General features: G+C 34.2%; 12 protein-coding genes, 6 long non-coding RNA genes and 4 pseudogenes across 79 annotated transcripts; 6 read left to right on the top strand and 16 right to left on the bottom strand.

Moving 5' to 3' along the window:
- Nucleotides 1-7869: 7869 nt before the first annotated feature.
- LOC112489178 (uncharacterized) lies at nt 7870-11056 on the top strand. 3 transcript variants are annotated; one of them, XR_009640779.1, is made up of 6 exons: nt 7870-8212; nt 8285-8861; nt 9024-9563; nt 10110-10220; nt 10423-10473; nt 10840-11056. It is a non-coding gene; the product is annotated as an uncharacterized LOC112489178 (long non-coding RNA). The 3 variants fall into 3 exon arrangements; XR_009640778.1 differs by lacking the exon at nt 7870-8212 and having other exon boundaries at nt 8223-8585; nt 8793-8861; XR_009640777.1 differs by lacking the exon at nt 7870-8212 and having other exon boundaries at nt 8223-8861.
- Nucleotides 11057-12648: 1592 nt separating this feature from the next.
- On the top strand, nt 12649-203807 carry LOC107435782 (uncharacterized). 50 transcript variants are annotated; one of them, XR_009634056.1, is made up of 14 exons: nt 12657-12867; nt 13011-13096; nt 13374-13532; nt 13655-13792; nt 14019-14045; nt 14127-14197; nt 14678-17994; nt 18145-18267; nt 18370-19549; nt 19634-19705; nt 19791-19889; nt 202239-202330; nt 202660-202748; nt 203030-203231. XR_009634056.1 is itself a non-coding variant. In XM_060811397.1 (5 exons), the coding sequence occupies exons 2-5, from the start codon at nt 18209-18211 to the stop codon at nt 20390-20392; spliced, it is 288 nt and encodes a 95-aa protein (XP_060667380.1). In that variant the 5' UTR covers nt 17393-17994; nt 18145-18208; the 3' UTR covers nt 20393-20831. The 50 variants fall into 50 exon arrangements, 2 of the variants coding, with proteins under 2 accessions (XP_060667380.1, XP_060667381.1); XR_009634054.1 differs by having other exon boundaries at nt 12655-12867; nt 14127-17994; XR_009634055.1 differs by lacking the exon at nt 14019-14045.
- On the bottom strand, nt 29226-32171 carry LOC132799457 (receptor-like protein EIX2). The gene has a single exon (XM_060811288.1). The coding sequence runs from the start codon at nt 32169-32171 to the stop codon at nt 29226-29228; it is 2946 nt and encodes a 981-aa protein (XP_060667271.1).
- On the bottom strand, nt 40570-41312 carry LOC132799456 (receptor-like protein 13). The gene is made up of 2 exons (XM_060811287.1): nt 41069-41312; nt 40570-40934 (listed from the first exon to the last, which is right to left on the bottom strand). The coding sequence occupies exons 1-2, from the start codon at nt 41310-41312 to the stop codon at nt 40570-40572; spliced, it is 609 nt and encodes a 202-aa protein (XP_060667270.1).
- LOC112492789 (uncharacterized) lies at nt 54907-56614 on the bottom strand. Its single transcript, XR_009640898.1, has 3 exons — nt 56310-56614; nt 55553-55621; nt 54907-55439 (listed from the first exon to the last, which is right to left on the bottom strand). It is a non-coding gene; the product is annotated as an uncharacterized LOC112492789 (long non-coding RNA).
- Nucleotides 60926-79447, top strand: LOC107434047 (fatty acid amide hydrolase-like). 4 transcript variants are annotated; one of them, XR_009640887.1, is made up of 5 exons: nt 60926-61047; nt 78236-78426; nt 78502-78686; nt 79055-79183; nt 79337-79447. XR_009640887.1 is itself a non-coding variant. In XM_060820428.1 (3 exons), exons 1-3 carry the CDS (start codon nt 60972-60974, stop codon nt 78571-78573), a joined length of 339 nt encoding a protein of 112 aa, XP_060676411.1. In that variant the 5' UTR covers nt 60926-60971; the 3' UTR covers nt 78574-78717. The 4 variants fall into 4 exon arrangements, 1 of the variants encoding a protein (XP_060676411.1); XR_009640888.1 differs by lacking the exons at nt 79055-79183; nt 79337-79447 and adding an exon at nt 61165-61343 and having other exon boundaries at nt 60940-61047; nt 78502-78717; XM_060820428.1 differs by lacking the exons at nt 79055-79183; nt 79337-79447 and having other exon boundaries at nt 78502-78717.
- Nucleotides 75369-76978, bottom strand: LOC132799455 (uncharacterized). The gene is made up of 3 exons (XM_060811286.1): nt 76924-76978; nt 75885-76333; nt 75369-75743 (listed from the first exon to the last, which is right to left on the bottom strand). The coding sequence occupies exons 1-3, from the start codon at nt 76976-76978 to the stop codon at nt 75369-75371; spliced, it is 879 nt and encodes a 292-aa protein (XP_060667269.1).
- LOC132805436 (uncharacterized) lies at nt 79498-82339 on the top strand. Its single transcript, XR_009640897.1, has 5 exons — nt 79498-79642; nt 80003-80306; nt 80399-80474; nt 81244-81329; nt 81614-82339. It is a non-coding gene; the product is annotated as an uncharacterized LOC132805436 (long non-coding RNA).
- On the top strand, nt 98937-103983 carry LOC132805434 (receptor-like protein EIX1). 2 transcript variants are annotated; one of them, XM_060820427.1, is made up of 3 exons: nt 99686-99822; nt 99935-103085; nt 103609-103983. In XM_060820427.1, the coding sequence occupies exon 2, from the start codon at nt 100015-100017 to the stop codon at nt 103063-103065; it is 3051 nt and encodes a 1016-aa protein (XP_060676410.1). In that variant the 5' UTR covers nt 99686-99822; nt 99935-100014; the 3' UTR covers nt 103066-103085; nt 103609-103983. The 2 variants fall into 2 exon arrangements, with proteins under 2 accessions (XP_060676409.1, XP_060676410.1); XM_060820426.1 differs by having other exon boundaries at nt 98937-103085; nt 103609-103977.
- LOC132799454 (protoporphyrinogen oxidase 2-like) lies at nt 105085-109738 on the bottom strand (annotated as a pseudogene).
- On the bottom strand, nt 129928-134625 carry LOC107434052 (uncharacterized). 5 transcript variants are annotated; one of them, XR_009640896.1, is made up of 4 exons: nt 132256-134620; nt 131353-132024; nt 130805-131222; nt 129928-130252 (listed from the first exon to the last, which is right to left on the bottom strand). It is a non-coding gene; the product is annotated as an uncharacterized LOC107434052 (long non-coding RNA). The 5 variants fall into 5 exon arrangements; XR_009640895.1 differs by having other exon boundaries at nt 130805-130888; nt 132256-134618; XR_009640894.1 differs by lacking the exon at nt 129928-130252 and having other exon boundaries at nt 130726-131222; nt 132256-134625.
- LOC132805435 (uncharacterized) lies at nt 137833-140539 on the bottom strand. 3 transcript variants are annotated; one of them, XR_009640891.1, is made up of 8 exons: nt 140466-140539; nt 140198-140335; nt 139852-139911; nt 139682-139757; nt 139360-139547; nt 138487-138547; nt 138224-138366; nt 137833-138036 (listed from the first exon to the last, which is right to left on the bottom strand). It is a non-coding gene; the product is annotated as an uncharacterized LOC132805435 (long non-coding RNA). The 3 variants fall into 3 exon arrangements; XR_009640890.1 differs by having other exon boundaries at nt 140198-140367; nt 140466-140500; XR_009640889.1 differs by lacking the exon at nt 140466-140539 and having other exon boundaries at nt 140198-140426.
- Nucleotides 145952-150195, bottom strand: LOC125418393 (DNA replication licensing factor MCM3-like; annotated as a pseudogene).
- On the bottom strand, nt 162763-163461 carry LOC132799453 (receptor-like protein EIX2). Its single transcript, XM_060811285.1, has one exon. The coding sequence runs from the start codon at nt 163459-163461 to the stop codon at nt 162763-162765; it is 699 nt and encodes a 232-aa protein (XP_060667268.1).
- Nucleotides 163543-165039, bottom strand: LOC132799452 (receptor-like protein EIX1). Its single transcript, XM_060811284.1, has one exon. It carries the CDS (start codon nt 165037-165039, stop codon nt 163543-163545), a length of 1497 nt encoding a protein of 498 aa, XP_060667267.1.
- Nucleotides 171630-188216, bottom strand: LOC125424261 (receptor-like protein EIX2; annotated as a pseudogene).
- On the bottom strand, nt 188403-188935 carry LOC112489180 (uncharacterized). The gene is made up of 3 exons (XR_009640766.1): nt 188870-188935; nt 188561-188654; nt 188403-188468 (listed from the first exon to the last, which is right to left on the bottom strand). It is a non-coding gene; the product is annotated as an uncharacterized LOC112489180 (long non-coding RNA).
- A 3692-nt stretch (nt 203808-207499) lies between the features above and the next one.
- LOC132799451 (receptor-like protein EIX2) lies at nt 207500-208306 on the bottom strand. The gene has a single exon (XM_060811283.1). It carries the CDS (start codon nt 208304-208306, stop codon nt 207500-207502), a length of 807 nt encoding a protein of 268 aa, XP_060667266.1.
- Nucleotides 208307-209638: 1332 nt separating this feature from the next.
- LOC132799473 (receptor-like protein EIX1) lies at nt 209639-214301 on the bottom strand. Its single transcript, XM_060811396.1, has one exon. The coding sequence runs from the start codon at nt 214299-214301 to the stop codon at nt 213279-213281; it is 1023 nt and encodes a 340-aa protein (XP_060667379.1). The 3' UTR covers nt 209639-213278.
- LOC132799450 (receptor-like protein EIX2) lies at nt 211383-213176 on the bottom strand. Its single transcript, XM_060811282.1, has one exon. The coding sequence runs from the start codon at nt 213174-213176 to the stop codon at nt 211383-211385; it is 1794 nt and encodes a 597-aa protein (XP_060667265.1).
- A 4395-nt stretch (nt 214302-218696) lies between the features above and the next one.
- On the top strand, nt 218697-223438 carry LOC107434061 (receptor-like protein EIX2). The gene is made up of 2 exons (XM_016045475.4): nt 218697-222437; nt 222963-223438. The coding sequence occupies exon 1, from the start codon at nt 219172-219174 to the stop codon at nt 222415-222417; it is 3246 nt and encodes a 1081-aa protein (XP_015900961.3). The 5' UTR covers nt 218697-219171; the 3' UTR covers nt 222418-222437; nt 222963-223438.
- Nucleotides 223439-223570: 132 nt separating this feature from the next.
- On the bottom strand, nt 223571-230293 carry LOC107434038 (protoporphyrinogen oxidase, mitochondrial-like; annotated as a pseudogene).
- Nucleotides 230294-248769: the final 18476 nt, after the last annotated feature.

The raw sequence follows: 248769 nt of genomic DNA, 5'->3' as shown, positions 1-248769 counted from the left end.
TACTAGTCTACGAACTCGGGGTATCATGTACTTCACTATGGTAACACGGTCAACTAGAAATTTCACCCGGAATAAAAAATCAACTTTTTGACCCACTCGGTCAACGGTCAACCTCGATCAACGTGCAAGAATTTCGTTGTAGTTTGGGACAGGGTGTTACATATATAGCATAAGAAAAAAAATAAAAATAAAAAAAATCTTTGAGTGAGGTAGTTAGCTAGTTCAAGGAATGGCGATTTTGTCCATAAGCCAACCATGGAAGCATTAGAACTCGCATCCTTCATGAATGTATAATACTAATTAATGTTATATATCGATGGAAAAAGTTGCTCTTCTTAATTTGAAAGGTTTTATGTATCGCACCGTGATAGATTGTTATGAAATTTCATCGATTATATATCCTCAACAGCTTACTGCAGCCACTGGGTTTGAAGCAATTAGCAGGATTTTGGGGTTGATGGAGTGCTTGTTGGACCACTTTTCTACAATGGTCAAGCCCTTTAAGTACTACCATGAACTTGTTTAATGATTTTCATAAAGTTTATCTAGTTAGCTACTTTAAATATAAACAATTTATTTCATTTATACTTATGTTAACGTTGATTTTTATTTTTATTGGGTTCAACATTACCCTTTAAATTTAGTACGTAGCATTCATAAATGCTATAATATGGGATTAATTTCACCCTACGACGTTTACATCTATTTCAAAGCAAAGATTTCAAAAATACCTTATAAAAGTTAATTTCTGTCCAAAAATTATTTCTCCCTCATATATGGCATGATAAAATAACTTAATTGCCTTCACAATAAAAAAGATCATTTTTTGAATTTATTTCATTAACCATTTGTTTTATAATTATTAATATATATATTAATGTTTCATAAATAAATAAATAAATAAATATATATATATATATATATATATATATATATATATATATATATATATATATATATATATTCATTTCTATTATATATCTACGTATTTAGAAATATTAAATTTGATTTACATTATTTTAGAAAATATATATATATACATATACATATATATATATATATATATATATATATATTTATATATATTAATTTCCAATGCATATGATAAAAGATACTAGCATTTTAGATTTACAAGAATACTCAATTATTATATTTAACAAAATATACTTAAGGGAGAAAACATTTTTGAAATTTTTTCAAACTTCTTAATATAATTTAAAATAAAAAATAAACCTCTGACTACATGAAATTAACCTTAATAATAATAATAATAATAATAATAATAACAACAACAATAATAATAATAGAGTAGAGAAGATGATTCACAATTTTATAAGTTAAATAAATCATTGGCAAAATTGAGGAGCATCTAATTATGAGCCATATTTTAATTTATAAATTCATTATTAATTATGATAATAACTAAACATGAATAATACAATTTGTTTTAATTTTACAATATACGAAAATTATAATTCAGATTTTGAAAATCTGACCGTTGAGGGTATTACCTCTACAAATAAACAAAAAAATTATAGCCCAGCCAGTTCTAGTTTTAGGGCTTCTCCAAAACCTCTCTTTGTTTTCAATCGCTAACGGTTCTATTTGGTTAGGGCTTCTCCATTTCTCCCAATCTATAATGCTGGTGGGTTTCTTTTGGAAAATTTTCGAAACCAACGGTCACCAAATTTCAAATTTCAAAAGAATCAGACCGTTGGGATCTCTATAACCTATCAGTTAAAGAGGAAGTCGACGATCCAAGAGAGATTTCCCGTTTCGATTTCTTCAAAGGGCGAGACTGACGAGGATTGGAATTTGGGTAAAGCAGAGGAATTCGGGTAAGGTATTTATGGTTTTCTTTTTTTACCTTACGATTTAGCTGTTTCACAAATCAAACAAAAACTAAACCTTTTTTTTTTTTTCTGGGTTATTTTGCTTTTTCTTGTGTTAGTTTTTCAGGGAAAATTGGGGAAAGAGGAAAAAGAAAGCTTCTTTTTCATGTGACTTTTAGTGAAAGCAGAGAGACCAAGAAAGAGGCAAATTTAACATTATTCCTTTTCATCTCTAATTGATAATAAACTTTTATTCCATTTATTTTTCCTTTTGAGCGTTATCCTAGAATTGAATTTAAGTAAAAAGAATGTTATTTTTTTGGGATTTTTTTGAGATTTGCTTGGTTAATAATGTTGTGGTTCTCTGACCACTTTAGAGAAGAAATATGAGAAGAAAAAATAAAAGAATTCTATTACTCTCTTGAAATAGAATACAAAAATACAAAAAATTCTCTCTCTTGGATTCTCACGTGGAATCTCTCCCTACACCCTCCAATTCTCTCTGGAATTGCTCACTCTTCTCTCAAGTTCTCTCTGGAACTTAAACACTCTCTCTCTAGGAGTTTTTCTCTCAATATTCCTCTCTTGGGATAATATTGATGCTCTCTTGGCTTGATTTTCATGCAACGGGAAGGAGCCTATTTATAGGCTTACAAGGCCACAATCTTCAACAGCTTAGCCCACAATTGTTGATCGGTGCAGCAATGATGTCAAAAATGGTGGCTGTCAACAATGGTGGCTGTGGTTGGTGAGGCTGTGGTTGGTGCGGCTGTGGTTGGTGCGGCTGTGGTTGGTGCGGCTGGACTTCACAATTCTCCCCCTCCAGCCGCATTTAAAACTGATGTTCATCTGCCATCTATTCCAGCTATGTCTCTGCATAGCTTCAGCTTCTCTTGAGCAACAACTTTTGTTAGCATATCTGCTGGATTCTCTTTTGTGTGAATCTTCATCAGTTTCAGCAACTGTTGATCTATTACTTCGCGTATCCAATGATAGCGGATGTCAATGTGCTTTGTACGGGAATGATACATTGAGTTTTTGCTCAAATCCATGGCACTTTGGTTATCACAATGTATCCTGTAGTCTTCTTGCTTGATGCCCAATTCTGTGAGAAAACGCTTTAACCACAACATTTCCTTACCCGCTTCCGCTGCGGCAATGTACTCTGCTTCAGTAGTGGATAAAGCAACACACTTCTGCAATCTTGACTGCCATGACACAGCTCCCCCTGCAAAAGTGTAGAGATAACCTGATGTAGACTTTCTATTATCAGGGTCTCCGGCCATATCTGCATCTGTATAGCCTTCTAAGATTGGATCACCTCCCCCGTAGCTCAAGCACAGCTTCGATGTACCTTTAAGATACCTGAGAATCCATTTGACTGCTTCCTAGTGTTTCTTTCCAGGATTTGAAAGAAATCTGCTCACAACACCTACTGCGTGAGCAATGTCTGGTCTGGTACACACCATTGCATACATCAGACTTCCTACCGCTGAAGAATATGGTACTGAAGCCATCTCCTCTATCTCTTCTTTGGATGAGGGGCACAGTCTCTTGCTCAACTTGAAATGATTTGCAAGTGGAATGCTGACCGGTTTGGCTTTATCCATGTTGAATCTCTTTATCACCCGTTCAACATACTTCTCTTGAGATAGCCATAACCTTCTATTCTTCCTGTCTCGGATTATTTGCATTCCCAAAATTTGTTGAGCTGGTCCTAAGTCTTTCATATCAAAGGACTTAGACAATTCTTTCTTCAGCTTACTAATCTTCATTGCATCTTGTCCAACGATCAACATGTCGTCCACATATAGCAAAAGTGCAATGAAGTTTCCACCTGAAAATTTTTGAATATAAACACACTGGTCTGCTGCAGTCCTTTTATAACCTTGACTCACCATAAACGAGTCAAACTTCTTATACCATTGTCTTGGTGCTTGCTTGAGGCCATACAAGCTCTTCTTGAGCTTGCATACGAGGTTTTCTTTCCCTGAAACCTCAAATCCTTCTGGCTGCTCCATGTAGATTTCTTCATGTAAATCACCGTGAAGAAATGCTGTCTTCACATCTATCTGCTCAAGCTCTAGGTTTAGACTTGCTACTAAACCAAAAATGACTCGAATTGAAGTCATTTTTACCATTGGTGAAAAAATCTCATCAAAGTCAATTCCTTTCTTCTGAAGAAATCCTTTGACCACCAATCGGGCTTTGTGTTTCACCACCCTTCCGCTGCCATCTTTCTTGAGCTTGAACACCCATTTATTCTTTAGTGCCTTCTTTCCTGTTGGAAGCTCAACCAACTCATAAGTATGATTTTTCTGCAAGGATTCCATCTCATCTTGCATTGCTTGCAGCCACTTTTCCTTCTCTTGATGAGAAACAGCTTCCTGGAAACTCTCTGGCTCCCCCTCTTCAGTAAGCAGAATATACTCAGATTCTGGAAATCTCTTTGATGGAATTCGGCCTCGCTCAGATCTCCGAACTTGTAAACCACTGGTTTCAGGAGGTGTACCATCATCTAACCGCTGTGATGGCCCTGCAGCTGCTTGAGAGGATTGAGTCTCCCCCTGCTCAATATCCCCTTCTTCCTCCTGGTCTGCTTCTGGTATATCTTCATGCACCTCATTATCCTCTGTGGCTATTTGTGCTGGTGCTGGATTAGGACAAAAATTCTCGGCACTAGAACTACAATTAGGAGACATTCTGGGCTTTTCAATGTCTTCCATTTTCTGGTTTTCATGGAATACTACATCCCTGCTTCTAATAACTTTCTTTGTTTTCGGGTCCCATAACCTGTATCCGAATTCTTCATCTCCATATCCTATAAAGATGCATGGAGTAGATCTTGCATCGAGCTTCTGTCTGAGCTCCTTGGATACATGTACATAAGCTAAACAACCAAACACTCTTAAATGAGAGTAGGAGGGAATCTTACCCGACCACACTTTCTCCGGAATGTCAAAATTCAACGGTACTGACGGTGATCTGTTGATTAAATAGCAGGCGGCACGAACAGCTTCTCCCCAGAATGGCTTTGGCAGCTTAGCCATACTGATCATACTTCTGACCTTTTCCATAATGGTTCGGTTCATTCTTTCGGCTATTCCATTATGTTGTGGGGTACGAGGGACCGTCTTCTCATGTCGAATGCCGTGTCTTCTGCAGTAGGCATCGAACTCCTTGGAAGTATACTCGCCTCCATTATCTGAGCGGAGACATTTCAGCTTCTTTCCTGTTTCACGCTCTACCATGGTATGAAACAGTTTGAAGTAATCTAATACCTGGTCCTTTGTCTTCAAGAAATATACCCACACCTTCCGTGAAGCATCATCAATGAAGGTCAGGAAATACTTGTTGCCACCTAATGATTCCACCTCCATGGGACCACAAACATCAGAGTGCACCAGACTAAGCAACTCTGAGCTTCTCGATGCAGAGGAACTGAAGGAGACTCTATGTTGCTTACCAAACAAGCAGTGATTACAAGGATCTAGCGCAGCATCCTTGCAAACAGTGATAAGCTTCTTCCTTGCCAAAGTGGACAATCCTTTTTCACTCATGTGACCGAGTCTCTGGTGCCACAGATTTTGAGACGCCTCACCTTCTGCAATATTGAGGCTATCTGCACATATCTTCACATGAGTCTTGTACAACGTTCCACAAATATGTCCTCGGGCGACAACTATGGCACCTTTCGTCATTTTCCATGTGCCTTTACTGAAGTAGTTGTCATAGCCTTGCTTGTCTAAGGCTGCTCTCGAAAGTAGATTAAGCCGAAGGTCTGGAACATGACGGACATCCTTCAAAGTGATTGTACAACCAACATTCGTTTTTATCTGAATATCACTAGTTCCCATAATCTTTGCGAAACTGGAATTTCCCATCTTTACCGTACCAAAGTCTCCTGCTTTGTACGTTTTAAAGAAATCTCTGTGTGGAGTGACATGGTAGGATGCTGCAGTATCGACTACCCACTCAACATCTTGGGTTGATGTATGAAGGCATGTCTCTTCTTCGGTGGAGCAGAGCGCCACTTCGCCTGTAACAGTGACTAGTGTCTCTCCATCCTTCTTTGGCTGATTACCTTGGAGTCTCTGCTCTCTCAACAACTTTCTGCAGTTTTTCTTCATGTGACCCTCCAGGCCACAATGATAGCACTTATATGATGATTTTTTGCCGTCTGTAGATCTGCCTCTGCTCTTGCTCCTGCCTCTCCCCCTTTCTCGACCACCTCTTTGCTGTCTTCCTCTCTCTGTGACGAGGGCATGTGACTGATCCATGCCAATGTCCTTTCTCCTGGCCTCTTCATTAAATAGGGCATCCTTAACCATAGCCATAGTAAGTTTGCCATTCGGGGCCGAATTGCTGAGAGAGACTACCAATGTCTCCCAACTGTCTGGAAGAGAGCTTAGAAGTAGGAGGGCCTGATCCTCATCCCCTAATTGGTAATCCACAGCAGATAGTTGATTTACCAAGCTCTGGAACTCACTGGTATGCTCGGCTACAGAAGTTCCACTCTGTAATGTTAGATGTACCAATCGCTTAAGCAACAGGGCTTTGTTCTGAGCAGTCTTGGCCTGGTACATGTCCTCCAATTTTGTCCAGAGGGCATATGCATCCGTTTCCTTCGCTACATGATGGAAGACACTATGGTCGATCCATTGCCTGATCTGACCGATCGTTTTCTTGTTTAATTTCTTCCATTCTGCTACTTTGCTGGGATCGGGGTTTTCTCCTTTAGCTTCTATAGGATCAAACAGATCCTTACAATTGAGGAGATCTTCCATCCGAGGTCTCCAAAGTGTATAATTTGTGGCAGTGAGCTTAACCATAGCTCCCGAAGATGATTCTTCCATTGACATTATGGCTTGACCAAAAATGGAGCTGAATTTGGCAAAACGGAGTTAACCGTTGCGTCCGGAATGGCCGAAAATGGTGGACTTGACTCTTCCGGGGTCAAAATATAATTACCAGAAATTTTGGGGCAAAAATGTAATTTCACAAATTTCTGGGTCAACCTGCAAATATAGAAACTACAGGGGTCAATCTGTAATTTCCAATAGTTCAGGGGCTGTACCGTAATTTCAGAAAACTATAGGGATCAATCTGTAATTTCCAATACTTCAGGGGCTGTTCCGTAATTTTAGAAAACTACAGGGGTCAATCTATAATTTCCAATAATTCAGGGTCTGTTCCGTAATTTCAGAAAATATTGATGCCGTGGCAGATGGTGCTGACGTGTCAACACGTGGCAGATGACGTGGCAGATGACGTGTCGGCTGGCGTGGCAGGGGTGCGCTGACGTGGCTGATGACGTGGTCGTCTTCAACCTCCAGACGGCGCGTGCGGCGCGTGTGGCGCGTGAATTGTTGCAGAAATCTTCAGTCGGCGCGTGCGACGTTATCTTGCTCTCCGGCGAACTTCTTTGTTCTCCTCTCGTCGGGAACTTTCACTTGGTATTGTCAAATTAATTATTTGAGCAACTTTTCGAAACACCAACTTGAAGAACAGTAGCTTTGTTTCTTCAAATTTTGGACCCAAGCTCTCGACCTGGAGCTCTGATACCACTTGTTGTGGTTCTCTGACCACTTTAGAGAAGAAATATGAGAAGAAAAAATAAAAGAATTCTATTACTCTCTTGAAATAGAATACAAAAATACAAAAACTTCTCTCTCTTGGATTCTCACGTGGAATCTCTCCCTACACCCTCCAATTCTCTCTGGAATTGCTCACTCTTCTCTCAAGTTCTCTCTGGAACTTAAACACTCTCTCTCTAGGAGTTTTTCTCTCAATATTCCTCTCTTGGGATAATATTGATGCTCTCTTGGCTTGATTTTCATGCAACGGGAAGGAGCCTATTTATAGGCTTACAAGGCCACAATCTTCAACAGCTTAGCCCACAATTGTTGATCGGTGCAGCAATGGTGTCAAAAATGGTGGCTGTCAACAATGGTGGCTGTGGTTGATGCGGCTGTGGTTGGTGCGGCTGGACTTCACAAATAAGGTTCTATAAATTTCAATACTCAACTTGTTCTTTTCAGCTGAAATTACATATAACTTCTCGAACTCAAAAAAGTGGTTTATTTTTATTTTTTTGGGTTATTATATGTACAGTTAAAGGAGTTGGCCTAGACTCATGAGATTCTGAATGATTCTGAGTAATCAGTGAACAATATGGTGAGGACGTGCTCAAGGATCGAAAGGGTGGTGGCGGTGGGGGCCATGACCCATATGACATCTTCCAATCTTTCTTAGATGGCAGTGCTTTTGGAGGTTATAATTCAGTGAATTGTTTTTTTCTTTATATTGTGTATATAGTCGTAAACCAGCAATTAGAAAAGGAAAAGGAAGAAAATTTGCTAAGACATTGAGCATACCTCGTTTTGTAATCAGGTGGTAGCAGAGGTGGACCAAGGCATAGGAGTGGGGATGACGTAGTGCACCCTCTAAAGGTTTCATTGGAAGACCTTTATTTTGGAACCTTAAATAAGCTGTCACTTTCCTGGAATGTGATATGTTCCAAGTGTAATGGGTTAGTAAAACTTTGCAAACCAGTAAGGAAATTCCTGGACTCAGGTTGGTTTATGGTTTTGGACTCCACTGATGAAGACTGAATTGACCGCATGGATTTAAGCTCTAATCATTACACTTGCAAACCAGTATGGAAATTCCTGGACTTTGGTTGGTTTACGGCTTTGGACTCCATTGGTGAGGACTGAGGATGACCACATGGATTTAAGCTCAAATCATTTGGTGTGCAAATCTCCTTTGAGCTTTAATATTAGCATTCATCTGGAAAGAATATTGGCATCATTATTATTTCCTCTCTTAATGTTGTGGAATGTTGCTAATCATTAATGTCTCCCTCCAATTAAGTAATGTTGAATATTAGCTTTAATGAATTCATTTGAAATTCTCTCATATGCAAAATGAGATTGTTTTTCTTCATCTGCTGGCCAGACCAGCAAAGGAAGGACATACTTTAGAAGCCAAGAAAAGGAAAAGAAAGCCCCATCTACTATGAAAAAGGTATATTCCGAGTACTAATTCTTAGCATTGATATCTGTTTCACTTAAGCATGGAACTCTTTTATCCTATTAATATTTACATATTAATATCTACTTCTAGTTGTGGAATTGTTCAAGTAATTTGTTTATGCTTGTGAGTAAAATAATCCTCAAATCTGGTCAGCTATATATGTGTTTACAAGCTGCTGGTTAGAGAAGAAAGAAAGAGGAGATTCCCAGGATCCAAAACGACAACACTTTGCTGCCACATCAGTTAATAAAGGGCAGAAAGTTATTTCACAGGTTGCTTGCCACGTTGGAGCTGCTGGGATTAATTGAACGCACCGTTTTGTTGTTTCTGGAATATATATGTGTATTTTTTGGTCTGCTTCTTGATATATCAGATATAGAAAATTAGAGAGGGAAAAAAGAGAGAACGGTTGCAGACCCGTATATAGAGCTGTGTGCGAAAACAGAGTCCTTTGAGTTTTGAGAGCCATTCTTTCTTGTTTTCTTTGTGTTCTCAACGTGGGTTTGAGAGAGATCTTTGTGGAGATCGAAGAGTGAATGGGTGTATTGGGTTCTTGGGTTTTGGCTTTGGGAATTCTTGTGTGAATCGTCCATTAGAGGGTCTGCAACTGAGCTTGTAAACACTACATTTACATAGTGCAGAAAGCTCTACACCTGAGCAACGAGGACGTAGGTCGATTTTGACCGAACCTTGGTAAATTTGTGTGTTTTTGTTCAGTTTCTTTATTATAGAAATAGTTCCAGAATTCTACAACAATGCTCATGAGGATGTTTCCTCTGATTCTGCTATTCCATTATAAAATGCTTCTTAAGTTTTGATTATTTAAGTCTCTAGGGATCTGATTTGATCTAAATGGCAAACCAGCACAATTCCTTCTTAGTTAATGTTATTAAAAGTTATTACATTCTTTATTTTTTTTGGTAGAGGAGAGCTTTAGGAACCAATAATATGTGAATCCTAGTGGAAAATCCAATCCTTGTCTAATGTGCCCCCTGTGAGTAGCGGTTGTGACAGTTTAGACAGTTTAAATTCCTATAAACTATTATTGTAATTCGGTTATTGATATGATAGTACATTGAATTCAAGATTATATTTGTTAATCAAATGTTAGGATAAAGATCCAGCCATACTGAAGGATGCTGTCAGCTTTAAATAGTTTAAACAGTTTAAGTTCCTAATCGGGTTACTGGTATGACCAATACATTATATTCAACATTATATTTGCTATTCAAATGTCAGGATAAAGGTCCAGAAATACTAAAGCATTATCAGCCTTAAATACTGGGATGACTGCATTGATCCCCAGGAAATGGAAGCATTGTGGAAAACTCTGGAAGTGACTGCAGAACGGTTAGTTAGATGCTGGATTTCTGAGATAGGAACTCTTCTTACCTCTCCTTTTGCAATTGTTAGCTGAGGTTTATCACCTTGTGATAAATCTTTCTGTGTTTATCACCTTTTGATATTTTCTGATTTCTTCTCCTAGTTTTATCTGAGGTTAAGCTCAATCCTTCTCAGTTTACCATCTAATCCGTTTTACCTATTTTTTCAGGTCTTGGCTGATATAGTTCTCTGCATGCATTCTGGTTCAGAATTTGGTCCTGTAAGTCGTCTTTTGATGAGAATTTGTTTATCTGCTTCAGAGACATAACTAATACTTAATGAAGTTCCTACCAATAACTCATACTTACCTTTGACCTTTTTCTTGTCTAAAAAAACTCAGAATATAAATAAATCAGCCTGGAAAAAACTCAAAATGCCTTCAGGATATTTATTCTCTATGAGAATTTCGTCATCATTGTTTTATCATTTCTCTTTCCCTTTATATCCTGGTTGATTTCATTCGGTGTTGTTTTACAATATTGGGACTCTGGAGCTCATGGAAGAGATGTGGAACCATTCTTTGTTTATATATCTAAATTTGCACCTTTTTGGTGTATTTTCACATGTGGGATGTCTTCATTTACAGGGAGTCGACAAGAATATGGATATATAGAAGAGCATACAGGTTCATCTTTTGCCCCTTCTGTTCATGGTAGGGTAAGCTAATCTTGACGTCTAAGAAAATCAATTTTTAAATTCTTAATTATTGATTAATTACAATGCCCAAAACACACAATGAGCACTGCTCAGTTTTTAGTATTGAAATTTGTACAGGCAGGTAGATGTGGCATACATCATCACATGCATTTATTATAATAACTAACGCTGTTTTTTTATTTTTTATTTTTAATCTAATCCCTTTCTCTATGTTAATGTACTTTTCATATATATATATATATATATATATATATATGTGTGTGTGTGTATATATAGTTTAGGAGAAAGAGAATAACAAAAAAGAAATCTTTGAGTGAGGTAGTTTGCTAGTTCTGGGAATGGCGACTTTGTCCATAAGCCAACTATTGAAGCATTAGAACTCTCATCCTTCATGAATGTATAATACTAATTAATGCTATATGTCAATGGAAAAAGTTGCTCTTCTTAATTTTGAAGGGTTTTGTGCACCACATTCTGACGTTTAACTTGTTAGCAATTTGTGTAGATTTTATAGATTGTTGTGGCATTTCATCGGTTGTATACAAAATTAATAAAAATTTAAAACCGAGAGTAATCAAACCTGAATTAAACGATTAGAAAAAGACTTGTTTTATTATTCCTCATCTAAAGGAGAAGCCGTAACCGTCATTATCTTCATGATCACAAACCCAAATGGAGATTATATCCACAACAATTTAATCCGGCCACTGGGAATGAATCAATTTGTAGGAATTGAGGGTTGATGGAGTGCTTGTCGGACTACTTTTCTAAAACAGTCAAGCCCCGTTAAGCACTACCATGAACTTATTTGTTAATTTTCATAAAGTTTATCCATTGAACTACCTTGGTTATAAACACAATTTACTTCTTTTATATTTATGTTCATGCTGATTTTTATTTTTTATTTTTTTATTTTTTTGGGTCCAATGTTACCTCTTAAATTTAGTACATAGCATTCAATAATGCTATAATATAGGATTAATTTCACTTGGACCTTTAGGCAAAGCATATTCAAAGATTTCAACAATACCCTATAAAAGAAAATTTCTGTCCAAAAATTATTTCTCTCTCCTATATGGCATGATAAAATAACTTAATTGCCCTAAAAAAAAAAAAAGAAATCATTTTTTAAATTTATTTCATATACCATTTTTTCTATAATTATTAATATATACTAATGTTTCGTACATATACATATATATATAAACTTTTTCATTTCTAATATATATCTACATATTTACAAATATTAAATTTTGATTTACATTATTTTTGGAAAAAAATAGATATTAATTTCCAATATATATCTGATAAAAGATATTAGCTTTTCAGATTTATAAAAATACTCAATTATAATTTTAACCTTTGTCAGTTAAATTTTACAAAATATATTTAATAACAGGGAGTGTTTTTGAAAATTTTCAAACATCTGAATATAATTTAAAATAAGAATAAATCTCAAGGAGTTAAGTGAAATCAACCCTAATAATAATAATAGTAATAGAGTAGGGAAGATGATACAAAATTTTATAAATTAAATAAATCATTGGCAAAATTGAGGAGCATCTAATTATGAGCCATATTTTAATTTATAAGTTTATTATTAATTATGATAATAACTAAACAAGAATACAATTTGCTTTAATTTTACAATATATGAAAATTATGATTCAGATTTTAAAAATCTGACCGTTGAGGGTATGACCTCTATATGTAGACAAAACAATTATAGCCCAGCCAGTTCTAGTTTTAGGTTTTATCCAAAATCTCTTTGTGTTTTCAATCGCTAACGGTTCTTCTTTGTTATAGCAAGTGGGTTTCTTTACAAATTTCAAATTTCAAAAGAATTAGACCGTTGGGATCTCCATCACCTATCGGTTACTGAGGAAGTCGACAATCCAAGAGAGATTTGCCGTTTCGATTTCTTCAAAGGGGGAGACTGATGAGGATTACAATTTGGGTAAGGCAGAGGAATTAGGGTAAAGTATTTATGGTTTTCTTTTTTTACTTTACGATTTAGTTGCTTCACAAATCAAACAAAAAACTAAACCTTTTTTTTTTTTTTTTCGCTTTTCTGGGTTATTTTTCTTTTTCTTGTATCAGTTTTTCAGGGAAAATTGGGGGAAAAAGGAAAAAGAAAGCTTCTTCTGTGCGTGACTTTAAGTTAAAGCAGAGAGACCCAGAAAGAGGTGAATTTAACATTATTCCTTTTCATCTCTAATCGATAATAAACTTTTATTCCATTTATTTTTCCTTTTTGAGCTTTATCCTGAATTGAATTCAAGTAAAAAGAATGTTATTTTTCTGGGATTTCTTTTTTTTTTTTTTTTTTGGGAGATTTGCTTGGTTAATAACGTTCTATAAATTTCAATACTTGTTTTGTTCTTTTCAGCTGAAATTTTCTCTTTTCTTCTCGAACTCAAAAAAGTGGTTTATTTTTATTTTTTTGGGTTATTATATGTACAGTTAAAGGAGTTGGCATAGTCTAATGAGGTTCTGAGTGATCCTGAGAAATCTATGTATAATATGGTGAGGACGTGCTCAAGGATCGAAAGGGTGGTAGCGGTGGAGGCCACGACAGATTTGACATCTTCCAATCTTTCTTCGATGGCAGTGCTTTTGGAGGTTATAATTCAGTGAATTCTTCTCTCTGTTTATATGGTGTATATAGTCGTAAACCAGCAATTAGAAAAGGAAAAAGAAGAAAAAATTACTAAGAAGTTGAGCATACCTTTTTTTATAATCAGGTAGTCGCAGAGGCGGACCGAGGCAGAGGAGTGGGGATGATGTAGTGCACCCTCTAAAGGTTTCATTGGAAGACTTTATTTTGGAACCTCAAATAAGCTCTCACTTTCCTGGAATGTGATATGTTCCAAGTGCAATGGGTTAGTAAAAATTTTACCAATAGCAAGTATTTCTAGTTTACCTTTGACCTTTTTCTTCTTTAAAAAATCTCAGGATATAAATAAATCAGCCTGGGAAAAACTCAAAATGCCTTTAGGAAATTTAATCTTTATGAGAATTTCTTCATCATTGTTTTATCATTTCTCTTTTCATTTATATCCGTGGTTGATTTCATTCGGTGTTGTGTTACACATTTTGGGATTCTAGAGCTTCTGCTGAGCACATGGACGAGAGGTGGAACCATTCTGTGTTTATGTATCTAAGTTTGCACCTTTTTTGTCTGTATTTTCACATATGGGATGTCTACATTCACAGGGAGTCGATAAGAAGATGGATATATAGATGAGCATACAAGTTCATCTTTTGCCCCTTCTGTTTATGATAGGGTAAGCTAACCTTGACTTTTAAGAAACTCAAATTTTAAATTCTAAATTGATGATTAATCACCATGCCCAAAGCACATGATGAGCACTGGTCAGTGTTTAGTATTGAAATTTGTACAAGTAGGTAGATATGACACACATCATCACATGCATTTGGAATGGAATGAATGTAGTATATTCACTTTTTGCACTCAGTTTCATGCATAATATAATGATATACATGAATATATTACGCATACATATAAGCATGTAAGCAACCATGTATCTATCAGTACATCCCGCATACAAGCTTAATCCTGAGTTTGTGGGATTAACTCTCTCATCTGCACAACAATTTCCAACATTGATGATAAGCATGATAATTCCTTATTGAAGAATTTAATTTAAGCAGTAGTCCAATCTGGTATATTATATATTTTATGTTTTTATGTTTATGGTTGTGTAAAGATGAACTAACAGTAATAAGAATGGGTGGTTATTTAGGATTGGGAGAGAAGAGATCGCTTGGGGATTGCCCGGGGCTCTACCTCCCTTGTGTGGGTGTGTTGTGTTGGTGTCTCTGCTTTCTTTTTCTCCCCTGCATGGGGTTCTTTGTTCTCTCTTCAGTTTATTTTTCTCTCTTTCCTTCTTTACTTTTTTCCTATCTAATTTTTCTATCTGGTTTTTACTTTTTCTTCACTTTTTCTCTATAATCTCTCTCAGTATCTCTTCCTCAACTATCTCCATTTAATTCTCAATTCTTTCTAAATTCTCTCTACAATTTGTTTCTCTACTCTCTCTTGTTTTATTTCTCTCTTAATTACTTTTTCCCCTTCACTTTTCTCACTTTACTTTTTTCTCTCCAATTTTACTTACAGTCTCTCTTTTCTCTCTTTTTTTCTTTTGTCTTTATGCTTTCTCTCTTATTACTTTCCTCTTAACATTTTGTCTTTATATTTTTCTCCTAATTTCTCTCAACTTTCTCTGGTTTCTCTCTTCACATTGGGAGCAACATTATTGCGTTTTAGGGTAACTTGTTTATTTCATGGTTGGTAATTCCAAGTTTTCTAAAATTTCATTTGTCCGTGAAGATAAAATAATTAACTACTTTTTGAATCAACTATACTTTATTGTAATACTAAAATTATAAACAGTAAAAATAAAAAAAAGAATAGAAACCACAAAGAAAAATAAAGTTGAAAATTACTTTTTTTATTACGATAAAAACTTCTTTTACTAGCATCAACTGAAAAAGACCAAACTAATTAAAAGAAAATACTAAAGAAATTAAAATATTTAGTAAAATACAATATAATAATATAAAACACAATAGAAAATCTAAAATAAGAATCAAATTAATAAAAATAAATTTAAAAATAAACAATCAAATATTATTATCTTTTTGGCAAAAGTCAAACCAATAACATAATTAATTTTCTTAGAACCAACAAAATACAATATAATAATATAAATCACAATAGAAAATCTAAAAATAAGAATCAAATTAATATAAAAATTTAAAAATTAAACAATCATATATTATTTTTTTTGATAAAACTCAAACCACTAACATAATTACTTTTCGTACAACCAACTTTCAAGAAAAAAGAAAAAAGAAAAAGAAGAAGCATTTAATCAAAAGAAAACACCAAAAAAGTAATAACCTTTAAAGATAATAAATGAAAATACATTTAACATGTAAAAGTCTTCTTCCACAATAAATGAAATAAAAAAATTTTAAAAATACATAAAAAAAATCATTTAAACGAAAAAATAACATAACTTCTATTATTTGAAATAAAAATATTTGATCGAATTTTTTTAATACTGCACGTCTTTTACGTTAATTAATAGGCTAGAGAGTTCGAAGTAAAACAATAATAGGCATTAATATACATCATTAAACTATATTGTACAAATAATAAAATGTAGAATTATTTTAGTATTTACAGTTAGAAATGTTAGATGTAAAAGAAACGTTAACAGGAAAAATAGTAGTTTTACAATTGATTTTATACAAACAGCATGCAAATACTATATAAAAAAAATTAATGCAATCAAGAACAAATGAAATTTATGAAAACTTGGCATTACTAGCTTATGGAAAGAGAAACTAGAGAGACTTGCTAGAGAAATTTATAGAGAAAATGTAGAGAAGTAAAGTGTAAAGAAAGAGAGAAAGTGCATATGGTAGAAAGTATTATAGATAAACTAAAGAGTGGAGAGAAAGGCAAGAAAATGTAGTGAAATTGTAGAACAAAAAAGTAATGATGAGAAAATGCATGGAGAGAGAGTAGGGAGAAAATTAAGAGGGTGGGAGGGAAATGGAAAAGAGAAAACAAGAAAGGTCTTGAAATGGAGAATTAGAGGGGAGAAAAAAAAGAGAGAATAAAGTAGCGAAAAATGGAAAGGGGAAAAACTGGAAAGAGCAAGTGGGTGGAATAGAATTGGAGAATGAATGTTTGGAGAAGAAAATGGAAGGAGAGATGGGAAAGGGCAGACAAATAGGAGAGAGAATGAGAGGAAGAGCAGACAAATAGCAGAGAAAATGAGAGGAAGGGCAGACAAATAGGAGAGAAAGTAGGGGGGGGGGGGGTATTTTTTTATTTTTCCCCCTTTTTTTCATGTAACTATTTATTTTAATGTACCTTTTTTCAATTATATTGTATTTAATTAATCATATTTTCTAGAAACTTTTATAGAAAACTTGTTACATCATTTGGAAATTTACTAATTTTAGTTGATAATTTTGTGGTTCTGACCATGTAAAAGAGGTTCATGAATTTTCTTGTTATTTGAGTTTAGCCGAGTAATAAAGGTAATATTTCTATTGGCAAAAGTATAGAATTTGAATTTAAGTATAGAATTTCAATTTCCTGCCCCATGTTCAAAATTCTATATATCAATCATTTCTACCATGCATACGCAGAAAAAATTTGCCTTGGTTTGCATTATTAAATTTCAGTGTTGTGGTCTTTGGGAAAAAAATGATGTATAATCAGTGACGATTCCAGAAAATTTGTTTAAAAGGGCACCGTTATATATGTGATTATATTAATATATGGTGTGGAAAATAGTTGTAGTCTAACTAATTAGAAACTTAATTAAGAATTATTTTTTAAAAGAAAAAAAAATGTTGGGAAAAAAATATGAATTTCAATGGAAATAAAATGCATAATAAATTGATTGCAAATATATAATAATAATAATAATGATGATGATGATGAAATAGAATAAGCACATTCATTGAGGCAATATAAAAAATAAATCTGATTTTATTAGGTATCACCATTAAGCAATCACCCATCTCTAAGAACCCCATCTTCTTCTTCGTCGGTTTTGTTGTCATCCTGCTCGTCTTCTTCGCTGCTAAATCTCCCTCCAAACATGTCAAGGAGCTCACTCGACCTATAAACCCTAACTTCATCTCGCCACATCAACTGTATGATCAACTCCAACCATTACCAATCGCCTTCCACAACCACCTACTCCGACCGCTTCATACCCAGCAGATCTGGATCCAACTTCGCACTCTTCAACATCTCGACTCCGACCAATTCTCACGGCGATGGTGGTCGGGAAGACCATTCGAGTGCCTACGCCACTCTTCTCCGTTCTGCGCTTTTCGGGCCCGATGCTGGTGTCGTTCCTCCGGTGACGCCAGAGAAGCGGAGCTTGCCAATGAGCCCCCCCAGCCGGAATATTTTCCGTTACAAGACCGAGACTCGGCGGTCCATGCACTCACTTTCTCCTTTTGGGTTTGATGATAATGTTCCAGGGGTTAATCTTATCTCCCTCAAGACTCCAAGAAAAGTTCCCAGGTCACCCTATAAGGGAAAGTTTTATATGATTCTAAGTTCTGGGTTTTGTTTGTTTATTTGAATTTTCTTTGTTTACTGATTTGTGTTTTTGGGGATTAATGGTGAATTTATTTATTTAATTTTTTTTATCTTTTTTGTTGGAATATATAGGTTTTGGATGCAGCTGCATTGCAAGACAATTTCTATTTGAATCTTGTTGATTGATCTTCACATAATGTGTTGGCTGTTGGTTTGGGCAATTGTGTTTATTTATGGAACGCTTGTAGTAGCAAGGTTAGTTTGTTCTAAGCTTGGTTTTTTCGTTTAGATTTTTCTTTAAAATTGTAGTTTTTTCTTTTCTTATTTGATGCAAAACTGTCAATTTCAAAATTGCAGGTAACTAAGTTATGTGACTTGGGAATTGATGACAGTGTTTGTTCAGTGGGTTGGGCTCAGCGTGGAACACATCTGGCTGTTGGAACCAGCAATGGAAAAGTTCAGGTTAGAGATAATTAGTCAATCAATTTATTGTTTGAGGGGGTTTATTTCATTTGGTCAATGAAAGTGTGAAAACTAAGATGGAAAGAACCTATCCACAAATTCAGTAAATTATCCATAATCATTGACGAACCTGAAAACCCCTGTAAATTGTATATCACTTTATAGTTTTCAGTTTAAGTTTAAAAATAATCAAAAGCATGTGAAGAATTATTTTAGATTTTACCAGAGAGAGCCACAATCAGTCTAATGAAAGTCGATGCATCTGTCATCCTCGTAGCCACCATTAGAACCAATGTATACTAATATTCTTGCTAGGCTGCTTTAAGCTCTTTTAAGCCTGTTTAAAAATATTAGAAACAAAGCATATCAGTGGGTCACATCAACACTTTTTAACAATTAGACTAAAGTATCACGGTAGCTCCATGTACAGTTTCTTTCATTTTGCTTTTTTTGGGAGCATGGGGATTACAACTGGAGATGTGTGAGAAACACTTTCAAGTATTCGTAGCCAAGTATCCATGAATTTGGGAGTCTTGTATTGGTTAAATATGCAAGACATGTTCATATTGGTACCCGTATCTGAAGAAAACCCATTTAGATGCAATTGGCTTAGTCAGTTACAGTTAAGATAATGTTGAAAAGTTGAGACCTAGAATGCAATTTGTTCTTTATTTGATTTGTGTAAACAGGGATGATGAGTGATTAAAAGTGGAGATGAACAATCTTGTATCTGTCACCATAATCGAAGCTTGCTTGTATTCCAGTTTTGATCTCTGTAATTCTGCCACCACTCCATTGGCTGTGTATGTCCTCAGCTATAGCCTTTTTTCTTTGTAAAGCCTCTTCTTTCTTTTTTCTTTTTTTCTAAACAGAGAAAATGGCTTCGAAAGAAGAAGAATGGATTTTTGAGATTTCTTACTGCAGCAGAAGATCGACAACATAAAGCGAATGTGACATTTTGGTCCATTGATTCTAGCCCTTAAGAGTTCGTAAACAATGGATTCTTTATCATCTTTTTCTCCTTTCCTATAAGCCTGCCCAAAAAAAAAAAAGTCATATCAAACATATAAAGATGGTAATGGAGTATTTGCCTAGCTGTGCACAGGAGTTTTACATGCAACGATTGATTTTTTTTTTTTTTTTCTTTTTTCTTTTTTAGTGAATGATGCAAAACAATTGGTTAGACATTGAGAGGAGCAGGAACATAATATTCACATGCTACAAAACCAAAGTACATAGTACACACATCCCTTTCTAAAATCTCCTTTTTTAAGTACAATAAATAAATAACTTGGACGATTTGCTTTCACTTTTAGAGAGCTTCAAGCCGTATGAAGATGGGATGGCGTAGTGGCCCTAGACGAAGCCATAGCCCAGTTAACCGTCGAAAGCAGAGCAGCATCGGACAAGATGGGGTAAAGACAGTAAATTATCCATACCATATTTGACTTGTTAAAAAATATTTCTATGGTGAAAAACACAAGGGAAGGATGCATAGAATGAAGATATTGATGTTCATGCTTTTTATATGCCTTTATTTTATCATATTAGTCTAATTTCAGAGTGGTTCAAATTTTTTTTTTATTGATAATGTTCGGATCATTTAAAAGAATATATAAACAATAACATCATGCTTTTGTTATGTATTTAATATTATATGATAGTTGTTTTTATTATTTTATTTTATTTTTGTTCTAAAGCATTGGGATATTGTCTTATTATTTTTGTAGCTAAAGGATGCTTGCTCTGTAAATGACTATGCTTTTGTTATGTATTTAATATTATATGATAGTTGTTTTTATTATTTTATTTTATTTTTGTTCTAAAGCATTGGGATATTGTCTTATTATTTTTGTAGCTAAAGGATGCTTGCTCTGTAAATGACTATGTATTGTTTCACTACATTTCTAATTTGTAAGCAAATAACTTGGTTCTGTCTTCTACATCAAAGATTATTTTTTAATAGAGGTAGTATCTACAAGTCTTCCCTCCCTCAATTTCTCGGTTTCTTCAAAGGGCCGAGACTGACGAATCAAGGAAATTTCCGGTATGGCCGAGGAGGCTTCTCTGTTTTTTTTATTTTTTATTTTTTTGAAAGACTTTCATGGAAAAGTTTAGCTTTTGTATCATGGTTTTCTTTTTCTTTCACGATTTAGTCTCACCGTAAGAATATCAAACATTTTTTTTTTGTAGCATTGATAGTGTGTTAACAATAAATTATTAGTGAATTGTGGAGCGCTAACGGTATTAATTATAACTGCAATTTCTATTACATATTATCTTAATTTGATGGATTGGTTATGGTCTGGTTATTACTTTTAATAAATATTTGAAATGTCTTTCTCGTAACGTCTGTAAATCAGGAACTCATTTACATGATTGTTGAAATAAATAAAAAGCCAAATCAGAGCTAAGTGACACACACAAAGAAGAAGGCTGACTTCGCCAAAAAGCATATAGCCGCGAATATTAACATGTAGGTAATTAATACTTTCTCCTGTTAATTTTATAATGAGTATTTCTAATACTTAGTTTATGGTAGTTGTAGTTGATTGCCTTGTATTATATATTGCAGATATAATTAGAGTTTATAGAAATTTGGTTTTGTGAAATAAGAGGTTTCAGATACTAAGATCACAATTTTACGTGTGATGATATATGTTTTCAGAGTCTTGACATAAAATGCTTAGCCTATTTTGAATGTTATTCAAAAATTGGGCTTGGAGCACCATGAAGAGGTTATTTATTTGAGAGATGAAGGGGGGAAAGGAAAATCTGTATCAAATATATTAGTTCAACTCTTAAATTATTTCAAATTTGTCAAGATTATGGAAAAAAAAAAAAAATTGAAAAAAGGGTGGGGTTTAGTATTTTACTTTAATGTTCCATGTCTTCTGCTTATTTGCTATACCCACGAGAACACAGGATGAGAAGTTATCTGGGGGATTCTCCACTATACTTGCTTAGTAGTTAATTATCATGCCCAAAACAAATGAGCAGAGCTTCGCTGTTAGTATTGAAATTTTTGAAATTTAAATGAGTAGGCGAATGGAATATATACCATATAAACATGTGAACATCAATATTGCATCTACTCAGCACAGGCACGTATAGACGTACATTGACTCTCTCAAGTTTTTTAATTGGGCAGTGCATGGTGATTGAACCTTTCAAACATTGATGATGATGATGGCTGATTGCTGATTGTTTTGAAGAATCTAAGCACCTCTCAAATTAGTAGTAGTAATAGTAGTAGTACTAGTGGTATATCGTCTTCTACAGTCTTTGTATATATCGTATATAGTTTTGTGATTCTGGCTTGTGATTCTGTCGTGTAAAGATGAACTAGTAATAATGATAAGAATGGATGATTCTTGTGGTTTGGGAGAGACAAGAGACAGCTCAGGGATTACTCGGGGCTTTCTTCTCCTCCTGTGGGTTTGGGTGTGTTGGTGTTTTCTGCTTTCTCTTTCTCCCTTTGCATTCCCTTTCTTTCTTCTCTCTTCAATTTTGTTTCCTTTTTTCATTCTCTACTTTTTTTCCTATCTAATTTTTCTCTCTAGTTTTCACTTTTCTTCACCTTTTTCCTTTCTCATTTCTCTCTCTATTTCTTTCTATACTATCTCTATTTAATTCTCACCCTTTCTAAATTCTCTCTTCATTGTATTTCTCTACTATCTTTTTTATTTCTCTCTTTAATTACTTTCCCACCTTCACTTTTCTCAATTACTTTTTTCTCTCCAATTTTATTTACAGTCTCTGTTTTATCCTTTTTCGCATTTTATCTTTACTCTTTCTCTTATTACTCTCTTCCTCTTCTTCTTTGTCTTTATAATTTCTCTTCTAATTTCTCTCAACTTTATCTACTTTCTTTTTTCGCTTTTGGATTGCCATTATTGCGTTTTAGGCTAAATTGTTTATTTCATGGTTAGTCATGCCAAGTTTTCTAGAACTTCATTTGCCCTGGAAATGCAAAAACTAATAAATAAACATCCACTGTTAAATTAACGACTGTTAATTTATAATAATATAAAAATTAAAAGTTTTATTTTTCTACGTGAACATTCAAAAACTTAAAATATAAATGACAAATAAAAAAGACTACTTTCTTTTTATAAGAATCAACTAAAAAATTTAAAACATTTTAAAAAAATAAAACATGCTAACAAAAACACTAAGATAGATAAAATTTCAGAAGATTGAAAGCTTATAAAATAAAAAATACTACTTTTATTTTATTCTTTACAACTAACAAAAATAATATATATATATATATATATATATATATATGTATATATATATATATATATGTATATATATATATATATGTATATATATATATATATATATGTATATATATATATATATATATATATGTATATATATATATATATATATATGTATATAGATTACCAAAATAATAATAACAATAATAATAATAAATAGAAATACTAAAATCTTTTAATCAAATCATTGAAATAGTAAACAAACTGATAACTGCTCAGAGTGAACATCCTAACAAGCTCATGTAAAACTATGTTAAAAAAAAATTTCTTGATTATGATAAAAATAGAGAATATATGTTTTTATTAATACTGCTCATTTAATTAGTATATCTATTGTAAAAAAAATCTCAAAGTACATATAATAACTATCAATAATAATATTTTCAAAATAAAATACTATGTATAATAATAATAATAATTAATAATACTAGTTCATCAATAATAATAACGATAACAAATCAACCAATAAACCATACTTGTACTGCTCATTGGTAGCTAGTGTTAAAAAATCTTAAAGTACGTAAAAGAACTATCAATAAACTTTTTATCAAAAAAATAATATATATATATATATATATATATATATATCAATAATCTAGAGTTATACATGAATATAAAATGTAAATTTTTTTTTATTTTTTTATTTACGTTATTAGCCTTTTACATTTAGGGTTATATGAAAAGATAACACTACTAGTTTTAGAATTTATTTTCTTATATAATAGTATAAAATAGCTAAGTTTAAACATTTTGGATTTTTATCCTAGCAGTCAAGAAAATAGCTAAAAAACACAGTATTGATGTGGTAAGGAAAACGAAATTTATGAAAACTTGGCATTATAACTACATATGGAATAAAGGATTTTTCTTGTGATAATGATACCAAATGGGAAACAGAAGCTGTGGAGCTTGATAGAGAAGTTATAGAGGAAGTGTAGAGCAAGTGTGAAAAGAGAAAGTGACATGTAGAAAGTTTAGAGATAAAGTGAGGGAAGAGATGGTGGAGAGAGACAGTAGTGAAACGGTAGAAAGAAAAGTAGTGATGAGAAAATGTATGGGAAGAGTTTTTGTAAAGAGAAAATAATATAGGAAAGGGTCTTGAAATAGGGAAACAAGAGGAAAAAAATAGAGAGGGAATGAAGTAGAAAAATGGAGAGGGAGGGGGAATCTGGAAAGAGAAAGTGGTGGAAGAAGTGGAGAAAGGAATGTTAGGGGAGAAAGTGGAAAGAGAATGAGAGGAAGACCATAGAAAAGGAGAAAATAGAGGGGGGTATTTTCTTTTTTTTCTTAGTATCATGTAACTGTCTTTTTTCATATGAATGTACTTATTGTAGAAGTTGATTACAAATTACACACATAGTGAACAACTTATAAGCAAGTTAATGGAAGGAAAACATGAAAACAAAGGCTAGGCACTTTTACTTTTTTCAAAGGAACCAAATAAGCTATAGGAAACATATACACCGAATGACACAACCACTAGTACTGCTGCACCTATGTTTATCAGAGTCTTCCTCTCTTCATCCTTTTTTTATGGATGTTCCTAATAATTCCTTAATTTGCTTCTCTTTTGTTGTTGTACCTACTAACTTCTTTTTCTTTTCCTTTTCCATCTCTATAACCTTATTTGGCACTGCACTAATATCAGCTGTTGATAACTCTTTACCTTTCTTCATTCTTTCCTTTTCCTGCAAATATATATTTTGATCTTTTGCCTTTTCATCTGTTTTCTTTGATGAAGGTTCAATGATACCCCTTTTTTGTTGACCCTTCCTTTTGCTGATCATCAACAACATTTTTCAAAGGATGATCAATGATCTTCTGGTCATTTCTTTGTTTACCATAATTCTCTGCATCCAAAACACCTTTTGGAGGAATACCTTCTTGATCTCTCTAACAACGATTTATCAGAAGGTATACCGATGGAACTAACAGATCTCACTAAAGTTGGTACTTTGAATTTGTCAATGAATCATTTGACAGGTCAAACCCCATCAAGCATTGGGGATTTTGAGTGGATTGAAACTCTTGATATCTCCATGAACCAAATTTCTGGTCCAATCCCACTTTCAATGACTTCTCAATCTCTCATACAATAACTTGTCTGGAAAAATCCCAACCACCAATCAGTTTCTGACCCTTGATGACCCATCAATCTACCAAGGAAATGTTGGTATCTGTGGAAGATCTCTGTCAATTGAATGTCCTGAAAGTGGCCAAAGCAAACTAGGAGGTGATGAAGAAGACAGAGATGGAGATGGTGGAGATAAATTTTCCTTCCATAGGGGATCATAACATCTTAAAATGGTAACCGACTTTTATTTGATAATTCTACTTCCAAAACCACCTTTCATTTTATCAAATGATTCTAATTCAATTTAATTCGGCAAATAATTAATAATTTAAAAAAATATTTGACCTTTAGTTGTTTCTGTAAAGTGAAAAGAAAAGATGGAAAATACAAGCTTGATTGAACTTACAAGTTGCTTTATATCTCTCCATCAAAGCTTTCCTAAATTCCTTCGTACACTTTATAGGATAGAACAATTATTACAACAACACAATTTGAAAAAGGAAAAAAAGTAAAATAAGGCAGCTTGGCATAGAAATTATCATTCATGTAAAAAGTAAATTGACTACTCTGTTTCCAACTTTTTTAGCAAAGCCAAAGTAGGCATGTCTCCAAGATTTCTTAATGATCAAGCTACCTAAAACACCCCAAAACTCCACAACAAAGCCTAATGACATGCTGACGAAGAAGCCTATCGTCTCATAAGCATCACTGTCTTTCTCTTCTTTCTCTCCTCTTGCTGCATGTTGGCTGCTGTCTGGACAATCACTTTGCAAAGGCTTTCCACAAAGGCCGACATTGCCCTGATAGATTGATGGATCATTGAGTGTCTGAAACTAATTGGCAGTTGGGATTTTTCCAGACAGGCCATTGAATGAGAAGTTCAAATGACTCAGAAATGTTAAAAAGACCATGCTAACTGGAATTTCACCAAAAAAGTTTTTACCAGAGAGGTCAAAAGTTTTTGACATTGTCAAGTACCTTATGGTCGTTGGAATCTTCTTCGTCAAATGACTAGTCGATAAATTCAAAAGTTTGCAGTTTTTGGAGTTTTGTTAGCTCCACAGGAATCTCCCATGATAACTTATTATTGGATAGATCAACGCTATTGATAAAGGATAGAATGGAATACTTGTATTTTGGCTTTCTTCCCTTCGTCACTACCCTGAAACTTTCCCTATTAAGTGCCCTTTCAAAAAGTAAATGTAGATCATAATTAGAGAAACTTAGATCACCTATGCAATGTGGTATATGGCCTGGCAAATTATTCTGTGAAAGGTCCAACACATGAAGTTGGGAAAGGCTACAAAATTTTGTATGGATGTCTCCAATAATTAAGTTCGAAAAGGTCATGCATTCTCCTATCCAAGTTGGAAGTTTCCTAGAAAATTTGTCATCACCAAGATCAAGACTAAAAAGGAAGGAATAAGTTTTCAAGGATGAAGGAATTTATCCAAAAAGATTGTTGTTAGAGATAATCAAAAGATATAGAGTTGTTTGATGACCAATCGAACTTGGGATTGTTCCAGAAAGACTGTTGTTTGACATGTCCAAAAGTCAAATGATGAAATATTTTTCCACATATTAGGAACATGACCCGCAAGATGATTATTTAGAGATCCTTAAAAATTCCAACCGAGTTAGATTACCTATGGACAATGGTATGCTTCCATTCAGTGAGTTCAAAGATATGTCCAAGACAATAAAAATGGCACTGCTTTGCCAATGTTGGGAGGAATTGGCCCAGAAAGATGATTTTCATTAGATGGCAAAGAAGAAATATTTGTTGAGAAAAGTGGGAGGTGACCATTGAAGTGGTTTGAGCTCAAATCAGTTGTTGAATCATCATTAAACCCTGCCACTGATGTTATTATGAGCAAAAGCTAGTTCATGCAGCTGCAAACCCAATTGGAAAAACCAATTTGGTATGGCGTCAGCAATCCCATCATTGTTGAGTACCAATGTGGTAAGCTCATTTTGATTTTGAAGCCATATTGGAAACTTAGGACCCAATTGGCATGATATGATGGTGAGGTGTTTTGAGTTTAAAAGGAGGTATCCAATCAAAGCTCGCATTGAAAGCAGAGTAATGTTTGAGGATTGGTTATCAATTGATAACTCTTTCAAGCTTAAAAGATTCATCAGATGAGCTTCTGTTATGACACCTTCCCATAAGTTTTCTGAGATGTCTAACACACTCAGCTTTGAGAGTCATCCTAGGCTTTTGGTAATGACACATTTGATTATTTAATAGGTAAAGTTCTTCCAATGATGTAAAGTTTCCTATGGATTCTGGGATTGAACCTTGAAATAAATTATTCTGAAGTCGAAGAACTTTTAGGCTCTTAATATATCCTAAAGAATTGGGTAGATCTCCCACAAGTCCATTGGAGCTCAAGTATAGTTTCTCTAAGCTGTTGTGGAGCATCTACACAATCTGTTGACAAAATGTGTTACATGAACGGAAACTTGGTTGTGAGAGAAGTCGAGCGTTTCAGAGAAGTCAAATAAGCAATTGCATCCGGATTCAGTGTTCGGTGGATATAATAGTTGTGGTTTAGGAAAAACCAATCAAGTAGTGTGCAGTTGATATAATTGTTTGAGAGGTGAAGCACTGAAAGAGATTTGAAGTTAACAAACGGATGAGTGAGATCCTTAAGTCCACAATACGGCAAGTGCAATTCCAAGAGTGATGGAAGCTTACTAACAGTTTGAAGCTAGTATGATGCAGCCTAGCCCAAATTCCAGTCTCCTAAGTTAAGATACTTGAAAGATAAAAGACCAAAGGCCATTGCAGGATACTTCTGTATTTGTTAATGAAGATGTAATTACGAACTATATTTAGATCCAGATAAGTCAATCTTGAGACATTTGCAAAACTTTGTGGAACAGCTCCTAAAGTAAAAATATCCAAAAAGATTGAGATACCTTAGTTTCCGTAATGATCCAATGAAAGAAGGAATTGGGTGACCATAACCAAAATAATTCATGCTCAAGTCCCAAGTACTTTAAATATTTCAAAACAAGCAAAGGGGTTGATCTTACAGTTCCATGGGAAGTCTTTCACATAGAAAATAGATGACGATAGGTTGCGAAGATTGAGCTTCATCACACGTCTGGTTAGCAGTATACTCCTTCCCATTCGCAGAAATCAAGGCCCACCCAAGATGAGAGTCTTCCTGAAGGATCTGTTAGGCAGTCTGTGAAGTGGAGAAGAACTTTCCACTCCTCATCTATGCAATCCATACCACGATCACCATCACCGAAACAGCGTCCATTAAAGGATGCAATTATTATTCCACAGAGACTTAGAAGCCAGAGAAGTTGAATATTGGAAGGAGAACTAGTTGTTTGACCCACCATGCTTGTAATGGTAGCCAACCTGCAAATCAGATATATATCTTATGTTCGGTGCAATGTTTAAAACCGTTTTACAATAATATCAATTAAATTTATGATGCTCTGTTTTGTATATTTCATGTTTCTGTTTTTGTTCTCCACTGTTTTGTCGTTGATTTGTTTTACATGAAACTTAGTGATCATCTGAGTGAGTTGTAGTCAATGATACGTAATACTATTTAATTCTTTTGGAGGAACATAAATGATTAATTAATTTGAAGCCTGCAACAGTGGAGATTTAACTAAATCAAGATAATTATGTGCCATGTGTTTATTCTTTAATTCTATCAACAAATGTTCTCTAAATCTAAAATGTAGCTAATAACCTAGGTGAGATGTTGCAAATTTACAAAATAAATACTATGTGGACTAATAAAGTGGTGAAACATGATTACTAATTGAATTGTTCAATTAGCATTTGTTATTTACATTTGATATATAGCGAGCTAATAACCTAGGTGAGATCTTTCAATATAAATCCTATATGTGGACTAATAAACTGGTGAAACTTAGTTAATTAATAATTGAATTGTCCTATTACTGTTTAATATTGGATTTTATACACTTATTGAATTAAACTTTTTTTTTTTTGGTGTTAATATATGGCCAGATAATTTCTTATGCCAATAATATTTATGATTTGTTTTGTCGTTAATTTTATAGGCAATAATTTCTTTATGTATTTAAAAAAAAAATGGTCGGAGCTTATTCCAATATTGTACAAATCTATGATCAACAACAAAATATATTTACTTGCTAAATTACCAATATATTTTGGGACATAATATCAAAATATAGTTTACTGGGAATACTTTTATTAATATTGTTAAATAAATAAAAAAGAAAGAGGAAATCAAAGATTTAATAGTATAACACAGAATTATTTCACTATGAAAATAACAAAAAACGAGACAAAGAGAAACGATTTTGAAACATGCAATCTGATGGGCTTGCTTTCAAAACATCCAAGGGTGTATCTTTGCGACAAACATTCTTCAAAACATTGACAAGCAGACGCTCTTCACTCTTTCAGCAAAGCGGAAATACGCAATTCTCCAAGACCTCTTGATGATCAAAGTTCCACAAACTCCCCAAAATCCCACAAAAAACCCAATCACAATGCTGATAATTAAGCCCAGTTTCTCAAATTTATCTCCACCATCTCCATCTCCATCTCCGTCTTCTTCATCACCTCTTGGTTTACTTTGGCCACTGTGATTAGGACATTCAGTTAACAAAGGTCTTCCACAGAGACCGACATTTCCTTCGTAGATTGATGGGTCATCAAAGGTCAGAAACTGATTGGTGGTTGGGATTTTTCCGGACAAGTTATTGTACGAGAGATTGAGATGGTTCAGAAATGTTAAAGAAGTCATTGAAAGTGGGATTGGACCAGAAATATGGTTCATGGAGATATAAAGAGTTTCAATCCACTCTAAATTCCCAATGGTAGATGGGATTTGTCCTGTCAAATGATTCATGGACAAATTTAAAGTACCAAGTTTTATGAGTTTTGTTAGTTCCATTGGTATACCTCCCGATAAGTTATTGTTTGATAGGTCAATGCTATTAAAGAGGTATAAGGTGGAATCATATAACAGAGCTCTTCCTTTCGCCACCACCTTCAATTTTCCTTGGTATGTGATTTCGTCTATGCCTTCAGATTTCAAGCCACTAAGATTGCCAATGCAATGTGGAATGTGACCGGTGAGATGATTGTGAGACAGGTCCATTATGTGAAGTTTGGAAAGCCCACAAAACTGATGAGGAATGTTCCCACTGAAGGAGTTGGACCGCAAGCTCAAGATCAACAAGTTGTGCATACTTTCTCCTATCCAAGCTGGAAGCTTACCTGTAAATCTGTTATCTCCAAGATCCAAATTAACCATGTTAGCGCAGTTTTGCAAAGATGAAGGAAGTTCACCTGAAAGTTTGTTGTTTGAGAGAACCAATAATTCAAGTGAACTTAGAGAACCCATTGTTGTTGGGATTGTTCCTGAAAGATTGTTATTTGACATGTCCACTATATACAAGAATTGTTTATCTTCCCACAAATGAGGAATCTGACCTGATAGTTTATTGTTGGAGATAATTAAGGTTGTCAATCCCGTTAGATTTCCAATGGACAAGGGAATGCTTCCACTCAAAGAGTTTTCAGAGATATCTAAATCTGATAGCAAAGGCATTGCTTCACCAATGTTAGGGGGAATTGGCTCAGAAAACAGATTGTCCCTTAGAGAAAAGATGGTAATGTTTGATGACCAAATTGGAAGAGGACCCTGAAATCTATTTGTACTCAGGTCGGCAATGCTTTCCTTGTTGAATCTGAATGAGTTTGGCACCCTGCCGCTTAGTTGATTATAAGCCATTTCCAGTCTGCCGAGCCGCAAATCCAAATTCAAAAACCAGTTTGGTATGGTGTCTGAAATCATAGCATTGTTGAGTATTACAAAGGTCAGCTCACTTTGATTTTTAAGCCAGGTAGGAAATTTGGGACCCAATTGGCATGATCTTATGAGGAGGTACGTGAGTTTAAAAGGAGGTATCCAATCAGAGTTAATTTTGAAGACCAAAGAAATATTTGGGGATACTTTATCCATTGTCAGCTCTGTCAAGCTTGAAAGATTAGCGAGATGAGTTTCGGTTATGACACCTTCCCATATGTTCTCTGAGATGTCTAGCACAGTCAGCTTTGAGAGCTGTCCAAGACTCTTTGGGATACCACTCAGTATATTACTGGATAGTGAAATTTCTTCCAAAGACGTCAAGTTTCCAATTGAGTTTGGGAGTGAGCCTTGAAATAGGTTATCTGACATTTGAAGGTACGTTAAACTCTTTAAATATCCTAAAGAGTTAGGTAGATTTCCTTTCAGCTCATTGTACCCCAAATTCAAAGTCTTTAAGCTGCTTCTGGAGCATCTCAATAAGCTATCCAAAACATCAGTTATTTCACCTGTAATTCTATTTTGCGAAAGATCCAGACTCCGCAAATTGCATAATTTACCCAAGTTTTTTGACAACTGACCCTCAATGGTATTCAGTGAAAGGTCAAGCTTTTGAAGTGACCCTAAATAAGCAATTTTATCTAGAAGTGGCCCATATAAGTTGTTGGAGTTAAGGTCAAGATGAACCAGGCTTTTGAGATTGAACAGCCAGTCTGGTATTGTGGAGTTGAATCCATTGTTTGAGAGATCAAGCACCACAAGAGAGGTGAAATTAAGAGAAAGAAGGGTTAAAGGAAGGTTGGAAAGTTGACAAAAGGGTAAGTGCAATTCCAGGAGTGTTGGAAGTCTGTTAACGGTTTGTAGCCAATCTGTTGCAGACATGGACAAGTCCCAACCTCCTAAATGAAGGTATTTTAAAGAAGACAGACTAGAAAGCCAGTACAGGCTACTTTTGGTTAACTCAAATTGGTCAACTTTATTGAGATCAAGATATACCAATCTTGATAGGTTCCCAAGACTTGGTGGAATAGTTCCACCAAAAGATGCACCAGAAAGATTGAGATATCTCAAGCTTTGTAATGATCCAATGAAAGAGGGAATTTGGGAACCTCCAAAATCAATCTTGCTCAAGTCCAAGTAATTTAGATCTTTCAGAACAATCAAGGATGGATCAATCTTACCGCTCAAAGTTTGTGTTGTTCCATCACCATCCAAACTGTTTGAGGAGGGGCTGCGAAGATTGAGCTCGACCACGTGTCTGGTTCTGTTGTTGCAGCTTACTCCTTCCCATCTACAACAATCATCTCCCACCCATGATGAAAGCCTACCAGAGGGATCTGCTAGGCCTCGCTTGAACTTGTCAAGCGCTTTCCTCTCAGCATCTCGGCATGCTACCTCAAGCTCACCAGTGGAAAAACTGAGCTTTGTTAGAAATAGAATTCCGCACAGACATATAAAGAAACACTTTCCATTAATGAAAGTGCTGCTATGTTTCATGGTTGCCAAACAAGGATACAATTTTTTTTTTTTCTGTTTTTGTTTTTTTTTTTTTTTTTTTTTTCTTTTTTGGGGCTGTGATGCAAAATGGATAATATAGGAAATTGTAACTGATGCTGATATATTGTTATAAAAAATTGATCATGATCTGGTTTTATAGCTGTTTGGAAATCAGTTTGACCTGACTTGACTCGGGGTTTAATGGGCTTATAGTTACAGTATTTCAAGGAGATTGCTATGAATTGGGTTGGTATTGTAATGGTCTTATTCCCTTTTAACGCAGTAAGAAAAATTTTCCCATCTTGAATACGGCAAGTTGAGAACATTGTAGAAAATTATGTCATATAATTAGGAAGACTTAGCATGAACATTGTCTCAAAGTCGTAAAAGGATATAATGGTTTGCTGATCTTCTCGTTCTGGTCTCCTTTGTTGGAAAATTGCAATTTGGTGTTCCAAATTCTATGCAGATTTTTCATTTCATACCCTCCGTACATAATTTATTTATTTACTAATCTAATTTTCCAACCCAAATATGTCTGAAAATATTCGTTTTCAGTTTTTTTTTTTTTTACTCAAATCCTTGGACCCAGGTTCTACTTTAATTAAGGTGCTATTCTAAAATGGTACTGGTTCTTTTTTTTTTTTTTTTACGAAATTATTTCTTTCTTTATTTCTTTCTTTTTTTCTTCAAAAATAAAATGAATTGATTTTTGATTATTAGCAGTATTATTCATCCTCAACCTTCAATATTTGATATTAATATTTCTAAGTGTAGGAACAAATGAGGAAGTGCTGGGACACTTTCTAAGTGCGCATGGGATTGGCATTTCTATATTGCGCTCATAATGGTGGTTTCATTCTCTTTGTTGATCATCAATGCTTAGAAGGGATAGCAGAGTATTGCTTAAGGATTTTTCCAAAGAAAAGAAGATGGACAAAACAGCAAAAAATGCATTGATTTATAATTATTGGTTGTACAAAAGTATATGTTGAGAGAGATTGCATACTTTGTACATTCCACTCTATCCTATTTGCTTGTTACTTTAAGCATGTCAAATTAATTGTTTTATATATAATATTGAAAGCATATTATGTGTGTGTATATATATATATATCTATAGGAATTCTATCGTGCAGACGTTGCATTTTTTTATCCTGCGGACTATCTAAAAAATGATGGTTTCTTGAGAAACCGTTTTATTGATGATGGTTTCTTTAAAAACCTTGCTTTTGGGAACGTCCGTACTATAACAAAATGCAGACATCCATATTATAGAAGGCCTATATATATCTATACAGATTTTGAAGAAGATCACTATCTATGCGGTTGAGATGGTGGATATTTTCTGTCCTTTTTTTTTTTTTTTTTTTTGGTCCTTCTGTTCCCTTATATAATTTAAAAATTTTCCCACTTGAATTCAGAGAAAATGTAAAACAATGTGAAAAATAATGTCATACATATTCATAGTATAAAGAAAAGGAAAATTTTCAATGATTGTTGAGTATGGACAGAAGAGACGTAACAATATTGTCTCCCTTATGGTCATTTGTTGGAATTCCAATTTGTGGTTCCAAATTCTACGTAGACCTGCAATTTCATTCCCGCTCTACATTTTTTATGTCTCAATTTCACTACATTTTTTTAAGGCTCATAAATGATGTTCAGTGGGTTAATGAATGGAATAAACATGTTCCTTAGAATTTTCCAAATGACTATGAATGTGTTTGGACTTGGAAAGAAATTGATATGCCGTCCTATTTGTTCCATTTATTGACCATGACTTTTCATGGAGAAAAAACTTTAATGTGACTGTCGTGTGCCTCACTCTGGGTTCCACAAATAAGTGTGATTAAGACACACAGTAGGAAGAACGCACTTAAAAGTCTTCTTCCTTTTCATACATAGCATTTCTAGTCTTTTTTAGTTTTTTTATCTGTTTAATCACAAAGTTAAGTTTTACAAAATTACCGTGTCAGTAATATGACTAGACCGGCCACAAATGTTCCAAACCAAATAGTAGTTGTCATGGAAGCTTTTTGGTCTTCCTCTTAAGTCCCAAAAAAAAAAAAATCTTTGCCATAGTGGACAATAGCATCACACTTCTAATTTCAAAACACTTCATTTTATCAGACGGTTCTAAGAATTCAATTTAATTTTGCAATCAATTAATAATTTAAGAAAATATTTGAAGTTTTATTTGTTTCTCTAAAGTAAAAAGCCAAAAAAAAAAAAAAAAGAGAACGAAAATACAACTTAATTGAACTTACAAGTTGCTTTACTAATTTCTCATTAATTTATAAAGTAGTTTGCTTTGGGGTCGGGGTATTATTGGAAAGAGTTTGTATTTGGAGGGTGGGTTCTGGGTACGATCCATCAGACTTCATAAGGATAATTGGATTACAACATCCAATTCTTTTATCAGCGTTATCATCTCATTCTTAATTTGAAAATACAATGGTTTCTGAGTTGTTTAACTCCCTTCAGAAGTTGGGATATGCAAAAGGTTAATGGTAATTTTTAATGGCTCCAAGTAATGTCCGGCTTTTTATTTGGAGGGCATGTTCTCCAGCTTTTCCCTGTGCATAGTTAATTTATAGTAGACACATCCGGAATGATGGGGTTTGCAGCTTATGTAAAAAAGGTGAGGAAACTATATTACATATGCTATATGGGAATGTTGAAATGCCAATTCAGTTTGCATAGCAACGCCAAGATGATTTCTGCTTTAGCTAAACCATTTTCAAGGTTGTACTCTTCGCTTGCTATTGAATTGCTAGCTGTGAAGGAAGCAATTCAGTTTTTTTAGGCGGCATTCAGATTATATGAATGTGGAAATATCTAGGGATTCTAAAGAAGCAATTAGAATTATTACTGATAGTGATGATTATATGGGTGTTGAGCTTTATTTAGTAGCTAGCTGATATATAAGAGTATTGTTAGCTTCTCATAATCAGTTTATTGTACTTATGCTCCAAGAGAAGCAAATAGACCAGCCCATAAAATAGCTCGTCAATCTTTAACTTTGTCTTGTGCATAAGTTTGGATGGTTGAAGGGCCAGATTCTCTCTTTTTTCCCTTTCTTAAAGTGATGCACGTATGTGTAATTCTTTGTTGATTTAATAAAAGTTCAAATTTATTTCAAAGAAAAGTTTTCCTAAATTCCTTGGCACATGCAATTAATAGCATAGAACAATTATTACAAAAATACCAAAGATAAAATGTAAAAAAGGCATGAAAAAAAGCAAACTAACTATTCTGTTTCCAAGCCTTTCAGCAAAGCCAAAGCGGGTATGTCTCCAAGATTTCTTTATGATCAAATTAATAACTTCTTTAAACACCCCTAAGCAAAGCCTAATGACATGCTGATGAAGAAGCCTAGCGTCTCATACACTCAAAAACATCATCACCATTTTTCTCTTCTTTCTCTCCTCTTGCAGTATTTTGGCCGTTGTCCGATCAATCAGTTTGCAAAGGCTTAACACAGAGGCCGACGTCACCTTGATAGATTGATGGATCATCAAGGGTTTCAAACCGATTTGCTGTTGGGATTTCTCTGGACACGTTATTGAATGAGAGGTTCAAATGATTCAGAAACGTTAAAGAAGCCACGCTAAATTTCACCAAAAAACTTGTTTTTTGAGAAATCAAGAGTTTCTAATATTTTCAAGTTTACCCATGGTTGTTGAAATCTTTCCTGCCAAATGATTGGTTGATAAATTCAAAATTTGCATTTTTTTGAGACTTGTTATAGCTCCACTGGAATCTCCTATGATAACTTATTATTGGATAGATCAATGCTATTAACAAGGTATAGAATGGAATACTTGTATTCTAGCTCTCTTCCTTTTGTGATTACCTTGAAACTTTCACTATTAAATTTGTACTCAAAAAAGTTGATGTAGATCATAATCTGCAAAACTCAGATCACCTACGTAATGTGGCATATGACCTGAGAAATTATTGTGTGAACGGTCCAATACATGAAGTTGGGAAAGTTTACAAAATTTTGTAGGGATGTCTCCAATTATAAATAAGTTGGAACGCAAGCTCAAAATCATCAACATGGTCATGCGTTCTCCTATCCTAGTAAGTTTTCCCAAAAATTTGTTATCACCAAGATCAAGATTAAGCAGGAAGGTATAATTTTTCAAGGAAGAAGGAATTTGTCCAGAAAGATTGTTGTTAGAAGACAAAGAAATTGAATATTGGAAGGAGAACTAGTGCTACGACCATCATGCTTGTGATGGTAGCAAACATGCAAATTGGATATATCTTATGTTTAATGCAGTGTGTGCTCTCTATGTATACAACCCTAATCGATGCTGCTATAAAATGTATAAAAAAATTTCAAACATGGTTGTCAAGGCCAGCACTAATATAAGATTTTGGAGGTGTTAGGCCAACTTTATATGTTGGCCTTCTATACATATTTTAAAAATAAATAAATAAATACAATGAGCAATAACAATAATTTTATACTAATAAAAAAAGTACAAAGTTAACTAATAATAATCTAAACTTCCAAAATTTCATAAAAGATTAGTTTCTAGTATTTTTATAGCTTTAATAAAAATGGAAGAGAAAATTATGACCGTTGATAAGTGAGTTTTTGACTCACTTATTTGATAGTAATAATAATCTAAACTTCCAAAATTTCACTTAAAATTTATTTTCTAGTATTTTTATAGCTTTAATAAGAAGATGTGGAAGAGAAAATTATGACTGTTGATAATTGAGTTTTTGACTCGCTTATTTGGTCCTTAATATTAGATTAAATGCTTGAAAACTCAAGCATGGTGATATTTTTAATGTCTTCTGTTAAGTTTTTGTAGGAGGCATGATTGTGAAGTTATTATATATTTTCGAAAGGGATAGAGCAAATTTTTGTAGAAACCTTGGCATGCTTGAGTTCTCATTTTCAACTTGGTAGCAAATGTGGCTTCCACTCCATTAAGCCATCTCCATGCCAAATCAAGTCGTCCACGCCACTTTGAAGTTGGTTCACCCTAATTTACTTAACAAATAGAGCATGGTCCATGCCAGTTTCTTAGTCAAAGCAAGCTCCGCCCTATTTTTGAAGCAGTCCACGCTAGAATTGGCTACTCCACACCAAACGAGGCGTGTTTAAGCACTCCAAGCCATGCTATAGAGCTCCTTCGCAAGCAAAACTCAGCTTGGTCTCACAGCAACAGTGGCTTAGAGCTAATCTAATTCAGTGTATCTAGCAACTTCAAGCCATGCAGCTCTGCCTCTCCTTTTCCTCACATGCTCTCCTCACACAACCACTTAAAAAGACGATGAGGTGTTAAAACGGGGTGTTTTTTTAATGAAAAATGGAGGGTTAATCTTCCATTTTTAGGAGGTTTTTAAAAGAGATTGAAGATAAAAAGGGTGGTGGCTCGTTTTTGGGAAGATGAAGAAGGAAAATAGGCACAAAATTCAAGAGAGATTCTAGATAGAGAAACAGAAAAACTAGAGAGAGAAAGCTTGGAATTGAAGAAGAATAGAAGATTGCAAGGGATTGGGCTTCAAAAGTTCTTTTACCCATTATTTTTTTTAAACTCTTTCTATTATTTCTTTTGTATTTGAATTTATTAATATTGTTCTGTGTTGAATTATGTTTATATTGATGAATTCTTATTTGCTTTTGAGTATAAAATTTCATATGCGTATGGTAGGCTAAATTTCTCATCTAGGATTTTGATGGATCCTCTATCTTGATATTATTTAATTAATGGGTTGCCCATTATTTTGTTTATCAATTTTCTTATGTAATTTTTGCAATTATTGTTCAATATATTCTTGCATTTAGAAAATTGCTTGGGTTTTGGGTAAGTTTTCTATTTTTCAACTTGGAAAAGTTTAAATTGGAGAATTAGTCACTAGATTTATATAAAGGTCCTAATTAGTGTTGGGAAGCTTGATTAGGATTTGTGTAGCCACAAAAGAGAGAGTTTAAGGAATAAGGACTTAGGATTTTTAGAAAGGGATTTTTAGTTTTCATTAGAGACTCATAGATTCTAATTTTACTTATGAGGTTGGATTAAATTAGAAACTCTCTAGGCTATAAATTGGATAGAATTTGGTCTTTTAATCAACTTATTTAAGCTAATATTGGAAGGGTAAAGGGGAAGTCAAAATTCTATGTTTCTAATTCATTGTTACCAATTTAAGTCCTTGAATTTGTGTGTTTTTTTTTTGCCCCCTAAATTTCCTTGTCTTGTCAATTGCTCTTAACACTTTACAATTTTCATTGTTTAATTCATTGTCTTGCTTTTATTTTCATTGAAACACTCGATTAGTTTACCTAGACAAAAATAATAAATAAAAATTTTAGTAATTAGTTAAATATTAAAACCAATCTACATGAGAATAATACTTTCTCATTGCTTTATTATTAGTAAAAATTTTAGTAATAATTAGTTAAATATTAAAACCAATCTATATGAGAATAATACTTTCTCATTGCTTTATTATTTGATACAATCCGTACACTTGAGAAATATAACGGATCAACTGTAATATTTTCTTGAAATATTACACAACATTTAAAAATATTAATTAAGTACCTACTACCAAGGAATAAGAAGAGACTGAATTAATTATCAATAATAATAATAATAATAATAATAATAATAATAATAGTGTTTCCTCGCCTCCCTATGGTCATGGGCCACTTTGTTGGTTCGACAGTACATAACTTGGACACCGGGATTTTAACATTCATGATCATTGAGGAACCGAGTCACATAGCATGATAAATATTTCAAAATTTATAATGATATTAATTAAATTTCTGAAGCTCTGTTTTTTGTATTTATCTTTATAATATTTGTTTTTGTGTTTTTGAATCTATTGTTTTCTGGTTGATTTGTTTTACATGAAACTTAATTAATCATCAACTGCAATGATTGAGTTGCAATTAATGATACGTAACATTATTTAAGGAAAAATATACGTTGCCACATAAATTCTTGTTTTGCTAGCATTTCAATACCATGTCAAACGGTGTTAAAGGAGGCCTAACAGAATGGTCACATATGCAACTCTTGTGACCAAAACTAAGGGCATTTGATGGAAAGAAAAACTGATCCCCATACTTCATGTTTGAGAAGCAAATATCTAGCCGAATGGAATGAAACCATTTTCCTTCCCTTGCTCATCGTTCCTGTAACAGAGGATTTTAAATCCTTTAGTTTAAAGATTGCTCAAATTGCAAAATCCAATTAAATTAATTTGCAGTTGCTTTAATAATGCAAAGGTCTCTAAATAAGGAGCACACTAAAGCACGACATCGATTAATTCTAAATAATTGCTCCCAAGGATTCATTTATCTTTACCTTTATTTTCTCTTCAAACATGAAATATGGGAATCAATTTTTCTTTCCATCAAATGCCCCTGATTTTGATAACATGATCAGGTGCACATGCATCCTGCTAGGTTTGCTTTTATATATGTTTGACATTGTATTGAAATACTAGTAAAATAAGAGTTTAGATAGCAATTTGTCAAAATTATTAGTTCAGGTGGTAAAGTGAAAAAGGAGGTAAAGTTTAAGGTGGTAAGGCGTATCTTACCCTATTATTTAATTTCTTTCGGAGGACCATAAATGATTATTTAATTTAGAGCCTGCAAAAGTGAAGAATTGTATTATTTTCATTTCTGCTATATTTTATGTTTAACATTGGATTTTATAGACTTACCGGATTAAACTTTTTTTTGTTATTTACTTATGGCTTGAAAATTTCTCATGCCAATAATATATGATTTGTTTTTCTAGTTAATTTTATAGACAATAATTTCTTTATGTATTTAAGAGAAACAATAATTGGTGGGAGCTTCATATGTTGTAGGAACCAATCTGAAATCAACAACAAAGGAATGGAAAGAGAAATGAATGGGGAATCCCCCTAGGTGCTGAGAATAAGAGGAGCCAACATACTGAAAAATACCCATTGGTTGAAGCACAGGTTGAAGCATTCAAACAAGTCAGCGGAGGGGCTGCTCTGGTAGAGACAACCGCAAAAGCACTAGTCCACGTTGAATAGATTTACTTACTTGATTACCATTATATTTTGGGACATAATATCAAAATATAGTTTACTGGGAATACTTTTATTATTATTTATAATTAAACAAAAAATAAAGGGGAAATCAAACATTTAATAGTATAACACATACAATTATTTTACCGTGAAAATAACTAAAACTGAGACAAAGAGAAACGATTTTTGAAACATGCAATATGAGGGCATGCTTTCACAACAAACAAGGGTGTTTCTTTCGGACAAACATTCTTCAAAACATTGACAAGCAGATATTCTTCACCCCGTCAACAAAGTGAAAATATGCAATCCTCCAAGACCTCTTGATTATCAAAGTCCCACAAACTCCCTAAAACCCCACAAAAAATCCAATCATGATGCTGATGATGAATCCCAGTTTCTCAAGTTTACCTCCACCATCACCATCTCGGTCTTCTTCATCACCTCCTGGTTTTCTTTGGCCATTGTCAGGACATTCAGTTGACAAGGGTCTTCCACAGAGACCAGCATTTCCTTGGTAGATTGATGGGTCATCAAGGGTCAGAAACTGATTGGTGGTTGGGATTTTTCCAGACAAGTTATTGTATGAAAGATTGAGATGGTTCAGAAATGTTAAACAAGTCATTGAAAATGGGATTGGACCAGAGATTTGGTTCATGGACATATCAAGAGTTTCAATCCACTCAAAATCCCCAATGCTTGATGGGGTTTGACCTGTCAAATGATTCATTGACAAATTCAAAGTACCAAGTTTAGTGAGATTTGTTAGTTCCATTGGTATACTTCCTGATAAGTTGTTGTCAGAACTTTTCCTTTTACCACCACCTTCAATTTTCCTTGGTATGTACTTTCTTCCATGCCTTTAGATTTCAAGCCACTGAGATTCGCAATGCAATGTGGAATATGACCAATGAGATGATTGTGGGACATGTCAATTATGTGAAGTTTGGAAAGCCCACAAAATTGATGAGGAATGTTCCCATTGAAGGAGTTGGACCACAAGCGCAAGATCAACAAATCGTGCATACTTTCTCCTATCCAAGCTGGAAGCTTTCCTGTAAATCTGTTATCTCCAAGATCCAAACTAAACATGTTAGTGTAGTTTTTCAAAGAGGAAGGAATTTCACACGAGAGTTTGTTGCTTGAGAGAACCAGGAATTGAAGAAAACTTAGATAGCTCACTGTTGTTGGTATTGTTCCTGAAAGACTGTTTTTGACATGTCCACAATGTACATGGATTGTTTATTTTCCCAGAAATGAGGAATCTGACAAGATAATTCATTGTTGGAGATAACCAATGTCATCAATCCAGTTAGATTTCCAATGGACAAGGGTATGCTTCCACTCAAAGAGTTGTCAGCGACATCTAAATTTGATAGCAAAGGCATTACTTCACCACTGTTAGGAGGAATTGGCCCAGAAAACTGATTGTCCCCTAGATACAACATGGTAATGTTTGATGACCAAAGTGGAAGAGGACCCTGAAATCTGTTTGTAGTCAATTCGATAGTGCACTCTTTGTTGAATCTAAATGAGTTTGGCACCCTGCCACTTAGTTAATTATAAGCTATATCAAGTTTATCCAGCTGCAAATCCAAATTCAGAAACCAGTTAGGTATGGTGTCTGAAATCATTGCATTGTTGAGTACCATAAAGGTCAGATCACTTTGATTCTTAAGCCATGTAGGAAATTTGGGACCTAATTGGCATGATCTGATCAGGATGTAGGTGAGTTTAAAGGGAGGTATCCAACCAGAGCTAATGTTGAAGAAAAAAGAAATATTTGGCGATATTTTATCGATTGCTAACTCCTTCAAGCTCGAAAGATTAGCCACATAAGTTTCAATTATGACCCCTTCTCACCTGTTCTCTGAGATATCTAATACAATCAGCTTAGAGGCTTTCCAAGACTCTTTGGGATACCACTCTGTGAGATCCGACATCGGTTGGAAAGGAAAACGAAGCATGTCTTAAAAAGGGTATGGATACATTTCCCTTGCGACACATTTTGACAAAACTGTGCGGGCTGGGCCCAAAGCGGACAATATCGCATGCGGGTAGACTGGACTGTTACAGTTGGTATCAGAGCCAGTACCCGGATCGGTGTGCTAGCGAGGATGCTGGGCCCCAGGGCGGGAGGATTGTGAGATCCCATATCGGTTGGAAAGGGGAACGAAGTATGCCTTAAAGAGGGTGTGGATACCTTTCCCTTGTGACATGTTTTGACAAAACCGTGCGACCTAATCCCACAATGGACAATATCGCGTGCAGGTAGACTGGGCTGTTACAACTCAGTGTATTATTGGATAGAGAAATTTCTTCCAAAGATGTCAAGTGTGAGATCCCACATCGATTGGAAAGGGGAACGAAGCATGCCTTATAAGAGGGTGTGGATACCTTTCTCTTGAGACGCATTTTGACAAAACCATGCTGGCTTGGCCCAAAGCGGACAATATCTCATGCGGGTGGTCTGGGCTGTTATAGTTGGTATCAGAGCTAGTACCCAGATCGGTGTGCCAGCGAGGACGTTGGGCCCTAAGGGGGGTGGATTGTGAGATCTCACATCGATTGGAAAGGCGAACGAAGCATGCCTTATAAGAGGGTGTGAATACCTTTATCTTGAGACACGTTTTGACAAAACCGTGCAGGCTTGGCCCAAAGTGGATAATATCTCATGCGGGTGGTCTGGGTTGTTACATCAAGTTTCCAATTAAGCCTGGGAGTGAGCCTTGAAATAAGTTATATGATATTTGAGGGTACCTTAAACTCTTTAGATATCCTAAAGAGTTAGGTAGATTTCCTGTCAGCTCATTGTACCCCAAATTCAATGTCTCTAAGTTGCTTCTGGAGCATGTGGACAAACTATCCAAAACATTAGTTATTTCACCTGTAATTCTATTTTGCGAAAGCTTCAGACTCCGCAAATTGTATAACTTTCCTAATTCCTTTGACAGCTGACCCTCAATGGTATTCAGTGAAAAGTCAAGATTTTCAAGAGATGCCAAATTAGCAATTTTATCTGGAAGTGGTCCATATAAGTTGTTGGAGTTAAGGTCAAGGTAAACTAGGCTTTTGAGATTGAACAATCAATCTGGTATTATAGAGATGAATCCATTGTTTAATAGATCAAGCACCATAAGAGAGGTGAAATTAAGAAAAGGAAGGGTCAAAGGAAGGTTAGAAAGTTGGCAGAGGGAAAGTGCATTTCCAGGAGTGATGGAAGTCTGTTAACAGTTTGGAGTCAATCTGTTGCAGACATGGACAAATCCCAACCTCCTAAATGCAGGTATTTTAAAGAAGAAACACCAAAGAGCCAGTACAGGCCATTTTTGGTTAACTCAAACTAATTATCTTTATTAAGATCAAGATATATCAATCTTGATAAGTTTCCAAGACTCGATGGAAAAGTTTCATCGAAAGATGCACCAGAAAGATTGAGATATCTCAATCTTTGTAACGATCCAATGAAAGAGGGAATTTGGGAACCTCCAAAATCATTCATGCTCAAGTCTAAGTGATTTAGGTATTTCAAAACTAGCGAAGATGGATCAATCTTACCACTAAAAGTTTGCATTATTCCAGCACCATCCAAATTGTCTGAGTAGGGGCAGCGAAGATTGAGCTTGACCACATGTCCAGTTCTGTTATTGCTGCTTACTCCTTCCCATCTACAATAATCATCTCCCACCCATGATGAAAGTATACCAGAAGCATCTGTTAGGCCTTCCTTGAACTTGACAAGCGCTTTCTTCTTAGCATCTATGTAACACCCCGTACCAAAAATACACATGATTAAACAAGTTTGACCAAGTTGCTAAGTTTGACCAAGTGAACAAAAGGTGGGTCCAAGTTGACCTTTTTGATAGCCAATATTTTTGGTTTGATAGAGGTACCATTGTGTGGATCTCATTGATACGAGTTCATAGACTGGTGGCATGTCAAATTCTTAATTACGGATAAAAAGTTATGGTTCTGAGAAGTTTTAAGCATAAGTTTTATATCAGTGTCCAAACCAGTCCCCAGTTTTCGTCTGTTAGTGACCCAAAGCTTTATATAAATGTGGGAAAGCATGCCTAGCAAGAAACAAGTTCCAAAATACCCATTTTGTCACCCAAACACAAGAATTTCTCTCCAGACGCACGGACTCGAACTGGGTCATTTTGAACCCCTTTTTGGCCTAACCGGGTCATCGCCATTTTGCCGAATTCTGACCACCAAACTATCACATGCACTGGTCAGGGAGGAATCCCACATCGAGGAGATTTTGCTAGTGAAATTTCATGGTGAAAGGTGGCTGGACGCGCTCAGATCGGGCCGGCGAAGTCTGCGGCGGTCGGCGAGGTAGGTCGCCGGATTTTCTTGATTTTGGCCATTTCAAGCCAACCCATACACCTTTTCCACTATTTTCAACCCCTGTAAACTCATTCTCGTGGTTATTTTTCCCAGATTCCTCACCATTTAGGAGATACAATGACTTTAATTTTGGCCAAAGATTCAACTGAGTTTTCCGGCCACCAGAGAAATCTTTGGACCAACGTGAGCATACTGGTGGGTTCCTTGTCTCTTGGGCTTTCCATCAATATGAAATTTATGAATTTTGGAGGTCGTTTGATGATTTTTCCATTTTTGGATCAATTAGTTAATTTTCGGATAAATTCGGACTGTGATTGGATAGCATTGGTCAAATTGGTTAAAATTGGAGTTAAATTGGTGAAATTGGATTTTATTAAGACCCATTAGGAGGTTCAATTTTGAAAGATTAGGCTTCAAGTGAAAATCTCCAATTTTGGGTACCGGATCGAAAGGGAACGCGGTATAATTGGATCTTCCGGTGTTCAATTTATATAATTTTATAGTAGTATAAATCAATTTGAGACATTTAGATCATACAAGTGTCTTTGGTTTAGTTATTTGGAGCATGAGGAATATTTTATTATATTACAGGCACTCGAGTTGAGCCTGGAGGTGATCCTGCAGGGAAGCAGGAGTGAGCATCTGCAGTACTGTGAGTGGTTATAATTTAAAAAAATATTTTTGGTATATAGTATAATATATATGTGGTTTGAATATTTTACTTATACCTATCGTTTGATTTGAATGTTCATTTTATGGATATATGAGGATTTGCTTCTACATACATGTGTTATCATTTTATATGATTTTTGTCAATATTTTAAATGTTTGGCAATTCTAATGAGTTCATGAATGAACTTGTGGTATTTAAATATTTTGATATTTGAATTGAGGTTTTAAATCACTTTGGAAAATAATTGATTTGAGAAAGCATATTGAAAATTATATGATTTTAAGCATGTTCAAATATTTTATAAATTCTTAGGTGTTTAAAATCGGTTTATGATGAATATATTTCACTATGATATTTTTGGTTTTCGTATGAAATAATAATTTGAGATTTTTGAAATATTTGAATAAGTGGTGGAATTTAAATATTAAATTATGATTTAGGATACAGTATCGATTGGGAAAAATATAATTGATCTTACAAGATTGTTTTAAAGATTCTGTATTGGTTATTTTTAAATTGATATACCATGTAATGCCAATATTTTGGATCAGTATTATATTATATTACATTACAGTGTGCTAGGTTTTTGCCACGATATCGTGAGGTTGGGCTCAGCCCACAAAATATTATTGCCATGGACCGTGAGGTTGGGTTTATCCTACGATTTATTATTATTGCCACAGTACCGTGAGGTTGGGCTTAGCCCACAGCATATTATTGCCACAGACCGTGAGGTTGGGCTTAGCCTACAACATATTATTGCCACAGACCGTGAGGTTGGGCTTAGCCTACAGCATATTATTGCCACAGACCGTGAGATTGGGTTTATCCCACAGGTTATTATTGCCACGATACTGTGAGGTTGGGCTTGGCCCATAGGATATTATTGCCACGGACCGTGAGGTTCGGTATGTCCCGACAGTTTACTATTTCCACGATACCTTTCGGATATTAAGGGTCATGAGGTGGGGGTATCCTACGGTTTACAGTTTGATACATCAAATGGTACATTGTATACATTCTAAGTACATTATTGATTTTTAAATATTGTGATTATTATTGTATTTTCATAAATATTTTGTGGAACTGCATTCATTTTATATTATACTCAATATTTATATCTTGATTAAGGTATTTTATAATATTACAACGATCATGCACTTGATACTTTTGAGCATCGGTCTTATGATATTAATTTGGAGTACAAGTTTGGATTTTGCAAAATGGTTTTTAAACGGGGAACTTTTCAAACGAGTGGAACGAGAGGTCTTGAGAGAAAGATTTTTCAGAAATAAATTATTATTTTTCTATTATACTATGCCACTCACTGAGATTTCCTTATCTCAAGTTTTATTGTTTTAAATTCGTTCTCCTAAGCCCAAGTAGCTAGTAGCAGTCTACCTCGCGCACAGCTTATCGCCTTGTTTTTTCCATGACAGCAGCCGTATCTATCCTTTCTTTACTCATCATTATCTTCTGGACTTATTTATTTCTTACTTGTACAATTAGACTTCGTTGACACTCTTAGAATGCTCTGATTTAGATTTTGGACTCACTAGAGATCCTACTATATATGTGTGTAGCTATGGCCTATCGTATAATAGGCCGGTTGTGGACTTGTGCTGTTGTGGAATTATTTTATATTCATATATCGAGGTATTATTGATATTACTGGTGTTCGTTGTCCACGTTTCAGGTGGAGTTCCATTGGATATTCTTAGGGATTCTCCGGTGGGACTTCACTAGGCGGGACCACCCGGGAGATCCTGGGAGGGTTTCTGAGATGGGTCTTATCAATCTATGCATGCTACATCAAGGTCACCAATGCAGAAACTGAGTTTGGTGAGAAACATAATTCCACACAGAAATATAAAGAAACACTTTCCGTTAATGTAAGTGCTGCTGTATTTCATGGTTGTCAAACAAGGATGTAAATTAGCCCCTTTTTTTTTCCTTTCTTTTTTCTTTTTGGCTGTAAGGCAAAATGAATAATATGGAAAGTTGTTACTGATGTTGCTATATAATTATAAAAAATTGATCATGATCTGGTTTTGTAGCTGTTTGGAAATGAGACTCAGGGCTTAATAGGCTTACAGTAATTTTAAAGTATATTTCTGTATACTAGGTTTAGATCTAATGTTTTTATTCTCATTTAATGTAGTAAGAAAATTCTTCCCATCTTGTATACAACAAGATGTGAATGTTGTAGCAAATAATGTCATATTAATACACATGGTAATTTGGGACATTTAGCATGAATATTGACTCAATGTTGTATAGGATTTAATAATTTTTAACCCTTTTTCTGGACTTTTGTTGGAATTTTCAATTTGGTGTTCCAAATTCCATATTACATATCTTTAATGCATAATTTTTTTATTTACTAATCTAATTTTCCAATCAAATATGTTTGAAAATATTCTTATATGAAACGACTTTTTATTCAAATCCTTCAACCGCAGGTTCTATTTTATTTTATTTTATTTTTTGGGAAGAAATACGAAGAAACATTTCAAAATGGTACTACTTTAATTAAGGTGCTATTCTAAAATGGTACTGCTTCTTCGTTTTTACTGTATAGAGTTGGACCAAACCCATACATGTAGTATCTAACAAGTTAGCATGCAATAACAATATCACTATTTAATAATTCTGGATCCTTGTTTTGTATATTTCATCTTTATGCTTTTGTTTTCAAGTTTTCGTTTCTACTGGTTTACTTATCATTTTCAATGTTCGAATATGAGATCCCACATCGGTTGGAAAGAGAAACAAAACACTCTATATAAGTGGGTGTAGATGCCTTTCCCTTGAGAGGCCTTTTAAAACCTTGAGGGCTGGGTTGTAAGAGGATTACTCAGGCTCAAAGAGGACAATATCTCATGCGGGTGGTTTGGGCTATTACAGATGGTATCAGAGCCAGTACCCGGATCAGTATGCCAGCGAGGACGCTGGGCCCCAAGGGGGGAGGATTGTGAGATCCCACATCGGTTGGAAAGGGGAACGAAACACTCCATATAAGTGGGTGTGGATACCTTTCCCTTGAGAGGCTTAAAACCGTGCAGGCTGGGCCCAAAGCGGACAATATCTCATGCGGGTGGTCTGGGCTGTTACAGATGGTATCAAAGCCAGTACCCGGATCGGTGTGTCAAGACCCGTCCAAAATTCCTCAGCGGAACCCTGGACAAGTCCTGATCCCAGGAAACTCTACCGGACCCTTCAATGGAAAATCCGACAGAACCTCCCCTAAGGGTTGGACTTACCACAAATTTCCTGCACTGAAAACACACTTCTATATTCATCCCCTTTTTCCTCCCACAATACTACAATTTGATTCCACAAATTTACAGCACTCCAAATGAATAACAGTAATCCAGTGCATAATTAATACATAGATGTCCAGGACAGTATACAGAGCTTCATGAAGTACTATTAAGTATGAAAATTATACAACAAGGATAAAAGAAATATTACAATTGAAATAAACGAAGACAGAGGTAACTTCTCGAACTATGACAGCGGCGGAGATTAGGTTCACTCCGGGAGAACGTCTACCACCCCTTGCACCTAAGGGAACGGAATTTAAAAATATGATATGCTAATCATCTCAGTGAGTGATCCTATCTATTGTACACTTTTAATATTAATAATATAACAAACAAATGGATTTAATTAATCAATACCAAACAGTTAAATAAATAAATAATGATAAATATTTGAAAGTAATAATTTCTCACAAAACCCTCACTATTCACTCCGTTGGAAATGTTCCCCTTTTAAAACATTTTCGCAAAACCCGTTATTCGTATTCTCCGAAAACCAAGGAATCAATTAATTTAATAAATAATAATTAAATAATCCAAATATAAATAAAATGTAATAAAATATAATAAATAATTTTAGAACTATTTAGGGTTTGAAATTTCTATCTGAAAATTTATACTTGACGCACCACACCATATACCAGTGATGGCCCTCCGATACCCAGCATCCCGAGCACCGACTGGCGGGGAGGTTAAAGAGAGAAACTTGCATATGGCGCTTCGGCGTCCCGACAGCGCCGCTGCTAAAACCGTCATCCCGACCACGGAGGGGGGCGGCTATGGCCAATATCAAACTTGCCTGCCCTTGGTCCAATGGCAACTCACGGGAGACATTATAACTTGCGCGCTAATCCACATATACAGCCAGAACATCAATACTGTATGAGTGCGTCTAAAATAAATAACCAAATTTTCCAAAAATTTACCGTGGAAATTATACCATTTTTCAAACTTAACCTCCCACATTTTTCTTTAACATTTCCGGTACAAAACCACCGATTTAAACCAATCATGCCCAAAAATAATATTAAAATCCAGATACAATTAATTAATGAATGAAAATACCTTACTCATGCGTAATAAATACAATTAAATCACAATAATAATAATCGGGAATTTTTTAATAACCCAAAATTCCGTTTAGCATCAATGGGTATATATATATATAAAATAATATTTTTTCAACAATTATATTTAAATTCCACCACATGAGCATAATTCCAAATACCAAATTAGCACCAAATAAATATAATTAATCACCCCAAAATAGTTTTAAAGGTGGGTCTCTCACCTTAAGCACGTATATCAATCAAGATCCTCCATAGGATCAACTCCACTACCCACACGTGCACCTAAAACATCCACAATACACCAAGCCAATTATTTTAATATTTTAATCGGGTAACACCCCAATGGGTACCCGGGGAGCGAACACAAACGACAACCAAAATTGATGAGTAATATACCGAATCGAAGCTTGAGTGATGAGGATTACGAATCCGGTCTTACTTCCCGGAGATCGGATCCGAGGTGGCCGGAATCTCGCCGGAAAGCTTTCGGGATTCAACTATTTGATTCTCTCAAACCATCGTGAATTAGAGGAAAAGGACCCCGGATTTTGATTCAAGGGGTCGGAATTAGTAGGGAGGGACCGGCGGTGCAACTGGGTACTCGCCGAAATAGTGATTTCTTCGGCGAGCCATCACGGTCACCGACAACCGTCGCAACCGCCGGCGCATGCGGTGGCTGGTGGCTGAGATTTTTGGGGGTTTTGTAGATTGAAGGGAGAGGGCCTCAACGGGACCAGCGGTGACAAGAATGGAGGCCGGAATGTGGAGATCTCGGCGGTTGAAGAAATCGGCGCCACCGCCGAAAAAAGCCAGGATTTGGACACGTCGCCGATCGGTTGGCCGTGAAATTTTGGGGGTTGGCCGGGAATGGAGGGGCACTCCTGCCTGGCCGGCGCGTGTAACAAGATTCGGCCGGAAAAGTTGGTAACTCCGTCAGCCGGTGGTTTTCTCTTTCCTTCTCTCTCTCCTCCCCCCCCCCCCCCCCCCCAATTTTGCCAAAATAAAAGCCACCATGGGTGACACTGTTCACCCACGTGGACCTCTCAGATGTCGACACATGGTATCACTGTTCACTTAAGCCAGATATAATAAAATATTACGGTATTCGGAAAACTTCACATGTCCATAACTTTTTAACCAGGTGTCCAATTTAAGTGTGCCGTTAGTCTATGAACTCGTATCGACGAGTACTTTACAACCATATAAAAGTCAAAACAAAATTCTACAACCATAAAAAGTCAACTCGCGGCACCTTTTGGACAGTTTGAATCTCGACTTGTTTTGCCCATAACTTTCAAACCGTTGCGCCGTTTTCGACGTGCTACTAGTCTACGAACTCAGGGCATCATGTACTTCGCTACGGTACCATGGTCAACTAGATATTTCAACTGGAACAAAAAGTCAACTTTTGACTCACTCGGTCAATGGTCAACCTCGGTCAACGTGCAAGAATTTCGATGTGGTTTGGGATGGGGTGTTACAAGTGTGCCAGCGAGGAAGCTGGACCCTAAGGGGGGAGGATTGTAAGATCCTACATCAGTTGGAAAAGGGGACGAAACACTCCATATAAGTGGGTGTGGATACCTTTCCTTTGAGAGGTCTTTTAAAACCTTGAGAGTTGGGTTGTAAGAGGATTCTTCAGGCCCAAAAAGGACAATATCTCATGCGGGTGGTCTGGACTGTTACATTGAAACTGATCGTTTGCGATTACTTGGAGTTCATGACATATATAATTATCTGCAACGTTAATTAATGAGAGAAGTTCAAAGATAAAATGAAACGATTTTTTTTTTTTTTCAATGAAAGGAAATTTTTTTTTTTTTTGGGAAAGATAAAATGAAATGATTTTTGGTTTTTATAGTTATCTAAAAACATTTTAAAATTATCAAAATTTGTGAGCAAATTCAAATAAGGGAGTGATTAACTGCTTAATATATCTGTTAAAATTTGGCTAAGAGTATTTGCCTAGTAAAATCTAAAGCTTGTTTTCCTTTTTTTATAATTTAGAATTTCTTTTAAAATCTTTTTGTATTTTAGAATTGAGGAAGAGATTTAAAAGATCTCAAATGCAATTGCATTAGATGCATATTCATCATTCATTAGGACGTTTCGATAGTTTTGCTGTAAAACTTTTATTATTAGATTTTGAATTGCTTTAATGTTTAAAATTCAAAGATATTTTGATAGACTATATGAGTTTGATAAAACATTAAATCTTATAGAACAAGAATAAAAGTTATAATCTTAGTGAAAATGAACAAAAAAATGATAGCATACCTTTCATAAATTTAAAATTTTAAAAAAAATGTTAATTTGACTTTTTCTACGGCAAAATTAAGATGGAAAACCACCTCAAAAATGTTGTATGTATGTACAATAATTTCAAGTCAGGGATCCTTTTCCAAAAAAATAAAAAATAAAATCTGTGGTCATGGCTGGCTTTATGTTGGACTGTAGGTAGCTTGGCCGCCACGATTTCAATATTCAGTATCATTAAGGGGCCGAGTCCACACCGCATGATATATTTCAAAACCCTTTCATAATAATATATTAATTAAATTTTTGAAGCTTTGTTTTGAGTATTTCATCTTTATGCGTTGGATTTCATGTTTTTTCTCTACCTTTTTCTCCTTGATGAAAAAAATAAAAAATAAAACACAACTTAAAATTGTGCTTTTTTTAGTTTTTCTTTTTTTTTTCTTTTTTAACATTTGTAGTTAATTGATATATTTAACAAATTTTAATTATCATTAACTAATATCAACAAACCATTGAAATAAGTTACATACAATTTTTTAAAAAAAAACAAAAATAAAAAATTAATTTGTTATAACCTTAATTATCGCCTGCGAAGAGTGACTTTCAACTAATGATAATATTATTTAATTTCTTTTTGAGGAACATGATTATTTAATCTGAAGCCTACAAATGCGGAGAAATAGTATGTTGAGAGGTTGGTGTAAGGTCTGTGGACCGGGTTCAGTGAAAGGTATAGAGACATTTCTTGCATTTTCCAATTGATCCTTAAGAGTGCAAGACGCATTTATATAAATAATAATAATAATAATAATAATAATAAAAATAAAATGATCCTTAGAGTTTTATCACAATTTAACTAAAGCGGGATATTTATGAGGCATGTGTTTATTCTTTAAATCTATTAGCAAATGTTATCTACGTTGTCCCTTTCTTTAATTTGGCCTTATAATGTAATTAAACTAGTAATGAATCTTTATTAACAGTTATGAATAAATTATATATTAATCCCATGCACCATAGAAGACATGATATTTTTAATAACTGTTATATGATGGTATAACCATAATTCTGTGACCAACTCTGATATTTAGACACAGCAAGGCCTATAATTAAGCTTTGTTTCTTGCTATTTATTCCTCGATGTTATTTTTTTCTTCTTCTTTTTTTCATATTGGAGATGGAGATTTGAACTTAGGGTAGAAAAACAATTGGGCTTTGATACTTGATGCTTGAAAAATATTTTTTATTTTCCTCTAACTTTCATATGTTCAATTTTTTTTTTTTTCTTTTAGAACTCTTTTATTATTATTATTATTATTATTGGTTTACTTTCTTATTCTTGCGATGACTCGCATTCAATAAGTAGGAAGACTTTTTAACAAGATATTTTGATATGAGGTGTAATGAATTTTAGAGTTTCAGATTAATGTAGAAAACGTGATTGTATGTTAAAAAGAATATAGACAGGACTAAAAATTTTCCAAAATTAATATATATGGGCCCAATACTTTTTTGTTTGCCGAGACCTAGTAAAAGAATTTCTTTTTCTTTTTATTATTATTTTTTTTATAAGAGGAGTCTATTAGTTGATGGGACCCAGCGCAAGACTTTCTTTTTATTTTAAATTGTAGTAATCCATTATCTAATTGCATGTAACTTTTCAAAAATTTAGTCAGACATGATGCAATAGAGATAAATATTACAGGTTTGAAGGGGAAGAATATTATTAGTTTGCCACATGACAACTCAATGCCCTTGGATATGTAGCAAAGTTTTAATAAATAAATCCAAAATGGGGTACTTAACTACTTCTATAATGTTTTGCGCTATTGATTTCTTCATGCTAAAGCACATTTTTATTCTGTCAAAAAAAAAAAAAAAAAAGGCACATTTTTATTCCCCTTGATAAGTATGATTTTATTTGGCTTTTCTCTCTCTAATTTGGTTTCGGATTTGCCTTTTAGGAAAATATATATATATATATATATATATTTCTTTTAAATTTTTTTTTTTTTTTGGTTAATTAGTAATCTGGCGATGACTTGCAGTCAATGAAGAAGACTTCTTGTATTTCCACTTTAAGAAGTTGCTTTGATTTGAAATAAAATAAACCGATAAATTTTATAGAATTTAATTTAAAATACCAAAACAATTTAATTTAACAATTGCTAATAGAATAATAACATATCACAAACAAATAATACAAAAATATCAATAAAACTTATATTAAGACAATTCAAGAAATAATTAAATCAATTAATTGAATAATTAAATCAATGAAGAAGACTTCTTGTATTTCCACTTTAAGAAGTTGCTTTGATTTGAGGTGTGTAATGAATATTAGAAAAATAGACGAGACTTTTTCTTTCTTTCTTGTTGGTGTATTAGGGAATTTCATAACAAACGATTTTATTCCCATTCGTTTAACTAATTTCATGTATTGAGCAGCAAAACGTCAAATGTTATGTTTAGTTACTTGGCCTCGACGTATTTCTGTTTGTTTTCCTTCGAGATTCTTCAAATCTTATGGCTGAAAAGCCCCAAACGCCAATATTTTATGTTTAAGTTCTTGATGCTTGACGTACAAGCCATAGAAAAGTGTTGTCTAGGAAGCACTTCCAACCGAGGATTTTAAAGTCTCTATTTGTTCGTTTGACTTCATTTGGTTCATGCTAAATTTATGGAAACGCATGATTTTTTGTTTTTTTTTTAAGGTGTTTGTTTAATTTTTGTGAAAAATCAACCAAAATATATGCATTTTATGACTAACTTTCTTGCGTACTTATAATCATTGAGTACAGTGCATTAAATATAAATAAAATAGTATAGTTATGCATGCCAAACGAGTCTTAAAATGTATATGACTTCTGCAAAGCATGCAGAGGATAATATTTAGTCTGTCAATCTTTACCACATCAAAAACAGTTAGAAAGTTTATGAGTACTTTGATACCCACAGCGCATGCAAATTTGTGTCCAACTGAAAAGACAAAAGTAAACAAAGAAAGATGCAAAAATGTAGTATGCAACAGTTTTGCTCAAAGAGTTCAGTTTAGCAACGAATGCATCTAAGCCATGTCTGGATGACAATAAAAAGTATATACAACTTAAAATACATCTCCCAGATTTAGCCATTGGAGATGGGCATTCATACAGATAATCATATGCATCCTTTTCATTATTTACCGAAACTATGTTATCACTTTGCAGCAACTGAAAAGAGAAAAATTCCAGTTAAGTTACCAATAAAATACAAAAGTACTACCTAGCAGCATACCCAAACTCAAGAATATAAGCAGGAAAACAAAAGAAACACGATTATTTTATCTGAAAACTTCAAGACTAGAAGAGCCACTAAAATTCATTTATTGCATTTATAAAATAAGCAACACTACTTTACCTCTAATAGGATTGTTATCTCTGCTCTTGAGAAGCAAACATAGGCTCTAGAGTTGACAACCTTCTCTATATCCTCAATAGAAATCCATTCCAAGCGATTCAAACGCATATGCTCACCAAATAAATATTTAAATGCTTTAATTCTGCAAGACAAAAGGACATAAAGAAATTAAGACTAACAGTAGAGATTGATAACTCTCAATAAAAATACCCAAAAAAAAAAAAAAAATACTGCTAATTTCTTGCTTGTCTGAACCTTTCTGAAGATATAGCAGAAGCGGATTGGACAGCAGGATCATCTATTTCCATGGCACTGGCTCTTAAACTAACAACAGCAAAGCAAAATCCTAGAGTAAGAATCAACAAAAAGTTGTAAAACTTTGAACATGCTAAAAATGCTGATAGGGAAAAGATGAGTAAAGGTATAAAGATCATGTGCTGTCAGGTTAAAAAGGAAATGAGGTGAAACTCATCCGCAGTTTTGCTAACTAGAAGGTTGAGGGTTAAAATAACAACAGCAGAGACAGCTGAGTGTTATGAAAAATTAATTAATTACTGGCTAGGAAGTTCCATATGATGTCAACACAATTTGATTATCTTTTCAAGCAACAACAATTAATTAAAAAAAAAAGAAAAAAAAAGAGCATACGAAGCTCAAACAGATGCTTTCGATTGCATGGTTCTATCAAAATATTTCCCCTGTTATTCCAAACAGGGGTCTAGAGTGGGGCACACATCTCCACTTAAAAGCCTTTCATTTCCTCTCTTTATCTAGAGGGACTACTTAATCGGTTCGTATGAAGACAAGTTCTTTATGCAATCTTGAGGAGTTAGGAGAATAAAAGTCACCATGTTGGGGTGCTAGTTTGCTTAAGAAAATAGTAGGAAAGAGTTTGCAAGATAAAGAAACAGTGACACATATGATGTGCAACACAAACATAGTTACCACCATAGCATTGTCTCCAGCAATACGTATAGGCAGTTTATAATAATATACATTGCTTACTACTTACTCTTCTATACCAGCTGTACCACTTTCAGATCTACGATTTTCACTTGGATGACTTCTGTTCTGCAATTGCTCTCTTTTGTTCTTTCTTGCTTGTGCTTCTCTATCTCAGTAAGGTCTTCATATATATATATATATATATATTGCAAAGTTTAGAACTTTCATACCAGCCTTAACATCAGATTTTGAAACCTATACAAGAAAATTAAACATCCACCAGAAAATATGTGTCAACATGAATACAAATGAAATGGTAAGCAGGTGGAAAAGGCACAACCATGATCTATATAATCATAATTTATATATGTATAGAAGTGAAGATTTACCTCTCTTCTGAGTTTCAGTTTAGCATGAGTAGTCGAGAGGCGTATGATGGTTTCTAAGATTAAGTGTTCCTCCAGTCGACAGAAAAGCAAGCATCATATCAGATGATATGGAGAATTGATCACCGTATTTATAGCGCCCTAACAATTTTCTAGCTGATGACTAAATGATACCTTCGCATTCAAACTGGAAGCTCTGAGGTCTGCATATGCTGATGCAATCTCTTGGATGCCTATGGACAAACAAAAAAAATAAAAAAATAAAAAAATGTTAAAACTTAGTCCTGGAAATACAGTACACTAGGTGCAGCTGTGGAAAAAAAGGCTGTAAGACTTAGTTTAGACTCGGTTACAGATGAAAAAAATTAAACAAAGGAAAATTTGAAAACAATATATAGAAAAATTGTGATCCCATGGAGGAAAAATTACAGGTTAAGGCAAAGAACAATGTAATCAGATAATCAAACAGATAAATGATGTCAGGACCCGTCCAGAATTCCTTCCCCGGAACCCTAGACAGCCCTGATCCCAGGGAAACCCTACCGAACTCTCCAACGGAAAATCCGGCAGAGCCTCCCCTAAGGGATTTACTTACCACAAACTACCTGCACTGAAAACACACTTCTAAAAATATCCCCTTATTCCTCCCATAATACTACAAATTGATTCCACAAATTGCAGCACTTCAAAATAAATACAGTAATCCAGTGCATAATAAATACAACAAGAATGAAAGAAATATTACAACTGCAATAAAAGAAAAACAGGGTACAGTACGAACTAAAACAGCGAGGAAGATCAAGTCCGCTCCGAGTGAACGCCGACAACCTGGTACCTAGAGGAACGGAATTTAAGAGTGTGAGATGCTAATCATCTCAGTGAGCGACCCTACTACTATACAATATAATACCACGATAATAGGTATATCAATAATAATTATTTGGAAAATAATAATTTCTCTCAAAACCCTTACAATTCTCTCAGTTGGAAAGGTTCCCCTTTTTAAAACATTGTCACAAAACCCTTATTCATATTCCCCAAAAAAAAACCAAGACATCAAATGAGTATCCGAACAGTAATAAATAAATTTTAATTCCAATACAGTTTTAAAACATTTTATTTTTTTTTTTAAAACACAGTTCCAAAAATCAGTTGATGCACCCACTATATACCAGTGGCGCCAACAGTACCCAGCGTCCCAAGGTACCGCCAGACAGGAGGTTATAGTAAGAAACCGGCATACGGTCGCGTGGCGTCCCACTGCGCCGCTGCTAACCTGGTGTCCCGGCCAATGGGGGGTGGCCACCCTCTCCGATGGCATCCACAGGACACCCTCATAATATCACCTGCGCGCTACTCACACCCACCTGCGCGCTAATCATATCCGTGTGCACAATATCCATATCACATATACCATATCACATAATCAGAACACCCGTACGTGCACGGTGCATCTAAAAATCATAAAATTCACAATTTAAATTATAAAACAAATTTCACATTTTTCATAAACATAGCGGGCATAATCCATCCGCTTGAACCGGGAATTTTCCCACAATTTCTTTGTAATCAATACCATAAATTCCATGATTTTCAAATCCACCAACTTTCAAATCCATCAATTCAAATATCCACATTTTCCCAATAGCATAAATAATGCTCAAAATATCATAATCAAATCTCATAATATTTCATGGGCATATTTTATAAAAATTGAAATCACCAACATAACCAAATATTTTCCTTGAAATATTTGAAATTCAAATCGTGCCCAATTTACCATTAAAACCACACCAATTTCAAAATCCTCAAAACCATAAAATAATTCCACATGGCATAAATTTATATAATGCACATTTTCTTAAATCCAATAAATTCATAAATAATTCCAAAATAAATCCAATAAATATTTGGCACATAGGAATTAAATTCCAAATATTTAAATCACACATAATATATTCACCAATTAAATTTCCCAAAATTAAATTGAAGGTGGGTCACTCACCTGGAGCACGCAATTAACCCATGATCCACTACGGGATCAATTCTACGACTCACCGGTGCTCCTAGAACAAAATTCACAGACAGTCAAATAAATTAATATTTTATTCGGGTAAATAATACCCGGTACCCGGGGGCTTAAACGCAAACGTTAACCAAAATAGTCGAATGATATACCGAATCGAAGCTCGTGGAACGAGGATCACCAATCCGGTCTCCGTCGACCCCAATTCCGCCGGAGGTGGCCGGAATTTGGCCGGAAAGGTTCGGCCGGTGTTCACTTCTCCATATCTCGCAAACCGTTTCGAATTTTTGAGATTGGAGGCCATTTTTGGATTCAGAGGACCCAAAATAGGGGGATAGGAGGCTCAATTGGGAGTGGGCTGGCCGGAAAACACAAGAAAAGAGGAGAGAGAAACTTGGTCGGCCGGCGGCGTCTCCGGCCCGATCGGCGCGCGTCCGGCGGCGGCTGGCCGTGAAACTTGGCGGCCGAGCTCGCGAGGTGGCGGGCTTCCTTGGTGGCTGGCGCGTGAGGGCTATGGGTGGCCGGAATTTGAAACACAGGAAAGAGAGGGACGGTCGGGAGAGAAGAAAGAAAAGCTGCGTGTGTGTGTGTGTGTTTCGGGGAAGAAGAAGGGAAAAAAGAAAAGAAAAAGAAAAAGAAAGAATGGTGTTTTCCCACGTGGGGAAAGAAAAAGAAAAAGAAAAAGAAAAAGAAAAAGAAAAAGAAAAAGAAAAAGGAAAAGAAAAAGAAATAAAAAAGAAATAATTAAATAATATTAATAATAATATTATTATTCAAAAATAATAAAATAATTTGATTTTTTTTTTTTTCACATGGTTGACATGTGGCATTTCACCATGGTGACACATGGCCACCTTCATTGAATCACACGTGGCACCTCGTTATGCGTGTAAAAATAATATTAAAATAATACAGTATTTGAAAAACTTTACAGGTCCATAACTTTCAAACCACATGTCCAAATCGGACGTGCCGCTAGTCTACGGACTCGTATCGACGAGCACTTCACAACCATGCATGAGTCAAAGCTCAACCTTGCATGAATAAAAAGTCAACTCCGGCACCCCTTGGACAATTTGGACCTCAACTTGTTTTGCTCATAACTTTCAAACCGTAGCTCCGTTTTCGACGTGCTACCAGTCTACGAACTCGTGGCATCGTGCACTTCGCCACGGTACCCTAGTCAACTCAAAATTCTCACGAAGTCAAAAAGTCAACTTTTGACCCCCTTCGGTCAACGGTCAACCTCGGTCAACGTGCACGGATTCCGGTGCGATTTAGGACGGGGTGTTACAAATGAACATTAGAGAATCAGCACCTTGTCAGTCATATCAGGCTGAATTGTCTCTATTGCATAATGAATGTACTGTCTAAGTTTGTTAAGGTTGAGCATATATCTCTTTCTTCTCTCCTACTCTTGCCAAATACAGATGAATAGGCAACAGCTTCACATTCTCTTCCATATTTCGAGCCCCACTTGGGTCGCCTCACCTACAGTTTCATGTTCGTTTGACTTGGCATCATTTTAGGGAGCATAAAACCAATATAAAAAGAAAAAAAAAAAGAAACAAATAGTAAGCACGAAGTTTCATTTGGTTGTAACTAAATTGCAAATTATGTAGGTTACAGAGCATGTAGTCTCAGTTATAAAAGAGTTAAGCAGTAAGCAACCCCACAACCTTTGTTGATTTCTTTTGATGCTGAGGAAGTCAGGAAGCATGCTGTGGCTTCAAAAAGGAGGTTTGAAGAAGGAATTTTAAAGCTATGACCCTGTTTTGGTAGATTACGCCATGCATATTCGTATTTGAGTTGAAAAAAGCTATGACCCTTTGTCTTTACCAAATTTGTAGTAAATTGTTTACTGTAGACCTTGGTGAGAACAATTTTAGAGGAAGCATTCCTGCTTGGGTTGGAAGGAGGCTTTCAAAAATGAGGAACCTCAGACTTCATTTTAATAAGTTCCATGGTCATCCATATTCTTGATCAACTATGTGCTCTCACTACTTCTTTTCAAATTTTGGACCTTGTAAGTAACAAACTTGTCAGGTTATATGCCAAATTGTTTGAACAATTTCTCTGCTATGGTTGTAAAGAGACTGTCAGATAGTTGTGCTACCGATTATCATAAAGTCCTGAACGTCAGCATTGGGTTCTATGAAGAGGATGTGTTAGAAATTGTGATGAAAGGTCAAGTGGTTGAATATAAACAAAGCAAAGCCTTTTTGTTACATGTTAACTGTTTGATCATTCAACTGAATTGCATCTTAACTGTTTTATCATTTGCTCTGTTTTGTTTTGGTGGTGGTGATACTGATACATGAGGAAGAAGAGGGTAATGGTGCCAGTGGAAGAAGTTTTGTCAGCCGTCAAATATGAGGAGGAAGAGTTTCAAGGTAACTTTCAAATTTATTCATACATTGCTGATTTGCGGTAAGATTTGTGTATTAGTGTGGGGTTTCTGCGTTTGATTTTTTATTTTTTATTTTATTTTTTGTTCTAAAACATATGAGAGTTTATGTGGTGGGAGTGATTGGAAGTTTAAAGCTGTACTGGACATGAATTGGAAATGAACATTGAAGCTCCACATATGACTGGGTTCCTGTTGAAGTTATTTGTTTGCATTATTGAAACGCCCTTGATTGGTCCTTTGGTTATATCTTTCTTAAGGAAGCAGAACAAGTTTGAGGAGGTCTGTTGTACTCGTGTATATATATATATATATATTTTTTTTTTAATTTTTAAAACTTTTTAGCCTATTCTGACTACATAAAATGGCTGTCTGTTTTACAATTTGCAGTTGTTGAATAACACTGAAATACCAGAAGCACCCATGTTTAAACCTAAATTTCCTCCCCAAGGTTTTCTTCACTACGCTCACTTTTCTTTTGATGCCCTTTTATGCTACAATATATGAGAGAGATGTGGAAATGTCCATACGTAGCTTAATTTGGCTTTCATTGTGTTAGAAAGAAAAAAATTGAAACGTCAATGTACATAGAGACTGTGGCCGGGCCAGAAATGTCAAACTGAATACCGAACATGCTAACAAATATCTTATCTTGTGGTTTGAAAAGTAGTGTAATAGCTCATCCATAAAACTGATAGCTTGTGTTGTTAGAAAAATAACATGGATATATGTGTATATATGTGGAATAACAATTGTCAATAATCATTATCAAATACAGAAAATAAAATATAAAATAAAAACCTGTATGTCCTTAGTTTTAATCTGCTGGTTGAAAAATAGTCCGAGGCCTGTGTGATACCACAGTGTTCTTAAGATAATTTCCGTCCCACCGGTGCAGATGTACGGTTGTCTCCCAGGATACAACGGAATCGAAAACTTTTGGATGCAGCACCACCAAAGCTTTCCCTCGAACTTTCAGTATATCTTTGCTTTACCACTCTCTAAATCCAAACCTTTTTGAAAATCTTTTCACTGTTCAAACAAGAATAAAAAACCAATTGTCTTTCCTACTCTCTTCTCCCTCCTTTTTCTCGTACACCAGAGAAGCCTTTTCCTTTTCCAAAAAACCCAAAATGGTACCAAAATAAATTTCATTTAATGCCCACTATTACAACTCGTCCAAATCATTCAAATTCCTTAAAGCGTTACAATCCCCCACATGAATGATTTGACTTCTAAGGACTATGCAAGACTCTGGTAATAAAGCTCTGCAGTTGGAACCTGCATAGAATGGGTAGATGTTACTCTTTGAACCTTCCCTTGTAAAACTATATATTCTTTACTGACCAATGGTAGATGCGATATCTTTGACCCATTTCGTCGTTTGTGTAAATGATAACATAGTTCACACAGATTCCTCCCTGGTACACTTTAGTTCTCACTGTTGTGTTCATTTTGGCCTTGAACACCTGCCTGGTTCTGCGAGAGTTTCTAAAGAATTGCGCCCTTAACAATTCTTCTTTGAAGCGGCCACTCTTCTCTCTCACATAGGTGATTCCTATTTCCAATGTAATCAGCATAACTATGCATAGATTACTAAACACACACTTTTAGGAATCATTAAAAGCATACTTCATGCTTAACCTCTATCTATCACTGTTTCATCATAGGAATGGGCAGAGGATTAACCCCCACAGTTATTCATACCAGTCTTTTGCAATTTCGTTGTCCCATTGAACCTAGATCTTGGGATCTCCAGTCAACTAGGTTAGGTTTCCATCGTATCGACTTTACTCACGGGCTTTAATCCCATTCTCCTCGATGACTTCTCAACTAGTTCTCTATTTAACCCTTTGGTTAGCGGATCTGTAATATTATCCTTTGACTTTACATAGTCTATCGAGATAACTCCAGTTGAGATTAACTGTCTAATAGAATTATGTCTACGATGAATATGTCAAGACTTTCCATTATACATAATATTCTGTGCCCTGCCAATCGCATATTGACGATCACAATGTATACTTATAGCTGGCACAGGTTTAGGCCACCTTGGAATGTCCTCTAAGAATTGGTGTAGCCATTATACCTCTTCTCCACATTTATCTAATGCGATGAACTCTGATTCCATCGTGGGTCGAGCTATTACCGTTTGTTTTGAGGAATTCCACGTTACAGCTGCACCTGCTAATGTAAATACATAGCCACTAGTGGATTTTGAATCCTTTATATCTGATATCCAGTTAGCATCACTGTATCCTTCTAATACAGCAGGATATCTCGTATAGTGCAGTCCGTATTCACGAGTATATCGTAAGTATCTTAATACTCTAACGATTCCTTTCCAATGTTCATCATTTGGATTACTCATGTATCTACTTAGTCTACTTATAGCATAGGCTAAGTCTGGTTTTGTACAATTCATTAAGTACATCAGACTTCCAATCACCCTTGCAAATTCCACTTGAGCTACACTCTCTCCTTTATTCTTAGATAAATGTAAACTCACATCAATGGGTGTTCTGGCTATATTAGTATCATCTTTACTAAAATTAGCCAGTATTTTATCTACATAATGCGTTTGACTAAGAATGATACCATTCGAAGTCCTTGTGATTTTCATCCCTAAAATCACATTTGCAAGCCCCATATCTTTCATATCAAATTTGGATTTCAACATCGCTTTTATAGTTTTGACCATATTGTCGTCACTACCTACTATGAGTATGTCATCTACATACAGACAAAGAATGACATATCCATTCTCTGTATCTATGAGTATGTCATCTACATACAGACAAAGAATGACATATGTCAGGACCCGTCCAGAATTCCTCCTCCGGAACCCTAGACAGCCCTGATCCCAGGGAAATACCACCGAACCTTCCAACGGAAAATCCGGCAGCACCTCCCCTAAGGGATTTACTTACCACAAATTTACCTGCACTGAAAACACACTTCAAAAATATCCCCTTATTCCTCCCACAAACTACAAATTGGTTCCACAAATTGCAGTACTTAAAAAAAATAAATACAGTAATCCAGTGCAAAATAAATACAACAAGAGTGAAAGAAATATTACAACTGCAATAAAAGAATAACAGGGTACTGCCGAACTAAAACAGCGAGGAAGATCAAGTCCGCTCCGAATGAACACCGACAACCTGGTACCTAGAGGAATGGAATTTAAGAGTGTGAGATGCTAATCATCTCAGTGAGCGACCCTACTACTATACCATATAATATCACAGTAATAAGTATAAATAATAATTATTTGGAAATAATATTTTCTCTCAAAACCCTTACAATTCTCTCAGTTGGAAAGGTTCCCCTTTTAAAACAATTTCACAAAACCCTTTATCCATATTCCCCGAAAACCAAGACATCAATTAAATACCAGAAGCGGTGACAATTATATTTTTAATTACAATTCAGTTTCCAAACATTTTATTTTTAAAACACAGTTCTGAAAATCATTTGATGCACCCACTATATACCAGTGGCGCCAACAGTACCCAGCGTCCCAAGGTACCGCCAGACAGGAGGTTATAGAAAGAAACCGGCATACGGTCGCGTGGCGTCCCACTGCGCCGCTGCTAACCTGGTGTCCCGGCCAAAGGGGGGTGGCCGCCCTCTCCGATGGCATCCACAGGACACCCTCATAATATCAACCGCGCGCTACTCACACCCACCTGCGCGCTAATCACATCACCTGCGCGCTAATCACACCCACCTGCGCGCTAATCACAACCGTGTGCACACTAACCATATCACATATACCATATCACATAATCAGAACACCAGTACGTGCACGGTGCATCTAAAAATTATAAAATCCATAAATTTAAATCATAAAACAAATTTCACATTTTTCATAAGCATAGCGGGCATAATCCATCCGCTTGAACCGGGAATTTTCCCACAATTTCTTTGTAATCAATGCCATAAATTTCATGATTTTCAAATCCACCAACTCCCAAATCCATCAATTCAAATATCCACATTTTTTCCAAGCATAAATAAATTCTCGAAATATCATAATCAAATCCCATAATATTTTATGGGCATATTTCATAAAAATTGAAATCACCAACATAACCAAATATTTTCCTTGAAATATTTGAAAATCGAATCGTGCCCAATTTACCATTAAAACCACACCAATTTCAAAATCCTCAAAACCATAAAATAATTCCACATGGCATAAATTGGTGAAATACACATTTTCTTAAATCCGATAAATTCACAAATAATTCCACAATAATTCAAATAAATATTTGGCACATAGAAATTAAATTCCAAATATTTAAATCACACATTATATATTCACCAATTAAATTCCCAAAATTAATTTGAAGGTGGGTCACTCACCTGGAGCACGCAATTAACCCATGATCCACTACGGGATCAATTCTACGACTCACCGGTGCTCCTAGAACAAAATTCACAGACAGTCAAATAAATTAATATTTTATTCGGGTAAATAATACCCGGTACCCGGGGGCTCAAACACAAACTTTAACCAAAATGGTCGAATGATATACCGAATCGAAGCTCGTGGGACGAGGATCACAAATCCGGTCTCCGTCGACCTCAATTCCGCCGGAGGTGGCCGGAATTTGGTCGGAAAGTTTCGGCCGGTGTTCACTTCCCCATATCTCGCAAACCGCTTCGAATTTCTGGGATTGGAGGCCATTTTTGGATTCAGAGGACCCAAAATAGGGGGATAGGAGGCTCAATTGGGAGTGGGCTGGCCGGAAAACACAAGAAAAGAGGAGAGAGAAACTTGGCCGGCCGGCGGCTTCTCCGGCCCGATCGGCGCGCGTCCGGCGGCGGCTGGCCGTGAAACTTGGCGGCCAAGCTCGTGAGGTGGCGGGCTTCCTTGGTGGCTGGCGCGTGAGGGCTATGGGTGGCCGGAATTTGAAAACACGGAAGAGAGAGAGGGACGGCCGGTGGGGAGAAAAAAAAAAATAACTGTTGCGTGCTTGGTGTTTCGGGGAAGAAGAAAGGAAAAAAGAAAAAAAGAAAAAGAAAAAGAAAAAGAAAAAGAAAGAAGTGGTGGTGTTTTCCCACGTGGGGAAAAGAAAAGAAAAAGAAAAAGAAAAAGAAAAAGAAAAAGAGAAAGAAAAAGGAAAAGAAAAAGAAATAATTAAATAATATTAATAATAATATTATTATTCAAAAATAATAAAATAATTTGATTTTTTTTTTTTTTTTTTTCACATGGTTGACATGTGGCATTTCACCATGGTGACACATGGCCACCTTCATTGAGTCACACGTGGCACCTCGTTATGCGTGTAAAAAAAAATAATATTAAAATAATACAGTATTTGAAAAACTTTACAAGTCTATAACTTTCAAACCACATGTCCAAATCGGACGTGCCGCTAGTCTATGAACTCGTATCGACGAGTACTTTACAACCATACAAGAGTCAACTCACAATTACATCACAAGAAAAAGTCAACTCCCGGCACCTTTTAGACAGTTTACACTTCAACTTGTTTTGCCCATAACTTTCAAACCGTAGCTCCGTTTTCGACGTGCTACTAGTCTACGAACTCAGGGCGTCATGCACTTCGCCACCGTACCCTAGTCAACTCAAAATTCTCACCGAGTCAAAAAGTCAACTTTTGACCCCCTTCGGTCAACGGTCAACGGTCAACCTCGGTCAACGTGCACGGATTCCGGTGCGATTTGGGACGGGGTGTTACAGCCTTCCCCCCTTACAAAAATTTCGTCCTCGAAATTTCCGCACGTCACTGGAACAGATACGGGTACTGCTCACGCATCTGTGTTTCGGGTTCCCACGTTGCTTCCTCGACTAAGTAGTTCCTTGCCAACCAATCCATGCCCAACACTACTTCAAGTCCGGATAGATCCAACAGGATCAGGTCTGTTTCCATCCCTTGATCTGTGAAATCGTCGGGCGTAGTCCTGGCTCCCTGCTGCGTCATAGCAAACACCCAGCCTTGACTTGTCTGCTGGGTTCTCCTTCCTCTACCTCGACTCGATCCTGCAGACGGCTGTACTGATCCCGAAGAAACTCCTACTGGCTGACTCCCCTGGGAACTCTATCCTGGAAATACCCTTGTATGCTGTGTCCGTCGACCTGCTTCTAGCACACTGCCACTACCATAAGGGCAATCCCTCCTTATGTGACCTGGCTGCCCACACCGAAAGCATAAACCATCCATCTGACACTGCCCAGAATGATTCCCCCTACAAAGTGGACAAATCCGCGGAGAACCAATGCGTGACTGCTGATACGAGCTTGCATCCACAATGATCGAATGGCGAGCTGGCTGGGGCATGCGATAACTATCTCTCCTCTGGAATCTGCCTCGTGGGGTTAACCCATCACTGTCTGAGCCTGAGCTATGGCTCTTCTTAGCTGCCCCCTGTCGAGGTACTCCGCTATACGATCCTTCGAATGATCTGCGCCTCGAGGGTCTGTGTATCTCCTCCTGTCTCTCTAGCTCGAGCGCTGCATCCCTGGCGGACTGATAGGTGGGATGTACTGATCCAGAAAGGGTGTAGCCGATGCTCTCTTTCAATCCGTCTATGAACCTCACCTTCTTCGTGTGATCGTCGGGAATCAGGTGCATGCAGAATCCTGATAGTTCTCGGAATCTCCTCTCGTACTCTGTCACCGTCATGTTCCCCTGTCGTAGTTCCTCGAACTCTCTCCTTCTTGCTTCACGGTAGGCAGGAGGACAAAACTCAGTAGAGAAGGCCATCTTGAACTGATCCCACGTATGCCTTGCACGAACAACTGGGCTAACTTCTAGGGCGAAAAACGTTCTCGTACCGGTAGGAAGTGTCCCGACTTGGTGAGACGATCAATGATTACCCAAATGCCGTCGTACCTTCTAGGTGTGGAAGGAAGCTTGAATACGAAGTCCATGTTGAGTTCTTCCCACTTCCACACGGGAATCGGTAAAGGTTGGAGTAGTCCCGAAGGCTTCTGTCGTTCTGCTTTCACTTGTTGACAAATCAAACACTTTGATACGAAGTCTGCCACTTCTCTCTTCATACCAATCCACCAATAATACTTAACAAGCGTCCGTTACATCTTGGTACTCCCAGGATGCATCGCATACATCGAGCTGTGCGCCTCCTCTAAAATCTCCTTCTTGAGTCCTGGGATATCCGGAACGCAAAGTCGTCCTTTATACACGAGGGCTCCATCCCTCCTTATGGAAAATTCCGGATCAAGACCTTCTTGTACCTTGCCCTTAATTGTCCTCAACTTAGGATCTTCCATTTGGGTCTCTACTATACGATCCACCAACACCGGTCGTACCTGGAAGCTAGCCATAAGAACTCCTGAAGGATGCATATGCATTAACACCCCCATCTTCTTCAACTCCACCATGAGAGGTAGTTGGATGACTTGGATGTGAGCAAGGGATCCAGTAGCCTTCCTACTCAAAGCATCTGCCACTACATTCGCCTAATAGTGACTTTAACTTCCCTCTTGTGCAACTTTCCTTCTCATGCCCACTAATTAAGGATAGTCAAATTGGTCCACGAGAACACGATCTACAAGTCTTGGTCATAGTCGAACGCTAACCATAAGGTGCTTCTAAAGCATGCATCCTTAAACCAACAACCAACTCTCGTGACTCGATCAGCACTTTAAAAGGTTAGATTAGAACTTAAGTCTAATTTCCTCAAATACTGGTATCACCAAGTTAAGGTTGAGATTAATTCACTTATCTTCGATTACCCTCCTAGTACTTACAATTATAAAGCCCCTGCTCCTCATTGATTAACCAATAGTCTTAACCTCGACAAACATCAATCTTTCTTTTAACTAAATTCATCAAGGTCATGAATAAAATTCTCAACATCCAAATATCATTCTTGAAAACCCTAAGTTTCCCTTATTTCAAATAAATTCCATGAATCCACACCTCAAGCAATAAGAAATTTAAATCCTAATTCTAGCATCACCACCAATACTATGAACAAATCACTAGATCCTTAACCCAATAAAGTATTCCACACTTCTTAAATTCTAACTACGTCCCAAAAATCATACTCCTTATCATTGTAAATTATCACCAACAATATCAACCACCTTGAATCGATAAAGCACCACCAATACGAACCTTAAATCTCCAAGGAAATAAGATATCAAGATCTTAGCTTCTAGAATGAAAAATAACCATGCTTAAACATCCAACCATGCCTAAGGAATCATCCTCATCTCATTAACCTCATCAACCACCAAGTAGAACTTTAGTCGCTATCCGGATCTTGCTTGATTCTCTAAACGCTGTCGTACCTTCTCTTTGTGAATGATAGTTTAAGCACGAAATCCATATTTACATCTCCCTACTTTTACTTATCGGTGACCTACGTACCTTTATTCGGATCTTGCAACTTCCTTTATCGTGCCAAACCACCATGTCATCCAGTGAGCATTCCATACGTCTTGGTACCCTTGGGGTGTATCGCATACTTTGAATCGCGTGCTTCCTTTAAGATCTCCTTTTTGAACTCAACGATACCCTGCTTTGGATTCTCGACTGGCGATACTTAACCCTTAAGTCGCTCTTGGAAAAACCATAACATAAAACAAATAATAAAATATATTTTTCAAATATACCTAACTTGCATAGGCAATTGTTAAAACTCCACATTGAAAATCATATCTTAAAATCCATAGCATAAAATAAAATATGCACGCTTGTAATGGAGGTACGTACAACACCTTCTACATGTTACGTAATCCATGATTCCAACTGTCGCCGACACTCTGCTACCAATACAAACCAGGGTGGTTGCCTATATTGGCCGTCCAATTCCCCGGGCTCGTAGGCAACATGATCATGGGGCTAGCTCTACATGGACCACATTGGTTCGCCGCCTCCATATGGTGCAGTATAATATCAAACAATATAACATACAGATACATGTATGAACACAAACCAAAAATACTTGAATAAAACACCTTTAATTTCAAATACCACTTTGAAAAGTATTTAATTTTGATAATCGATCGGAAAAATATTTTTGACGCCTTGAAATCGATCGATCGACACACATCCTTAGACAATCATCTTTCTCCTCCATGAACGAAACGGATACCATTCACGATGATAAGCTTGACCTTCAAAAAGAAAAGGCATCCTCGACCATCGACTAGGCCATAGGAATTTCCTGTTAGGCTAGATGATCCTAATTGACACCCTCGAAGATTAGAGTTATTCAAACTCGGGCAACGAATTTACTTCGAGACAAACAGAAAGAACGCTTTCACACGGGTAAAACGAGAGATTAAACACGGATAGGATGCACAACAATGCACAGTCCCTTAGGAATACTAGAACTAGAGCTCTGATACCAACTGTCAGGACCCGTCCAGAATTCCTCCTCCGGAACCCTAGACAGCCCTGATCCCAGGGAAATACCACCGAACCTTCCAACGGAAAATCCGGCAGCACCTCCCCTAAGGGATTTACTTACCACAAATTTACCTGCACTGAAAACACACTTCAAAAATATCCCCTTATTCCTCCCACAAACTACAAATTGGTTCCACAAATTGCAGTACTTAAAAAAAATAAATACAGTAATCCAGTGCAAAATAAATACAACAAGAGTGAAAGAAATATTACAACTGCAATAAAAGAATAACAGGGTACTGCCGAACTAAAACAGCGAGGAAGATCAAGTCCGCTCCGAATGAACACCGACAACCTGGTACCTAGAGGAATGGAATTTAAGAGTGTGAGATGCTAATCATCTCAGTGAGCGACCCTACTACTATACCATATAATATCACAGTAATAAGTATAAATAATAATTATTTGGAAATAATATTTTCTCTCAAAACCCTTACAATTCTCTCAGTTGGAAAGGTTCCCCTTTTAAAACAATTTCACAAAACCCTTTATCCATATTCCCCGAAAACCAAGACATCAATTAAATACCAGAAGCGGTGACAATTATATTTTTAATTACAATTCAGTTTCCAAACATTTTATTTTTAAAACACAGTTCTGAAAATCATTTGATGCACCCACTATATACCAGTGGCGCCAACAGTACCCAGCGTCCCAAGGTACCGCCAGACAGGAGGTTATAGAAAGAAACCGGCATACGGTCGCGTGGCGTCCCACTGCGCCGCTGCTAACCTGGTGTCCCGGCCAAAGGGGGGTGGCCGCCCTCTTCGATGGCATCCACAGGACACCCTCATAATATCAACCGCGCGCTACTCACACCCACCTGCGCGCTAATCACATCACCTGCGCGCTAATCACACCCACCTGCGCGCTAATCACAACCGTGTGCACACTAACCATATCACATATACCATATCACATAATCAGAACACCAGTACGTGCACGGTGCATCTAAAAATTATAAAATCCATAAATTTAAATCATAAAACAAATTTCACATTTTTCATAAGCATAGCGGGCATAATCCATCCGCTTGAACCGGGAATTTTCCCACAATTTCTTTGTAATCAATGCCATAAATTTCATGATTTTCAAATCCACCAACTCCCAAATCCATCAATTCAAATATCCACATTTTTTCCAAGCATAAATAAATTCTCGAAATATCATAATCAAATCCCATAATATTTTATGGGCATATTTCATAAAAATTGAAATCACCAACATAACCAAATATTTTCCTTGAAATATTTGAAAATCGAATCGTGCCCAATTTACCATTAAAACCACACCAATTTCAAAATCCTCAAAACCATAAAATAATTCCACATGGCATAAATTGGTGAAATACACATTTTCTTAAATCCGATAAATTCACAAATAATTCCACAATAATTCAAATAAATATTTGGCACATAGAAATTAAATTCCAAATATTTAAATCACACATTATATATTCACCAATTAAATTCCCAAAATTAATTTGAAGGTGGGTCACTCACCTGGAGCACGCAATTAACCCATGATCCACTACGGGATCAATTCTACGACTCACCGGTGCTCCTAGAACAAAATTCACAGACAGTCAAATAAATTAATATTTTATTCGGGTAAATAATACCCGGTACCCGGGGGCTCAAACACAAACTTTAACCAAAATGGTCGAATGATATACCGAATCGAAGCTCGTGGGACGAGGATCACAAATCCGGTCTCCGTCGACCTCAATTCCGCCGGAGGTGGCCGGAATTTGGTCGGAAAGTTTCGGCCGGTGTTCACTTCCCCATATCTCGCAAACCGCTTCGAATTTCTGGGATTGGAGGCCATTTTTGGATTCAGAGGACCCAAAATAGGGGGATAGGAGGCTCAATTGGGAGTGGGCTGGCCGGAAAACACAAGAAAAGAGGAGAGAGAAACTTGGCCGGCCGGCGGCTTCTCCGGCCCGATCGGCGCGCGTCCGGCGGCGGCTGGCCGTGAAACTTGGCGGCCAAGCTCGTGAGGTGGCGGGCTTCCTTGGTGGCTGGCGCGTGAGGGCTATGGGTGGCCGGAATTTGAAAACACGGAAGAGAGAGAGGGACGGCCGGTGGGGAGAAAAAAAAAAATAACTGTTGCGTGCTTGGTGTTTCGGGGAAGAAGAAAGGAAAAAAGAAAAAAAGAAAAAGAAAAAGAAAAAGAAAAAGAAAGAAGTGGTGGTGTTTTCCCACGTGGGGAAAAGAAAAGAAAAAGAAAAAGAAAAAGAAAAAGAAAAAGAGAAAGAAAAAGGAAAAGAAAAAGAAATAATTAAATAATATTAATAATAATATTATTATTCAAAAATAATAAAATAATTTGATTTTTTTTTTTTTTTTTTTTTTCACATGGTTGACATGTGGCATTTCACCATGGTGACACATGGCCACCTTCATTGAGTCACACGTGGCACCTCGTTATGCGTGTAAAAAAAAATAATATTAAAATAATACAGTATTTGAAAAACTTTACAAGTCTATAACTTTCAAACCACATGTCCAAATCGGACGTGCCGCTAGTCTATGAACTCGTATCGACGAGTACTTTACAACCATACAAGAGTCAACTCACAATTACATCACAAGAAAAAGTCAACTCCCGGCACCTTTTAGACAATTTACACTTCAACTTGTTTTGCCCATAACTTTCAAACCGTAGCTCCGTTTTCGACGTGCTACTAGTCTACGAACTCAGGGCGTCATGCACTTCGCCACCGTACCCTAGTCAACTCAAAATTCTCACCGAGTCAAAAAGTCAACTTTTGACCCCCTTCGGTCAACGGTCAACGGTCAACCTCGGTCAACGTGCACGGATTCCGGTGCGATTTGGGACGGGGTGTTACACATATCCATTCTCTGTATCTTTTACATAGATGCACTTATCACACTCATTTATCTTAAATCCATCACTAAGCATGGCACTATCAAATTTTTGATGCCATTGCTTTGGAGCTTGTTTAAGTCCATACAAGGACTTTACTAATCTACAGACTTTCTTTTCTTGTCCTGGTGCTGAGAAACCTTCAGGTTGCTCCATGTAAATCTCTTCATCGAGATCTCCATTAAGAAAGGCTGTTTTCACATCCATTTGATGTACTTCAAGATTCCGCAATGCAGCAATCGCCAGTACCATCCTTATGGAATTTATTCTCGTCACCGGAGAATCAAAATAATCAAGGCTTTCTTGTTGCTTGTATCCTTTAATTACAAGTCTTGCCTTGTACTTATCTATTGTTCCATCTGCTCTCATCTTCCTTTTAAATATCCATTTGTAACCTAATGGTTTACAACCTGGAGGAAGATCTACTAGTTCCCAGGTATGATTTTGCAAGATGGAATCAATTTCATTTTTTATGGCTTCTTTCCATAAATTTCCTTCAAGAGAACTAACAGCTTTTTGGAAGCTTTGAGGTTCACTTTCTAGCATATAAGTAAGAAAATCCAGACCGTAGGATTTTTCGGTTCTTACTCTTTTGCTTCATCTTAATTCAACCTCAGTCTCAACTTCGGTCTCCTGATCTTGATCACTATCATGATCATCATCACTGATACCATCATAAGTTCGTTTAGACGTACTCGGTCCTACTTCAATTTTATACGGAAAAATATGTTCAAAAAATGATGCATTTCTCGATTCCATTATTGTATTCTTGTATATATCAGGAATCTCTGACTTATACACGAGAAACCGATATGCACTACTATTTTGTGCATATCCTATGAAGATGCAATCTACTGTCTTGGGACCTATATTTACCTTTTTAGGAGTAGGTACCATAACTTTGGCAAGACACCCCCACACTCGTAAATATTTATAGGTAGGTTGTCTTCCTTTCCAAAGTTCATACGGTGTTTTCACCTGATCTTTACGGTGCACCTTATTTAAAAGGTCATTTGCCGACAAAACGGCTTCCCCCACAAGTTCTGAGATATCTAGAACTTAACAGCATTGTATTCATCATTTCTTTCAAAGTTCTATTTTTCTGTTCAGCCACACCATTCGACTGCGGCGAATATGGTGGAGTAACTTCACGTATTATGCCATGTTGAGCACAATACTCTCCAAATGGAGTTACATACTCTCCACCACGATCACTTCTGATCACTTTAATTTTGCGGGTGAGTTGATTCTCAACTTCCATTTTATAGAGAATAAATTTTTCTATAGCCTTATCCTTGCTCTTAAGCAAGTACACATAGCAATATTTCGTGCTATCATCAATAAAGGTGATAAAATATTTATTACCACCTCTAGTCAGTGCAAATTTTAAATCACATACATCATTATGTATTAAATCTAGAGGTTCATTATTTCTTTTAATTGTTTGATATGATAACCTCGTTAATTTCGTTTCTACACAAGTTTCACACTTATGTTTGGTATCAATATCAAACGTGGGAATATGATTCAAGTTAATTAACCTCCGCAGAGAATTAAAATTAACATGACCTAGTCTACCATGCCACAAAATGGAAGACTCAAGCAAGTAAACGGAAGAAGTACTAGCTTTATTATTAATAAACTTTGGCTTTACAGTCATTACATTCAATTTGAACATACCATTGACTTCATAGCTTTTTCCCACAAACATCCTATACTTGGACAAGATAACTTTGTCTGACTCAAACACTAATCTAAAACCATGTTTGATTAGCAGCGATCCAGACACCAAATTCTTTCGAATGTCTGGTACATACAATACACTATTTAGAGTCAGATCCTTCCCAGAGGTCATCTTCAGGACAATCTTGCCCTCCCCTTCGATTTCCGATATGGCAGAGTTACCCATGAACAATTTCTCCCCATTTGCCTTTGGTTCGAAGGAGGTGAACATGCTCCTATCTGCACACACGTGGCGGGTTGCACCTGTATCTATCCATCACTCTCTTGGGTTAGAACCCACTAAGTTCACCTCAGAGACAACAGCGCTTAGGTCAATATCATCAACCTCTCTTGTGATATGCTCCATCATCTGTGCCTCCTTGTTCCTTTTTCTTTTTGGCAATCTACAATCTGCCGCTCTGTGACCCATCTTGTCATAATTGAAGCATTTTCCTTGGAACTTGGCCTTTTTGGAGATGCCTCCTTTAGGCCCCAACTTGGAACTCATTCCAGGTTTCTTCTTTTGACTCTTGGAGCTACTCTTATGCTTTACAACATTAGCCTTCACAGCGGCCTTCATAGATCTCCTGTCAGATTTCCTATTATCATCTTTTATGCGAAGCTTGCTAATAAGAGCTTCCATATCCATCTCCTTTCTTTTGTGCTTCAGATAATTCCTGAAGTCACTCCAGCTTGGAGGTAGTTTCTCAATCATATAAGCCACTTGAAATGCTTCATTAATGATCATCCCTTCGGCAAGAAGTTTTTGGATGAGCACTTGCAACTTATGTACCTGACTCATTAGTGGCTTAGTATCCACCATCATATAGTCCAAAAATCTGCATACCACAAACTTTCCGGATCCAGCATTCTCGGTCTTGTACTTCCGGTCCAAAGTTTCCCACAGCTCTTTTACTGATTTCGCGCTACAGTACACTCTATATAGGGAATCAGATAGGCCATTAAGGACATAATTCCGACATAAATAATCGGAATTATTCCACACATCCACCGCCATCAGAGTTTCTTTGTCACTCTCTTCACTACTAGGTGGTGCGTCCTCAGTTAGGAACCTTGCAAGGCCCAATGTAGTCAGGTAAAACAACATCTTCTGTTGCCACCTTTTGAAATTCGCTCCATCGAACTTCTCAGGTCTTTCTGCATGACTTGCAGTAAGAGGAGCTTGAACCACATGAGTCTGTTTTGCCACTTGTGCAACGGGCACATCTCTACTTGCTATTTCTGTAAAATCACAAAAATCAGAAATCAATTAGTTGTTATTCTATCTTAACAAACTAATTCCAACCAATTTCCAATAGGAAAACACAAACAATATGATTTTCTAGGATTTCTGTATACACCCACAAAATCTACTGTTCACGTGCACTGTTTACTGACACATGGCATCACCAGACGCTGACACGTGGTGCACCCGCAGGCTGACACGTGGCGTCACTAGAGGCCGACACGCATACTGTTATATGCTGACACATGGCACCATGGAAGATCGACACGTGGCACATATAATAGGTCGCAACGTGGCATCTCCATGATCCGACACGTGGCTCACTCAGAGGACAACACGTGTCATGTGTGACAGGTAGACACGTGGCGTCCCTGATGGTCGACACGTGGCCTTGCTACTGTGAGACACATGGCATCTCAACGGTTCGCGACGTAGCCTTGCCACTGTGCATAGTATCACTGTTCATATCCCACGTGGCTCTCTCTCATGGAGACACGTGGCATACCCATACCAGTTGGGCCACTGTTCATGTGGGCTGGATCTTAGATGGGCTTGGGCCTTAGGTTAAGCGGTAGCCTGTTCTAACCTGGGTTGGGCCTTTGAACTGGGCCAGATGTAATAGTACCCGATTTCAGACCCATTAACCCAAAATCCGACCCGTTTACCCATTTTTAACCCTTCTTTAACCTCCAACCCATTTTACTGGTAAATGGGTTTTTTGACCCGGTTTATATTTTTTCACCTCATTTTCACTAATCCAGCACCAAAAATTGCCTAAAAATCATCAAAAATCTTAAAATTCATGGGTAATTCAATTTTGTAAAAAAAAAAATTTTGATTTTAAACAATGATAAAGAATTGCCCAAGAATTTTCAAACCCATAAGAAACAACTTTCTCACAAACCCAACACAACAAATAGATCAAATCATGGACATGTATATTTTACAAAAATATTTATAAACATTTGAATAAGTAAAAACAAAAAATACCACATGTCAATCACACAACCCACTCGGGTTTGAAGCCTTTTTTTTTTTTTTTTTTTTCAACTGAAATGGGCAAAATTGTTTTAAAAAAAAAATAATACCCATGCCCACCTCATTTCTTTCACACGGGTTTCATCACAAACCAAGGACAAAAATATAAATATATATAAATACAATAAAGGGCTAGAATAATTGATGGAAACAAATTTTGAGAAACTGAATAAGCAAAATATACTAATTCCCATGACAAATCTAATACTCGGGTGTGAGGATTTTTTTTTTTAATAAAAAAAAAAACTGTACACCCAAAAGTCACTAATCAACAACAAAATTGAACAATCCACATATATCAACATATATTCATGCAGAAATTGTCTTCAGAATGTTAGAAAAATAACATGGGTATATGTGTATATATGTGGAATAACAATTGTCAATAATCATTATCAAATACATGAAATAAAATATAAAATAAAAACCTATATGTCCTTAATTTTAATCTGCTGGTTGAAAAATAGTCTGAAGCCTGTGTGATACCACAGTATCCTTAAGATAATTTCTGCCCTACCGGTGCAGATGTTTTCTGACGATAGTCTCTCAAAATACAACGGAATCGAAAACTTTTCGATGCAGCACCACCAAAGCTTTCCCTCGAACTTTCAGTATACCTTTGTTTTATTACTCTCTAAATCCAAACCTTTTTTGAAAATCTTTTTACTGTTCAAACAAGAATAAAAAACCAATTATCTTTCCTACTCTCTTCTTCCTCCTTTTTCTCGTACGCCAGAGAAGCCTTTTCCTTTTCCAAAAAACCCAAAACGGTACCAAAATAAATTTCATTTAATGCCCACTATTACAACCCTCCAAATCATTCAAATTCCTTAAAACGTTACATGTGTGGCATGAACTAGAACCCAAGCCTGGTGTTGTAATGCTTGATGAAGAAGGGAAACCTGAAGAGCGAGTTGAGTTAGCTTTGAAATCCCTTCCACAATATGATCCTGCTAGCTGCTGGAATGGTGATTCAACCCCATCTTTTCAGTACTGGAAAATAAGTGATTATGCACATGCTTATTGTTCTGGGCATGCAACACCAAGCACAGTAAGCTTATGTTTTCCACACAATTTAATTTGTTTGTGTGACAGAAAAATGAAAAATATATTTTGTTTCTTGTAGAAAGTGGAACTACTGCAGCTCAAAGAGAAAAGCAAGTGCAGAAAACTCAGGCAGAAAACACAAGAACAATAATAAAACAAAGGACACGCAAGAAAGTTATACTGGTTCAGTTCTATCATGGTGAGAACCTACATCCCGTTCTGATTATGCCATCAAATCCACTATGAAGAAACTAGCTTTACAAGGTGAGATTACTGATTACAAATACACAGACGCTCTGGTGTGAATCCACCATTGATGGTCTGTGATTAAGCTTGTAAACACTACATTTACATAGTGCAGAATGCTCAACACCTGAGCAACGAGGACGTAGGTCGATTTTGACCGAGCCTCGGTAAATTTGTGTGTTTTTGTTCAGTTTCTTTATTATAGAAATAGTTTCAGATTTCTACAACACTTCTAGCTTAACTTATGAACTAGATATAACAGTTTGGTTGCAACTGAATTGCAAAATATATAGGTTGCAGGGCACATAATTAATCTCAGTTATAAAAGGAGTTTGGTAGCAAGCACGAAGTTTCATTTGGTTGTAACTAAATTGCAAATTATGTAGATTGTAGAGCATGTAATCTCAGTTATAAAAGAGTTAAGCGGTAAGCAACACCACAACCTTTGTTGATTTCTTTTGACGCTGAGGAAGTCAGGAAGCAAGCTGCGGCTTCAACAAGGAGGTTTGAAGAAGGTATCTTAAAGTTATGACCATGTTTTGGTAGATTACAGCATCTGTATTTGTATTTAAGTTGAAAAAACTCTTGTTTCTATTTATGTTGATGGTGGTGGAAGTAGATGCAGACTTGCAAAATGCCTACGACACCTATTAATTTTGATTTTGTAGGGAACCCATTATCTATCTTGGATGGGATTTTTGTGGCAATCAAGGACGATATTCACTGCTATCCCCATCCTACTACAGATGTGGTTACCTTACCATGCTCTTTATGATATATATTTTTTTAAATATTAGCAAATTTATATATTATTCCATGATGTCAGGTGCGACAACATGGATGCATGAAGTCTGCTCTGTCATGGAGGATGCAATTTGTATCTCAAGATTGCATAGATGTGGTGTCACTTTTGTAGGGAAGACAAATTTGCATGAACTGGACATGGGAACGGCTGGAAACAATCCAAACTATTGGTAAGTTTTTTTTTTTTTTTTTTTTTTTTCCTTAATTAGCGCATATAATATTTGATTAGTAAGAAATCCTTGGAATGCTTGAGTTGGTAACTTTGAAATAACTTAGTGATCAGGTTAAGCATATGCAGAGTTACTAGGGTGAAAATAATCAGAAGTGTAACCTTTCTAGGAATTGAAAGGCTCAAAGTAATTATTTTTAGTATAACAGAGATTTTGGGGCTTATTATTTTTTCAGGGATAAATGAACAATACAGAGAGGTCATTGATATTGTCACATGCCTACCTGCTATTTTGGAATTAACTTCTAAAGATCTTTTATTTACTTTTTCTCCATTAACTTTATCCTCTTTTTCTTTTCAGTAGAAACGTTTCCAGTTTAACCATTGCGAAGGTATCTTGATTGCTGAATTTATCCGATATGCTTTTGCACCATGGGTTTCTTTTGGGAGATAAATACAAATCATATTGATTTATATCTGTGACATAATTTGCTATACTATCTGACTCCGATCCTTATGTACTAAGTTTAATTGGATAATTGTTGGGTGAAGAGCAACAAGAAATCCTCATACACCAGAAAGGTATACAGGCGGATCTTCCTCAGCCTCAGCAGCAATTGTAGCTTCTGGAATATGCCCTGCAGCGCTTGGAACAGATGGTAGAGGTTGTGAAAACTTAATATGAAAGGGTTACACTATTATTTCTTATATATTTAAATTTAGTATTAGTTATGCTTTTTCTATTGTGAATGAGCAGGTTCAGTGCGTATACCTTCTTCCCTTTGTGGGGCAGTGTGCTTGAAGACAACATTTGGATGCACTGATATGGAAGGGTACTCTTTCACTATTAGTTTAAAGATGAAAATAATCCACTAGTTCCTTTTCTGATGCATTGCTTTGCAAATGGAACATGATGGTATAATAGGGACCAGATATTGTTCTCCAGATTTTGATATTTCTTTATGGCTTTATTTATTTATTTATTTTTTATTGGAGATGTTTTGTGCAGAATCACTGAATTGATCTTTATATATCAGTATTTACTAAGTCAAAAATGGGCCATTCGTTTTTATTCAGTACAATATACAAAAGAAACTTCTAATTATTTGCCTGCAAGCCTTTTATTGGCCTTTCATGCTATGGTAAACAGAAAGGTGCGTGCAATGGCTATTAGTTTGATAGTCACTTTGGTTTTATTGTCCGACACCGGCTAGCCAATTGGAGTACATGCACTCCAATTTTTATAATGAATTTTACACTGATAAACAGAACAACTATTAATAATTTTATGTCAAGTAGAACCTATATTTGGGACATCATCTCTAAAACATGTATTTTGGTAAATCAAAATGCTTACTGTCAAAAATCTGGTTGAGTTTGGGATATATCATGTTTAACTGCTACTTTGTGCTTACCCCTAGAAGGCTAGAATCTTTGCAACAAATATGGAGAGTTCAAAAAGTTCGTAGTGATTAAATTGAGTATTTTATTTTGTTCATCTTTGTGTTTATGTATATATAAATATATAAATATGATATTGTAGCGAGATTTTACCAAAGCCAGAGTTTTTGATTTATTGTGATTCTTTCTTTTCTTTCCCAGGTCATTATGTTCTGGTACTCTAGAAATTATTGGAACAAGTGCATCGACTGTGGAGGATATAATGCTAGTGCAAGAAAATCATGCTTGTAACTGTTTATCCATTATTTTGAGTTTCATTTAATTTGAGCTTCTAATCATTTTATATATATATATATATATATATATTTAAACATATATATATTATTTGTCTTTGAGATTCTAATCAAGTAGTTTTTGATAAATCATCCTTGTAAGCAAGCTTTCCTTTACTTTGAGTTGCAGAGTTTCTCATTAGATGGTTTTTCCAATAGTTACCTTTTATTTTTGAGTATCTTCTGATAGTCGCTTTTTTATTTTTGAGTATCTTCTGATTCAACTTGTAATTTATCAGGTAATCGGCAATCGTGTGCTCCTCTCTTGCGGATAGAATTAGTTTGAAACCGGTATTTTTTGAAAACCTTACACCATTGAGTACTCGCCAAGAAACTTTGAAAAAAACTGCATTATCAAGATATTACTTCTATAATGTGACCTTGTTGGCCACAAGAACGGAACAAAAGAAAAGTACATGAAGAAAGATAATTGCATTTACAGAATATATGAGTAATTATCTGATATTCTGATTTAGGATTTAATGACTCTATAATGTTGATAATTATCCTCATTTAAATCTAGTCATGCATGGAAATAGATTTATTTGGAATTTTGTCCAGCTTTTAATCCATAATAATTAATTAATTAATTTGTCTCTTCTCGCCTATGTGCCAAAGCAATCATTGTTCACCTTTTGTAGGTCCCATCTTGTGCTCCAAATTTATCTTTGACAATTCAAACATTTTGGGATCCATGCGACTGAAAGGAAGTATTCAGCTGTAATAGCCACTTCTTAGGGAAGTAGATTAAACTCAAATTTGTCTTACATATCAACTGACATGTTTTATAAAAGCATAAACTTATATTCTCATTCTCCTGCAGTGGTTTAATGATGTATATTCAACTGATATTTCTGAAAAATGTGAGGATGTTGTTGATCTTTTGTCAAAAACCCATTGTTGTGAAGTATAAGTCTTGTTATTATCATATTCTTCATGTATTGTAAATCCATCATTGTTTATAATTAAAAAAGTAAAAACTATATGTTTCAAAAGAGATTCAATATGCTTATGCTAGGCTGAGACAGTACAATTTCTTTATTATAATTTTTCAAGATTGTAGAAATTGGTGTACCTGGCTTGAAGGGCATGCAAAATGCTCATGTTGTTTCGATTGGATCTGAGACAGCGTGTTTGTTGAATCCAAACTGTGCAGATGGGAATGTTCATTGAATCCGTCGTGTTGCCGACAAATAAGTACTGTATAAATATATATATATATATATATATGTACGTATATAAATAAATATATTTGTGTATATCTGCAGATATATATATTTGTCTGTCTATTTTTTTGGTTGCACGAAAGGTTCAAGGTTAACATATGATACTCTTATTCGCATGGCAGTACTTTTTCAATCATTTACAACAGCAAACTATGTTGCTGCCCTGTGTCTTAGGTGAGGCAAAATATTAAATGGAAAAATAATTCATGTAGATTTGGTATATATCTTAGTTATGTGCTAGAAAGTCAGAACACTTTTTGGGAAAATACTCATATGACATACTGACCATACAAGCAATTGAAATTGGATGGAACCTGGTTAAGCTGTGTTTGGATGTGTGCTAGATTCTAAAGCTTGTCCGAAAAAGCTGCTGAGCTGCTGAGCCTGTGAACACAGTATTTTAAACTCCATGGTGATGGAGAACAGGAATACAAGTATTATTTAAATGACTGCCAAAGAATAGTGTTATTTAAATATCCATCCTGAAGCAGAAGCCAAATTGAATTATAATTTGAATTGCTGTCAGACCAAGTAAAGTGTACATTCCAATTCAGAAAATGCTAATTTGGTTTCTCAGAGAAACTAAACAACCATAAGTTGGCATTCATGCACCATGTTAATCCAACCTCATGTGCTTCTAGAAATTTTGTAAAATCCCATGTATTATATTTTTGCTTCATATTAAACAGAACAATTACTAGAAAGTTTTTACTATCTTTTCACTATTGATCTGGTGTAAATTTGTGAAGGTAACTATGTCTTAGTTCTTTGTTGCAGTTTTAGTTTATTAATCTAAAGTTTTGCATGGCTATACAGACGATGTGTGTGTATATATATATATATATATTTAGTAGAAAATTAAAGGGAAAAATTAAGGTTATGTATAGTTTGCATAGAGAAATGTTTATTAGGATTCATGTTTAATTTAGTATATGGAAGTAAGTTATTTCATTGGATACCATTTGATAAGAGAAATACATCTGACAAAAGGTAATATACATGGAAGCGGTGTCTTAATTCAGTTTTCTCTATGTATACTAGCTTCAATTTATATAAATATTTTTATTCTTAATTCGGTATGAACTTGTTTTTGTTTTTATACATTTTAATTAATATATGTATTGGATAGATTATTTGTAAACTTTATGAGCAAAACCCATCTTGTGTTGGCAGTAAGAAGCGTGTATATAATTAGGATTCAAAGCAAAGCTGGGGTGTCTTAGCGATTATTTAAAAACAATTTGGTTTGACAAATTAACTTTTTAAAGAAGAGCAAATTAATGGGTCAATTGCATTTTCTCCACTAGTATGTTGCATTTTATATATCATGATGATCCCTTTCCAGAGACATTTAAACTCTGACAAAAAATAAAGTATCAAAAAGGTGCTGAATAATATCCAACAGTACTAGAAACCCATTTACTTTGATCTGATCTTAATTTAAAGTAAAAAGAAGCAAACATATAATACATGGCGAAACTGCTTTCACCAGGTTAAGATAAAAGGTACGAAAAAGTTTCTCCAAAAAAATTAATCACTATGAGTTTGTTCAATTTTTCCATTTTAATTAATATATTTTGCAATAAGTGATCAACATATATTTATGACCGAAATACTAGACCCATATTGAATTAGAACAATACATGGGTCAGGACATGGTTAATTTTTCTATATCATTCCAATCATTAAAATGATATAAATCTAAATATTGATTAATGGAACTCATGATATATCAAAAGCAACTGCCACATCCAAAATCATTATTTCAAGATATATATATAAAATATAAAAAAATAAAAAGAAGAAGAAGAAGAAGATTAAAACTTCTTGATCCGAGTGTTGAATTATGCACTACTCCTAATTCGTTTAAGATCTTGAGATGTAATAAAATAAGAGATATCAATTGCAAGCATAAAAAGAGGCAATAAATTTAACGTGATCTGACAGCCAATACAATTTGGAAGGTTGAAAGGTATGCAATGGTAAATAGTCCAACAAAATTAATTAAGTTTTGCTTTCACAATCCAACATAAAGTTGTTAGATATTGGAGAGTATGCATGACCAAGATAAATCCATCGAACATTTGTGCCCACAACTTAACCATCAAAGACTTGGTCAGATTGTCTATAAATTTTCATAATCATCCAAAATGTGTATACAAATTTCTAGCGTATAACTTAATTCAGAAGACTTTGGAGTATAACTTAATTCAGAAGACTTTGGAATTTAACTTAATTCAAACGACTTTAAAGTTGGGATATGGACAACACTCTTCAAACACAACGCGCAGTTTACCTATCTTTTTCTTGGTTCTTTTCATACCCCTATCCGTTAATAATTCCATATGTTCTGCAGTGGCGGCTCTAATATGAGTTGACAAATTTATAGCAGTATAACATTTCCAAATTCTGTGAAGATGTTGATAAATTAATGATCCTATACTTAATGTAACATGGACCTTAAAAATTTTTTGAAATTTATATTTTAACAAAAAATAAAAATAAAAAAAAGAAAGGAAAAGAAGATAACCTGTTCATGCAAATTTATGAATGGAAAGCACACATTCATGACCACGACATATCCATGGATGGACCATTCATGTCCACATTAAGCATCAAATACTTGGATTCCTTACCAAATTTCATAATCATCCACAATATGTTTATAACCATATATTTAATTCAGGACACTCAAATCCTTCATAGATTTATTTTAGCAGCAACTATATAATTTTGATCATACAATATGTTTGTAGCTATTTTTCACTATATTTATTGCACAAGTTCTTATTGACTTGATTCACCAAAAACAAAACAGAAGTTCTCATATGATTTGAATGACATTTTTTTTATTAGCTACAAAATTTAGTGCCATAGAAAAATTTATCACAAGTGCATATAGAAGATTTTACATTTGTAGTTAGAAGCTTTGTCATGGTAGCACAGTTTTTTTTTTTTTTTTCCTTTGGGAAGTGTGCTCTGATTTCAATTAAGAAGAAGAAAACATGTAACATATATATTATAATAGAGATATCATTAAGAAACAACCCAAACTGCTTCAACGAAGTTATTTAAAATTAGATGTACATAAAAAGTTTCTCGAAAAAAATCCAATCAATATGAGTTTTATTGAATAAATACTATGAAAAGAAAAAATATTGAACATACAACCATTTAAACATTAAGAGTCATGTATATTGATAACATATTAAGTAATGAAAAGCACCGCAACATCAACATCAAAGGAAATTTCTTCCTAAAAAACTTGGATTAATTCATGGACCACAAAAAAAATGAAAGTTGTTCAACCCATGGACCATTCATGTCCACTTGAAGCATCAAAAATTTTGATTAATTGTTCAATACTAAAAAGTTGATAGGGTAGATGGTATTTTCTTTGCAGGTTATGAATAAATGTATGTATGCTTCAGATGGAAGGTGACCTTTGGTCTATGACTGAAGGATTTTTTCTTTGCTTCTTTTCAAAATGTAGTGGGATCAAATTCTTAGTTTTGGAAAATTATTATACCTCATAAATTAGTTAGGGAACTATATATTTATAAATGTAAGGCAGTTGCTTTAGCTTGAACAAGTTAATTGCTAGAAAATTTTACTTTATTTTTAGTTAATACCTAGTTTAATTTTATCAAGTTATCTCTGATTTAGTGGTTTATTTTAATTTTAGTTAATCTGAATCTTTCTCTCTCTCTCTCTCTCTCTCTGTAAAGTGAAAAATTGAAGTTCTATATTTTTACTTTTTATCTGGCTTAAATTTATAAGGATACTCTGATTTAGTTGTCTATTTTAACTTTAATTGATCTGGATGTATTGCTCTATATATGCATTGTCAGGACCCGTCCAAAGTTCCCCACCGGAACCCTAGACAAGCCCTGATCCCAGGGAAACCCTACCGGACCCTTCTGTGGAAGATCCGGCAGAACCTCCCCTAAGGGATGGACTTACCACAAAATTTCCTGCACTGAAAACACACTTCTATAATTGTTCCCTTATTCCTCCCACAGTACGACGAACTGGTTCCACAAATTAATACAAATACATAAGTGTCCCATACAGTATACAGAGCTTTATGAAGTACTACAAAATACAGAATACAGCAAAAGTGAACGAAATATTACAACTGCAGTAAAAGAAGAACAAGGTACTGCGCGAACAAATACAGCGAGGAAGATCAAGTCCGCTCCGAGTGAACACCGACAACCTGGTACCTAGAGGAACGGAATTTAAGAGTGTGAGATGCTAATCATCTCAGTGAGCGACCCTACTACTCTACACTATCATACCACGGTAATAGGTATATAAATAATAATTATTTGGAAATAATAATGTCTCTCAAAACCCTTACAATTCTCTCAGTTGGAAAGGTTCCCCTTTTAAAACATTTTCACAAAACCCTTTATTCATATTTCCCGAAAACCAAGACATCAATTAAATACCAGAAGCGGTAACAATTATATTTTTAATTCCAATTCAGTTTCCAAACATTTTATTTATTTATTTATTTTTTTTTAAAACACAGTTCTGAAAATCATTTGATGCACCCACTATATACCAGTGGCGCCAACAGTACCCAGCGTCCCAAGGTACCGCCAGACAGGAGGTTATAGAGAGAAACCGGCATACGGTCGCGTGGCGTCCCACTGCGCCGCTGCTAACCTGGTGTCCCGGCCAAAGGGGGGTGGCCGCCCTCTCCGATGGCATCCACAGGACACCCTCATAATATCAACCGCGCGCTACTCACACCCACCTGCGCGCTAATCATATCCGTGTGCACAATATCCATATCACATATACCATATCACATAATCAGAACACCAGTACGTGCACGGTGCATCTAAAAATTATAAAATCCACAATTTAAATTATAAAACAAATTTCACATTTTTCATAAACATAGCGGGCATAATCCATCCGCTTGAACCGGGAAATTCTCCACAATTTCCTTATAATTAATACCATGAATCCCATGATTTTCAAATCCACCAACTCCCAAATCCATCAATTCAAATATCCACATTTTTTCCAAGCATAAATAATTTCTCGAAATATCATAATCAAATCCCATAATATTTTATGGGCATATTTCATAAAAATTGAAATCACCAACATAACCAAATATTTTCCTTGAAATATTTGAAAATCGAATCGTGCCCAATTTACCATTAAAACCACACCAATTTCAAAATCCTCAAAACCATAAAATAATTCCACATGGCATAAATTGGTGAAATACACATTTTCTTAAATCCGATAAATTCACAAATAATTCCACAATAATTCAAATAAATATTTGGCACATAGAAATTAAATTCCAATTATTTAAATCACACATTATATATTCACCAATTAAATTCCCAAAATTAATTTGAAGGTGGGTCACTCACCTTGTGCACGTATCTCAATCAAGATCCTCCGCAGGATCGACTCCGCTACTTGCACGTGCACCTAAAACATCCACAGTACCAAAACCACAAATATTAATATTTTATTCGGGTAATCCCCAAATGGGTACCCGAGGAGCGAACACCAAACGATAACTAAAATTTACGAATTATATACCGAATCGAAGCTCGAGTGATGCTAATCACAGATCCGGTCTTAATTTCCGATGATCGTACCCGACGGGGTCGGAATTTTATCGGGAAGCTTTTCGGGTTTCGGCTTTGCAATTCTCCCAAACCGTCGCGAATTGGTGGAAACGGAAGTCGGATTTGGGTTCAGGAGGTCGAACACTGCGGACTGGAGCTGGTCGGAATTTTCGGGGTACTCGCCGGAACAGTACTTTTCGGCGGGCCGCCACGTCACCGGCAACCGTCGCCGGAACAGTAATTTCCGACGGTGGCCGTTTGCTGTGAAATTTTGCAGATTTGTAGATCGTGAGGAGAGCAATCCAACGGGACCGACGGTGAGCAAAACGGAGGTCGGACGGCGGAGAAATCACCGTTTGAAGATTTTCGACCCCTCGCCGGAAAACGCTCCGATCCCGGCGCGTCGGTGGTCCGATGGTCGTGATTTTTGGTGGGTAGGCCGGACTTGAGGAGAGGATCAAGGCTGTCAGGCGCGTGTGGCCGGAAAATGGCCGGAACAGTGCCGATTCGCGGTGGCCGGCGGTGGAGGGGAAAAATCGCCGCCAAACTTCGGACGTCCGATCCGGGCGCGTCCGGCGGCCGTTCGCCGTGAAATTTGGAGGTTTTGCCGGAAATGAGGTGGGCAATCTGGCTGGCCGGCGCGTGTACAGTAACTAGGCCGGAAAAACGTGAAAATGACCGGCGGCCGGCGGGTCCTCTTTCTCTCTTTCTCTCTCCTCTCTCTCTTTCTCTCTCTTCTCTCTCTTTCTCTCTCTTCCCCGAGAGTTTTTCAAAATTAAAACCCTGTGTGACACTGTTCATGCCACGTGGACCACTCAGAAGCTGACACGTGGCATTTCACTGTTCACGACCCAAAAACATTAAAATAATACGGTATCCGGTAAACTTCAAACGTCCATAACTTTTTAACCACATGTCCGATTTAAGCGTGCCGCTAGTCTATGAACTCGTATCGACGAGTACTTTACAACCATACAAGAGTCAACTCACAATTACATCACAAGAAAAAGTCAACTCCCGGCACCTTTTAGACAGTTTACACTTCAACTTGTTTTGCCCATAACTTTCAAACCGTAGCTCCGTTTTTGACGTGCTACTAGTCTACGAACTCAGGGCGTCATGCACTCCGCCACGGTACCCTGGTCAACTCGAAATTCCCACCGAGTCAAAAAGTCAACTTTTGACCCCTTCGGTCAACGGTCAACGGTCAACCTCGGTCAACGTGCACGGATTCCGGTGCGATTTGGGACGGGGTGTTACATGCATATATATGTATGCCTTCTTGTGGCAGGTAAAGTAAAAATTAAAGGTAAATTAATGTGTTATCTAAAAATGTATATAATAATTAATTAACTCGGTCAAGTAGCTAACAAGCAAGATGCCAAATTGGTAATCGATCTGAATTTAGCTTATATATAGTTCTAGATTTCCCGGTTAATTAAAACCCTATACATCTAAACATTTACGAAACCGTCATTCAGAAAAGTAAAAAATAAATTACAGATCTATAGAACTATTTATATTAAAGTTTATCTAGTTTTTTCTTTTCTTTTCTTTTTTTAGAAAAAGTATTCATATTGTAAATTTAATTAGATATTTTAAAACTTAATTTTCGTCTGATAGAAATTCATGGCCACAACAACCATTAAACAAATATTGAGAATGATGTAACTTATTGATGGATGGAAATTAATGAAAAGCAACTGCCAGATCGAAATAAAAAGAAAAGTCTTGAAAGCATTTTCAAAGCAACTTCTTCCAGGATTATTCATGGCCTTTTGGGATCATTGCTAATTTAATAGTTGAAGCATCAAAAACTTTGATTCTTCATCAATAATTAATAATCATCCAAAATATGCATATAGATTTCTACTTTTTGGATCCCCACCAAGACTTTTGAATCAGTAGACTTTAGAAGTGTATATGGACACCACTCTCCAAAAGTAGAATGTGCTTATATCATCTATTCATGTTACAATAGCTAGTGCTCTTTTCTATGGGTTCTTACCCACGGACATTCCCATTAAACAATCTAGGGAGTTGTTGAAGACAAGCCCTACTGTCAACAACAAATAAAAATAAAAATAAAAAAATAAAATAAAAGCCAGGCACACATTTGTTTCAGCCGTATATAAATTATACACCATGGCCAGCATAAAAAATGCGCGTTTGTGCAGGATATTTCTATGTCAAATATTGTATTGTGTCTTTTAGTACAATGCGGCTAGGATTGTACCTGCTAAACGCACCTTATAGTATGGGGAAGTTTTCAACGTAGACCAGAACAAACTTCCAAATATTAGAAATGTAAGTATCCTCTAGTAATGTGGTTCCTCTTCTTTTTCTTTTTTTTTTTCTCTCTAGCTTGTTGTGTATAATTTGCTTAACTCAAATATTTGTTAGTATGAGTTAATGATAGTTAGAGTTTGAGTTAATGATTGTTAGAGTTTGTCCGATATCACAATTAACTACAAATTTAAAGGATAAAAATAAATGATAAAATCAAAAAAATAACAACAAAATATAAATACCAAATTATACGTAGTTTTAAATTGTATTGTTCCTCCCCCCCGCCTCCCCTCCTTTTTTTTTTTTTTTTTTTTGGTTGTTTTCGCTTTTGGTTTTTTTATTTTATTTTGTCTTTCTTTCTTTTCTTTGTGATTATTTGACATCTCTAACAAATTTTAAGTACTACTAATTAACACTTGCAAAATTTACCACATAAAATATTTATTTTTTAATTGAGCAAATTGATTTAAACTAGCAAACTAATTAAAAGGTTTATCTAATTAACCTATGCCACTACCAGAAAAAGCTTTTTTGTTCATGGCAAAAGTTCATAACTAAAGGTTTTAGTCACAAAGATTGGCCGTTATGAAGCTGTAACCAAAACCACATGATTAAAAAGTTTTAGTCATGAAAAGTATGAGTTCCATGACCAAAATAATAAAAGTCACAATTATAGTCCGTGACCAAATGTTCTTTTAGTTACAGATAATGTTCATGGCTAAAATTATTTTTATAGCTAACAATTTCCTTTTCAAAAAATTTATTATTGTATAAAACAACATATAAAACTTATATGAACAAAATATTAGAATCAATTCAACATAAAATTCATTAATATGTTAATCAAATTGGCAAAATATAATACGTAAAAATAACTAACTGTTACTCAAGTAAAAAAAATGTACAAGTTCTCCATATCTAAAAAAAATGAAGAAGTGATAAAATTTTGTATCCTAAATATAAACCAGAAAATCATACATAAATATAAACATATTTATAAAATTAATGACATTAGCAGATTATGCATAATAACTGAAACTACATCCACTATACAATATGCATGAATTCTAGTTACAAAACAAGTTGAAATGCCTCAATCAGCTACTAACAACATAATCAAATGCAAAACTAGGAGATGAACCACATTAAAAAGGATAAAACCAGAAAAAAGTGCATAAAAGAAAAATCTAGGACATGAACCCCTTTCAAAGAAAAGCAGTCATCAAACTTCTAAATTAAATGACTGCCTCGTTGTTGTAAAATAGACATTCCTGCTTATTATATGCTGCATATAGGTTTTTTTTTCGAGTGCCATGCTGCATGTAGTTATGCTATGATTAGGCATTCATAGCTCAAACATGGTAAAGAAGGTAGCTGTTAAAGTTCTTTAAGACATATTAATAATACTTTATTGATATAAATTATCAAAATTGTATGTACTAGACATCAAGAAAATTTCCAATATATAATTTTTGTTTATACTGTCATGAAAAATTAAGAAAAAATAAAACAATTCAAGCATGTATGTAAAGGTTAGAAAGAAACGAGAAAAAAAAAGAAATTAAAAGAGGAGAAAAAACAAATATAAATGGAAAAAATAAAAACAATAATTTAGAGGAAAACAAAAAAATAAAAGTAAATAAAGAAATGAAGAAATTAAAAAAAGATAAGAAAAAAGAAATGAAAAAAAAACGAAAATAAAAGAAAAAAAACCTAAAAAAAAAAAGTGACGAAAAAAATAAAGAAAAATAAGAAAGACTGGAAAGAAAATGGAAGAACGTCAAAAACAAAAAAATGACACTGTAAAAAAAAGGAAGGCATAGATAAAATAAAATAAAATAACTATGAGAATATTTATTATTATTTTTATTTTTTTTAAAAAAATAGGATTCAGAATTTTGTTGAAAAACCAAACAAAAAATAAAGAAAAAAATTTTAAAAAAGAAACACCCAGGTATGAGCATATTTATTATTATTATTGTATTTTTTTAAGAAATAGAATTAAGAATTGTGTTGAAAACCTTAAAAAAATAAATAAATTAAAAAAAAAAGAACTGAGCATATTTATTATTATTTTTATTTATTTAAATAAATAGGATTCAGAATTTTGTTGAAAAATTAAAAAAAAAAATAAAAGATTTTAGGGATAAGAAAAAATAAAAACAAAAAGTATAAAAGGATATATATGAATATAAAAATAAAAAAACGCTCCATGCTATAACATAGTTTATCTCTTAATAATATTCTCAATATTTGTTACATCAATATATTTAATTTCAACATAATTTAATTCATATGATCAAAATAAAAGAAACATAACTTAATTCATTAAAGTTTAAATGTTTGCTGAGATACAATTAGTAATAGAACTTCAACGATAACACTTTGGAGTTTTATGAGATTTTTAATCATCAATTTTATTTGAAATTCTGAATGGAAAGGGAACATTAACAGTATCTTGCTTGAAAGTGTGATACCAAATATAAATAGAAACATGTGAGGTCAATAACCAATTTTCTTTATAGTACAGCCTACTCACATCAATAGTACACCATAAACCAATGCACTGCACGAAAACACAGAGGTCGTTTACAGCTCACATACATTTTCTGACCAAAATCAAGCCCTCAACAGGTGCTGAATCATGTCCCACAAAATTAAAAGAAAACTGGTTAATTTTTTCTGTCATCCAAATTTAATGGTTGGAGGTTGGAACACATTAAAATCAGAAGAAATTTCTTCGGAGACGCCAAAAAGACACAAAGAAGACTTAGAAACTTCTTTCATACAAGTTGATGAGGGGATGGACAACTTGCATGACCATTGACCACGCCACAAATCCATGGACCATTTTATATCCACATAAATAATAGATTTGAATTCTCTATCAATAATCTTTAATCGTTTTTCAAAATATATGCGTATAAATTTTTACCGTATAATTTGGTCTCGCATTCTTCATAGAATACTTTTTAGTCTCTATGCAGGAGACTAATTTGGAGTTTATATGGCCAGCACTCTCTAAAATCATACAAACTCACTTATTCATTAATTCCTACTTTCTTGCAAGGCTAGCTACTTTTAAAATTTTGCATGGCCATGGATGGTTCTATGATCATATTACAATTTCAAGTACTATTTTCTTCAGGTTCTAGATACTCCTATCTTGCAGTGGCACCTCAAATTCGAGTTGCATCAGAGCAGAGCAAGAGGCAAGCTCTTTTAGTATTTTTTTTTTTTCCCATAATAATTAATATGTAACCAATTTTGAATTAGAATAACGCACGGGATTGAAACATTGGATATAACATGCTGTCATTTCTCCATTCTCTAATTAATTAATTAAATAGTAAAAATTAATAAGTAAATTATTGATGGATGGCGAATATGATAGGAAAGTAATGGAAAACAACTGTCACATCAAAATCAGAAGAAAATCAACCCCTCAAATCACACCCTCCCCCTAAAAGATTGAAGACCTTTAGGTACACGTTATTTTGGTGCACTCAAATAAGTCTTCATAGACTTTTTGAATTTCCACTTACGAAGAAGATTTTTGAATCTCCATGCAAGCAGAAGATTCCCTGATTTTCTTGCAGGGAAAATGAACAGCACTCTCCAACAGCAGGATTCTCTCAAATCCAGTATTCCCTGCTCATAAACTAACTTCCACTTAGCTAAAAAGCTAGCCTATAAATTTAAGTATGCATGCAGGAATTTATTTGGATTTACTTTTATATTGATAAGGTTAATTAAATTTCTTTTTGAACCAAGCTATTATTCAGGGAAAAAAAATATATATATATATATATATATGTATGTATGTATTAAACTTCTCTCTCTCTCTCTCTCTCTCTCTCTCCAAAGAGGTGTTCGTATTAGAAATTTGATAGAAATTGCATGATCCGGATGCAGACTACAGGAAAACACACACATATTATGAACAACTTAGACATTTTAAAAGTGTCCAAAGAGGTGTTCGTATTAGAAATTTGATAGAAATTGCATGATCCGGATGCAGACTACAGGAAAACACACACATATTATGAACAGCTTAGACATTTTAAAAGTATAGTGTAGTGGATCAAATTCTGATAATGTAGTAACAATTGTTTTCTGCAATATAATATTAAATATGTGAATTATATTTAATAATTAAATATTGCACTTATAATTTAGTGGCTAACTCATCTTGTGGTTGGCTATGTACAAGTATTATTGATAAATCATAGATGGTAATATTAATTTTTTTATTTTTTAGTACTATAAAAACTTAGTATAGGAAAACAAACTCATTATTGACAGCTAATTAAATTGTCATATACTATGTAAATTCATTATTGACAGTTAATTAAATTATCATATACTATGGAAATCACATTGGATTTTTCTTTTAAATGAAAATTTATGCATTTTTTTTGCAGCCATTTAATATACAGTAATTATACACTTACTAAATTTGTTAACCAAAATTTAGTGAACAATGAGTTGGCATATATAATTGGTTTTTCCTCTCACAATAGAAGGACATCAATAATCTATCAACCACTTATATATTGGCACACCATTATTTGCCAAAATTTTAATTAAAAAAATTAATGTGTATCATTGCTCTTTAGCATATAGTGTCACATTATTATCATGCACAATAAGATAAGCTAAGCAACATGCTATATCAACATTGTTAAATATTGTATCATATATAGTTAATTGCCAAAATAAAGTTGGCTCAGTTGATATAGCTCCCACTCTTGCGTATAAGGTTGTAAATGATCTGAAACCAAAAAAGCATAATGTATAATTGGTTTAAGTTGGACAAGACAACTACTTACTATAGCTATGTTTGCCCTTCATATGGCATGTGAAATAGAAAATTAGAGGAACTAAATATTTTATATATGCTATATATATGTACATATAAATTAACTTTGTTTAAGTAGCATGATGCTAAATTGATTTGCATTGATCATGATGATTTTAGCCTACTACGTATGCGTAAACAAATATATTTTACAAGTTTTTGTTTGTTCACTTTTTGATTGGCTGATGCTCTTTATAAGTTATAGATTTTGACCACCTATATAAAGTATTTGATTTTTTTTTTTTTTTTGGGAGTACTTGTTATACGAAATAAAAGGTGGTCTAGCATATATGAATCTAAACTAAATTGAAAAACTATATAGAATTAGAGGCAGGGCGTCTGAAGAAGTTTATAAACAATTAATTTGTTTCACAAAATTTTAGTTTTAAATATTGAATTTGACAACCACTTTATATAATAAATTTTTTATTACAACTTTAATTAATTTTTAAAAATTCTTATATTTATAACAAAAAAACTTTCAATAAGCTAAAAAGTCTATCATATTTTAGTATGTATGCAGGAATTTATCATGATTTTTTTTTATATTAATAACGAATTACCTATTGCAACTCGATGCATATTTCATTCACACATTACAAAGCTATTATTCGGCAAATTAAAATAAATCACATATTCACAAAACTTTTCATATATTCATCTTGGTGTTTTTTTTTTTTTTTTTTTCCCCCAAGGGAATATTCAAAGTTGTGGGGACTCAATGAGGGAAAACTCATATTTTCATATTAAAATCAAGCACCAAAAGGTGCTGAATAATATTCATAAGATTAACTAAAAGCCCACTTGCTTTACTTTGATGCGACTTAACAGTAAAAAAACATATACTGCAAAGTTACCCAAAAAAAAAAAAAACACTAATCATTCAGAGTGAATTTTCTTTTTAAATCCATTTTGATTTATGTATGTTGGAAAAAATAATATGATCAAAAAACTAGAGTGACACATTTGACAAAACATGTAACACATGATATCAAAGTAGTAAAAAGCAATAGTCGCATCATAAAAACAAAAATAAAGAAGGGGAAAAAAAAAGAAATTAAAAAAAGGAGAAAAAACAAATATAAAGGGAAAAAAGAAAAAAAAAATTTAGAGGAAAATAAAAAGATAAAAATAAAAAATAATTAATTAATTAAAAAAAGAAAAAAGAAATTGAAAAAATGAAAGGAAGAAAATGTTTTTCGGTCTGTTTGGCGCAATCAATTCAAATGGGATTTTATTTTATTTTATTTGCTGAAACAAATGAGATTTTTCTACATATATCCCATGAAAATGCTACATCAAACACAAGCTAACAATAAAAAACACAAGCTATGACTGATTTATGTCCTGTCTCCCTTCCCAAAAAAGCAGAATGCGATCCATTCCATCATTCCCATTCCCCTCCTTTTTGTTGCAAGCTATGGATTTTACAATACTTGCTGCTGCCATTAGTTTCTTTGGATTTTTCATCATCCATATTGAATTAAATAACACATTGGTTATAAAATGGTTAATTTTTCCATATCATCCCAATCATTAAAATGATGTCAATCTAAATATTGATAAATGGAACTCATGATATATCAAAGAAATGAGAAGCAACTGCCACAACCAAAATCATTATTTCAAGCTTGATTCGAGTGTTGAATTATGCACTTCTCCTAATTCGTTTAAGATCTTGAGATGTAATAAAATCAGAGATTTCAATTGCAAGCATAAAAACACACAACATAAACATAGAACATAAATTAAAAGAGACAATAAACTTAACGTGATCTGACAATCAATACAATTGCAAAGTTTGAAAGGTATGGAATGGTCAATAGTCCAACAAAATTAATTAATTTGTGCTTTAGAATCTAACATTAAGTTGTTAGATATTGGACAATATGCATGACCAAGACAAATCCATCGAACATTTATGTCCACAATTTAACCGTGAAAGATTTGGTTAGATTCTCTATAAATTGTCTTAACCATCAAAGACTTGGTCAAATTCTCTATAAATCTTCATAATCATCCAAAATGTGTATACAAATTTTTAACGTATAACTTAATTCAGAAGACTTTGGAGTTGGGAAATGGACAACACTCTTCAAAAGCAAACACAATGTGCACGTTTACCTATCTTTTTCTTGGTGTTTTCATGCTCCTATCCATTAATAGTTCCATATGTTCAGCAATGGCAGCTGTAATGTGAATTGAAAAATTTATAGCAGTATAACAACTCCAAAATTTGTGAAGATTTTGATAAAATTAATGATCCTATACTTAATGTAACATGGAAATATGACCTTAAGAAATTTTTGAGAATTATGTTTTAAAAAAAAAAAAGAAAAAAAAAGAAAGATAACTTCTTCATGCAAGTTTATGAACGGACAACACACATTTGTGCCCATGACATATCTATGGGTGGACCATTCATGTCCACATTAAGCATCAAAGACTTGGATTCCTTCCAATTTTCATAATCATCCATAATATATTTATAACCGTATAACTTAATTCAGATCACTCAAATTCCTTATAGACTTATTTTAGTGGCAACAATATAATTTTGATAATAAAATATGTTTGTAGCTATTTGTCACTATATTTATTGCACAAGTACTCATTGACTTGATTCGCCAAAAATAAAACAAAAGTAATTACGTGTTTTTTTAATTAGCTGCAAAATTTAATGCCATAAATTTTTTTTATCACGAGTGCATATAGAAGATTTTACATTTGTGGTTAGGAGCTCTGTCACGATAGCATAGTTTTCTTTGTTTTTTTCCTACTTTGGGAAGTGTGCTTTGATTTCATTTGAGAAGAAGAAAACATGTATATTATAATAGAGATATCATTAAGAAACAACCCAACTACTTTGACGAAGTTATTTAAAATCATATGTACATAAAAAGTTTATCAAAACAAAATCACCATGAGTTTTATTGGAAAAATAATATGAAAAAAAAAAATTGAACTTACAACCATATAAAAATTGAGAATCATGTATATTCATAACATATCAAGTCATGAAAGGTATTGCGACGTCAACATCAGAGGAAATTTCTTCCTAAAAGGACTTGGATTAATTCATGGACCATTCATGTCCACTTGAAGCATCAAACTTTGATTTGTTCAGCACTTAAAAGTTGATAATGTAGATGATATTTTCCTTGCAGGTTGAGTAAATCTATGTATACTTCGGATGGAAGCTTACCTTTGGTCTATGATTGAAGAATTTTCTCTGTTTTTTCTTTGCTTCTTTTTCAAAAGTGTATTGGGATCAAATTCTTATTTTTGGAAAATTATTATACTACATAAATTAGTTAGGGAACTATATATTTGTAAATATAAGGCAGTTGCTTCAGCTTGAACAAGTCAATTTATGAGTCCTTTCCCCCCTTTGTAAGGCGTGCCAAATACGTGCCGTGAATATTTTCCGTGTGGGGACAGAGCAGTGTAATATTAAGAATTTTGTTGAAAACCTTAAAAAAATAAATAAATTAAAAAAAAAAAGATTTTACGGATAGGAAAAAATAAAAATAAAAAAAGAGAAAAGGAATAGCAAAGCATCCAGTCCTTTCCCCCTTTTGTGAGGCGTGCCGAACACGTGGCGTGAACATTCTCGGTGTGCCCGCAGAGGAGTGTAATGATATATTTTCAAAAAAGCAGAATGCCACATCAAACACAGAAAGCTAAAAATCAAAAACACAGAAGCTATGACTAACTTATATGTCCACTCTCCCTTACTCAGGCGTGCCAATTGCACATGCTTTGAATTTTCACAAAGACTTTTCAATATTCTCCATGTCCACGCTGCCAGAGGAAAAATTTAAAAAAAAAAAAAAAAAAAACATGCATCAGTCTTCAGTCCTGTCCCCCCTTTGTAAGGCGTGCCAAATACGTGCCGTGAATATTTTCCGTGTGGGGACAGAGCAGTGTAATTTGATGATATATTTATTATCAAAAACAACCCACAATCCCGTCAATCCATCATCCATTCCATTATCATTTCCATTTCCATTCCCCTGCTTTTTTGTTAGTTCTTGCAAGCCATGCATTTCTTCACGATACCTCCTGCTGCTGCTGCTCCTGCTTTTATTATTTTCTTTGGATTTTTCATCCTCCATAATAATTCTATATTCTGCAATGCCTCCTCTTCTAATTTCAGTTGCATCCCAAGTGAGAGACAAGCTCTTCTCAGCTTCAAGCATGATCTCCATGATCCTGCCCTCCGCTTGGCCTCCTGGGTTGGCGACGACTGTTGTAACTGGTCTGGCGTTGTCTGCTCCGAGCTCACTCCTCATCATGTTCACAAGCTCCTCCTTGGTGATCCTAAACCTTGGAAATTTTATGATACAAAGCCGTTGAGTGGTGAGATAAACCCTTCTTTGGTGGATTTGAAGCATCTACGACACTTGGATCTTAGCAACAGTGATATTGGAGGAGCCCGAATTCCAGAATTCCTTGGATCTTTAGTGAGTTTAAGATATCTTAATCTCTCTGGAACTCATTTCAATGGAATGATTCCTCATCAACTTGGAAACCTCACAAATTTACACTCTCTTGATCTTAACTATGTATACACAGTAATCAATGATCCTGTGGTCCACGCATATGCTAAGAATCTTCAATGGCTTTCTCAACTTTCTTCGTTGCGGTACCTAGACATGAGTAGGGTTGATCTTGAAGAAGCATCTGATTGGTTGGAGGTAACAAATTCACTCCCTTCTTTGGAAGTCCTGCGCTTAAGCTTCTGCAATTTGAACTTCATTTTTCGTCCAATATATCATGTCAATTTTTCATCTCTATCCCTTCTTGATCTTTCCTATAACTATTTAGGAAACAATATTCCACCATGGGTTTGCAATTTGAGAAGTTTGACTTCTCTTTATCTAAGTAATATTACATCTGGAAATGGAGGTCCCATCCCTGAAGATATTCAAAACTTAACTTCCCTTGTGCACCTTGATCTTTCTTATAACTTTTTTAATACCTCAATACCCAGCTGGTTATATAGTTTAAGTCATTTGGAGGTTCTCATCCTTAGCTACAATGAATTTAGAGGTCCCATCCCTGAAGATATTCAAAACTTAACTTCCCTTGTGCACCTTGATCTTTCTGGGAACTTTTTTAATACCTCAATACCCAGCTGGTTATATAGTTTAAGCCATTTGGAGATTCTCAACCTTCAAGAGAATCAATTGAGAGGTACAATATCAAGTGAAATAAAAAATATGACATCTATCATTACACTTGATCTGTCAGAGAATGAGCTACAAGGAGACTTGCCAACATCATCCATAGCTCAACTTTGCAAATTAAAAGAAATTGATCTGTCAGGCAACACATGGAATCGATCCATATCCCAAATCCTAGATAGTTGCTCCGGATGTCTTTCTGATAGCTTACAGGTTTTGAGACTTACGGATAGTCAAATATATGGTCCTTTAACCAATAAAATTGGGCAGTTCAAAACTCTGACCTATTTTGATCTATCTTATAATTCAATTTCTGGTCCAATTCCAGCATCATTTGGAAATCTTTCCTCTCTGACCTTTCTTCCTCTATCTTCTAATTCAATTTCTGGTTCAATTCCAGCATCATTGGGAAATCTTTCCTCTCTGACCGCTCTTGATCTATCTTCTAATTCAATTTCTGGTCCAATTCCAGCATCATTGGGAAATCTTTCCTCTCTGACCTATCTTGAGCTATCTTCTAATTCAATTTCTGGTCCAATTCCAGCATCATTGGGAAATCTTTCCTCTCTGACCCATCTTGAGCTATATTCTAATTCAATTTCTGGTCCAATTCCAGCATCATTGGGAAATCTTTCCTCTCTGACCCATCTTGAGCTATCTTATAATTCAATTTCTGGTCCAATTCCAGCATCATTGGGAAATCTTTCCTCTTTGACAACTGTGTCCCTTGCTAATAATCATATTAGTGAAACTCTACCTGAATCTTTGGGGCAGCTTGTTAATTTGGAAGGTTTAGACATTGACAAGAATCAGATAGAAGGCATCGTTTCGGAGGCTCACTTTGCTAATACAACAAGTCTGAGATATTTTTTTGCATCTGATAACCCATTAACTTTGAAAGTAGGTCAGGATTGGGTTCCTCCTTTTCAACTTGTAGATTTATCTATGGGCTCCTGCCATTTGGGCCCAAAATTGCCAATGTGGGTACGGTCACAAAAGAGCCTTTCTTATTTGGTTTTATCCAACACAAGTCTTGCAGATGTTCTTCCCGCTTGGATTTTCAACTTCTCTTCAGAATTACAATATTTAGATCTTTCTCAAAATCAAATGCATGGAAGGATTCCCAATTTGACAGATATGGGGACGCAGGAGTACTCAAAAATCGACCTGAGCCAAAACCACTTCGAGGGGCCCTTGCCTTTGGTATCTTCCAAGGTGTATAAACTAGATCTTTCTGATAATCTACTTTCAGGATCCATTTCTCAATTCTTGTGTAGCTCACCAAGTGAGCCAATGAATATGATAGCTCTCGATCTTGCCAAAAATCGGTTGTCAGGAAAATTACCCAACTGTTGGAGCAAATGGAAAAATATACAAGTCTTATATTTAAATTACAATAGCTTTGGTGGTGGTATTCCTTCATCCTTCGGTTCGTTAATTTTTCTTCAATCGTTGCATCTCCGTGGTAACAACTTATCTGGAATATTATCTCTTTCTGTTTTACAGAATTGTATTAATTTAGTTACTCTTGATCTTAGTGGGAATAAATTTGGGGGAAACGTTCCTACTTGGCTTGGAACAAGTCCTTCAAAGTTGAGGTTTCTTATTGCTGGCTTCAATGAGTTCCACGGTCATATACCTGATGAACTATGTGCTCTCAATTCACTTCAAATCTTGGATCTTTCAAACAACAATCTGTCCGGCCCAATACCAAAATGTTTTAACAATTTCTCTATTATGGCAATAAAAAGGGCTGAATCTCTTGGCTTTGGGTACAATCTGTCTAGGAGTGGTAGCGCTTATTACATGATGTTTGGTAGCGCTTCTTTCGTGGAGGTTGGTAACGCTTCTTACGTGGAGGCTGCATTACTCCTGATTAAAGGCAAGCCAATTGAATACACTAATACACTAGAATTTGTAAATATCATAGACTTGTCTGGTAACTCTTTGTCAGGACACATTCCTTTAGAAATCACAAATCTCTTAAATCTGCTCTCATTAAATTTGTCAAACAACCTTTTAGATGGAGAGATTCCTATGAGAATAGGTGATATGCGAGAACTGGAGTCCATTGATTTTTCAATGAACAATCTTTCTGGTGAAATCCCTCAAAGTATGTCGAGTTTAAGTTTCTTGAGCTATTTGAATTTGTCCTACAACAACCTCAGTGGAAAGATCCCAACGGGCACTCAACTCCAAAGCTTCAGTTCATCCAGCTTTGTCGGCAACAAACTATGTGGTCCTCCACTCACTCCGAACTGCAGCACAAATGGTGAAGTCACTGTTGTTGAAAAGAATAGAAAAAAAGACGACCATGAAATGTCATGGTTTTACATTGGCATGGCTGTTGGATTCATTGTAGGTTTTTGGGGATTTTGTGGTTCCCTTATTTTCAATCGGACATGGAGACATAGTTATTTTAGGTTTCTCGACTGCATCAAAGACCAGATCTATGTGGCTTCAGTCCTAAAGCTGAGATGGTTCCGTGAAACGATAACAAGTTGTTACAACAATCAATGAATTGTGACATCTTCTATAAGGTATTGCTTCTAACATTATATGTCTTTAGAATGTTATTCATTTCCTTAGGTACTTATACTCTTTGATAATTTCACTCTTTTATTACTTGTTGTCTTGACATTGGGATTAAATGAAATAAATAAAAATATGCAGGGAATAATTGCAATGTTCAAAAATAAAAATATAATTAATGGGAGCTATTTTATCACCTTCAATTCTCTATGATGCATGACAATATGTACCTGTCTAGTGTTTTCCTCATCTTAACACACCTTCACTGCCTTAAAATATTTATATATCAAACTAATATAATTATTTCCTCATTACAAAATAAATAACTAATACATATATTTACTGTTTTCTATTTAAAAAAGCATCTATTAACATAATATTATAATTAGTTATAGCTAGGAAATTAATTAATAATAGTCAATTTGTTCTTCTTAACGTATATGCCAACTTTATATTAACGCATCATTTGCCAAATATCAAATTATAAGAGAAAATAATGAATTGTCGACGTGGATTGTACATCCTTTGCAGGTATATACGTTTCAGATGGAAGGTGTCCCTTGGTCCAGATAGAGCACTTGGAGTAAATTTCTGATATTATGGGATTACGTAGTTTTTTACAAGCAGTTGACTCTAGTAATTTAGACTTTTTTTTTTTTTTTTTTGGGTTCCGTTTTTGCTTCTATGTACTTTAAAAGTGTGCTTTTTTTTTTTTTTTTTTTGGGTTCCGTTTTTGCTTCTATGTACTTTAAAAGTGTGTTTGAATCAAATTCTGATGTTTGACAAATATTAAGTTTTTGTATTAAGTAAGGAAACTATAATTTTATAAATGTAAGGCATTTATTTCAAATCGAACAGGACGATGCTATAAAATTTTTACTTTTTTTTAATTTTTTTATCAGCTTTAAACTTGTGAAGGTAACTTTGTTTTAATTCCTTCAACTTTAGAATATTAATATGGATTTATTATATATATATATATATTTGCATAGTAAAAAACTAAAGGGATAAATTAAGGTTATGTATAGTCTGCATAGAGAAATATTTATTAGGATTCATGTTTAATTAATTATGGAAGTAAGTTATTTCATTGAATACCATGTGATTAGAGAAGTACATGAGCAAAAAAGCTTATATGAAAGCAGAATTTTTATTATGTTTTCTCTACGTACGATCTTCAATTTATACACATGTTCTAATCTTAATTGCATATGAACTAGCTTGTATCTTTGCATTTCCGTTTATGTGTATTGAATAAATGATTTGTAAACTTGATCAAACGGATACCATCCTGTATTGGCAACGAGAAAAGTGCATATAATTACTAACCCAAAGCAGGGGCGTACTCTTTTTAAAAGCCTTAGCTTGACAAAATATAAATTTTACAAGAAGTCCAGCATTTTGGCCTATTAAAAGATACAGATTGTGAACAGAAGAAATATTATTCTGACCAATATAAAGCATCTAAAAGGTGCTGAATAATGTAGTTATTCATTATCTTTGTTCTGAAAACTTATAATTGTAGTTAAATAAAAAGGAGATGAATTATATTATTCTCGGATTAAGTGTAAAAAAGGTACAATATATAAAATGTTGTCAAACCTATTAACAATATTCTGCCTTCACACAAAATAGGAGCACTAGTTATTTCTGCAATAAAAGTTTTTATGCCTTCAAATATATATATTTATCACACTATCCTAACACAAAATAGTCGACGCTACTTGAACAATAGCCATATTGGTTGATTCTACAATTCCTTGTTTGTTGGATAAACAAATTCCATAAAAGCATTAAGTTTATAAAAGATTTATTAGTTAGTTCCAGTTTTTTCTATTAGTATTAAGCTTCGTATTTTTGCCACCACTTTCAGTAGAGAACAGTTTCTGATTTTATTTTCTCTAAAAATTTTGATTTTTTAGCTTACTCTTCTAGAAAGATGAACATTTTAGATTTTTCTGGTATAAATCTATTCTACATCCCTCCTCAAGTCCAACAAACCAACCAGAATAAATATACTTTTTTCTTTAGAATAATAATAATAATAAAAGGAGAGTAACTACGAGACATGATACAAGATAAGTAGGAGCACTGGTTACCTCTGCACAAAGGCTCCTTCCCCAAGTTACTTGCCGTCTGAAGAAGATTCCAAATATGAGATTACAAGTTCAGCTGCCTTGCACTCGGATGCTATTGCTTTGCCAACAGGCAGTCCACCCCTTTGGTTGGCTGTTGATATGCCAAACAGGATACTTTTAGCCGAAGTTCTTTGAAATTTTATTATATTCTTAGTTAAATGATCTACCAACCCTTAGATCTAAAGATTTAAAAACTACCACTCATGGCCATTACAAGAATATATCCCATACGTTAAGTCGGTAAGAACGTACCTGCATAGAAGAACCCAGGAAGGTTTTTCTCCATTTTCTCGATTCCTGCTATCACTGAATCATAATTATACCCGTACAGAGGAAATGCTTTCTTCCAATAAAAATGACTGCATTCATATACTTCAAACGATAACTATTCAAATATTCTAGATATATCGCTTCTAATGTATTTGTTTCCAGTATTAATAGCCAGAAGGGAAAGAGAAAGCACTTCACAAACTTGGGTTCTCCCTCTGCTCCTAATAACTGCCTAAGGTCAGAGATGACAACTTGCTTCAACTCATCACTATATCAATAGCAATTAGAAGTAAAGAAATGAGTTGCATAAGACATGTAAATATAGAACCTGACAATTTTAATAGGTTAGAGAAAATAACTACTAATAAAAGCTTAATCAAAGCAAAAAGCATTGGAGCTTCCATACGTTGAAGAATTAGCTAGTTCCTTGTTTCGACTTCCCCCAACAAAGGTTGTATAGAGGTATAGGTCATTAGGTGCACAATCCGGAAACATCATGGAGGAAAAGAGAGTACCAGTGCAGCAGAATGAGTAGAGTATATACGTAATATTAAACAAGTTTTTCCATCATAAAGGTGATAGCAAGCATTACCAAGGTTCTTCAAGCCATTATTCTGCTCTTTAGACGGAACAAGAACTCCAAATCCCTCAAGGGGTCTCTTAACATTCTCCTTCTTGAAGGTGGTGATTATAACTGATAGTGGCATATAACTCAACTGCAACATGGACAAACAATAATGCTTTAGGCTTAGTATAAATTGAGAAATTATCCACACACAAAAATCCTTCGTTTGTGAGTTGAATTTTTTAACAACCATACAAGGCTCACTTCCAAAGTTCATAAAGGTATAAGGACTAAAGGATGTGACACCTTATAAAAACATTACAATGTAATATTGTCATAGCATTCCAACCATAGACACAAAGGAAAATTTATATAGTATGCAAAAATCAGTATATAAGAAATGCCATAGATATTCAGGTGAAATAAAATAATAGTACCTCAGGAAGAAAATTGAGTCAGAAGGGGTTTCCTCTTTTCGCAATCTTCATTTCTTTGACATTACATAGTGGAGCCTCTGGTAGACAAATTCATCCAAATTAATACAAGTTTCCTTCACAATTGTAACCAGTAAATCAAAAATATAGCAAGGATGGTATTTACAATTTACTAAGTGACAAAGGGTATGCACTATGCAATCCAACAAATGTAAATGATACATGTTAGGAAATTTACAATTGTGTGTCCAGGAGTATTCCAAATTTCTGAACAGATTGAAGTGTCGCGGGGCAAACCTGCTCCAAAAGATTACTTCTTTCTTTATATCCTAATTGATTATGGAAGAGAGATAAGATAGTCTAGCTGGTACTTTCTTTCTTTCTTGTCTCATTTTCTTTTAATGAATTCAGAATCTGTTGAACAGCAGGCATGTTAAGAGATTGATCCATATTATTTAGCAAGTTGACTAGGACAAATCATACTAACCGTCACGATTACAGCGTCAACAGATAAAGCTTGTGAGTGGTTGACATGTTTTGCAGCAAAAGAAACTGACCAGTTTTCCCTTGCAGACTTCCCATCAGGACAATAAGATAATGATAAAACCTTCGAGTTTAACTTAATCTCATCCACACCAATTTCTTTGCTCAATGTATCAGCAAGTGTCTGCAAAAGATAGACCAGAAAACAAGGATAACAAAAACAGCAAGTAATTAACATCAAAATGGAAAAATATATCCATATTCAACAAATAAAAGGAGCACATTACATAGTGAGGAACAATTATAACCTAAAACCGGATACCTGCATTCCACCCTTGAAAGAAAATGAACCACATTGATGCTTTGTTTTTTTTCAAGGAACCCTTTTTTTCTCCACTTTTCTCCTTTCTGGAAGATAACTTCGATTGAATTGCCCCAGCAATAAAAGAACCGAACCTGAAAGAGTAGATGATTTGGAAATTATCAACTACCGCCAATTATGACACAACCATCAATGGGCTACACATAGAAAACTAGAACAGCTCACAGCTCATTCACTGTTAATTACACCACCACAAATAGCAGCAATTGTAGGAGAAAACAAATTTCCTTCTCTATTATAAATATATAAAGTGGTTACAAGCAGGAATTAGTGAGGAACAGAGATAATGAAAGTGGCAGTCATGTAAGTTTTAAACAAAAGGAAACCTATGAGAAATACCAAATGACTTATTATTGAACGTGAGAAATGTTAAGAGATTTAAGGGGTTCAAACTGCTGAAAATTTATCGAATAAAGACAACTAATAATGCAGCAACAAAAGCTTTACAAGAGTTGCTGCTGACCTTTAACATTTCAGCAACACCAAATATGTTCACAACGCACAACTAGTTGAGATAAATAAAAAGATATTGAAGTTAAATGAAACATAATGTTTCAGTCCTGATCTTCCAATAAGCTAATACAGGAAACACTGCTATTTTGTCCATGATATTCTAAACGTAGGATTGGAAAAAGGGTAAATTTTGGACAGAACAACTGACACTAGCAACACCCTATTCAATGACAATAGAACAACATGCAAGAAATTGAGGGACGTAACAATACAATATTTTGTATGTAGAAAGGAAAAGCACAAACGTGAAAAGGAAACTTTGGTAACATACCTTTCCTCTAGATTCCATAAATCCGGAAAAGAATAACGCATCTGTTACAAAAGATGGTAACACATAAAAAATAAAAATAAATTATTGCAGGACATACAAAGATAAAAATTAGCACCAAAGTGCCTTGACACTTTCCATAGCTAACGTAACAGTTTGTCAAAGCATAATTTAGGTTTTCATTCATCTCAACCTCAACCAGATGAAAAGAAAAGACGTATGCATAAGCATAAGGTACCATTGCCAGTGTCAGTTAACATTGATGAACTGAAAAACAGTTGCTTACAACTAAGTTTAAATTTAACATCCAAAGATTGAAAAATTACTCACAGAGAGATATTCAGGATCTCCAGTGCTTGTGCCCTCAACAAAAGGGTCAATGAGATAATCAACAACCTTACACATGAAGAATAATATTAATAACAACAACATGTCAACAGAGATGATAATACAGTGAGAATAAAAGGGCAGGTACTTTGTCATCAAAAATTCCAACGATTTTGCCCATAGATGTGCATAATCAAGTCATCAGAAACATCCAAAAAATTAGCATGCATATTTTTATGGTCAAGCTAATCTGAAGCTGTTCAAACCTCTTTCCCAAAATAACGTTGAAAGAACCCACCCACGCTGCATAAAATCAAGTAGAAAGCTAGCAAGTTAAGGAAATCAAGTTTTCAACAAATAACAGAAAGAGAAAAATCAAAAGTGCATCTGAGGAGCTCCTTTTCTTCCACAAAAATGGCTCCAGAATGATCTGAAACTGCAAACACAGAAATGAAGTCCATTTGGATAATATTCACAAGGTATAAAAAAAAAAATTATAAAACAAAATTAAGAAAACAACAAAATATAATGAAAGAACACTGAAAAGTATAATAGCCATAATGCCCTGATATATGAAGAACAACCTTGGATTTTGTGGAAAGAATGTTGCTCTTGATCGATGCAAGCGCATTTGTAGGTATCTAAAGTGAAAATTTGAAAATAGGCAGAAGTCACAGTCAGACATAGACAGCAAGGAAATCAAACATAAAAACCAGAAACTATTTTAGCGTCTAAATTAATGGTAGAAAATGCAAACTCAATTACTAATATAACAGCAGCTAAAGGACATACCAGCACTGGTGATCCATCTCTTACGATATACCGTTTATTCTGTGAAATTGGCTGTAACAAAAGGAGAAAAAAACTAATTAATTCATGGAAGTACTACAAGATAACAAAGACTGGCCTGCATAAACTTGTAAACCAACACGCAGTAAAAAAACATATTGCTTATAGTTCACCATCTAGCAGTCCAGTTAGAGTGAAATAAGCTAATGATACAATCCCACTCTCTGGCTGATGAGACTCAAGCCACATCTCCAATCTTTCATATTTCCAGATAAAAAAAGAATAAATCCTTACAAATTGCTGTTTTTCTCTAAGTCCAAGAATCATCAAGCAGATTTTGGACTTCTATTTCACTCTGAGTCGGGAAAAGGCACAACTTTTAATATCAGCATAGGCACCACTGCAATAGTTTAAAGATCACAATAAAAGATACATGGTACCCAGAATGAATTTAACTTGTAGGTCCTTTCACGATATATTTACCGTCAACATTTACCATTGTATTGGCTCCTTCATCCCAAATTAGACCATCATGAGAAACACTTCTCAACTTCCCTCAGCTTCAAACACCGAGACATTCAAACCATGCGATTTCAATTTGTAGGCTGCTGCGAGCCTGCTTAACCACCAAAAAATAAAGTCAGAAAATTTTTGGAAAGATAAACACCAACTATCCGAATAACAAAATAAATAATAATGCGAAAAAACAATATTTTTCAATAGCATGACACGTTCAACAATTTCAATCAGAAATTTGACGGGAAACAAGCAACTAAGCATGTTATAAGCATATTAAACAGACAACTACTGGGGTTAACTAAAGAGAATCTACAACATTGAATTTGAACACAATAGGAGCAAATCAAGATATGTAAAGTTTCAAATTCTTTTAATACGCAACAATTTTTTAAAAATATTATTACTTTGTATATATATATTTAATATTGACATTTACATAGCAGATGGGTATTTTCAGTCCATTTTTTTAACCAAAAAAAAAAAAAAAACAAACAAAAAAAAAAAAGGAAGAAAAATACACACACACGCACACAAATAATATCACTTAGAAAAAGCACCAGGATAATTTACAAAGTTGATGGAGATCAAACAAAGTGTTTGACACACATATAATTCAGAACACTTTTATTATTTAAACCCAGCAAAAGCTAAAATGCCCAAAAGTAACCAGCATTACCTAACACCGGCACCAACAACAGCTACTCTTTCAGCAGAACCTGAAAAATGACGAATAAATAAATAAATAAATATATGTATATATATATATAGCCGAAACTCTGTACGAAATTTGAATTTAAGAAAACAAAAAGAAAAAAAGCACCCTAGTTTCACTGAAAATTTCCTTAAATGCAATATATTGTGAGTGGTTTTCAAAACTATCATGCATTTGAATGTTCTCAGAATTGATATTCAAAAGATGAAGAATTTTTCTCCATAATTTTGCAATGTTTAATTGTTCCAAAACCAATACTTTTTTTCGGAGTTTCTGAGAGAAAAAGGATTACTTGACTCATCTTGTGTTTTGGCAGAGGCCATTTTCTGTGTGCTCTTGGCTTGCTGTGCTCTATCAGTCGATCTTCTTCAAATTCTGCGACTATTTTTTTATTTTATTTTTTTTATTTTTATTTTTTGGTCCGCAAAACCAAGGAGTATTTGATTGTTACTTGTGCAGAAGGGAAAAAAGACCGGACCGGGTAAGCTGGCTTGGGCCTTCATTTGCTATCAAAGTTATCGATAGCTTTTGTATACAACATCCTGAACAACTTTATACACCCATCTTATTTTTTCACTCTATTTTCGTTCAATTATTTTTAGGTCAGTTATAATAAGTTAATAGATTTTTTATAATATTAATCATATTTTTATCTAAAAGAAGGCAAAATAAACGATTGCATGTTATATGTTGTAAGAGAGATTGACAATATATCTATTACTTAGAAAATAAAAGTCAAGTATGAAAATTATAAGTTTAGACAATAAGATTTTTACTTACACAAAAGTACTATATTATGGTCGATTTTTATCAGTAATTATTATAATTACAGATTAATGTGTATAACCGTTTTATTGAATAGTTAATTTTTAAATGGTTGATTATTATTTTTGTATCCATGCTTACAATTACTATAACATTGGTAATAATTGTCACCAAAAACTAACAAACATAATTATTTATTTTTTATTCTCAGTGCAATAAAAAATACCAAAACTTAACACAACAAATTGTCTTGTCATTGGGATGTTTATCATTCTTGTCATCATCATTGCTAAACTCCTAATGATATTTATAGTTTGGGAATATAAGTGCAAATTTTGCATATAAAGTATAGATTAATTGTCAATAATATTTGAGAAAAAAAAATTTAAAAAATAAAATAAAATAAGCACAAAATATAATTAAAATTTACACTTTAAGATTTATTGAATGATTATTTATATATGAAAAAGCTATTGTTTCATATGAACAAAATCAAACCCCACCAAAGGAATTGTTTAGGGACTGCATAGTCTCTTTATCAAACATAGGTTTCCCAAAGCCAAGCCCTTTTGATGTTCTCCATGCTTTGATAATTAACAATTTTTGGCTCCTTCAATCATCCCTTATGTCAAGGACCAAAATTACATTTGAGTGCTGCATTCATGTTTCCCTTTTTTCTCATTAAAGTAAAACCAAATGGCTCAAAAAGAAAGGGAATACAATCTAAGGAAAGAAATAGATGTTCCTAATTATTAATTATTCCATTAGACATAAATCAAATATCCTTGGGTTTGGGAACTTTGAGGGACAAGCAAAAAATTTGAATTTGAGTTAGTTCATGTTTAAATGGAGACAAATATGCCTTCAAAACAACTCTTACTTCCAAGAGGAGCTAGAGATGGAGAAAATGAACCACTTATGGGATGCCATTTGGATAAGGATTACAAATTTGTCTTGGTTGAAAAAAAAAAAAAAAAAAAAAAAAAAACCGAAGTTGCAAATTGAGTATGGGAAAGATGGGGAAATTGATTTGAGATCCACAAAAGGCGAAGAAAATTTTGCTTGTGTTTGTAGGCAAAATGAAGATGCATAACAAATTGGTCCTACGAACAAAAAAAAAAAAAAAAAAAAAAACACACACACACACATTTGGGCAGAAAACCTTGGGGGGAATCCAACTTAAATTCTAATGATTGGGTTTTGGTTATGCTGGGGCTAATAAACTCTGAAAATGAAAAAGAAAATGTATATATATATATATATCCATGGTTTTTAACCAATTTAGCTTTAATTTGAGGCTGATTTCATAAGGTGGTTAGGCTCTACCAAATACCAATTGAATTTTTCGGTTTGTTTATTAGGGAAGAAAAAATATCTTGAATTGGTAAACAAGTAAAGGTACAAAGGGTGGTATGCAATTTTGTTCTAATAGCCGAAGACAGCTTGAATAAAACCTTTGCCTCTCACGGAGGACACTGGGCCAACACTGTATCGAAGTCTAATTGAATTCACAAGTTAAAACCCTTGGAAATAGTTTGAACAAAATAACTTTAATATTTTACCCAAAAGAAAAAAAATTGACTTTAATATTTTCGATTCAAAATTTAAATACTATGCAAAACAAGATATATATTATAGGGACTACCTCAGTAAAATTGTTCGGTTCAAATCTCATCCAGTGACAACCCAAAAAAAAAAAAAAAAAAAAAAACCAGAAATCTTTTATTGAATAAAAAGTTAAAAATAAATAGGAAATCAACAAATAATTCATTTGCCGTTTGCAAACAATATTTGAAAGTACAAAAGCTTCATACCACAATGGCATGCTCACGTCAAACTCTGTAAAAGCCAAATTGAGTGAAGTTAGGGAAAAAACCGAAAAAAAAAAAAAAAAGTAGTCAACTTATATGCATTTATTGATAATATTGTTCATATACTAATTTTTTACCCTCTTTTATATGCAGTTGTATTGTTTTGGATTTCAGTATATAAAATGATTATATCATATATTATTATAGTAAACAGGTATGAATAAAGTTCATTTAAATAGTCTAGATGGTGAATGATTTTTAACATTTTGGATGATTATATCATATAATATTATAATAAATTGGTATGAATAAGTTTATTTAAACATTTAGATAGTAATGAGCCAATAGTTTTAATCCCTTTTTTTTCTAATTTTTTTTTTCAACTATACAAACAAACTAAATGCTAAAAAAAGGCAAAATGGAAGTTAAATTCATATAAAAAAAAATGGGGAATTAAATTAAGCAGGCATGAAGCATGTCTGTACAAATCGGAGAGGAACCCGAAGAGAGCGGGGAGAGATGTAGTAGATGGTCAAATGTTCCAAATTTGTTCCACGAGCGCATTAAAGAGGTTCATATGAACATCTCATCCCATCCCATGTATATCATTTAATAAAACCCACCAAAAAACTTCCATGTCTATTTCCTTCACATCACTCCTAAATACAGTTTTAGCCTTTTTCACATACTATTCATTTTTTTTTAATTTCTGTTATTAATTAATTAATTTATTTGTTTGCTCCATTATTGCAATGGATTCTGGATCGAATCATACGGTCCAATTGTTGCATATTTGGAGACACCAACCCTGTCCTATTTAATGTTTTATAATTTAAAAAAATAAAAAATAAGAAATACAAATAGGATATTTTTTAAAATGTCTATTACTTATTTTTTCGCATTATGGGTTTGTTTCAATTTTTGCCATGGGAGTCCACTCACCCATTCCATTTTTTGTATACGGTGAACCTTACTACCATTATCAATACAAGAGGAAATTAGAAAACAAAAAATAAAGAGTGTTTTAATTGTTGTAATTTAATAAAAATATAGTTTAATATATATCAATCCAACAAATAATTATAAGAGATAACAGAAGCATAACTGCAAAAAGAAAAATAATAAACAAAAGATTGTAGTATCATTATGATATATTTCATTTTGTCTAACTCAATACACATGTAAAAAAGTTTTTATTATGGGGTGTTTGGGTAATGATAAAGTTAGTAGAATTTTAACTTTTTTTAGAAAAGTGAAATTTTCTTTGGCTTGGATAGTTTTTCAAAAGAGGAATTTATGAGCCCCAGAAGAAACTAAATCTCACAATATGGGAAACTAAAGTGGAAAGTGGATCAAAGGAGGAATTTGTGAGCCCCAGAAGAAACTAAATCTCACAATATAAGAAACTGAGGTAGAAAATGGATCCTTACGAAGAGGTATCATTCTGAAATTTTCTAAAAATTTGATTTTATATATATTTTTAAATATAATTTTATCTTTTAATTTTAATACATAAATTTATTTAATTACTTTTCAGTCTTATTTTCTTCTCTTAAACCCTATCATTCTTTATTTAAGAAAAAAACAAAAAACCTACCATTCTTTTTTTTTTTCTTTTTCATCTTGATCCCTACAAAAGATTCAATATCAGTATACTCAACATCATTTTAAAGTAAATTAATTATTTTTTATATTTTAATATTTTTTATATAATTTATATTTTAATATTTTTTATATAATAATGGTACTGTTAATATGTCCATGGTAGAAGACCATGAACAGCACCCCCTCCTTTTTTCCCCCACTCTTCCGCCCCCTTCCCTTTTCCCTACGCTCTAAAAAACAGAAAAAAAACAAAAAAACAAAAAAAAAAGAAGGAATTTTTATGTGTTCATGATAGAAAGAAGATGTATGCAATTTAACTTGAACAAAGCCCCTTCTTGTCCCCACTCTTCCACCCCTTCTTTTTCCCCACTCTCTCCATAAAATGAAAAAAAAAAGAAAAAAAGATTTTTTTATCCATCATTAAATGGAACAGAAGAAGTCTCCAACGTGATCTCCTCCATCCCTTTTCCTTTCCACTCCCCAAAAAAAATAATAATAATAATAAAAAATAAAGAATAATTTTTTATTGTTTATTGAACGGCGTGTATGTCAATCTGGTTTCTTTTACGACTGGTTCTTATGTTTCTTCTTTTGTGTGTTTTTTTTATTTGTTTTATTTTTATTTTCAATCTGTGCTAGAATTATGTGTAATTAAATATATTTTTTGTATTATGACAGTACATTTTAAACATGACAAGATTGATGGTATCGAAGAGAAAAAAAATAATTTTAATAGTAGAGGGTCTAGATTTTTATTTGATCTTGTTATAATACTTTGTAATATTATGATTGTACTACTTGAATCCTATAATATTAAGCATTTTAGGAAATCATTTTCATTATGGCATTCTTCTTTTCGTATTAACAATTTGTATAAAATAGTGTACGAGGATGATTTGACATGTAAATAACAACTTCGCATGGATAGATGCACTTTCCAAAAATTATGTTATATACTTAGAACAATTGGAAAGGTTCGTGACACTAAAAATATAAATGTAGATGAGATGGTTGCAATGTTTTTATATATACTTGCTAATCATGCCAAAAATAAGGGAATAAAAAATAGATTTATACGTTTGGATGAGACAATTAGTAGACACTTTAATAGTATATTAGATAGCATCATACGACTACACAAATAATTGCTCAAAAAACCTGAAGCAATGATTGAAAACTCAACTGACAACAAATGGAAGTGGTTCAAGGTATAGATTCATTAACTTTTTATTATTATTATTATTTATTAAAATATGAAGAAAAATTATTTAAATTATTTTGTTTTTTTTACTTGTAGAACTGCTTAGGGTCTAGATGGAACATATATCAAATTACATGTGCCTATCCTTGGAGTGTGCTCTCACAACATGCAATTCATATATATACAACCTGACTGGGAATGTTCCAGTACATATTCTAAGATACTTAGAGATGCAGTTACTAGAAGAAATGGGTTAAGAGTCCCACATGGTATGTTTCTTTAGTAAAATATTTAATAGTACTTCAAATATATATATATATATATATATATTTTTTTTTTTTTGTTTTGTTTTGCTAATAGAATTTATATATTTTTTATAGGTTATTATTATGCTGTTGATGCTTGATATCCAAATAGTGAAGAATTTCTTACTCCACATAGAGGACAAAGATACCATCTAAATGATTGGAAAGATGGTTATCAACCTACCACCAAAGAGGAATTTTTTAACATGAAGCATTCAAGTGCTCGAAATGTTATTGAAAGATATTTTGGGTTATTAAAGATGCGTTGGGGAATACTTAGAAGCCCAAGTTTTTATTCCTGTGAAGACTCAAAATAGGATAATTATGGCTTGTGCTCTTTTACATAATTTTATTAGGCAAGAGATGTCAACTAATCCTTATGAGTTTCAATTAGATGGTTTAGAAAGAGAATGGGTTTAAGTACAAGGCGGGGCTATCGAATTTATAGATGCATCAGATTCAAGTCAAACATTTAGGTCAAATTTAGCAACATAAATGTGGCATGAGTGGCGGGGCATGACTCACTAGCATATATTTACTTTATGTTTGAAGAATTTGCTATGTATTGTTTATTAGCAACATGTAGTATTTTAAATGATATTATTTTATTGATTCTATATTTAAATATTTTTTGTCATATTTGTATTTGTTTAGGATGGATGCAAATGATTCAACTTCCAGTTCATGTATGCGATCTAAAAGGGCCAAAACCAATTTCACTTGGAATGCTCATCAAAATGCTACACTTGTGGAATGCTTGGTTGAGTTAAGTTTAAATAGGAAATGGAAAGCTGACACTGGATTTAAGAATGATTATCTTATTGAGCTTGAAAAAATGTTGAACACAAAATTGCCAGATTGTCAAATTGAGGCAGACCCACATATTAAATCACATGTCAAAACCCTCAAGACACAATGTATGGCTATTCATGAGATGTTAACATAAGGTAGTGGATTTACTTGGTGTGACACAAACAAATGGGTAGTTTGTGAGAAAGCTGTATTTGATCAATGGCAAATGGTGAAAGTTAATTTCATTATTATTTTTATTTATTTAATAGTTCAAAATTTTATATATTAATTTTTTATTTTCTTTTTATTTATGCATTGTAGACTCATCCGACAGTGAAATGTTGGTTTATGAAACTTTTTGTACACTATGATTCATTAGCTAATATATATGCAAAAGATCGAGCAACAGGAGCAGAATCTTATTCATTAGCAGATGCAGAGGAACAAATTGAAACTACATCGGCAATGGAGGTTAATGATGGTTTAGAAGATACAATGGAAGATCTTATATTTAAAGATATGCAATATAATTTTAATGCAATACAAGATTCTTTAAATCCAACTATTCCTACTCAAAATCCTTCAACATCTACGAATATTCAAAGATCATACAAAAGGAAAAAATCTTCTCAAGAGATATCTTCAAGTGTACGTGAAATTGCCTCTTCAATTTCTTCTCTTGTTGAAATTTCAAAAGATTATATGAAAGTTGTTACTGTGTCTCTCAACCAAGATTCATATCCTTTAGCAAAGGTGGCTACAATTGTACATAATATGGAAGAATTAACTCTTCAACAGAAATTGGATGCAGCACGAGTTATTATGAAGGATCCATCTTATGTCAACATGTTCTTAACTTGTCCAGAAGAGTTGCATTTCAACATGATTGCCCAAATATCGGCAACTTCATAGGCTATTAATGTCTTATGTTTTCTTCTTTTTTTTTTTTTCTTTTTTTTTATAGTTCACTAACTTAGGCAATTTTAATTTATAGGATTTATTAAGTTGACTCATATTTATATATATATATATATTTTTTGTCAAACTCATATATGCTTTAATGATTTAATCATTGATACATATTATTTTATAATTTTTACTTCATTTTAATTATTCATATTGTTGGCATTATATAATTTACAACAATATATTTATTTATTTATTATTTTTTGATATTAGGGTATTTGTTTTTATTTTTTATTTTGAAATATAATTTATGAGGTGTCATAATATCAGTTGTAATTAAGATTAATTATAAAAAATATTATTTATATATTTTAGTTGAAAGAAATTATATACCTTAAAATATAATTACAATAAAAAAGAATAATATAATTTATACATATGTAACTTTGAGGGGATTTTAATAATTTACATTATTTTCCTTCTTGTTTTCCTCGTATTATCTAAACAATGTTAAAGGAAAAAGATAAAGATTGTATTAGGATTTCCATAACTAACCAAACACTTTAAAAAAAATAACAGGAAAATCATTTTCAAAAAAACTGAATTCCAGAAACTGATTCCCAAAATTCAGTTTTTTTCAACTACTTTTCCTCTTATCAAATACTCCATTAAAGTAAAAAAAAAATAATAATAATAATAATAATAATAATAATGCAAACAAAGGAAAACCAACTTAATGGTAAAAATAGTCCCCAAAAAAAAAAAAAAATCGAGATTGTTGCCCCTTAAACTTTACATAGATTTGCAATTTATGCACTATATTTTGTATTTGTTATCTATGCTTTTGAATTTGCAGTTTTTTAATAGCAATGTCCTCTAAAATAGGTTTCTTTTACAGATTTAGCACCATCAAATTAAGGGGGTATTATTGTAAAAAAAACAAAATCTCAAAGAATATAGATATTAAATATGAAATATAAAATACAAATAAAAAATTTATCGATGCCAAAAACCTACCAAAATAAAAAAAAAAAAAAAAAACAAATAACAGTTGAAAATGAGATCCTTTAAACTTGCCGCCTAATAAGGAAATGTGTGTGCGTTTTTAATGCAAAAAACTGAAGCTGTCGCCGATATAATTGGCATTTGGCATTTGACAAGGCAACCATGCATGCTACGTAGATGCTTGGTTTTGCTGCAGTAAAAGGGATTTGAGCCTCCGACCAAAAACAAAAATCAAAATTAATCATTTTTTAAAAGTAAAAATCAAAAAGAGCTGAGCCTCACCTTCTTCCACATTTAATAATTTTTTTCCCCTTAAAATCTAGCTTTTAGTTCTGTTTAGTTGGTAGTTGCAAAAGTCATCAATTTCTAGGACATTGTTGGATTCATTAGTGGAAGAATCTCTTGGTCATTGTCAAAAATAATAATAATAATAATAATAATAATTAAAAGTTATAATTTCTATCAAAGTGAGAGATAGGTGCACAGCAGTATATACATTCCACAAATTTCCTGACAGCCACGCAAGTCATGCCTTTTTTTTCCCCCTCATGTCTATGTGCCTGCTTCCTAATAAGGCTTATAAAATATCTTCCATCAACCCTTCGTCACTTTATCAACCCCTCACTTTGTCGTCTACAGCGTAAGAAAAGAAGGTTATAATGTGAGCATACAATTTCAGACGCATTCTATATACAGCCGCGACATTTCCCATTGCCCTCCACGTGCACCGTAAGAATTACTTATATCTGCCACGTAGCAGATGACGTAGAATCAGCTCCTTCGTTGTTAGCTTAAAAAATTGAATAATATTATTTATCACTAGTTATTATTATTTTACATTGTAATAGATTCATATATATATATATATATATATATATATATATATATATATATATATATATATATATATATATATATATATATATATATATGATAAAAAAATTTATAGGATAATAATTCATGATTTCCTATACGACAACCACCAATAATCAACTTATAGCAATACTCCAAAAAAAAATAAACGGCTCCGCGTCCCGGGCAATCGGTGGGCCAATATGATCTTCTGGAGATCCTATGCGTACGGCTTTGTACTGTATTTTATATCAGCCATGCCTTTGATTTTTTTTTCCATCCCCGTGTGGGTCGTCAACGTACCTGACCGTAGCAGGCCTACTACAAACATTAAAGCAGCGAAAGATGGGTCACTGTAAAGACCAGTTGCCTCCAAAATATATATACATATATATATGTTATCAAATAGAGGCAGAGCCAGTGCTCGAACCAAGAAAAGTCACGTGTATTATTTGATGATTTAATACGAGTCACTATATTAAAATCGAAAGTTCCAAAAATGTGCATGCATTTTGATATGTGTTTGATATCATTTTGATATATGCATAATGGGGTCCATTACCTATCCTTTTAAATTTGTGAGATGAATGGCAATTCAACATAAAATAGAAATTTTATAATTTGTGAGATTTTGTACTTTGTTTTTTTGGTGAAATATTAGATTTTGTATTACAATCTTGATATTATAATGTTTTAACCTATTATTTGATATGTATAAAATGTGATTTCCATAATTTATTAATAAAAAAATATTATTTATCATTTATGAGGTGTTTGGTAAAACAAAAAAATATTTAAAAAAATTTATTTTCAAAAATTTATTTTTTGGAATTCAATTTCCAAAAAATGAATTTTTTGAGATTTTTGGAATTCTTTCTGCTTTCTGCTCCCTTCGTCACTGTCAAATAGAATAATTTTCTAGCTGTTAGGTGTAGGATAAAATATCATGGGATGAAAAAAACAGAGTATCCCCTCACGTTTTAATTTTATTTCAGATTATCCAAACAATATAACAACTTCTAATTTTTTGAAAATTTTGAGACCTTTGTGTTCTTATTTAATGAAACAGATTTATACAACTTTAAATAAATTTTTAGAACTTATTTCAAGAATTATTGATATTAATATGAAATTCCAAGCTCATTATTTAATGAAACAGATTATGGCTTTATACTCTATTCCAATGAACATGTTATGAATTCTTCTGTGAATTATAAGTGTTTCCCTTCAAAAATGCCCCCAAAAAAAAAAAAAAATGCATATCCTATCCTAACACCAAATACACGAGATTTCTAGAACAAAAATCTAGATTGTCTGATTCTGCATTACCCCATTTGTTTGAATATCCGTTAGCCCTTGTGGTTAGTTTGATGAACAAAATTTCCAAAAAGCATAAATTTTATAGAGTGATATTATGTTTAGTTTATTTTACTATTAAGCTTCGTATTTTAATTTTATAGCTACCACTTTCAGAAGAGTTTATGATCTGCCAGCCTCTTGAATCAAATATGGAGATTCAAACCCATCACTCATCTCCATTGCAAAATAATATCTCAAACTTGGAGTTGGTAAGAACTAAGAACATACTTGCATAGGAGAACCCAAAGAAGAGTTTTGCCCATCAAGAGGAAATGCTTTATTCTTCCAGGAAAAAGGGTTGCCATTTTAAGAATACTTCAAGATATTTTCCAGATGATTAAAGCCTCTTAGTATTTTCATTCCAGTATTAAAAGCCAGATGGAAAAGAGAGAGTACTTTGCAAACTTGGATTCTCTCTCTGCTCCTAATAGGTGATAACTTGCTGAATGTCCAATAGAAATAGAGAAATGAGTTGCATAAAATATATAAATGTATATAAAAACACTTGCATAGGAAAGAGAAAAGAACTAATAACATACCAAAGCTGAAGCACAATGAGTGGAGAGATCTTGCTTCTCGGTCATAAGAGCCACATAGCTAAGCATGAGAATCTTTTGTATGTGAAGTGAGCTAAAATACACTTGCAAAGTCCATAGGGGTTCAAGGCCTAAACAAACATAATTTGCCGATACAATGTAACATCATCACTTTTTTTTTTTTTTTTTTTTTGGTGTTGCCCATTTTTTTATATGTGTTTACATTTTTATGTAATGTTGGAAATTACAAATTATCCCTCTCATATTTTTATTGGATTCTCAAATTTGCTATCATTGCAATTGTTAAATAACTTTGTGACTACAGAGATTCCTCAAGGAACAGGTAAAATAGAAGCATTAATAAAGTGTAACATCCCATATCGGTTGGAAAGGGGAATGAAGCATGACTTATAAGCGTGTGGATATATTTCTCTTCAAGAGGCCTTCCGGGTGAAAGATCCTGTGAACGTAAAATCTTGAGGCGGGCTACGACCTGGAATACCCCAAAGAGGACAATATCTTGGTTGGGCTTGGAAGGCCCGGGCTAGTGCGACTAGCAGGTTGAGAGGTGAGACCTCTAACCACTAAGAGGCCTTTTCCTGTGATCCACTGTTGTAATGGGGTCGGGAAGAGCAAAACCGTACGGGCCGGACCCAAAGCGGACAACATCTTGATGCGGGTGGTCGGGAAGAGCAAAACCGTACGGGCCAGACCCAAAGCGGACAACATCTTGATGCGGGTGGTCTGGGCTGTTACAGTGGTATCAGAGCCGGACCCGGATCGGTGTGCCAGCGAGGACGCTGGGCCCTAAGGAGGGTGGATTGTAACATCCCACATCGGTTGGAAAGGGGAACGAAGCATGGCTTATAAGCGTGTGGATACCTTTCCCTTCAAGAGGCCTTCCGGGTGAAAGATCCTGTGAACGTAAAACCTTGAGGGGGGCTACGGCCTGGAATACCCCAAAGAGGACAATATCTTGGTTGGACCTGGGAGGCCCGAGCTAGTGGGACTAGCAGGTTGAGAGGTGAGACCTCTAACCACTAAGAGACCTTTTCCTGTGACACACAGTTGTAATGAGGTCTCAGTTGTAACCACTGAGACCTCCAAAATATATATCCATAGATATATGTTATAATAGAGGCAGAGCCAGTGCTCGAACCAAGAAAAGTCACGTGTATTATTTGATGATTTAATAGGAGTCACTATATTAAAATCGAAAGTTCCAAAAATGTGCATGCATTTTGATATGTGTTTGATATCATTTTGATATATGCATAATGGGGTCCATTACCTATCCTTTTAAATTTGTGAGATGAATGGCAATTCAACATAAAATAGAAATTTTATAATTTGTGAGATTTTGTACTTTGTTTTTTTGGTGAAATATTAGATTTTGTATTACAATTTTGATATTATAATGTTTTAACCTATTATTTGATATGTATAAAATGTGATTTCCATCATTTATTAATAAAAAGATGTTATTTATCATTTATGAGGTGTTTGATAAAACAAAAAAAATATTGAAAAAATTTTATTTTTAGGAATTCAGTTTCCAAAAAATGAATTTTTTTGAGATTTTTTTTTATAATATTTGGTTAATTATAGAAAAAATAGTACTTATAAATAATTAAATAAATTTATATATTAAAATTAAAAGATAAAATTATATTAAAAAAATAAGTGAAATCAACTTTTCAGAAAATTTTAGAATGATATTTTTTTGGGAGGATTTACTTTTCTTTTTATTTTTCAACATTGTGAAATCTATTTTCTATTGGGGTTCATAAATTTTTCATTTTAAAAATTATTTAAACAAGAAAAAATTTCTCTGAAAATTTTAGAATTCTACTAATTTTGCCATTACCGAAACACTTCATTATGATAATTATTGTTAGTTTGAACCATATCTTATATGATAATTTAATTATCTATTCAAAATAATTTTTTTTACCATATAGATTTTTAATTGAAATAAAACATTATTAATCGTATTTAATTAGTAATTATCATATTAATAATGAACTAAATTGTTGATCATATTATTAATGCTAATATAAATAGAAATATGGGATAACTTTTGTTTTTACTTTTTCAAAACTTTAATATTTTCATACTTTACTGATTTTAATTAAAAGTTCTTATAGAGATTGTTGGAACGCTTTCAAAAGATGTTTTCAAATTTTAAAAGCCATGCTAAACACATGTAAAACTCTTATTAATATGATATAATAAATAAAAATTGTACAACTATATTACCTACTAATTAAAACAGGAAACTCTTTTTTTTTTTTTTTTTAAATTTCTTTTTGTCTAGGGAATATAAGACTACTAATCTAAGGTGCATAAAGGTATCACTGTGGAGGGGAATGAAAAAAAAGGTACAAAACGTTGACAAAGTAAAAAAATATTGGTTGGTAAAAAAAGATTGACTGAAGGCAGTGAAGTAAGTGAGGGGGAGGGGACGGTCACAGAAGAAGCAATCGGATGCTTCTCTAGTACTCCTGTTGACTACGAATGTGGGAGACCAGACCAAACCAATAGACGACTGGACAATCCCGGGACATGAACCTGGGGAGTAGTAAATTTTTTGTTCGGTCATTTTAGAGTGTGAGAAAAGGTAAAATACTAGAACGGAGAGAAGGCAACAGAAATTAATGTCTGAGCGTACCTAAAAAATATGGACCATTTGGATTGGACGAGTGTGGCCACTCATTTATCCCAGAGATTTGAGGAGCTGTGGATTTAGTTTGCACTTTGAGTTCCTATTTTATAATTATGTTTGCTTTTTGAAGTTGATGATATTGATGTTAATACCAAATTTACTCTCTCTTGAGAATCATTTATAGAACTCTGTCCTGTGGCTTTTTCAACTTATGCTGGTAGTCCTGGGCTTGATGTACTGCGATCTTAACTTCATTTTTCGTGCAATATATCATATTAATTTTTCATTCTAGCACTTCTCGATCTTTTCTATAACTATTTGGAAACAATTTCCACTATGGGTTTTCAACTGGGGAAGTTTGACTTCTCTTTATCTACAAGAATATTACATTTGGAAATGGAGGTCCCATCGCTTAAGATTTTGGAAACTTCCCTAATGCACCTTGATCTTTCTAGTAACGTTTTTAATACCTCAGTAACCAGCTAGTTATACAGTTTAAGCCATTTGGAGGTTATTCATTTGTCAAACAACAAATGGAATCAATCCTAGATGGTTGTTCAGGATGTATGTAATTCGATAGAATGCTGGATAGTGAGCTACTCTATTCTTTAAAATCCTAAGATATGCAAGTTTTTTGCTTAGCGTGTTTATGTATAGATTTATTCCATAGAAAGTGACTCACTGCAGGCAATTCAGATGAATTTGATAGATCTCTTCCCTTTCCTAAAACACTAGACTTGTGTAATAGGGTCTAAATTAGAGTTAAGGCAACAACAAGCATAGGTGCTTTGGTCGATAGGCTAGCTCAGTACATGAATTCCTGCCCTAGAAAGAGTTCCCCTGCCCTGTGGTTGTTTTCTTCTGTTTGTGAGAGGGAGGGGCTAGAAGGCAATTTTTCTTCCATTCCAAAGGTCGGTTGAAAGCTACACAGATTAAGGTTACTGGTGAGAGACATGAAATATAAGGCTCTGTTTCTTGCATTTTTTTTTCTTTTTTTAAATAAGTTTTCAGTGCAACATTTTTTTTTATTGATTGTTGTTTCAGTTTGGACTGATTGGAGGGAAAAGCCATTATGATTTCATACTCTATTCCAATGAGATGTCATAAATTTTTCCATTCAATAAAAGTTTTCCTGTTTTCCATGTTACTATTAGGCTTCTTTTTTACTATTAAATTTAGCTATCTGATTTTATCTCATCCTTTCTTTTTCACTTTAGTTTTGTAATAAAACTGTGCATTTTTTAGTCTACACTTCTATAGGTGAACATATTGCTTTGCCAACCAGATATGCCAAACAGGATCTTTTCTGTTTAGCCAACGTCCTTCAAAATTTTATTAGATTCTCCGTTTAGGATATAGGGTATATGATCTGCCAGTCCTTTGATCCAACTTGAAGATTTAAAAACCACCATGAAGGTTTTTCTCCATTGTCTCGGTTGAATTGGAAACAGGCTCAAAATTTCTTCCCAATAAAATGACGACCATTAAGCATACTTCTAGTACTGTTCTTATATTCTAGACAATACTAAACAGCCATTTTAAAGTATTAACAGCTACATGGAAAAAGAAAGCAAATACTAAACAAAACCATCGCCACTGGATCAATAGCCAATACAACTAGTGTTCTATCGTATAATTTGAGAACACTCAAATAAATCTTCATAGACTTTTTGAATTTCCATTGTCAAAGAAGACTCTTGAATCTCCATGCAAGCAGGAGATTTCCTGATTTTCTTGCAGGGAATATGAACAGAACTCTCCAACAGCAGGATTCTCTCATATCCAGTATTCCCCACTCATAAACTAACTTCCACTTAGCTAAAAAGCTAGCCTATAAATTTAGTATGCATGCAGGAATTTCTTAGGATTTACTTTTATATTGATAACCTATTAGCCATCTCAGTTCTGGATTTTGATCAATAAAATTTTTATTTGGGAGGTTAATTAAATTTCTTTTTGAACCAAACTATTATTCAGCGGAAAAAAATACATAATCACAAAACTAATATATATATATATATAAATATGTACGTATGTATTAAACTTCTCTCTCGCTCTCTCTCTTTCTCTCTCTCTTTCCAAAAAAGTGTTCATATTGGAAAATTTGCTAGAAATTGCACAATCCGGATGCAGACTACAGGAAAACACACACACATTATGTACAGTTTACACATTTTAAAAGTGTAGTGTAGTGGATCAAATTCTGATATTGTATTAACAATTGTTTTGTGCAATATAATATTAAATACGCGAGCTATATGTAATAATTAAATATTGCACTTATAATTTAGTGGCTAACTCATCTTGTGGTTGGCTATATACAAGTATTACTGATAAATCATAGATGGTAATATTAATTTTTTTATTTTTAGTACTATAAAAATTTAATGTAGGAAACAAACTCATTATTGACAGCTAATTAAATTATCATATGTTATGTAAATTCATTATTGACAGTCAATTTAGTTATCATATACCATGTAAACCACACTGGACTTTTCTTTTAAAAGAAATGAAAATTTTTATGCATTTTTTTTTGCCCCCATTTAATATACAGTAATTATACACTTTTTAAATTTGTTAACCAAAATTTAGTAAACAATGAGTTGGCATATATAATTGGTTTTCCTCTCATAATAGAAGGACATCAATAATCTATCAACCACTTATCTATTGCCACACCATGATTTGCCAAAATTTTAATTAAAAAAATTGATATGTGTAGCATTGCTCTTTAGTATATAATGTCACATTATTATCATGCACAATAAGATGAGCTAAGCAACATGTATATATAGTTAATTGCCAAAGTAAAGTTGGCTCAGTTGGTATCGCTCCCACTCTTGCACCTATAAGGTTGTAAATGATCTAAAACCAATAAAGCATTATGTATAATTGGTTTAAGTTGGACAAGACAACTGCTTACTAGCTAAAAGTTTCTTACAATCTTTTATTTTTTATCCTGTTTTCTAAAGGTACGTAACTCTAGTTTAGTTCTAATTTAATTTGATTTAATGTATAGCTATGTTTGCCCTTCATATGGCATGTAAAATAGAAAATTAGAGGAACTGAAAATTTTATATATATATATATATAAATTAACTTTGTTTAAGTAGCATCATGCTAAATTGATTTGCATAGATCATGATGATTTTAGTCTACTACGTATGCGTACAGGAATATATTTTACAATTTTTTGTTTGTTCACTTTTTGATTAGCTGATGCTCTTTATAAGTTATGGATTTTGACCGCCGATATAAAGTATTTAATGTTTTTTTTTTTTTGAGTACTTGTTATACGAAATACAAGGTGGTCTAGCATATATCAATCTAAACTAAATTAAAAAACTAAACTGTATAGAATTAGAGGTAGGCCATCTGAAGAAGTTTATAAACAATTAATTTGTTTCACAAAATTTTAGTTTTAAATATTGAATTTGACAACCACTTTATATAATGAATTTTTTATTACAATTTTTATTATGTATAATTAATTTTTAAAAATTCTTATATTTATAACGATAAGAATTTCAATAAACTAAAAAATCTATCATATTTTAGTATGTATGCAATAATTTATCATGATTTACTTTTACATTAATAATGAATTAACTATTGCAGCTCGATGCATCTTTCATTCACACATTTACAAAGCTATTATTCAGCAAATTAAAAAATAAATAACATATTTACAAAACTTTTTATATATTCAACTTGCTCTGTTTTTTTTTTTTTTCCTTCTTCTTTTTTGTTCTTTAAAGGAATATTCAAAGTCATGAGGACTCGATGAGCGAAATCTCATATTTTCAGATTAAAATCAAGCACCAAAAGGTGCTGAATAATATTCATAGGACTAATCAAAAGCCCATTTGCTTTGCTTTGATACGACTTAATTAACAGTAAAAAAACATATACTGTATAGGAGGAATTATTCAGTACACAATGTGTATTGACATGGCATTTGAGCTGGTATACATAGCCAATTACATTATAACATGTGTACTATTAATTACATATCATATTAAAGAATCCAAATAGGTAGCTGCATAGTTTAACGCCTTCCATTTTTTTCCCCTTCTCCATGAGACACCTTAAATCTATCTTCTCCATTAGTAGTCTAATTCCAGATCTAATCTCTAACAAGTTTTATGGATTTTTTAAATTTTTTATTCCCATTTTTCTTTGAAGAGACCAATAAACTAATAAAGGAGCTGATCATTTTTTAATTTTTGTTTGGAAAATATGAGGGATTTGACTTTAACAATCAAATATACGGCTCCATTAATGACAGTCAAAGACTCAACATCCCCACTGCAAATTTGCAAAACACCTTCATCCTTCATTGATGGGATTCCAAAATACATTTTTCATGATTGCCTCCACACAAACAATCTTGTTTCCATTGTTTCTCGGTCAATATATCTTGTTATTTTAATGGCATAATTTATTAGATGGATTTCACATATATTAGAGAACCATCCACAAAATTGAGAAAAAGCTATTGGTGCTGGAGACGATGATCCATGTCCAAGAGAAAGTGTATAGCCTTTTTATTTTATTTTTTAATTTTTTTGGCGAATAAGACGAAGTGTATAGCAGAACAAAGAAGAAGACGGAAAAAAGGAAGTGCCAACTGACGGAGTGAAAGATTAATGCTGATTTGGATTTTTTTTCCTCTAATATACCTAATAATATATGTGGCATTTTGTAAATGGTTATGTGTACCAAATCAGCAAATACACCATGTGTATTGAAAAATTCCTCACTGTATAGTTACCAAAAAAAAAACTAATCTTTCAGAGTGAATTTTCTTTTTTTTTTTTTTTTTTAAATCCATTTTGATTTATGTATGTTGGAAAAAATAATATGACCAAAAAACTAGAGTGACACATTGCACTAAACATGTAACACAGGATATTAAAGTAGCAAAAAGCAATAGTTGCATCAAAAAGATAAAAATAAAGAAGAAGGAGAGAAAATAGAAATTAAAAGAGAAGAAAAAATGAATATAAAGGGAAAAAAGAAAAAAATAATTTAGAGGAAAACAAAAAGATCAAAAAAAAATTAATTAATTAATTAAAAAATAAGAAAAATGAAAGAAACACTACAAGAAATTTGCCTTTTACTGACAAAATAAAATTGTCGGCAAAAGTATAAAATTCATCGCTAAAACATTTACCAACGAAAATAAATTTGTCGGCTGCTTCGTCGCCTATGCCTCCTCTGCAATTGTAAATACCGACAAATTTTCACTTTTCCCCGGAAAAACCTTTTGCTTACAAAAATTTAATTTTCTCACTAAAGACTATTTCCAACAAATTCAAAATTGTCGGTAAAAAATTTTGGCGACAAAATGTGGCATCAGAAAAACTATTTTTCATATTGGTGAAAATTTAATTAGCGACGAAATAATTTTGTCGACAATAAATAATTTGCCGTCAAATATAAAATTTGTCGGCAATACATCGTTTAGCGACAAAAATAATTTGGTCGGCAAAGCATTTTCCATATTTTTTTTTAAATTTTGCAAATAATTTTTTAAAATTTTATTTTCCTGTGATATTTTTTAGTCATTTTTACTAACACAAATATTATAAAAATATTCATATTGTATAAAAATAATTAAACAAAAAAGATAGTTCATACTATTAATAGTAAAAAAGAACATGCATATTACTAAAATTTTAAATCTACTACAATAAAATAAAAATAAAAATGTCAACAAGCAACTAATTGCATATGGATTTACTTTACACCATACACAATCAATTTCTCCTAGAATAACTACAATACACTATTCTTTGAGAAACTGAATTATATATTTATCCAAAATTTATTGATTATGAAAACAGTAATCTCAGAATTTTGAGTCAAGTAGGAAAAGGAATTTACATCGTTTGTCTTTGGAATGTCACAGGACACTTAAGACCAACATCTTTTGGCCGCACTAGCAACAAGGTTCAGCTCTTTAGCCTGCAAAATGTAGAATATAATATAATGAATAACTCTCATTGTCAATACCACCAAATCCAGGTATTATATAATTCTTCATAGGCAAAGTTTTTCTGAGCATAACACGTATTAGATTTTTTTCACTCCATCTACTTGGTGACCCACTAGATAGGTGCTATTTCCTAATAATGGAAGGCCAAGCTAGAAGGAGTTTAAAGCAGTCACTTTTTAGTTTTTTTTTGTCTTTGATTTTTCTTTTTTTTTTCTACATGTCATGTCGATATTTTTCTATATCAATTATGGAAATTAGTAATAGAATAGTCAATAAAATATTATGATCAGTTTGAGGTGGATAATGCTCAAAAAAAGAGGTTGAAGGACTAAATTGAAATTCATGACAAAGTTGAAAAAAACATACTTGACAAGTGCCAAAAGAATTGCATTGAACAGTTCAAAACTTGCATAAAATATTTTAAAGTGTGCTAAAAGTTACCTTTCCATAAGTTGAGTACTACCAAGACAACATAAATTGAATAAAATACTTTAATTTTGAAAGGATCAGGAGCATCAAACCATGAAAGTGAGTGTCCCACCTTCTGCCGCAAGCACACATCCAAACACTGGAGCATCCAGCATTTTCGGGGTCTCCCAATATATCTTTATCACACATTTTTTATCACGTTTTAGACAAATGATCTGACATAACAAGCCCAAATATGCAGTAAAGCATAACAAATAGCATTTCTAATCAAATTAACATTCTTTTACTTTTCTACATTAGCTGGATCCTTCTAATCAAACAAAAACAGATATAGATTGCTAACATAAACATAACTTTGTTTCTTGAATCCTTTTTCTTCTTCATAACAGAAACCACTTAACAAAAACATAGTTCAAATATGCAATGTTAACAAAACTACTCACACTAGCAAACTTTAATTAAACAAGACTTATAGAAAGATGAAAAACAGAACAACACCAACAGAAACCACTTGACAACCCAAAAAAAAAAAAAAAAAAGAATCAGCACCTACAGAAATAGGTATAACAACAAAACAAAAAAAATAATAATAATAATAAAAAAAAAAAATAGAAAGATGAAAAAACAGAACAACACCAACCTGCAGAATGGCAACAACGACCAGCACCTGCAGGGAAAAAACAAGAAAGAAAATCAAAGAGAAATTCGAAGAGAAATTCAAAGAGAACTGCTAATTTGCTTCAGCTTTTGAAGATGCAGAGAGCTACATGAATATCTTGGTAGTTCACATAAAATTTAGGAAAACTAAGACAGGGAATGGAATGTCAAAAAAAGAAAATTGCACCAAAGACAAAGCAAAACCATCCCCGCAAAGCAATCCAAAGAAAAGGAAGAGTAAAGCAAAGAAACTACAACGAAATGTGCAGGCCAAAAAACATGAAAAATGAGATGGAAAAAACTGGGAAAGTCATGCAAAGAGAACTTTTTCCTAATGTCAAAGTCCAATCCTTCACGCAAGCATTTAAGAAAGCAGAAAATTTAATATTTTTTGTCTTTTTCCTCATTTACCATTCACTTATTCACATAAACAAACAACGCACAAATTGAAAAATAAGAAAAAGAAAAAGATGGCACAGAGAGAGAGAGAGAGAGAGAGAGAGAGAGAGAGAGAGTCACTCCTCGTTTCTTGTTTCAATATCCCGCTGAGCCCGCATGACTGATCATTCACTGCCAGTGCATTCTTCATTCGTTTATCACTTCACCAATTTTCAAATTCAATATTTCCCACATGCTGTTCCCAAGTCTACATTGTCTGGTATAACCAAGTAAAACTTTTAAGTCAATGTTTTACAGAAATTAAGAAAATGTAGAAGGAAAAAACGAACACTGGTTGCAAGCATCAGATTACCAAATCCTCTCACTTGCAAGGCTAAAGTAAGATAACCGCGAGAGAATATAAAGCTACATAAAATTATATTAAAATTATATGACATGTCCACAATGTACATGAATTGTTTATTTTCCCAGATATTAGGAATCTGACCTGATAATTCATTGTTGGAGATAACCAAGTTCATCAATCCGGTTATATTTCCAATGGACAAGGGTATGCTTCCACTCAAAGAGTTGTAAGAGACATCTAAATCTGTTAGCAAAGGCATTACTTCACCAATGCTAGGAGGAATTGGCCCCGAAAACTGATTGTCCCCAAGATACAACTTGGTAACGTTTGATGACCAAAGTGGAAGAGGACCCTGAAATCTGTTTGTAGTCAATTTGGCAGTGCTCTCTTTGTTGAATCTGAATGAGTTTGGCACCCTGCCACTTAGTTGATTATAAGCTATGTCAAGTCTATCAAGCTGCAAATTCAAATTCAGAAACTAGTTTGGTATGGTGTCTGAAATCATTGCATTGTTGAGTACCACATAGGACAGATCACTTTGATTCTTAAGCCATGTAGGAAATTTGGGACCTACTCGGCTTGATCTGATGAGGAGGTAGGTGACTTTAAAAGGAGGTATCCAATCAGAGCTAATGTCAAAGACCAAAGAAATATTTGGGGATGCTTTATCCATTGTCAACTCCTTCAAGCTTGAAAGATTAGCGAGATGAGTTTCAGTTATGACCCCTTCCCACATGTTCTCTGAGATGTCTAATACAGTCAGCTTTGAGAGCTGTCCAAGACTCTTTGGGATACCAGTCAGTTTATTATTGGATAATGAAATTTGTTCCAAAGCTGACAAGTTTCCAATTGAGCCTGGAAGTGAGCCTTGAAATAAGTTATATGGCATTTGAAAGTGCCTTAAACTCTTTAGATATCCTAAAGAGTTCGGTAGATTTCCAGCTCATTGTACCCCAAATTCAATGTCTCTAATTTGCTTCTGGAGCACGTGGACAAAGTATCGAAAACATTAGTTATTTCACCTGTAATTTTATTTTGTGAAAGCTTCAGACTCTGCAAATTGCATAACTTTCCCCATTTTTTTGACAGCTGACCCTCAATGGAATTCAGTGAAAAGTCATGGTTTTCAAGAGAAGCCAAATTAGCAATTTTATCTGGAAGTGGCCCATATAAGTTGTTGGAGTTAAGGTCAAGGTAAACTAGGCGTTTGAGATTGAACAACTAGTCTGGTATTGCAGAGTTGAATCCATTGTTTGAGAGATCAAGCACCATAAGAGAGGTGAAATTAAGAGAAGGAAGAGTGAAAGGAAGGTTGGAAAGTTGACAGAAGGGAAAGTGCAATTCCAGGAGTGATGGAAGTCTGTTAACAATTTGGAGCCAATGTGTTGCAGACATGGACATGTCCCAACCTCCTAAATGAAGGTATTTTAAAGAAGAAAGACCGGAAAGCCAGTAGAGGCTACTTTTGGTTAACTCAAACTGATCAACGTTATTGAGATCAAGATATATCATTCTCGATAGGTTTCCAAGACTTGGTGGAATAGTTCCACCAAAAGATGCACCAGAAAGATTGAGATTCTCAAACTCTGTAATGATCCAATGAAAGAGGGAATTTGGGAACCTCCAAAATCATTCATGCTCAAGACCAAGTGATTTAGATATTTCAAAACTAGCAGAGATGGATCAGTCTTACCACTCAAAGTTTGCACTGTTCCATCACCATCCAAACTTTCTGAGTAGGGGCAGCGAAGATTGAGCTCGACCACATGTCCAGTTCTGTTGTTGCAACTTACTCCCTCCCATCTACAACAATCATCTCCCACCCATGATGAAAGCCTGCCAGAAGGATCTGTTAGGCCTTCCTTGAACTTGACAAGCGCTTTCTTCTCAGCATCTATGCATGCTACATCAAGGTCACCAATGCAGAAACTGAGTTTGGTGAGAAACAGAATTCCACACAGAAATATGAAGAAACACTTTCCGTTAATGAAAGTGCTGATGTGTTTCATGGTTGCCAAACAAGGATGCAAATTAGGCTTTTTTTTTTTTAATTTTTTTTTGGCTGTAAGTCAAAGTGAATAATATGGAAAATTGTAACTGATGTTGCTATATAGTTATAAAAAATCGATCATGATCTGGTTTTGTAGCTGTTTGGGAATCAGACTCAGGGCTTAATAGGCTTACAATAATTTTAAAGTGTATTTCTGCAGATTCGGTTTAGATTGTAATGTCTTTGTTCCCTTTTAATGTAGTAATAAAACTCTTCCCCTCTTGTATTCGGCAAGGTGTGAAAATTGTAGAAAATAATGTCATATTAATGTAGTACACATGGAAATTAGGAACATTTAACAGGAATATTGACTCAATGTCTCTTTCTGGTCTTTTGTTGGAAATTCCATTTTGGTTTTCCAAATTGTATATGGACTTTTCATTTCAGACCTTCAGCAAATAGTTTGTTTATTTACTAGTCTAATTTTCAACGAAATATGTCTGAAAGTATTCTTTTCCAAAATGATTATTATTATTTTTTAACCCAAATCCTTCAACCACAGGTTCTACTTCTTTCTTTTTTTTCCTGAAAGATATACGAAGAAATATTACAAAATGGTACTGCTTTAATCAAGGTGCTATTCTGGAATGGTACTGCTGCTTCTTATGCATAAGGTTGACCAAGCCTCTATATATATATATATATATATATATGTATATGCAGTATCTAATAAGTTATCATACTTAACAATACGAATATTTAATAATTCTGAATCGCCTATATTGTGTATTTCATCTTTATGCTTTCAGAAAAAATCTGCACACAATTTAAAAAAAAAAACAAAAATAAAAAATTAACTTGTTATAACCTTAATTATCGCCTGGGATGAGTGACTTGCAGTTAATGATAATATTATTTAATTTCTTTTGGAGGAACATGGTTATTTAATCTGAAGCCTACAAATGCAGAGAAAATTGTATGTTGAGAGGTTGGGTAACGTCTCTGGACTGGGGTCAGTGAAAGGGATAGAGATATTCCTTGCATTTTCCAATTGATCCTTAAAGAGTGCAAGACACATTTACATAAAAATAATAATAATAATAAAAATAAAATGATCCTTAAAGAGTTTTATCACAATTTAACTAAAGCAGGATATTTATGCGACATTTGTTTATTCTTTAGTTCTATTAGCAAATGTTATCTACATTGTCCCTTTCTTTAATTTGGCCTTATAATGGAATTAAACTAGTAATGAATCTTTATCAACAGTTAAGAGTATTATGAATAAATTATATATTAATCCCATGCACCATAAAAGAAGTGATATTTTTAGTAGCCATTATATGATGGTTTAACCATAATTCTGTGACCAAATTTGATATTTAGACATACAGTAAGGCCTAAAATTAAACTTTTTATTTCTTGCTATTTTATTTCTTGATGTTATTTTTTTCTTCTTCTTTTTCATATTGGAGATGGAGATTTGAACTTACGGTAGAAAAACAATTGGGCTTTGCTACTTGATCTTTGAAAAATTTTCTTTTATTTTTACCGAACTTTCATATGTTTTTTTTTTTTTTTTTTTTGGTTCCTTTTAGAACTCTTTTTATTTATTTATTTATTTATTTATTATTATTATTATTATCATAATTGGTTTACTTTTTTATTCTTGCGATAACTCGCAGTCAATAAGGAGGAAGACTTTCTAAAAAGATTTTTTGATATGAGGTGTAATGAATTTTAGAGATTCAGATTAACGTAGAAAACATAATTTGATGTTGGAGCATAAATAGGATTAAAAATTTTCCAAAATTGATATATATGGGCCCAGTACTTTTCTGTTTTTTGTTTTTGTTTGAGGAGGCCTAGTACAAGAATTTCTTTTTCTTTTTATTATTACTTTTTTATAAAAGGAGTCTATTATTTAATAGTAGTCTATTATTTGATGCGACCCAGTACAAGACTTTCTTTTTATTTTAAATTGTAGTAACCCATTATTTAATTGCATGTAACTTTTCAAAAATTTAGTCAGGCATGATGCAATAGAGATAAACATTACAAGTTTTAAGGGGAAGAATATTATTAGTTTTGCAACATGACAACTCAATGCCCTTGGATATGTAGTAAAGTTTTAATAAATAATCCAAAATTGGGTACTTAACTACTTCTATAATGTTTTGGGCATATTTTTATTTCCCCTTGATAACGTTGATTTTATTTGGCTTTTCTCTCCGTTTTGTTCTTTTGGATTTGTCTTTTTTTTTTTTTTTTTTTTTTTAACTTTTTAACTTTTTAATTTTTTTTTTTTTTTTGGTAAATTTATAATCTAGCGATGACTTGCAGTCAATGAAGTAGGACTCTTTGTATTTCCACTTTAAGAAGTTGCTTTGATTTGAAGATTAGAAAAATTGACCTGACCTAAAATTTCTAAAGTTAAATGGACCAAATACGAGACTTTTTCTTTCTTTCTTGGTGGGATCCCGAAGACTTGTGAATGGGACACCACACGAACAATCCAAAATTTTCCCACCGCAAAATTGACTTTTGTGTTCCTAAGGGGAGACCCTAAATGAAAAGACCAAAAATAAAATATAAAATATAAAAATCACCAAATAATTTAACAAATAACATAATCTTATCGGAAAATAAAAAGGGAAAATTTCATAACAAACGATTTATTCCCATTCGTTTAACTAATTTTATGTATTAAGCAGTAAAACGTTTAATTACTTGACCTAGACGTATTTCTGTTTGTTTTTCTTTGAGATTCTTCAAATCTTATGGCTGAAAAACGCCAATACGCCAATATTGTATGCTTAAGCTTCATACAAACTTGACGCATTTCTGAAGTTGCTTTGACTTGAGGTGTGTAATGAATATTAGAAAAATAGACATGGCCTAAAATTTCTGAAGTTAATGGACCAGATACGAGACTTTTTCTTTCTTTCTTGTTGGGATCCCAATACAAGACTTGAGAATGCAACACCACACGAGCAATCCAAAATTTTCCTACCGACATTGACTCCCTACCCTACATGAAAAGACCAAAAATAAAATATAAAAATCACTAAATAGTTTAACAAATAACATAATCTTATCGTGGAAAAAAAAGAAAAAAAAGGGAATTTCATAACAAACGATTTTATTCCCATTCATTTAACTAATTTTATGTATTGAGCAGCAAAAGATCAAACGTTATGTTTATTTACTTGACCTAGACATATTTCTGTTTGTTTTCCTTTGAGATTCTTCAAATCTTATGGCTGAAAAACCCCAATACGCCAATATTGTATGTTTTATGTTCTTGATGCTTGACGTACAAGCCATAGAAAAGTGTAAGCACATCCAACCGAAGATTTAAAAGACTCTATTTGTTCGTTTGACTTCATTTGGTTCACGCTAAATTTTATGGAAATACATTATTATTATTGTTTTTTAAGGTGCTTGGTTAATTTTTGTGTAAAATCAACCAAAATATATCCATTTTATGACAATTTTCTTACGTTCTTATAATCATTTGCAGTGCATTAAATATAAATAAAATAGTATAGTTATGCATGCCAAACGAGTCTTAAAATGTATATGACTTCTGCAAAGCATGCAGAGGATAATATTTAGTCTGTCAATCTTTACCACATCAAAAACAGTAAGAAAGTTTATGAATACTTTGATACCTACAGCACATGCAAATTTCTGTCAAACTGAAAAGACAAAGGTAAACAGAGAAAGATGCAAAAATGTGGTATGCAACAGTTTTCCTCAAAGAGTTCAGTTTAGCAACAAATGCATCTAAGCCATGTCTGGATCACAATGAAAAGTTTATACAACTTAGATACATCTACCAGATTTAGCCATTGCAGATGGGCATTCATACAGGTAATCATATGCATCTTTTCATTATTTACCATAACTATGTTATCACGTTGCATCATCTGAAAAGAGAAAAATTCCAGTTAAGTTACCAATAAAATACAAAAGTACTACCTAACAGCATACCCAAGCTCAAGAATATAAGCAAGAAAACAAAAGAAACACAATTATTTTATCTGAAAACTTCAAGACTAGAAGAGCCACTAAAATTCATTTATTGCATTTATTAAATAAGCAACACAACTTTACCTCCAATAGGCTTGTTATCTCTGCTCTTGAGAAGCAGACATATACTCTAGAGTTGACATCCTTCTCTATATCCTCAATAGAAAATCCATTCCAAGCGATTCAAATGCATATGCAGACCAAATAAATATTTAAATGCTTTAATTCTGCAAGACAAAAGGACATGAGAAATTAAGACTAACAGTAGATATTGATAACTCTCAATTAAAGTACCAAAAGAAAGGGGAAAAAAAAAAAAAATCTGCTAGTTTCTTGATTGTATGAACCTTTCTGAAGAAATAGCAGAAGCAGATTGGACAGCAAGATCATCTATTTGCATGGCAGTGGCTGTCCAAATAACAACAGCAAAGCAAAATCCTAGAGTAAGAATCGACACTGTTAAACTAACAACAGCAAAGCAAAATCCTAGAGTAAGAATCGACACTGTTAAACTAACAACAGCAAAGCAAAATCCTAGAGTAAGAATCAACAAAAAGTTGTAAAATTTTGAACATGCTAAAAAAGCTGAGAGGGAAAAGATGAGTAAATGTATAAAAGATCATGTGCTGTCAGGTTAAAATCAGGTGAAACTCATCTGCAGTTTTGCTAACTAGAAGGTTGAGGGTTAAAATAACAACAGCAGAGATAGCTGAGTTTTATGAAAAATTAATTAATTACTGGCTAGGAAGTTCCATATGATGTCAACACAATTTGATTAGCTTTACAAGCAACAACAATTTAAAAAAAAAAAAAAAAAAAGAGCTTATGAAGCTCAAACAGATGCTTTCAATTGCATGTTGCTATCTTAATATTTCCCCTGTTTTTCCAAACAGGGGTCTAGAGTGGGGGACACATCTCCACTTAAAAGTTTTTGGGGGACACATCTCCACTTAAAAGTTTTTCATTTCCTCTCTTTATCTAGAGGGACTACATAATCAGTTCGTATGAAGACAAGTTCTTTATTCAATCTTGAGGAATTAGGAGAATAAAAGTCACCATGTTGGGGTGCTAGTTTGCTTAAGAAAATAGTAGAAAAGAGTTTGCAAGATAAAGAAACAGTGACACATATGATGTGCAACACAAACATAGTTACCACCATAGCAATGTCTCCAGCAATACAGATAGGCAGTTTCTAATAATATACATTGCTTCCTACTTACTCTTCTATACTAGCTGTACCACTTTCAGATCTACGATTTTCACTTGGATGACTTCTGTTCTGCAATTGCTCTCTTTCGTTCTTTCTTGCTTGTGCTTCTTTATCTCAGTAAGGTCTTCATATATATATATATATATATATTGCAAAGTTTAGAACTTTCATAGCAGCCTTAACATCAGATTTTGAAACCTATACAAGAAAATTAAACATCCACCAGAAAATATGTGCCAATATGAATACAAATGAAATGGTAAGCAGGTGGAAAGGGCATGACCATGATCCATACAAACATAATTTATATACGTATAGAAGTGAAGATTTACCTCTCTTCTCAGTTTCAAGTTAGCATGAGCAGTTGAGAGGCGTATGATGGTTTCTTAGATTAAGTGTTCCTCCAGTCTACAGAAAAGCAAGCATCATATCAGATGATATGGAGAATTGATCACTGTATTAATAGCGCCCAAAAATTTTTCTGGCTGATGACTAATGCTACCTTCGCATTTGAACTGGAAGCTCTGAGGTCTGCAGATGCTGATGCAATCTCTTAGGATGCCTACAGACAAAAAAAAAAAAAAAAAAAAAAAAAAAAAAAAAAAAAAAAAAAAGAATGTTAAGACTTGGTCCTGGAAATACAGTACACTAAGCACAGCCATGGAAAAAAAGGCTGTAAGACTGTTAGTTTAGACTCGGTTACAGATGAAAAAAAAAATTAAAGAAAAGAAAATTTGAAAACAATATATAGAAAAATTGTGATCCCATGGAGGAAAAATAACAGGTTAAGGCAAAGAACAATGTAATCAGATAATCAAACAAATAAATGAACATTAGCAAATCAGCACCTTGTCAGTCACATCAGGCTGAATTGTCTGTTTTGCATAATGAATGTAGTGTCTGAGTTCTTAAGGTTGAGCATATAATCTCTTTCTGTTCTCTTACTTTTGCCAAATACAGATGAATAAACAACAGCTTCACATTCTCTTCCATATTTAGAGCCCCAATTAGGGTTTGCCTCACCAATATAAAAACCAATATAAAAAAATGAAATTTTTTTTCTTTTAAAGAACGAAAAGAAAAAAAAAAAAAAAAAAAAAGGCCTAGCTAACCAACCTCCATCAGTTGCAGATTGATATCCATGCATTAACAAAACATGTTGTGATATTTGACGGTCAATGATACGAACCTAGGACGACCTGCTCCTAAACCCGTATTATATTAGCCCGGATCTTAATTAAGTTCAAGTTCTAATGGATTGGACCTCAACCCCTAACCAACCTGTGGTTAGAAACCTTGGTATAATGTAGACGCCACAATAGGGGATGGAAAACCTATTGATAAGTCAAGCTAAAACAACCAATTCTCTAATGGTGTTTTAGGCGTTCTCGAAGAACAAAGAGATAATTAATCTCACAAATATTTTCTTAATCAAATCAAAGTTGTATTATTATTGAAAAATAAGCCTTTAAATAGGCTACAAATCCATGAAATAAAACCCTAAAAACAAAGGAAAAACCTGCCACACACATAAAGAAACCTAGTTGGCCGAAACTATACTTCCTTTCCTAATCTAAGTTTGATTAATTAATTCATTTATATTAAATTATGAATTAATTAATTTACAATGGAAAGAATAAAATAAAAACCTTCCTAAAGTTATTTGTCCAGAAAATAAATAAATAAAAGCCAAAAAGTAATGGTAGTTTCCTAAAACAAAAAGTAAAAACAAATTAGGAAACTAAAAATGCTAGCTTTTTTTATCAAGTTGAATTTGATCAATCTTTGACCTCTTTGAGCTTCAAATCAGCTTCTAGATGCTTTTTAGGATGCCACATAAGCTGAATATGAAGTCCCACACGTTGCCCATGCTTGGAAAAATAAGAAAAGGCTAATACAGTAAAATACAGTAAAGCCAGCAAGCAATACAGCAAATTCGGCCAAATTGTTGAGGCTGTCCGTACAAGCCCTTTTTGATTGCATTTGAGGCTGCTTTAACTTGATTCCATGACCTATTAGGCATATGTATTGAACCCATAAAGCATTGGAACCATTTCATGCTTCCCGGACTCCAAAAATGTACCAAAATCGTCACCCGAATCCTTATCGGCTTCCACCACTTGGATGCTTAGAATAGGCTTTGTATCTTCAAGTATGGACAAGCTCTGTTGAGATTGATTACCCCCTGTATAAATACTCCCAGGTTGTCCTTAAATCTCTTAATTTGAGCTCTTGTGATTGGCCTAGTCTTCATCCGTGTCGAGTCAGCACCCCAGCGGGTTATCGGTGGAGCGGGCTCGGGCGGAATCACATCATTCCCCTCCTCTTAAAAAGGATTTGTCCTCAAATCAAGATCATCACCTGCAGCAAAAGGAGTTAAACCAGCAACATTAAATGCAGCACTCATGTTATACTCACCCGGTAAATCAAGCTTGTAGGCATTCCTGTCATTCGGCTTCAAAACTTGAAAAAGTCCATCCATAGGCGGTATGAGCTTTGACTTTCTTTGTTTAGGAAACCTTTCCTTTCATAAGTGCAACCAAATCAATTCTCCTGAGTCAAACACTATTACAACAAAATCTAGAAATACATGCTCATTATGGTAAAAATTACACTTTTTAAAGTTAGCAATCAATATTTCCCAAATTTTCAAATTACCACTAAGTAAAGCTCTCAACAATACAGATAAAGTTCTATGCAATAAAGACATCTTTAAATAAGTATCTTTAAAATTCATGGTCAGCAATGATTTCTTATTCATAATTACTTTATTAACATCACCAAAGCTAAGATAAAAATTTATATTCTTCCTTTCTTGTCTTCCTTTTCCTTTCTCACTCAATGCCATCTCACCTTCCTCACTCTCGGCTTTTGCACCAAAATTTTCACACTTGGTTTTATTAAAATCTTTCCACACAACCTGAGTATTAGAAGACTTACCTTGGATAGCAAGCTCACCTTTTCCCTCTTGATTGGATGGTAGTCCACTTGGAATTTCATTCGGGAAGACATCTCCAAATTCCTTCAAAAGAGAAATCATTGAACTTGGCAATACAAGTTCTTCAAAGTTAGTTTGATCATTAAAATAATTTTCTTTATAAATCATGATCAGCAAAGGTTTCTTACACTCAATAACCTTATTAATATCCCCTAAACTCAAATAAAATTTGCTACTTGACCTTTCTTTTCTTTCTTTTTCTTTTTCCCCTTTGGATTGGCGCAAACCTTCGGATTGCCCTTCCTTCTCCAAGCTCTCGGGTTTGCCACTCTCTTTCCCCTCTCTTTTGATTTTTCCTTGATCTTTCCACTCAATATGAGTCTTAGAAACCTTACCTTGATCAACAACCTCATTCTTACCTTCTTGAAAGGATGGTGAAGCCGTTGGTGCCATACTTGCTTTGTCCTTAAGCTTTTCGGCTTCTCTCCTTTGTTGCATTTGTAATTGGTCTTTGTAAACCTCTTTAGGAGATAATGGTTCCAGCTTGACCTTCTTCCCTTTAAACCTGAAAACAATACTATTTTCTCGACCAAAATGATTAGCATCTTTATCAAATTGCCATGGCCTACCTAATAGTATATGTCCAGCAATCATGGGTACAATATCACATAAAACTACATCCTCATATCTACCTATATTAAATTTTACTTTGGCTTGTTTGTTTACTTTCATCTCACCACTATCATTAAGCCATTGTAATCTATATGGTTCAGCATGTTTTATTGTTTTTAAGCCCAATTTATCAACTACAAGGTTACTTATTACATTAGTACAACTTCTACTATCAATAATCATACTACAAATCTTACCTTGAATTTCACATCGAGTGTGGAAGATGTTCTCTCTTTGAATTTCATCCTCATCTTTGTATGCAGCAAGTACTCTCCTAGAAAGCAAGTTTAATTCAGCATTGGATGCTTGCAAGGTTTTGGGTTCATCCTCCAAGTCCTCCTCCTCTTGCTTGGCTTTATCCTCACTTTCTTCATTTTCCGATTCTAGCTCGTCATTGCCCTTTAACACCATGATTCTTCTATTCGGGCATTGGCTATCAATGTGTCCTCCTCCCTGGCACTTAAAACACACAACATCATGAGTTCTAGAAGGTTTAGGATCTAATTTTACCTCATTCTTTGGTGCTTGGACAGATTTGGTTCTAGTCTCCTTCCTTGGCCAGTTTGAACTTTCTTCTTTGACTTTCGGCTTTAGCTTGCTTTCATAGATGGGATTGTTCCTCCAGCCACTTGAATTGGACCTTCCATTGTTGGAAACACCTCCAAACCATGATCTTACACCCCTCCTCTTGAATTGGTGCTCAAGCTTAATGGCAACATGCAACATCTCCTCCAACTCCAAGTATTGTTGCAAATCTAGTTGGTTGGCTATCTCACGATTCAAACCACCAAGAAATCTTGCCATGGTTGCTTCTCTATCCTCATTCATGTTTAACCTCATCATGAGCATCTCCATCTCCTTATAGTAATCCTCCACGGACATACTTCCTTGAGATAGGGATTGAAGCCTTTGATGCAGCAACCTATGATAATGTGATGGCACGAACCGCTTCATCATAGCTCCCTTCATTTGGCGCCATGTAGTGATCAAGTCATCACCAACTCTCCTTCGGGTGTTTTGCTCATTGGTCCACCATTGGAGGGCATAATGGCCAAACTCCATTGCTGCCAATTTCACCTTCTTAGCCTCTGAATAATTATGGCGGTCAAATATCATCTCCATCTTTTCTTCCCACTCCAAATATGCTTCGGGGTCACTTTTTCCCATGAATGGTGGGATGTTGATCTTGATATTGCTAAGATTGTCATCTGTTTCTTCCCTCCTATATCTCCCATGGCCAGCTCTATCTTGGACAGCAAAAGTTTCATCCATACCTTCCTCAAAGTCTCCACCGAATGGCTCCTCATCAAATTCCTCTCTCGGTCTCTCGCGACCTCCTCGTCCTCGGCCTCGTCCTCCATGGAATTCTTGGCTATTTCTTGTGTTCGGCATTCCTTGTGAGGCTTCTAGTCTTCCCACTCTTTGATTCACATGCTCAACTTGAGCACTAACCCGCTGTATTGACTCCAAAACAGCCCTCATGTCCACTTAGTCTCCACTCCCGGTAGCTCGAGCATCGCCATGGAATGCTACGGACTCTTCCTCATTGATCCTCAAGGGTGGATCTCCTCTTCTTATTCTAGAATCTGCCATGTTAGTAAAATACTGCAAAAATAAAATAAATCCTCACAATATTCACTCCCTCACGTGTTTCACTCAAACAAGGTTTCGACACTCGTGCTTGCACACTAGTTTCGGCTTTTACCCTCTTTTAAGCTCACACACTCTTGCCTTTTTCCACTCAATGAATTATCTCAAAGTTCTAATTAAAACACCCACAAAACAGCAATTAGATCACTAGTATGTTTTAATTAAACTTATCAACAAAACAGTAAGCAAAAATAAACAAATACCGAATGGAATGAAAATACCTATTTTCGGTTTTTCTAGACAAAATAAAGCAAATTAATGAGAAAAATTTGGAATTTTGAAGAACTGGACCAGATGGTAATAGATTATGAGTTCAAGAACAAAATTCTAGAAAAATAAATTCAAATACGAACAAGAATCAAAGAGAACAAAAATATAGAAAAGTGTTGGTTGTTGTTCTTGTAATTCAAGTTTTGTATCAATTCCTTTAACTAATTTTAATCCAAAAAATTTAAGCACCCAAAATCCAAATATCCAGCAGCAAAAATAATTTCCCAGCAACTTGAATATTGAATAAATAATCAAAAAACCAGCAGCTCCAACAAATTTCCAGAAAACAAATCAAACTCCAACAAACCGAAATATTTTTCTGTTTGTTTTTTTTTTTTTTTATAATTCGGCTTTACCTCCTTTTTTTTTTTTTTTTTCACTCACAGAACATAAACAACTGCAGTAGCAAGAATAATTACCAAAATTGCAATCTCAACTCCAAAACAAACACCAAACCCGTGACCTCCAAATAAACACAAATGTGCAGTTTTTTTTTTTTTTTAACTGTTGCCGCAAATTCTTTTTTTTTTTTTCTTTTTTGAATATATAAATGCAAATTTCTAAGACTAAAACAGCAAAGGAAAATCAACAAAAACCAAAATTATCAAGGACAATGATAAAAGACAACCAACAAATTAGGAAACAAAAATACGATAAAACTAGGAAACCTAATTCAACTAGGAATGAATTTTTTTTTTTTTTTAAATGCAGAACATGTATGATGATAGAAGCAACCTTAACCTAATGCTAAAATTTCAGAATAAAACAAAAACAAATAAAGCAAATAAAGATAGATCAAACCTGAGCAAAATTTAGCTCTGATACCAAATGATACGAACTTAGGACGACCTGCTCCTAAACCCGTATTATATTAGCCCGGATCTTAATTAAGTTCAAGTTCTAATGGATTGGACCTCAACCCCTAACCAACCTGTGGTTAGAAACCTTGGTATAATGTAGACGCCACAATAGGGGATGGAAAACCTATTGATAAGTCAAGCTAAAACAACCAATTTTCTAATGGTGTTTTAGGCATTCTCAAAGAACAAAGAGATAATTAACCTCACAAATATTTTCTTAATCAAATCAAAGTTGTATTATTATTGAAAAATAAGCCTTTAAATAGGCTAAAAATCCATGAAATAAAACCCTAAAAACAAAGGAAAAACCGGCCACACACATAAAGAAACCTAGTTGGCCGAAACTATACTTCCTTTCCTAATCTAAGTTTGATTAATTAATTCCTTTATATTAAATTAGAAATTAATTAATTTACAATGGAAAGAATAAAATAAAAACCTTCCTAAAGTTATTTGTCCAGAAAATAAATAAATAAAAGCCAAAAAGTAATGGTAGTTTCCTAAAACAAAAAGTAAAAACAAATTAGGAAACTAGAAATGCTAGCTTTTTTTATCAAGTTGAATTTGATCAATCTTTGACCTCTTTGAGCTTCAAATCAGCTTCTAGATGCTTTTTAGGATGCCAAATAAGCTGAATATGAAGTCCCACACGTTGCCCATGCTTGAAAAAATAAGAAAAGGCTAATACAGTAAAATACAGTAAAGCCAGCAAGCAATACAGCAAATTCGGCCAAATTGTTGAGGCTGTCCGTACAAGCCCTTTTTGATTGCATTTGAGGCTGCTTTAACTTGATTCCATGACCTATTAGGCATATGTATTGAACCCATAAAGCATTGGAACCATTTCATGCTTTCCGGACTCCAAAAATGTACCAAAACCGTCACCCGAATCCTTATCGGCTTCCACCACTTGGATGCTTAGAATAGGCTTTGTATCTTCAAGTATGGACAAGCTCTGTTGAGATTGATTACCCCCTGTATAAATACTCCCAGGTTGTCCTTAAATCTCTTAATTTGAGCTCTTGTGATTGGCCTAGTCTTCATCCATGTCGAGTCAGCACCCCAGCGGGTTATCGGTTGAGCGGGCTCGGGCGGAATCACATCAGTCAATATCAGGATCCATTTGATCCAATACAATAAATAGAAAATCAAATGAGAAAGCAATGAGTCTGGAAGTCCAATATTCTTTGTTTTTGTCAATGAACGATCATACTGTTCAAAATACACATCAAGAAATCTAAATAAACAAAATAAAGCAACCAAAGCATCGAACTGAAAGCATTTAGTGTTAGTTCAGAACAGCACACTATGATATTAATAACCATTTAACTATGCCACTTACAGTTCCATAAGTAGGATTTGCAGTAGCCACCATACTACACCAAGCATTAAGTGATGCATGGATAACAGCTTTTGGTATGGTTACAGTCTGCTGCTCCATAACTTCATGGATTGGGACACAATCTGGATCATTCATCTTGTCAAATTCTCGATTCACACAACACCACAATCTGCAAGAACCATTGCACCTGCTTCTAGCCTTCTTTCTCCTGATTGCTGATAGATTTGTAATTTGTCAGACAATATCATAAAGCTGAAACTCCTATAGCCTGCAGGTGAGGCACGTACCTGTTTCTAGATCTGAAGTAAAAGCAGCTGTCCAACCAATACCAGAAGAACCTCGATCGGTGGTTGATGTTGCCAAGCGAGCAATATTCATAATTGCTCTTGGAAGTTGACACTTGGCAACAGAAGGATCACCAACCATCATTATGTTAATGTCACTAACAGAACAAAACAGGGTTACTCAAATCGTTGTTCTAATGACACAACAATTGGGAATGTCTTTAAGGAAAAAGTTTATCTTATGCAGGACATTGGGAATGACTTGGCTTTTAAGGAAAGTATAAAGAGAAAGCAGGGAGGCTTGTAAGAGCCATCAAGAAGGGGATGATGGTTTGATCAATTCAATGTGGATCAGTAACAACAAATGCCAATACCAAAAGGAAAAAGATGGAGACATCATAACTCACCCTCGTAAATGGGTGCCATTCTTTAGGTTCTTTTCCACTCCAACAAGCATTAATAGTATCAATGCTTTCATTATCCATGAGTGCCCACCTATGGAAGGCGCAAGTGAATTACCGAGCACATCAAATGCATCATCTCTCTTAACAAAACTCTCCATTTTCTTTCAGTCACCATCTGTCCAATTTGCAGTAATTGCCTCATTTTTGAGTCGATATTGTTAGCTATGAGAACAATCCTGCATGACAATTTTTACTAAATTCAGCATTTAAAATGGAAAACATCATAGTATAAGAGGATTCACCCGTAAATACCGTAATGGATCTACAAGATTGAAACTACCTAAAAATTCTATTCACAATGCCTTTGCTTTTCCCTGGAAGAGCTTTGTAAGTCCCGACAATAGCTACACGGTCACCAGGTTTGCACTCATCAACAAGGTCATCTTCAACTATGACATCCAACCAGGTCATCTTCAACTATGACATCCACCGTTTGTGGAAGCTGACCAGGAAGCAGAATTCTCTAGTACTTTCTTGCATTGATAAGGTTTGATGATTTTTGTACATGCAAAAACCCATATTCAGTAACCAATTAGTTGCCATTTTCATCCTGAAATGGTATTATTTTTTCTTCATGATAACACTTATACAATAATAGTATAAAAGTTAGGGGGGGGGGGGGGGGGGAAACAAGAAAAAAAAGAAAAAAAAAACTGAAATTAACCTTTTGGGATATATGGTTCCTGTGGGTAAACCCATATTGGATGTAGGATGGAATCAAGCTAGAAAAGACAGAACATAAAGGAAACAGAAAGATTTCATGTCTTACCAGAAAACCAGCACTAATAAAAAAGTCTAAGAAAAAAAGGGCAAGGGAAGCCCATCAAAGTTGGATCTCGGGGCAGGGGTGGGGAAAACGCGTAAATGAGTTCATGCCACGACGATCTATAGTGGATTTGCAAGCTAGTGGATGCTCTAGCCTTTTTTACAAGGACTCCCTTACTTTTTACAAATGTCACGGTATTCACGAGTGAGTAAGTTTCCAGTGGTAGGACAGAAGCGAACACCTTTAACAACTTTTGGCCTTACAAGAGAATCAATAATTTTCACTTAAACCAAATTAGTTCCTGGCATAAGAAAATCAACGAAATATTGCCGAAATAAACTCCTGTGATGATGCGATAATCAAGCAATCATGCACTCAAGTAGAAATGTAAATTTGGCTGATAAAATTTATAAACACAAGCAATGAAACAAGCTGGCATGGATATTGATCCAACTTGCTTTTATAATATGGGCAATAATTAATATATAATGGAAAAATATTTCTCTCTAGATAATGCAGTTCTATCAACTTATTAAAGTAGATCATGTAAACTAGATTATTCTAATTGTCCAAGAAGGAAAAAAAAAAAATCAAGTGGTCTATAGAAATGCAAATTACTGTAATATCTATAGAAATGCAAATTACTATAATTCCAACTCATTCACCATGCCCATTTATGAAAGTATAGGAAAAAAACGCCAGAGCGTTGTGAAATTTTTTCAACTCAAGGAAACTATCAACATTATATTGATGCATATTTTTTAAAACAAAAATAACCAGAACAAATATCAATTTTTTTTATAAAAAAAATAATAATAAAAATAAACAGAAAACCATATGAGAGAGAATATATATATATATATATATGTATACATTTGGTGACGATGCCCTGGACTTGTACCATTGAGCTATGAACTCCGAGAGCAAATCTGCAGAAGTAACACAATGACGAGCAAAAAGGTTTTAAAAAATCCCACAAGAAATTGCTCTCCCTTCTTCAAGTAATTTAGAGTTGTAATCGAATTCGCCTTAGCCATTTCCAAAGCCACTTCTTTAACCGCATCACAAAATGACTGCATGTACTCGCTTGGATTCTTAACAATCCTATATAAAATAAAATAAACTAAATTAAATTAAAAATTGATCAAGGCTTTGAAAAGAAATACAGAGGTTATAAAAGGAGGCATATATATATATATATAAGAGATAACTAAAACCTCGGGCCTAAGCCTTGGAAAGCGTAGAGATCGGACATTTTGACAATGAGTCGTCGGTGCTTGTGATCGATCATGCCCTCGATCTTATTCTTTTACACCTTTTCATTTTCAGAGTCACAGATTCAGAGTGCGTGATTGTGAGAGTGTGTATGTGTGTGAGAGAGAAATAGAAATGCAGATTCAGAGTTTAGGAAACACGTACAGTTTTTTCAAGGAATCTGATGAGGTCTTGCTTGTGAGTTGCCCCAACTTCTTCGCTGATATCCATTTTCGTTCGCAGAGAGAGAGAGAGAGAGCTACGGAAACAACCACTGAGAGAGAACAGAGAGAGACAGAGGCAAAGCGATTTGTTTTTTTATGGCCACAAAGTTGGGGATATTTGCTTTTCCTTATTAGCTAAGCCTCAAAAACAAAAACAAAAAAAAATAATAGTAATAATAAAAGAAAGATAATTGAGTAGTTAAAGCTTGCATTATTCTTAAAATAGGAAAAGGGATTTTACATTTATGTATATATATTTAAAAAAAAAAAAGTAGGGGAAGTAGTGCAACTTTGAGGTTTAAAGTTTATACTTTTAAGAATCCAAAATGTTTATTGTAATTATGATGGGAAAATTACACTTTAATACATTATATATTTGCTATTTCTTGTTTAGGGGTCAGTGAAATTTTTTTAACATCCGATGCCTGTAAGTTTAAAAAACTTAACACTTTAGTCCAAATATTTGTCATTCAACAGAACCCCGTTAAAGATGGTTATGTGCCACACAGGTAACATACATTATCCCTCAAATTTGAGTTTTTTTTTTTTTTTTTTTTCAATTTTGTCTTTTCTTATTTCCAAATAAAAACCAAATAATGCTATAAAATTTATTATTTAGATCTACATATACAATTGATTCCTTGTTTCCACATCCACAGAAGTTGTATATATCTCAATATTTCACCCTTTCTATAACATCATTAAGTTTCTTTTATATGATATATAATTCTAATTCCTAATATACCTTTCATTTTATTTGATATTTCTAATTTGATTCAAAAAATTTTAATAACCAAAGAAAAAAATTAACCCCATATAGATATGGTCAATCTCTCATACCGAAATTCCGGACAAATTTTGTCTGGGATTAGATGTAGGCCTCCCAGACAAAAATTGATTGAATTTCGGAGTTGCTTGTTACGCAAGCGATTAAAAATGCAAGCTAAAGTGTGATGAGAGCAGAGAATAACAATGAGTTGTTTTCCAAGTCACCCCCGTTCGTTTCTACGTGCAACCATTTCATGAAAAAATAAAATGTATTATTCACTCTTTAAACAAAACAAAAATATGCACCTCTCCAAAGATTTCCTAAGAATAAGAGTGCCAAAAACCCATAATAAAGCCCAGCGCAATGCTTGATGAATAGGCCTAGCTAGGTTCTCAAATGTCTTCCCAACATTATTATTTTTGTCTTGTTTATCCTTTCCAGTGGAGAATTTTAGCTGCTGTCTGAACAATCATTTTGCAGAGGCTTTCCACAAAGGCCAACATTGCCTTGATAGATTGATGAAGCGGTTGGGATATGACACAATGAAATGATTCAGAAACGTTAAAGAAGGCATGCTCAGTGGAACTGGACAAGAAAAAATCGTTCATGGAAGGGTCAAGAATTTCTAGCCTTTCCAAGTTTCCAATGTCCATTGGGATCTTTCCTGTCAAATGATTCTTTCACAAATTCAGCGCAATCAATTTTATGAGATTTGTTAGCTCTGTTGGCATCTCTCCGGATAAGTAATTGTTAGAGAGAGAAAGGCTATCAACAATTGACAGAAGAGAGTACTTATATTCTAGCACTCTTCCTTTTGCCACCATCCTGAAGCTTCCATTGAATAGTGGTATATCATTATCTGCAAGTTCGGTTATCATGCCACTCAGATTATCAATGCAGTGGCGTATATAATCTGATAGTTTATTGTGAGAGAGATCCAAGACATGAAGATTGGAAAGGCCACAAAATTCTGAAGGAATGCTTCCGGTGCGATAGAATAAGAGATTAAGCATGGTGTCGTGTATTTTGATAAGTGCATGTCTTGCATGCTGACGTGTATTTTGATAAGTGCAAGTCTGGAGGCTAAGGTTGATCTCAATAGATAAAGCCTCTTGGTATCGTGTAAACCTGTAGATTCTATCACCTTTTTCAGATAATACTTGTTAGCTGTGTATAGGGTCCTGCTGTACCACATCTCCTTGTATGTATACGTGACATCACTGAATAAGAAAGTTATTCCGCTTTTTCAATACTCTTTTCTCTTTCACGGTGAATAAGTTGGACAGCAGGCGCAAAGTCAATAGATTAGACTAGATTAAAAATAATCCAATCCAATCCCATCTGTTCAAAAAATAGGCAGATTGTCCTGTCTTCTTAAACTAGCAAAAAATTGTTTACTTCTCTAACTCTCCCCTCTCTAACATCCCATGTTCTGTTCAGTCTGCAGGTGGAAGCCTCAAATCCAGTCTTTTCCCTTTTTTTTTTGGGAAAATTTAGGCTTTAAACGCTTCAATATAAAAAGAAAAAATAAAACAAAATTGTTAATTCGTGAATTAGTTAATTATTGTTATTTCTATATTGATTTTACCCTTTGTTAGCGTCGTGAATAATAAACTTCTTTTATTTGATAATTCGACTTCCTAAAACATCTCTCTTCTTGTTATTATTATTATTATTATTATACTCCAATTGCATTTTGTTAACAATAAAATATGTGATCTTATAGTTATTTCTGTAATTATAAAAAGAAAAGAAAATCCAAAAGAAATTGAACTTACAAGTTGCTCAGTTTCACCAAGTTAAAAATAAATAAATAAAAATAAAAACATAAAACAAAACAAGTTGCTCTGTTTCACTACCAAAGCTATCCTTATACACTTTGTAGCCTAAAACAGTTATATAAGAACTTCTATGCACACTACAGAACATACTAGCTGCATTACATTCTATGTAATCCTATATTAAAATATATAAACATATATTTACTCACTACACTGATAATTTATATTTGATTTACCCTTATCAAACTTACAATAAAACCTTGACACTACAACCCTCAATTCCCTAAATACCGTTAATGAATTAAAACAGTAAAAGAATAATTTTTAGAACCCCCAACTTTACATCGTGAATTCAATGTTAGTGTTCTAACTCAAAGAAGATTCGAACTTGAAGAGAATTTGAACTCAGTGAAGCCAACTTGTTAATTTGGGGTTAGGATTCGAAGGTTGGGCTCTTCTTCGAGTGTTTTAAACTCTTCAAGGTATTCTCATGTCTTTTACCTTTCCAATCAATCTGTCTATTGGTATTGTTCTGTATTAAAAGAAGTTTAATGTTAACTGTTGACGGAGGGAGTGAATGACTGGAGCTTATGTAATGGAATTCCGAGATTTGATTAATTTATGATTATTTTGGAAGATTAATATAAATTATAATTATAATATTTTGTAAGTGCATAGGGTGTTTAAGTGGGGGTGGGGGAATGCACTGTTAATCACATATTGCTAAATTATATTCTTAGGTTTTACTAATTCAATGAAATTCATAAATTATTAAGCCAAATGGGATGTGTCTCTTTTATTTTTTACCTTTGGATGCCATCAATTAAGAAAATGGATTAATGAAATTAGCAGTCTCATTCCATGAACGTTTTCATTCATAAAGCCAAAAAAAGACAGTCAACATTGGTGTGCATTTCCTTAGCATGTGATCTCTTTCCATCAATTCGTAATAACATCATCTTCCAAGAAAATTAATGATATGAAAATGCAGACCTTATTATCATGGAATTTCAAAAAGAAGAATCATACACAAGAATATGCTCTTTTACAGGTGGGAAATGGAAGAAAGATACGGCACTTGTACTAACTTAGGAACCCAGATGTTGTTGTAGCATATCTAATAATTTCTTCTTCATCATCTTTTTTTCAAATACTTAAGCTGTTTAAGATATTTTATTCATGGGTATTGCTGGAATACTAAAAAATTCATTAAAATTGTAGTACTGTTTAAGATATTTTATTCATGGGTGTTGCTGGAATACAAAAACATTCATTAAAATTGTAGTACAGCTAGCATGCTTTGTAGCGTGGATAAAACTTTCTAACAGTTATTACAATACCCAAAAAAAGAAGGAAAAAAAAAATCAAAATTGCTAAAATATTATTCATTAAAAATGCACCTATAACTTAACAACCATGGATAAGGATATACCGTTCACTCTTTCAACAATGCAAAAGTAAGCATCTCTCCAGGACTGGTTGACAATCAAGGAGCCAAAAACACCCCAGAATCCCACAACGAAACCTAAAGCCCTGCTGATCAAGAAGTCTAGCTTCTCAAACCTGTCTCCAGCTACCATCAGTACCATCTCTGTCTTCTTCCTCTATTATTGCAGTACTATTTGTGCAGCTGTCCTGACAATCAATTTTCGAACGCCATCCAGAAAGGTAGACATTGCCTTTATAGATAGATGGGGTCATCAAAGTTTGAAATTGGTTAGCAGTTGGGATTTTTCCAGACAAGTTATTATATGAGAGGTTCAAATGATTCATAAATGTTAAGGGCGGCATGCTGACTGGAATTGGACCCAAGAGTTGGTTTCTTGAGAGATCAAGCATCTGGCATTTTCAAGTTGTCTCATTTGGGATCTTCCCTGTCAATGATTTATCCATAAATTCAAAGTGCCGGGTCCTTCAAGGGCGGAGCTTCCCCGATAAGTTGTTGTCAGAGCGATCAAGTCAAGGCTATTAAAAATGCCTATCATTGGTTAACAGTAAGTTCTTCTTCTTCTTCTTCTTCTTCTTCTTCCTTCTTCCTTCCTTCTCCCTCTCGGCTTCACTCTCTTTCTTTTTTTTAAACCATATGAAGCCACACGCGCCTAATGGGGAGGAAGAGGAGGAATATTCCAGCCAGCAGCTGGAAAATGGTGGCCAACCGTCGCCGGATGCTGCCGGATCGGGCTTTATTGCTAGTGACGGCAAGGTTGGCTTCGTCGGCGATCTGGCCACCACCCGGCCAAATTGCTGAGCTCGATTTTGAGGTCCATTCAGCTCAATTTCCTGTCGTTTGAGAGATACAACAAGTTGAAGTTCGGCCAAAACTTCCCGTCCATTCTTCCGGTCCCTGCTAATCAAATTGGGTCCAATGAAGGTCGGTAATGTGATCCTAGTCTCCTTAGCTTTCCATAGGCACCTTATTTGTGAATTTTGGTTAACGTTTGTGTTAAACCCCCTGGGTACCAGGTATTATTTATCCGAATAAAATATTAATTTATTTGAGTTATGTAATATTGTTGTTCTACGAACACATGTGCTCCATGAAATTGATCCCATGGAAGATCTTGGGTTAATTGCGTGCTCGAGGTGAGTGACCCACCTTCAAAATTATTTTGGGATGTTAAAATATATATATTTTGTGTTAATTGGTTATTTGAAAAATATGTTTGATGTGTTGAATATTTAGTAAATTTATATTTGGAATTTTGATGCCAAAATTGAATGGAATTAAATATTTGTGCATTATAAAATGTTTTGGTTTTAAGGAATTTGAGATTTTGGTAATTATTATCAAATTTCATTGTTGGAATATTTCATAATTAAATATTTGATAAATATGTTTTATGTATTTGATATTAATAGAATTTCCATCTAAATTATATTGCCAATGTATGTTGTTTTAATATATGTTTGGGTGCCAAAAATATATTTGGGAATTAAAAGAATTTGTGATTTCAATTTCTTTTTATAATTGTTATGTTTATCATGTGATTTAATTATATTTTGGAATTTGAGGAATTGAAGAAATATTTATTTTAAATTATTGTTGATTTCATTGATGGATTTGAAATTGATAGAATCTATATCGATGGATTTATGCTGGTGATATTAAAGAAAATGTGGGAATGTGAATTTGAAAAATGGTATGATTCCCATGGTGAGTTTTGGAAAAAATTGTTATTTTAAAAAATGATATGTTTATTTGTTTTAGACGCTTTCATACAGTACTGGTGTTCTGTACTGTGTATGTGGATGAGCACGCAAGTTATAATGTCTCCCGTGAGTTGCCATCATACCGAGGGCAGGCAAGTTTGATATTGGCCATAAGCCGCCCCCTTCATGGCCGGGATGACGGTTTAAGCAGCGGCGCTGTCGGGATGCCAAAGCGACCATATGCAAGTTTCTCTCTTTAACCTCCCACCGGACGGTCCTCAGGACACTGGATATCGTAGGGCATCACTGGTATATAGTGTGGTGCGTCAAGTATTATTTTTCAGATATAAATTTCAAATCCTAAAGTTTTAAAGTCGTATTTGAATTAAATGTATTTAACTTGTTTTATCACGTATTTCCAATTAGTATTTTTCTAAAATGTATTTATTCATATTTTATGCCACTTATTTTAAAACAATGTTTTTAAAATGCATCTTGCCATAAAAATATTATATAGATTGGTATAATATTTCAAAATGAATATTATAGTATTTTTCTACCACTTATTTTACATGATTGTTTGTAATTATTTAAATTATATTTTTGATACTGTTTATTTTGATTTATTAAATTAAATTTTATGAATTATATATTGAATTTTCCTTTATGTTATATTTCTTTCATGCAAGTATTCTAAATTTATTTTATTATATCTCATTATATTTTATTTGTATTTGGATTATTTAAATTTTTTTAAATGAATTATTCCTTGATTTTTGGAACATAAAATATTGGGTTTTGCAAAAATGTTTTAAAAGGGGAACCTTTCCAATGGAGTGAATGGTGAGGGTTTTGAGAGAAAATATTATTTAAAATTAATTATTATTTATTTATTTATTTATTCTTAATTAATCAAATGTGCTATAATTATCGTTACTATTATAATTGTACAGTAGATAGGGTCACTCACTGAGATGATTAGCATCTCATATTTTTAAATTCCGTTCCCCTAGGTACAAGGATTGGTAGACATTGGTCATTCGGGGGCGAGCCCGACTTCTCAGTTCATTGCCGAAAGTCCAAGAAGCATTTCCTCCTTCTTTTTTTTTTCCTCTCCATCTAGTATTACTTCATCTGTCATTGTATTAGAGTCATATTTATTTGTATAATGCTCTGTATATGGATTTGACATATATTTGTTTAATTGCTTACTGATTCCATGTTATTATTTTGGAGTGCTGTAAATTTGTGGAAATAAATTGTAGTAAGGTGGGAGGAATAAGGTGGTGTTTATTGGAGTGTGTTTTATGTGCAGAGAATTTTGTGGTAAGTCCTACCCTTAGGGGAGATGCTGTCGGATTTTCCGTTGGAAGGTTCGGTGGTGTTTTCCTGGGATCAGGGCTTGTCTAGGGCTCCGATGAGGGATCTTGGACGGGTCCTGACAAAGAGATCCTTTTTTAATTGACCAAAAAAAAAAAAACTGATTATAGCTTAAAACCTTGTAGTATGAGCTAATTAAACACAATCAATGTAAAACATTATAGAAAAAAATTTAAAAAAATCAAAAATCGAAAACATAAAACCAAAAACATATAGGTTACAACCAAAGGAGGGGTATCAGTTTTTTTTTTTTTTTATTTCTTTCTAATTCTTTTAATGATTTTTTTTCTTAGCTTTTTGTGCAGGGTATTTTAATGATATTAGTTACGATACATGACAAATAATGGTAATAATATATCATGATTTGTCTAGAAGATTAACAATTTAATTCCAGAATGTTCTTATTCCTTCCAATATTTCCTTCCAAAATTAAATGCTAAATTCAAGATTTAACTCATCCTAATTAAACAAAAAAAAAAGGACCTTTTTGAAGATCTTCCAAAAATAATCTATGTATACTTTTCTTTTCTTCCTTCTTTTTTTTTTTTAAAAAAGATAATTGGGGAGGGAGAGGGCAAAATTAGAGTTTACTAAGGGACCGAATTCCACTAACAATTACAACTAAAAGAAGTTCAACGGATATGGTTATATTGGCCTTGCTAGTCTTCATCATGGAAGCATGTAAAAATTGGATCTGTTTTCTGTACTGCAATTGGATATTGTATAGAGTTGATGTGGCCGATGCTGCTGCTTTAGCTACAACTTATTTAAAGATTTACCTCAGCTGGTAACTATGAATTCCTTCTTTTGGCCATTTTTGACTCATAAAATCTTTAAACCGTGGCAAAAAATGTAAAAAAGACCAAAAAATAAATAAATAAACAAATAAAATGTGGGAAGCTTTTCCACCCAAAATCCAATAACCAAATAAATAGGACCTTATAAATTTAAATAAGGTTCTTCTTTGAAACCAAAAACGGAAAACAAAATCATCATTGCTTTATTTTTGTTATTACACCAGATAATCAACCTTGATACTCGGAAATGTACATTTATTTTCCACAGATCTCCTATTGATCTTTTATTGGGTGTTTACAAGACTACTTGCATTTCCCATTTTTTGGTGTCAAGAAAACCTTCTAAGTCAATGCAATATCGATGAGTTGTAATGCAACTAGTCACATCTATACTTTTCTTCTGCTTTATAGTTGAGATTAAAATAGACTTCATTGCTAAATAGAATTCATTGTTGGAGATAATCAAGGTTAGCAACTGATTTAGTCTACATCTGAACAAATGGAATGCTTCCATTTTAGAGAGTTCCAAGTGATGTCTAACATTGATAACAATGGCATCATTTCGCCAAATCCATTAGGAACTAGCCTAGAAAATCAATCATTTTTCAAAGAGGACATGGTCCACCGAAGCAGTTTGAGCTAAAATTGACAGTTGAACCACGCTTATTTGAACCTTAATAATGAGTTAATTGCCACCCTGCACTTATGTTAGCATGATCAACTTCTAGTTCATGTAGTTCCGAATTCAACTGCTAAAACCAATCAGGCATGGTGTCTGAAGTCCTAGCATTGTGATTTCTACTTCTTTGACCACACATGCATTGTTAGACCTCTGTTTCCATGCATCTTCTAGTGATTTGTTGTTGTTAGAAGACTTTGTCTTTCCACGTTACGGTTGCCCCCCATGTTCTTGTTTTCTTTGTTTGTTTCCCAATTTCTTGCCAATGGACCCATCAAGACTTTAGAGTGCCCTGTTTTATTAAACTAAAGTAACAAGAATTGTTTCTTACTTCCCTAAACTTTCAACTCTCTAATATCCTCGGTTTTGTTCATCGTGCATGCGGAAGAAAACAGGGCACCCTAAAGTTAATTATATACCAACTTGTTGGAAAGCTTCTAATAAAAATAATAAATTAAAAACACAAGAGAAAAATTTTAAAATATAATATAAATCAAACTGTACATTGAGCAATTTGGAAATTTAATGTAAGTATGAATATATCGGATGTCAGGAGCCATCCAAAATTCCTCACCGGAACCCTAGACGAGCCCTGATCCCAGAAAAACCCTACCGGACCCTCCAATGGAAAATCCGACAAAACCTCCCCTAAGGGTTGGACTTACCACAAATTTCCTGCACTGAAAACACACTTCTATTTCCATCCCCTTATTCCTCCCACAATACTACAATTTGATTCCACAATTTACAGCACTCCCAATGAATAACAGTAAATCAGTGCATAATTAGCAACTAAATGTTCAATACAGTATACAGAGCATTATACAAATAAATATGAAATTAATGCGATGACAGATAAAGAAGTAATACAAGATGGAGAGGAAAAAGGGAAGAGATACTGCTTGGACTTTCGGCAATGAACTGGGACGTCGGGCTCGCCCCGGACGATCAACGTTTCCCAACCTGGACCTAGGGGAACGGAATTTAAAAGCGTGAGATGCTAATCATCTCAGTGAGTGACCCTATCTACTGTACACTTTTAATATTAATAATAACGAAAATCACAGTCCGTTTGATTAATTAAGAATAAATAAATAAATAAATAAACAATTAATTGGAAGTAATACTTTCTCTCAAAACCCTCACTATTCACTCCGTTGGAAATGTTCCCCTTTTAAAACATTTTCACAAAACCCGATATTCGTATTTTTCGAAAACCAAGGGATCAATTAATTTAATTAAACAGTAGATAAATACCCCAAATATAAATAAAATGTAATAAAATATAATAAATAATTTTTGAACACTTTGGGGTTTGAAATTTCTATCCGAAAATTTATACTTGACGCACCACACCATATACTAGTGATGCCCTCCGATACCTAGCGTCCCGAGCATCGACTGGCGGGGAGATTAAAGAGAGCAACTTGCATACGGTACTTTGGCGTCCCGACAGTACCGCTGCTGAAACCGTCATCCCGGTCACGAAGGGGGGCGGCTATGGCCAATATTAAACTTGTCTGCCTTCGGTCCAATGGCAACTCACGGGAGACATAATAACTTGCGCGCTAACCACATATACAACCAGAACACCAATACTGTATGAGTGCGTCTAAAATAATTAATAAATTAATTATTACTGTACCGATTTTTCCAAAAATCACCGTGGAAAATATACCAGTTTCCAATTTCATCATTCCACATTTTCCTTTAACATACCCGGTACGAAACCATCGATAACAATATAAAAATAATTTTTCTTGTAACATGAGGTCCAACAAATAATCTTCCACGGGCATAATTATTAATTTTTAAACAACCAATTTAAACAAATATTTTCCTTAAAATATTTAAAAATCAAATTATGCCCAAAATAATATTAAAACCACATATACAATCAATTAAATGAAACCACTTTGCTCATGCGCAATAAATACAATTAAATCATAATAATAATCAAAAATCCGTTAATAAACCAAATTTTCATTTAGCAGCAATAAACATATACGTACTTATAAAATAATATTTTCCCAAATTATAATTAAATTTTCACCACATGAGCAAAATTCTAAATACCAAATTAATACCAGATAAACATAATTAATCACCCCAAAATAATTTTAAAGGTGGGTCACTCACCTGGAGCACGCAATTAACCTAAGATCCTCCATAGGATCAATTCCACGACTCACCCGTGCTCCTAGAACAACAATTCATACATAGTCAAATAAAATAATATTTTAATCGGGTAAATAATACCCGGTACCCAGGGGGTCTAACATAAACGTTAACCAAAATTGACAAATTATATGTTTATGGAAAGCTTTTGAGATGAGGATCACATTACCGACCTCCATTAAGCTCAATTCAACCGGCGGTGGCCGGAAAGCTTCGGCCGAGTTTAAACTTGAGGGATCTCTCAAACGGTGGGGATTTTAGGCAATCTAACCCTAGAAATGGACTCAGAGGGGTCGAAAATGGTGGGATAGAGGTATGGGTCGAGCTGGGTTGGCCGAAAAACACAAGAAAAGAGGAGAGAGAAAATTTCTGGCCGGCGGCTTCTCCGGCCCGATCTGGGCGCGTCCGATGGCTTGTGGCTGTGAAATTTGGAGGTCGGGGTCACCGGGAACTGGGCTTCACCGGTGGTCGGCGCGTGTGGCCGTCCGGTGGCCGGAAACGAAGAAACGATGACGGCCCGAAAGGAAGAAGGAAAGAAAAGGAAGAAGAAGGAGGCTCTGGGTGGGGCTGGGTGTTTTCTCATGTGGGGGAAAAGAAAAAAAAGAAAAAAGAAAAGAAAACGAAAGAAAAAGAAATAAAAAGAAAATAAATTAAAAATAATTAAATAATATTAAAAATAATATTATTATATAAAATAACAATAATAAAATAATATGGTATTAAGCATGGTTGACATGTGGCATCTCAACATGGTGACACATGGTCATATTTATTAAGTCACACGTGGCACATTGTTACATGTTTAAAAATAATATTAAAATAATACAGTATTTGAAAAACTCTACAGGTCCATAACTTTCAAACCACATGTCCAAATCGGACGTGCCGCTAGTCTACGGACTCGTATCGACGAGTACTTCACAACCATGCATGAGTCAAAGCTCAACTTTGCATGAATAAAAAGTCAACTCCGGCATCCCTGTGACAGTTTGGAACTCAATCTTGTTTTGCTCATATCTTTCAAACCGTAGCTCCGTTTTCAATGTGCTACTAGTCTACAAACTCGTGCCAACGTGTACTTCATAACGGTACCTCAGTCAACCTAGAATTCCATCCAAGTCAAAAAGTCAACGTTTGACCCCTTAGTCAAAAGTCAACTTTTGACCCCTTGGTCAATGGTCAACGGTCAAAGTCAACGGTTAACGGTCAGCCTCGGTCAAATTTGAGAAATTTTCGATGTACTTTGGGATGGGGTGTTACATCGGAACTTATTGTTAATGCATTTATAAAGATAAACCACTGAAATCTAATTTACTCACTTGTGCATGGAGATTAATTAGCTGCTGTACTATTTTTCTGGTACTGGATTGAATTTTTCTATACTTACTAGAAAAGACTGGATTGCACTAAAAATTATTATTCATGAAAAATGCAAGTGAATGAGTTTGTTTCCAAATCCCAATGGTGAAGAAAGACCGTAAAATTAACGAAACCTGAAGTCAGAGGACTTACGGGCCTTTATTCTATTGAGTAAAATTCTCACAGAGATTACATATCTGAAAATTGCAAAATAACAGTCTGAAATCGAAAACCATGCCAAGCTGAGCTATATGCTCATAACCTTTACATTCCACCAACGGTCAAAACAGCAAAACTAATTGTCTAAGCCAAAACACATCGTTTGGCAATCATTGAAATTTAAAAATGACAAAGCTAAATAGAAATAAAAGTAAAACCAGATTGATGCCATCTAGGATAACAGCTCAGATTTCAGTGCGTCACTCAATCTGCTACATTTCTTCCTCTAAACATTCTATGAAACAGTATAAAACAAGTATCATTCACTCTTTGAACAAACCCAAAATAGGTATATCTCCAAGACCTGTTAATGATCAAGCTGCCAAAAACACTCCAAAACCCCACAATAAAGCCAAGTGCAATGCTGATGTACAAGCCTACCTTCTCAGTCTTATCCCCAACATCACCATCTTTCTCTTCTTTCTCTCCTCTTGGAGTACCAAATTGGCTGCTGCCCAAACATTGTCCAAAGGCTTTCCACATAAGCCGGCATTGCCTTGATAGATTGATGGATCATCAAAGGTTAAGAACTGGTTAGCCGTTGGGATTTTTCCAGTCAAGTTGTTGTACGAGAGGTTCAAATGATTCAGGAATGTCAAAGAAATCATGCTGACTGGAATTGGACCAAAAAGTTTGTTTCTTGAGAGATGAAGAGTTTCTAGCGTTGTCAAGTTACCTATGTTTGCTGGAATCTTCCCTGTCAAACGATTTGCTGATAAATTCAAAGTTTGCAGTCCTATGAGACTTGTTAGCTGCACAGGAATCTCCCCTGATAAGTTATTATCGGATAGATCAATGCTATTAATAAGGTAGAGTTTGGGGTACTTATATTCTAGCTCTCTTCCTTTTGCCATTATCTTGAAGCTTCCATTAGTTAATGCCAGTGTAGAAGATCCGACAAAATATATGTCGTCAGATCTCATCTCATCGAAATTACCAAGGCAATGTGGAATATGACCTGACAAATAATTGCGTGATAGATCTAAGATGTGAAGGCTGGTAAGGTCGCAAAATCCTGGAGGAATGTTTCCACTGAAGAAGTTGGACGTTAATCGTAAATTCATCAACCCAACCATGTTTTCTCCTATCAAAGGTCGAAGTTTCCCAGAAAATTTGTTATCACCAAGATCTAGACTAACAAGCAATGAGCAATTATGCTAGCAGGAAGGAAATTCTCCAGAAAAATTGTTGTTAGACAGAAGCAAAAAAGTGAGCATTTGTAGAAAACTGATTGATTTGGGGATTGTTCTAGAAAGCATGTTGTTTGACGCATCCAAAACAATCAACGGTAACTTATGTTTCCACACATCAGGAACTTCACCGGATAAATGATTATTAGAGATGTTGAAGGATGTCAATTCAGTTAGATTACTTATGGACAATGGAATGCCTCCATTGAGTGAGTTCCAAGAGATATCTAAATATGTTAACATGGGCATTGCTTTGCCAATGTCAGAAGGGATTGATCCAGAAAGCATATTGTTATTTAACGACAATGTGGAAATGTTTGATGAAAACAGTGTGAGAGGGCCATCAAATTGGTTTGAACCCAAATCCATGGTTGAACCAGGAAAGAACCTTAATTTGTTTAGCGCCCTGCCAAAAATTTTATTATGAACAAAATCTAGCGTCTGAAGTTGCAAATCCAATTGGAAAAACCAATGAGGTATGATGTCGAAAATGCTAGCATTTTTTAGTACCAATGTGATGAGCTGATTTTGATTTTGAAGCCAAGTTGGAAATTTAGGACCTAGTTGGCATGATTTGATGATGAGGTGTCGGAGTTTAAAAGGAGGTATCCAATTAGAGCTTATATTGAAAACCACTGAAATGTTATGGAGTTCATTACTGATAGAAAACTCCTCCAAGCGGGAAAGATTCATGAGATGAGCTTCAGTTATGACATCTTCCCATGGGTTGTTTGAGATATCTAGCACAACAAGCTTGGAGAGCTGTCCGAGACTTTCTGGGATGAGACTCTTTTCATTTCTGCACCGGAAAACTTGCTCCACAGACGTTAAGTTTCCAATGGATTCCGGAATGGAACCTCGGAATGGGTTATTCTGCAGCTGAAGAACTTTTAGACTCTTAATATATCCCAAAGTGCCCGGTAGATTTCCCATGAATGCATTGGATCCCAAGTCCAGTGTCTCTAAGCTGTTGTTGGAGCATGCAGACAAAGTGTTGACAAAACCTGTTATTTCACCACTAATGGCGTTATGACTCAGTTTCAAATTCCGCAGATTGCATAACTTTCCCAAATTACTTGAGAGGCGACCTCCAATCCCGTTGTGTGACAAATCCAGGTGTTCAAGAGAATCAACAATTCCATCAAGAAATTGTCTACATAGATTGGAGCCACTTAGGTCAAGGTGAACCAGATTTTTAAGATTGAAAACCCAGTGAGGTAATGTGCAATTCAAGTCATTGTCGGAGAGGTCAAGCACCCTAAGAGATGTGAAATTTACAAAAGAAATATTAAGATCGGCACTTGAAAGGCCACAGTTATGCAAGCGCAATTCCTCTAGTGATGGGAGGCTATTAAGAGTTTGGATCATAGCCTTATATTCATATGAAAACCCCAAACCACTCAAGTTAAGGTACTTTAGAAAAGAAAGACGGGAAAGCCACTCCAAATGATGTGGATCTCCCATGATAACGGGTTTATCATCAAAGGCACTGAGATCGAGATGAGTCAACCTCGAGAGGTTTCCAAAATTCGGAGGAATTGGTCCAACAAAAAATGAATTAGAAAGATTGAGATATCTCAGTTTTCATACAGAACCAAGGAAGGCAGGAATTTCGGTTCCGAAGAAAAAGTTCCCGCTCAAGTCCAAGTAATTTAAATCTTTCAAAACAAGCAAAGAAGGACTGATCTTGTCACCTTCCAACATGTCGTCAAACCATTCGCAGTTTGAACAAGGGTTGCGAAGTTTGAGGTGAACCACGCGTCCGGTTCTATTGTGACAGCTTACTCCTTTCCATTTTCAGCAATCTTCTCCAACCCAAGATGAAAGCCTGCCTGATGGATCTATAAGTCCATGTTTGAACTCTAATAGAGCTTTCCTCTCATCTTCATGACATTCTGCAGCTTCAACATCGCCACCATGCATGGCAGAAACAGAGTTTTATTAGTAAGGAACAGAATTATATATATTATCAAGCCTGACAAGTTGAATGGAAGCGGTAGTACTAGAGCCTACTACTTCTATATTTTTCACATGCTTTTGAAATATATGTGAATTAATTACATATATAGCCTGGCCTCAAGGTTTTGTCCCCCTGGCCTCAAGGTTTTGTCAAAACGCGTCTTGAAGGGAGAGGTGTCCACAGCCTTATAAAGACCGCTTCGTGCCCCTCTCCAACCGATGTGGGATGTTACACATGCAGTGAGTTTGACCAGGAAAACTCTTCTGCTCGTATGGAGAAATCTATCTTCTATTTTGCTGTTCGTCAGTAATTTTGAGAGGTGGGACCTATTACTTATATAGATAATATATATATATATATATATGTATATTCATATAGAGCGTAATTCAATTAGGAGCAATGTTGTTTCATTATTCGTTATAAATACTTGAGGTTACATGACCATTTATATGATAGACATTGCTTGAGAAATTAATTAATTAAGGATTTGTTTTGAAAATGTCAAAATTTTAAGGGACTGGAAATTAGATTTTCGATAGAAAATAAAAATTTTATAATATTTTTCAAAGTTTATAATAGGAATTTTAGCCCTTTTTTTTTTTTTTTTTCCTTTGGGTCTGTAAATTTTAAGACTTGAAGGTAATTTAATTAAGTTTTCTAACAGAAATTAAGGTTAAATTTGTTGTTTTACAAAATCCAAATAGTATTTTTTCAAGAAATCTCAAAATGACTTAAAAAAAAAAATTAAAATGACATCGACATCTATATATGTCAAACTACATTCTAACCAATTTTTTTTCCAAATTGAAAATTTTGATTTTGGCCCTAATATTATCTTTTTAATATCACGGTGTATATATTCAGGCAATACATAACAACTTGACCACAACAAAAAACCTAATGAGAAGTATATATTAAATAAGACCCTAATTGTTAATTAGGTTTTTCATTTTTTTTCAATTTTTAATTTTATATAGATTGACACATGCCCTTTTTTTTTTTTTTTTTTCTGGGTAAATACATACTCTGTTCTGTTTCATGATTACGGATTAGAGATGCAGACCATATGCTTATCAAGAATGTTATGGTGAGTCTATATAACTGAAATAAAAACAGTGTACATTTATCAAAAATAAAAAATAAACACTATACAATTATTTAAAAAATGTAATTTATACACACATACCAGTTCAATGGCCTAATTAACCCATTAAGTTTTTAATGGAACCATCTAATGTCAATATCCATATTTTTTTTTATATATCAAATTCTACATTCAAGTAACCTTGATGATTAACAGTAAATAATAAAAATAAAACACGCTAAGGCTTTTCTTTTTTTTTTTTTTTTTTGGGTTCCCCAAGGGTAGATTGGATTGGTTATGGTACATCATCATATGGGTAATCATTAATTTGATTGGTCAACCATTAGTTTTATTTTTCTTTATAAATTAGGTAGGGGAATTTCAACACAAATCTTGAATTTGAAAATTATCACCAATAATCATTGTTAGTGATCAACCATTATTTAAAAGTTCTACTTATTAATCTTCTTTTTTTCTTGTTTGACACAGAATTAAAATAAATTTATAATCCAAAATGAGGAGGTGGGATTCTAACTACAACCCAGAAGAAGTGAATGGAAGGGCAAACTACTGAACCAACTTCATTCGTCATGATTATTAGTAATTAAGCATAATTTGATGGAGTATATATATATATATATATCTAAGTTCTACCACTTTGGATCTTTCCAGCAAGTACCCTTGATCAGATCGTTTACAATGGGAAACATATATAATTTAAAAACAAACAAGAAATATCAAGATTTAAAAGTTTTTGTACATATCTTCTACAAAACCAAGTTTAAGAGTACTGAATTCGTACTGTACACATTGATGTGAGTGAGAATTTTTAATTCGTTACCAACGTCGTATCTTTTGTTTTAGGAATCACTTCAATAGCTAGGATGACAAACATAATTATATTATGGAAAAAATATAAAATATATAATCTGTTGGGTGTATTTTCTACAAGGTTAAACTTTTAGGGTAAATGCGGAGTACTCCAAAGAGATTCAGTAAGTTTCCAAGGTCAACCAAGGTGTACACATGTTCCAGAGAAAGTGAGATATCTCAAGTTTCAGGAAGCAATATTTTGGGCATATTGGAAATGGAAGTGATTCATGCTCATCTCTACAAGTAATTTAATTTTTTTTTCAAAACAACAAAAAGAAGGAGTCTAATTATCTCACCAACCAATGACTGGTCTGCACGTCTTGAAAGATTTTCTATGTCGTCTTTGAAATGGACAAGTGCTTCCCAATCCAATTCTGCACAGTCAACGTGAAGATCAACAGTAAGGGACGGAATCCCACAAAGGAAAAGCAGAAGCCAAAGAACTTGAGCTATGAAAGCAGTACTAGTGCTATGAGCCATGATTTATGATCGGGTTTTGCAAATTTTACTCAAAGCAAAATTGGACATTTATAGAATAATGGATATGGCGCAAAAGTCTTCCGTTAGAAAACCATACCCTTTAAAATACTATTTTATGTGTAAAAGATTCCTGTACCTACCCCTCTTACGCATTTGGTTATGGAAATTGGAGGGAGAGTAGATGAGAAGCTTAGATGCTCAAACTTTTGGATCCAATGTGACCCATCATAGTGTTTCCAAGTTTTAACCATAGAATTTCTCAGATATTGCGTTCATTTCAAAAATGATAAATGGTGATTTTGACCATGATTTTTGACTCAGATTCTCATACCCATAATTGATGTCCCATTGTCTTAATTCTTTTTTTTTTTTTTTGTGTTTTTATTTTGTTAATGGTATGAACTAATTACGACTCTTTATCAACAGTCAAAAAATTATGAATAAATTCTATAGTAATATTTAATTAATTGATATATTCCCATACATGCACTACGGAAGATATGATTTTTCGTCACGATTTTTATAATGATTTGTAACAAATTTTTTTCACAAAATCTGATACTTAGCCACGCCAAGACCTAAATTAATTAAAATGGAAATTTTTTTTTTTTTAATATTTTTTCTCTTTGTGCATTAGGCTGATATATAATTACATATAAAGATCTAATATTGATATAGGCTATCGAATGTTTGCCTATTTGAATACGGGGTATGTAGGATCACTCATTGCCATCTTCCAAGTATTTGTTTTTTGATTTTTTTTTTTTTTCCCCTCTTCATCAGAAGTATTTGTTTTTGTTTAATTTTTTGGGTAGAAAATAAAGAAACAGTGTGGCTGATCGATGTTTTAATCAATTGGGAAGGGGATATCTCAACTGTGGCTAATATGTATGGATACATATGAAAAGTGATATTGAACATGTATGGCTCCAAATAAATTAATGAACCCGGCCATCAAGACTTATTTCTATGTTTATTATTTACCAGATGCAATAGTTAGTAATTTTCGACGAATTTTTTTGGAGGGTGAATACTTTGGATCGAAACATGACTTGATACCAAATAAGACGATTTCCGCTACTTGATCTGTTCCCCTTAAAAGACGGTTGCTTCGATGTAATGATGGTGTCTATTTTGTCTTTGAATATCTCCAAAAAGCATTCTAAAAGCTAATGGAAAGTGGACCAGATTGGACGCTCCTACTGGACCGAGAGGGGGTCAATGAAGATTTTTCAAAATGATCTCACGGCTTGACTCTTCATTCATATATTTGAATGTATTTACACACATTAAGATCACTATATGGATTATTACAAAAGGAAGTTTGATAAAGTCAAAAATAATGATGGCTACATATGGTTAACCGAAAGCACCACGTAAACAATGACTGAAGTAAATAATGATGGCTATATATGGTTGACTGACAACACCAAGTGTTGAACCTATAATTTTGTGATTTCACATGATTAAGGTTTATCAATATATCTTCAGTATTTCTAAATTAGAACGTGGCAACGGCTTGGTAAAGACATCTGCGGGTTGAGCAAAGGAAGAGATATATATATAACGTGTCACCAAAGAACCCAAGGCTACCTTTTCCCATGCAAAGTGGTAATCCAACTCAATATGCTTGGCACTTGCATGAAACATGGGATTTATAGGCACATATAAGGCACTCATGTTATCACAAAATAACTGTGAAGGGGAGGACAAAACCACACCAATGGCTCGTAAAATAAAGGAGATCCACGTTAACTCAGCAGTGGTAGATGCCATCGACAGTTACTCTGCTTCAAAACTAGAACAAGAAACCGTGGGCTGTTTCTTAGAACTCCATGAAATACAATTTTCTCCAAGAAAGACACAATATTTGTGATGCTCCGTCAGGTTACAGAACAATCTGCCCAATCAACATCCGAAAAACCATACAAATTGGTTGGACTTTCAGACATATAGCGGAGTCCTATAAACCCACCAAATAAGAGTGTAATGGCCCATAATAATGTGCAACTTAAATTGAATTATCTATAAACTTGTGCAATATTAAAATACTAGCATAAATAATGTGAAATAATTAATAAGTGTTCTTTTATAAATTTATTGTATTTCCAAGTAAAGTTAGTTCATTACTAAACCATCTACATCTGAAAGATGGTTTAATAAATAAATTCATTATATATAAATTTTTAATAAGATATGTGAATATAAATCCCACATTAATTACATATAGATATTTTAAAATTTCTTATAGGATTAATCTTTTAGGATGAAATCCTAATTTAATTTTTATAATATTATTGATGCTTTCTATTTAATTTTTATAGGTGAGCATGATTTTGGAATTAAAAATATATTTTCTAAAGGAAAAAATTAAGCTTTGGCCAACTTGACTGCATGAATTCTTATTACCACCTACACAGCAGCCTTGGGCCTCACTCCATGTGCCAAAATGGTGTGTCCAAGAGTAGCTCCATGCCACTCATGCCATGCATCACGCCCTTTCTCCTTACTAGAACCTGAAGTGTCCTGTACTTTCCCCTCTTAAGCAGTTGGTTATATATGGAAATTGGAGGGGTGGAGTAGATTAGAAGCTTAGATGCGCAAACATTTCAGTCTTCTGTCAGAAGACCATACCTATTAAAATACTCTTTTAGGTATAACTGACTCCTGTACTTACACCCTCTTAAGCATTTGGCTATGGAAATTGGAGGGGGAGTAGATTAGAAGCTTAGATGCTCAAACATTTCCATCCAATGGAACCCATCATAGTATTTCGAAGTTCTTTCTTTTTGTTCTTTTTTTTTCTTTTTTCAAAGTATGGGATAAACCATAGAGTTTCCGAAATATTGCGCTCTTCTTAAAAATGATAAATGATGATTTTGACCATGATGCTTGACTCAGAGTCTCAAACCCATAATTGACGTTACATTGTCTTTTTTTTTTTTTTTTTTTAAATGGTATGAACTAATTATGACTCTTTATCGACAGTCAGAAAATTATGAATAAATTCTATAGTAGTATCTAGTTGATTGATTCAACCCCATGCATGCAATACGGAAGACATGATTGTTAGTCGTGATTTTTATGATGATTTAAACAAAATTTTGTCACAAAATCTGATATTTAGCCAAACTAAGACCTAAATTAATTAAGTTGGAAATCCTATTTACATATTACTTTACTTTTTTTATTTTTCTTTTTGTGTGCATTAGGCCGATATAGTTAAATATAAAGAACTAATCTTGATATGGACTATAAAATGCTTGCCTTCTTGAATACGGGAATATATAGGATCACCCATTGCCATCTTCCACGTATTTGTTTTTTGAATATATATATATATATATATATTTTTTTTTTTTTCTCTCTTCACCAGAAGTATTTGTTTTTGTTTAACTTTTTGGGTAGAAAATATAGAAACAGCGTGCCTGATATTTTAATCAATTGGGAAGGGGGAATTTCAACTGTGGCTAGTCTATATAGATACATATAGAAATTAATGAACACGGCCATCAAGACTTTATTATTATATTTATTATTTACCAGATTCAATAGTTAGTAATTTTCTACGAATTTCTTGGAGGTAAATACTCTGGATCGAAACATGACCACACCTCCCCAAATTCACAAGCCCAGAAACTGCATTCTCCTTCGTCCTCAAGCTCGAACCCGTCGAATGGTCCAGCAAATGCGCCATAACCCCCCAACACCTTTAGCCTTCAAGAAAGCCTCCTCGCTCTCCTCGCACCCAGCGATCTGAGCCACCACCGCCGTCGCATCCTCAACGATCCCGACCCTGCCATCCTTCACAACAAGTGAGAACAGCGGCGAAACAGCTTTGCGCTCGATCAGCGAGCTCCGATTCAGAGGGTAGAGAACCGCAAAACCCGGTGTATGTCTCTTCTGAAGCTCTAAAATGTTACAAATTAACCTGGATCGTTGGATTAATCCAAGGGTTAAAAATGAGGCTTCCAAAAGAGGCACTGCTTTCCTTATTTTTTTAAAAAAAAAATTGTGTATATCTTTTTATTTTCTAAAATATAAAAACAAGAGAATAAAAATTTAGGATAATCCCAAAATTAATTATAAAATTCAAATAAAAGAGCAAAATTAATTTGTTTTGATAGGAAATTAAAATAAGAAAAATGAAACAAATTTTTATAAAAAAAAAATTGAAAATAAGAGAAAAAATTTTTCTTTTGTGTTTTTATCAACATCCAAACAAGATAGAAACTTTGATAAGGAAAATTATTTTTCTTTTTCTCATACTTTTTTTCCTTTTATTTTTCCATCCATTTTTTTGAATCTAGTTTTGGTTGTAAAAAAAGCAAGGAATATTTCTCTAATATAATTTTTTTGCTAACAAATATTTCTATAATATAATTGAAAAACATACACTTTTTTTTTTTAATTAAAAAGATACATTTGTTGGATAATCCAATTAGCATAATTAAGATAAAATGCTCATATAGTTGGCATTTATTATTTATATTTGAATTCATAAAATAATTTTCTATATTTTAGTATTAATAAACACTGTATTTTTTTTATTTATAATAATTTTTAATATTTATGAACTATTTTATTATTATTGTATTTTTATATTATCTTACTCTATTAATTACTCATACGTAAAAATTTATATTCTAAATTAAATATTTACAGTTTTGTTAATTTTATCGACATTCTATCAATATTTTTATAAAATTATACCTTCAATATTTTTTTCGATATCGATATTTTCATCACTGTCAATAACATGGTTTTCATTATTTGATATGTTCCTCTTAGTCTTTTGTCTTTGAATATATCCAAAAAGCATTCTAAAGCTAATGGAAAGTGGATCAGATTGACGCTCTTAGATAGGGGGTCAACAATGTTTCCACGGATCCATCAAAGAGTTTTTTTTTGTTTTTTTTTTTAATTTTTTTAATTAGATCATTAGGGAATGGGAAATTTTTTATGGAAGTCAAAAACTGAAATGCAATCTCCAGAAGTTCTAAAGAGCAGAATATTAATTTTTTTTAACCATTTACAACAGTAAAATAAATATTAATAAATAAAGATGTTCAGCTTGCAATAAAAAATAAAATAATATAAAGACTTTCAGGGTTATGGTCCACCAAACAAGAATGTAATGGCCCATAATAATGTGCAACTTAAATTGAATTGTCTATAAACTTGTGGAATGTTAAAATAAAAATGTATAAATATTGTAAAATAATTATTAAGTGTTCCCTTATAAATTTATTACATTTTTTTTAAATAAAAGCTTCTCAGTTGATAAATTATTTATATTAAAATTAAGAGTTTGAAATATCAAAATGAAAAATTTGTTATAAAAATTATCAAAAATAAATAAATAAATAAATTCATTACATAATAAGTTTTTTGCAAGAGTGTGCGAAAATAAATCCCATATTTGCTTAGACATGGGTATTTTAATGGGCATATAAGAGGTTTGAATTATCTCTCTATAGGATTAACTTTTTAGGATGGAATCTTAAGATTCAATAAATGGTAACGAAGCTACGTATAAGCATGAGATAAAAGCCTTAGGTGATTGAATGTTGATGGGCTCTTAAATGGTAGACTGCAATGGTGAATTTAGATTCCATGATCGACGAATTAAATTGCATTTCTAGATGGTGCAGTGATGAGGACCTCTATGCTAAGGGTACATGGAAGAGGCCATGCCAAGTGCCATGGTGAGCAATTGGCCGGGTGAAACCCCAAGCCTCATTATCTATACATCTTACATGATCAAAATCACCAAGGCAACGAGCCAGATTAAGATCAAAGGACAAAATTCCACACAGATTTAGAAGTGAAAGAAATTTACAGGAAATAGTATTGCTATGTTCCATGGTTTTGATAGGAGATGGGAAAGTTGGATATGTTTTGCATAGTTTCTATGAGATATTGTATAGAGATCTAGCTGATACTGCTTATTTACAAGGTTTTCAATATGTATACTTTGGTAAGTAAAAATTTAACTGAAATGGAAATGCTTTAATCATCTTTTCAATATATTTAGCTAAGGTGATTCTTTAACATAGAAAGAAAATGTATATATATATATTAATTTTATTTAAGACTAGAGAAAATGATCTGCCTCTAACTCAGAAATTCATTGGCTTCATATGCATAGAGCTTTCTTTCCATTTTTATATTGATTTTGTTTAGATCGTTTAGAAGAGTTTTGTCTTTCTCCCTTTAACTGTTTTTCAATTTTGTTTTCTTTTTTTTTTTTTTTTTTTTTTTGATGGAACCCTTCAACTACTTTGTTTACGTGTTTTTCTTCTGTTCGTATATTTTCTTAGTCTATGACTTGCAGTCAATGTGGGAGACTGGGGTCTGTGGAAGCTGATCAATGTTGAAAAAAGGTGAATATATGCTTGGATGAAAGGAATATGGATGTGGCATAATGTAACAACTAAGACCACCCGCATGCGATATTGTCCGCTTTGGGCCCGGCTCGTACGGTTTTGCTCTTCCCGACCCCAGAACAACGGTGGGTCACAGGAAAAGGCCTCGCAAGGGAAATGTATCCACACCCACTTATATGGCATGCTTCGTTCCCCTTTCCAACCGATGTGGGATGTTACAATCCACCCTCCTTAGGGCCCAGCGTCCTCTGGCACACCGATCCGGGTCTGACTCTGATACCAACTGTCAGTACCCGTCCAAGATTCCTCCCCGGAACCCTAGACAAGCCCTGATCCCAGGTGATGTGATTCTGCCCGAGCCCGCTCAACCGATAACCCGCTGTGGTGCTGACTCGACAAAGATGAAGTCTAGGCCAATCACAAGAGCTCAAATTAAAAGATTTAAGGACAACCTGGGAGTATTTATACAGGGGGTAATCAATCTCAATAGAGCTTGTCCATACTTGAAGATACAAAGCCTATTCCAAGCATCCAAGTGGTGAAAGCCGATACGGACCCGGGTGACGGTTTTGGCACATTTTTGGAGTCCGAGAAGCATGAAATGGTTCCAATGCTTTATGGGTTCAATACATATGCCTAAGAGGTCATGGAATCAAGTTAAAGCAGCCTCAAATGTAATCAAAAAGGGCTTGTACGGACAGCTTCAACAATTTGGCCGAATTTGCTGTATTGCTTGCTGGCTTTACTGTATTTTACTGTATTAGCCTTTTCTTATTTTTCCAAGCATGGGCAACGTGTGGGCCTTCATATTCAGTTTATTTGGCATCCTACAAAGCATCTAGAAGCTGATTTGGAGCTCAATTTGGTCAAAGAATTGGTCAAAGTCAATGTAGTCAAAAAGCTAGTATTTTAGTTTCCTAATTTTATTCTACTTTTTGTTTTAGGAAACTACCATTATTTTTAGTTTCTATTTATTTATTTTCTGGACAAATAAGATTAGGAAAGTTATTATTTTATTATTTTCTTTGTAAATTAATTAATTCCTAATTCAAAATAAAGGAATTAATTAATCCAAATTAGATTAGGAAAAGGAAAGTTTCGGCCAAGGTAGAATTCTTCATTGAGTGGCCGGTTTTTCCTAGGGTTTTTAGGGTTTATGTTGTTTCTTTCAAAGCCTATTTAAAGGCTTATTTTTCATTAATAATATAACTTTAAACTTTGATTTGATTAAGAAAACACTTATGAGATTAATTATCTCTTTGTTCTTTGAGAACACCTAAAACACCATTAGAGAATTGGTTGTTTTAGCTTGACTTATCAATAGGTTTTCCATCCCCTATTGTGGCGTCTTCATTATACCAAGGTTTCTAACCACAGGTTGGTTAGGGGTTGAGGTCCATTCCATTAGAACTTGAACTTAATTAAAGATCCGGGCTAATATAATACGGGTTTAGGAGCAGGTCGTCCTAGGTTCGTATCACCAGGGAAATACCACCGAACCTTCCAACGGAAAATCCGGCAGCACCTCCCCAAAGGGTAGGACTTACCACAAATTTCCTGCACTAAAAACATACTTCTATATTCATCTCCTTATTCCTCCCACAATACTACAAATTGATTCCACAAATTTCAGCACTTCAAAATAATAACAGCAATCCAGTGCATAAATAATAATATCTACTTGTCCAATACAGTATACAGAGCATTATACAATTAAATATGGAATTAATAAAATGACAGATAAGGAAGCAATACAAGATGGAGAGGAAAAAGGGAAGAAATACTCCTTAGACTTTCAGCAACGAACTGAGACGTTGGGCTTGCCCTGGACAATCAACGTCTCCCAACCTGGACCTAGCGGAACGAAATTTAAAAACGTGAGATGCTAATCATCTCAGTGAGTGACCCTATCTACTGAACACTTTTAATGTTAATAATATAACAAATAAAGGGATTTAATTAATCAATACCGAACAATTAAATAAATAAATAAATAAACCTTTGAAGTAATATTTTCTCTCAAAACCCTTACTATTCACTCCGTTGGAAATGTTTCCCTTTTAAAAACATTTTCAGAAAACCCGATATTCGTATTTCCCGAAAACCAAGGGATCAAACAATTTAATAAACAATAAATAAATAAATACCCCAAATGTAATTAAAATGTGAATACATATAATAAATAATTTTTGAACACTTTGGGGTTTGAAATTTTATCTGAAAATTTACACTTGACGCACCACACCATATACCGGTGATGCCCTCCGATACCCAGCGTCCCGAGCACCGACTGGCGGGGAGATTAAAGAGAGAAACTTGCAAACGGCACTTCGACGTCCCGACAGTACCGCTGCTGAAACCGTCATCCCGGCCAAGGAGGGGGGCCTGTGGCCAATATCAAACTTGCCTGCCCACGGTCCAATGGCAACTCACGGGAGACATAATACTTGCGCGCTAACCACATATACATACACCAGAACACCAATACTGTATGAATGCGTCTAAAATAATTATTAAATCAATCGTACCATTTTTTCCAAAATTACCATGGGAAATATACCAATTTTCACATTTACCATCCCACATATTTTCATTTAACAACCCGGTATGAAAACATCGATAACCAATAAAACCATAATTTTTCTCGTAATACGAGGTTCAACAAATAAAATATCGTGGGCATAATTATAAAATTAAACCACCAATTTAACAAATATTTTCATAAAATATTTAAACCAATTATGCCCAAAAATAATATTAAAACCACATACAATTTTATTACTGAAAATACCTTGCTCATGCATAATAATTAAAATTAAATCACAATAAACTAATAATTAAATTGCACCACATGAGCATAATTCAAATATCAATTAAACACCAATTAAATATAATTAATTGCCCAAAATATTTTTAAAGGTGGCTCACTCACCTGGAGCACGCAATTAACCTAAGATCCTCCATGGGATCAATTCCACGACTCACCCATGCTCCTAGAACACAATTCACACACAGTCAAATAAATTGATATTTTATTCGAGTAAATAATACCCGGTACCCGAGGGGGTTAAACACAAACGTTAACCAAAATTGTCGAATAATATACCGAATCGAAGCTTGTGGAACGAGGATCGTATTACCGGTCTCCATTGACCCCAATTCCACCGGCGGTGGCCGAAATTTGGCCGGAAAGCTTCAGCCAGTCTTGATTCCTTCGCATCTCACAACCCACTTCGAATTTTGGAAATTGGAGGCCATAATTGAACTCAGAGGACCCAAAATAGGGGGAAAGGGGTGGCGATTTGGACTGGGCTGGCCGGAATACGGCGGAATCGCTGGAAAATTTCAAGCCGCCTCCGCCGACTTCACCGGTCCGATCTGGGCGCGTCACCGGCCGGCCGGTCGCCAAATTTGGCTGGTGAGCTCACCGGCGTGTGGTCTTGGATGGTGGCTGGTGCGTGTAGCTTGTGGTGGCTAGAGGAAGATAAACACGGGAAAGAGAGAGAGACGGCCAGAGGGAGAAAAATGAAGGAGAAGGAAGAAGAAGGAGGAAGAAGAAGAAGAATAGGCCCGTGGCCTTTTTTCCCACGTGGGGGAAAAGAAAAAAAGAAAAAGAAAGAGAAAGAAATAAAAAGAAAATAAAATTAAGTAATTAAATAATATTAAAAATAATATTATTATATAAAATTATAATAATAAAATAATTTGGTATTAAGCATGGTTGACATGTAGCATCTCAACATGGTGACACATGGTCACATTTATTAAGTCACACGTGGCACATCGTTACGCGTTTAAAAATAATATTAAAATAATACAGTATTTGAAAAACTCTACAGGTCTATAACTTTCAAACCACATGTCCAAATTGGACGTGCCGCTAGTCTATGGACTCGTATCGATGAGTTCTTCACAACCATGCATGAGTCAAAGCTCAACTTTGCATGAATAAAAAGTCAACTCCGGCACCCCTTGGACAGTTTGGGCCCTAACTTGTTTTGCTCATAACTTTCAAACCGTAGCTCCGTTTTCGACGTGCTACTAGTCTATGAACTCGTGCCAACGTGTACTTCATAATGGTACCTCAGTCAACCTAAAATTCCATCTGAGTCAAAAAGTCAACTTTTGACCCCTTGGTCAACGGTCAACGTTCAACCTCCGTCAACGTGCACGAATTCCGATGTGATTTGGGACGGGGTGTCACAACCTTCCCCCCTTACAAAAATTTCGTTCTCGAAATTTCTTACGTCACTGAAACGCATAAGAATATTGATTGTGGATTTGTGCCTCAAGCTTCCACATCGCTTTTTCAACTAGATTAATTCACCATGAGACTTTTGATCTGAGAAAATAGTCTTATTGACCCATACGCATTCTTCATGACTTAAAATCTGTCTTAGTCGCTCCATGCATGACAGGTCGTCGATGTCCTTTCTTAGCATCAATACGTGAATTACGCTGCATACCCATGTCTGCTTTCCTGAAAATACTAACTTGTATACCACAAAACCAATTCTTCTAATAACCCTGTAGAACCAATGTAACAAGAACTTAGCTCTCTCTATCAACCAAAGCGTACGACTCTCTTCTACGGAGATAATTTCAAAAACTTAATCTCGGACTTCGAATTCAACATCTTTTCCATGCACGTCGGCTTAACTCATGTGTCGATTCCTGAGCGGTCTTCAACTCTCATGGGTGACCTTCGCCTTATTCATAGTCATCCGGAGGCCTACGTGGTCGCATCGTGTAACGGCGACGCGTAACAAAACCTTGAGGTATGCTTTCGCTGCCAAAGAGGACAATATCGTGATTGGGCCTGGAAGCCCATGCTAGTGGGACTGGCAGGTGTAGGGGTGGGACCCCTAACCATTGAGAGGCCTTTTCCTGTGATCCACCGTTGTACTGGGGTCGGGAAGAGTAAAATCGTATGGGCCGGGCCCAAAGCGGGCAATATCGCATGCGGGTGGTCTGGGCTGTTACACATAAACACTTAATGTTAGAGCATTTTTTGTGCACTTTCTTAGCTTCCAAACATTTCTATCATATACCAAACTAATAAAAGTACATAAGAAAAATGCGACTTTACAAATATTGGAATGTCTAAATGAAAGTTCCAATTTAATATAAGGGGTCACAAATTAAACGAGAAAATATTAAAATGTCTAAACGAAAATGCAAGCTAAAGGAGAGTTTGTTGATACAAGTTAGTTTCTACCTGCAAAATATTCTTATAATTAATATAGCAATAAAGGAAAGTATGTTGATACAAGTTAGTTTCTACCTTCAAAACATTCTTTCAATTCATGTAGTAATATAAAATACTAGAAAACCGCTATTCAAAGTCGTTCGATGAAATACAAAATGTAGCAACTTAATACTATTTTCGATTCAATTCGGTTCTCTTTCTGCCTGCAAAGTGTTCTTTCACTCTGCCAAACAAAGTGAAAATAGGCATTTCTCCAAGACCTCTTGATGATCAAAGTGCTACAAACAGCCCAAAATCCCACAAAGAAACCCCATAAAAATGCTGATGAAGAAGCCTAGCTGCTCAATTACTGGATCGCCAACATCACCATCTTCCTCTTCTTTTTCCCCAGGAGTATCTATAATGCTGCCTGTACAGTCAGTTGACAAAGGCTTCCCACAGAGGCCAACATTGCCTTGATAGATTGATGGATCATCAAGGGTCTGAAACTGGTTGGCGGTTATAATTTTCCCTGATAAGTTATTGTATGATAGATTCAAATGACTCAGAAATGTTAACGAAGGCATGCTGAGTGGAATTGGCCCAAAAAGTTTGTTGTTTGAGAGATCAAGAGTTTCTAGGCTTTTCAAGTTGCCAATGTCTACTGGGATAAGCCCTGTCAAATAATTCATCGATAAATTCAAAGCCACCAATTTTACGAGCCTTATTAGCTCCTTTGGAATCTCCCCTGAGAAGTTATTATTGGAGAGATCATGCTGTTAACAATTGATAAGGTGAAGTACATATATTCTATCGTTCTTCCTTTTACCACTATCTTTAAACTTCCATTGACTAATGCTGTATCAGAATCTACAAGTTCAAATATCATAGCACTCAGATTGCCAATGCAATCTGGAATATGACCTGACAGAGAATTGTAAGAGAGATTCAATATATGAAGATTGGCAAGGCTGCAGAACGTCGAAGGAATGTCTCCGGTGAAGAAGTTGGCCCGCATGTGTAAAATCAATATATTTGGCATGGTTTCTCCTATCCATGATGGAAGTTTCCCAGAAAATTTTTTATCACCAAGATCAAGACTAGCCAAGCTTGTGTAGTTTTTCAAAGAGGAAGGAAGTTCACCTGAAAGCTTGTTGTTAGAGAGAACTAAAAATTTGAGAAATGAAGATTACCTATTGAGCTTGGGATTGTCCCATAGAGATGGTTGGTAGAGAGATCAAGGCTGCTTACATATCATGTGGTGATGGTGGAATTGGTATTTGACACTGTACTTCTTGCAAACATTAATCCAAAGTGTGTTACGTTGTATAGACCTTTCTTCATGGATATCGATTATGATTTCATGCCACTCAGATTACCAATGCAATGTGGAATATGACCAGAAAAGTTATTGTGTGAGAGATCTAATATGTGAAGATTGGAAAGGCTGCAGAGTTGTGAAGGAATGTTTCCGGTAAAGAAATTGGCCTTCAAGCGTAGAATCAACAATGCAGACATGATTCCGATCCAAACTGGAAGTTTCCCATAAAATTTGTTATAACTAAGATCAATATTTACCATCTTAGAGCAGTTTCTCACAAAAGGAAGTTCACCAAAGAAATTGTTACTTGGGATACTCAAATATTGAAGATGACTGAGTGAACCAATTGATCTTGGGATTGTTCCAGATAGACTATTATTTTATGTGTCTATAAACTCCAAGAAGGGTAAAATTTCCCAGAACTGAGGAACTTGACTAGATAATTTATTGTTGGAGATAACCTAGGCTATCAATTTGGATAAATTTCCTCTGGACAAGAGGATGTCTAAAGTGGAGAGCAATGGCATTGCTTCGCCACTGTAATCGGGAATTGGCCCGAAAAACTGATTAGTACTCAAATACAAAGTGGTAGTATTGAATGACAAGAATGGGATGGGGCCATCTGTAACACCCCGTCCCAAAGTACAACGGAAATTTTCCAACTTTGACCGTTGACCGTTGACCTTTGACTTTGACCGTTGACCGAAGGGGTCAAAAGTTGACTTTTTGTTTCGGTTGGAATTCTAGGTTGAATGAGGTACCGTTATGAAGTACACGTTGGCACGAGTTCGTAGACTAGTAGCACGTCGAAAACGGAGCTACGGTTTGAAAGTTACGAGCAAAACAAGTTGGGGTCCAAACTGTCCAAGGGATGCCGGAGTTGACTTTTTATTCATGCAAAGTTGAGCCTCCCCACATGGGAAAAAAGGCCACGGGGCTGTTCCTCTTCTTCTTCCTCTTTCTTCTTCCTTCTTCCTTCATTTTTCTTCCCACCGGCCGTCTCTCTCTCTCTCTCGTGTTCACCATTTCCGGCCACCACCTTGCCACACGCGTCGGCTACCATCCAAGACCACACGCCAGCGAACGCACCAGCCAAATTTGGCGGCCGGCCGGCCAGCGACGCTCCCAGATTGGGCCGGTGAAGTTGGCGGCGGCGGCTTGAAATTTTTCGACGATTCTCACCGTTTCTGGCCAGCCCAGTCCAAATTGCCACCCTTTTCCCCCTATTTTGGGTCCTCTGAGTTCAAATATGGCCTCCAATTTCCAAAATTCGAAGTGATTCGTGAGATACGAGGAGATCAAGACCGGCCGAAACTTTCTGGCCAAATTCCGACCACCGCCGATCGAATTGAGCTCAATGGAGGTCGGTAATGTGATCCTCATCTCACAAGCTTTCCATAGACATATAATTTGTCAATTTTGGTTAACGTTTGTGTTTAACCCCCCGGGTACCGGGTATTAATTACCCGAATAAAATATTAATTTATTTGACTGTGTATGAACTGTGTTCTAGGAGCACGGGTGAGTCGTGGAATTGATCCCATGGAGGATCTTAGGTTAATTGCATGCTTCAGGTGACTGACCCATCTTGAAAACTATTTTGGGCAATTAATTATGTTTATGTTGTGTTAATTTGATATCTGGAATTTATGCTCATGTGGTGTATTTTAAATATAATCGGGAAAAAATATTATTTTATATATATATTTACCCATTGGTGCTAAAAGGAAATTTTGGGTTCTTAAAAAATTCCCAATTATTATTTTATTGTGATTAAATGGTATTTATTACACGTGAGCAAGTATTTTCAGTAATTAATTGTGTCTGGATTTTATATTATTTTTGGGCATAATTGGTTTGAATATTTTAAGAAAATTATTTGTTTAAATTGGTGGTTTAAATTTTATAATTATGCCCGTAGAATATTATTTGTTGAACCTCGTGTTATGAGAAAAATTGTTTTTTATATTGTTATCGATGTTCTCGTGCCGAGTATGTTAAAAGGAAATGTGGGATGGTAAATTTGAAATTGATATATTTCCCACGGTAATTTTTGGAAAATCGGTACGGTTATGATTAATTTAATAATTATTTTAGACGCACTCATACAGTATTGGTGTTCTGGTTGTATATGTAGTTAGCGTGCAAGTATTATGTCTCCCGTGAGTTGCCATTGGACCGTGGGCAGGCAAGTTTGGTATAGTGCACATAGCCACCCCACTCCTTGGCCGGGATGACGGTTTCAGCAGCGGTACTGTCGGGACGCCGAAGTGCCGTTTGCAAGTTTCTCTCTTTAATCTCCCCGCCAGTCGGTGCTCGGGATGCTGGGTATCGGAGGGCATCACTGATATATGGTGTGGTGCGTCAAGTGTAAACTTTTCGGATAGAAATTTCAAACCCCAAAGAGTACAAAAATTATTTATTATAATTTATTTATATTTGGGGTATTTATTTATTGTTTATTAAATTAATTGATCCCTTGGTTTTCGGGAAGTACGAATATCGGATTTTATGAAAATGTTTTAAAAGGGGAACATTTCCAACGGAGTGATTAGTGAGGGTTTTGAGAGAAAATATTACTTCAATTGTTTATTTATTAATTTATTTAATTGTTGGTATTAATTAAATTCCTTTAATTGTTATATTATTAATATTAAAGGTGTTCAGTAGATGGGGTCACTCACTGAGATAATTAGCATCTCACGTTTTTAAATTCCGTTCCCCTAAGTCCAGGTTGGGAGACGTTGATTGTCCGGGGCGAGCCTGACGTCTCAGTTCGTTGCCAAAAGTCCAAGAAGTATTTCTTCCCTTTTTCCTCTCCATCTTGTATTGCTTCCTTATCTGTCATTTTATTAATTCCACTTTAATTGTAAAATGCTCTGTATACTATATTGGACATGTAGTTATTATCTATGCACTGATTTACTGTTATTTTGAAGTGCTGTAAATTTGTGGAATCAATTTGTAGTAATGTGGGAGGAATAAGAGGACGATTATAGAAGTGTGTTTTCAGTGCAGGAAATTTTTGGTAAGTGCTACCCATAGGGGAGGTGCTGCCGGATTTTCCGTTGGAAGGTTCGGTGATATTTTCCTGGGATCAGGGCTTGTCTAGGGTTCCGGGAAGGAATTCTGGACGGATCCTAATACCATCAAAATGGTTGGAAAGCAAATACACAGATGAATGTTTGTTGAACCTTAATGTTATTATAAGAGAGATCTAGCATATCAAGTTTCACATCCATTTGCCAAAACCAATTTGGGATGGTGTTTGAAATTGAGACATTGACGAGTGACAAAGTGCTAATCTCATCTTGATTCTGAAGCCATGTGAGAAATTTAGGACCCAATTGGCACGACTTGATGGAGAGGTATTTGAGCTTAAAAGGAGGTATCCAGTCAGAGCTAATGTTGAAAACCAAAGAAATATTGTTTGGAGATTGGTTAGCACAACTGATTGCCAACTCCTTCAAGCTAGAAAGGTTCATCAAATGATCTTCAGTTAAGATTCCTTCCCATATGTTCTCTGAGATATCCAACACAACCAACTTTGAAAGTTGCCTAAGATTTTTGGGTATTATACTCATCCGGCTATCTCCTAATAAAATCTTTTGCAAAGATTTTAAGTTTCCAATAGAGCATGGAAGTGAGCCTTGTAAAGAGTTCTTCGACAGTCGAAGAAATCTTAAGCTTTTAATATATCCCAAAGAATTGGGCAGTTTCCCCATTACTCCATTGTCTCCCAGATCTAAAGTCTCCAACCTGCTGTTGAAGCATTCAGACAAACTGTCAAAATAATCAACTATTTCACCAGAGATTTTACTATCATAAAGCTCCAAATTGCACAACTTTCCCAAGTTTCTTGACAACTTACCCCAGTGGATTCCTAACAAGTCAAGCTTTTCAAGAAAAGCTAGATTAGATATTGCATTAGGAATTTCTCCATGGAAATGGCTGTTACTGAGGTCAAGCTTAACTAGGCTTTTAAGATTGAACAACCAATCTGATATTGTGGATTTGAAACCATTGTTTGAGAGATCAAGCATGGAAAGAGAGGTGAAATTAAGAAAAGGAAGGGTCAAAGGGGGATCAGAAATTCGACAATTAGGTAAGTGCAATTCCAGGATCGATGGGATCCTACTAACAGTTTGGAGCAAATATGCTGCAGACATGGTCAGGTCCCAACCTTCACTATAAGAAATTCACCTTTTACCAACAAAATAATATTGTTGGCAAAAACATAAAATTCATCGGTAAATATTTTACAAACAAAAATAAATTCATCGGCCATTTTGTCGCCTATGCCTCGTTTGCAATTGTATTTACCGACAAATTTTTAATTTTTGTCTGTTAAAAGTTTTGCCGACAAAAATTTAGCTTTGTCGCCAAAAACTATTTCCGACGAATCTAAAATTGTGGGTAAAAGATTTTGGGGACAACCTAGAGCATCTACAAAATAATTTTTTATATTGGAGAGAAATTAATTAGCGACAAAAGTAAAATTTATCAGCAAAGGCTTCTTTTAGCGACAAAAGAAGTTATTGATTGTTACATTAAATTATTTTTTAGCGATGAAATGTTTTGACAATAATGTTATTTTTGCCGACAAAAAACTTATTTTTGTCGGCAAAAATCTTTGAAAAGTTTTTTTTTTAATTTTCCTTAAAAAAAAAAATTGAACCAGCATACATAACAAAAGCTTATCATATCATATCATCATAATAAAGGAAATGAAACAAAAGACCTCATTTTCAGGAAAAAAAAAAAAAATCCTAAACAACTTGGAGTTAAGTATCATATCCTTCTCTTGTGAAAAAACTTTCTTGGCAATTGAAAGTTTATAGCTCATCACGGCCTCGTAGTCAGCATCCTGCATAGATTAACATCAGAACATATTATTTTGAATGAACTTATATGTGGATCGATGTATATGCTCTCATCATAACCATAACTTTTCCCATGAAATGTCGAAGTTTAAAACATGCAGTCATGTGCCAAAATCAATGAAAAGGAGAAGGACTTCAGAGGACTTTAGAGAATAAGAAAAATAACCCAAGTGCCACAGAATGTCAACAGCAAATCACCAAATTCTTTGACATCCTCCATCATGCAATAACTAAAGAAATAAAAAAATAATAAAAAAATGGAATTACCTTTCCATCCAGCTTTTCTTTTGCCTCCTGAATCTCTAGCTGTAAGGAGAACGAAAAACAAATGCCAAGAAAACAAAAGAATAGGAATCAGTTGAAAACATATGCAAGGAAACACGTGATGCTCAATAAGTTAGAAGATAGAACCGACAAAAAACAAAAATTTCATGCAAGGATCATATAGCAACAGGAATTTCACTCATGGCATAACCAAATCAGAGGAAATATATGGAGCTCGAAATCATGCAAGCTTGGAAGTCACAAGTGGCAAATAACAGAAAATTTGGGATATTAAGTCATTTCGAGCAAGTTCCAAAACGTAAGGATCTGAACCTTTACATAGCGGAAAACAGACAACGGTAGTGCAAGCTGGTAAAATATTCTTCAGTCGAGTTCTAGCACAACTTTTCCTGGAATTTGCTTTTTATCTTTTGCCTCGTGAGCTTCTCTTACTTGGGCAATTGGAAATGTCTTCTCTACAGGTATTTTTATCTTTCCTGCTTCAGAAAGCCTTCGAACCTCATCTAAAACTTCTGAATCAGCTCTCATATAAGTCCACCAGTATTCTACACCATCATATAAAAAAGAAACAGCATGAGAAATAGCATAATACTGCTATTTAGGACATCTTTATATTATACGTGTAAAAAGAAGCATTGAAATATGCCAATAGGAACACATAGAATTGTGATAAGTATACATTTACAATGAAATACTTTGAAGATTATGGGAAATATGAATGATCAAGTATATATTTTAAAATGAAACAATTTTCTCCTACTTTTATGGAACAGTTATATTATAATTTGAATTTGTATTATAATATCGGACCTCATCACTGTGCAATATCTTATAATTGTTGATTGCTGGCCACTCAATTTCCACAATTTTGTAAGGTTGATGAAGAGACAAAAATCAACTGAAACCAACTACCACTTATATTCCAATTTAATTTCATTTTAGTCATTCTGATGACCACAACAAATTAATTTCCCATTAATTATTGACAAATTATAGATATGAACATAAGAGGAAAAAAAATAATAATAATGCTAAACTTATTAAAATATTCATTGAATTTATTGACCGATATAGTAGATAATGTGATAATATTTAATTGATTTTTTTAATTTATTTTTTCATTTAAAATTTTTTTCATTTGTATTTAAATTATATGAATATCCAATCAATAAATTTTAAAAGACATCATTTATTTTTTATTTCTGTTTCTTTGTTTCTTATCAATCATGCGATAGCTCACTCTCAATACTACTAACATTAACTGCTCATTGAACTGGAAGCATGAGAAAATATGTAATATTGAGCGTTGAAAAAGGGGTTTGCTCAGGATATTAGAAATGACATGATAAACAATTTTTCCAACAAAGTGAATTTGACTAATTTTATTTTCAAGATATTCAATTCAATCTTTTTTTTTTAAAAAAAAAAAAAATTGTGCATTGTGCAGGCTAATTTGATAACTTTTAGAGCTGCATATACAATTAAAATAAAGTGACATAGAAAAAATAGTATGGAGGATGTTAAAAAATTTATACTTCGGAGGGCAAAGTAAAAAAAGTCATAATTAAAAAAATAAAAAAGTATATCAACTTTAAAATTACTATATAATTCTAATTTTTTAAAAAAAGTCTTAAATAACTTAAATCTTATATTTCTAATAAAAAAAATCATTATAATGTAATCAATCGTAATATTTTATTATAGATATGAACAAACGAGGGGTTAAAAGAGAGAAGAAAAAAAAAAAAAAAGGACCCTCCAAAATTTGGGGTCCTAGGCTGAACTTTGCAATGCATGTTGCAGGACAAGCCAATTAGAAACTCGCTGCTGTTGGATTTCTTAAAATTGAAAAACTTGCACTGTTGAGTTTCTACATAACAATCTAATTCAAGGTATATGGGACCATTATACGATTACGTAGTGAATCACAATTTTGTGATCTACATATCCCATATGTTGATCAATCATCAGTACCAAAGTAACGATCACCAAACTCACCCATTCCAGGTATGACACGGAATTCTTCATTCAGTGCAACATCAATCTCTGAAGTCACAATCTTCAAAGACGGGAATAGTTTGCAAACACAGTGGATTCCTTCAGGGGCCTGAAAGTTTGAAAAAGCAACAGCAGCAAAATCAATATATGCATTGCTGACAATGTTAACGAACTACACATCTCGAACCAGGCCAAAAAACTAAAAATATTAAATAATAACTCACGGATATGAGGTTAGCTCACAGATGTGAGGTTAAGGAATATGATATGCGATTCTGGAACCCCTTTCTGTATGAGTAGTTCAATAGCTTGGTTTGCAGAGTTTCCTACAAACAATATAATTTCATGTTAGTTTTCAATTATAAAAAGAAAAGGATCTCGAAGCAGGACATGACGTTCTGAAATATCCTTGGGAAGTTTCTCATATATAAGCTGAAATGGCATACCTTAGTTATATACACACAAAAAATTTTCGATGGAGAATCTAGTAGATTTCTTGAACTTTAGATACACCCATTCATTACCTTTTTTCCATTGTCTCCATCACGATGGATTAGAATTTTTCCAATTTTGATTCCTTTGCAACGTGCACGCAATGCACTTTCCATGCTCTCACCACTAACACAATAAACAAGGAAAGCTTTGATAAATCAGAAAATGTAACAACAAAATCCATTCATCTTTTAATGCTTAAAAAAGTGCTAAACACCTGGGATAGCAAATGCCATGGTACTGAATAAGAGCAGCATTGGCACCACAAACTCAAGTCCCAAATTAAAAGTATTATTGCTGGTAGCTACAACCTTAAAATCAATACTTGACATAAAGCTTACCTTCGAACAATAGAAGACCCACATAATTTTTTGCAGAAATCAACCCCAGTGTATACAGATCCTGCAATAGAATAAGGACAACCATCAAAAGACATGCAAATTCTTCCTTAAATCTTGGACATAGACAATTTTTATGGTTCATAGAATACGATGATCCAGATTCACACAAACTTCACAATACACCCATTCAAGCTAACTTATCTTCAGACAAGTATGCATGCACAGATAGATATCTTAAGGCTTAAGAATCTGAAATCACAGAATTACATGGTCCCAGCTTCATATTATAGCCATTCAAACACAGAAAAACACATAGCAAAATTTTGGTCAATAATCCTTTTAAAATAAGAGAAACGATTCTGAAACATGCAATCTGATGGGCTTGCTTTAACAACATCCAATGGTGCTTCTTTGCGACAAATATTCTTCAAAATATTGACAAGCAGACGCTCTTCACTCTGTTAGCAAAGCAAAAATATGCAATTCTCCAAGATCTCTTGATGATCAAAGTCCCACAAACTCCCCAAAATCCCATAAAAAACCCAATCACAATGCTGATAGAAGCCTAGTTTCTCAAATTTAGCTCCACCATCTCCATCTCCGTCTTCTTCATCAGCTCCTGGTTTGCGTTGGCCACTGTCAGGACATTCAATTGACAGAGGTATTCCACAGAGACCAACATTTCCTTGGTATATTGATGGGTCATCAAGGGTCAGAAACTAATCGATGGTTGGGATTTTTCCAGACAAGTTATTGTATGAGAGATTGAGATGGTTCAGAAATGTTAAAGAAGTCATTGAAAGTGGGATTGGACCAGAGATTTGGTTCATGGAGATATGAAGAGTTTCAATCCACTCAAAATTCCCAGTGCTTGATGGGATTTGACCTGTCAAATGATTCATTGACAAATTAAAAGTACTAAGTTTAGTGAGATCCATTCGTTCCATCGGTATACCTCCTGATAAGTTGTTTTTAGAGAGATCAAGAAGGTATTCATCCAAAAGGTGTTTTGGATGCAGAGAATGTTGGATTAATGCTCTTGGAGCAATCTAATCCATGATTAAGAGCCTTGATTAATAATGAGCCGTAGGATCCCCAAACTAGCTCATTAATTGACAGATCCCATTTAATTGATTATTAAGATACAAGAAGAAGCCCATTAATTGGGCCCAAGGTGTTATTAAATCCTAGGAGGATTAGGGTTAGCAGTCTATAAATATACTGTTTACTAGCCTCCAGTTAAGAAGTTTAACGTATTATTTTCTAGAGATTTAGAATTTCAGTAGAAAATAAAACACCTTGAGAGAAAAAACAGAAACTGTGAGTTTTAGAAGTTTTTTTCAAATTAATTTTCTTGTTTCTTTTGTGATCAGGTGCGCCCACGCGCAGATCTATCACTTAGAGAATAGTTTGGAAGGTTCTACGCTAAAGGTTAGTAAACCTATGGATAATGACATAATTTATTGCACACTTTATTCAATATCGATCAGACTTCTGCTGTGTATATGATACTAGCAATTGGTATCAGAGCTATGATTGAATCGGTGTGTGATTAAACGAATCCATTTTTTATTTTTCATGTATATATGATGTATATTAGATATATGGCACCTAGGATTCTATTATTCATGTTATTTATATTTTTTTTTATTATGAATGAATGATTTGATTTTGGCCTTAATACATGGTAGATTTTTGCTTGTATATTTTTTTTTGGGATGTAACAAGGAGGCTAATCATAAGATTAGGGTTTCCTCCTTGATTGATTTACTTATTTATTTTTCCTGCAATTTTATTTGAATTTTTTTTATGTAAATTCGGATTTATTGGAAAAATATGTAAAAGTATCTAAAAAAACTATATACTCATTGTTGTTCATTGTTTTTCGTGTGTATTGGAGCTGCGGCTTGATAGATCAACATCATAAGAAGTTGAAGGACACGAAGGAGGATCGGTGGGAGGAGAAGGGTCACCGAAAACACCTGCACGGGCCCACATGCACCACTCAAAGAGACTGAGAGTGGGATTCACGCGCGTGGAGGCACGTTCGTGATCGGATTTTGATGATTTTTTGTGGGTAGATTCCTTATTTGGGTATCTACCATTCTGAAAAATTTCATGGTGATCTAAGTTTTTTGTGGCGATTGGCGGCAGTTTTGGTGCTCAGGATCAATAGGGGACTTGTTAGGGTTTTGTGTTTTTTGGGCTAAAAACCCTAGAAACCAATTCTAACTTGGCCCACACCCCATTGACTTGCAAGATCTGAAGAAAAGAAGAAGTACGGGCCAAATATTAAGTTGGGCGTTTTGGGCCTATTGGGCTTGTAATTTTTCTTTTCTAGGAAACCATGGATTAGGGCCTATTAATTATTCCATGTTTATAATTGTTTAAATTATATGGATATAACATGTGATATGTGCTTAACATATCATTTAAAATAGGTGGTGCCATATAATTGCATCATTTGATATATACATGTGCATAATAATATTTGTTTTATCTAGATAATATTATTATGGAAAACCCTAATTAATTAATGTAAAATATTGAATGGGCGAAAGTTTTAAAGAATTAATTTAATTAATTTGAAACCTGCGGGCTCCATTAAGGGTCCAATAATAAAATGGTTATGTGATGCCCCAACGGATAAACATGACCAGATTTTATTGGATTGGATCTAAAATAATTTCAAAATTTTAATAAGGTTGTACAGCCTAACGTCGACAATACTTAGATATTAAAGATAATTTTGAAATTAAAATTAATGATTATTACATTCAATTTTAATGACATTAATAATCCTCCCAACGAGGCTCTGTTAGTGTTATTAAAAGCCCAAAGATTATTGAAACAATGGTTGATTTTAAAATTAATTTTGAATGATGTGTGTTTGTATTATCTGAGAAGGCTCTGTCTAAGGAGGTAGGTTTTTAAGGAGTCTGAGACCCACCTCATCTTTCCTAGGAGTTGACTTGGTAGGACACTATACATATCAGGTTCAAAAAGTTTTAATTTTTTAATCAATTTTGAGTGGTATATTTTGGGGTTATCTAAGAAGGCTCTGTCTAAGGAGGTAGGTTTTTAAGGAGTCTGTGACCCACCTCACCTTTCCTGGGAGCTAACTTAGTAGGACATTAAAATATACCATGTTCAAAATTTAATTTATTACAAATGTTTTACCCAACGTAAGTATTTGTAATGGAAATTAAATTATTGTTGCAATAAACATTAATAATAAGTAGTTTAAGGGATCTACATATTTGTATGTTTGTTGTGTTGATTACGTGTTAATATGTGTGCATTTTTATTTTCAGAAAATGACATCCTTTAATCCTCTAGCTACAATTTTGAATCAAAAACCATTGGATGGAAATAACTACGACCTATGGAAAACCAATCTCTATATTGTCCTTGATTTTGAGAGAATTAAATTCATTACAACAACTCCGAAACCCCAGGAGCCCGCTGCTAATGCTTCAAAGGAAACTAAGAAGCAATTTGCAAATTGGCAATGGGCAAATATAACAGCTCGCTGTTATATTCTTGCCAGCATTGTAGAACATTTGCAGAAGCAACTTGATAGTCTGGAATGTGTGTCAGAAATGATTCAGACTCTAGATGGGATGTTTGCTAAAAGTAGCAGTACTGCTAGACAAGCAGCTATAGGGGCATTAATGAACACTCGCATGACTGGAGGAAATGTGCGGGACCATTGTTTAAAGATGATGGCGAACATCAGTACTGCGGAAGTGATGGGGGCTAAGCTGGAACAAGAGATGAAGATAAACATGATCTTGGAATCTTTACCGAATAGCTTTAGTCAGTTTAAAATGAATTATAATATGAACAAACTAAAGCTTACTCCTGTTGAACTGATGCACGAGCTTGAGAGTGTTGAAAGGTCTCTCGGGAAGCAAGAAAGTGCTTATCATGCTGAAAGTTCTTCAAGGCCTAAAGGGAAGCCTAAGGGTGGAAAGAAGAACAAGAAGCAGAAGGGAACAGGTTCAGCTGTCAAACCGACTGCAATGAAGAAGCCGAAAGGCAAGTGCTTCAAGGGCGGACAGAAAGGTCACTGGAAGAAGGACTGTCCTAAATCAAGTATGAGTAATTTAAATGTGGTTGAGGCTTGTTTAGTGGAGAATTACAATGACAAATGGATCATTGATTCAGGAGCCACTAACCATGTTTGTTACTCTTTGCAGTGGTTCAAACAAAATAGCCCACTCAATAAAGGACAAAGAAGCTTGAAGTTGGGAAACGGAGAATATGTCTCCGCAATGGCAGTGGGACTAATGGAGTTATATTTTGATAATAAAATTTTAAGTTTATTAGACTGTTTATTTGTTCCGGATTTTAAGAGGAATTTGGTTTCTGTTAGTTGTTTAGTTGAACATGGTTTAATAGTATAAAGATGAACTAACAATAATAAGAATGGGTGGTTATTTAGGATTGGGAGAGAAGAGATCGCTTGAGGATTGCCCGGGGCTCTATCTCCCTTGTGTGGGTGTGTTGTGTTGGTGTCCCTGCTTTCTTTTTCTCCCCTGCATGGGGTTCTTTTTTCTCTCTTTAGTTTATTTTTCTCTCTTTCCTTCTTTACTTTTTTCCTATCTAATTTTTCTATCTGGTTTTTACTTTTTCTTCACTTTTTTCTCTATAATCTCTCTCACTATCTTTTCCTCAACTATCTCCATTTAATTCTCACTCTTTCTAAATTGTCTCCACATTTTGTTTCTATACTCTCTCTTTTTTTATTTCTCTCTTAATTACTTTTCCCCCTTCACTTTTCTCACTTTACTTTTTTCTCTCCAATCTTACTTACAGTCTCTCTTTTCTCTCTTTTTTTCTTTTGTCTTTATGCTTTCTCTCTTATTACTTTCCTCTTAACACTTTGTCTTTATATTTTTCTCCTAATTTCTTTCAACCTTCTCTGGTTTCTCTCTTCACATTGGGAGCAACATTATTGCGTTTTAGGGTAACTTGTTTATTTCATGGTTAGTAATGCCAAGTTTTCTAAAATTTCATTTGTCCGTGAAGATAAAATAATTAACTACTTTTTGAATCAACTATACTTTATTGTAATACTAAAATTATAAAGAGTAATAATAAAAAAAAGAAGAGAAACCACAAAGAAAAATAAAGTTGGAAATTACTTTTTTTATTGCGATAAAAACTTCTTTTACTAGGATCAACTTAAAAAGACCAAACTAATTAAAAGAAAATACTAAAAAAATTAAAATATTTAGTAAAATACAATATAATAATATAAAGCACAATAGAAAATCTAAAATAAGAATCAAATTAATAAAAAAAAATTTAAAAATAAACAATCAAATATTATTATTTTTTTGGTAAAAGTCAAACCAATAACATAATTAATTTTCTTAGAACCAACTTAAAATACAATATAATAATATCAATCACAATAGAAAATCTAAAAATAAGAATCAAATTAATATAAAAATTAAAAATTAAACAATCAAATATTATTTTTTTTTTATAAAACTCAAACCACTAACATAATTACTTTTCTTACAACCAACTTTTAAGAAAAAAGAAAAAAGAAAAAAAGAAGCATTTAATCAAAAGAAAACACCAAAAAAGTAATAACCTTTAAAGATAATAAATGAAAATACATTTAACAATGTAAAGTCTTCCACAATAAATGAAATAAAAAAATTTTAAAAATACATAAAAAAAAATCATTTAAACAAAAAAATAACATAACTTCTAGTATTTGAAATAAAAATATTTGATCGAATTTTTTTAATACTGCACGTCTTTTGCGTTAAATGTTGGCTAGAGAGTTCGAAGAATAGGCATGTAGAATTATTTTAGTATTTACAGTTAGAAACGTTAAATGTAAAAGAAACATTAACAGAAAAAATAGTAGTTTTACAATTGATTTTATACAAACAGCATGCAAATACTATATAAAAAAATTAATGCAATCAAGAACAAATGAAATTTATGAAAACTTGGCATTACTAGCTTATGGAAAGAGAAACCAGAGAGACTTGCTAGAGAAATTTATAGAGAAAATGTAGAGACGTAAAGTGTGAAGAAAGAGAGAAAGTGCATATAGTAGAAAGTATTATAGATAAACTAAAGAGTGGAGAGAAACGTAAGAAAATGTAGTGAAATTGTAGAAACAAAAAGTAATGATGAGAAAATGCATGGAGAGAGAGTAGGGAGAAAATTAAGAGGGTGGGAGGGTAATGGAAAGAGAACAAGAAAGGGTCTTGAAATGGAGAATTATAGGGGAGAAAAAAAGAGAGAATAAAGTAGCGAAAAATGGAAAGGGGAAAAACTGGAAAGAGCAAGTGGGTGGAATAGAAGTGGAGAATGAATGTTTGAAGAAGAAAATGGAGGGAGAGATGGGAAAGGGCAGACAAATAGGAGAGAAAGTAGAGGGGGGTATTTTTTATTTTTCCCCTTTATTTTTTTCATGTAACTATTTATTTTAATGTACCTTTTTTCAATTATATTGTATTTAATTTTCCATTAATCTTATTTTCTAGAAAATGTTATAGAAAATTTGTTACATCATTTGGAAATTTACTAATTTTAGTTGATAATTTTGTGGTTTTGACCATGTAAAAGAGGTTCATGAATTTTCTTGTTATTTGAGTTTAGCCGAGTAATAAAATAAAGGTAATATTTCCATTGGCAAAAGTATAGAATTTGAATTTAAGTATAGAATTTCAATTTCCTGCCCCATGTTCAAAATTCTATATATCAATCATTTCTACCATGCATACGCAGAAAAAATTTGCCTTGGTTTGCATTATTAATTTCAGTGTTGTGGTCTTTGGGAAAAAAATGATGTATAATCAGTGACGATTGCAGAAAGTTTGTTTAGAAAGGCACTGTTATATATGTGATTATATTAATATATGGTGTGGAAAATAGTTTTAGTGTAACTAATTAGAAACTTAATTAAGAATTATGTTTTAAAAGAAAAAAAATTGTTGGGACAAAAATATGAATTTCAATGGAAATAAAATGCATAATAAATTGATTGCAAATATATAATAATAATAATAATAATGATGATGATGATGATAATGAAATAGAATAAGCACATTCATTGAGGCAATATAAAAAATAAATCTTGATTTTATTAGGATTTAAACTATTAATTGAAATCTAAACAAAAAAATTAATAGAAAAAGTGTGTAATTGAGGAAAAAAATAAAAAAAGAGAATAAAAAGTTGCAGCTTTTTAAATGCTATGAATTGGAACAAATATTCAATAAGAATATTATGATATAAATATTTTTTGTTATTAACCGATTGTATTAAATAATTCTATTTGTATATAAATATTTATTATGATTATAATTGTAATAACTAATTATGATTATATGTATATATATATATATATAAATGAGAGATTTGAAAAAAAAAAAATATATATATATATATATATAGACAGAGAGAGAGTGTGTTTGTGTTTATCACATCAAGAGTGTAAAAAATAATTAGTAAAATGTAAATGATGATTCTAACATGCTTGATTTACACAATATCTTAATTTTATAAAATAAGATATTATAATATAATCAGAAATATATATATATATATATATATATATATATATATGTATATATATGGATAAGTGGGGAAAAATATATTAAAAAATAAATGTAAAAGAAAGGGAAAAATGTGGAAGTAGAAGTGGGAGAGATAGGAAGGGCAGGGGGCAAAAAAAGAAAGAAATATTAATACAAATAAATAATAATAGTTTTTTATATAATAAATAATAAATAAACTTGTCTCAACAAAATAAAAAAAAAATTCCCAAAACTTTCGAGAGAGGGGAGGGGAACGTTTAGTTTGGACTTTTGAAAAGAAAAGCAGCTTTTTAATTAATAGCATTTTTAGCATATATATATATATATATATATATCATACTTATTAGCATCACTCACGAAAGGCGAATGAAAGTTGTAATGCTTCTATGGTTGGCCTATAGGAAAGAAATTATCCCAAAACGATGAAAAATAAATAACACAACATAGATACTCTGGAATATCCTGGACAATGGGGGCTCATATTGATGAGCTGTGCAACCGTAAGTTGGCTAATGGGGTTTATAATATATAAAATTTGGCCCCAGCAGCCTCTGCCTGAGATGTGTTTGCATTAGTAATAAGATCTTCTTCAGAACCAAAAAGTTTTGATTTATCGCAGTAGCAATCTTAGACTTACAGACAGAGGTTCCCTGTTTCAACTTTGCCTTTTGATATCTTTGCAATACCTTGCTCAACGGAATTAATACATTTCCTTCATTATTTAGTTATAGGAGTATCAAAAGAGTAAGGAAGCTTGATCATAGTTTTTTGAGAAATGTCACCTGGCAAACAGAGAGAGAGAGAACCAAACTTGCGAAAACAATAAGACAGATCAAATTCAGCACCTCACAGTCAGAAACAAACGTTTAACCAGCTTAGCTAGCTAGCTAACTATAGAAAACCTTGAAAACTAGCATCCAGTTCAAAGAATAATAAAGATTGCATTGCTCTGGAAGATGCTATATTGCATGTAAGTGACAAACCTATCAGTTGAAAGTTGTAAAAGTGTGAGAACTTACGGCTTATGGAGAGAGAACGTGGTTTATTCGTGAAAAAAAAAAAAAAAAGAAATTATAGAAAGCTTTTTAAAATAATGACAAAAAATAAAAAAAAAATAAAAAAATAAAACATATAGAAAGGAAAATGGCTTGAGATTCAGTGACAAATATTTATATTTATACGGCTATACCAAAAGTGAGGTTTCTTGTAGCGACTACGTAGCCCACCTCATAGAGGAGTTGAGTATTGTCTAAACAATCTATTGGCCGTTTTTGGAGTTAGACAACACAGTGATCTTTCATTTTGTTGAGGAGCTCTATAAGGAGTCACAGTATTGCAGTTAAGATCAGCGTCTTGACTACTGGTAGACGGCCAGTATTGTGTACGACTACTAAAGCGGGCAGTGCCCAAAGCAAAATATCAGTGATCGGCGAGGTCTACTCAACTCCTCTTCTTTCTTCTTCGTCTTACTCTGATATTCAAGATTAACGGGTTGGGCTGGAACTTGGAAGTGAGTGGAAGGCAGAGGAGGCTTGGTATTTATAGATAAATTGTTGATTAAAAAGCTTGCTTTTTTTTTTTTTTAAATTTATTTATTTATGTGGAGGCCACGGGGATGTTAATTTGTCCCGTCCATCTCCAAAATTGTGGTGCATCGCCCCTAAAAGGGTGGTTTTTCCTTGAAAATTCGAGGATGCAGATGGGCTCGGAGCAAATGCCTAAAAATCGAATCGGAAACGGGAAATAATAACCCCACCCCGAATCCATCCCGATATATATATATATATATATATATTTATTTATTTATTATATTTTTTTATAAAATTTTATTTATGTAAAATCATTTTTTTTTATTTATTTATTTTTCTAAATATGTATTTTATTATAATTATAAATTTGTTCTTTGATGTATTTTATTATATTTTTATTGCATTGTAGTCATTTTTTTATATTTTAATAATAAAATAATTTTTTTATATAATTTTTTTAAAAAAATATCAATTAAAAAACAAAATGGGAAAAATCGTCCCGTTCCATCCCCACTCCACAAAATCCCCGATCCCATTCTATACCTAAAAAAACGGAAAAAATCATAGGGAGGGGATGTAAAATTCCCTAAAAAAATGAGAATGAAATTTTAAAAACCGCCCCATCCCGCCGCCTCGTTGACATCCCTACACAGGGGTTTAGGTGTGGTCTCACTCTCTCTGTCTCTCTCTCAATCTGTTTATAAAGTAGAGGCTTATTTACCCCGGTTTTGTTTACTTAATTTTCTGTTTGAGACTCTTTTTATTTGCCAAACATGTGCTAAACGTTTTCTATTTTTCCGAAGGCACCAAATAAAGCTATATGAAACATATAAGCATCAAACATCTTCTCGCCGATTCCATTCCCACCACAAAAGATAAAAAAAAAAAAATAAAAAAAATAAAAATAAAATTAGTCTTCCCTTAACAAGCGCTAGGCGATGATTTGATGAAAATGTATAACCGAGATTTCCCGGGAAAGTTAAAACAGTCCCTGAAAGGTTTGTCTTCCTCTGTAGTCTTCTTCTCAAATTTTTTTTTTTTTTTCATTGCCAACACCTTTATTAATCTCCCTCTATCCTTCTTCTCACACTGATTCTCCATGGATGACCCCACGGTATCACCATTAAGCAATCACCCAACTCTAAGAACCCCATCTTCTTCTTCGTCGGTTTTGTTGTCTTCCTGTTCGTCTTCTTCGCTGCTAAATCTCCCTCCAAACATGTCAAGGAGCTCACTCGACCTCGAAACCCTAACTCCATCTCGCCACATCAACTGTATGATCAACTCCAACCATTACCAATCGCCTTCCACAACCACCTACTCCGACCGCTTCATACCCAGCAGATCTGGATCCACCTTCGCACTCTTCAACATCTCTACTCCGACCAATTCTCACGGCGATGGTGGTCGGGAAGACCATTCGAGTGCCTACGCCACTCTTCTCCGTTCTGCGCTTTTCGGGCCCGATGCTGGAGTCGTTTCTCGGTGACGCCAGAGAAGCGGAGCTTGCCAATGAGCCCCCCCAGCCGGAATATTTTCCGTTACAAGACCGAGACTCGGCGGTCCATGCACTCACTTTCTCCTTTTGGGTTTGATGATAATGTTCCAGGGGTTAATCTTATCTCCCTCAAGGCTCCAAGAAAAGTTCCCAGGTCACCCTATAAGGGAAAGTTTTATATGATTCTAAGTTCTGGGTTTTGTTTGTTTATTTGAATTTTCTTTGTTTACTGATTTGTGTTTTTGGGGATTAATGGTGAATTTATTTATTTAATTTTTCTTTTTATCTTTTTTGTTGGAATATATAGGTTTTGGATGCAGCTGCATTGCAAGACAATTTCTATTTGAATCTTGTTGATTGATCTTCACATAATGTGTTGGCTGTTGGTTTGGGCAATTGTGTTTATTTATGGAACGCTTGTAGTAGCAAGGTTAGTTTGTTCTAAGCTTGGTTTTTTCGTTTAGATTTTTCTTTAAAATTGTAGTTTTTTCTTTTCTTATTTGATGCAAAACTGTCAATTTCAAAATTGCAGGTAACTAAGTTATGTGACTTGGGAATTGATGACAGTGTTTGTTCAGTGGGTTGGGCTCAGCGTGGAACACATCTGGCTGTTGGAACCAGCAATGGAAAAGTTCAGGTTAGAGATAATTAGTCAATCAATTTATTGTTTGAGGGGGTTTATTTCATTTGGTCAATGAAAGTGTGAAAACTAAGATGGAAAGAACCTATCCACAAATTCAGTAAATTATCCATAATCATTTACGAACCTGAAAACCCCTGTAAATTGTATATCACTTTATAGTTTTCAGTTTAAGTTTAAAATAATCAAAAGCATGTGAAGAATTATTTTAGATTTTACCAGAGAGAGCCACAGTCAGTGTAATGAAAGTCGATGCGTCTGTCATCCTCGTAGCCACCATTAGAACCAATGTATACTAATATTCTTGCTAGGCTGCTTTAAGCTCTTTTAAGCCTGTTTAATTTGAAAATATTAGAAACAAAGCATATCAGTGGGTCACATCAACACTTTTTAACAATTAGACTAAAGTATCACGGTAGCTCCATGTACAGTTTCTTTCATTTTGCTTTTTTTGGGAGTATGGGGATTACAACTGGAGATGTGTGAGAAACACTTTCAAGTATTCGTAGCCAAGTAGCCATGAATTTGGGAGTCTTGTATTGGTTAAATATGCAAGACATGTTCATATTGGTACCCGTATCTGAAGAAAACCCATTTAGATGCAATTGGCTTAGTCAGTTACAGTTAAGATAATGTTGAAAAGTTGAGACCTAGAATGCAATTTGTTCTTTATTTGATTTGTGTAAACAGGGAGGATGAGTGATTAAAAGTGGAGATGAACAATCTTGTATCTGTCACCATAATCGAAGCTTGCTTGTATTCCAGTTTTGATCTCTGTAATTCTGCCACCACTCCATTGGCTGTGTATGTCCTCAGCTATAGCCTTTTTTCTTTGTAAAGCCTCTTCTTTCTTTTTTCTTTTTTTCTAAACAGAGAAAATGGCTTCGAAAGAAGAAGAATGGATTTTTGAGATTTCTTACTGCAGCAGAAGATCAACAACATAAAGCGAATGTGACATTTTGGTCCATTGATTCTAGCCCTTAAGAGTTCGTAAACAATGGATTCTTTATCATCTTTTTCTCCTTTCCTATAAGCCTGCCCAAAAAAAAAAAAGTCATATCAAACATATAAAGATGGTAATGGAGTATTTGCCTAGCTGTGCACAGGAGTTTTACATGCAACGATTGATTTTTTTATTTATTTTTTCTTTTTTCTTTTTTAGTGAATGATGCAAAACAATTGGTTAGACATTGAGAGGAGCAGGAACATAATATTCACATGCTACAAAACCAAAGTACATAGTACACACATCCCTTTCTAAAATCTCCTTTTTTAAGTACAATAAATAAATAAATAACTTGGACGATTTCCTTTCACTTTTAGAGAGCTTCAAGCCGTATGAAGATGGGATGGCGTAGTGGCCCTAGACGAAGCCATAGCCCAGTTAACCGTCGAAAGCAGAGCAGCATTGGACAAGATGGGGTAAAGACAGTAAATTATCCATACCATATTTGACTTGTTAAAAAATATTTCTATGGTGAAAAAGACAAGGGAAGGATGCATAGAATGAAGATATTGATGTTCATGCTTTTTATATGCCTTTATTTTATCATATTAGTCTAATTTTAGAGTGGTTCAAATTTTTTTTTATTGATAATGTTCGGATCATTTAAAAGAATATATAAACAATAACATCATGCTTTTGTTATGTATTTAATATTATATGATAGTTGTTTTTATTATTTTATTTTATTTTTGTTCTAAAGCATTGGGATATTGTCTTATTATTTTTGTAGCTAAAGGATGCTTGCTCTGTAAATGACTATGTATTGTTTCACTACATTTCTAATTTGTAAGCAAATAACTTGGTTCTGTCTTCTACATCAAAGATTATTTTTTAATAGAGGTACTATCTACAAGTCTTCCCTCCCTCAATTTCTCGGTTTCTTCAAAGGGCCGAGACTGACGAATCAAGGAAATTTCCGGTATGGCCGAGGAGGCTTCTCTGTTTTTTTTATTTTTTATTTTTTTGAAAGACTTTCATGGAAAAGTTTAGCTTTTGTATCATGGTTTTCTTTTTCTTTCACGATTTAGTCTCACCGTACAAATATCAAACATTTTTTTTTTTTGGGGGTTTATTTTACGTTTTCCCAATTCTGTTGGGACTTAGGGTTTGTTTTAATTTCAGGGAAAAATTGGGGTGGAAAGGAAAAAAGGAAAATCGGAGTCCAGGTCTTTCACTGTTGAAAGCCTCTGTGTTTGACTTGGGACCCAGAAGAGGTAAATTTTTACTGTATCCCTGTTCATTCTATTTGCAAAACTTTTTTGTTTTTTTTTTTCTTTTCATTTTTTACATTTCTGGTCTCATAAGTGTTTTCTTTTTTTCACTTTACAATTGAATGTGAATAAATTTGATATGTGATAAGGTATCTATTCAAAACAGGAGAATCGAAATTTTTGCAAAATTATAAAAAATGCACTCCATATGTTTGATTGTGTGTCTCTTGAAAATTTCTTTAAAACGAAGATATCTCTTGACTAGAAATAATTTTTTGTGTTTTATTTGTGCTAATCTCAATGTTTTTTCTGGAATGTTTTTTCTGTCTTAGAAATGAAAGTGAGACAGATTAGCAAATCTGTTGGCTAGATGAGCAAAAGAATGAAGACCCAGTGCAAGACGCCCCATCTACTATAAAAGGTATATGTTCAGTATTACTGATTCTTAGTTAATAGAGATTGAATGGGAGTGTGTTATTATCATAGTTTTAATAGAGATTGAATGGGAGTGTGTTAGTATCATAGTTTGTAGCATTGATAGTGTGTTAACAATAAATTATTAGTGAATTGTGGAGCGCTAACGGTATTAATTATAACTGCAATTTCTATTACATATTATCTTAATTTGATGGATTGGTTATGGTCTGGTTATTACTTTTAATAAATATTTGAAATGTCTTTCTCGTAACGTCTGTAAATCAGGAACTCATTTACATGATTGTTGAAATAAAAAGCCAAATCAGAGCTAAGTGACACACACAAAGAAGAAGGCTGACTTCGCCAAAAAGCATATAGCCGCGAATATTAACATGTAGGTAATTAATACTTTCTCCTGTTAATTTTATAATGAGTATTTCTAATACTTAGTTTATGGTAGTTGTAGTTGATTGCCTTGTATTATATATTGCAGATATAATTAGAGTTTATAGAAATTTGGTTTTGTGAAATAAGAGGTTTCAGATACTAAGATCACAATTTTACGTGTGATGATATATGTTTTCAGAGTCTTGACATAAAATGCTTAGCCTATTTTGAATGTTATTCAAAAATTGGGCTTGGAGCACCATGAAGAGGTTATTTATTTGAGAGATGAAGGGGGGAAAGGAAAATCTGTATCAAATATATTAGTTCAACTCTTAAATTATTTCAAATTTGTCAAGATTATGGAAAAAAAAAAAAAAATTGAAAAAAGGGTGGGGTTTAGTATTTTACTTTAATGGTCCATGTCTTCTGCTTATTTGCTATACCCACGAGAACACAGGATGAGAAGTTATCTGGGGGATTCTCCACTATACTTGCTTAGTAGTTAATTATCATGCCCAAAACAAATGAGCAGAGCTTAGCTGTTAGTATTGAAATTCTTGAAATTTAAATGAGTAGGCGAATGGAATATATACCATATAAACATGTGAACATCAATATTGCATCTACTCAGCACAGGCACGTATAGACGTACATTGACTCTCTCAAATTTTTTAATTGCGCAATGCATGGTGATTGAAACTTTCAAACATTGATGATGATGATGGCTGATTGCTGATTGTTTTGAAGAATCTAAGCACCTCTCAAATTAGTAGTAGTAATAGTAGTAGTACTAGTGGTATATCGTCTTCTACAGTCTTTGTATATATCGTATATAGTTTTGTGATTCTGTCTTGTGATTCTGTCGTGTAAAGATGAACTAGTAATAATGATAAGAATGGATGATTCTTGTGGTTTGGGAGAGACAAGAGACAGCTCAGGGATTACTCGGGGCTTTCTTCTCCTCCTGTGGGTTTGGGTGTGTTGGTGTTTTCTGCTTTCTCTTTCTCCCTTTGCATTCCCTTTCTTTCTTCTCTCTTCAATTTTGTTTCCTTTTTTCCTTCTCTACTTTTTTTCCTATCTAATTTTTCTCTCTAGTTTTCACTTTTCTTCACCTTTTTCCTTTCTCATTTCTCTCTCTATTTCTTTCTATACTATCTCTATTTAATTCTCACCCTTTCTAAATTCTCTCTTCATTGTATTTCTCTACTATCTTTTTTATTTCTCTCTTTAATTACTTTCCCACCTTCACTTTTCTCAATTACTTTTTTCTCTCCAGTTTTATTTACAGTCTCTGTTTTATCCTTTTTCGCATTTTATCTTTATTCTTTCTCTTATTACTCTCTTCCTCTTCTTCTCTGTCTTTATAATTTCTCTTCTAATTTCTCTCAACTTTATCTACTTTCTTTTTTCGCTTTTGGATTGCCATTATTGCGTTTTAGGCTAAATTGTTTATTTCATGGTTAGTCATGCCAAGTTTTCTAGAACTTCATTTGCCCTGGAAATGCAAAAACTAATAAATAAACATCCACTGTTAAATTAACGACTGTTAATTTATAATAAAATCAATATAAAAATTAAAAGTTTTATTTTTCGACGTGAACATTCAAAAACTTAAAATATAAATGACAAATAAAAAAGACTACTTTCTTTTTATAAGAATCAACTAAAATTTAAAACATTTTAAAAAAATAAAACATGCTAACAAAAACACTAACATATATAAAAGTTCAGAAGATTGAAAGCTTATAAAATAAAAAATACTACTTTTATTTTATTCTTTACAACTAACAAAAATAATATATATATATATATATATATGTATATATATATGTATATAGATTACCAAAATAATAATAACAATAATAATAATAAATAAAAATACTAAAATCTTTTAATCAAATCATTGAAATAGTAAACAAACTGATAACTGCTCAGAGTGAACATCCTAACAAGCTCATGTAAAACTATGTTAAAAAAAATTTTCTTGATTATGATAAAAATAGAGAATATATGTTTTTATTAATACTGCTCATTTAATTAGTATATCTATTGTAAAAAAAATCTCAAAGTACATATAATAACTATCAATAATAATATTTTCAAAATAAAATACTATGTATAATAATAATAATAATTAATAATACCAGTTCATCAATAATAATAACAATAACAAATCAACCAATAAACCATACTTGTACTGCTCATTGGTAGCTAGTGTTAAAAAATCTTAAAGTACGTAAAAGAACTATCAATAAACTTTTTATCAAAACAATAAAATATATATATATATATATATATATATCAATAATCTAGAGTTATACATGAATATAAAATGTAAATTTTTTTTTTTTTTTATTTACGTTATTAGCCTTTTACATTTAGGGTTATATGAAAAGATAACACTACTAGTTTTAGAATTTATTTTCTTATATAATAGTATAAAATAGCTAAGTTTAAACATTTTGGATTTTTATCCTAGCAGTCAAGAAAATAGCTAAAAAACACAGTATTGATGTGGTAAGGAAAACGAAATTTATGAAAACTTGGCATTATAACTACATATGGAATAAAGGATTTTTCTTGTGATAATGATACCAAATGGGAAACAGAAGCTGTGGAGCTTGATAGAGAAGTTATAGAGGAAGTGTAGAGCAAGTGTGAAAAGAGAAAGTGACATGTAGAAAGTTTAGAGATAAAGTGAGGGAAGAGATGGTGGAGAGAGACAGTAGTGAAACGGTAGAAAGAAAAGTAGTGATGAGAAAATGTATGGGAAGAGTTTTTGTAAAGAGAAAATAATTAGAGAAAATGGAGAGGGTCTTGAAAATATAGGAAAGGGTCTTGAAATAGGGAAACAAGAGGAAAAAAATAGAGAGGGAATGAAGTAGAAAAATGGAGAGGGAGGGGGAATCTGGAAAGAGAAAGTGGTGGAAGAAGTGGAGAAAGGAATGTTAGGGGAGAAAGTGGAAAGAGAAAGGAAAGAGAATGAGAGGAAGACCATAGAAAAGGAGAAAACAGAGGGGGGTATTTTCTTTTTTTTCTTAGTATCATGTAACTGTCTTTTTTCATATGAATGTACTTATTGTAGAAGTTGATTACAAATTACACACATAGTGAACAACTTATAAGCAAGTTAATGGAAGGAAAACATGAAAACAAAGGCTAGGCACTTTTACTTTTTTCAAAGGAACCAAATAAGCTATAGGAAACATATACACCGAATGACAAAAGCACTAGTACTGCTGCACCTATGTTTATTAGAGTCTTCCTCTCTTCATCCTTTTTTTTATGGATGTTCCTAATAATTCCTTAATTTGCTTCTCTTTTGTTGTTGTACCTACTAACTTCCTTTTCTTTTCCTTTTCCATCTCTATAACCTTATTTGGCACTGCAGTAATATCAGCTGTTGATGACTCTTTACCTTTCTTCATTCTTTCCTTTTCCTGCAAATATATATTTTGATCTTTTGCCTTTTCATCTGTTTTCTTTGATGGAGGTTCAATGATACCCCTTTTTTGTTGACCCTTCCTTTTGCTGATCATCAACAACATTTTTCAAAGGATGATCAATGATCTTCTGGTCATTTCTTTGTTTACCATAATTCTCTGCATCCAAAACACCTTTTGGAGGAATACCTTCTTGATCTCTCTAACAACGATTTATCAGAAGGTATACCGATGGAACTAACAGATCTCACTAAAGTTGGTACTTTGAATTTGTCAATGAATCATTTGACAGGTCAAACCCCATCAAGCATTGGGGATTTTGAGTGGATTGAAACTCTTGATATCTCCATGAACCAAATCTCTGGTCCAATCCCACTTTCAATGACTTCTCAATCTCTCATACAATAACTTGTCTGGAAAAATCCCAACCACCAATCAGTTTCTGACCCTTGATGACCCATCAATCTACCAAGGAAATGTTGGTATCTGTGGAAGATCTTTGTCAATTGAATGTCCTGAAAGTGGCCAAAGCAAACTAGGAGGTGATGAAGAAGACAGAGATGGAGATGGTGGAGATAAATTTTCCTTCCATAGGGGATCATAACATCTTAAAATGGTAACCGACTTTTATTTGATAATTCTACTTCCAAAACCACCTCTCATTTTATCAGACGATTCTAATTCAATTTAATTCAGCAAATAATTAATAATTTAAAAAAATATTTGACCTTTAGTTGTTTCTGTAAAGTGAAAAGAAAAGATGGAAAATACAAGCTTGATTGAACTTACAAGTTGCTTTATATCTCTCCATCAAAGCTTTCCTAAATTCCTTCGTACACTCTATAGGATAGAACAATTATTACAACAACATAATTTGAAAAAGGAAAAAAAGTAAAATAAGGCAGCTTGGCATAGAAATTATCATTCATGTAAAAAGTAAATTGACTACTCTGTTTCCAACTTTTTCAGCAAAGCCAAAGTAGGCATGTCTCCAAGATTTCTTAATGATCAAGCTACCTAAAACACCCCAAAACCCCACAACAAAGCCTAATGACATGCTGACGAAGAAGCCTATCGTCTCATAAGCATCACTTTCTTTCTCTTCTTTCTCTCCTCTTGCTGCATGTTGGCTGCTGTCTGGACAATCACTTTGCAAAGGCTTTCCACAGAGGCCGATATTACCTTGATAGATTGATAGATCATCGAGTGTCTGAAACTGATTGGCAGTTGGGATTTTTCCAGACAGGCCATTGAATGAGAAGTTCAAATGACTCAGAAATGTTAAAAAGACCATGCTAACTGGAATTTCACCAAAAAAGTTTTTACCAGAGAGGTCAAAAGTTTTTGACATTGTCAAGTACCTTATGGTTGTTGGAATCTTCTTCTTCAAATGACTAGTCGATAAATTCAAAGTTTGCAGTTTTTGGAGTTTTGTTAGCTCCACAGGAATCTCCCATGATAACTTATTATTGGATAGATCAACGCTATTGATAAAGGATAGAATGGAATACTTGTATTTTGGCTTTCTTCCCTTCGTCACTACCCTGAAACTTTCCCTATTAAGTGCCCTTTCAAAAAGTAAATGTAGATCATAATTAGAGAAACTTAGATCACCTATGCAATGTGGTATATGGCCTGGCAAATTATTCTGTGAAAGGTCCAACACATGAAGTTGGGAAAGGTTACAAAATTTTGTATGGATATCTTCAATAATTAAGTTCGAAAGGGTCATGCATTCTCCTATCCAAGTTGGAAGTTTCCTAGAAAATTTGTCATCACCAAGATCAAGACTAAAAAGGAAGGAATAAGTTTTCAAGGATGAAGGAATTTATCCAAAAAGATTGTTGTTAGAGATAATCAAAAGATATAGAGTTGTTTGATGACCAATCGAACTTGGGATTGTTCCAGAAAGACTGTTGTTTGACATGTCCAAAAGTCAAATGATGAAATATTTTTCCACATATTAGGAACATGACCCGCAAGATGATTATTTAGAGATCCTTAAAAATTCCAACCGAGTTAGATTACCTATGGACAATGGTATGCTTCCATTCAGTGAGTTCAAAGATATGTCCAAGACAATAAAAATGGCACTGCTTTGCCAATGTTGGGAGGAATTGGCCCAGAAAGATGATTTTCATTAGATGGCAAAGAAGAAATATTTGTTGAGAAAAGTGGGAGGTGACCATTGAAGTGGTTTAAGCTCAAATCAGTTGTTGAATCATCATTAAACCCTGCCACTGATGTTATTAAGAGCAAAAGCTAGTTCATGCAGCTGCAAACCCAATTGGAAAAACCAATTTGGTATGGCGTCAGCAATCCCATCATTGTTGAGTACCAATGTGTTAAGCGCATTTTGATTTTGAAGCCATATTGGAAACTTAGGACCCAATTGGCATGATATGATGGTGAGGTGTTTTGAGTTTAAAAGGAGGTATCCAATCAAAGCTCGCATTGAAAAGCAGAGTAATGTTTGAGGATTGCTTATCAATTGATAACTCTTTCAAGCTCAAAAGATTCATCAGATGAGCTTTTGTTATGACACCTTCCCATAAGTTTTCTGAGATGTCTAACACACTCAGCTTTGAGAGGCATCCTAGGCTTTTGGTAATGACACATTTGATTATTTAATAGGTAAAGTTCTTCCAATGATGTAAAGTTTCCTATGGATTCTGGGATTGAACCTTGAAATAAATTATTCTGAAGCCGAAGAACTTTTAGGCTCTTAATATATCCTTAAGAATTGGGTAGATCTCCCACAAGTCCATTGGAGCTCAAGTATAGTTTCTCTAAGCTGTTGTGGAGCATCTACACAATCTGTTGACAAAATGTGTTACATGAACGGAAACTTGGTTGTGAGAGAAGTCGAGCGTTTCAGAGAAGTCAAATAAGCAATTGCATCTGGATTCAGTGTTCGGTGGATATAATAGTTGTGGTTTAGGAAAAACCAATCAAGTAGTGTGCAGTTGATATAATTGTTTGAGAGGTGAAGCACTGAAAGAGATTTGAAGTTAACAAACAGATGAGTGAGATCCTTTTGTTAAGTCCACAATACGGCAAGTGCAATTCCAAGAGTGATGGAAGCTTACTAACAGTTTGAAGCTAGTATGATGCAGCCTAGCCCAAATTCCAGCCTCCTAAGTTAAGATACTTGAAAGATAAAAGACCAGAAAGCCATTGCAGGATACTTCTGTATTTGTTAATGAAGATGTAATTACAAACTATATTTAGATCCATATAAGTCAATCTTGAGACATTTGCAAAACTTTGTGGAACAGCTCCTAAAGTAAAAATATCCAAAAAGATTGAGATACCTTAGTTTCCGTAATGATCCAATGAAAGAAGGAATTGGGTGACCATAACCAAAATAATTCATGCTCAAGTCCCAAGTACTTTAAATATTTCAAAACAAGCAAAGGGGTTGATCTTACAGTTCCATGGGAAGTCTTTCACATAGAAAGTAGATGAGGATGGGTTGTGAAGATTGAGCTTCATCACATGTCTGGTTAGCAGTATACTCCTTCCCATTCGTAGAAATCAAGGCCCACCCAAAATGAGAGTCTTCCTGAAGGATCTGTTAGGCAGTCTGTGAAGTGGAGAAGAATTTTCCACTCCTCATCTATGCAATCCATACCACGATCACCATCGCCGAAACAGCGTCCATTAAAGGATGCAATTATTATTCCACAAAGACTTAGAAGCCAGAGAAGTTGAATATTGGAAGGAGAACTAGTTGTTTGACCCACCATGCTTGTAATGGTAGCCAACCTGCAAATCAGATATATATCTTATGTTCGGTGCAATGTTTAAAACCGTTTTATAATAATATCAATTAAATTTATGATGCTCTGTTTTGTATATTTCATGTTTCTGTTTTTGTTCTCCACTGTTTTGTTGTTGATTTGTTTTACATGAAACTTAGTGATCATCTGAGTGAGTTGCAGTCAATAATACGTAATACTATTTAATTCTTTTGGAGGAACATAAATGATTAATTAATTTGAAGCCTGCAACAGTGGAGATTTAACTAAATTAGGATAATTATGTGCCATGTGTTTATTCTTTAATTCTATCGACAAATGTTCTCTAAATCTAAAATGTAGCTAATAACCTAGGTGAGATGTTGCAAATTTACAAAATAAATACTATGTGGACTAATAAAGTGGTGAAACATGATTACTAATTGAATCGTTCAATTAGCATTTGTTATTTACATTTGATATATAGCGAGCTAATAACCTAGGTGAGATCTTTCAATATAAATCCTATATGTGGACTAATAAACTGGTGAAACTTAGTTAATTAATAATTGAATTGTCCTATTACTATTTAATATTGGATTTTATACACTTACTGAATTAAACTTTTTTTTTTTTTGGTGTTAATATATGGCCAGATAATTTCTTATGCCAATAATATTTATGATTTGTTTTGTCGTTAATTTTATAGGCAATAATTTGTTTATGTATTTTAAAAAAAAAATGGTCGGAGCTTATTCCAATATTGTACAAATCTATGATCAACAACAAAATATATTTACTTGCTAAATTACCAATATATTTTGGGACATAATATCAAAATATAGTTTACTGGGAATACTTTTATTAATATTGTTAAATAAATAAAAAAGAAAGAGGAAATCAAAGATTTAATAGTATAACACAGAATTATTTCACTATGAAAATAACAAAAAACGAGACAAAGAGAAACGATTTTGAAACATGCAATCTGATGGGCTTGCTTTCAAAACATCCAAGGGTGTATCTTTGCGACAAACATTCTTCAAAACATTGACAAGCAGATGCTCTTCACTCTTTCAGCAAAGCGGAAATACGCAATTCTCCAAGCCTCTTGATGATCAAAGTTCCACAAACTCCCCAAAATCCCACAAAAAACCCAATCACAATGTTGATAATTAAGCCCAGTTTCTCAAATTTATCTCCACCATCTCCATCTCCATCTCCGTCTTCTTCATCACCTCCTGGTTTGCTTTGGCCACTGTGATTAGGACATTCAGTTAACAAAGGTCTTCCAAAGAGACCGACATTTCCTTCGTAGATTGATGGATCATCAAAGGTCAGAAACTGATTGGTGGTTGGGATTTTTCCGGACAAGTTATTGTACGAGAGATTGAGATGGTTCAGAAATGTTAAAGAAGTCATTGAAAGTGGGATTGGACCAGAAATATGGTTCATGAAGATATCAAGAGTTTCAATCCACTCTAAATTCCCAACGCTAGATGGGATTTGTCCTGTCAAATGATTCATGGACAAATTTAAAGTACCAAGTTTTATGAGTTTTGTTAGTTCCATTGGTATACCTCCCGATAAGTTATTGTTTGATAGGTCAATGCTATTAAAGAGGTATAAGGTGGAATCATATAACAGAGCTCTTCCTTTCGCCACCACCTTCAATTTTCCTTGGTATGTGATTTCGTCTATGCCTTCAGATTTCAAGCCACTGAGATTGCCAATGTAATGTGGAATGTGACCGGTGAGATGATTGTGAGACAGGTCCATTATGTGAAGTTTGTAAAGCCCACAAAACTGATGAGGAATGTTCCCACTGAAGGAGTTGGACCGCGAACTCAAGATCAACAAGTTGTGCATACTTTCTCCTATCCAAGCTGGAAGCTTACCTGTAAATCTGTTATCTCCAAGATCCAAATTAACCATGTTAGCGCAGTTTTGCAAAGATGAAGGAAGTTCACCTGAAAGTTTGTTGTTTGAGAGAACCAATAATTCAAGTGAACTTAGAGAACCCATTGTTGTTGGGATTGTTCCTGAAAGACTGTTATTTGACATGTCCACTATATACAAGAATTGTTTATCTTCCCACAAATGAGGAATCTGACCTGATAGTTTATTGTTGGAAATAATTAAGGTTGTCAATCCCGTTAGATTTCCAATGGACAAGGGAATGCTTCCACTCAAAATGTTTTCAGAGATATCTAAATCTGATAGCAAAGGCATTGCTTCACCAATGTTAGGGGGAATTGGCCTAGAAAACAGATTGTCCCTTAGAGAAAAGATGGTAATGTTTGATGACCAAATTGGAAGAGGACCCTGAAATCTATTTGTACTCAGGTCGACAATGCTTTCCTTGTTGAATCTGAATGAGTTTGGCACCCTGCTGCTTAGTTGATTATAAGCCATTTCCAGTCTGCCGAGCCGCAAATCCAAATTCAAAAACCAGTTTGGTATGGTGTCTGAAATCATAGCATTGTTGAGTATTACAAAGGTCAGCTCACTTTGATTTTTAAGCCAGGTAGGAAATTTGGGACCCAATTGGCATGATCTTATGAGGAGGTACGTGAGTTTAAAAGGAGGTATCCAATCAAAGTTAATTTTGAAGACCAAAGAAATATTTGGGGATACTTTATCCATTGTTAGCTCTGTCAAGCTTGAAAGATTAGCGAGATGAGTTTCGGTTATGACACCTTCCCATATGTTCTCTGAGATGTCTAGCACAGTCAGCTTTGAGAGCTGTCCAAGACTCTTTGGGATACCACTCAGTATATTACTGGATAGTGAAATTTCTTCCAAAGACGTCAAGTTTCCAATTGAGTTTGGGAGTGAGCCTTGACATAGGTTATCTAACATTTGAAGGTACGTTAAACTCTCTAAATATCCTAAAGAGTTAGATAGATTTCCTGTCAGCTCATTGTACCCCAAATTCAAAGTCTTTAAGCTGCTTCTGGAGCATCACGATAAGCTATCCAAAACATTAGTTATTTCACCTGTAATTCTATTTTGTGAAAGCTCCAGACTCCGCAAATTGCATAATTTACCCAAGTTTTTTGACAACTGACCCTCAATGGTATTCAATGACAGGTCAAGCTTTTGAAGTGACCCTAAATAAGCAATTTTATCTGGAAGTGGCCCATATAAGTTGTTGGAGTTAAGGTCAAGATGAACCAGGCTTTTGAGATTGAACAACCAGTTTGGTATTGTGGAGTTGAATCCATTGTTTGAGAGATCAAGCACCATAAGAGAGGTGAAATTAAGAGAAGGAAGGGTTAAAGGAAGGTTGGAAAGTTGACAAAAGGGTAAGTGCAATTCCAGGAGTGTTGGAAGTCTGTTAACGGTTTGTAGCCAATCTGTTGCAGACATGGACAAGTCCCAACCTCTTAAATGAAGGTATTTTAAAGAAGACAGACCAGAAAGCCAGTACAGGCTACTTTTGGTTAACTCAAATTGGTCAACTTTATTGAGATCAAGATATACCAATCTTGATAGGTTCCCAAGACTTGGTGGAATAGTTCCACCAAAAGATGCACCAGAAAGATTGAGATATCTCAAGCTTTGTAATGATCCAATGAAAGAGGGAATTTGGGAACCTCCAAAATCAATCTTGCTCAAGTCTAAGTAATTTAGATCTTTCAGAACAATCAAGGATGGATCAATCTTACCGCTCAAAGTTTGTGCTGTTCCATCACCATCCAAACTGTTTGAGGAGGGGCTGCGAAGATTGAGCTCGACCACGTGTCCGGTTCTGTTGTTGCAGCTTACTCCTTCCCATCTACAACAATCATCTCCCACCCATGATGAAAGCCTACCAGAGGGATCTGCTAGGCCTCGCTTGAACTTGTCAAGCGCTTTCCTCTCAACATCTCGGCATGCTACCTCAAGCTCACCAATGGAAAAACTGAGCTTTGTTAGAAATAGAATTCCGCACAGAAATATAAAGAAACACTTTCCATTAATGAAAGTGCTGCTATGTTTCATGGTTGCCAAACAAGGATACAATTTTTTTTTTTTTTTTCTGTTTTTGTTTTTTTTTTTTTTTTTTTTTGGGGGGGGCTGTGATGCAAAATGGATAATATAGGAAATTGTAACTGATGCTGATATATTGTTATAAAAAATTGATCATGATCTGGTTTTATAGCCGTTTGGAAATCAGTTTGACCTGACTTGACTCGGGGTTTAATGGGCTTATAGTTACAGTATTTCAAGGAGATTGCTATGAATTGGGTTGGTATTGTAATGGTTTTATTCCCTTTTATCGCAGTAAGAAAATTTTTCCCATCTTGAATACGGCAAGTTGAGAACATTGTAGAAAATTATGTCATATAATTAGGAAGACTTAGCATGAACATTGTCTCAAAGTCGTAAAAGGATATAATGGTTTGCTGATCTTCTCGTTCTGGTCTCCTTTGTTGGAAAATTGCAATTTGGTGTTCCAAATTCTATGCAGATTTTTCATTTCATACCCTACGTACATAATTTGTTTATTTACTAATCTAATTTTCCAACCCAAATATGTCTGAAAATATTCGTTTTCAATTTTTTTTTTTTTTTTTTTACTCAAATCCTTGGACCCAGGTTCTACTTTAATTAAGGTGCTATTCTAAAATGGTACTGCTTCTTTTTTTTTTTTACGAAATTATTTATTTCTATATTTCTTTCTTTTTTTCTTCAAAAATAAAATGAATTGATTTTTGATTATTAACAGTATTATTCATCCTCAACCTTCAATATTTGATATTAATATTTCTAAGTGTAGGAACAAATGAGGAAGTGCTGGGACACTTTCTAAGTGCGCATGGGATTGGCATTTCTATATTGCGCTCATAATGGTGGTTTCATTCTCTTTGTTGATCATCAATGCTTAGAAGGGATAGCAGAGTATTGCTTAAGGATTTTTCCAAAGAAAAGATGGACAAAACAGCAAAAAATGCATTGATTTATAATTATTGGTTGTACAGAAGTATATGTTGAGAGAGATTGCATACTTTGTACATTCCACTCTATCCTATTTGCTTGTTACTTTAAGCATGTCAAATTAATTGTTTTATATATAATATTGAAAGCATATTATGTGTGTGTATATATATATATCTATAGGAATTCTATCGTGCAGAAGTTGCATTTTTTTATCCTGCGGGCTATCTAAAAAATGACGGTTTCTTGAGAAACCGTATTGATGATGGTTTCTTTAAAAACCTTGCTTTTGGAAATGTCCGTACTATAACAAAATGCAGACATCCATATCATAGAAGGCCTATATATATCTATACAGATTTTGAAGAAGATCACTATCTATGCGGTTGAGATGGTGGATATTTTCTGTCCTTTTTTTTTTTTTTTTTTTTGGGTCCTTCTGTTCCCTTATATAATTTAAAAATTTTCCCACTTGAATTCAGAGAAAATGTAAAACAATGTGAAAAATAATGTCATACATATTCATAGTATAAAGAAAAGGAAAATTTTCAATGATTGTTGAGTATGGACAGAAGAGACGTAACAATATTGTCTCCCTTATGGTCATTTGTTGGAATTCCAATTTGTGGTTCCAAATTCTACGTAGACCTGCAATTTCATTCCCGCTCTACATTTTTTATGTCTCAATTTCACTACATTTTTTTAAGGCTCATAAATGATGTTCAGTGGGTTAATGAATGGAATAAACATGTTCCTTAGAATTTTCCAAATGACTATGAATGTGTTTGGACTTGGAAAGAAATTGATATGCCGTCCTATTTGTTCCATTTATTGACCATGACTTTTCATGGAGAAAAAACTTTAATGTGACTGTCGTGTGCCTCACTCTGGGTTCCACAAATAAGTGTGATTAAGACGCACAGTAGGAACGCACTTAAACTTCTTCCTTTTCATACATAGCATTTCTAGTCTTTTTTATTTTTTTATCTGTTTAATCACAAAGTTAAGTTTTACAAAATTACCGTGTCAGTAATATGACTAGACCGGCCACAAATGTTCCAAACCAAATAGTAGTTGTCATGGAAGCTTTTTGGTCTTCCTCTTAAGTCCACCAAAAAAAAAAGAAAAAAAAAAAAAGAAAAAATCTTTGCCATAGTGGACAATAGCGTCACACTTCTAATTTCAAAACACCTCATTTTATCAGACGGTTCTAAGAATTCAATTTAATTTAGCAATCAATTAACAATTTAAGAAAATATTTGAAGTTTTATTTGTTTCTCTAAAGTAAAAAGCCAAAAAAAGAAAAAAAAAAAAAAAAAAAGAAGGAAAATGTAAGTATCCTCCAGTAATGTGGTTCCTTCTTTTTTTTTTTTTTTCTCTAGCTTGTTGTGTATAATTTGCTTAACTCGAATATTTATTAGTATGAGTTAATGATAGTTAGAGTTTGAGTTAATGATTGTTAGAATTTGTCAGATATCACAATTAAATACAAATTTAAAAGATAAAAATAAATGACAAAATCAAAAAAATAACAACAAAATATAAATACCAAATTATATGTAGTTTTAAATTGTAGTGTTCCTCCCCCCACCCCCGCCTCCCCTCCTTTTTTTTTTTTTTGATTATTTTATTTTATTTTATTTTATTTTGTCTTTCTTTCTTTTCTTTGTGATTATTTGACATGTCTAACAACTTTTAAGCACTACTAATTAACACTTGCAAAATTTACCACATAAAATATTTATTTTTTAATTGAGCAAGTTGATTTAAACTAGAAAACTAATTAAAAGGTTTATCTAATTAACCTATGCCACTACCAGAAAAGGTTTTTCGTTCATGGCAAAAGTTCATAACTAAAGGTTTTAGTCACAAAGATTGGCCGTTATGAAGCTGTGACCAAAACCACATGATTAAAAAGTTTTAGTCATGAAAAGTATGAGTTCCATGACCAAAATAATAAAAGTCACAATTATAGTCCGTGACCAAATGTTCTTTTAGTTACAGATAATGTTCATGGCTAAAATTATTTTTATAGCTAACAATTTCCTTTTAAAAAAATTTATTATTGTATAAAACAACATATAAAACCTATATGAACAAAATATTAGAATCAATTCAACATGAAATTCATTAATATGTTAATCAAATTGGCAAAGTCTAATACGTAAAAATAACTACCTGTTACTCAAGTAAAAAAAATGTACAAGTTCTCCATATCTAAGAAAAATGAAGAAGTGATAAAATTTTGTATCCTAAATATAAACCAGAAAACCATACATAAATATAAACATATTTATAAAATTAATAACATGAGCAGATTATGCATAATAACTGAAACTACATCCACTATACAATATGCATGAATTCTAGTTAGAAAACAAGTTGAAATGCCTCAATCAGCTACTAACAACATAATCAAATGCAAAACTAGGAGATGAACCACATTAAAAAGGATAAAACCAGAAAAAAGTGCATAAAAGAAAAATCTAGGACATGAACCCCTTTCAAAGAAAAGCAGTCATCAAACTTCTAAATTAAATGACTGCCTCGTTGTTGTAAAATAGACATTCCTAGCTTATTATATGCTGCATATAGGTTTTTTTTTCGAGTGCTATGCTGCATGTAGTTATGCTAAGATTAGGCATTCATAGCTCAAACATGGTAAAGAAGGTAGCTGTTAAAGTTCTTTAAGACATATTAATAATACTTTATTGACATAAATTATCAAAATTGTATGTACTAGACATCAAGAAAATTTCCAATATATAATTTTTGTTTATACTGTCATGAAAAATTAAGAAAAAATAAAACAATTCAAGCATGTATGTAAGGGTTAGAAAGAAACGAGAAAAAAAAAATTTAAAAGAGGAAAAACAAATATAAATGGAAAAAATAAAAACAATAATTTAGAGGAAAACAAAAAAATAAAAATAAATAAAGAAATAAAGAAATTAAAAAAAGATAAGAAAAAAGAAATGAAAATAAAAGAAAAAAAACCTAAAAATAAAAAATGACGAAAAAAATAAAGAAAAATAAGAAAGACTGGAAAGAAAATGGTAGAACGCCAAAAACAAAAAAATAACCCTGTAAAAAAAAGGAAAACATAGATAAAATAAAATAAAATAACTATGAGAATATCTATTATTATTTTTATTTTTTTTTAAAGAAATAGGATTCAGAATTTTGTTGAAAAACCAAACAAAAAATAAAGAAAAAAATTTTAAAAAATATTTATTATTATCATTATTGTATTTTTAAAGAAGTAGAATTAAGAATTTTGTTGAAAAACTAAAAAAAAAATTAAAAAAAAAAAGGAACTGAGCATATTTATTATTATTTTTATTTATTTAAATAAATAGGATTCAGAATTTTGTTGAAAAATTAAAAAGAAATAAAAGATTTTACGGATAGGAAAAAATAAAAAGAGAAAAGGAATAGCAAAGCATCCCCCTTTTGTGAGGCGTGCCGAACACGTGGCGTGAACATTCTCGGTGTGCCCGCAGAGGAGTGTAATGATATATTTTGAAAAAAGCAGAATGCCACATCAAACACAGAAAGCTAAAAATCAAAAACACAGAAGCTATGACTAACTTATATGTCCACTCTCCCTTACTCAGGCGTCCCAATTGCACATGCTTTGAATTTTCACAAAGACTTTTCAATATTCTCCATGTCCACGCTGGCAGAGGAAAAATTAAAATAAAAAAAAAAAAGAGAAAAGGAAAAATAATAACATGCATCAGTATTCAGTCCTGTCCCCCCTTTGTAAGGCGTGCCAAATACGTGCCGTGAATATTTTCCGTGTGGGGACAGAGCAGTGTAATTTGATGATATATTTATTATCAAAAACAACCCACAATCCCATCAATCCATCATCCATTCCATTATCATTTCCATTTCCATTCCCCTGCTTTTTTGTTAGTTCTTGCAAGCCATGCATTTCTTCACAATACCTCCTCCTGCTGCTGCTGCTCCTGCTTTTATTATTTTCTTTGGATTTTTCATCCTCCATAATAATTCTATATTCTGCAATGCTACCCCTTCTAATTTCAGTTGCATCCCAAGCGAGAGACAAGCGCTTCTCAGCTTCAAGCATGATCTCCATGATCCTGCCCTCCGCTTGGCCTCCTGGGTTGGTCATGACTGTTGCAATTGGTCTGGCGTTGTCTGCTCCGAGCTCACTCCTCATCATGTTCACAAGCTCCTTCTTGGTGATCCTGACGATCAGTTTTATCAGAAGCGGTTGAGTGGTGAGATAAACCCTTCTTTGGTGGATTTGAAGCATCTACGACACTTGGATCTAAGCGTCAGTCTTATTGGGGGCGCTCGAATTCCAGAATTCCTTGGATCTTTACGGAGTTTAAGATATCTTAATCTCTCTTATACTATATTCAGTGGAATGATTCCTCATCAACTTGGTAATCTCACAAATTTACACTCTCTTGATCTTCACTCTATTTACGGAGAATTCATTGGCACTTACAGCAGTCCATATGCTAAGAATCTTCAATGGCTTTCTCAACTTTCTTCGTTGCGGTACCTTGACATGAGTTCCATTGACCTTGAAGAAGCATCTGATTGGTTGGAGGTAACAAATTCACTCCCTTCTTTGGAAGTCCTGCGCTTAAGCTACTGCAATTTGAACTTCATTTTTCGTGCAATATCTCATGTCAATTTTTCATCTCTATCCCTTCTTGATCTTTCGAGAAACTATTTAGGGAACAATATTCCACTATGGGTTTTCAATTTGAGAAGTTTGACTTCTCTCTATCTAAGTGGGATTGCAAATGGTGCTTCTATCCCTGATGGTATTCAAAACTTAACTTTCCTTGTGCACCTTGATCTTTCTGATAACTCTTTGAATACCTCAATGCCCAGCTGGTTATATAGTTTAAGCCATTTGGAGGTTCTCAACCTTGCTGGTAATCAATTGACAGGTACAATATCAAGTGAAATAAAAAATATGACATCTATCATTACACTTGACCTGTCAGGGAATGAGCTACAAGGAGACTTGCCAACATCATCCATGGCTCAACTTTGCAAATTAAAAGAAATTGAGCTGTCCGTCAACCCATGGAATCTACCCATATCCCAAATCCTAGATAGTTGTTCAGGATGTCTTTCTGATAGCCTACAGGTCCTAAATATCAGGGGTGGTCAAATATATGGTCATATAACCAATAAAATTGGGCAGTTCAAAACTCTGACCTCTCTTGATCTATTTAATAATTCAATTTCTGGTCCAATTCCAGCATCATTGGGAAATCTTTCCTCTCTGACCCATCTTGAGCTATCTTCTAATTCAATTTCTGGTCCAATTCTAGCATCATTGGGAAATATTTCCTCTCTGACCCATCTTGAGCTATCTTCTAATTCAATTTCTGGTCCAATTCCAGCATCATTGGGAAATCTTTCCTCTTTGAGAGTTGTGTTCCTTGGTTATAATCACATTAGTGAAACTCTCCCTGAATCTTTGGGGCAGCTTGTTAATTTGGAACATTTAGAAATTTACAAGAATCAGATAGAAGGCATCGTTTCGGAGGCTCACTTTGCTAATACAACGAGTCTCAGATCTTTTTCTGCATGGGATAACCGATTAGCTTTGAAAGTAGGTCAGGATTGGGTTCCTCCTTTTCAACTTGAATCATTAGATATGGGCTCCTGCCATTTGGGCCCACGATTTCCAATGTGGGTACGGTCACAAAAGACCCTTTTTTCTTTGGTTTTATCCAACACAAGTCTTGCAGATGTTCTTCCCGCTTGGATTTTCAACTTTTCAGAATTACAATACTTAGATCTTTCTCAAAATCAAATGCATGGAAGGATTCCCAATCTGACGAATATGGGGATGCTAGAGTACTCAGCAATCGACCTGAGCCAAAACCACTTCGAGGGGCCCTTGCCTTTGGTATCTTCCAAGGTGTATGAACTAGATCTTTCTGATAATCTACTTTCAGGATCCATTTCACAATTCTTGTGTAGCTCACCAAGTGAGCCAATGAATATGGCAGCTCTTGATCTTGCCAAAAATCGGTTGTCAGGAAAATTACCCAACTGTTGGAGCAAATGGAAAAATATACAGCTCTTATATTTAAATTACAATAGCTTTGGTGGTGGTATTCCTTCATCCTTCGGTTCGTTGATTTTTCTTCAATCATTGCATCTCCGTAGGAACAACCTATTTGGAATATTTTCTCTTTTTTCTTTACAGAATTGTATTAATTTAGTTACTCTGGATCTTAATCAGAATAAATTTGAGGGAAACATTCCTACTTGGCTTGAAACAAGTCCTCCAAAGTTGAGGATTCTCAGTGCTGGCTTCAATAAGTTCCATGGTCATATACCTAAGGAACTTTGTGCTCTCAATTCCCTTCAAATCTTGGATCTTTCAAACAACAATCTGTCCGGCCCAATACCACAATGTTTTAACAATTTCTCTATTATGGCAATAAAAGTGGCTGATTCTCCTGGCTTTTGGTACAATGTGTCTAGGCATAGTAGCACTTCTTACGTAGAGGCTGCATTACTCCTGATTAAAGGCAAGCCGATTGAATACAATAAGACACTAGCACTTGTAAATATCATGGACTTGTCTGGTAACTCTTTGTCAGGACACATTCCTTTAGAAATTACAAATCTCTCAAATCTGCTCTCATTGAATTTGTCAAACAACCTTTTAGATGGAGAGATTCCAGTGAAAATAGGTAATATGCGAGAACTGGAGTCCATTGATTTTTCTAAGAACAAACTTTCTGGTGAAATCCCTCAAAGTATGTCGAGTTTGAATTTCTTGAGCTATTTGAATTTGTCCTACAACAACCTCAGTGGAAAAATCCCAACAGGCACTCAACTCCAAAGCTTCAATTCATCCAGCTTTGTCGGCAACAAACTATGTGGTCCTCCACTCACTCCGAACTGCAGCACAAATGGTGAAGTCACTGTTGTTGAAAAGAATAGAAAAGAAGACGACCATGAAATGTCATGGTTTTACATTGGCATGGCTGTTGGATTCATTGTAGGTTTTTGGGGATTTTGTGGTTCCCTTATTTTCAATCGGACATGGAGACATAGTTATTTCATGTTTCTCGACTGCATCAAAGACCAGATCTATGTGGCTTCAGTCCTAAAGCTGAGATGGTTCCGTGAAATGATAACAAGTTGTTACAACAATCAATGAATTGTGTCATCTTCTATAAGGTATTGCTTCTAACATTATATGTCTTTAGAATGTTATTCATTTGCTTAGGTACTTATACTCTTTGATAATTTCACTCTTTTATTACTTGTTGTCTTGACATTGGGATTAAATGAAATAAATAAAAATATGCAGGGAATAATTGCAATGTTCAAAAATAAAAATATAATTAATGGGAGCTATTTTATCACCTTCAATTCTCTATGATGCATGACAATATGTACCTGTCTAGTGTTTTCCTCATCTTAACACTCCTTCACTGCCTTAAAATATTTATATATCAAACTAATATAATTATTTCCTCATTACAAAATAAATAAATAAATATATATATTTACTGTTTTCTATTTAAAAAAGCATCTATTAACATAATATTATAATTAGTTATAGCTAGGAAATTAATTAATAATAGTCAATTTGTTCTTATTAATGTATATGCCAAACTTATATTAACGCATTATTTGCCAAATATCAAATTATAAGAGAAAATAATGAATTGTCCACGGTGGATTGTACATCCTTTGCAGGTATATACGTTTCAAATGGAAGGTGTCCCTTGGTCCGGATAGAGCACTTGGAGTAAATTTATGATATTATTGGATTTCGTAGTTTTTTACGAGCAGTTGACTCTAGTAATTTAGACTTTTTTTTTTTTTTTTGGGTTCCGTTTTTGCTTCTATGTACTTTAAAAGTGTGTTTTTTTTTTTTTTTTTTTTGGATTCCGTTTTTGCTTCTATGTACTTTAAAAGTGTGTTTGAATCAAATTCTGATGTTTGGCAAATACTAAGTTTTTGTATTAAGTAAGGAAACTATAATTTTATAAATGTAAGGCATTTACTTCAAATCGAATAGGACAATGCTATAAAATTTTTACTATTTTTTAATTTTTTTATCAGCTTTAAACTTGTGACGGTAACTTTGTTTTAATTCCTTCAACTTTAGAATATTAATATTAATATGGATTTATAGCTATACATGATATATATATGTATATATATATATTTGCATAGTAAAAAACTAAAGGGATAAATTAAGGTTATGTGTAGTCTGCATAGAGAAATATTTATTAGGATTCATGTTTAATTAATTATGGAAGTAAGTTATTTCATTGGATACCATGTGATTAGAGAGTACATAAGCCAAAAAGCTTATATGAAAGCAGAATTTTTATTATGTTTTCTCTACATACGATCTTCAATTTATATACATGTTCTAATCTTAATTACATATGAACTAGCTTGTATCTTTGCATTTCCGTTTATCTGTATTGAATAAATGATTTGTAAACTTGATCAACGGATACCATCCTGTATTGGCAACGAGAAAAGTGCATATAATTACTAACCCAAAGCAGGGGCGTACTCTTTTTAAAAGCCTTAGCTTGACAAAATATAAATTTTACAACAAGTCCAGCATTTTGGCCTATTAAAAGATACAGATTGTGAACAGAAGAAATATTATTCTGACCAATATAAAGCATCTAAAAGGTGCTGAATAATGTAGTTATTCATTATCTTTGTTCTGAAAACTTATAATTGTAGTTAAATAAAAAGGAGATGAATTATATTATTCTCAGATTAAGTGTAAAAAAGGTACAATATATAAAATGTTGTCAAACCTATTAACAATATTCTGCCTTCACACAAAATAGGAGCACTAGTTATTTCTGCAATAAAAGTTTTTATGCCTTCAAATATATATATTTATCACACTATCCTAACACAAAATAGTCGACGCTACTTGAACAATAGCCATATTGGTTGATTCTACAATTCCTTGTTTGTTGGATAAACAAATTCCATAAAAGCATTAAGTTTATAAAAGATTTATTAGTTAGTTCCAGTTTTTTCTATTAGTATTAAGCTTCGTATTTTTGCCACCACTTTCAGTAGAGAACAGTTTCTGATTTTATTTTCTCTAAAAATTTTGATTTTTTACCTTACTCTTCTAGAAAGATGAACATTTTAGATTTTTCTGGTATAAATCTATTCTACATCCCTCCTCAAGTCCAATAAACCAACCAGAATAAATATACTTTTTTCTTTAGAATAATAATAATAATAAAAGGAGAGTAACTACGAGACATGATACAAGATAAGTAGGAGCACTGGTTACCTCTGCACAAAGGCTCCTTCCCCAAGTTACTTGCCGTCTGAAGAAGATTCCAAATATGAGATTACAAGTTCAGCTGCCTTGCACTCGGATGCTATTGCTTTGCCAACAGGCAGTCCACCCCTTTGGTTGGCTGTTGATATGCCAAACAGGATACTTTTAGCCGAAGTTCTTTGAAATTTTATTATATTCTTAGTTAAATGATCTACCAACCCCTTAGATCTAAAGATTTAAAAACTACCACTCATGGCCATTACAAGAATATATCCCATACGTTAAGTCGGTAAGAACGTACCTGCATAGAAGAACCCAGGAAGGTTTTTCTCCATTTTCTCGATTCTGCTATCACTGAATCATAATTATACCCGTACAGAGGAAATGCTTTCTTCCAATAAAAATGACTGCATTCATATACTTCAAACGATAACTATTCAAATATTCTAGATATATCGCTTCTAATGTATTTGTTTCCAGTATTAATAGCCAGAAGGGAAAGAGAAAGTACTTCACAAACTTGGGTTCTCCCTCTGCTCCTAATAACTGCCTAAGGTCAGAGATGACAACTTGCTTCAACTCGTCACTATATCAATAGCAATTAGAAGTAAAGAAATGAGTTGCATAAGACATGTAAATATAGAACCTGACAATTTTAATAGGTTAGAGAAAATAACTACTAATAAAAGCTTAATCAAAGCAAAAAGCATTGGAGCTTCCATACGTTGAAGAATTAACTAGTTCCTTGTTTCGACTTCCCCCAACAAAGGTTGTATAGAGGTATAGGTCATTAGGTGCACAATCCGGAAACATCATGGAGGAAAAGAGAGTACCAGTGCAGCAGAATGAGTAGAGTATATACGTAATATTAAACAAGTTTTTCCATCATAAAGGTGATAGCAAGCATTACCAAGGTTCTTCAAGCCATTATTCTGCTCTTTAGACGGAACAAGAACTCCAAATCCCTCAAGGGGTCTCTTAACATTCTCCTTCTTGAAGGTGGTGATTATAACTGATAGTGGCATATAACTCAACTGCAATATGGACAAACAATAATGCTTTAGGCTTAGTATAAATTGAGAAATTATCCACACACAAAAATCCTTCGTTTGTGAGTTGAATTTTTTAACAACCATACAAGGCTCACTTCCAAAGTTCATAAAGGTATAAGGACTAAAGGATGTGACACCTTATAAAAACATTACAATGTAATATTGTCATAGCATTCCAACCATAGACACAAAGGAAAATTTATATAGTATGCAAAAATCAGTATATAAGAAATGCCATAGATATTCAGGTGAAATAAAATAATAGTACCTCAGGAAGAAAATTGAGTCAGAAGGGGTTTCCTCTTTTCGCAATCTTCATTTCTTTGACATTACATAGTGGAGCCTCTGGTAGACAAATTCATCCAAATTAATACAAGTTTCCTTCACAATTGTAACCAGTAAATCGAAAATATAGCAAGGATGGTATTTACAATTTACTAAGTGACAAAGGGTATGCACTATGCAATCCAACAAATGTAAATGGTACATGTTAGGAAATTTACAATTGTGTGTCCAGGAGTATTCCAAATTTCTGAACAGATTGAAGTGTCGCGGGGCAAACCTGCTCCAAAAGATTACTTCTTTCTTTATATCCTAATTGATTATGGAAGAGAGATAAGATAGTCTAGCTGGTACTTTCTTTCTTTCTTGTCTCATTTTCTTTTAATGAATTCAGAATCTGTTGAACAGCAGGCATGTTAAGAGATTGATCCATATTATTTAGCAAGTTGACTAGGACAAATCATACTAACCGTCACGATTACAGCGTCTACAGATAAAGCTTGTGAGTGGTTGACATGTTTTGCAGCAAAAGAAACTGACCAGTTTTCCCTTGCAGACTTCCCATCAGGACAATAAGATAATGATAAAACCTTCGAGTTTAACTTAATCTCATCCACACCAATTTCTTTGCTCAATGTATCAGCAAGTGTCTGCAAAAGATAGACCAGAAAACAAGGATAACAAAAACAGCAAGTAATTAATATCAAAATGGAAAAATATATCCATATTCAACAAATAAAAGGAGCACATTACATAGTGAGGAACAATTATAACCTAAAACCGGATACCTGCATTCCACCCTTGAAAGAAAATGAACCACATTGATGCTTTGTTTTTTTCAAGGAACCCTTTTTTTCTCCACTTTTCTCCTTTCTGGAAGATAACTTCGATTGAATTGCCCCAGCAATAAAAGAACCGAACCTGAAAGAGTAGATGATTTGGAAATTATCAACTACCGCCAATTATGACACAACCATCAATGGGCTACACATAGAAAACTAGAACAGCTCACAGCTCATTCACTGTTAATTACACCACCACAAATAGCAGCAATTGTAGGAGAAAACAAATTTCCTTCTCTATTATAAATATATAAAGTGGTTACAAGCAGGAATTAGTGAGGAACAGAGATAATGAAAGTGGCAGTCATGTAAGTTTTAAACAAAAGGAAACCTATGAGAAATACCAAATGACTTATTATTGAATGTGAGAAATGTTAAGAGATTTAAGGGGTTCAAAATGCTGAAAATTTATCGAATAAAGACAACTGATAATGCAGCAACAAAAGCTTTACAAGAGTTGCTGCTGACCTTTAACATTTCAGCAACACCAAATATGTTCACAACGCACAACTAGTTGAGATAAATAAAAAGATATTGAAGTTAAATGAAACATAATGTTTCAGTCCTGATCTTCCAATAAGCTAATACAGGAAACACTGCTATTTTGTCCATGATATTCTAAACGTAGGATTGGAAAAAGGGTAAATTTTGGACAGAACAACTGACACTAGCAACACCCTATTCAATGACAATAGAACAACATGCAAGAAATTGAGAGACGTAACAATACAATATTTTGTATGTAGAAAGGAAAAGCACAAACATGAAAAGGAAACTTTGGTAACATACCTTTCCTCTAGATTCCATAAATCCGGAAAAGAATAACGCATCTGTTACAAAAGATGGTAACACATAAAAAATAAAAATAAATTATTGCAGGACATACAAAGATAAAAATTAGCACCAAAGTGCCTTGACACTTTCCATAGCTATCATAACAGTTTGTCAAAGCATAATTTAGGTTTTCATTCATCTCAACCTCAACCAGATGAAAAGAAAAGACGTGCATAAGCATAAGGTACCATTGCCAGTGTCAGTTAACATTGATGAACTGAAAAACAGTTGCTTACAACTAAGTTTAAATTTAACATCCAAAGATTGAAAAATTACTCACAGAGAGATATTCAGGATCTCCAGTGCTTGTGCCCTCAACAAAAGAGTCAATGAGATAATCAACAACCTTACACATGAAGAATAATATTAATAACAACAACATGTCAACAGAGATGATAATACAGTGAGAATAAAAGGGCAGGTACTTTGTCATCAACAATTCCAACGATTTTGCCCATAGATGTGCATAATCAAGTCATCAGAAACATCCAAAAAATTAGCATGCATATTTTTATGGTCAAGCTAATCTGAAGCCGTTCATACCTCTTTCCCAAAATAACATTGAAAGAACCCACCCACGCTGCATAAAATCAAGTAGAAAGCTAGCAAGTTAAGGAAATCAAGTTTTCAACAAATAACAGAAAGAGAAAAATCAAAAGTGCATCTGAGGAGCTCCTTTTCTTCCACAAAAATGGCTCCAGAATGATCTGAAACTGCAAACACAGAAATGAAGTCCATTTGGATAATATTCACAAGGTATAAAAAAAAAATTATAAAACAAAATTAAGAAAACAACAAAATATAATGAAAGAACACTGAAAAGTATAATAGCCATAATGCCCTGATATATGAAGAACAACCTTGGATTTTGTGGAAAGAATGTTGCTCTTGATCGATGCAAGCGCATTTGTAGGTATCTAAAGTGAAAATTTGAAAATAGGTAGAAGTCACAGTCAGACATAGACAGCAAGGAAATCAAACATAAAAACCAGAAACTATTTTAGCGTGTAAATTAATGCTAGAAAATGCAAACTCAATTACTAATATAACAGCAGCTAAAGGACATACCAGCACTGGTGATCCATCTCTTACGATATACCGTTTATTCTGTGAAATTGGCTGTAACAAAAGGAGAAAAAAACTAATTAATTCATGGAAGTACTACAAGATAACAAAGACTGGCCTGCATAACCTTGTAAACCAACACGCAGTAAAAAAACATATTGCTTATAGTTCACCATCTAGCAGTCCAGTTAGAGTGAAATAAGCTAATGATACAATCCCACTCTCTGGCTGATGAGACTCAAGCCACATCTCCAATCATTCATATTTCCAGATAAAAAAAGAATAAATCCTTACAAATTGCTGTTTTTCTCTAAGTCCAAGAATCATCAAGCAGATTTTGGACTTCTCTTTCCCTCTGAGTCTGGAAAAGGCACAACTTTTAATATTAGCATAGGCACCACTGCAATAGTTTAAAGATCACAATAAAAGATACATGGTACCCAGAATGAATTTAACTTGTAGGTCCTTTCACGATATATTTACCGTCAACATTTACCATTGTATTGGCTCCTTCATCCCAAATTAGACCATTATGAGAAACACTTTTCAACTTCCCTCCAGTTCTTCCCTCAGCTTCAAACACCGAGACATTCAAACCATGCGATTTCAATTTGTAGGCTGCTGCGAGCCTGCTTAACCACCAAAAAATAAAGTCAGAAAATTTTTGGAAAGATAAACACCAACCATCCGAATAACAAAATAAATAATAATGCGAAAAAACAATATTTTTCAATAGCATGACACGTTCAACAATTTCAATCAGAAATTTGACGGGAAACAAGCAACTAAGCATGTTATAAGCATATTAAACAGACAACTACTGGGGTTAACTAAAGAGAATCTACAACATTGAATTTGAACACAATAGGAGCAAATCAAGATATGTAAAGTTTCAAATTCTCTTAATACGCAACAATTTTTTAAAAATATTATTACTTTGTATATATATATATTTAATATTGACATTTACATAGCAGATGGGTATTTTCAGTTCATTTTTTTAACCCAAAAAAAAAAAAAAAAAGGAGGAAGAAAAATACACACACACGCACACAAATAATATCACTTAGAAAAAGCAAAACAGGATAATTTACAAAGTTGATGGAGATCAAACACCGTGTTTGACACACATATAATTCAGAACACTTGTATTATTTAAACCCAACACTCAAAAACCCAGCAAAAGCTAAAATGCCCAAAAGTAACCAGCATTACCTAACACCGGCACCAACAACAGCTACTCTTTCAGCAGAACCTGAAAAATGACGACTAAATAAATATATATATATATATATATATAGCCGAAACTCTATACGAAATTTGAATTTAAGAAAACAAAAAGAAAAAAGGCACCCTAGTTTCACTGAAAATTTCCTTCAATGCAATATATTGTGAGTGGTTTTCAAAACTATCATGCATTTGAATGTTCTCAGAATTGACATTCAAAAGATGAAGAATTTTTCTCCATAATTTTGCAATGTTTAATTGTTCCAAAACCAATACTTTTTTTCGGAGTTTCTGAGAGAAAAAGGATTACTTGACTCATCTTGTGTTTTGGCAGAGGCCATTTTCTGTGTGCTCTTGGCTTGCTGTGCTCTCTGAGTCTATCTTCTTCAAATTCTGCGACTATGTTTTTATTTTATTTTTTTTATTTTTATTTTTTGGTCCGCAAAACCAAGGAGTATTTGATTGTTACCCGTGCAGAAGGGTAAAAAGACCGGACCGGGTAAGCTGGCTTGGGCCTTCATTTGCTATCAAAATTATGGATGCTTTTGTATACATTATTCCTGAACAACTTTATACACCCATCTTATTTTTTCACTCTATTTTCGTTCAATTATTTTTAGGTCAGTTATAATAAGTTAATAGATTTTTTATAATATTAATCATATTTTTATCTAAAAGAAGGGAAAATAAACGATTGCATGTTAGATGTTGTAAGAGAGATTGACAATATATCTATTACTTAGAAGATAAAAGTCAATTATGAAAATTATAAGTTTAGACAATAAGGTTTTTACTTACACAAAAATATTATGTTATGGTTGATTTTTACCAGTAATTATTATAATTACAGATTAATGTCTATAACCTTTTTATTGAATAGTTAATTTTTAAATGGTTGATTATTATTTTTGTATTCATGCTTGCAATTACTATAACATTGGTAATAATTGTCACCAAAAACTAACAAACATAATTATTTATTTCTTATTCTCAGTGCAATAAAAAATACCAAAACTTAACACAACAAATTATCTTGTCATTGGGATGTTTATCATTCTTGTCATCATCATCACTAAACTCCTAATGATATTGACAGTTTGGGAATATAAGTGCAAATTTTGCATATAAAGTAGAGATTAATTGTCAACAATATTTGAGAAAAAAAAATTTAAAAATAAAATAAAATAAGCACAAAATAAAATTCAAATTTACACTTTAAGATTTATTGAATGATTATTTATATATGAAAAAGTTATTGTTTCATATGAACAAAATCAAACCCCACCAAAGGAATTGTTTAGGGACTGCATAGTCTCTTTATCAAACATAGGTTTCCCAAAGCCAAGCCCTTTTGATGTTCTCCATGCTTTGATAATTAACAAATTTTGGCTCCTTCAATCATCTCTTATGTCAAGGACCAAAATTACATTTGAGTGTTGCATTCATGTTTCCCTTTTTTTCTCATTAAAGTAAAACCAAATGGCTCAAAAAGAAAGGGAATACAATCTAAGGAAAGAAATAGATGTTCCTAATTATTAATTATTCCATTAGACATAAATCAAATATCCTTGGGTTTGGGAACTTTGTGGGACAAGCAAAAAATTTGAATTTGAGTTAGTTCATGTTTAAATGGAGACAAATATGCCTTCAAAACAACTCTTACTTCCAAAAGGAGCTAGAGATGGAGAAAATGAACCACTTATGGGATGCCATTTGGATAAGGATTACAAATTTGTCTTGGTTGAAAAAAAAAAAAAAAAAAACCGAAGTTGCAAATTGAGTATGGGAAAGATGGGGAAATTGATTTGAGGTCCACAAAAGGCGAAGAAAATTTTGCTTGTGTTTGTAGGCGAAATGAAGATGCATAACAAATTGGTCCTACGAACAAAAAAAAAAAAAACACACACACACATTTGGGCAGAAAACCTTGCGGGGAATCCAACTTAAATTCTAATGATTGGGCTTTGGTTATGCTGGGGCTAAGAAACTCTGAAAATGAAAAAGAAAATGTGTATATATATATATATATATCCATGGTTTTTGACCAACTTAGCTTTAATTTGAGGCTAATTTCATAAGGTGATTAGGCTTTACCAAATACCAATTGAATTTTTCGGTTTGTTTATTAGGGAAGAAAAAGTATCTTGGATTGGTAAACAAGTAAAGGTACAAAGGGTGGTATGCAATTTTGTTCTAATAGCCGAAGACAACTTGAATAAACCTTTTCCTCTCACGGAGGACACTGGGCCAACACTGTATCGAGGTCCAATTGAATTCACAAGTTAAAACCCTTGGAAATAGTTTGAACAAAATAACTTTAATATTTTACCCAAAAAAATTACTTTAATATTTTTGATTCAAAGTTTAAACACTATGCAAGACAAGATATATATTATAGGGACTACCTCAGTAAAATTGTTCGGTTCAAATCTCATCCAGTGACAACCCAAAAAAAAAAAAAAAAAAACCAGAAATCTTTTATTGAACAAAAAGTTAAAAATAAATAGGAAATCAACAAATAATTCATTTGCCGTTTGCAAACAATATTTGAAAGTACAAAAGCTTCATACCACAATGGCATGCTCACTTCAAACTCTGTAAAAGCCAAATTGAGTGAAGTTAGGGAAAAAACCGAAAAAAAAAAAAAAAAAGTAGTCAACTTATATGCATTTATCGATAATATTGTTCATATACAAATTTTTTACCCTCTTTTATATGCAATTGTATTGTTTTGAATTTCAGTATATAAAATGATTATATCATATATTATTATAGTAAACAGGTATGAATAAAGTTCATTTAAATAGTCTAGATGGTGAATGATTTTTAACATTTTAGATGATTATATCATATAATATTATAATAAATTGGTATGAATAAGTTTATTTAAACATTTAGATAGTAATGAGCCAATAGTTTTAATCCCTTTTTTTTCTAATTTTTTTTTTCAAATATACAAACAAACTAAATGCTAAAAAAAGGCAAAATGGAAGTTAAATTCATATAAAAAAAAATGGGGAATTAAATTAAGCAGGCATGAAGCATGTCTGTACAAACCGGAGAGGAACCCGAAGAGAGTGGGGAGAGATGTAGTAGATGGTCAAATGTTCCAAATTTGTTCCACGAGCGCATTAAAGAGGTTCATATGAACATCCCATCCCATGTATATCATTTAATAAAACCCACCAAAAAACTTCCATGTATAGTTCCTTCACATCACTCCTAAACACAGTTTTAGCGTTTTTCACATACTATTCATTTTTTTAAATTTCTGTTATTAATTAATTAATTTATTTGTTTGCTCCATTATTGCAATGGATTCTGGATCGAACCATACGGTCCAACTGTTGCATATTTGGAGACACCGCCCCTATCCTATTTAATGTTTTATAATTTAAAAAAATAAAAAATAAGAAATACAAATAGGATATTTTTTAAAATGTCTATTACTTATTTTTTCGCATTATGGGTTTGTTTCAATTTTTGCCATGGGAGTCCACTCACCCATTCCATTTTGTGTATACGGTGAACCTTACTATGATTATCAATACAAGAGGAAATTAGAAAACAAAAAATAAAGAGTGTTTTAATTGTTGTAATTTAATAAAAATATAGTTTAATATATATCAATCCAACAAATAATTATAAGAGATAACAGAAGCATAACTGCAAAAAGAAAAATAATAAACAAAAGATTGTAGTATCATTATGATATATTTCATTTTGTCTAACTCAATATACATGTAAAAAAGTTTTTATTATGGGATGTTTGGATAATGGTAAAGTTAGTAGAATTTTAAAATTTTTTAGAAAAGTGAAATTTTCTTTGGTTTGGATAGTTTTTCAAAGGAAGAATTTATGAGCCCCAGAAGAAACTAAATCTCATAATATGGGAAACTGAGGTGGAAAATGGATCAAAGGAAGAATTTGTGAGCCCCAGAAGAAACTAAATCTCACAATATAGGAAACTGAGGTAGAAAATGGATCCTTACGAAGAGGTATCATTCTGAAATTTCCTAAAAATTTGATTTTATATATTTTTTTAAATATAATTTTATCTTTTAGTTTTAATGCATAAATTTATTTAATTATTTTTTAGTCTTATTTTCTTCTCTTAAACCCTATCATTCTTTATTTAAGAAAAAAACAAAAAACCTACCATTCTTTTTTTTTTTTTCTTTTTCATCTTGATCCCTGTAAAAGATTCAATATCAGTATACTCAACATCATTTTGAAGTAAATTAATTATTTTTTATATTTTAATATTTTTTATATAATTTATATTTTAATATTTTTTATATAATAACGGTACTGTTAATATGTCCATGGTAGAACATCATGAACAGCACCCCCTCCTTTTTTCCCCCACTCTTCCGCCCCCTTCCTTTTTCCCTACGCTCTAAAAAACAAAAAAAAAAACAAAACAAAAAAACAAAAAAAGGAATTTTTATGTGTTCATCATAGAAAGAAGATGTATGCAATTTAACTTGAACAGAGCCCCTTCTTGTCCCCACTCTTTCACCCCTTCCTTTTCCCCACTCTCTCCACAAAATGAAAAAAAAAAGAAAAAAAGATTTTTTTATCCATCATTAAATGGAACAGAAGAAGTCGCCAACGTGATCTCCTCCATCCCTTTTCCTTTCCACTTCCCAAAAAAAAAAAATAATAATAATAAAAAATAAAGAATAAATTTTTATTGTTTATTGAACGGCGTGTATGTCAATCTGGTTTCTTTTACGTCTGATTCTTATGTTTTTTCTTTTGTGTTTTTTTTATTTGTTTTATTTTTATTTTCTTATCTTTGCTAGAATTATATGTATAATTAAATATATTTTTTGTATTATGACAGTACATTTTAAACATGACAAGATTGATGGTATCGAAGAGAAAAAAAAATAATTTTAATGGTAGAGAGTCTAGATTTTTATTTGATCTTGTTATAATATTTTGTAATATTATGATTGTACTATTTGAAACCTATAATATTAACCATTTTAGGAAATCATTTTCATTATGGCATTCTTTTTTTCGTATTAACAATTTGTATAAAATAGTGTACGAGGATGATTTGACATGTAAATAACAACTTCGCATGGATAGATGTACTTTCCAAAAATTATGTTATATACTTAGAACAATTGGAAAGGTTCGTGATACTAAAAATATAAATGTAGATGAGATGGTTGCAATGTTTTTATATATACTTGCTAATCATGCCAAAAATAAGGGAATAAAAAATAGATTTATACGTTTGGATGAGACAATTAGTAGACACTTTAATAGTATATTAGATAGCGTCATACGACTACACAAATAATTGCTCAAAAAACCTGAAGCAATGATTGAAAACTCAACTGACAACAAATGGAAGTGGTTTAAGGTATAGATTCATTAACTTTTTATTATTATTATTATTTATTAAAATATGAAGAAAAAATATTTAAACTATTTTGTTTTCTTTACTTGTAGAACTGCTTAGGGCCTAGATGGAACATATATCAAATTACATGTGCCTGTCCTTGGAGTGTGCTCTCACAACATGCAATTCATATATATACAACCTGGCTGGGAAGGTTCCGGTGCAGATTCTAAGATACTTAGAGATGCAATTACTAGAAGAAATGGGTTAAGAGTCCCACATGGTATGTTTCTTTAGTAAAATATTTAATAGTACTTCAAATATATATATATATATATATATATATTGTTTTGCTAATAGAATTTATATATTTTTATAGATTATTATTATGTTGTTGATGCTCGATATCCAAATAGTGAAGAATTTCTTACTCCACATAGAGGACAAAGATACCATCTAAATGATTGGAAAGATGGTTATCAACCTACCACCAAAGAGGAATTTTTTAACATGAAGCATTCAAGTGCTTGAAATGTTATTGAAAGATATTTTGGGTTATTAAAGATGCGTTGGGGAATTCTTAGAAGCCCAAGTTTTTATTCCTGTGAAGACTCAAAATAGGATAACTATGGCTTGTGCTCTTTTACATAATTTTATTAGGTAAGAGATGTCAACTGATCCTTATGAGTTTCAATTAGATGATTTAGAAAGAGAATGGGTTTAAGTACAAGGCGAGGCTATCGAATTTATAGATGCATCAGAGTCAAGTCAAACATTTAGGTCAAATTTAGCAACATAAATGTGGAATGAGTGGCGGGGCATGACTCACTAGCATATATTTACTTTATGTTTGAAGAATTTGCTATGTATTGTTTATTAGCAACATATAGTATTTTAAATAATATTATTTTATTGATTCTATATTTAAATATTTTTTGTCATATTTGTATTTGTTTAGGATGGATGCAAATGATTCAACTTCCAGTTCATGTATGTGATCTAAAAGGGCTTGGAATGCTCATCAAAATGCTACACTTGTGGAATGCTTGGTTGAGTTAAGTTTAAATGGGAAATGGAAAGCTGACACTGGATTTAAGAATGGTTATCTTATTGAGCTTGAAAAAATGTTGAACACAAAATTGCCAGATTGTCAAATTAAGGCAGATCCACATATTAAATCACATGTCAAAACCCTCAAGACACAATGTGTGGCTATTCATGAGATGTTAACACAAGGTAGTGGATTTACTTGGTGTGACACAAACAAATGGGTAATTTGTGAGAAAGCTGTATTTGATCAATGGCAAATGGTATAAGTTAATTTCATTATTATTTTTATTTATTTAATAGTTCAAAATTTTATATATTAATTTTTTATTTTCTTTTTATTTATGCATTGTAGTCTCATCCGACAGTGAAATGTTGGTTTATGAAACCTTTTGTACACTATGATTCATTAGCTAATATATATGCAAAAGATCGAGCAACAGGAGCAGAATCTTATTCATTAGCAGATGCAGAGGAATAAATTGAAACTACATCGACAATGGAGGTTAATGATGGTTTAGAAGATACAATGGAAGATCTTATATTTAAAGATATGCAATATAATTTTAATGCAATACAAGATTCTTTAAATCCAACTATTCCTACTCAAAATCCTTCAACATCTACAGATATTCAAAGATCATACAAAAGGAAAAAATCTTCTCAAGAGATATCTTCAAGTGTATGTGAAATGGCCCCTTCAATTTTTTCTCTTGTTGAAATTTCAAAAAATTATATGAAAGTTGTTATTGTGTCTCTCAACCAAGATTCATATCCTTTAGCAAAGGTGGCTACAATTGTACATAATATGGAAGAATTAACTCTTCAACAGAAATTGGATGCAGCACGAGTTATTATGAAGGATCCATCTTATGTCAACATGTTCTTAACTTATCCAAAAGAGTTGCATTTTAATATGATTGCCCAAATATTGGCAACTTCATAGGCTATTAATGTCTTATGTTTTCTCCTTTTTTTTATTATTATTTTTTTTTAAAGTTCAATAACTTAGGCAATTTTAATTTATAGGATTTATTAAGTTGACTCATATATATATATATATATATATATTTGTGTCAAACTCATATATGCTTTAATGATTTAATCATTGATACATATTATTTTATAAATTTTACTTCATTTTAATTATTCATATTGTTGCCATTATATAATTTACAACAATATATTTATTTATTTATTATTTTTTGATATTTGGGTATTTGTTTTTATTTTTTATTTTGAAATATAATTTATGAGGTGTCATAATATCAGTTGTAATTAAGATTAATTATAAAAAATATTATTTATATATTTTAGTTGAAAGAAATTATATACTTTAAAATATAATTACAATAAAAAAAATAATATAATTTATACATATCTAACTTTGAGGGTATTTTAATAATTTACATTATTTTCCTTCTTGTTTTCCTCGTATTATCCAAACAATGTTAAAGGAAAAAGATAAAAATTGTATTAGGATTTCCATAACTAACCAAACACTATAAAAAAAATAATAGGAAAATCATTTTCAAAAAACTGAATTCCAGGAAACTGATTCCCAAAATTCAGTTTTTTTCAACTACTTTCCCTCTTATCAAATACTCCATTAAAGTAAAAAAAAAAAAAAAAAAATCATGCAAACAAAGGAAAACCAACTTAATGGTAAAAATGGTCCCCAAAAAAAAAAAAAAATCGAGATTGTTGCCTCTTAAACTTTACATAGATTTGTAATTTATACACCATATTTTATATTTGTTATTTATGCTTTTAAATTTGCAGTTTTTTAATAGCAATGTTGTAACACCCCGTCCCGAATCGCACCGGAATCCGTGCACGTTGACCGAGGTTGACCGTTGACCGTTGACCGAAGGGGTCAAAAGTTGACTTTTTGACTCGGTGGGAATTTCGAGTTGACCAGGGTACCGTGGCGAAGTGCACGATGCCACGAGTTCGTAGACTGGTAGCACGTCGAAAACGGAGCTACGGTTTGAAAGTTATGGATGAAACAAGTTGCGGTCCAAACTGTCCAAGGGGTGCCGGAGTTGACTTTTTGTTTATGGGGAATTGAGCTTTGACTCATGCATGGTTGTGAAGTGCTTGTCGATACGAGTTCACAGACTAGCGGCACGCTCAAAACGGACATCCGGTTAAAAAGTTATGGACGTTTGAAGTTTATCGGATACTGTATTATTTTAATGTTTTTGGGTCGTGAACAGTGAAATGCCACGTGTCAGCTTCTGAGTGGTCCACGTGGCATGAACAGTGTCACGCAGGGTTTTAATTTTGAAAAACTCTCGGGGAAGAGAGAGAAAGAGAAAGAAGAGAGAGAAAGAGAGAGAGGAGAGAGAAAGAGAGAGAGAGAGAGCCACCGCCGGCCACCGGAATTTTGCCACTGTTCCGGCCGAGTTACTGTACACGCGCCGGACAGAAAGCTTGCCCACCTCATTTCCGGCAAAACCTCCAAATTTCACGGCGAACGGCCGCCGGACGCGCCCGGATCGGACGTCCGAAGTTTGGCGGCGATTTTTCCCCTCCACCGCCGGCCACCGCGAATCGGCACTATTCCGGCCGATATACAGTACACGCGCCATACACCCAGCATCCTCTCCTCAAGTCCGGCCTACCCACCAAAAATCACGGCCATCGGACCACCGACGCGCCGGGATCGGAGCGTTTTCCGGCGAGGGGTCGAAAATCTTCAAACGGTGATTTCTCCGCCGTCCGACCTCCGTTTTGCTCACCGTCGGTCCCGTTGGATTGCTCTCCTCACGATCTACAAATCTGCAAAATTTCACAGCAAACGGCCACCGTCGGAAATTACTGTTCCGGCGACGGTTGCCGGTGACGTGGCGGCCCACCGGAAATTACTGTTCCGGCGAGTACCCGAAAATTCCGGCCAGCTCCAGTCCGCAGTGTTCGACCTCCTGAACCCAAATCCGACTTCCGTTTCCACCAATTCGCGACGGTTTGGGAGAATTGCGGAGCCGAAACCCGAAAAGCTTCCCAATAAAATTCAAACCCCGTCGGGTACGATCATCGAAAATTAAGACCGGATCTGTGATTAGCATCACTCGAGCTTCGATTCGGTATATGATTCGTAAATTTTAGTTATCGTTTGTGTTTTGACCCCCCGGGTACCGGGTATTATTTACCCGAATAAAATATTAATTTATTTGACTGTCTTGTGAATTTTGTTCTAGGAGCACCGGTGAGTCGTAGAATTGATCCCGTAGTGGATCATGGGTTAATTGCGTGCTCCAGGTGAGTGACCCACCTTCAAATTAATTTTGGGAAATTTAATTGATGAATATATTATGTGTGAATTAAATATTTGGAATTTAATTTCTATGTGCCAAATATTTATTGAATTTATTGTAGAATTATTTATGAATTTATTGGATTTAAGAAAATGCGAATTCTACAAATTTATGCCGTGTGGAATTATTTTATGGTTTTGAGGATTTTGAAATTGGTGTGGTTTTAATGGTAAATTGGGCACGATTTGAATTTCAAATATTTCAAGGAAAATATTTGGTTATGTTGGTGATTTCAATTTTTATAAAATATGCCCATGAAATATTATGAGATTTGATTATGAGATTTTGAGCATTATTTATGCTATTGGGAAAATGTGGATATTTGAATTGATGGATTTGAAAGTTGGTGGATTTGAAAATCATGGAATTTATGGCATTGATTACAAAGAAATTGTGGGAAAATTCCCGGTTCAAGCGGATGGATTATGCCCGCTATGTTTATGAAAAATGTGAAATTTGTTTTATAATTTAAATTGTGGATTTTATGATTTTTAGATGCACCGTGCACGTACTGGTGTTCTGATTATGTGATATGGTATATGTGATATGGATATTGTGCACACGGTTGTGATTAGCGCGCAGGTGGGTGTGATTAGCGCGCAGGTGATGTGATTAGCTCGCAGGTGGGTGTGAGTAGCGCGCGGTTGATATTATGAGGGTGTCCTGTGGATGCCATCGGAGAGGGCGGCCACCCCCCTTTGGCCGGGACACCAGGTTAGCAGCGGCGCTGTGGGACGCCACGCGACCGTATGCCGGTTTCTCTCTATAACCTCCTGTCTGGCGGTACCTTGGGACGCTGGGTACTGTTGGCGCCACTGGTATATAGTGGGTGCATCAAATGATTTTCAGAACTGTGTTTTAAAAATAAAATGTTTGGAAACTGAATTGGAATTAAAGATATAATTGTTACCGCTTCTGGTATTTAATTGATGTCTTGGTTTCGGGGAATATGGATAAAGGGTTTTGTGAAATTGTTTTAAAAGGGGAACCTTTCCAACTGAGAGAATTGTAAGGGTTTTGAGAGAAAATATTATTTCCAAATAATTATTATTTATACTTATTACTGTGATAATATATGGTATAGTAGTAGGGTCGCTCACTGAGATGATTAGCATCTCACACTCTTAAATTCCGTTCCTCTAGGTACCAGGTTGTCGGTGTTCACTCGGAGCGGACTTGATCTTCCTCGCTGTTTTAGTTCGGCAGTACCCTGTTATTCTTTTATTGCAGTTGTAATATTTCTTTCACTCTTGTTGTATTTATTTTGCACTGGATTACTGTATTTATTTTTTTAAGTACTGCAATTTGTGGAACCAATTTGTAGTTTGTGGGAGGAATAAGGGGATATTTTTGAAGTGTGTTTTCAGTGCAGGTAAATTTGTGGTAAGTAAATCCCTTAGGGGAGGTGCTGCCGGATTTTCCGTTGGAAGGTTCGGTGGTATTTCCCTGGGATCAGGGCTGTCTAGGGTTCCGGAGGAGGAATTCTGGACGGGTCCTGACAAATGTCCTTTAAATAGGTTTCTTTTACAGATTTAGCACCATCAAATTAAAGGGGTATTATTGTAAAAAAAACAAAATCTCAAAGAATATAGATATTAAATATGAAATATAAAATACAAATAAAAAATTTATCAATGCCAAAAACCTACCAAAATAAAAAAATAAAAAAAATACAAATAACAGTTGAAAATGAGATCCTTTAAACTTGCCACCTAATAATGAAATGTGTGTGCGTTTTTAATGCAAAAAACTGAAGCTGTCGCCGATATAATTTGCATTTGGCATTTGACAAGGCAACCATGCATGCTACGCAGATGCTTGGTTTTGCTGCAGTAAAAGGGATTTGAGCCTCCGACCAAAAACAAAAATCAAAATTAATCATTTTTTAAAAGTAAAAATCAAAAAGAGCTGAGCCTCACCTTCTTCCACATTTAATAATTTTTTTCCCCTTAAAATCTAGCTTTTAGTTCTGTTTAGTTGGTAGTTGCAAAAGTCATCAATTTCTAGGACATTGTTGGATTCATTAGTGGAAGAATCTCTTGGTCATTGTCAAAAATAATAATAATAATAATAATAATAATAATTAAAAGTTATAATTTCTATGAAAGTGAGAGATAGGTGCACAGCAGTATATACATTCCACAAATTTCCTGACAGCCACGCAAGTCATGCCTTTTTTTTCCCCCTCATGTCTATGTGCCTGCTTCCTAATGTCACGGTTGGGGCATTTCATCAAACACTTGGTGAGCATTCTCTCCATTTTGGACCTTATAATCCATTTTGGGCCTTACAATGGGCCAAGCACCTAGAGTAGTATAGAATTCTCTAGAACATTATGGAGAACTCTAGGTCAAGCCATGTACATATCCATTCTAGATGCTTCTTTAGATATTTTGTGTAAAGGAGGTGGGAAGGATCTAGACACCCATTCTCCACCGTAGGATTAAAGCAATTATAGCCGTAGGATTAGACTTTGTATGCCTATAAATAAGTGGAGGCCTCATTTGGCCAAACCATCCAAGAATTCCCACATTCACTTGTAAAGCTCTCCTCTAAGCAATATACTTTCATTCTCCCAAACTCTCCTTGTGCTCTAGCTTTCTTTGCTTAGCTTTCTCTTTTAGTGGGCAAAAGGCTTACTTAGTTGCAACAAAGGGTCGGAATAGCAACTAAGGCCGCACGGCTTGAAGGGTAAACAAACAAGTCCGTGACAAGTGGTATCAGAGCCCAAGGTTAAAGCTAGCATCTAGAGCAACATGTCTTCATCAGAGGTTGTGGTTGAAGAAGCAAGGGGAAGGGAGGTCATCCCCGAAGCTGCAAGGAAGGGACGTGGGCGTTCAAAGTCGAAGGACGTTCTCACCGCCATGGAGACCAAGGTGGTCAAGATGGAGTTGGCTGTTGCCGATATGTTGGAGCGGCTTGATCAGGTGGAGCAAGGCATGGAGGAGCTCGATGGTCGAGTGGAAGGCCAAGTGGGGGAGCTTAGAGGTACCATGCAAGACACCAACGAGGCCAACACCGAGGCATGGCGTCATGAAAGCCAAGCTTTCCAAACAAAGGTAATTGAAACCTTGTCCCTTATGCAAGCTCAATTAGATGAGTTTAAGAAGAGTTTAGAGGAGACACGTGAGGATTGGGCGTTATGCAAGAGAGCTGCAACTAGTGGCACCGTCACTACCCAACAAGTAGTCTCTACTCCAAGGGTAGATGCTCCCAAGCCCAAGGAGTTTAGTGGGAGAAGTGATGCAAAGGAGTTGGACAACTACATGTGGCACATGGAACGGTACTTCGAGGCCTTGGATTTCCAAGACGAGAAGCAAAAGGTAAACACCGCTACCCTCTATCTTACTAATCTTGCTGCGGTATGGTGGCGTAGAAAGCATGAAGAAATGAAGAAAGGCATATGCGCCATCAATTCTTGGGAAGATTTAAAGAGTGAATTGAAGAAACAATTCTATCCCGAGAATGTGGTGAATGAAGCTAGGAAACGCATGAAGGAGTTGAAGCACCAACGATCCATCCGTGAATATGTGGAGCAATTCTCTGGGTTAATGCTCCAAATTCCCAACATGAGTGAGGAGGACCTCCTTTTCAACTTCATGGATGGGTTGCAACCGTGGGCATGCCAAGAGCTTCAACGAAGGGGAGTACAAGATATTTCCACTGCCCTCACTACGGCCGAAACACTTGTCGAATATGGGCGAGGTGAGTCTTCCAACCCTAAGCCTAAGACTAATTATATTAAAGGTGGGGGAGCCAAGTTCCATAAAACTCCCCAAAGTAAGGAGTTTCCAAGAAGGCCACCACTACCTAGCAAAGATTGGAAGAAAGGAGGCAAGCCCGAATTCAAGCCGAAGGAAAATTGCTTCTTATGTGATGGTCCCCATTGGGCTAGAGATTGTCCGAAGAGGAAGTCCTTAAGTGCCATGCTCGAGGAGAGGGAAACTCACGAGCACACACAAATGGGTTGTCTACAACTCCTTAACTCATTGAAGGCTAGACCAATCCCAGCTCACAATGCAAAGGACAACTCCCTTATGTACGTGGCGGCACGTATTAATGGTAAGGATGCTCAAGTCATGGTGGACACCGGAGCATCTCACAATTTCATAAAGAGGGAGGAGGCCAGGAGGCTTGGCCTAAAACTTGACAAAGGTCAAGGGTGGTTGAAAACGGTGAACGCGGAGGCTAAACCGGTAGATGGCATGGCCCGCAACGTGGAGTTGCACCTTGGCACTTGGCAAGGTAACGTAAACTTCTCCATTGCTCCTATGGATGATTTTGATATTGTACTTGGCATGGAATTTCTTAGGCAATTCAATGTGGTACCACTCCCTCGCTACAACACGGTGTGCATAATGGAGGGAGGCCCTTGCATGATTCCAACAATGCACAAGCCAAGTACTTCCAACTGCCTCTCCGCCATGCAACTCAAGAAAGGAGTAAAGAAAGGAGAGCCTACATTCCTTGCTACTCTACGCGAGGAAGAGGAAGTTACTTCCAAGGAACCACCGAAGGAGGTTAGCCAAGTCCTTGAAGAGTTCAAAGATGTCATGCCACCACAACTACCCAAGAAACTTCCACCAAGGAGGGAGGTGGATCATTGCATCGAACTGGAGCCCGGTGCAAAACCACCCGCAAAAGCACCATATCGCATGTCTCCACCGGAGCTAGAGGAGCTAAGGAGACAACTTAAGGAGCTTTTGGATGCCGGTTATATTCAACCGTCGAAAGCACCTTATGGAGCACCCGTCTTGTTCCAAAAGAAGCACGATGGTTCATTAAGGCTATGCATCGATTATAGGGCGCTCAACAAGGTTACCATCAAGAACAAGTACCCTATACTGTTGATAGCCGATTTGTTTGATCAACTTGGAGGAGCAAGGTACTTTACTAAACTTGACTTAAGGTCGGGGTACTACCAAGTTAGAATTGCGGAGGGTGATGAGCCAAAGACTACATGTGTTACTCGATATGGAGCATACGAATTCCTCGTCATGCCCTTTGGTCTCACCAACGCACCCGCCACATTCTGCACTCTCATGAACAAGATCTTCCATCCTTACTTGGACAAATTCGTGGTGGTCTATTTGGATGACATCGTCATCTATAGCAAGACGCTAGAGGAGCACATCCAACACCTACGAATTGTGTTCAAAGTTCTAAAGGATAATGAGCTTTACGTGAAGAAAGAGAAGTGCTCGTTTGCAACCAATGAGGTGTACTTCCTCGGCCATAAGATCAAGGATGGCAAGCTGCACATGGATGAAGCCAAAGTGAAAGCCATCCAAGAGTGGGATCCTCCAACCAAGGTGAGTGAGCTGCGATCTTTTCTTGGTCTTGTTAACTATTATAGGAGGTTTATCAAAGGGTATTCTGCCCTAGCCGCACCACTCACCGACCTACTAAAGAAGAACAAGACATGGAGTTGGTCCATCCAATGCCAACAAGCCTTTGAGAATTTGAAGGAGGCGATTATGAAGGAACCCGTGTTGGCATTGCCTGATTGCTCCAAACCATTCGAGGTGCACACTGATGCTTCCGACTTTGCCATAGGGGGCGTGTTGATGCAAGAAAGGCATCCAATCGCATATGAAAGCCGCAAGCTCAATGACACGGAGAGGAGGTATACGGTCCAAGAGAAGGAGATGACTGCCATCATCCATTGCTTGCGCGCTTGGAGGCATTACTTGCTGGGGTCTAAGTTCGTGGTAAAGACTGACAATGTGGCCACAAGCTATTTCCAAACTCAAAAGAAGTTAAGCCCCAAGCAAGCTCGTTGGCAAGACTTTCTTGCCGAGTTCGACTACAAGCTCGAATACAAGCCCGGTACGGCCAATGTAGTTGCCGATGCATTAAGTAGGAAAGCCGAACTAGCATCGATAACCAAGTTCTAAGGGGAACTGCTCAACCTAATAAAGGAGGGCATGGACCATGATGTTGTGGCCAAACAACTCCTACAACTTGCCATGGAGGGCAAGACTAAGCGGTTTTGGGTTGAGGATGGCCTTCTCTACACAAAGGGGCATCGCATCTATGTACCAAGGTGGGGCAACATAAGGAAGAATTTGATCAAGGAATGCCATGACACCAAATGGGCCAGCCACTCGGGGCAAAAGCGTACGAGAGCTTTGTTGGAGATAAACTATTATTGGCCACAAATGCGGGACGACATCGAGATGTATGTGAAGACCTGCCTTGTTTGTCAACAAGACAAGGTGGAGCAACGACAACCCGCAGGTTTATTGGAGCCACTACCAACTCTGGAGAGACCATGGGAGAGCATCTCCATGGACTTCATCATTGGCTTACCCAAGTCCGAGGGATGTAGCACTATAATCGTAGTAGTTGATCGATTCTCCAAGTATGCTACATTCATTGCCGCGACAAAGGAGTGTCCAGCTGAGGAGACGGCACGTCTATTTTTCAAGCACATGGTGAAGTATTGGGGACTTCCAAGATCAATTATAAGTGATCGAGACTCGAGGTTCACCGGGAGGTTTTGGACGGAATTATTCAAGCTCATGGGCTCGGAGTTGCATTTCTCTACAAGCTTTCATCCACAAACCGATGGGCAAACCGAGCGAGCTAATGCGTTATTGGAGCTATATCTACGGCACTTTGTGAGGGCCAATCAACACGATTGGGCAAAGCTGTTAGATGTTGCCCAATTCTCCTACAACTTGCAAAGGAGCGAGTCCACCAATCGAAGTCCGTTCGAGTTAGCCACGGGGCAACAACCACTCACTCCACAAACACTCGTTACCAAGTATGGAGGAAGGAGTCCTGCTGCATTCAAGGTTGCCAAAAGTTGGCATGAACAAGTGGACTTAGCCAGGTCGTACCTTCATAAGGCCACCAAGAAGATGAAGAAGTGGGCGGATGCCAAAAGAAGGCACGTGGAGTATCAAGTGGGAGACTTGGTGTTCATCAAAATCCTTTCATCCCAACACAAGTCTACCCGAGGGCTACACAAAGGCCTTGTTCGCCGATACGAGGGACCATTTCCAATCGTCAAGAAGGTGGGCAAGGTATCTTATAAGGTGGAGTTACCTCCTACACTCAAACTTCACCCGGTCTTCCATGTAAGTTGTCTGAAACCATACTACAAGAATGAGGAAGACCAAACAAGAGGGGAGTCCAAGCGAGCGCCAATAGGGGTCTACAACACTTATGACAAGGATGTGGAGAGCATCTTAGCTGATCGAGTAGTTCGTGGAAGGGACAACCATCCGAGTCATGAGTACTTGGCGAAATGGAAGGGACTTCCCGATAGCGAAGCAAGTTGGGAACCTGCTATCGCGCTTTGGCAATTTGAAGATCATATCAAGAGGTTCCATGAAGCAAGCTCGACGAGGACGTCGACGGCATAGGTGGGGGAGAATGTCACGGTTGGGGCATTTCATCAAACACTTGGTGAGCATTCTCTCCATTTTGGGCCTTATAATCCATTTTGGGCCTTACAATGGGCCAAGCACCTAGAGTAGTGTAGAATTCTCTAGAACATTATGGAGAACTCTAGGTCAAGCCATGTACATATCCATTCTAGATGCTTCTTTAGATATTTTGTGTAAAGGAGGTGGGAAGGATCTAGACACCCATTCTCCTGTTGACTACGAATCGGTTGCTTCTCTAGTACTCCTGTTGACTACGAATCAGGGAGACCAGACCAAAGCAATAGACGACTGGACAATCCCGGGACATGAACCTGGGGAGTAGTAACTTTTTTGTTCGGTCATTTTAGAGTGTGAGAAGAGGTAAAATACTAGAACGGAGAGAAGGCAACAGAAATTAATGTCTGAGCGTAGCTAAAAAATTTGGACCATTTGGATTGGATGAGTGTGGCCACTCATTTATCCCAGAGATTTGAGGAGCTGTGGATTTAGTTTGCACTTTGAGTTCCTATTTTATAACTATGTTTGCTTTTTGAAGTTGATGATATTGATGTTAATAACAAATTTACTCTCTCTTGAGAATCATTTATAGAACTCTGTCCTGTGGCTTTTTGATTCTAGCACTTCTCAATCTTTGCTATAACTATTTGGAAGCAATTTCCACTATGGGTTTTCAACTGGGGAAGTATAACTTCTCTTTATCTACAATAATATTACATTTGGAAATGGAGGTCCCATCCCTTAAGATATTGGAAACTTCCCTAATGCACCTTGATCTTTCTGGTAACGTTTTTAATACCTCAGTAACCAGCTAGCTATACAGTTTAACCCATTTGGAGGTTATTCATTTGTCAAACAACAAATGGAATCAATCCTAGATGGTTGTTCAGGATGTATGTAATTCGATAGAATGCTGGATAATGAGCTACTCTATTCTTTAAAATCCTAATATATGCAAGTTTTTTGCTTAGCGCATTTATGTATAGATTTATTCCATGGAAAGTGACTCACTGCAGGCAATTCAGATGAATTTGATAGATCTCTTCCCTTTACTAAAACACTAGACTTGTGTAATAGGGTCTAAATTAGAGTTAAGGCAACAACAAGCATAGGTGCTTTGGTCGATAGGCTAGCTCAGTACATGAATTCCTGCCCTAGAAAGAGTTCCCCTGCCCTGTGGTTGTTTTCTTCTGTTTGTGAGAGGGAGGGGCTAGAAGGCAATTTTTCTTCCATTCCAAAGGTCGGTTGAAAGCTACACAGATTAAGGTCACTGGTGAGAGACATGAAATATAAGGCTCTGTTTCTTGCATTTTTTTCTTTTTTTAAATAAGTTTTCAGTGCAACATTTTTTTTATTGATTGTTGTTTCAGTTTGGACTGATTGGAGGGAAAAGCCTTTATGACTTCATACTCTATTCCTATAAGATGTCATGAATTTTTCCATTCAATAAAAGTTTTCCTGTTTTCCATGTTACTATTAGGCTTCTTTTTTACTATTAAATTTAGCTATCTGATTTTATCTTATCCTTTCTTTTTCACTTTAGTTTTGTAATAAAACTGTGCATTTTTTAGTCTACACTTCTATAGGTGAACATATTGCTTTGCCAACCAGATATGCCAAACAGGATCTTTTCTGTTTAGCCAACGTCCTTCAAAATTTTATTAGATTCTCCGTTTAGGATATAGGGTATATGATCTGCCAGTCCTTTGATCCAACTTGAAGATTTAAAAACCACCATGAAGGTTTTTCTCCATTGGCTCGGTTGAATTGGAACCAGGCTCAAAGTTTCTTCCCAATAAAATGACG

The sequence above is a fragment of the Ziziphus jujuba genome, chromosome 9, assembly GCF_031755915.1.
Source record: "Ziziphus jujuba cultivar Dongzao chromosome 9, ASM3175591v1".
In the NCBI taxonomy this organism is placed as follows: domain Eukaryota; kingdom Viridiplantae; phylum Streptophyta; class Magnoliopsida; order Rosales; family Rhamnaceae; genus Ziziphus; species Ziziphus jujuba.
This window is presented reverse-complemented; position numbering and strand designations above follow the sequence as displayed.

What these genes read in the sequence shown, in the direction of transcription:
- LOC132799451 (XM_060811283.1), bottom strand. Translation starts at nt 208,306, where the DNA reads ATGACCCTTTCGAACTTAATTATTGAAGATATCCATACAAAATTTTGT.
- LOC132799450 (XM_060811282.1), bottom strand. Translation starts at nt 213,176, where the DNA reads ATGTTAGATAACCTATGTCAAGGCTCACTCCCAAACTCAATTGGAAAC.
- LOC132799457 (XM_060811288.1), bottom strand. Translation starts at nt 32,171, where the DNA reads ATGAAACATAGCAGCACTTTCATTAATGGAAAGTGTTTCTTTATATGT.
- LOC132799473 (XM_060811396.1), bottom strand. Translation starts at nt 214,301, where the DNA reads ATGAAACATAGCAGCACTTTCATTAATGGAAAGTGTTTCTTTATATTT.
- LOC107434047 (XM_060820428.1), top strand. Translation starts at nt 60,972, where the DNA reads ATGAGGAAGAAGAGGGTAATGGTGCCAGTGGAAGAAGTTTTGTCAGCC. An exon ending in TGAGGAGGAAGAGTTTCAAG is followed by an intron (nt 61,048 to 78,235) that starts GTAACTTTCAAA and finishes GGCATGAACTAG; the next exon opens with AACCCAAGCCTGGTGTTGTA. An exon ending in GGCATGCAACACCAAGCACA is followed by an intron (nt 78,427 to 78,501) that starts GTAAGCTTATGT and finishes TGTTTCTTGTAG; the next exon opens with AAAGTGGAACTACTGCAGCT.
- LOC107435782 (XM_060811397.1), top strand. Translation starts at nt 18,209, where the DNA reads ATGTGTTGGCTGTTGGTTTGGGCAATTGTGTTTATTTATGGAACGCTT. An exon ending in GGAACGCTTGTAGTAGCAAG is followed by an intron (nt 18,268 to 18,404) that starts GTTAGTTTGTTC and finishes AATTGATGACAG; the next exon opens with TGTTTGTTCAGTGGGTTGGG. An exon ending in GCAGCATCGGACAAGATGGG is followed by an intron (nt 19,890 to 20,332) that starts GTAAAGACAGTA and finishes TTATTTTTGTAG; the next exon opens with CTAAAGGATGCTTGCTCTGT.
- LOC132799453 (XM_060811285.1), bottom strand. Translation starts at nt 163,461, where the DNA reads ATGGTTGGGTTGATGAATTTACGATTAACGTCCAACTTCTTCAGTGGA.
- LOC132799452 (XM_060811284.1), bottom strand. Translation starts at nt 165,039, where the DNA reads ATGGGAGATCCACATCATTTGGAGTGGCTTTCCCGTCTTTCTTTTCTA.
- LOC132799456 (XM_060811287.1), bottom strand. Translation starts at nt 41,312, where the DNA reads ATGTTTAGTTTGGATCTTGGAGATAACAGATTTACAGGAAAGCTTCCA. An exon ending in ATCTAAAGGCATGGAAGAAA is followed by an intron (nt 40,935 to 41,068) that starts GTACATACCAAG and finishes ATCATTTGACAG; the next exon opens with GTCAAACCCCATCAAGCATT.
- LOC132799455 (XM_060811286.1), bottom strand. Translation starts at nt 76,978, where the DNA reads ATGGGTCTGAAATCGGGTACTATTACATCTGGCCCAGTTCAAAGGCCC. An exon ending in AGTTCAAAGGCCCAACCCAG is followed by an intron (nt 76,334 to 76,923) that starts GTTAGAACAGGC and finishes GTGATTTTACAG; the next exon opens with AAATAGCAAGTAGAGATGTG. An exon ending in CTAAGCCACTAATGAGTCAG is followed by an intron (nt 75,744 to 75,884) that starts GTACATAAGTTG and finishes CACAAAAGAAAG; the next exon opens with GAGATGGATATGGAAGCTCT.
- LOC107434061 (XM_016045475.4), top strand. Translation starts at nt 219,172, where the DNA reads ATGCATTTCTTCACAATACCTCCTCCTGCTGCTGCTGCTCCTGCTTTT.
- LOC132805434 (XM_060820426.1), top strand. Translation starts at nt 99,400, where the DNA reads ATGCATTTCTTCACGATACCTCCTGCTGCTGCTGCTCCTGCTTTTATT.